This window comes from Chanodichthys erythropterus, chromosome 11 (genome assembly GCF_024489055.1).
Source record: "Chanodichthys erythropterus isolate Z2021 chromosome 11, ASM2448905v1, whole genome shotgun sequence".
NCBI lineage: Eukaryota > Metazoa > Chordata > Actinopteri > Cypriniformes > Xenocyprididae > Chanodichthys > Chanodichthys erythropterus.
In genome coordinates, this window is record NC_090231.1 from 19,645,019 (window position 1) to 19,933,376 (window position 288,358).

Here is a 288,358-nt window from a genome sequence, read left to right on the forward strand (position 1 = left end):
AAATTGTCTGTATGATGTATTGATCCAGGTCAGGTCCATAGTTCATTTTATTTCAGCTGAATTCCTTGAGCTTCAACAGCGTGTTTGATTCTCAGGGAGTGCATGAATTGATCAACTGTGCTCTTTAATTCGCTATAGATAAATGCGTGTGTGTGTGTGTGTGAATGTTTTTGCTCACTTCCCATTCAAAACTGAAATGTTAGCAATACATTTCAACAGCACACTGAGTTTCTATTTTTTTCAGTCTATTCTGTTTTATTCTATTTTTATTGTTCTCTTTTTATTTTTTGCCAATCGCTCTTGCTGAACAATTTCAATGATCCAGTGAACCTGTAAATACCATCTGATCTGGGATTTTGTAGGTCAGTGGATAAATGCATGGAACAGCAATACAATGTAGAATATGACTGGTCTCATGGTATCATATCACTTGAACCAAATTTGAAGCTGTACATCAGTGGATGTATGTCAAGGGTGTTTCTTTTTTTTTTGTCTCCTTTTTTTTTTTATTATTTGGTTGAGGTTTACTAGAACGGATTGCTATAAAATAGATTGGAGTGTGTGTCTTAAGTGCCCATTGTAAATAACGAATAGCATTCTCAAACAGTAAAATTTTTCTGAAACTTGTTAAGATTTTAATGGTGACTGCTCATTTTTTAAATCAAGGCCATGTGTTCATAACCAACAATTAGCTTACAGATTGTTGTCAACATTTAGGTTGAATATCACAAGCCATTTACATACTGTAAAACCAGTATCAGCAACATGCATAACAAATAAGCCTACGTAACCTTTTCCATTTAGCCTCAAACAGACTCCATTTGTTTTAGTCACTGTATAATTATGGAGTTTTCATACCGGAGCCCTGATGCTGCTACATTAATCAAAAATAGATCTGAGTGGGACTACAGGGCCTTGGCAAGAGCTGTGGTTATCTATTGTGTGCTCAACTTTACTGCCAAATCTCATGCTACATGCTCTTTAATAAGAAAAAGGAATGAGTCCCGGCAAAATAAACGGATCTCAAGGCCTAACATGGGATATATTTTTTTGCGATAGAGACAGAGTAGTTAATACGAAACTTTACTGTGTATTTCTTAGGGGGAATGTGGGGATTACAGCGAAAAGGAGAAGCCAGAGACTATGTGGGAAAAGTAAGTATTGTGTCTGTGGGTTTGCGTGTACATACAGCAGAGAAGATCTAACACAGAGTGGTGGTTGATGGGAGAAGCCCTGGTGATTACTGATGCATGTTATTGCTGAAGGTCACCAGCAGGCAATTCACTCTAACTGATGAACTCCCATTTATTGATCTTTTGAGTCCCTGCAGCGGGAGGATGAGGGAAGCCTCTGGGGATACGTGCTGAGCCTCCGGGGATGCAGTTCCACTGTGCAGCCATGAGAACATGATGCCATGCTGCTGTGTATATGTTAGCTTATCAAAGCTGCACTCTTTCAGCTTAATTTCAGTTTACTACTATGTAAAGATTAAATACTAAAAAAGGGTGGACTCTGAGGATGGAGGGAAATATGGCAAGAAAGGCTTGTTTATTTTTTTTTTTCCTATTCTCTTAAAGTCAGCATTAAATCAAATTGGACAACTCTTACTTTTTATGGAATATTGCATATTTTTTATCCATGCAGATCTTTTTTTTTTTTTTCATCTCTTCTCTGATGGCGTTGTTTACTGGCATCACATGGCATCACAGCAATAGCAATCGACAACTAACCAATCAATTTCCAATGGGCAAAATCCAGTATTTCTTTTTCTTTTTCGAGAAGCTGTTCAACTCAGATATACATCACAATAAGGAGGGAAAGACTTCATTTAAGTAGTGGCATTTAAGGCAAATATAAATACACTATGTAAAGGTTCTTTATTGGCACCTATGTTTCCATGAAGAACTTTTTAATGAACAAAATGTTCTTTATAGTGCAAAAATTTCTACATATTATTACCATGTTAGTAACACTTTTATAATAATATGCCTACAAATCATCTGTTTATAGTTAATTCATAGTTTATATATTATAGTCTCTACATAATAGCCTATATACAAATAGTATGTTCTTCATTGTCACTGTAATTAGCAAATTTATTATAGTTTAATTAGCTAATAAAAATAGTTAAATGTTTTATTAAACATATAAGTAATGTACAATCAGTAGTAAAGATGTTAATATGATTATTAGGAGTAAATAGTTCTCACTTTAGATTACATCACAGAACATCTGAAAATGTCATTAAGTACTTAAACAAACCTTTATTGGACATTAATTGCATTCATTTTAAGTGTTTCTTAAAATGCTTACAAATACAGTAAGCACACACACACACACACAAATGTTGGCTGTGTGTTGGCTATTAACATATTAATATTGTAGAGACTAAAATATATAAACTATGAATTAACTAAACTAATAGTTTGCACATGATTTGTAAGTACTTTATTACTGTGTAACTTAACTTAAGGTTATTTTAACTGTAAGTTTTGTTTTGCTGTAAAACCCCCTTTTGGAACCTTTATTTAAGACTGTATTACCGGTACTCATATTTGAACAAACCTTTTCGCCTTTGGCACATAATTCGTCAAGTACCACTTCAACTCATTCAACTCTCTATATTATGGTTTGTTCTTACTTTTCAGAACATTTTGGTTTCTATTATTGCCATTGCTTGCAGGCATTTTGTTCACACGCCTCCTTTGCAACTCGGTGACCTTATTTTTTTGTGTGTGTGTGTGTGTGTGTCAAGTGTTAGTTGAGAAATCTCTTATGGGCGAGTGTTGTTTTTCTCTGCAAATGACAAGAACCCTGCTTGTTTACTTGCTTCAGTGGCTCGAACGTTGTTGACTCATTCATGTAATTTCTTTTTTTTTTTTTTTTTTGCACAGAACACTGACGGAAGTGTGCTAGCCTATTTCTGATTAGTTGTGTTCATGTAGGTTTCCATGGTTTCCTTTGCATCAATTTATGAGAGAGATTTGCTGTATGTTTTAATGATGAGAACGATTGATTTTTGAGTGCTTCAGTATTTTCAGACTAAATCATTTTGACCTCCCTATATAATTACATACCAGGAAGACTTCAACTCTAGTCTCTCAGTCACTGATCATGCTGGTCCAAACTCTACAAAATGTCTACAAAGAATTTACAAGAATGCGACATATGCTTTAAATTAGATATATCTTTCCTTTTAGAAGATTTGTCTTATATGTCATTGACCCTCAGAGTGGTTAATGTTGACCTAGTTTATGGACTAGCATGTTTACTAGTTGGTGTTGAAGCTCATTGGTCAAGGAATTCTTGTAGATTTAGGTAGTTGAGAAGCCTTCTTGTGTACGCAAAAACCAGATCTTTTTGTATTCAGCTATACAGGCTTTTTTCTTCCTAGAAAGTTCTGTCAGTGACTCGCAATTGCATTAGCCATATGACATTTTACACATGTCTGTGTGTGTTCATCTCAGCGCAAGGCAATTACGGCAAGATGAAATATTCATCGGGTCCCCCGCACGCTCTCCGTTGCACCCTTGAGCCCGGAGTGAGGGTGTAGATTGCGTCTGCGGAGCGTCCTCTCCTGTGATACAACATCAATGACATGTTGTGAAAGTGGCGCAAGATGCCATTTGTGCTTTAACGACATACATATAAAAGAGATCCAGGGACCTGTCAGGTCTTTATATCCCCTCTGCCCTCTGTGTAAACCTTCAGGGAAATCAACAGTTTGATATGCAGAGACGTGCTGAAAAACGTATGGGGGTAATAAAGGCATGCACAGATGTGGCATTTAGCCAAATATGCTTGCTGATATATATACATGCCCGTGTCAGCCTTTGAGCATAGTGACAGTCTTTTATCGTCGATATGACAAAAAAAAAAAAAAAAAAACATTGAGGGGGATTTGACTCTGATCTTGCCTTGTTTGTGTTTATGTATGTTCTCTGACATTTACTTTGCTACATGAAAAGTGCCCCTGGTTGTCATATTATGGATACCAGTGGGCTTTAGAGGGAGAATTCTCATTTTGCCAAAATGAAACTCACGCTGGGACCAGCCTTTTATCATCTAAGTGCTTTTAGGTTGATGTACTTTTTATGCTTGTTTGACAGAATTCTTTTTTCTCTTCTCTCTTTTTACTCCCGCTCCAGGCCTTGTGAAGCTGGGAATCCACTGTGTCACATGTCAGAAAGTTGCCATAAAAATTGTAAACCGGGAGAAACTCAGCGAGTCTGTGTTGATGAAGGTAAGATTGTGCTGTTTTTTTAATGTACTTCATGAGATGACTTAAGTAAACCAGTCTGTCTCTCTGCATTGAATTATAATGGAACAGAAAGTTGTCAATTAAAGATGGCTGCTTGTACCAAATCTGTCGCTTACATTAAATATACACTGTGGTGGGTGAGTTTGAGGATTTAAATTTATTTTGATTACTCACAAAGCTTATTCTGTCACAATACCATACAGTTTACTGAAAGGGAATGTTAGCACAATTTCTGTCCTAATTATGCCAAGGTTCTTGCTACAGCAACAAAACATGAAAGAGTCTTTTGAGTACAAACAGGCAGCTGTCACTGTGCTGCTGAACTGCTGTCAGGGGATTGTTTGATAATATGAAAGGATTACCTTCAATTCTTTTACCCATCTTCAGTAGTTTGCAAGGAGTGGCAATGAGACACACTATAAGACTGGACATTGATTAGCAGGAGTTCACTTAAGGTTACATCCAATCGTTCATTATCAGATTCGAATCGTGCACAGTGAACTCTCCAACTGTGATGCTCTATTTGGTATATCTTCTTATGAAAGTGGCTCTTGATATGAACAGTATCTCACAGAAGTGAGTACACCCCTCACATTTTTGTAAATATTTTATTATATCTTTTCATGTGACAACTGTGAAGAAATGACACTTTGCTACAATGTAAAGTAGTGAGTGTACAGCTTGTATAACAGCGTAAATTTGCTGTCCCCTCGAAATAACTCAACACACAGCCATTAATGTCTAAACTGCAGGCCACAAAAGTGGGTACACCCCTAAGTCAAAATGTCCAAATTGGGCCCAAAGTGTCAATATTTTGTGTGGCCACCATTATTTTCAAGCACTGCCTTAACCCTATTGTGCATGGAGTTCACCAGAGCTTCACAGGTTGAACCTGGAGTCCTCTTCCAGTCCTCCATGACGACATCACGGAGCTGGTGGATGTTAGAGACCTTGCGCTCCTCAACCTTCCATTTGCGGATACCCCACAGATGCTCAATAAGATTTAGGACTGGAGATATGCTTGGCAAGTCCATCACCTTTACCCTCAGCTTCTTTAGCAAGGCAGTGGTCATCTTGGAGGTGTGTTTGGGGTCATTATCATGTTGGAATATTGCCCTGCGGCCCAGTCTCCGAAGGGAGGGGATCATGCTCTGCTTCAGTATGTCTGCTTCCCTCAATGAACTGTAGCTCCCCAGTGCTGGCAGCACTCATGCAGCCCCAGATCATGACACACACACACCAGCATGATTGACTGTAGACAAGACACACTTGTCTTTGTACTCCTCACCTGGTTGCCGCCACACACGCTTGACACCATCTGAACCAAATAAGTTTATCTTGGTCTCCTCAGACCACAGGACACGGTTCCAGTAATCCATGTCCTTAGTCTGCTTGTCTTCAGCAATCTGTTTGCGGGCTTTCTTGTGCATCATCTTTATAAGAGGCTTCCTTTTGGGACGACAGCCATGCAGACCAATTTGATGCAGTGTGCGGCGTATGGTCTGAGCACTGACAGGCTGACCCCACGCCCCTTCAATCTCTGCAATGCTGGCAACACTCATACATCTATTTCCCAAACACAACCTCTGGATACGACGCTGAGAACGTGCACTCAACTTCTTTGGTCGACCATGGTGAGGCCTGTTCTGAGTGGAACCTGTCCTGTTAAACCGCTGTATGGTCTTGGCCACCGAGCTGCAGCTCAGTTTCAGAGCAATAACACCAAATTTTAAACACGTGCTCCCCATTCACACCTGATACCTTGTAACACTAACGAGTCACATGACACCGGGGAGAGAAAATGGCTAATTGGGCCCAATTTGGACATTTTCACTTAGGGGTGTAACCACTTTTGCACTTTTGAATGCTCCCTAGATATAATTTGATGTCCCTATGCAGTGCATATATTGGGCCTTTGTTTGTAAGGATGTTTAGATACTTTTCTAGAATTTTGCTGTACAAATATGGTGGTCACATACCTATGAGTTTATTATAACATTATCTGAAAGTCAGCAGATTTTCTTTTCTTTACAGTATGAATAAATGTCTCTGTCAAAATCTTACCGTGGTATTACATTTTTTTAAAGAAAAAAAAGTGACAAGATGTGCCTAAGATGCTGCTGATGTTGCCATTTTGCTTTGTAAATTCAGTGGGCTTTAACATAAAAATCACTTCAACTTTTGACCCAATCAACGTGATTTTCTCTCAATGTCCATCCGGCATCATATGGATTTCATTAAATGGTTAATGGCTCATTAACTCCTGGTGGATAGTGAGGCAGTTGTAATTTAGATGAGCTGATTGGTTCCTCATTGTAATTGGATGTGAGAGAGGGCTATACAGTCATCCGGTCCACATGCAGTCCCTAGATCCACCCCCCCCCCCCCCCACCCCCGCTCACACATACTGTAGGTGTTTGGACTGCAGGGGAAATTGCTTCTCTGCAGGAAATAGACCTAGGTCTTATGGGAGTCTGATTGTGGAGGCATGCTTTTGTGTTTCTCATTGTCGTACTTTAGTTTCCTCACCAAGCAGTATAATTTAGAAAACAAACAGATGCTCTCTGATAATAACGTAGAGTTAGAGTAAAGCCGCCTCCATGACTGATAGTTAGTTCCTCTGAAGGTCACCCCGTAACCCATTCTATTGTATCTCCTGCTTATTTTAGCTTCTCTCAGGGGCTGTTGTCATGGCAACCTGACATGATTGGCTTGAGGAGGGAGGTGGGGGAGAAAATTATATGCTTATAGTAAAAACTGCTTCTTCAGATGTTGTACTCCTCCATCAATGTATATGAGATATATGAATGACGGGGATCGACAGTGGAGGCAAAAGAGCGAGACAACAACCTGCGGTTCTTGTGCACTTATGAGTCCCAAAATCATGACTAATTTTCTCTGTGGTGTACACCTTGATTCATTGGCTTAAACTTTCAGTTCAGCTCATTGGATAGTCTCCCAGTCATTGGCTGCTACGTTCCTCCTGGAGTTCATCCTCGCCACAGTCATGAAGGAATAAATAAACAATAATGACTTCATTAGCATAAGTTTAGACAGTCGGCAGGAGGTCACCTGTCATTCTGTTGTTGTTTTTCTTCTTCTTCTCTTTCCTCAGCCTCCAGCGAACGCCATGTTGGTTGGCATTTGCATAGCGTGGAGCCGGTGTGCAGCTGTCAGTGTGTGGAAGAGCGTGCATGTCTGTATGTTGAAAGCAGGGGTTCGGTTCTTCCTGTCAGTGTGTGCTCGCTGGGATATAGTAAATGTAAGAGCTTGCATGTGTGTACTCAGAGCCCAGGGTGAGCGCGTCAGGTTTTATTTGTGTGTACAGTATCCAGAGCGTCTGTTAGTGAATGTGTGTGTTCGTGTTGTGTGTTAGGTCGTGGCACGCACAGAACAGAAGCCTGGCATTTGAGAACATGCTCCTTGCAGAGAACTCCACGGCCCCTGCCTGGCCCCTCCTGAACTAATGAAGTCGTCTCTGACATTTTCAGACATGAAAAGAAAAGCTCTTTGACTTACTTTGTGGTCACACTAATGAGGGTTATGTCAGGAGGTGACCTCGGCCTACTTTACCTCAGAGAATGTGCTGCAGATCCCTCACAGCAACACTTTCTTCAAGGAGAAGATGTTGGTATGCGTGTGCATTCATTATATCGCATAGGTGATGTTTTTACATAAATTAATTTGATTAAAAATAGAGCTCTTTAAACACTGGAAAAGCTTATTCCATTGTGTTTCCGCTCCAGTCCAGTGCCATTTTGTGGAAAAGCTGTTTTAAAATGCTAAATAGTGTCCTTATCTTTCAGTTTCCCTCAGAGGCAGGCTACTCAAAACTATTTATGACAAACCATGCATTAAATGTCATTCCTTCCTAATAAATGACAGCCTCTTGACACTGCAGGGTGGATCCCAGTAAACATTTCAGAAAGGTATCACTCTTTGGTTTAATCAAGTCTTGGGTGGTTAATGGTAAATGGCCTTAGGGGTGGTGGGAGTGAAAGTTTCTCTCAGCGTGCGGTGTCGAATCCAGACGGGTCCCGAGGGGAAAGCTAACATTTCTGAAACCAAGCCCAGTGTTGCCCAGGAGACTGACTGCTGAGGAGAAGGAGGGACATGTTGCACCCCTGCAGAGAAGAGATTACTCAAGCTATGGAAGAGTGCCAGTGTACACACACTATATGTGTGTGACAGTGGAAAATAACTTAAACTATATATCTTAACTTAACTATATTTTCAAGGAGAAGTGTGCGATTTCTGCACTTCTAGCAGCACTAAACATTTTTAAAAGAACATTTTAAAAACAAAAAGTACTTTAGATCAGGGGTTCTCCTGGAGGGCCAATGTCCTGCAGAGTTTAGCTCCAACCCCAATTAAACACACCTGAACCAGCTAATCAAGGTCTTTTCAGGCATACTAGAAACTTTAAGGCAGTTATGTTGAGGCAAGTTGGAGCTAAACTCTGCAGGACATTGGCCCTCTAGGAGCAGGATTTGACATCCCAGTTTTAGATCATCAACAATCTTTGTCAAATTTGGAACAATCTTGTACAAAAACTGTGAAATGCCATCCATTCGGATATTCAAAACTCAACTAAAATCTCACTTATTTGCTCTCCTTTTCTCTGATGTTTCTGGTTCATTTGTTGTTTGCTTTTTCCTTTGTAAAGCAATCTTGAGCTCCTGAAATGCTATATAATGATAAATTATTGTTATTAATATTATAATTACTATGGTAACACTTTAGTTTAGGGTCCAATTCTCACTATTAACTAGTTGCTTATTAGCATTTCTATAGTGCTATTACTACATTAATATGTGCTTTGTAAGTACTAATAAATAGCCAATAGGCTACAGTATTAATGCCTTATTCTGCATGACCATATTCTACATCCCTTAATCCTACCCCATACCTAAACTTAACTACCTTACTAAATATTAAGAAGCAGTAATTAGTTTAGTTTATTGAGGCAAAAGTCATAGTAAATAGTTTGTTAATAGTGAGAACTGGACCCTAAACTAAAGTGTGACCATTACTATTATTACATATTACATTTTTTTTCTATTACACATATTACACATGTATTTTCTGCACAAAACCGATTGCGTACAAGGCAACACTTTACTGATTTGGCTTGTATTTTTCAATACATTCTTACTGATGCCTCATGACTACACTGTTAGCCCGGATAAGTTGAATTTACTTAAAAAATTTGAGGAAACTGGTTGCCCTAAAAAAATTAAGTAATGATTAAGTAATGTGAACTTAATAATTCGAGTTCATTTAACTTAAAATGTTTTGTAATATTAATTACTTTGTAGTTATTACAACTAGTATATTTAAGTTCAATGTACTAAGCAAGTTAACTTGCCACCAATCAAAATTCATCCATGCCTCCCATCATGCATTGCTGCATGAATAAATTATGAGCTGAATTGTCTTAGTAATTTTCTTTATTCTCACTATTTAAATTTTGCTGTTTTTCTGTGACTTTTTAGTAGCTTGTTTTCTAATGTTCAGAGTTGATCTGTTTATCAGAACATGTTGCTTGTCACCGTTGTTGAGATTCACAGGCTGATTCTTGATGTCTGTGTGTGCCTAAAATATGCATTTTTTTTTTTTTTTTTGTGATAAGGACAACTTTTTAAAAAAAAAATTGTATTGTAGAAGTTGATCCTCCGCTGTAGAATCACAGTGTACAGTGCTGCTGTAAACAATAATGTAAATCTAACTCAGAGATTGGACTCTAAATGAGTTCAGTGATCCAGATCAAATAATGATTATGTGAAAACATAACCAACATCACCTGATCATCTTTTAACTTTGCTTGTCTGGTTGGTTTTAATGCAGTTAAAACTGCCCAAACAAAATCTAATATTAAAATGTTAAGGGTCAAGAGCTCAACTAAAACTAACCCTGACCCTCGATGATGGTAACTTAAAAATTGTGATTTTCTCCTTTGGTGAAAAACTATAAAAAGGCAAATGTTAGGAAAAAATGTCTGTAGAACAGCCAAAACGAATGTTCCAACTGCTCATCAACAGCTCCTTGAATTCACACACACCATGACAAAATGGCGTCATTACCTGCCGCAAACCAGTGTGTAGGAGGCGTGGTCAGGAGAAAAACTTCATAATTTAAGTGCATTTAACTTACATTTATTAACACATTCAAATACACCCACAAATTAGTAGAATTTACTTATATTTTATAAGTAATGCAACCAAACTTAAATATTTTAAGTATATTGTAATTATATTTTTAAGTAAATATAAAATCCGGGCTAAGAGTGTATCATCATTTTTGCAGTTGTGACAAACCGTCATCTATGTTTGCCAGTTTGCCAGAAAACATTGATGTCAAATATGTAGAATTACAGGAAACCAAAAATTTATGTTTGTGATGTACAAGATCAACAAATGTGAAATGTTCAGTGTCAGTGCAGCACTGGCTTGAATAGACAAGAGACTGTTCTGTCAAACGTCCCTTACACTCTCACACTAGTCCCCAGGCCAGCAGATTGTCTTCATATTTAAGACTTTATTTCTAACCTCTCCTGATCTCGAGACTTGTGTTTTAGTTCTTGCTGACTTGAAGTACTTTAGTGTTTGTGTGGTGCTGCTGACGCTTTGCTGAGTGAAATATGGAGTCAGCTCTTCACACCGATGCTTCAGAAGAGCTGATGAACTGTGACACTCTATGCAGAGACACAGCTCCACATCTGGGTATGACTTATCCTGCTTTGCCCCCCGTGGTGTTCGCTCCATCCATGATCTCTCAGTCAAATGAACCACTGCCTCTCTAATGGTGCTGCACTGAAGTGATTTAAGATGGTGTTTAATCCACATTCACTGGCACTTTAGTCTAGGGAAAGAGAGATAGATGAAGGTCTTAATGATGTGATCACTGAGGCAGTAAGGCAGTGACGAGGCACAGTGCAGAGATCTCAAGGCAGAATCCAATTCATGTTTGTTTGAGCTCTGAGGTTGTTTTTTTTATATTTAGAGTTTGAATTGATTGTATAAAGTACAAAGCGCATTTGTCAGCAGCTTAGAGTTTTTGGGAATATTTGTTATTCTTATATTTGCTATAATTGAATGATTGATATTCTGTCAATCAAACATTTCAATCTAATTAATTACATATCGTCAAGATTATCATAATTATTTGCACATACACCACCTTTCAAAAGTTTAGGCTCAGTAAGTTTTATTTTTTGAAAGAAATTAAAGGTGCTAAAGAGGATGTTTTGTTTTATACATTTTTGCAATATTACTTGAAACTGTCTTTACTAACTGATAAAAGACTACTTTTACTTATTACTTATTTATTAGGTGCACTGAAAGGAATAATATTAATATACATCATCTGTGCATGAGGTAAGGCCTTAAAAACATCCGCCAATCGTTTACTCGATCATCGCGTAAACGGCTGCACGCTCCAGTAACTTTCCACACTCCACAGGCGCCGCATGCAATGTTTTTGTAAGGAGACAGGAGTAACAACTGCAGATTATGAGTTACCTGCGGTGAGTCCGACATAATAAATCCACGAACATGATGCAGCGAATGCTGGTGGTAAACACTCGTGTTCCAATACTCGTGCACGAGTTTTGGGAGGCATTCCCTCGAAAGGAGGGGGGGTTGTTCTTACGCATGCGCTCATTTCAAAAACTCAGTAACAGTCTTTGGTTTCTCAGTCGACAAAAAGATCATCTTTATCACCTTTAATAGTCTACAAGAACACATTCAATTGATCAAAAGTGACAGAAAAGATTTTGTAACATTTATAATGTTGCAAAAGCTTACATTTTAAATGAATGCTGTTCTTTTGAATTTTCTATTCATCAATCATTAAAGAATGATACTGAAAAAAATGTATCACGGTTTCTACAATAATATTAAGAGGCTCAAGTTTTCAAAATTGATGATAAGAAATGTTTCTTGAGCAGCAAATCAGCTTATTAGAATGATTTCTGAATGATGTGACACTGAAGACTGGAGTAATGATGCTGAAAATACAGCTTTGCCATCACTAATTGTTTGATATAAGAACTCAAGAACTCAAAAGACGCATTTAATTCAGAAATAACTTTTCTTTTTGTCAAAATTATCCAATGTTAGAGCTCTGCAGCATTGAAAACTATGGGGCTCAAAAATAAGTGTCAGTTGTAGAGTTATTTTGATTAAAAATATATGTTGATAATGATTAAACAGTAGTATATATAAGTATACTATATAAACTTTATATTCTACTATATATATATATATATATATATATATATATATATATATATATATATATATATATATATATATATATAATATATATATTACAGACAGCAGCCCAGCGTCTGTTCATGCAATGAGAAAATCAGAAAAAAAGGCAAAGAGGGAATATGGCAAGAAGGGAATAAAAGATTAAATTTGCAGTCCAGCACAAAGGCAGAAATAGAGGCATATTGAATGGCTGATGAATGATGGCTGACCCTAATCTTGTTATCCTGCCATTGATGACAGTAGTGTCATTTTCTCTCTATATACGTTTCTCTCTCTTCTCCTCTAAATGATTATGGATCATTCATCTTCTTCCACGCTCTGCGGGTAGATTTTTGTGTTTGTGAGAGAGATGTTTCTCTCACTGCATGCACAGAGTGGGACACAAAACAAAACAAATGGCTGTCACGCGCTTCCCTCCGGCCCGATGCATCTTCATCTAATTTGCATATATAACTCTTTGAAGATGCCAAACTAATTTTATAAGGTTTGAGTTTATTGATGACCCAAACGAGCACTTTATTGTTAGTAGCTTTTATACTATGTTCAGTTACAGTACCTCTCTGTGTCACTTTAATACACACTGAGTGTGGAAAATCTTCCATATCTGTGTGATCTTCTTTTTTTTTTAAAAACAAATGACCAAGGTACCCACATCCATGCATTTCAGTTGATGATATTAAGTACATTTTAGTATATTTGTAGCTGTATTACTGTTCATGTTTAATCCAACCATTTAATTCAACATTACAGTTTTTTAGAATTGCTAACAAGTGTTTACCAATACATAACGTACTTTTTCTAAACTCTTAACACAGCAACACACCTACATCACTGAATTATCCAAATAGTTAATTTTGTGCCCAAAACCATATTTTGTTAAATAAACAAATGCTAAAAACCTTTTTCAACATATGCTATGTTGAAAAACACAGCAAAGCTGATTCAAAATCGAGTCGTTCTGTCAAAACACTAGCACTAGTTTTCTATCCAACATGTATATAGTCAATCATAGCGCAATGACTGTTAATCTACCTGTAGAAAATATTAAATCCATAATTTTTAAAATTTAGTTTCCTTACAAGTAAGCCATTCTACATTTTTGGTAGTGTTGAATGTGTGCATTTTTGGCAACATACTATCTAAAAGTGAATGAGTCATTACTTAAAACGGAAAAGAAAGTAACAGAATTGCTCAGGGCAGCCACTGGTCAAATGAGTCCCCTGTGCAGAACTTCAGTTGCTCACTTGGTTGAAATCTCTTTCTAGGGGGTTGGTGTGGTGTTGATGGTGCTCCCGTAGAGGGTGGGACGGTGTCCTCTTGGACGTTAGTGCCCTATGCAGACCACATATTCTGCATATATGGAAAATTGGTAGTGGAATTGTTGTAGTATGAAGCTTTTACTGAAATGAAAATGTATTCTATTTATTTATTTGATTTTTTTTGTGAGTTTACATCTCACAATTCTGACTTTTTTTCTCTGAATTGTGAAATATAAACTATAGGAATTGAGATAAAAAAGTCTGACTTGTGAGATAAAAAGGCACAATTATCTTTTTTATGTTCTATGCACGGCAGAAATAAGCTTTCATAGGTTTCACATGTGTAAGGGGGGAAACCAACCATAAAGATGCACAATCCAGCACATATTCTTACCCATACTTCTTCTCCTCCCTTGTCCTGATCCAACTACTCCTCTGCTCCTTCATGTTCCTCTCACTTACCCAGACATTTTTTTCTCTCTCTGCTCCTCTGTGTTGTTCTTCATCCACACTGAACAAATCTGATTCAAAGAGTCGTATTTTACTGTGTGTCCATTAAATGAAAAGAAATTCAACACCAGACCGTGCCTCCAACTGAGACTGGAATCTACTATTTCTCAATATTTCAGTAATCTGCTAATTAAAAATGCTTATCAATTGTTTCAGTATTTTTTTGATATATTTTTTCAATACTTCTGAGCTGCTGCTGTTGTTGTAGTACAGGTTTTATACTATATTTAATGATTGGAACATTGGGTCTTCATTTCTGACTTGCCGTGTTTAAGCATTTTAAAATAAGACGAGAAAGATCCATGATTTTGGTATTGGGTATGCTTATATGAAAATAAAATTTAAGCATTTAGAAATGTGTTAATTTGTGAAAACAACATGAATTGTGTTAATGGTATGGTCACAACAGTTCTGCTAAATGTGTTTAGAGTTTTGAAAATGTGACTACAGATTGGACAAAAGTATCTTGGCAATTGAAAAAAAAGGATAGGGATTCACCAAAAAAATTAAATTGTCATCATTTATTCACCCTCATGCCATTTCAAACCTGTATGACTTTCTTTATTTTGTGGAACACAAAAGAAGATATTTTGAGAATTGTCTTAGTGTTTTTTGTCCATGCAGTGGAAGTCAATGGTCGCCAAATCTGTTTGGTTACCAGAATTCTTCAAAATGTCTTATTGATGCATTTACACTAAAGTATACATTTCGATCTTATCTCTATTTCATGTGCACTTCTTTCTTAAATGATTAAGCTGCAACTTTGACCCCAAGTCTCAGCACTTCATTGGAGGTCTTCTTGCTTGTGTGACCACATATACTGTTTAGTTGTTTGTTCAGTCCACAGCATGGTAGGTGCAAGCTAGAGTAGTGTTGCTCTGGCACAGTGTGAAAGTCATCGAGCTGTTCAAAATAGTGGTGCTATTTGAGAGCTGATCATTTGCTACAGCAACAGATTTGATTTACACTTGAATCTCTGTAATTTATTTGATTCGCCTCAACATTAAATAGATTCATGTTTCAATGAAGATATGTGGGTTGAGTCAATGTGAATCGTTTCTTGAAATTAAGTTTTTCATCAAACTCTAGATGAATTATTGGAATTTGTGAAAAGACAGGTTAATTAATAAACCGTTTATCTTTTTCAGTAGGATATACTCTCAAAAGATTTATTGCAATACATATATTTATGCCATTTTTGTGATTTATATGCTGTCTATCTCTGGCTCTGGGTGCTTTCTTCTATATCGAGTCTTACAATCATGCTGGAGTGATGAATGGGTACAGGTTGTTGATTACTTTTTATTCGTCATTATTTATTTTTCAAGCACACTAATTGCAGGAATGATCCACCTGTCCTGAAGAAACTTTTTCAAGGTTATAATTTTGATAGAGTAGTAGTGTGTTATTGATAAATATGTTTTATGAGTCACTCCTTCCTTGATAGGATTGAACAGGCAGAATTTGTTTTGCCAGTCCTTAACTGTCAGTCAGCACATGATATGTCAAGGATAATGTCCAATCGTTTAGTCAGTTTTTTTTTTAACAATTTTAACCTGACATGGTTTAATTTTATTGTGTACTTAATTTTATGATGGGATTTATTATGTTATTTACCAAATAAATAAATAAATTGACACCGCCATGTAGGAAGTCTGTTGTCTGGGACCACTGCCAGTGGAAAAAATATAAAGTTTTCATTATAGAAAAAATAATACTGTGATTGCAAGTGTTCCACAGAGCCATGTAATAGTTGTAATACAGCAGTAATAATGTTATTTGTGAACAGTTTCTATTAGTTGTGTGGGTGGTGATTAATTAGGGATGATTCTGGTCTTTGAGGTTTAGAACTGAATGTTCAGCTTTATAAGTCATTGTCACTTCTTTTGTACTCTTATTTAAGGAAGATCTCAAAAATCTTAATTGCTGTAAAAATGTCAGAGCATAATAGAGCCTCTCTTATATTATCAGCCAAATTCACATTATTATACATATATTATCAGTCAGTTCACTAGTTTGGGGTAGGATAGTTTTTTGTTTGTTTGTTTGTTTGTTTTTTTGATGTTTTTGAAAGAAGTCAAAATACAGTAAAAACAGTAATATTGTGAAATATTATTACAATTTAAAATAACTGTATTTTAATATATTTTAAAATGTCATTTGTCATGGCAAAACTTTATTTTCAGCAGTCATTATTAGTCATTATCTATCTATCTATCTATCTATCTATCTATCTATCTATCTATCTATCTATCTATCTATCTATCTATCTATCTATCTATCTATCTATCTATCTATCTATCTATCTATCTATCTATCTATCTATCTATCTATCTATCTATCTATCTATCTATCTATCTATCTATCTATCTATCTATCTATCTATCTATCTATCTATCTATCTATCTATCTATCTATCTATCTATCTATCTATCTATCTATCTATCTATCTATTAGGGCTGGGAATTTAACGCCTTAAGTAGATTAATTAATTACGGAAAATAATAATGCGTTACTTATTTTTTTATATATTTTTTTTAAACGCACTTGCACCACCCCCAGACCTACACAGGTCATTTGCTATTAATACAGTTAACTGATGAATATGACGCAGGCCAACAACTCACTGCATGATATAGCCTATAGAATGCAGATATAATGTCCATAAAATTCAAAATATGAAAGGTGAAAGGCGATCGATTTGAAACCTTTTAAGTGTATAACAACAACCGGTAAAATCAGAAAGTTCACTGCTAAAGTCAAACTTGCTTTCACGTTTTGGCTGGCATTGACGCTGGCGCATCGTGCGTTTTAGATCAATTGACATGATAAACGACAAAACACATTAAAATATTTGACAATAGGAGCCTACTTATGTTTCTGCCGGTTAGTGCCCACATAACCGAGCGTGCACACATAATGTCTGAGCCAGAGTAGACATGAGGACACTATATTTGAGAGTGTGCGAGTTTTGTGAAGAGATCCGTGCTGCACATTACATTGATGCTTTCTCGCGTTAATGTATTTCATTGATGCGCACTCGACATGCGTTGTTATAAGATGCCATAGTAACTGCCTCAATTGAACTATAAAAATGAAAAGAACTTTCAGTTTCATATTTCCATATTGATAAAAAAATAAAAAAAAATAAAAATTAATATCCCAAAATTAATATTTAGTCATCATTTACTCAACCTCATGGTCCAAAAGATTGTGTAATAAACTCTATGTTGAATCAAATCAAATATTTCTTTCTGAGTCTTATTTTTGTAATGTCTATTTGATGTTTTACTCAATGACTTCCAATTATCTTTTGGGAGTCATTTCTCAGTCAAGTTTGATGTGTGATTAATTAATCTAATTAATTGCAAATTTATCACCCCATCATCGCTTAACCTAATGTATATATTTATATATATATTTATATTGCTTATAAGAGTTAACTGCATATAAGGGACAGTTTAAAAATGCAAAGATAACAGTGCCACAAGCCGCCACAATCATGTTTTTCCACAATCCTATTCCAGACTGTCTGATACCGGGTGCATCAGCTTTGACTGATCATTTGTTCAAACGGAGAAGGCCGTGAGGAATCAGGAAGTAGAAGATTAAGGAACGCCGTTACCTTTTCATTTGGTTCATGGAGTGACCTTTAACCCTCCTACCTTCCTTTCCAAAGTCATTATGGCTGAACTGAGACAGGAGCAGTAGAGAAAATGTCCATTATGTGAGATTTATAACTGTGGTCCATGTCCATTGCTGCCTACAATGACGGATAAATCAATTGACGTGGACACCTGTGTTCCATGATTATGATTGCACAGATGCCCTGAGAGGATGTGAAGGTGAAAGATGTCTGTGACGTTAACTAGCAGATCTGTCTACTTAAAAAATGGTTTCACACCTGTCTACATAATAAACTGGTTTTAGTTTTATAGCCTAATAACAGATTGCTGACCTTTCTTGAAAGGTTACCATTAGCAGCCTGTTTTAAGGAAAGTTTAAGAGTTCTGTGCTTAGGAATGGTCTGAAAAGTGATTATAAACCATGTCAGCCTGGCTTATAAATACCTAATACATACCATAATATAATCATAATTAATTTGCGGAAAAGCACAGTTGATCTTTCTGATTGTGTGTTTGTCAGATTGTTCCAGTGTTGTTAACTGAAACGTAAAAACGTTTTTGTTAATTAAAATAAATCCGAAATAAGATATAAATATTACATGACATTTTTTTTTTTTAATTAGAAATGAAACAAAAAATAAAAACTATAAAATATGTTTAAGTACTAAAATGACAAACTAAGAATGAAATAAAAATAAATTAAAGCTAAATAAAAACATTTTTAAAAATAACAAAAATGACAAATTATATATAACAGTTAATTAAAAAAATTATTCATAATTATAATTTTATTGTAACCTAGGTGGAACTCAAAAAAGAAAGGGGAGCTGGATCCGAACGCAGAGAATTTTATTAACAGAATAAACAAAAGAACCGGGAACAGAATTAGCTCACCAAACATTACATCCAAGAAGGACAAGACTGGACAAAGAACACAAGAAACAGAGGTTTAAATACACAAAGGGTAATAGGCAAACAAGACACACCTGGGAATAATGACCGAACTAATCAACAAGAAAAACTACAAAGGAATACAAAACAAGGCACAGAACAGGAAATAACAAAAGTCCAGACGAGACCAGGGGAACACAGGCCGGGATCATGACAAGTATATGAATAAGACTGAAATTACACTGGCTTGTTTGACTTTGTCGATGCAGCTGGGTGGCAGAATCTTGAGCTTGGCCTTAATACTGTCATTTTATGCAGCCACCTGCACTTTTTTCTTCACACTGCAGCCAAGCAAAACAAAGCTCTTAAAACGTAATGATTATTTCCCAAAAAGTGGGGTGTGATGCAATCCCCCCCCAGGTATAATGGTAGCTGTTCCCTTGGTGTATAGTATAGAGTAAGTTTCCAACACATTGTATCATGGGTAAGCGATGATTTATGGGATATCTAAGCACTTCTTCAGCACTACAGATTCTCTGAGCCAAAATGGAGTCAGTGGGCAGTTTTTCCTTCATACAATAAATCTGTACTTGACCACACAGCACAAAACTGTGATAGTACTGCACCATTGAACTATTGATTTAAATACAGCATGTGTGGTAGTGATTGGTGTGCGACATCAAGCTGCCTCTCCAGGATGAGTGAGTGATGCAAAAGATAGATCATAATTACTTTTCTCTATGCGCACAGGAGTCTTTTAGCGTCTGTGTCCTCGCTCACGGCAGGATGAATATAATGGCTTCTGTCATAAATCTATATCCAGAAATCTGGGCTCAGGTTTAACATTGCCATATCTGCAAGAATACACACTTTTTCTTGTTTCACTCATCAGTGCACAATTGAAGGTTTTCCACCCCCTATATATAATCTCATACATCAATATCCAAAGGAACAAAAAGTGAAGACTAAACATATTTACCATACTACCCCTTGTCTTGGGAAATGGCTGCATTCTTCCTAAGATGTTCTTCTGTTCAAAGAAATGAAAGCTAGAGGGTTAAAAGCAGCACAATGAGATGACGACAGTGTATTTTTGAGTTTGCGAAGAAGAGCCTCTCTGGACAGAAGTTTTTGATCAATTAAAATACATTCCTTTCGTATTTAAATCAATGTTTTTCACATTTATTCCTCACTGAGCCCAGGGCAACTAATTTCTAGAAGGTCAAAAGGCATCAAAGCAGTTGTTTATTGAGGCTAGGCGCTCTTAAAGCACCCAATATTCCTATGCAAATGTGCGTGCATAAATTTGAATTCATGACAAGCAGTGTTTCTTGTTTTGACATTGGCCTGTAAGATATAATTTGCAAAGTTTACTTAGGGAAACAACAACATTACAACGAGCAGAATGTGCATGCAGGTGATGTTTAGCTCAACTAAAACCACTGTTTATAAAATTCCCCATGGTGACGTATGCACAGGAACTCTATCAGAAAGTCATCTTCGGTGGACCCAGCGAACGGTTTCTCCCCGTAGATCCTCCAGCCCATCATCCCAAAGTCTGCCTCACTGCACTCTATTTCCAAATCCAATTTCTCGATAGCAGACATGCTAATAACACGCCTCTAAAATGTGTTTCCTGAAGCAATTTAGGGGTGAAATTCAACCTTTCAGTCATAAATATTCAAACTATGTTGTTTATGTGGCCTTAGAGCAAGTTGTGTTTTATTTCTAACACTTGTGCTTCATGTGTGGCTTTAAGTGAGCAGAACATTGTGAGACCAAACATTGCGTATGTGTCATGGGTCAAGAAGCAGATTGGCTGCGAACAGAATAAGACTTTGTGCTGAGCGGAGAGCTGCGGTTATCTACTTGGTCCAGACGAGAGGACAGAGCAAGACCAACAGGATTGCGCGCAGAAACATTTTGCTTGTTCAAACTTGAGGCCGAAATCGGTGGCTGAGATCTCTTGGATGTCAGCAGTGCTGGTTTAGTAGGTCACTTTAAGTGAAGCGTTTGGAAAGATGGGAAGGTGTGTGGCACAACCATACTTACAGTTACTGTTATTTCTTCTGTGGAACATAAAGATATTTTGAAAAATGTGTCAGTGTTTGTCCATAAAGTGGAAGTCAATGGTAACCAAAACTGTTTGGTTACCAACATTTTACCAAAATATCTTCTTTTGTGTTCCACAGAAGAAAGAGAGGTCAAACAGGTTTGAAACGACATGAGGTGAGCTAATGATGACAGAATTTTCATTTTTGGCTTTTCAATATAACTTTAATGTAACTGTTAGAAAATTAAAAACACTAGGTAGGTTTCCATATATGCTGTAATTTTAAATATTGGAAAAAAAAAAAAAAAAAAATATAATAATAAATGATCAAATATTTGTGGTTTAGGGACAAAACAATTCCGGGAGGTGATAGTAGCCAACTGTCTGAGCGAATTGTTCAGTCATGTGACTTAAGGCAATGTCACATGTTTTTTTGATGTGCATCTACACTAGGAATTTATTTAGTAAATGTGTTTCCATTGTACATTATGCATATATCTTCTTACTGAATAAAATATTGATCCACTTCAAGCAAAGTGTATAGGTTATTTTATGACCGAACTGTTGCAAACAGGGGGCGGAAGAGGTGGTAGCAGGGCTGTTACCATCATAGACATCCCCCTAAATATTAAGAATAGCGGTCAACCAGTATAGGTTTTTCTGTGGTTGTTTCTTCAAGGGTTAGTTCACCCAAAAATGAAAATTCTGTCATCATTTACTCACCCTCATCTCAGAATGAACCTCATTGGTTCTCGCATGTCAAGCGAACATGCTTGAGCTTCCATTTACCTTACCGGATGTGTGCATTGGTGAATGTTTACATGAATAAAAGGTAGTTGCATGGACTGTCAAAGGAGTTACAGAGATCTCTCAGATTTCATTAAAAATATCTTCTTTTTTGTGAGTGAATTTTTCATTTTTGGGTGAACAAACCCCTTTAAATTATTACATTTTGTCCCCTCATATCCTGAATGTATGTGGTTTCTTCCTTGAATGGATGAATGTTTTAGGAAATAATTGGAATAAGAATTTTGGAAGTAATCAACTGAGGCTCAATGAAAACATGTGCCTCTAGCTACATTTTCTACCTATAAAAGTACATGCAATTAACTGCAGTTTCCAGCTGAAATGACCACTAGTGAAAGTAAAACACCAACAAGTATTCTTTTTTCGCACAAATCATGATTACAGATGCAGATTATCGATTAAAAAATATGTATTTTTGCTTGGTTTCTTGCGCAATGCTATATTAAGACCTCAAAACACCTTTAACACAGTGTAGAGTTTGTAAACAAATACTGTTCATTTCGACATTTGCATCACATAACCAGCTACATATGTATGTATGGCTTTTTTGACATCCTAAACTTGCTCAGTAGTTCACTTGGTAAAGCATTGCACTGAGTTTGAGTCCTGTGAAACACGAGTCACGATAAAAGAGCCCAAGCTGGAATGTTAAAGGGTTAGTTCACCCAAAAATGTTGTTAATTAATCACCCTCATGTCGTTCTACACCCCGTTCATCTTCGGAACACAAATTAAGATATTTTTGATGAAATCCGATGGCTCAGCTAGGCCTGCATAAACAGCAATGGTTCTTTCTCTATCAAGATCCATAAAGGTACTAAAAACATCTTTAAAATGGTTCATGTGACTACATTGGTTCTACCTTAATATTATAAAGCGATAAGAATGTTTTTTGTGCACCAAAAAAAACCAAAAAAAAAACGACTTTTTAACAATATTTAGTGATGGCTGATTTCATAACACTGCTTCTTGAATCAAATAAGTGGATCAGAGCGCCAAAATCACGTGATTTCAGCAGTTTGGTGGTTTGATACGTGATCCGAATCACTGATTCGACACAAAAGATTCATAACGCTCTGAAGCAGTCTTTTGAAATCGGCCATCACAACCTTGTTTTTTGTTTTTTTGGCGCACAAAAAATATTCTCGTCGCTTTATAATATTAAGATAGAACCACTGAAATCACATGAACTGATTTAAAAATGTTTTTAGTACCTTTATGGATCTTGAGAGAAGAAGTACCATTGCTGTCTATGCAGGCCTCACTGAGACATCAGATTTAATCAGAAATATCTTAATTTTATTAATATATCTTTTTGTGTTCCGAAGATGACTGAAGGTCTTAAGGGTGTAGAACGACATGAGGGTGAGTAATAAATTACATTATTTAATTAATTTTTGGTTGAGCTAACCCTTTAACAGATGCGTTTTTATCTCACATTTGCGTTGGTTGCCTTGGTTAGGTATAGGGCAGGCTTTAGTGCAGGTAGTAGTGTACATTATTTTCAAAAGAGATTAACATGAGCATTAACCTTAATGTCACTGGACACAAACAACCGACGTCACCAATGAAACATTGCCAGATTCATGTTCATCTCTTTTGGATAAAACTAAAACCCACTTTAACACTAATCCTAACCCTAAGCACCACTCACACTTCACTTGGAAAGTGTCACAAGAAATTTGCAGAAATGTTGCACAGGCACTTTTTTTTTTTTTTTTTTTTTTTCTCTCAGTGAGCCTGGGTTGGAAGTAATCATTATATTTGAAATTTGGTTCTGTTCGTAGCACATAAATTCTACCTTTAATTGTGTATTTCTTTCCCTGCTGTTCTCCTTTCCTACTTTCCACTGAGCTTTCACTCATTTGCCATCCAGCCATTTTCAGACCTACTCACACCTGATGGATCTGATTTGAGCCACAGCTGCTGGTTGGTCATGTAGATGGATTGGCTATCACCAAGGGATGGCAATTGTGTTTAATATCCACTGATATTCTGTACGGTGTGTCTCTGGAGGTGTTAGCTAAGCCATGATATGCCTCCCAGCGCTCCTCGTCTAAGCCTTCAGTGAGACGTTAAGGTCTGCTGCTTTAACCCCCTCCTCCCCCCTCGTGCTCAAGTGTCTGTTTCCACATGTGTTTGAGTTAATTAGTTACAAAGCCACAGCAGCTCCCAGGAGGACAGCCACTACAGAACAGCCTCCATCTTTATTAAAGAAATGCAACTTGAGTGCTTTCCTTCCACTTTTTTTTTTTTTTTTTTTTTTTTTTATGGTTTTCTTCATCTGCTGCTTTTCCATTCCTTTAATTGGGAAGTTGGTGTGTTGTGAGGGAGCTTGAGGGATTAAGATGGATTGGAGGAAAAAGACATCAATGATAAATAGATCAGGGAACTGCCAGAAGGAGAGGTGATGGCGTGTCTCGTGTAAAGTCACGCTCACGCTGACAGCGATTAAACCCTGGAGGTCAGCGAGTCTCTGTGCTCTTGGCTGATTATAGGTGTTCTTACATGACTGCTGTATCCAAACATTTCACTATTTGTTTTTCCGTTGGCAGTATCATCTTGTCGCTGCTCATTTGTAGGGATGAGGGTTTTTGAGGGCTGTGTTTAGGGTTAGGGGATAGAATATACAGTTTGGAAAGTCCCCATAAAACATAAAAACCCAACACAATCTTTTAAACAATACAAACAGACAACTGTGTGGTTAAATATGCTGTTATTGGGTAAAATTTGATTGCTCTCCAATGCATGGGAGTTGTGTCCCAGTCCCAGCTGTGAGAACATGAGCTCGGCCTGCCTTCATTCATTTGCTGTATGTTGTGTGACCATTCCCACAAGTCTAGTTTTATTAGCATGCATCAACACACCATCTGCAACCTGAAATCACACAATAATTGAGCATAATAAATTATGTTAAATCCATTACAAAGGCAGAGGTTGAAAGTTGTTTGTTTAGGGTGTGTTGAATTATATAATGTTAAACATGCTGGATTAAATTGCAGAGTTCTTAATTATATCTGAATTGCAAAGGGAAAAAAAGCACTTTGCAAGCCTTTCTAACACACACACTTTTTCACACATTTCTTTTTCTATTCCATTTGCTCTCAATATCCGGGATTAGTCATTCATTTTTCCCTCTCTGCTCAAAACCAGTCAAGAAATGAAATCTTTTTCCTGTCTAAAGCCTTGCTTGTCATCAATTGAGACCAAATGCATCAGTGTCATTAATGTCACTGACTTGTGGCCATTTAACCTTGTAATTTCATGTCATACCCAAACTGAAATCTTTCTCTCTAGGGAAATTAATCACTTGATAATCACTTTTGTTGGCAAGAAAGATGCTATTACAGTGGTGCTAATTGTTAAACATGGAAACTCAATGAAAAAGGGCACTGAGGTGAACCGGTCTCCCCTTTTATAATGAGGAATGATGCAGATCACTGCTCGGCTCCTATCTGTCCGCATAATCAGATGAGTGTATGTGTATTTTTATTGGATCATTAAAATCATAACAAATACCTTGTGTTGCCGCTGTCTCTGTTTATTTGACTTGCTGTATGTTAACTCTGTATTAGAGTTGGATTTAACTCATCTGGATTCAGACAGGATTACTGGGGCTTGTTGATAAGATGAAGTCTCCATTATCCTGTGATCACAAGTGCTGTTTGGCAGAGATCTGACGTGCAGGTAAATGTTGTATATTTGGATTTCCCTCCTCCTGTCTGTGCCAGCACAGCTTTATACCTGCCACAGACGGATGAGTGTGTGTGTGTGTGTGTGTGTGCATGGGTCACGTTTTGCCTGCATTGTGATTGCCAAATGTCTCCACGGTTGTAGTAAAACCTGAAATAACCTATACCGATTAGAAAAGCAGCTTAATGAACATATAAATAGTGTCTTAAACAGTTCTTTACAATCATTTACTCACACTCATATCATTCTAAAAGTGTATGGATTCCTTTCTTGTACAAAATTCAAGAGAGGATATTTAAAATAAATAAATAAATAAATAAAAATTTTGCATTTTTGTCATTGCAATGAAAGACAGTGGGGTCCAATGTTGTTATTGTTAACTAAAACTAAAACAATTGTATTTGTTAATTAAAATAAAGCTGAAATAAAATGAAATGTATACATTTTAGGTGAAAAACGTTTTATAAAAATTGAATTATTTCCTTGGCAACTAACTGAAATACTGAAGTTGAGGTACTAAAATGACTAAAACTAAAGGTGAAAATATATTAAAGCTAATAAAATAAATGGTGGGACCATTGACTTTTTGTTGTATGGGCAAAAACAGTTCTTCTGCAGAATGATAATGTAATAATGCAGAAAGGATTGTCAGGTTTAGGGATTGAATTTGAAAATATCATCAATAAAAAAGTAGAAAAATGAATGTGTGTGTGTGTGTGTGTGTGTGTGTGTGTGTGTGTGTTTGCAACTTACCCAGCCTGTTCAAACACTGACATATACTCATACACTTCTGTCATTGTTCCTTATTTTTTTTAGGTTACCACTTAGAAAAGGTCATGTTATTCTAAGGGCTAATATTGGAGGAGTATATCGCACCATTAACATGTGACAAAGCAGCTCTGACATGGGCCTAGAATGGCCTGCGGGATAAACCTGATTGTACAGAGTCTGTTCCATTTAATTATAAGTGATCATTAAGCACTTTTTCGCCTTTGCTCTCAGTTCAAGCACAGTATCAGCAGAGAAGATGCTTCATAAGCAGTTTGTTCATTCCAAATTGGCAAGGACACATAATGCAGGTGAGACTAGCTGTGATAGCACAGGGAATAATCAAAGACTCTGCCAGGAGCAGAAACAAGCATCCTGGCCCTGAATGATTACAGTGATTGTGTATACCCAATGAGAAAGACCATGTGCTGTGATAGATCAGGAAGGTCTCTCTCTCTCTCTCTGTCTGTCTCTCTCTGTAGTTCATGAAAGCAGAGCTCAAAGCCATCTGCTAAATAAAGAAAAAACATGGAGAGGAACGTGGGAATGAGAGGGAAATGTTGAGAAATGGTTGCCATGACTGGGATCGATATATAAGGCAGTCAGCGAGACCATGATGTAGATTAAAGAAGGAAATATCTCATTATTTATTTAGTTTTTCTTGCTCTTTTGCAGAGGTCCAGGTGAAAGACCTTTGAAGAACTGGGGCTTTGATTGTGATAAATTGACATTTCTCTCTCTTTCTTTACTTGGGTCGGCCGTGTTCTAGTTTTGGAGTGACATAAGAGACGTGGGGAAGAAAGGCTGCAGCCTCATGGTTAGAGAGATAGTGTGTGTAACAGGATGATGGAGCCCAAAGAAAGATCTGTGTGTGCTTTCACATGCCAGTCTTAGATCTGAATATAACTCCATCTGTAATCATATCAGATTGGTTTTTGATAATGTTTATGTAGCCTACCAGTCAAAAGTCTGGAGTCACTTCACAAGTTTCACATGAAATTTTGCCCTTTAGGCTTGTATTAAGTTCCCTTTCGATACGGTTCACTTGCATTTCATCAGTTCACTGATGCTTATCGGGAAAACCATTTTCTTATGGGGAAATTCAGTTTTCTGAGAATCCTGAAGTCTTATTGGTTCACATCTGTTCACCTGCATAGACAAATGGCATTTCAGCCTGCCAAAAAGGGCCTATATAAGTCATGCAGAAAAAAAAAGAAAAAAAAAAGAGAAGTAAACCATGCCTGTGGATTTCTTTATGGCAAAACTGATGATTTTATTTTATATTACATCCATCCATTCTCCAAATCGCTTGTCCTGTGTAGCGTTGCGAGAATACTGGAACCTATCCCAGCCAGGACTCAGTATACACTACTGAGGGTTATTATAAAGTGCAACTGAAACTAAAACCATTAAAAAAGAAAAAAAAAAGTTACTTAATTTTTTTTTAACTGAAATAAAATATGAAAAGCTCATTTTCATTGAGTTTAATTTAATTTGATATTAATTAATTTGAACTAATATATAAATTAAAAACTAAATTTCTCCACCTATACTGATAACCGATTATTCAGAGTGATATCTGCCGATACAGATACTGAGAGTTTGGGGCCTTTTACCTTGTTACAGAGTAACTGGTATCAGTTATAAAGAAACACATTACTCAAATTATTATTAACACACATTAACTAAATTCTGAAGATTAAATTAATGTTTCTTTATTTTTCTTTAATATTTATTAAATTTTACCTTTCTGAATGTTATTAATTCATATAAATACTATTAATATTGAACATCATACTGGTTTCTTAGCATATATATATATATATATATATATATATATATATATATATATATATATATATATATATATATATATATATATATATATATATATATATAAAATATATATATCTATATATATATATATATATATATATATATATATATATATAATATATATATATATATCTATATATATATAATAAAAATGACAAAAATGTACAAGAACATTACTAGAACATTAAACAATAATCCAATCCACTTTATTTTTATAGCACATTTTACCAACCACAACCGTCTCCAAAGTGCTGCACAAAATTAAAACAATAGAATAAAAAGGCACAAAAAGCATTCATAAAATCAATAAAATAAATAAAACAAACTAATAAAAGACACATAAATGCATTAATAAAATCAATCAAATAAATAAAACAAACCAATAAAAAACACAAATACATTAATAAAATCAATAAAATTAATAAAACAAACCTAAAAAGACACAGGACCACACAACTCACGCGGAATTAAAAGCCAAAGAATAAAAGTAGGTCTTAAGACGAGACTTAAAACATTCAACTGTGGGAGCCATTCTGACCTGGGGAGGCAGAGAGTTCCATAGTCTGGTGCCAACCACTGAGAAGGCCCGGTCTCCCCTGGTTTTAAGTCTGGTCTTAAAGTCTGGTCTTATCTAATATCTATAATACTATAATAGTATCTCAATGATACTAAAGCAACACTAACTCGAAGCAGGGATTTTAGTTTAGTTTAGTTTTAAATATTTTATGTGTAATGGATTAATGAAAAAAAATCATAAATATGGAAAAAAGTAATAATAAAGTATGAGTATGTGTGTGTGAAAAACTGTTAACCTGGCAGAAGGCAGAACAGGGACTGTGTGGCTTGAAAAAGTATGATTCTTTACTACAAAAAGATGAATTCTGATGTTTGCATCCATCTATCCTATCCAAAACGTTGGTTTTATAACACCTCTGCTTCTATAATTGTTTTTGTAGTAGTTGATTAGCTGAGTACAAATGAAAGGTGATTGGGTCTAATAGGATTGTGGTTTGCTTACACTGTACAAGGATAGTCTCTGAGCAGGTGTATGATGGGAGACTTCATGCAGCGTTGACTTCTGCAATGTAACTTTCATTAGTGTGGGATTATCCATATTAGCTGTTCCCATATTCCCACCGATAATGAAGTCTAATTATTTCTGGTGCTCCCCCAAAGCAACAAGAGATGGATTTTCCCGGAGCGGCAAGAGTGTACTCTCCCTAAAACAACACTTCGACACATTGGTGAAGGACTGTATGCTCGCTAATTACCACCTCTCAATATAATGTGGGTCTGTTCATGACGACTATGATGATGCTTCACCTTATCATGATATGTATCCCTTTCTAAAGACTAATGCAGTTAGAGTCCAGTTCATCTGAACTCTTCATCATAGGCTTCTTGTTAATGAGGCACTTGGACTGGTGTATTTCTGCCAGCCATTGTCTTCTTGTTTATTGTCTTGCCAAAATGTGATTAATGGGTTAACCACTTAATGAAAGTGGTGGGATGCTAATTAGGTATGGCTAGGCAAGATAATACCATGCAACATCATTATGCTAGCGCAGACTAACCAAAGGTTGTTATTGTAAATGTCTGCTTGTGTTTTACTCTGACCTCATGCTACTGTATATAAAACTAATAGTTTTTTTCTCTCTGTCTCTACAGGTGGAGAGAGAAATAGCTATTCTGAAGCTCATAGAACACCCTCATGTTTTGAAGTTGCACGATGTCTATGAAAATAAGAAATATTTGTGAGTATACACCACTTTTGTTTATCCATGCACCATGCAATGTATGAACTGAGTGTGGATCAGTGCCTGGTAAACTCTGTATCTGTATGGAAGAGCAGACACGCTGATATCTCTGGAAATGTGCTTGCGCTCCAGTGGCTGGGCTTAATGTAGGATTCAATAATTGATAAAGGAGCTACCATGGATGCGACCGAGGAATTTGTTTTCTTAATATTCAGATGACACAGACGTATGGCCTGCGAGCTCGTAAAGTATTTGCCTGTGAACATTTTTACACACACAAATCAAGAATGAATCCATCCTTAATTTAAATAACGCTGACAGGTAATCGCATGAGAAAATCCTTTAATCGACTAATAAATCAGACATCTGCCGTGTCAGTGAGTGTGTTTGTGTGTGTGTTCAAATGTGACTGGGTGTGAATGGAAGTCTGCATGTATCTCATGAATACATGAATGCATGAGTATGACATAAATGTTTTAGCCCATCAGACAGGCCGATTGCAGGAAGTTGAATACGCACACATTTACACATTCACTCCAAAGCAATACAGTCTGAGACTACTGTACATTGAAAATGTTGGGCTCTTTTCCATTTAAATCTTATGGTGAACAGAAAGTTTTGGGAATTTTAAACATTATGGTGTAAAATTGCTAATCAATTTAATGTTATTTTAATTTTGGCTTTGACTCAAATTTGCACATTGATGATATAATTTGTAATGAACAATTTTATTTTATATTAAATATTTCTTGAGCACCAAATCAGCATATTAGTATGATTTCTGAAGGATCATGTGACACTGAAGACTGGAGTAATGATGCTGAAAATTAATCTTTACCATCACAGGAATTAATTATATTTTAAAATACTTTATATTCAAACAGAACATTTTAATTGTAAAATGATAATTCACAATACATTTCACAACCTACCCCCCGACCCCCCTGTATTTTTATGAAATAAAAGCAGCCTTTATGAGCATAAAAGACTTTTCTCAAAAACATTTTAAAAAAAAAAATCTTACCAAACCCAAACTTTTTAACAGTACTATACTGTATACTGGCATGGCAATAGATCTGTCCTGGGAGTTTCATAGCTGCAGTGTATCAAAATCTCTTATCCCCTGCTTGTTTTCCACAGATATTTGGTTCTAGAGCATGTGTCAGGTGGAGAGCTCTTTGATTACCTGGTAAAGAAGGGCAGGTTAACACCCAAAGAGGCCAGGAAGTTCTTCAGACAGATCATGTCTGCACTGGACTTCTGCCACAGTCACTCTATATGGTAAGAATTCTGGACTTCTTTGCTGTGTTAAAATCTCTGTTTATCAAAATCCATTATTTTGAGCATTCAAAGCTTGGCACACTCTCATTATTTTGGTTCAAGAAAGTCAAATGTGTTGGTTTTGTTGTCGCTAACATTTTTTGTTTGTTTTCATACATCATGTATAGCCACCAGCTGTTGTCGTCCAACGTGTTGTACTGTTGTTGTCTCATTTATTATGTATGGTCAAAGCTCAAGTGAAGCATTTTTCAATCATTACAAAGCATTATGAATACTAAATATCATCATATTGAGATATTACTATTTTGCACATTTGCAAAAGTTTCTAGCCACACACTCACACACACACTTTCTGGGTCAAAGATTAATGGCTTGCCTCCAGTGCAACTACAGAAAAGTAGAGTTTTTTTATCACTGAGTGTATCCTTAAGCATTTTCTCTCCACATCTTTGAGATATAAATGAAAAAAATATGCTCAAATTTTCTCTGTATGCTTTCTCTCAATCTTTTCTGTCTATAGAGCCAAGAGGGTTTCAATTAGCCGTACACTACTGGAAATAATAAAAGTTTTTGCCTTCTTACACAGTTCCTTGGATTTTCAAACAATTTTAAGCGGAAACACTAGGGAACAAATTCTTCATTTTCACTCCAGCATAGTTTGTATTGAAACAATTATACAATTAATGTGGTAATTATGAAGTTTGTTGTGGTAATGAGGTGACCTACTCAATAAATATGTTTAAAAACTAATTTAGTTCAGTTGTGGTAATGGTAAATTATGCTTGTTTGAACTTCTCTTGCTGATGGATCATGGTAGAAATTGTGTAAAAAGTGTGTTTTGGAAAGGCAGCAAAAAGTGTTGCAATACAGAGAAATAGCTTTATGGGCAGCAGTTTATTTTTATTATTCTTTATTAATAAGTGATGTCTGAATAATCAAATATTTTTATTTATTTTATTTTCTATTGGATCATTGGATCAAACATTTTTTATATGCATATATATATATATATATATTGTCACGGAACGGAGGAATTACAGACGGCAGGCAGAGGTGAAGATCCAAATGCAGGGAGAATTTAATGGCAATAAACAATTCAAGCATAAATCAGGAACAAAATAACACTGAGAAAAAAAACAAAGAAAACACGGGAACCACAGACACCTGCATGACATCAAACAACGACCGACAGAGAACCAGAGAATAAAAGGGCTATTTATACGGAGGGGTTAATGAGCTAAACAAGGTAAACTGACACAGCTGGAGCAGACTAATGAAAAAGGAAAAAACTACAATCTGGCCACAGGATACAGGACAGAACACAGCAACTAGACAGAAAACTTCAACATAAAAGTCCCACAGAGCACCAAACACAGAACCAGATCTGACATTACCCCCCCCTCAAAGGAGCGGCTTCCAGACGCTCCACAAACGGTCCTGGAGGGAGGTGAAGCGGTGGCGGAACGGGGGAGGGATGGAGGGTTAGGAACGCAGATTGGAAGCAGGTTGGTGACTGGGGCGGTTCAGGTGGCAGATGGCCAGTGTGGAGCAAACTGGTCAGGTGGCCTGGGTGGCACAGGCTCAGCAGGAGGCCAGCCTAAAACAGACCGGTCAGGTGACCAGGGTGGCGCAGGCCAATCGGGAACCCCAGCAGGACCAGAGGGTGGGACCGGAGGGACAGACCAGGGAGGCTCCATCAGGCCTAAAGTCCTGGTAGAACACCAGGGTGGGACTGGAGGGACAGACCAAGGGGGCTTCAGCTGGTCTGGAGTCCTGGCTGAGAGCCAGGGTGGAGCTGGAGGCATAGTCCAGGCAGGCTCCAGCAGGTCTGTTGTCCTGGCTAAGGGCCAGGGTGGCGCTGGAGGCATGGACCAGGCAGGTTCTGGCAGGTCTGGCGTCTTGGCTGATGGCCAGGGCGGTACTGGAGGAATGGGTGGAGCCCGCTCGACCAGCATCAAGGACAGCACTGGCAGGGCAATAAACCTGGGTGACGCCGGCAGGGCATGGAGCTTGGGTGGCGACGGCAGGGCAAGGCGCTTGGGTTGCGCCGGCAAGGCATGGCGCTTGGGTGGCGCCGGCAGGGCAAGGCGCTTGGGTGGCGCCGGCAGGGCAAGGCGCTTGGGTGGCGCCGGCAGGGCAAGGCGCTTGGGTGGCGCCGGCAGGGCAAGGCGCTTGGGTGGCGCCGGCAGGGCAAGGCGCTTGGGTGGCGCCGGCAGGGCATGGCGCTTGGGTGGCGCCGGCAGGGCATGGCGCTTGGGTGGCGCCGGCAGGGCAAGGCGCTTGGGTGGCGCCGGCAGGGCAATGCGCTTGGGTGGCGCCGGCAGGGCAAGGCGCTTGGGTGGCGCCGGCAGGGCATTGCGCTTTGGAGGCACAAGAATGGCCTCTGGGGTGGCCTCCAGGCCTACAGCAGGCTCTGGGAAGGCCTCCGGGCCTACAGCGGGCTCTGGGAAGGCCTCTGGGCCTACAGCGGGCTCTGGGAAGGCCTCCGGGCCTACCGTGAGCTGCTCTGGAAAGGCCTCCGGGCCTACCGTGAGCTGCTCTGGGAAGGCCTCCGGACTTACAGCGAGCTCTGGGAAGGCCTCCGGGCCTTGAGGGATGGAGGAAGCCTTCTTCCTCCTCTTCCTCCGTTTATGTGGGTGAGGTGGTGGCTCTGTGCCTACCTCATCGGTGGGCGCTGCAGCGGGCTCACGGGCTGGAGCGGGCTCTGGAACAGACTCATGGACTGGAGCGGGCTCTGGAGCGGACTCACGGGCTGGAGCGGGCTCAGGAGCGGACTCACGGGCTGGAGCGGGCTCAGGAGCGGACTCACGGGCTGGAGCGGGCTCAGGAGCGGACTCACGGGCTGGAGCGGGCTCAGGAGCGGACTCACGGGCTGGAGCGGGCTCAGGAGCGGACTCACGGGCTGGAGCGGGCTCAGGAGCGGACTCACGGGCTGGAGCGGGCTCAGGAGCGGACTCACGGGCTGGAGCGGGCTCAGGAGCGGACTCACGGGCTGGAGCGGGCTCAGGAGCGGACTCACGGGCTGGAGCGGGCTCAGGAGCGGACTCACGGGCTGGAGCGGGCTCAGGAGCGGACTCACGGGCTGGAGCGGGCTCAGGAGCGGACTCAGGCATTGTGGCCATCTTGGATGGAGTTCCCAGTCTTGACCCCATCGCAGAGACGCCAGCCGCTCGCACCAAACAAAGCGGTGTGTCCTCCAGATTCGATGCCAGTCTTAAATATCTATGGACCACCCTATTGTCTTCATCGGCAACGATCCCAGCTACTAGGAACTGTGACTTGGTGTCCAGGACGGTTGAAGACTCTGGCATGAGTGCTAATGTATCGACTCCCTCAGTCAATACTGAGCCGCTCAGTTCCAGAGCAAGACCCATGTAGCATTCCAACGTCCAGTTAGGGTCCCATAGTGGCATGCGTGAACGGAGCGGCTCTGATAATCCCCCCCGAAAGAAGATCATCAAACAAACTTCATCCATCTTAGTCAAACGTGCCAACCTGATAAATTCCAGCACATAGTCCTCAGTGCTGTTCTCTCCTTGACGGAGATGTGTTAATCTCCCTGCTGGATCCATTTGGTCGGGTCGGTCGTTCTGTCACGGAACGGAGGAATTACAGACGGCAGGCAGAGGTGAAGATCCAAATGCAGGGAGAATTTAATGGCAATAAACAATTCAAGCATAAATCAGGAACAAAATAACACTGAGAAAAAAAACAAAGAAAACACGGGAACCACAGACACCTGCATGACATCAAACAACGACCGACAGAGAACCAGAGAATAAAAGGGCTATTTATACGGAGGGGTTAATGAGCTAAACAAGGTAAACTGACACAGCTGGAGCAGACTAATGAAAAAGGAAAAAACTACAATCTGGCCACAGGATACAGGACAGAACACAGCAACTAGACAGAAAACTTCAACATAAAAGTCCCACAGAGCACCAAACACAGAACCAGATCTGACATATATATATATATATATATATATATATATATATATATATATATATATATGACTATACTACAATTAGCTGTCTAATTTTTAAGCTGGATGTGTTCTGGCAATGAGAAATAAACACTTCATAATTGACACAGTGTCTGAAATAATGTATACTTACTGTGGTCAATTTTCACATTGATTATTATATAGAAATCCTTCATCCTCCATCATTATTTTATTTAGTGACTTTAGGATACAATCTGCATTATGTTGGGAAAATAAAGTGTGGTTTCTCAAATTTTACTTATAAATTGTGTACATGAAAATGGTCCCTTTTCAAAGTTTGAACCTGTCCAACTAACCCAGTATCACTTTACAGAACTTCATAAATTATACCTTAGGAACAGTGACAAACTAGACAGTTGGACACCAGCCTGTTTTCTACTGTAGTCCTAAATGTGCTTTCATCTACGAGAAGTTCACTTCAACTTTTTAAAACTTTAAGAGCTATCGCTAATGCTAATAATGATTCTGTTTGAATTCTCACGACCATATCCTCTTCATATGCTAATATACTAATGCACTGAAGGGGCAGCCATTAGCACAATATTTGCATCTGTTTACCATGCGCTTCAGCAGGCGCTCAGCCTAATGAAGACTGCTGCATGCTTCCAGCACAGCTCAACTAGCTGATGGATGGTTTGAAGGCCTTTCTCGATAGGTGATGGAAAGCATTGAATAAACAGCAGAGCAGGGAGGCATCACTTGTTCTTTCCGCTGCTCATTCGCAGCCATTTTCCTCTCTGGGGTTTGAAACCACCACACAGATTATGTTCTGTGGTGAAAGCCTTTTGCTATCACTGCATTCACAGGGATAAAATTATGGCTTTCTGGCCCTACCGTGAGGGCAGTCAGAAAGAATAAAGTCATCAGCCTTTTACAGTATATGATGCAAGTGTTGTCAAGTACACAAGGTTGTTAGAGAGGAAGAAGAAAAGAGTTGAGCCAAGTTAACTCTTGTCTAAATTAACTGGACCTGACACATGTGGTTTTCTCTGTTGTGTGATGTAAAGCAGTTGACAGTGTTGGATGGAAAGATTGATATATTTCTGATGCATTTTATGAGTAATGATACTAGCTGCATTAGCAGTGTAAGCGCTATTTTAGTGTTAAATGTGTCAGAATTGATTTGATGGTATATTTATACTATATAGCTTTGATGCTCCATTCTAGAATAGAAGGTCAGCAGTGCAGATTAGAGGGCATAGCCTATGTAGTCATGAACTCCAGACTGTAAAAGAAACTGAATAACATAACATTGAAAGTTATAATGGTTCCAAGATTTAACAGCTTGTTTTTATGACTATAGTTATTGGTCTGCATATTTCAGTGCTTTTTAAGTGTGGACTGTGTTTACAAAGATGAATGCTGTTCTGAGGACATAGAAATTAGGAGGACACATAGAGATAGGAAAAGGCACAGAGAGATGGGAGGAAAGTGATATTGCTGACATACTGGTGGTTATTAAAACCTCAATAAATGGACCTTAGTCAGGGTAGACACCATATTTTATTTAATGTGAATGAAAATGAGGCTGTGAGCTTTATTTCTGTTTCAAGTTTCTACGTCACATCATGTTTTATTTGAGCATTCTTGACAATTTTTTCTGATGCTTGATATACTGTCATTTAAAAGCAGAAGTGTGTACAGGATCTATAATATCTCCACTTCTGAAGGAACCGTTTGTAGCAATATCATGGTATAACAGCAACCTCACAGCAGGGTCACTAGTGTTCGCCTCAAGGAGGGATTGTGTTTATCGGTTCCATTAGCTTCTACTTTGTCAAGGAAGATAATGGCCACCCATTTCACACCTATGTTAACCCTGTAAAATCCAAATATAGAAAAAAAAGAGCAAAATTTTTTTTGACCTCTCAGATATTGTTTTAGGAGGCCTCTGATGTAGAAAATAAAGATTTTTTTTTATATTTTTTACTTTTTAGTAAGTTTTTAGGGAAATGTTGTAATATTGCAACGTTGGGCCTAGCTGGGAGCAGAATTTCTGTATTTGTGCTCACTTTGTCTGAACAGATATACAGAGCATTTAAGCATTCATTTGCAGGGTTGATTGCTTACTTAGCCCCATAACAGTATATATCATGAGTAATAATCACACAACAATCATATTTTTTTTTTATGAATAAGCATTTATTAATAAAAAATATTGAAAAAAAATATTTATAAAACTTTTTCTTCTATAACCTTCAATGTGGTTTGAATGAAGTCTGTGTTTTACATTGATAGTCCCTAAGGCTGTCCCTAAGTTATTTTCATCTGAGAAGCATAGATGAACATTGCACTTGTTACAGTGTATTTGTGTATCCATTATTGCAGTGTCTACAGCGTCCTCGCTTCGTCTTTACTGGGAAATATGCAATCATGTATTTGTGTACATCCAGTGGGGGGTATTCCGATGACATCTTGGCATTCTGAAATGGAAAAAGTAAAAAAAAATAATAAGTGAATAATACAAATGGGTCTTATATTGTAGATAAACTGAAAGAATACAGGGTGGAAGACCATGTGTCGAGGGTAGAGATCTAAGTATATTATCCATCAAAGTGTTATAATTTCAATGCAAATGCTAATCAAAATTCCGATACTACATTCAAACAATACTGTCTGGCTGGCCTATTATGCTCTCTACTTATCATACTAAAGGAACACATGCATCCCCCCAGAGCACTTACAGGTTCATGTTCAAGACCATTCACACCTGTCCCTGAACAATGCAAAAGGCATCCCCCCAAAATCATTCAGAGCTCCTAATGCTATAAACTGCTACTTGGCCAACACTCAAAAAATCATTTAGAAGTTAAAAAACAAATAAACTACAAAGATACAGTGAGTTTCACTGCTCTGGATGATGGAGTTTTAAATCCCACATACAGTTTATTCCTGTGTTTAATTATGGTCTAAACTAAACTAAGTACAAATTTAACAGAGAAGCACATTTAGAATTTAGTTACAATGAATCTAACAGTTTAAATTTCAATTTGTGACCATGTGAGAAGTGCAGTTTCCTTATGTAACATGTAGGAGCAAAGGGTATTTTGACTACCACTCTGACCCAACGTTGTAGAATTACAACATGGACTTAACAAGCTCTAAATCAAATTTGGTTAATGTTTTCCAAAATAACTAAATATATCTGTGTTATAGACATTGTAATAAACACCAAAAAAATATGTAAGGAAATTTACTTGAATCTTGACAAATCCAGTCATGTAAAAAAAAAAAAGGAGATAGACGCAAAATCTGCAGGTAGAGTAACTTCATGGCCAGATGACCGGACCTATAAACACTTATTCTATCCAATAGCATTGTGAGGACAAACAATAGAACCCATTTACTATGTAAATGTGGTCTTGAGAGAAAAAAAAAAAACATTTGCAAGCCTTTTTTAAAAATTGTTGAAAGTGATGTTGTAATTCTGCAACAGTGGGCTTTACGGGGTTTAGTGTGTATGGATGGAGGACCAGAAAGAAAATGAGCTAAGCTGAATGTAAGCTGAATGGAAAGTCGTTGCCCCTTCCTCGTCTTTTGAACTATATTGAGCTCTTATATCATAAGGTTGGGACAGAGTTGGTGGTATAGTAGTGGGTATGCTTTGGTAACGAGTTTGCCATATAGAACAAAGAGTCTTCCTTCTGAAGCTATTCAATTTCATTTTGATGCCTTTTCATTCTGAGCATTCATAAATAGACAACGCATAATGAGACTTCCTCTCTCTAAGGCATTTTAATGAGAGACAGAACTTTGTGGCTTAACAGTTAAGGACTAGGTGCTGTTATAGGTTGGCATACAGCATGTTTTGCAAGCTTGAATAGTAATGTATCTGGTTATTGTGTTTAAAACAAGTGGAGTTCATTTGAAAGGGATGTTTATGATTGTGTCTTGCAGTTCCTGATACCCAGAGATCATCCAGTCAGTCCTGCTTCACCCAATCATTCTCTTGCTGGCAGCTAATCAGAAGAGCCTCTCAGTAAACACACACCAGTATTGACTGGAAGCCTCATGCTATCTTTCCATTACAGAGAGCTCCTTCTTCTCCTTAGTTGCCTTGGCATGGGAAAGATGAATCAATCTCTGTAAAGAACTTTATTGCTGGTCTGTGTTTAACCTTCACAATAACTTATTTCTGGGTGAAGAGATAGCTGCTTCCAGCAGTCACATTTGTCGTGATAACTCCAACATACAGAGAATTTTATAGATGAACATGTGTGCAGTTTAAAAGCTGCACTTACTACAAATAATGTAGTGATTGTGTTGACTAGTAGAGCAAGAGATTTGACTGAAATACATTGATAATATTGACAAGATCCCTCACTGACTGTCTTTCTATCTCATGATCAAGTAATTACTGATGGTGACTGGCCAGATGTTTTCATGTCTGCCAGTTCACTATGGTTGCAGATGGTTGATGAGTTCTCAGAATGCTTCCGTGTAATTTTAGTTATTGCGGCAAAAGGGGGGACAGTATTTCTGGTTCAAGTCACGTTTCTACTCCACCAACAATTATTGGCCAGTTGTTGTTGCCAAACCATCCCAAATGAAGAGCTTCAGTAAATGCTCATTGGCTCACAGGTCACAATCAGCTCTCTATTGAAAGATACTTGAAATGTACGAGCTGCTTTTTGATCTCTTGGGCCTAAAATGGCCTTGAGTTCCTCGACCACTTTCTTGCACAGGATGAAAGAGGCTTCACTTCTTGACACTGGCACAGAAAACTCTGAATTTATATCTTCAGATCAGAGGATTTTACAATGGTACAAGGAATCAACATGTTTCCCATGATGTCTGATCAAGAGATTTGGGGCCGAGTCTGATACTGGCAGCTTAAAAATGTAATAAAAAATGTGGTTTAGTTGGAACATTCAATAAAAACACAAACATCTTTATAGACCCATGTGCTCAGTGGAGGTTTACCTGCCAATGAGCGTAATTTTTCAAATATCAGTTACTTTAAATATTAATAAGCAGTATAGCACTTTTATTAAAGTATTTATTTTCTGAGAAATAACAAATAAACTTAGTGCAAAACAACTTATTTTTAAGGATTGTATCTTTTAATGAGGCTTTTTCTTCATTATGATATTGGGAACATTTGTTTCGACTTGACAATACATTTTGAAATAATATAATAAAGAAATGAAAAACATGCTCATCATAGAAGTTATCCACCAACGTGTACATGTTTATACTTTAAGCATGTTTTTAATTATTTTTTTCCTCATGTTTTGCAGTCACAGAGATCTGAAGCCAGAGAACCTGCTGCTGGATGAGAAGAATAACATCAGGATAGCAGACTTTGGCATGGCTTCTCTACAGGTTGGAGACAGTCTCTTAGAAACCAGCTGTGGGTGAGTCATACTCCATCTACAATTACCAGTATATATGAAGATTGTTTTTCATAAAACCAGGGGAAACCATATTTGGAGCTTAAATACGCTGTTTACCTTTCATAATCAGGTATTGACTGGATTGACAAGTCCCCTTCACATTAAATGGTTATTGAGAAGAAGAGTGTTTTCTTGAAAAGATGCTTTTGAGAGATTTGGAAAATGTATGAGTCGAAAACTAGCAAAATAACTCCCATTGATAGTCTAACTCACAAATGCACCACTTGGTTTATTTGCATGCATCAGCATGATAACAGACAGAAAAATGGCAAAGTATTAACAACTGATAGCTATAAGTGAAGGACTAAGTCTTGCATTGAGATACTCGGCTGAGCCTGCTTCCACTGTGGCAATTCCTGAAATGCTACTATTAGTGAAAAATATGAATATGATGGCCTGACCCCACTCTGGCTTTCATAGTCCCTGTGAATGTGTAATGCATGCCATTAGAGGCACCATTATCAATGAAAACGAGAGGGCTAGGTGCCAAAGAGCAGAGCATATTATCATGGCTAGAGATTAATCAAGACTTTAAAATCCACCCCAAGTGACCAGACCATAGCTTTGACTTCAGTCTGTGTACTTCTGCTCCTATTAGCCAGCACTAAAATGGTGCCACGGCTTTGTTGCTTTCCTTCGACTGAGGCGTGCTGTAATTATTGATTGTGACTTTCTCATCTCTAGGCACAGATATGGCAGTTTTTAATTAAACACATTCATCTTTAGTCTCCTCGTATGATGTCTGCTTGACACAAATGTATTCTGTTTACCACGGATAATGGACTCCAATTGAATTTGAAAGGGGCAGACCCATCGTGTATGAACACAGAAAGGCAGGAAGACCAACACAGCCTCCCAGTCATACCTCTGCTCTGTGCCAGGCATTCATTCATTGGTATCTGAGGCTTATTGCTTGGCTAGCGGATGGACTGACCTAATTTTGAAATAGTTTTAGTTCTGAAAGTCTCTGCCATATTTGCAACCCAATGGTAATTTTAAGTGAAGGGGTGGTTACATAAAAATGGTTGCTTGGAATTTAAGTCAATTTAATTAGATCCCCCTCCAGAACCTTCATTCAAGTGAAACTAGATTACCCAAAATACAGTGCTAAATTCCCTAGTACCACTGGTCATATTTGGACCATTACTCCGGGACCCCTAAGCTTGCAAGTTTTGATAATAACATCAAAGAAACTTTTCTTTGCCGCTTCTTGTTCTCTGAGGCATAACCAGCACTAACTAACTAGCACAAAGTCAGATAAGCTCAGAGTAAAAGCCATGGTAATTTAATAAGAAAAATAGAGTCAGTTTCAGTGTATTTGAATCCTTAACCAGCTTCGCTCAAGTCAGACAAACAGCGCTTTAGGAATAACAAAATATCTTCGAAAATTATGATCCACATCTTGGTCTAAATGAGTAAGTTCTCTCCATCAGGGTCTTTTCACAACAGCTTAATCACCCCCGTGGCTTCTCTGATTTGCCATATCAATCCTCCCTCATGTTCCTATCATAGGGGATATCCATGACACACATCAGGCTTCTGCAGGGGGAAAAAAAATCATGCTGGAACTGTTATTGTGGATTTGTTTGCAAGATAATGAGGCAGAGAGTATCTGTTTATAGTGCATCACATGAGTTTCTTAATGTGGTCTTCTGAACTTTTTGACTGTTAGGAAGTAGCATTGTAAGGTCATAGTAATTAACTAAATGCCCTGTCACAGGGGATCTGTTTTTAAAGGGTAAAGCAAAAATACTATTGCTAAATATGGAGTTGATTTTTTGGCAACACTTTACAAGTTTCAGTTCATATTAGTTAATGCATTAGGTATCATGAACTACCACTAAACAACATCATTTATTAATGTAGGTTAATGTTAATTTAAACATGTACAAAGGCATTTTTAACATTGAAATTGTATAAATAATGCCAAATTTACACTGAAAGGTGGCCAAGAAGCGCTTCAGAAGTGGCATTAGTTTTACGCAGAATGTTTAATGCTGCTCAGAGATAGCATTAATGCATTTACACAGCAATTATAACTGTATACTCTGATACTAAGAGCTACGGTGGGTCGGAGCAGGCATAATTTAGTTTACCTTTTATATGGCTTTATGTCTTTATACTGAGTTTTGATAAGGCACAGATGGCCTTAACTTGGCAGTTTAGTTTGTGTACTATGGATAAACATGAATTAACAATGAACAATAGTGTATTTATAAATGAACATTGACCTAGATTAATAAATGCTGTAAACATGTTGTTTATTTTTATAAAATTTAACTTTATTGTATAGTGTTATTTTATAATGGCGCAGTCAGTGTGTGAAAAATAACTGTGCAAAACAAATGCATCTATGACATATTCACAGAAACTATAATACTATGTTTCATCACATTATTTTGATAGTAATAGCTTATATTTCTTTTCACCCAGAATAAATGAGGCACCAGCTATGTGTAAAATGGGCACAGAAGCAAATTGAAATTGCTGAGTGAGAGCATTAACACTAAATTTAGTATAAAAACCTTGCAATTTGGTGTGGGAAATGGCAATAATAGCTTTATCTTACAGTTAGCAGTAAGCAGAGAAACAAAAACATTACATTAATGTAACACAGGCTGCATAATGGTATATGACACCTGCAATGAAGAATCAGGCATTTATAGAGATGTGTTGAAAAATTGTGAACTGCTTCTGATGATGTGCGATGCCGTTTAAATGCATTACACAATTCAAATGATTACATGCCTGTTTTACACTCCCAGCAGAAAGTTATTACAATATAATGTTATATTATTGGATCATTTGACAACAGCATGTATAGGGTGGTTAGACATAGGGCTGTTTGTCAGAAAGGATGGTGTGAAGTTCCTCATGCAAATCACAAGGAGTTATTACTGCATTACTGTACTGCTTGTTTCCTCAATGTATAAGTCCTCTAATGGGTGTTTTTGCCAAGGTTGGGTGAGGATGACATATTGTTCTGTTTTCTTTCAGATCCCCTCACTATGCCTGTCCAGAGGTTATAAGGGTAAGTGCGTGCTCTCAGTGGCATCTCTCATAATTGGGCTTCCTCTGAATCTCTTTCTTTCCACTTTAACTTCTCTCTTTCTCTCTCTCTGACAGGGGGAGAAATATGATGGCAGGAAAGCTGATGTATGGAGCTGTGGAGTCATTCTCTTTGCACTTTTGGTGGTGAGTGAAAGCTTTTTGTGTCAGAGACTTCATTTTATGTCTCATAATTTTGCTGTAATGTAGCCCCCTGCCCTTATGACAAATTTGAGCCTCTCAGCAGCATGCAATGGAAAAAAGAATTCCCCTGTGCAAGTGGAGAATCCAGACAAAGATATTTCAATGCTGGCTAATCAGCTAAGCAAGAGTTGGATTTTAAGAGTATCAAGGTGTTATACCAGCTTTGTAGTAAGAGCTCAAAAGATTGACAACACCAAAGCTCCACTATGGTTTCCCAGTCCAGCTGGTGAATCATCTTTATATCAGACATAAGTGAGATCAGCTCTTTTTTATTCATCATGCTGAGTGTTTCATGAATCTACTTTTATCTTCTTACTCTTCCTTACTTAGACTGTAAAAGATTTCAAGATCTTGGAGGAGGGGATTAAACTATAATTTGAGTGGTGTGCTTTTGTCAAAGCTTTAAAAATCTCTTTTTGGGGTTGGCAAGGTTTTTTAATGTTTTTGAAAGAAGTCTTTTATGCTCACCAAGGCTGCATTTTATTTATCAAAGTACAGTAAAAACAGTAATATTGTGAAAAATTATTCTAATTTAAAATTTAAGATTTATTTCTTACTAAATTATAAAATATAATTTATTCCTGTGATGGCAAAGCTGAATTTTCAGCATGAATACTCCAGTCTTCAGTGTCACATAATCCTTTAGAAAGCATTTTATGCTGGTGCTCAAGAAACATTTCTTATTGTTGATTTTTTTTTTTTTTTTTTTTTCTCCATGATTATATGTTAATCAGGAGCATTCCAATTTTGCATTTAGGTGTTACTAATCTTCAAGTGGCGTTAACCTGTGGCAAATTCAATTGAATGGGTATGATTTGGAAAGGCACACGCCTCTCAATAAATCAGCTGAAAATGCATATCAGAGCAAAAACCAAGCCATGAGGTCAAAAGAACTGCCTGTAGAGCTCAGAGACAGGATTGTGTCAAGAATGGTTCATAGAAGCATGTAGCCTCCATAATCCTAAATGCATGAAGTTTGGAACAACCTAGAGCTGGCCTCTTGGCCCAACTGAACTATCAATGGAGAAGAAAATATAGAGATTACCTTAAAGAAAACCTAGTCCAGACTCCGGAGCATTCAGAACCTCGGATTGGGCAGAAGTTTCACCTTTCAACTGGATAATGACCCCAAGCACACAACTAAGATAACGCAAGAGTGGCTTATGGACAGCTGGATGTTGAATGAACTGAATGGGCAGCCTGTGCTTGAACCCAATTGAACATCTCTGGAGAAACCAGAAAATGTCTGTCCACCGACTGTCCTCATCCAACCTGACAGAGCTTGAGAGGATCTGAGGTGAAGAATGGCAGAAAATCGCCAAATGCAGATGTGTAAAGCATGTTGCTTAATACTCAAACAGGTGCTTCAACTAAGTAGTGAGTTAAGGGTTTGAATACTTATGCAATGTGCTTATTTCAGTTTTTCCTTTTTTAATACATTTTTAATAAAGTCACAAATCAGTTTTTTGCTTTGCCATTATGATTTATGGAGTGTAGATTGATGTGAAAAAAGTAATTTAAAGTAGTTTAACATAAGGTAGGTTAAACTACACAACTGAGGTGGGGGGAGTGAATAAATCCACTCTCATTACCCACAACTGAGGTGCCCTTGAGTAAGGCAGGACTCTTTCTAGAGCTCCCTGGGCTTCAGCAAAAACAGCTGCCCACTGCTCCGGGTGTGTGTTCACTGTGTGTGTGTGTGTGTGTGTGTGTGTGTGTGTGTGTGTGTGTGTGTGTGTGTGTGTGTGTGTGTGCGCGTTCACTACTCTGCTGTGTGTGTGCACTTGAATGGGTGAAATGCAGAGCACAAATTCCAAATATGGGACATCATACTTGGTCACATGTCACGTCACTCACTCACTGTAGCAACAACAAAATCTGAAAAAAATGAAGGTGTATGAATACATTACTGAATATACTCAGTAACGTGCAAGTATGTGAACTGAATCCACCGAAAACACTATCAGTTGATTTTTAACTGCTATGTGTCATTTCACCTCAAAGTGATTGGATGCCATTCTACATTTTTTTGCCTCATATTTGCAAGTTAATCATTCCTTAACATTTTGACATTCTCACTGCTTATGCTAGGTTCACACATACTTCGTTCGCAGTGCGTATGTGGTGCATATTTTTTCCGTGCTCATGTTAACAGGTCAGTACATTCACGCTGCACACGAATGCGGTCTGGCAATGCGTTCCAGGAGTCGTGCGTATGCGTCAGTGCAGCAATCATTTCCATTTCCCAGTCTATTTTTGCTGTGCCGTTTGCACTGAATTAAAGTGACACACTGTAAAGTAGCACATTGTTCACATAAAAATAACATGAAAATGTAATAATTTCACCATAAATGTATATAATTAAATTCTACTGTGTTTCACAGTCAACATAAGGCTTTTTGCCCTGGGTAAAGCAGGGAAAATTACACCTTACATCATATTTAGATAAGCAAGGGAACAATGAATGGATCTCGTCTCTTTGTGGAGGTGGGAAAAAAGGTTCTTTATGACCCGCAGGATTTCTTGTATAAAGATTTAAATGCAAATGAAAAGTCATGAGAGTCGGCTGTTTAAAATGTACATATTTAAATGTTTTGCCACTTGCTTGAGCAACTAAATATATATCTATATAGAAATAATACATATTGAAAACTATGTTTAAATTTAGTGCGTTTAAACATGAATACGTCTATGAAAGATTATATAACAGTCTGTGAAAAAAATGAGAATCACAATGCTGAAACAACATTTTTAGTAACAATAACATGGTGGTATACAGCTGCCGATCAGTTGCGCACTGCAAACGTGTCATATTTGAAAGCACAATGAGCCTGTGCTGCTTCTGCACTGCATACGTACTACAATACGTACCGCATACCCACTGCAAATGAGTATGTGTGAATCTGCTGTTACTCGGCACCGCTGTCAATCCCACAATCCGCCATGCAAGCCTGCTGCTCAGCTCTAGTATCTGAAAATGCCTGCTCATCTCTGCTTAGCTCTGTGCCAGTGGACACGTATGGTAACACAAAGCTGTGTATCAACTTTACAACTTTCTGATCCATGCTTGTTTCACTTTTCCAATATCAAATTTCTGAGACAAATGGCACTAGCTTATAATTAAATCGTTCTCAAACCAGACAACTCTTCTGATTCTCTGAACGCAGACGGCCTGTTTTGATACTGGATAATCAAGCTGGTCCGAGTATAATTACTGTTCAAGACCAAGAGCCCAACACAATCCCATCCCAACAGAACAGTTTCCCCCAGCGAAATTGGAAAGCCAATTGATTCCCTGTTCTCTATTGTGTTTGTGTGCTCTTCCTCTTCAATCAAATTATTCCTGCATATCCCACGAACCTGTTCTTTGATCTTTCAGTGCTCAAAGACCTTTCATTAGAGATATCATCTGCATTCTTTTTTATTTATCTTCTCTCTACTTTGCTCATTTTTGCTTGATTATATCATCTTTTTACGTGGCCCTGTCGTCAGTCATGCTTGTGAATTTTCTGTGTCATTTATCAAGCGCTGATATCTCAGTAATGTCAGGGGCCCTGATGGGTCTCTCTGATGTGAAAATGATGAAGTGTATCTGGCACAAAACAAAGCTAATTATCAAAGCACAGTCATCTCACTATGCCAGCCTTTTCTTTATTTATTTTGTGTCCTACTTCCTGTGTAGATATGCTTTATGAAGTTCTCTAAATTATAGAGTCAAAGCATTCATCACTTATATTTCTTCAATTTTACCACTATTTTTTTAAGATATATGGCTGTGCCCCTCTGTAATTCCAAAATCTGAAGAGGAAACATGAAAAAAAAACAACAAAAAAAAAACAATTCAAATGTTTATTTTTGTAGTTTTCTAGTGTTTTTTAATGTTCAAAAGTCTGGGGTCAGTAATATTTTTGTAAGGAATTAATACCTATTTAGCAAGGATGCATTAAATTGATCAAAATTGACTGTACAAATGTTTATATTGCTACAAAAAATATATTATTATATATTTCAAATAAATGCTGTTTTTTTTCAACTTTATTCATCAAAGAATCTTAAAAAAAATCATCACGATTTAAACAGAAATATTAGCCAGCACAACTGTTTTCAGTATTGATTGATGATAATAATAAGAAATGTTTGTTATTTCTGAAGGATCATGTGACACTGAAGACTAAAGTAAATACAGGAATAAATTGCATTTTAAAATATATTCAAATAGAAAAGTTATTTTTAATTGTAATAGTATTTCACAGTATTACTGTTTTTCTTATATATTTGATCAAATAAATGCAGCCGTGGTGAGAGGCATCAAAGATATGCCAAAACAGAAAAACTAAAATAAAACTAAAAAAAAAAAACATACTGACCCAAAACACGATTCAAATTTTTATGTTTGGGGGTACCAAAAGTAATTTAAAGGTGTCATAGAACGTCTTTATAAAAGATATAAGTAATATAAGTCTAAGGTTTCCCCTGAATGTGTCTGTGAAGTTTCAGCTCAAAATACCCCATAGATTTTTTTTTTATTAATTTTTTTTAACTGCCTATTTTGGGGCATCATTAAATATGAGCCGATTTAGGCTGCGTCCCCTTTAAATGGTCACGCTCCCCGCCCATGGAGCTCACACTTGCCTTCAACAGCATAAACAAAGTTCACACAGCTAATATAACCCCTCAAAATTGTTCTTTACAAAGTGTTCATCATGCAGCATGTCTAATCGCGTAAGTATGGTATTTATTTGGATGTTTACATTTGATTCTGAATGAGTTTGATGGTGTTCCGTGGCTAAAGCTAACATTACACACTATTGGAGAGATTTATAAAGAATGAAGTTGTGTTTATAAATTATACAGACTGCAAGTGTTTAAAAAATGAAAATAACGACAGTCTTGTCTCCCTGAATACAGTAAGAAATTATGGTAACTTTAACCACATTTAACAGTACATTAGCAACATGCTAACAAAACATTTAGAAAGACAATTTACAAATATCACTAAAAATATCATGATATCATGGATCATGTCAGTTATTATCGCTCCATCTGCCATTTTTCGCTGTTGTCCTTGCTTGCTTACCTAGTCTGATAATTCAGCTGTGCACATCCAGACATTAATACTGGCTGCCCTTGTCTAATGCTTGAACATGAGCTGGCATATGCAAATATTGGGGGCGTACATATTAATGATCCTGACTGTTACGTAACAGTCGGTGTTATGTTGAGATTCGCCTTCAGAGGTCTTTTAAACAAATGAGATTTATATAAGAAGGAGGAAACAATGGAGTTTGAGACTCACTGTATGTCATTTCCATGTACTGAACTCTTGTTATTTAACTATGCCAATTCTAGGGCACCTTTAAGTATCAACCATTGAAAAATACATATTGGTTGACATTAATATTGGGGGGATTTTGTCCCCTCTCACTAATTATGAGTGCTATAGTTCTGACATCTACTATATTTCTGTCTGTCAGGGTGCTTTGCCATTCGACGATGACAACCTGAGGAACTTGCTGGAGAAAGTGAAGCTCGGGGTCTTTCACATGCCCCATTTCATTCCTCCAGACTGCCAGAACCTCCTGAGGGGGATGATCGAGGTGGACGCCACCAAACGTCTCACGGTCAGATTTTTGACAATTTCATCAATGTTCAAACCTTCTAAAACCTGATAAAAGTTTCTAAAACAGATTTCTCTTAAATAGCTCATGTGACCTGTGGAATCATAGGTGGTGACAGCTTACATGTGCACTACACTGTCTAAACATGCTGGTTGGCTGTTCAGTTCTACAGACATTTACAGTATATTAAGCTGATTTGTCTTAAATAAGTGTTATGAGTCTGAGAACTCTTCTGCTTTTGAGCTGTCACTTCAGGTCAACACACTGCAGAACTAATTCAGCCATCCTGTCTGTCCAGATCTCACACATTAGCTTCAAAACGCTTGCGTGTCTGCGCTTCTGTCTATCTCTTTCTTTCTTTCTCTCTTTCATGGTCTCCTAGTCTCTCTGCTTTTCTCCCTTAGCTACTGTTTTCATTGTTCTGCTTCGGAGCAGCCCCCCTTTTCCCTTTAACATGCTAGAGTGACAAGAGGTTTATAAGCTTGTCCTAACCAGCCCTTTGAAATGTTCCAGTTTCCTTCTTTGCTTTCCAGAGAAAACAGATAGCTGTCTTCACTGCCCACATCTCTCAGTGATTGAAAACAATAGTGCTCTCCTAGGAAGGATCCAAACATAGCCCATTTCCTGTGTGGTTTGTCAGTTATATAAAGAGATCTTTTGTATGATTCCAGAGTGGGAAGGAAGTTGATACTGTCTTATTGCCAGTTTGAAATATTATCTTATAGATCCAGTTAAAACAATCCAATAGAGTATTGCTGAGTACTAAAAGTAGTACAGTTTTACAGAAATGTGGACAATGTATCATTATTGTTTCTTGAACGCTGTCATGTCAGCACACATTCAATGGGGAGTTCATAATAATGAATAAAGAGTAATGGCACCCTTTATCTGCACATACTGTCTGCGTTGTTGTAGCACCTGATTCTATAAAGGAATTTAAAGCACAAAATCTGTGCTAAATGCAATTTGCAATTCAGATTGCAAGTTTCATCATCGTTTGATGAATTACTGCTGCCATCGTTGACAGAAAATACAAAAAATAATCTTTTAAATCAGTGCTGTGGCACAAATATAGCTAAGTGTATAGGTTTTTTGTAAGTACATATGCTCTAATGACAAATATTTATCTTAGTTTTTTTTTTTTTTTTTGGGGGGGGGGGGGGGTTGGGGGGGTTATACATAAACTAGGAGTCTCCATAGATAAGATAATAAAATAATTATAATTAAAATAAAAACATTTTCTTAATAATTTAAGTGTCAGAAGTTTTAAGAGCTGACTTTTTTCAGGATTCCCACACTTTTTAACCTTTTTCATTTACATGACGTTTCTAGTCATTATTATTTACTGGATAAAGATATTTAAAAATATGTTTACTCAGTTTCTGTCTAATATACAGTACCAGTCAAAAGTCTGGAAATGGTAAGAGTTTTAATGTTTTTAAAAGAAGTTTCGTCTGCTCATTAAGGCTGCATTTATTTAATTTAAAACAGTAATGTTGTGAAATATTATTACAATTTAAAATAACTGTTTTCTGTTTGAATATATTTTACGAAGTAATTTATTCCTGTGATGGCAATTCTGCATTTTCAGCATCATTACTCCAGTCTTCAGTGTCACATGATCCTTCAGAAATCATTCTAATATGCTGATTTGCTGCTCAAGAAACATTTATGATTATTATCAATGTTTTTCAGGATTCCTTGATGAATAGAAAGTTCAAAAGAACAGCATTTATCTGAAATACAAAGCTTTTGTAACATTATACACTACCATTCAAAAGTTTGGGGTCAGTAAGAATTTTAATTTATTTTTTTATTTTTTTAAAGAAATTAAATAATTAATTAATACTTTTATTCAGCAAGGATGCATTCAGTCGATCAAAAGTGACAATAAAGACATTCATAATTTTACAAAATAAATGATGTTCTTTTGAACTTTCTATTCATCAAAGAATCCTGAAAAAAATATATTGTGCACAAATATTTTGTACAATTGTACACAATAAATATTTCTTTCAAGCTAATATATACTATATAATATATTAGCTTGACATAACTAGAAAAAAAAAATGCCAATAGTTTTAAGATTATTTTATGAACTGACATGACCTTTTCCATGTCTAGAAATCACACTTTAAAGATGAATCTTCCAAGATTGTGGGAACCCTGGTTCTTCAAAGACAAAAAGCAGTTGAGGGGGTCAATTAAAATAAGACATATATATAAGTCGATCATTTTCAAATACAAACCCAATTCCAAAAAAGTTGGGACACTGTCTGATTGTGAATAAAAACAGAATGCAATGATGTGGAAGTTTCAAATTTCAATATTTTATTCAGAATACAACATAGATGACATATCAAATGTTTAAACTGAGAAAAATGTATCATTTTAAGGGAAAAAAAAGTTGATTTTAAATTTCATGGCATCAACACATCTCAAAAAAGTTGGGACAAGTTGCTCAAGTTTAGGAATAGGAATGTTGTCCCATTCTTGTCTAATACAGGCTTTTAGTTGCTCAACTGTCTTAGGTCTTCTTTGTCGCACCTTCCTCTTTATGATGCGCCAAATGTTTTCTATGGGTGAAAGATCTGAACTGCAGGCTGGCCATTTCAGTACCCGGATCCTTCTTCTACGCAGCCATGATGTTGTAATTGATGCAGTATGTGGTCTGGCATTGTCATATTGAAAAATGCAAGGTCTTCTCTGAAAGAGATGACGTCTGGATGGGAGCATATGTTGTTCTAGAACTTGGATATACCTTTCAGCATTGATGGTGCCTTTCCAGATGTGTAAGCTGCCCATGCAACACGCACTCATGCAACCTCATACCATCAGAGATGCAGGCTTCTGAACTGAGCACTGATAAAAACTTGGGTTGTCCTTGTCCTCTTTAGTCTGGATGACATGGCGTCCCAGTTTTCCAAAAAGAACTTCAAATTCTGATTCGTCTGACCACAGAACAGTTTTCCACTTTGCCACAGTCCATTTTAAATGAGCCTTGGCCCAGAGATCCTTGATCCTTACACACAGAGATTGTTCCAGATTCTCTGAATCTTTGGATGATATTATGCACTGTAGATGATGATAACTTCAAACTCTTTTTTTCTCTGAGAAACCCCTTTCTGATATTGCGCCACTATTTTTCGCCACAGCATTGGGGGAATTGGTGATCCTCTGCCCATCTTGACTTCTGAGAGACACTGCCACTCTGAGAGGCTCTTTTTATACCCAATCATGTTGCCAAATGACCTAATAAGTTGCAAATTGGTCCTCCAGCTGTTCCTTATATGTACATTTAACTTTTCCGGCCTCTTATTGCTACCTGTCCCAACTTTTTTGGAATGTGTAGATCTCATGAAATCAAAAATGAGCCAATATTTGGCATGACATTTCAAAATGTCTCACTTTCAACATTTGATATGTTATCTATATTCTATTGTGAATAAAATATAAGTTTATGAGATTTATAAATTATTGCATTCCTTTTTTATTCACATATTTATTCATTTGTACAGTGTCCCAACTTTTTTGGAATCGGGTTTGTAAATCACTTATTTGCATGCTAATTTTTTTCTTATTTTAAATCAATTTCTGTCATCTTGAGACCCTATTGGAAGTTTGCTGAGGCCCCCTAGTGGACCCAGGTCCCCTGGTTTGGAGCCAAAATGGTTTAAATGAAATTGCATTTGCGCCTGCTTTCTGCAATTCATTAATTACGGTATGCAAATCGCACAAACCTTTGTGAAAAATATGCCTAAATTACAATTAAAGGAGCACTGAAAACTGGATTACAGGTGACTAGGTGATACAGGTGATAGTCCCACAACTCTCCAGTGAATTTGCCCCTCAGCCATATAAAAGTAAACCAGAAAATATTTAGTTTGAATGTTCCAGTTCAGTGTGTCGTTCTTTGCAGTCTCTGAATCAGGTCAAGTGCTGAATGTTTATAGCTCGTAAATGAATACACAGCAGTCACATATTCTGTTGCTTTCAGTTAATCTTAAAGTCATTCCTGTTGGTATTACATGCACAGCCAGAACAACCATTCACTCTCATGGGCTGCTGCTGTTATGGCTGTTGTTTTTGTTCTGCGGTCCACAGCTTTAATTAGCTGGCTGCTGAAATGTACATGTCTTTGTAGCTTCCACACTTAAACCTGGAGAGATCAGAGGATGCGACACAAGAGAGAGATTAGAGCCAGCCAGCAGGAAACTGCCTGACGTTCAGAGATGGATTCACTTCTTTTATTGTCATGCTCTGCTGTCTTTGTTTGGCTCTGTTAATGGTTAGATAATGGTTTAGCTCATGTGTTTTTCTCTGTTTACAGTTAGAACAGATACAGAAGCACACATGGTACATGTGAGTATAAACTTCACTTTTTATTTATCGGCACATGCCTGTTTTTGCTCAGTGTCTGTCTGCTTTTTTTGTGTGTGTGTGTGTGTGTGTGTCTATGCATGTACATACTGTTTATGTGTCCTGTAAGTCTGTGTGTGTCCTTGTTGCAATAACTGAGAACATAACAAAGATGATGGCTCTGTGCTTCTTTAAGTAATGGCATGACAGCTGTGTGTGTGTGTGTGTGTGTGTGTGTGTGTGTGTGTGTGTGTGTGTGTGTGTGTGTGTGTGTGTGTGTGTGTGTGTGTGTGTGTGTGTGTGTGTGTGTGTGTGTGTGTGTGTGTGTGTGTGTGTGTGTGTGTGCTTTTGTTTATATTACATTGTGGGGACCAAATGTCCCCATGATGTAATATAAACCTGAGTTCACCTACATCGTGGGGACCAGCCAGCGGTCCCCACAATGTAAATGGGTTTATAAATCATATAGAATGAGTTTTTGTGAAAAAGTAAAAGTTTGCACAGTTTCCTGTGAGGGTTAGGTTTAGGGGTAGGGGCAGGGTAGGGGGATAGAATGTACAGTTTGTTCAGTGTAAAATGCATTGAAGTCTATGGAAAGTCCCCACAATTCACAAAAACAAACATGTGTGTGTGTGTGTGTGTGTGTGTGTGTGTGTGTGTGTGTGTGTGTGTGTGTGTGTGTGTGTGTGTGTGTGTGTGTTAGAGAAGAGCCTTAAGCCAAACAGACTGGCTTTACTCAATGTTTGTGCCACCCTAAGCAATACCTTGTTTTATCTTCAACTGCTTCATTTTTCAACATAATTCCTCCAGTATCCAACTTTTTGTATTAGTCATGATTTCTTACTGGGCCCAGGGTTATCATTATTTAGATTTTTAAAAAATATATATTATTTGTATAATGGTGTAAATTTAATTTTAGTGTAATTTAATTTTAGTATTTTCTAGTACTAAAATTACTTTTTCTAGTTTCAGTCTAACAACAATAATTATATTTCTCAGCACAGTCTTGTCATTGCTGTCTAGGGGCATTTTCATGTTTAATGCAGCTGGGTTGTGAAGGTTTCAAGTTTTATAATATGCCATGTATCAAAAACTAAAATTCATGATCATTTTTATGTTATTTTAGTTTGTTTTCGAGTCGTAAAAATAATGAAATTATCTGTAAACTTTTTTTATAATGCCTCCACAGATTTTTTGGAGAAAATCATCAGTCTTTTTAATGATGATGTTTTAATATAAGCTGAGAATCTACTACTCTGGTATATGAAAGCATTAATCAAATTTGCCAAAATATTTGATAAACAACTGTGCAGGGAGGTGGTTCATTTGTAGAATGAAGGGCGCTTCAACCCCCAGAGCTTTCTGTGGGCGCAGAGTCCATGTGGGCCTGTTTGTGACTTATACCACCAGCAAGGATCCCAGAACACGCCTGAGGCGATTACCATGTGTGCTCAAATAATGAAAAAGAAACAAGAACACTAGATTATTTCAATTCTCTTGTGCTGATCTTCTGTACATCTATGTATTTGTTCACAGAGGAGGGAAGAATGAGCCCGAACCCGAACAGCCGGTGCCACGGAAAGTTGCGATCCGCACGCTACCCTCCACTGAGGACATCGACCCAGATGTGCTAGAAAGCATGCACTCGCTAGGCTGTTTCCGAGACAAGAACAAACTGATGAAAGACCTGCTGTCAGACGAGTGAGTAACTAAGAAAGCGACGCAACACCTCACATTCACCCAAGACAGGTTGTTTCCCATGATACCAAATGTTTTTTCCCATGATTAGACAAGACTGAGTGCGTTTGCTTTGGGAGACCATATGTGAGGCTATTATTATTTTAAATCCTTGTTCTTTAGGGTTAGTAAACACGCAGTACAGCATCTTGGCTGTGGGCTATTAGAGAAGTCCTTTCACTCCTGCTCATCTGTCATCTTCCGTACTCGCACAATTACCACCCACACGCTCCGCTGTGCGTGATCACTTCGTTAGACGCCCTGATAGATTGGCCTGGGTGTTCCTTTCCAAAACATCACAGCCTCTGTCTCTTCTCTTGCCCAGCGTTTAAACAATTCAGATGGCGCCTGCAGCAAAGACGGTCATATTTACCGTCTGTGTGGTCTGGGGCAGAAGAATTCAACACAAGGGCTCTCGCTGGGAGAATTTCAAGACTTTTTGAACTCGCCCAGACTCTTTTTGCAGATATTTTATGTCTTCGTGCATCATTAATGAAATAAGTGATATCCTGTGATCTCTGCAGGATGCCTTTTAGCTCTCTGGGCCTGAGATGCTTGCTACTCTTTGCTCTTTAACTAATGATGTTAATTAGCTTGAGCTGAGGATTACTCTGGAGCACTGCAGATTTTACTGTATATCAGAAACCTGTCTTGAGCACACACATTTTGTTCCTCCATGCCCTTTCCACCTCCAGTGATAACCAGGAAAAGATGATCTACTTCCTCTTGCTGGACCGTAAGGAGAGATATCCCAGCCAAGAGGATCAGAATCTACCACCCAGAAATGAGATTGGTAAGAAAACCTCAGTCAATTTTTTGTTGTTGTTTTGAACTAATATTTTTTTCAAGATTCCTTGATGAATAGAAAGTTCAAAAGAACAGCATTTATTTGAAATAGAAATCTTTTTAACATTATTAATGTCTTTACTATCACTTTTTTTTTCATGCATCCTTGTGAATAAAAGTATTCATTTCTTTTGGGGGGAAAAAAAAATCTTTCTGGTGTTGAAATACTTGAAGACATTATGAAAAATACTGTACGATTGTATGATTTTTCCATTATGAACGCCATAGGCTTAATGGGCTGTTTTCATGTGTTAGGGATCATTTAATTTATCATATGCTGGTCTACTCAGATCCTCCCAGGAAGCGAGTGGACTCTCCACTCTTGACGAGACACAACAAGAGGAGGCCAGAGCGCAAGTCTATGGAGGTGCTGAGCGTGACAGAGGGCGGTTCTCCTGTTCCTGTGAGACGCGCCATCGACATGGCACAACACGGACAGAGGTACAGCTACACATCTCTTGCTCCTCTATTATTTACAAAACTCTACCATCGTAGCAGCAAGCGCCACAGTAAGAAAGGCTGAAAGTACAGTATGTCACATTTTGTGAAGCCTTGAAAGGAACATTTGAAGACAACGACGTGTGTCATAAAAGCAAAAATAAACTTTGGAAAAATGTTCACAGTTAACAGAAGCTGCATACTAGCTTTGAAATGCTTTTTAAATTGCACATGAAGAGTACAAGAAATGAGATCAATGAGCTCAGCTAAATCTGTGGAAAAAGGAAACAATGATTTCAGAGTGTTTTGCTATTCTCTGAAAATCACTTTCTCATCTAGTCAAGCAGCATTCTAAATGTGCCATATGGGAAATTTTGACTTCTCAAATTGGTTTTAAGGGGAACAATGGGATTGCTAATGTGCTTTTCATTTTTCTGTATCTTTGACACATTATGTTGCAAATTTGTTTTACTTTTTTCCATGTTCATTGTGATCCATTTCATCAGCCCTATGTCCTTTCCCTGTGTAGATGCTTTGGCTCAACTCCATGATTACTTATTACTTATTGTAAATTTACTCTAACTTTACTCTCTCTTACTGTAGTAAATCTGTTTTCAGTAAAAGCTTGGATATCTCAGATGCCAACCCCATACTGCAAAGCAAAGAGGAGAGGTACAAACCACCGCCATGCTTTCTTTTCTGCTCTAAAGATGCAGTGGGGTTTTTAACACTCAAAACATGCGACAGAGAGCACTGGCCTTTTATTTCTATCACTGACATTTGATATCTTAAGAGCTTAGCTTGCTTCAGAGGGAAAAAAAAAAAGTGGAGGTCGACTGCATATTGGGAAGTCTTGTAAAAAAAAAAAGTTTTTTCCTGCCGGCTTGGCCTCTCAGTTTTGGTAAAGCAGCGGCCCTCTGGCTCCCTCCACACACATCAAAAGCATCTTATCTCCCTTATTTTGCCTTTCATGTTTCGTTTGATGTCTGGCATTTTTTGTCCCTTGGTAGATCCCAAATTGTTAATTTCTTCCCCTCGCTCTCGTTTTGCCTTCACGCTTCTCTTGCCTTCACCCTGGATGTTTGTTTTTCTTCGAGTGATGTGTGCACTTACAGTAGGTGTGAGACAGAGGTTATCCAATTGTTTGTGTTCATCTGTTCAGGCATTTTTCTTCAACCTTGAGTTTCACTGTCCTGTCCTACATCTGCATTCACTGTTTAGTCTGCCAGATAACAAAATGGGCCTTGAATATTTCTTTATAGACACTCTTTTCTTTTTTTTTAATCAATGCATTGAGTATCAGGGCACTGAATGAGGCACTACTAAATGAATTCTTCACTGACAGAGATAAATCAAATACATCTATGCATGTTAACAATTCAAAGTGTAATGACTTAATTGAACGGAAAAGCTCCCCTGCATCTTTTATACAATTTAATACAGCATTTTTACAAGCGGTAGTTTTCTTAATAAAGTTGTAGCTTCTCTCTTATAAAATATTAATGATTCACTACATATACTGTACATTGCTTAAACAGTAGAACTATTTCCTCGCGTAATTACTGTCCTCTAGCGCCTGGACTTTCTTTCCATGAATTACTTTATTCCATAGCCATTTATTACACATATAAAGAGCTCTTTTCCTGACGCTGTGTTTGGCTAAGCTAATTAGCTGAATGCAAGAGGCATATAATGAACATCAGCATTGCACTGAATCAGGCTGCGGTGTATTTGGTGTTGTGATTTTTACACTTGAATGATCAAAGACAATTTGAGACCATGCATAATTCTCATCTAAGTAACATTTGCAAATGCAATTGATCAGTTTATGGATCAGATCCTTCCTGGAGTGTTGTTGATGCCTTTAAGGATGATTTACTGTTTCAATTTGCCTTGATGACAAAACCCATTGTGACCACGGTCAATTAAATCCCAATCATTTATTGGAGAACCACTGAAGCTCACCATCTAACACACAATGAAATTCGGAAGTCTCATACAGAACCTCATAAAAGGTTGTGATGACCTTTTACGTTCTTAGGATGAGCAATGATAAATTGCTCAAATTTAATTGCAACTTAAAAATATAAAAATAGCATGATCAACAAAAAGATCTATAGGCCTGCATAGAAAGTTGACACATAATTAACAGAAATGCAGTTTATAGTGAAACATAAAGGTCTTGTGTGATACTGCTGTCTCTGTCCAAATGTAAACTCAAATATTTAATCATGTTTCACTCACACAACATGCTTAACCTCCTATACAGTTACGACAGTGTGCTATACATGTGGTAGAAATGTCTTTACTATCTATGTTGTGTAACTTTAGGTCTCGGTCCATCAGCGGAGCCTCTTCTGGTCTGTCCACTAGTCCCCTCAGCAGTCCACGGGTAAGCCCTTTATTATGTTAAATCATTTGTTTTACTCAAAGAGTCTGGTTGTGTTGCTGTCCATTGCCAGCTGGTATGACATCTATCTACAGCAGGGGTGTCCAAGCGTGTACCGCCCTGCAGATTTTAGCTCCAACCCAAATCGAACTCACCTGAACCAGCTAATCATGGTGTTCAGGGCTGCTTGATAATTACAGACAGGTGTGTTGGAGCAGGGTTGGAACTGAAATCTGCAGGACGGTAGTCCTCCAGGAGCAGGGTTGGACACCCCTGATCTACAGAATATCTATTGATGAGAAACTCATGTCACAAGACACATCTGATCTACAATCATTCAGCATGAATATAGGCATCAACAGGTGGTTCAGTGGTGTGGAAAAAATAAAAAATAAATATATATATATATATATATATATATATATATATATATATATATATATATATATATATATATATATATATATATATATATATATATATATATACACACTACTGTTCAGAATTTTGGGGTTAGTAAGATTTAAAAAAAAAAAAAAATTAATTCAGCAAAGAAAATGCATTAAATTGATCAAAAATGACAGTAAAGACTTATACTTTTTCAATTTCTATTTCAAATAAATGCTCTTCCTTTGAACTTTCTATTCATCAATTTTAAAAAAAAATATCTAGTAATTATGCTAAGCATAGTAGACTGCTTGTATCATGGTTTCCACAAAAATATTAAGCAGCACAACTGTTTTCAACATTGATAATAATAGGAAATGTTTCTTTAGCACCAAATCAGTATATTAGAATGATTTCTGAAGGATCATGTGACACTGAAGACTGGATTAATGATGCTGAAAATTCAGCTTTACCTTCACAGCAGTAAATTACATTTTAAAATATATTAAAATAGAAAGCAGTTGTAATAATGTCACGGTATTACTGTTTTTCTGTATTTTTGATCAAATAAATGCAGCCTTGGTGAGCATACGAGATTTTAAAAAAAACATTAAGACATCTTACCAACTCCGAACTTTTGTACATTAATACATTAATATACATTACAGAGTACATTAATATGGTACCATATGCCTATGTTATTATAGGCCAGGTTTAAAGTAAAACGCTTCATTTTATAAAACATGTAACAAGAGGACCCTTCTTGAAGACCTCTGGCATAATGCAACGTGAACTATTTATTTCTTATAATTGTTAGTGATGATGGAGCGTTAATTATGTATACTGTTAGCTTTGTTAAAAAAGACTGTCACTGTCTGTCCCTACCAATCCACCTTTACTACTTCTAGCCCAGTCATTCTACCATGCTTAGCATAATCATGCTAATCTATGCCCAATTCACAGCCTTGTTGCCTTGAAATATTTGAAGCCCGAGTCACTAATGGCTTGTTAAAATCCTTTGAAAATCCCTGGTTCCTTACTAATGGTGAAGCCTCTGGATGTAGCCAGCTTTTACAGTTGATTTGTTTAAAGAGGCTAACCGATTACAAATCCACTACTAAGACTTCCAAATATGCAGTCCTTGAGTTACATCAAGGAATTCTCTACATGATTCATCCCAAAGTCAATTCTGATCCTAATCAAATATTCTGCAGTTTGAAATGCTCTACAATTGGTGAATGGCTGCAGTGTCGCCCTATCACTGATGAAAATGGCTCAAACAGAGAACATGCTTGGTGGAAGTAATTTGAATTAGTCTGTGAAGAACTCATTGATACAGCTCATCTGAGATTAGTTTTACTGCTCAGACACAGACTTAAAGGTTTGTCATGGAAGAATCTTCCCAGCAGTATGAAACAGCTTTAAAAATCCATTTTATTGCATTCGTGCTTCTTTATGCCCATGCTAGGGTTGCAGTTGGTACAGTTAACACACCATTGTATTTCTTTTAAATGTTTTACAGTATGCTTGATGAGTATTTCCCTGCACTTATTGTAATCACACACTTCACTTTTAGTGGCCCGTATTATGTCAATCCCCCCATTTCGGACCCAATTATTATTATTATTATTATTATTATACAGTGCCATCTGTCAAAGAGCATCCTCATATCATACCGCCAGCAGCAGCATTATACTCTATGCTCTGTTTAATGGTCAATTGCACTTATTTTCACTAGCCATTTCGATAGCGTGACGCTATTGTCTTGAAAAACTCGAATTGTTGAATTGAGTCAGTATATACTGTGGCTTGTCACATTTTATGTCATTTCTATTTAATTTATGAGTTATTCTGACAATAGCGTCCTTTTAAAGCAAAGCTCATCGCACAAATTTCCTGCTTGCTTAGTCAATGCTGACAACACCTTCTTTAATTTCATCCTGACAACAACCCAGAGCTTTGTGTTGCTAATTTCTGTTGCTGGTTTTGATTAGTTTTGGGAACACTGGTTTGGGAACATTTTATTTCCACTGTCTTGTTGCCTCTTGGCTGGTTGTGCTAATGGCATGTTTTTTCTTTCTTTCTTTCTGCATTTCCTCCCTCACCTCTCATCACCGGTGCCTTGTTCACAATCCTTTCATGTTTGGTGTTGGTGTGTGTGTGTGCGCGTCTGCACCGTAATGCCTGTTAACTATGGGGCCGTGTGTTGTGTGTATGGGCTGTGTTGGCTCTTTTATGCTGCTGGCTCTGTGCATGCGCTCTTCCAGCCCATGCGGCGGTTCGCCGTTCCTCCACAATCCGCAGAACTCACGCAGTCGCCTAACCACAGCCCCACCCACGCGCCTGTGTCCCGGCTGAACGGCACAGGCCCCCACTCCCCCAAAACCTTTCAACCAAAGACAGATGCCCATCAGCTTAACAACAAAACTCAGACACTTCCAGCCAAGCCCAAAGTTGCAGACAAGCCCCTGCAGGCCACCAGGTCCAACCCGCTCCCTAACACGACGGCAGTGCTATCTGCGGCCAAGTCGGAACCTTCTACACCCTGCCAACCCATGCCCCTGCCAATGCCTGGCAGCCCGAAAGTGCGCCGGCCACCACTTACGGTGCCACCCAAGCTCTCTGTTCCCCTTTCTCCCCTTTCGCCCATCCGGCTTCACCACCTTCACCCGCTGGCCGGGACTGACCACAACGGCAAATCTATCCCCACCATACAGGTTACGCCCCACCCCTCCCCAAGGGGCAGCCCATTGCCAACTCCAAAAGGAACGCCGGTGCACACGCCTAAGGAGAGCCCAGCGGGGACCCCTAGCCCAACGCCACCCCCCAGCCCCTCCATTGGAGGCATGCCGTGGAGAACACGCCTCAACTCCATTAAGAACAGCTTCCTTGGCTCACCACGCTTCCACCGCAGGAAACTACAAGGTACCAGCAGTGCCGGAAACATCCTGAAGCAGTTTTTTCACCCTTTAACATTAACCTGCCCAGGGACTGCCGATGAAAATTTGTCATTTCGACTCAATTTGGCACATTTACATCAACATGATGTTAATTCATGAATCTAAATGTAAAAATTGCAGAAATGTGCATGCATAAAATGAATTATAGGATTAGTACCAAGATATTGGATATTATATAATAATAAAACCCTAGTTATGTAGGGCACTAATGCAGTGATATGCAGGATCAGGTGCAAAGTAAAGCACCATAGCCTGTGTGCATATAGAAAGCATTTTAGAAAAAGAATTATGCTTGCTAATCCTTTTTTATTGTGGTTTTTAGTTGATGTTCCCCTCTTAGTGAGGTATATTCTCTAAGGACTGATTTTACAGATCGCTGGGTAATAAACTCAATGATGGTCCATTATCAGCTATATCTGATGATAAATCTAGTAATGATAATGAAAATTCCACAAGTATCTCACTTCACCTCCAGCTGTTCCTCTTTCCCTCTTCTACTGGGGAGAGGATCAGATGAGCTGATAGAAGGGGGGTTGAATTACTCTTAATCTCTGCAGGTTTGGAGTAATTAGCTGTGGTTAATCAGCATTCCCCTCCTCAGGTTGTGAATGTCTAATCTCTCTGGATATAGAGTATGATGCAAATTCCACTGAGGCTTGTTCGCTTTGTCTCTTTCCAGTTCCCACACAAGAGGAAATGTCCAACCTAACACCAGAGTCTTCCCCCGAGTAAGTATTAGCTATTTTCAAAGACAATCAAGTAAAATATGCAGTTTTATTAAATCACAAAGTGTGAAAGAAACATTAAAATAATACTCAATTATAATTGAATGATTCATTACAATATTCATTATTCTACTTGGTGTGGGGCTAAATGCATCACTTTTTGTGTTAACCTGAGCGGTTTAGAGTTAAATCGCCAACACTCAATTAAAGTTTGCTTAATTAAGACACTTAACTTTTGCTCTTTATACTTTTATTTTCTCCAGATTTTATTTTGAGTCGAAAGGAGCTCTGAAAACTCTGCAGCAAAAGTTAATGTGGTGGTCCAAACACTGTTCCTTGCCCCATTAGCCTAGTTTGTTGCTAAAGACATTATCAGGGAATAGTTCGTCATGAATAATTCAGTGTTTTAGTTCCACTTAGCTTCACAGCCATACAGAGCGATACCACAGTGGAAACTTTCTTCTGGAGTATTTTCCTCTATTTTTTTTATGTTGTTTTTTTTCCAAGTTCTTGGTGAGTTAATGTCACGTTATGTTGGCTGGCTCAAAGATGGCCTTGATAGTCACTGACTGTGGTAAAATCCCAGTGATTTCAAGCAGGGCTGAGAAATGAGCCATATGCCAGCATTCAAACCTCCATATAAGGCTTTTTATTGAAAAGTTTTAGTAACTTTTCCTTGACCTCCCCACCCCAGAGGACTTTTCAGTCGTCAGCTAATCCTGAATTGTGACAAACCCCTGTCATCTTATTCTAGATTACCAATACTCTTGTTAACTCTCGAATTTTAAATGCAAAATTTTTTGAGGTTTGCACGGTGCTGCACAGCATATATATCATGTAAGTTTTTAATTGTTTGACAGCCCATATAATGTCAATTTTTAAGTCATACATGTTTTTATTTCTTGTTATGCCCTAGAGACACATCAACTGACTGACAACTTACTAACTCCCATCTTGACAGCATTCAGTCTGTATTTCACTTTAAGAGAAATTCAGCCAAACTGTCTGGGAAAGCCTCTGCCGATATGTTTACACTGTAAACTAACATTTTTGAAATATAACTTACCATTTGAGGTCTGAAATTCTTCTGCCAACTGTTCTTCACTGTTGGTGAAGCTGATATATTTTATATATATATATATTTCCCTGGTGTACATATGTGTATTTTAAGACGTTTTAAGGCCAACAAATTGGATAACAATAGCTTTAAAACCATGTCAACAAATACATACATGCATGCACAGTTTTGAGGAAGCTTTAATTGCATGTTTGGTAATTTCATGACTTCATTTACCTCAGAATAATGATGGTGCATGCCCGTAGTTTATTTTGCGCTTTATTTAAGCTATAATAAAGTAATTTGCAGTGCGCGCCGGCGCATTTTCGCGCGCAATTCTTGAGTGCACGCCGTAAGCACAGTAGGTTTTAATGGCTGATTGAAGTTTTACTGACATATCCTGACAACATCTCATCTGACCGCAATTCACTGTTGTTCAACTGAAGCTCACTCGTCGTCACCTGTACCTTTTCCGCACTCGTTTGACTTGCGCCTGGCGCTGAGGCGAAGTTGGAATGCGTGTCTGAAAAGTGTCCCGTTTGTTGTGGTCGTAAAGAGACAGTTCTGTATAAACGCAGAGTTTTACTTGGCGATGTTTTAAAAAATATTTTTATTTTTGGTATTTTATATGCTCTGTAGGTGGTTTGTGGAGTAGCATCACCGGGGGGGATAAAAAAACATACATGCAAAATAATGTTAAAATACCAGTCTCAGCAAGTATCCTTGTAAACACAGTCACATATAGCGTACTTGATGTAAACAACTGAGAAAGAAAATGTCCGAGTGTCATTATATTGGATCCGTTCATTAGCTCTTAAAGTGACAGCAGCCTGATATACCCGCTGATGTCTCTCAATAATGTTAATCAAACAAAGTACAAAGAGAAAATAACTTTTGTAGCTTTAACAAAGATTAATTATATTTAATTTATACAGACAAGTCTATGCAGTGTTATTTTACATTTGATTATTCAGTTTCTGTACCTGAATACTGTTAGACTTAAAGGATTAGTTCACTTCAGAATTAAAATTTCCTGATAATTTACTCACCCCCAAGAGGGAAACATTCCAGGGTTTTTCTCCATATAGTGGACTTCACCGGGGTACAATGGGTTGAAGGTCCAAATTGTAGTTTAAATGCAGCTTCAAAGGGCTCTACGCGATCCCAGCCAAGGAATAAGGGTCTTGTCTAGCGAAAAGATTGGTCATTTTCTAAAAAAAAAAAAAAGTCTATACTTTTTACCCACACTAGCTCTGCGATGCGCCACACATCACATAATCACATTGGAAAGGTCACGCATAACGTAGGCAGAAGTACCGAGAAAGTGTTTACAAAGTGAACGTGCAAAAACAATCTTTACAAAAAAAAGTTAAAACAACGATTTTGGATGATTTTGAAGTTGGAGGAGAAAATGAGATGGAGTTTTTCGCCACACTGCGGTACTTCCACCTACGTCACACATGACCTTTCCAACGTGATTGCGCAACACGTGGCTCATCGCAGAGCTAGTGCAAGACACTCATTTGTGGTTAAAAGTATATGAATGTTTATTTTTTTGTAGAAAATGACTGATTGTTTCTCTAGATAAGACCTTTATTTCACTTCTGGTATCATTTAAAGCCCTTTGAAGCTGTGTTGAAACTGCAGTTTTGGACCTTCAACACGTTGGTAACCATTGAAGTCCACTATATGGAGAAAAATCCTGGAATGTTTTCCTCAGAAACCATAATTTCTTTTCGACTGAAGAAAGAAAGACATAAACATCTTGGATGACATGGGGGTGAGTAAATGATCAGGAAATTTTAATTCTGAAGTGAACTAATCCTTTAACTGAAAAACATAAAGCACTGTTTATTTTATTTGTATCTTTATCTTTGTTCTATTGTATTTATCTAATGCTTGTAATTTGTTTATTATTTTCTATGCAGATTCACTCCCCTACAGAATCCTACAGAATGATTAATTCTTCCCAGAGTTATTTAAGTCATCTGGTGAAACTGTTTTCATATCACAATATAGATCACAGAAAAACAAATATCGCAATGTCAATTTTTTCCAGTATCGTGCAGTCCTAATATATACCATTCAAAAGTTCAAGTTAGTAAGTATCATTGTTATTAAATCATTACATCAAAAGTGACAGTAAAGACATTTATAAGGTTACAAAAGATTTCTATTTAAAAATAACTGCTGCTGTTCAACTGTTCAAGCAGCACAACTGTTTTCTAAACTAATAATAAGAAATGTTTCGTGAGAACCAATTGAGCATATTAGAAAGATTTCTGAAGGATCATGTGACTGTGAAGACTGGAGTAATGGCTGATAAATATATATATATATATATATATATATATATATATATATATATATATATATATATATATATATATATATATATATATATATATATATATATATGTGTGTGTGTGTGTGTGTGTTTATATGTATGTTTTTTTTTCTGTTTTGTTTTGCTTTGTTTTGTTTTTGGCATCACATGAAGCAGTTATTTTTGTAATAATATTTTACAATATTACAGTTTTACTGCTTTGAGCATAAAAGACTTCTTTCAAAAACATAAAAACGTACCCCAAAACGACCCCAAACCTTGCAACATTATTCAAACATGTATACTTGATTGACGGATGGTACGTGAATTGAGTGATGTTTGTATGTATTGTGTTGTCTTGTTCACTCCTGTTGTTCTTCTTCACAGACTTGCCAAAAAATCTTGGTTTGGAAATTTTATTAACCTAGAAAAGGAGGAGCAGATCTTTGTGGTGATTCGGGACAAGCCTCTGAGCTCCATCAAAGCAGATATTGTCCACGCCTTTCTCTCTGTAAGTCTCCAATGAGTGTGTGAAATCTGTCATCATTTACTCATTTTCAAGTCATTCCGATCCTGTTTGACTTTCTTACTTTCATGGTTATTTTAAAAGGATAGTTCACCCAAAAAATAAAATTTGATGTTTATCTGTTTACCCCCAGGGCATCCAAGATGTAGGTGACTTTGTTTCTTCAGTAGAACACAAATGATGATTTTTAACTCCAAACTTTGCGGTCTGTCAGTCATATAATGCATGTCAATGGGAACTTCGTCTATAAGAGTAAAAAAAAACATGCACAGACAAATCCAAATTAAACGCTGCGGCTCGTGACGACACATTGATGTCCTAAGACACAAAACGATCGGTTTGTGCGTGAAACCGAACAGTATCATTCAAACACCACTATGTCCAACTGCCCTACACATACGGTTAGTGAGGTCTGAACGCGCTCTAACAATGGCAGTGATGTCTCACACTCATTGAAGCAAAGCGTGAGTGATCACTTCCATCATTAGAACGTGTTTTCTGACCTTACCAACCGGATGTGGAGGGCAGTTGGACATGGTGGTGTTTTCGAGTTAAAAAATGATTTAAATCGCACAAATCGATCGTTTCATGTCTTAGAACATCAGTGTGTCATCACGAGCCACAGGGTTTAATTTGGATTTGTCTGTGCATGTTTTTTTTTACTCTTATAGACAAAGTTCCCACTGACATGCATTATATGACTGATAGACCGCAACAGTTGGAGTTAAAAATCATCATTTGTGTTCTAATGAAGAAACAAAGTCACCTACATCTTGGATGCCCTGGGGGTAAACAGATAAACATCAAATTTTCATTTTTGGGTGAACTATCCCTTTAAGTTTCAAAAGCATCATAAACTTATCAGAAATATCAGACTTGTGTGATGTATTTCAAGTCTTGAACAGTTTTGTGGATAGTATAAAATGAGTGATCAAGAAGACCTGACTCAAAATAAAGATTTATTCCAAATTGGATATAACTTTGGATATGCACAAAAGAGAGCAAAGATGGGTGTCTGTTCCTCACACAAAGCATATGACTTCAGAAGACTTGAAATGTAGCACATTCATATGCACCACTTTTATGAAACTTTTGAAGAGCTTTTTTTGTCATTTTGGAACTTAACAGCCCCAGACCTCCTTCATCGTCATTGTATTGAAAAGAATATCCTGGATATTCTAGAAAAATTCACCTTTAGAAAAAAGAAAGACATTGGTTTCTAAAGACAATAATATTAATTTTAGAGGGAATGATTCTTTTAAGACATTTACTGTAAGACCTCTGTCCTATTATTTTAGATTCCCAGCCTCAGCCACAGTGTGGTGTCCCAGACGAGTTTCCGGGCAGAATACAAGTCCACCGCCGGCCCCACCGTGTTCCAAAAACCAGTGAAGTTCCAGGTGGACATCACCTACACCGAAAGCACGGCCGCCACCAAGGAGAACGGCATCTACTCTGTCACGTTTACACTGCTCTCAGGTAACCATGCCGACAGTGAGAAGCCCATTTTGATGTCATAAACTCGCTGGCAGCCAATAGAAATGCACAGGGATATGTGTGTGTGTGTGTGTGTGTGTGGGTGATGGAGAGGCTGGTTGATGATGTTGAACTTTGTCTGTCGCAGTGGAGAGAGAATTTTTCTCTCTCTCGTTCCGCTAGCGGTTCCCTTCCCCCATTACACTCCCCCTCTCTCACGCTGGAAATAGACCAACTGCTCGAGGGGGTAATGGAAAAAATTAAACTAAAAGAGGCCTTTTTGCCTCCTGGTAATCACTATGCATTTTCAACCTGCTGTGTTTCAAAGGACAATCCAAAAAGATCCCACGCTGCTGGTGCCATTACCGCACACCCTGTTCCTCGCTTTTCATTTCCCCCTTTCCTCGTTTTTGCTCTCTGGGCTACACAAAAGGGATTGAATCTTGTTCTTAAAGTCACGCATTTTAAAGCGTATGTGTACACGTGTCATAAACTCAGCCGCGGGCCAAATGCACCATAAAAATCAGCCCCATCCCATTAGTCTTTATGAGGCAGCCGCTAGGGGGAATAAACCCAGGATGTATCAGCATAAATGTACATTCATTTCAAAAGACACACATGCACCAGTCTGTACAGGATCAATGCGAAACATTCAAAGAGGTGTTGTCTGTGTTTGCGTGTCCCCCGCAGGTCCGAGTCGACGCTTCAAACGGGTGGTGGAGACGATTCAGGCTCAGTTGTTAAGTACACATGACCAGCCTGGTGTCCAGCAGCTGTCTGGTGAGTGGCCAATCACTCCACTGACACACCTCTTCCTCTGGCGCTCTCTCTCTTTCTCTTTCTGCTCTCTTACACAGCATCCTGAACATGCATGGCGCCTAGCCCACCCTTGCAGAGCACTGAACGCTGCACACACCCATCAAGGTCAAATGAGTTTTTCCAGTATCTAACTATTGTTAGAGGTGGTTTCAAAGACATTTTCAGGCTGTTAATATGAAAATAAACTTCTCAAAAGGGTTAGATACAATGTATCCTCTGTTCCATTAATGGAACAGGATGTGATGTCTTATTTAAAGGTGCTGGAAATACACGTTTGACCTTATCAAAGTACATTGCACAGAACTGCATTGCAAGGCACTGGCACACACGCACACACTCTCCTTAGCTGTCACACGCACTCACAGAGCATGCTAGAGCCCCCTCGCGTGTATTAACAAGGGTTTATATCCATATCCAGGAAATTTCTCGCAGATATTCAAATCAAACCTGTGTCCCAATTAAATGAATGTGGCTTCAAACTGTTCGTTTTATGAGCAGAAATGTGATGGGCTTGACTGTGGTTCCTGCTGGAGATGATGAAATAAGAGAACAGAGAAATCCTTTGCCTGTCTTCTCATATGGCTGTTTGTGCACATGGTGAAGACCCTGTTACAGCTCCCTCTGCTGGACAAATCCTTACTTTCCAAAAGCAATATCTCTCATTTCTGCATTATTGTATGTCTACTGTGCACAATAAGCACATTTTCTTGTACATAAAATACCTGAATGACTTTCATATGCCAAAGTATGCACACTGCACTTGGTACAATATCCCACAATGCAATGTGTTCAACTTCCATTTCGAGTGTATTGGAATTTAACTAGATTGAAAATTGAATTTAACCATAAGCAATATTAACTACAATTTGTAACATTTCTGTCTTTATTTTATTAAAAGAATTACAGTAGTTTTCATCAGAATTGGTTCACAAATACAAAATAACTGTTTACTGTAATATTTTAGAATGTTTAGAGCTGCATAAAGGGTGGAATGCACTGCATGACTTCTGATCAAATTTTAAAATATCAAGTGTGTACTTTGTAAGTGATTACAGATAAAAATGCATCATACACTAAATGACTAAGGATCGCAAAACATCGGACTTTCAAGTAGTTTGGAACACAACAAACACTGAGAAACATGCGCCTCATTGCATGTGTTTTAAAATCAACTCAAAATATACATGCCTGATATCATCCGACTGGATGAAATCATAATGTGAAGCTAAAAATGTGGAGTTTTTGCCTATAATGCACTACATTATTTTCTGTGAAATCTCCATTCAGCAACTAGCATTGACTTGTCCAAACTGAAATTTGGTGCAAAGTCTGGGCAAAAGTTGTGTGCTGTATTCCAGCCTTTCACATACTATCTTTTAAAAATAGTAGGCAGTATACAGTGTGCTAGTATTGGTATACTGGTTCCAGAGCTTCCCACACATAGACTTTACTTGGGCGGGCCGCCCACGTATAATAACGGCCGCCCAAGTATATTTGGAGACACCTTTTTGCTTTTATTATTTTTATCCTCTTATGCTTTTATATCCGCCCAAGATAATAAAACCACCCGCGATCGAATAACTAGTCGTTTCGTTCTTGCGCGTTACGTGTGCGTCACGTGTGCGTCAGAACTGTTAACTCCCGCTAACATTCCCACAGGCGCTGCATTTTTCAAATTCACAAATTCACTTCAGACTGCTTAAAGTGATTCTCAATCAATGAAAAGCACAGATTTATGCCAAGCGATTGCTAATGAAAGTTGATGAATTATTACAATGTCTACTTCATGGCCTTTATATAACATGTTTTAGGCGATTGTAAGAATCTGAAGAATCAGCCTGCAATAGTACAGACATTTCAAAATAAGAGTCCAGGTGTATTTCGGGCTTGTTTATAATTAAAAGTCACACGCTAAGTTTTTTTTCTTTTGGGCATTATTGGTATTTTGGTAAATTGTATTTAATTTGATTTCCATGTAATTCGCAGTAAATTATTGTAGTCTCCCCCACAGGAAAAAAAGACTAAGAACATTATTTGACACATATATTATTCAGTATATAAATTTTACTAGTAAAATCTGTGTCCCATTCACTGAGAGAGACACTATATAATAGCAAGGAGAACATAGGAAAAGGAGAACATTTTAAATGCTGTAATTTTGCATAATTTACAAAGCATAATAATGCATAATATTAGTATGTAATTGAATGTAATATGCTATGTAATTAAAATTAATTTCAATAAATAAAAATACTGTTCAAAATCACACATTATTTGTTTGTCACATGTACAGTAGTAGACCATTTTTGTGCCATGAATAACAGGAGGATTTTTCGCCTGGCTACCACCGCAAGTATATTTCAAACCTGTGGGAAGCACTGGGTTCATTCATTACTCTTGAAATGGAAGGTCAATTTGGACATTTTGTATAGTGAGGTACAATGCCTGTCACTGTGTGCTTTGGTTGAATACTGCAGATTTTGTAACTGGTCATCTATGCATCCCATGTTTCATACAGAAAATGAATGTGGACAGTATAACCTACATTCTGCATAAATTTGGACTGTCTTAAAGAAGAGCTGTTATCAGGATCGCGACCCATAACCAGTGTAGCTTTAAAGACGTGCCATCCTCTCACCCTGTCAGTCACGTCCATCCCTTCCCCCTGGCTTTGCCCTTCACCCTCTGCTCTCCCACGGCTCTTGGTCACGCCGGCTGTTGAGTGAATGGGCACGTGAGCTTGAGTGTCCTTTCCTTTCTGACCGTGAGGAGACCCGCACAGCACTGAGCACCAGCATGCTTCACTCTCAAACAGATGTGGCCACGTAATAAACATCTGTGCAAGAAAATTGAATCACTGAGTTCATGTCACTACTGTAAAGTCAATATAGGGTGCATTGAGAATGTCATTATAGGCTGAATATTTTATTTGATCAGACATGTTACAGTAATATGTCATGTTCCTTTGACAGGAAAGCGTTCAAAGGGTGGTAAGAGGTCTATTTTAACTCTCCTGCCACGATGTATGTCACTTTGTCATACACACGGTGTCCAATGCGTGGCACTTATACACAGAAAACCTTTTAAAAGGGTTAGTTCACCCAAAAATGAAAATTCTGATATCATTTAGTCACCCTCATGTTGTTCCAAAAACATAATACTTCTTTTCCTCTTTAAAAAAATGCTAATCTTTAGTGCATCAAAAAGTAGAAGAGACATAATTGTACTAAAGGGTTAGTTCATTAATTACTCACCCCCTCGTTCCACACCTGTAAGAACAAATTAAGATATTTTTGAAGAAATACAAGAGTTTTTTTATCCTCCATAGAAAGCAATGAAAAATAGAATAGTCAATGTGACTGCAGTGGTTCAACCTTAATGTTATGAAGTGACGAGAATACTTTTTGTGCACAAAAACAAAACAAAAATAATGACTTTATTCAACAAATTTGTCTCTCCCCTGTCATTCTCCTACGCTGTTTATGTTTGTCAATACTGAGCCAGCGTTCTGGCGTGGAACCTGGAAGCGCTGCAACATAAATAGCATATGGGAGAATTTGTTGAATAATGTCATTATTTTTTTGTTTTTGCACACAAAAATTGTTCTCATCACTTAATAACATTAAGGTTGAACCACTGCAATCACGTCGACTATTTTAACAATGCCTTTGCTACCTTTCTGGACCTTGAATGTGGTTGTTTTCTATGGAAGATAAAAAAAATAAAATAAAAAAAAACTCTCGGATTTCATCAGAAATATCTTCATTTGTGTTCCAAAGATGAACAAAGGTCATCAAGGTCAACAACAGGAGGCTGGGTTTTGGATGACCTAGCCCTTTAAATGATGAACAGATTTAATTTAGCATTTTATGTCTACTCAAAAGACTTTGATTAAACTGCTTGATTCGTATGGATTATTTTTTAAAGTTTTGGTTGCATGAACTTTCAGGGACAGAAATTTCTCATGTTTCTTTGAAAATATTTTCATTCGTGTTCCAAAGATGAACATAAGTCTTGTAGGTTTGGAATTGCATAACGGCGGGTAAATGATGACAGAATTTTCATTTTTGGGTGAACTAACCCTTTAAATATATAATATGCACAGATGTGTGTATGTGGGAGTGTGTGTGCATGATCTCACTTGATAGGACAGTCCATGAAAGTTTAAATTCTCTAGAGTGATGAAAGCTTCATACATACTTCATGTTGTTTTTCTCTCCGTATTCAATTCTTGCATCATTCTACTTTGTTTTTTGGGTCGATTGTTGCATCTGAATCACTTTGGTGAAAGGCCTCATTAATTTAGACATTTAATCAGCAGCTTTTATGAATCTGTTAAAGCAGGTTTTCTATTTGAAGATAATGTTTGCATGCATCTCAGCACATCTTCTCTCTAAACACTTCTTTCATGTCGATCATTTGGGACTTTTACAGTAGAAATAATCATCTGTGGAGTCACTATATAATGAGGAGCAGAATACTAAAGGGACTAGTTTGCTCAGCGTGACCTACTTGTGTAGGACCGTCTAAATACAGTATGAGTATTAAAACAAGTATCTGCTCAATGTTTTGGGTTTCTTATTGGATTAAAAGTCATTTTGAAGAAATAGAGTAGTCATTAGACATTTTTTGTCAAAAATGTGATCCCACCAACACAAACAAGATCTTAGAAACTAAAAAATAAAGCCTTAATTGCATAGTTCTCAGAGATCATTCGCGGTTTTTAGCTGCTTTCTTTTTTTATATATAAAGTTAAGGTCATAAGATACCATAAGCGTGGATTTTAATATGCTGTCAATTCATATTACCTTAACCTGGTTGCATTTAAATCAGGAATATGATAACTGCAAATATAATTTTATTGTGTAATTTTTAGGGTGAGACATAAATCCACTATTTAGCCCAGAGCTCTGTGACTTTACGTAGTCTTCCTCTTCGTGGCTGAGTTGCTGCTCTTCCGCTTTCCAATAATACCACTTACAGATGCCCATGGAATATCTAGCAGGGATGAAATTATACAAACTAACTTGCTGCAAAGGTGGCATCCTATCACAGTACCATGCTTGAATTCACTGAGCTCTTCAAAAGCCTTTCTCCCTCCCCCCTTTTTTTAATGCAGACTGCAGGGCTAGGTGCTTGATTTTTATACACCTGTGGCAATGGGTCTGATTGAAACAACTGAATTCAGTAATTTAAAGGTGTGTCCCAATACTTTTGTCCATATAGTGTATTTCGCTGCAGCTCAAAACATTCCCCATAAGAGAAAAATAGCCATGCTGTACTGGAGTTGAACATTTGTAATGGCTCACTGTAGAAATGCTGAAGCAGTTTTCTGTGTCTCAAAGCTGCTACAGCTGTCAGATCTCTTTGAGAGTCTCTTAGGCTGTGGCAAAGCAGCCTGTCTTCTAGAGAAGTGGCAGTTGCGAGCTTTCTGTCATGATGTTGTGAGGAGTCCAGATTGTGTTGAGAGACTCAGAGACAAGCTCTGTAACTAAGGCAATATACTCTAGTGCTCACATAGGCCACAGCCTGCAGTGCTACAGCCTGTGCTATCGGGCCTCGGCTGCTCAGCCACTTATGAAATTGGAAAAAGAGGTGACGGTTTGCAAGCCTGTGTTGGTGTCAAATAGGGTGTGTAGTTAATCCTTCTGAGCCGGCCGTCAGGTGTATTCAGAATCTGCAACAATTTGTACCACTATACTCTAAAAAATGCTGGGTTAAAAACAACCCAAGTTGGGTTGAAAATGGACAAACCCAGCAATTGGGTTGTTTTAACCCAACTGTTGGGTTAAATGTTTACCCAACCTGCTGGGTAGTTTTATTTAACCCAACTATTGTTTGAAAATGACTATATGGCTGACTTAAAATGAATCTAAAATTAAATTAAAATGTTCATTTATTAAACATATTAATAAATGTTAATTTTCAAGATATTTTGGGTTCATTTTAAGTAAGCAATACTGTAATTTTTAAACAATAGTTAAGTAAAACTACCCAGCAGGTTGGGCAAACATTTAACCCAACTGCTGGGTTAAAACAACCCAATTGCTGGGTTTGTCCATTTTCAACCCTGACTTGGGTTGTTTTAACCCAGCATTTTTTAGAGTGACATTTCAAGCCATTTATGAGATTTTATTTTTGGTTTGTTTACCTTTGATTTGAAGCAGAAATTATGAATTTAGCATGAATATATTTAGCTCTATATGTACCAGGGTGTACATTTATTCTCTGACAAGGATTGGATTCAATTATGATTCTTTGTCAATTCATGTAATACGTGATGAAATTTGAAATTTGTTCATGATTCCAGTTAGTTCAGTAGTTTTAGCACCATTTATAATTGTTATATAATGAAGACAAATTTATTTAGAGTAGGCTTGGGAACCAGTCCAGTTCCTTAAAAAAAAAAAAAAAAAAAAAAAACAGCACTACAGAGTGAAATATACAGAAACCAGGGTAGACCCAACACCAACAGTTAGGTTATCTAACAAACACTGCGAACAGTGTAGTCCAATTTCTGAACAAAAGACTATCATGAACCAGCATTGTAACCCGATTCACAAACAATTGATTTTCATGAACAGGCTCTTTTAAGTGATTCAAAAATATACAGCATTGTAGTTTGATTCGCAAAAAAAAAAAAAAAAAAAAAGATTCTTATAAACTGGTTATTTTAAGTGAATAAAGAACATACAACGTGACCAGAGTAATCCAATTTGTGAATGAACATTTATGAACTGGTTCTTTTAAGTGAATCAAAAACAAACATCATGACCAGACTAGTCCGATTTGTGAACAAATAAATCAATCAGACAGTTTTCATTGTCAGGTGTACAAATGCATATTTACACCCCTAATGAATAAATAAATAAATAAATAAATAAATATATATATATATATAATATATGTGACCCTGGACCACAAAACCAGTCATAAGGGTGATTTTTTTTTTTTTTTTTTTTTTTTTTTATTGAGATTTATACATCATCTGAAAGCTGAATAAATAATTGTTGTGTGGCTTTCCATTGATGATGGTTTGTTAGGATAGGACAATATTTGGCTGAGATACAACTATTTAAAAAATCTGGAATCTGAGGGTACAAAAAAATCAAAATATTGAGAAAATCGCCTTTAAAGTTGTCCAAATTAAGTCCTTAGCAATGCATATCCAGTCACAAAAAAATAAAAATAAATAAATAATACATTATATTTACGATAGGAAATTTACAAAATATCTTAATAGAACATGATCTTTAATTAATATTCAAATGATTTTTGGCATAAAAGAAAAATGTATCATTTTGACCCATACAATGTATTGTTGTCTTATGCTACAAATATACCCGTGCGACTTCTGACTGGTTTTGTGGTCCAGGGTCACACTCACACACACACACACACACACACATGTATAAAATCTCAAATTCAGGATAAGTCACTGCCTGAACCTCATCACTCATCAGTACGGATGAATTTGTTTGTAATGCATCAATAGTCACATCTGTTTTCATTCCATCCAGTGAAGATCACAGATCAGATGGAGACTGCCCAACCACAGATACTCACTACCACAATAAGACCTTTGAACATCAATACAGCTGTACTGTCAACCCGTTGAACATGCCTGCAGATGTGTGCTGTATCCATGTCAGATACATGGCTTATTGTCTCCAGTTTATGCAGTCTCGTCCTGCCTCTCATCATCTCACCTTGCCTCGTCTGTGATCCTCATTGTTCATGTATTTGTTCTCTGTCTTTCTCTCTTGTTTTCTTGTTCTTCTCCTCTTCTCCCGTCTGTGCACCCAGGCAGCCCATTGAGTAACTTCTTTGACGTAATTAAACAGCTCTTTTCAGACGAGAAGAACGGGCAGGTGTCCCATCCGCCCGGCACGCCCAAGCATGCCAACAGCAAGAGACACGAGCCTGAGCCTAATGACTCCAAATGTCCATCTGGCCAAGACAAAGCCAAGATGGCACCATCAGTTGGGACACAGGAACAACCTTAAAACCAGGAGAAATACTAGATTACTAGTTTTAAAATAAAATAATAAAATAAAAATAAAAGAATCCAGTGAATACTGAAAGGATGTTGTTTAACCAAGCCTCTACAAAGTTTTATATAATGGAATGAATATTGAAGTACTGTATGTACTGACCCGACACTTTACAAAAGGCGCCTACAGACACGCACATATTTTTTTTTTCTCTCCATTGTGTTGTTTGTTCTTCACAGTGTTTTGTTAAATTCTGTTTTATGATGCCTTTATTTATTTCTGCTACCAGGAATTATCCAGAAAACGTGTTAAAGCCCAAGTCCTGCTCTTGCACAAGATTCATGTATGGCACATTGATGGAAGGCACATTACACAGGAAGTTCAGTACAAGCAGCTGAGGGAAACTCCTCATTCTGATGCATCTAAACACCCCAAACACCAACAAGAGCTGTTCCAACCTATTCTTCAGCTCCTTCCTCCTGCAGCTACTGTACATACAGCCACACATTTCCAAGGATTTGGAGTGAAGCCTTAAAATAAAGATGTTTATGAATTCTCAATAAGCTAACCAACAATTCATCTTTTTATTTAAACTGTCAGGTTTTCTTTCTTTTTTTTTTTTTAAATCCTTGCTCGTCTTCTCTCCTATCCCCTCTCTCTGCTAATGCACACACAAACGTACAGTACATACAGGACTTTACAAAAGGACAAATGACGAATGGACATCGTAACGCACGTGTTTGAGGAGTTGCCCTCGAGGACCGTTGTTGGATTGTATTCTTTTCATTGTAGTCTTTTTTGTGAAATGAAGAATTTAAAACATTTTATGGACTCAAGTGTCATTGCTGTACAAGCTTTGGAGAACCTATTTGAAAAATATTGGGAAGAACTTCGGTGTGAACCGTGGACTGGGATACGGGGGCGGGAGGGGGGGCGTCACAGTAAATGATATATTCTGTTGTACAGACTAAAATATTCCTTATGTAACAAATGTCTATGAGTGACATTGCTTAGATGAATTGTGTTGCCACATCCTGTTTTTTTTCTCATGTAGCGTTCATGAAATGTTAGATTTGAATGACAATTATGCTTAATGTATTCAAGGGTTACTCTTGATGTCAATTTTCGATTTGTATTTATTTTGTGTTTAATTTTTATTGAGAAACATCTGCAGGATTCAGAGACCTTTTTAGAGTTTTTTTTTAACTTATTTATGTGTTTTTGTCTTTTAATTTATTCAGCTGGGGAATATTTATACCACACAAAAGCGGGTGGTGAAGATTTTATTGTTTGCATCAGGGCGACTCGTCAGATTGTTTGAAGGATCTTGTGTTTTGTGTACGATAACACTTATCCGATTTTGTGAATGAAGCACTCTTTCTTTCCCGGCTTTGACCAGAATAAAGAGCTTGTAGTATATGTTAAATTATTTACTGGTAATTTAAGAATGTAGACTAGCCTCTTTAGGGTGGGGGTGGGGGGGTGGGGTGAGGGATAATGAAGTATTGATATTTGTCACTCATCTCATTGTGCGTGTAAAACAGGTGGACATGCTCAAATCACATGTTGTAAATAGACAACTTTGGGCAAACGACTTTCTTAAAACCATCAAGGGGATCCTGCGGCTCCTGACTCTGATCTCTCGTATTGCATGTCCGACATTTGGCTTTAATTTGCATGATGTTGTGGATGTTAAATTTCTCCTCCCCTTCGCCTTTTTCATCATCGACTTGTTTCCACCATTATCATGCCTTCATTTTCAGTTTGTCATTTTTCCCTCATCTCCCTTATTGTGAACGCTTTCTCGCCACATGCTGTACTGCATCATGATCTCGGGATGGGGTTCTGGGATGTCATAACACATGATCACTTATGGGAACATACAGCGTGGAGAATAAGTGGAGATGTAATCTAAGCAATACACATTGTTGTCCTTCCTATTTTGTACTTTGGGAGAGCTGGATTGTAATGTATCACGGATTTGATTAATACAGAGCGGGAAAAATAGAATCGCCGCTAACGTATCCCCTTGTAACTACTGTGAACAACTTCAGTGCAACGGAAATAAATCCATTGACTTTGGAATGTTGTATGTGTGTTTGTTGTTTTCTGCTCATATCTCTCTCTGCAATGATTAGGCAAGATGAAAACCTTATTTGTATTCTGTTGACCATAGATGGCACAAAATCTCAACACATTTGATGAATGGTGATATGTTCTTCTTTATTTTGTCATTTCATCTGAATATCAGCATTTGTAAGATTGTTACTCCAAACAGTTTTGAAGTTAATTATGTGAAAATAGTAATCTGTGACATTCATATCAGTTTTTTGTGTGTATTTGTTGGAGAACATATTTTTATTTTGAAGTAAAACGATAAAATTAGTCCCTTGGGGTAAGATAGTGACCCCAGAATTGGCACAAAAGGCCCAGAGGGACATGTATATATTTTTAATTGAAATAGTATGCAGTTATTTTTCAGTAATTCCATGATATAGATGTACTGTAGCCTACATTTCAGACATCTCCAGCATTCATTAAAGCCCTATAGGCTAATGAAGTGAAATCATTCGATTTGAATTCACAGTGTTGACTATATTATGACATATCTTCAAATAAACTATGGGCAATATTTAAATATTCATATGCCTGTATAGCTAAGCTCCAAGTAATAAAATAAACGTACAGTAGCTTTTAGATAAATCTCTTTTACTGGGATTCATGCTTTAACTGTCATCGGTTATTCAATTATCAAAACATAATTTTAAAAACAAAAGTTAATTTATTATTTTACATTAACATTCTTACAAGAATGATATTGAGTTTCTTGGAGGGGGCACATTGATCTTAAGGGGGGCATCTTCTCCCAAAAATTCATGTGCCGGCGCATGCGACATGATGTGATGACGCACGATTTTCCCGTCTACAAATGTCAGAGATAATTTCTCATCCTGTGGGGAGAAATCATCTTTGATGGTTTTGTGCAGCATAATCACAACATGAATTAAAATGGGGTTTATGCACAATAAACTTCTGTATTCTGTAAAACAGGTTGCATCTTTCCGGTTGGCCTTTTGTATGTGCGTCATTAATAGAGCTGTTTTACTCAAGATGCTTTCAAAGGAGCAGGCAAGATGGGCATAACCGATGTCCCTCACATATGCAAAATTGATATATAAAAGCTGGTTTTATATTTCCTATTCTTGCCAACATTTGGATATTAAAGGTAGGGTAGGCAATATTTTTATAAACAGTTTTTGTTATACTGGATGAAACTCTCTTTACATCCTGATAGCAATCAATGCTGGTCTAAATATTGGACCATATATATATATAATTCTGTGGAAGTCTCAGGACCAAAACATTTTCGATGTCCTACATGCCTGTCAATGGCTGCATCCAAAAACTTGGAATGAATCCTCTGAAGGCAGCATTTTTTAAGGTAGGAAGGCATCAAGGCACTTCCGAATCCAATGTTAGCTTCACTTTCCGTTTCCTGAAATACCTTCATCTGATTGATTTTTTTAAGTCAGCATAGATGTATCCTTCACTACCTTTGATATCCCACAATCCTATGTATTTCGTTCGGCGACAGTCGAGCTAGAAAAAGAAAGATGGCGTCTGAAAGGGGTTTCTTGTCAGTTTGCGTGTTTCCACTTCTGATGTGATTTATAGAAATTAGTTTTTTTCTGATGTGATTTATAGAAATTACTACTGTAGTAAATAAATATTTGTTTTAATTCTCACCAAAGATCGCTTTTGTGAGGTACCTTTGGGCTCAAATGTTGCCTGCAGAGTCATTGGCAGCGAGGCAACAAGTCAGCTGCCTAAGTTTTCAGATGTAGCCAACATATATGTTTCCATATATGGCTGCATCCGAAAACTTAAAAATACTGACTTCAGAGGACGCATATGACATGTACTCATCTTAAAAGCGTGAATTACCCCTTGTGAACCATATAACTTTTCATTTTTCTGAGTGAAGATGAACTGGCCTTGTGTTTATCCATCATGCAGTTCATTCAAGCATGTAACCAAATTGAACGCAAGTTTACTAAAACAAGCATAAGAGCTACTTGGCTGTTGGTTAACACTATCCAAGTAGAGGACACTTGAACAGAGCCGCTTGGTCACAGTTCTTGGACTTATGGGCTACACTTCAAGATCTCAGTGGAGACAGTCACCCATACATACTGTTTCAAGAAAATGCATATTTAGGTATCCCAAACTTCTGACACTCCTATTTTCAAGCTATAAGAATTTTCAGATGTGGCCAACCTTAAAACTGCAAATCCTGCCTGCTCCCTATATGCTAGCATAGAAAAAAAAAAAAAAAAAAAAAAATCAATACAAATGTATTTTTCATGTTTATTAGTAATTTGAAAAATACATGTACCATTTGATTGCTGCATGAAAAATGTTATATCAAATAATTTATTTTTTATTGATCCCAAGATATCTCCGTACCATTGCCATACTGCATATTAGAAATATATTTACACTTGTGATATGAGAATACAAAAGTATCTACAATACTGCTATGTACATTTTTCATAAATCTTCGTAGGCAGGTGTAGGACACTTTGACCACTGGGGGGCGCTAATACTGCAGTTTACATAACTACTCAGAAGCACATGGGTACTTTAAGTAGCTTGTTAAAAAAAGTGTATCTATACTGAAGTATGATCAAACACCTCCTCAATCCACATTTAAGTTTATTATCCATGACCAAAGCACAGTTTTATGAAAAAAAAATTATACATTATATCATCATTTCAGTCTTAAAAACTGTAATAAATAGCTCACACAACACATTAAAACATTGGCACTGAATAGGTGCCAATATGCTTTCCTGTAGCTCAGTGGTTAGAGCATGGCACTAGCAATGCCAAGGTCATGGGTTCGATCCCAGGGATTGCACATACTCAGATACAAATGTATAGCATAATGCAATGTAAGTCGCTTTGGATAAAAGCGTCTGCCAAAATGCATAAATGTAAATGTAAATGTAAATGAATAGGAATTACTGGCACAAATCAGGAATTACAAAGATGCCACCTGGAGGACAAACATCTAACAATGTGTTGGTAGGGGACTTCACACGCCTGCCTGCAAATGTGAGCTTTGTTAACCACATCTGTTATTTCGAACATTTTCCCTCATGTGCTCAAGCTCGACATGTGCCACAGATTGAGTGCAGCCGTGAAGCCAGTGTAGCCTGAAGCCCATCCAGTGCATCTGGATCCAGTGCAGTGCTGCAGTCAGAACCCAGCAGCAGCTCCTCAAACTGCGCACAGTCCAGAAGACTGACCATGTTCTGCAGGAAAAAGCCTTCACAGAACACTGCCAGCTCCACTGCCTCACTCACCTGCTCAACAACACACAACAAAACACAGATGACATCAACAGACTGATTGCTGAAACAATGAATATGCTCAGGTAAGCTGTGTGTACATACTTTGGAAATCTGGTAGATGCTCACAGCGTTGTTGAGGTTTATTCTCTCTGAGCAGAGGATTTCACAGTGTCTCTTCAAAACTGGAAGCTGGAATGAGTGTGCCACAGGTAGAAGCTGTACAGAATATGACATAATGCATCACAGCTTACACTAACATGTTTTATTCTCATTTTTAATGCCAAGTAAATTTAATTGCAGAAATATATTTATACAGTACACTTAAGGTGTACGGTACTGTGTAGTGTATATGCTGTATGTCCATGACATGTTTTTTCTTACCTCCAGCAAATCAGGCACAGACACGTCTAAACATTCTATTCCTCCACAATACAGATGTGCCATCATCATCTGAAATGAACATTTAGAATTTTACTTGTCATATATATAATATAATGTTTGTTGTCAACAAATAATGTTTGTTGTGTATGTTTAGGCCAAGGTTTCTTGGTTACCTGGAATGTGCTGTATTTTATGTCAGTGATTTCAATGGCCATGTGGTCCGATGCGCCATTGCTCCTGTAGAGGCCCAGCAAGTCTTTGAACCTTAAATGAAACACATATACAGCTTAACCAATCACGTAACTGATTGTAAGGCATTTTACATTAAAATCAATTCAATTAAGAGACCCACCTCTTTGAAGCAGACATGAGCAGAACTCGGTGGGCATAAAATGGCCTTCCCTCCACCACAAACATCACATCAGACATCTCAGTGTTATTCAGAAAATGAGCATCTGTGAGGGTGACACCGTACTTATTAAAATCCTATATGACATATTTTTGATGCTGAATTGCATGCAGTGAGATGTTACTGGTACGTTAAAAGTCCAAAAAGTTTTGGTCAGATTATTTTGTTAGTTTTTTTTTAATTCATTAATCTTATTCATCAAGGATACATTAATCACAAATGACAGTAAAGAATTTTCCATTGTTACAAAAAAAAGAAGAAATTTCTATTAATCAAAGAATCCTGAAAATATATCATGGTTTCCTCCATGGTTTCCATGGTTTTTAAGCAGCATAACTGATTTCAACATTGATAATAATAAGAAATGTTCCTTGAGGACCAAATCAGCATATTAGAATGATTTCTGAAGGATCATGTGACACTGAAGTGATTTGACATTACATTAATAAATTACATTTTGATGTATATTCAAATAGAAAACAGTTATTGTGATAAAATACAGTTAAAAGGGTTATTTCACCCAAAAATTGTCATTTATTACTCGCCCTCATGTCGTTCTATGCAAATCCGATGAAATCTGAAGGCTCAGTGAGGCCTCTATTGCCAGCAAGTTAATTCACACTTTCAGTGCCCAGAAAGGTATTAAAACATATTTAGTACAGTGGTTCTACCATAATATTATAAAGTGACAAGAATACTTTTTGTTTGCCAAAAAAAACAAAATAATGACTTTTCAACGATATCTAGTGATGGATGATTTCAAAACACTGCTTCAAATCTTTTGTTTTGAAATCGCCCATCACTAGATATAGCTAAATAAAGTTTTTAATTTTTTTTTTTTTTTTTTTTTGCACAAAAAGTACCACTGTAGTCACATGAATTGTTTTAAATATGACTTTAGTAGCTTCCTGAATAAACCAAAAAAGAATTGCACACTGCCATTGCTGCTCTCAGAATTTAATAAAAAGACAACGTTTCGACCAAAGAGGTCTTCGTCAGGTCAGGCAAACAGTAAAAATATAGCTTCCTCGCCATTGAAAGTGTTAATTATCTTGCTGGCAATGGAGGCCATCTTCATTCTGAAGATGAACGAAGGTCTTACGGGTGTAGAACGACATGAAGGTGAGTAATTAGTGACATCATTTTCATTTTTGGGTGAACTAACCCTTTAAATTGTAAGAATATTTAACAATAATTACTGTTTTTACTGTAATACTGTATGATAAAAAATAAACACAGCCTTTCAAAAAATTAAAAACATCTTACCAACCCAAAACTTTTGAACGATAGTGTAGGTGTAAGAAGTACAGTATGTTGCGTGGTGATCTACAGTACATTACCCAGCTGGGCTGTAGGTGTGTCCTTCACTGCCAGAATAGATGGGGTGGCTGTAGAGCAAACACAGTGGCTAAAGATGCCTGCCAGCTGCTTACGGATGTCCTTACTCTGAATTTAATAAAAAAGAACATATGGACAAACATGAAACAATTCTTGACAATTCTTGAAATTAAGCATCACACTTCTACATTCACATGATGTTTTTGGTGATGGTTACCTTGCTAGTTTTGATAATGGAGAAGAGAAGTGGAAGACCCTGTGAGAGCAGCTCCTCACAGTATTTTTCTTCCCCAATAGTGGTGAAGTCTTTAAGGAGAGAAAGCGTGAGTTCAGTCCTGGACTGGAGTTGGGCAGTGCGCACGGATTCCAGCCATACATGCAGCTTCCACGGCACTCCTGGGAGAGAACAAGCTTGTTCAAACTCATTGATCTGTTTACCTCATTCTAAATGTGTTTATACACTACCGTTCAAAAGGTTGAAAGACTTTATGTTTTTGAAAGACATTTCTTATGCTCACCAAGACTGCATTTATTTGAACAATAAAAACAGTAAAATTGTGAAATATTATTTATTTATTAACATTTGTGAGAACCTAAATTACCTATTATTTTATTTTGTTTAGTATTCTGTCTTGCTGAGGTCCCCTGGTGGACCCGATGAGTGTCTAACAAATTGCAGGTTAATCTAACCAATGGTTCACTAATAATCTCTCTCAATGGGTTGACTGAGTCTGAAATCAATGACTGTAACACACTTTGCTATGCGCTACATGCCAAAAATCTCTCACTGTTTATGCATCTATAATTCAATTATTGTACGAGTAGATGAATACCCAGTGCCCTGAGCTCCATGGTGACGTCCAGGTATCCGTGCTCGGCGCTGTGCAAGCTGGCTTCCTGCAGGGCTCTGATGCGGGCTTTACACAGTCGTGGAGAAGAGACAGACTTTGCATTTGCTCCCTCCCCTATTTCCTGCTTCTCCTGATCTTCTACTCCCTCTGCCAGGATCTCCTCCAGAGAAAGAACATCCTCTTGCAGCCGCTGAGGTTGACTCAACAGCTTCCTCAACACGTTTCTGAGGGGATATTCAATTCATATGTTCATAATGAAATCGAATCCCTGATCTTGATCAGTGTGTGTTTGTGAGGGGTCAGTACCTGTGTCCGTGTGCTGCAGCATGACTGAAGCAGTTCATGCCCTCATAGAATGATGATGTCAGATGCACCCGCAGCATGGGGTCAGCGCCGCGGGACAACAACAAACTCACCATTTCATAGTTCCCTGAAAACACACATACACACACACTCACACAATCAAAACTATGTTTCTAATAAAGCCTGACTAGGGAAGTTCTTTGCAAATACTTTATACCCTGCTAAAAATGTTACGTTCCCAGAACATTCTCAGAATGTCCCCACTAGTGTTAAGGACATTGTCTAGTAATGTTCCCATTATATTTCATGTTGTGGTTCTATGATAATACATAAAATATCGTCCTGCTTTGACATTTTGAAAGTTTTTATCATTATGCAGAAATTATTCAGATAGTATCATGTAGACTCACACAGACATCAAGATTCTGCGTATGATCCTCAACAATGGTGACAAAATTTTCAGATAAACAGATTAACTCTGAGCATCACAAAACAAGTTACTGAAGTCACAAAAAAGATTTTTGTTTGTCACCATTGTTGAGGTTCATATGCTGATTCATGATGTCTGTGTGACTCTATTAGACAAGAAACTCTTGTCTGTATAATGAACTTAAAAAACCTAACCATTAATTAATGCAATACTAACATAAAATACAATCATAGTTTGTTAACTTCCCAAATGTTCTCGTTGTAACGTTCTTGTGCGGGAACATTATTAAATGACCAATGGAGGACCATGTGACAACGTTCAGTTAATGTCCCAGATGTCCTCATTGTAACGTTCTTATGTGACCATAAAATTAACCAAATTGGAATGTCCCCCTAAAGTCATATAAGGAACCTTGAACTGCAGCATTTTCATTACCAAAAGAGGACGTTTTATGTCCCAGATGTTCTGCAAAATTTCAGAATTTTCGTCACTAGAGAACTTTTAGGCAAAGTTGTGCAAGGTCACAAGAACAACGCCTTCTATGTGTGTGTTTTATAGAAAATAATAAAGTTTGAAGTCACCGTTATAGAGGTGAGCATTTGCTTTAGATGGGATCTTGATTCTTGATGTTTTAACATTAGATTTTCTCTGATTGCTTTAACTGTGTTTTCAAGACATGTTTGTTATGGCAAAAAATGCAAGAGAAATTCTGGTCAGATAAATTGGGTTGTTTAGTGCTACTGATTCATTGATCTTCTCCTGAGTCTAAACTATGATTGCATTATATGTTAGTTCTGCATTAATTAATGGTTGTTTTTTTTTTTGTTTGTTTTTTTATGAGTTTTTTTTAAGTTCATTTTACAGACAAGAGTTTTGAGCGCTGTCTAATAGAGTCAGACAGACATCATGAATCAGCATATGAACCTCATCAATAGTGACAATGAACAAAAATCTTTTTTGATGACTTTAGTAGCTTGTTTTGTGATGCTCAGAGTTGATCTGTTTATCTGAAAATTTTGTCACCATTGTTGAGGGTCATATGCAGAATCTTGATGTCTGTGTGAGTCTACATGATGCTGTTTGAATAATTTCTGCATAATGATAAAAACTTTCAAAATGTTAAAGCAGGATAAGATTTTATGTATTATCATAGGACTACAACATGAAAGAAAATACAATATTCAGAGATCAGCAAATGAGTAACCAAAACCATCTGATCAGATTTTTTTTTTTTTTTCTCACAACTACTTGTTTGTAACAAATGTGCTTTAAAAACACACAGTTACAACAACTGAAGAAAAAATATAGTCAACATGTCAAGGGTCAGGAGCCCAACTAAAGTAAGCGCTTACCTCCATAATGATGACATTTATAAATTTTGATAAAACATCAACACCTCATTAAGATTTGTATGAAAGAAACAAAGTCACAAAGAATGGAACATCCCCCTAAAGTCATATAAGGAAACTTGAACTGCGGCACTTTCATTACCAAAAGAGGACGTTTTAGGAATGTCCCGAATGTTCTGTAAAGGTTCGGAATTTTCGTCACCTTTTGAGAACGTTTAGGGAACGTTGCGCAAGGTTCTGAGAATGTCGCCCTCTATGTGGGTATGCTTTTCAAATAAACACTACTACTCAAAAGTTTGGGATCAGTAAGATTTTAAAATGTTTTTGAATTAAGTCTCTTATGCTCACTAATGCTGCATTTATTTGATCAAAAACACAGTAAAAACAGTAATATTGTGAAACAGTACTACAATTTAAAAGAACTGTTTTCTATTTTAAAATATTTTAAAATGCATTCCTATGATGGCAAAGCTTAATTTTCATTTTAATCAATGTTGAAAATAGTTGTGCTGCTTAATATTTTTTGTTAAAACCGTTTTTTTTTTTTTATGTTTGTTTGTTTTTCAGGATTCTTTGATATATAGAGTTCATAAGAACTGCATTTATTTGAAATAGAAATCTTTTGTAATATTATAACTGTCTTCACTGTCACTTTTGATTAACTGAAAGGGTCATTGCTGAGTAAAAGTATTAATTTCCTTCAAAAATGGATCATAAACTTTTGAATAGTAGTAATATTATTTATAACATCTGCTACTATTTGCAAATAGCCTCTGCTATAGTTTTCTTTATTTGGAGTACTTTCAAAAATAGCTCTTTAAAAGAAAGCACATGATAAGGATGGCGTTGCACTGTTTTTTCCCACCTGCGGCAGATGCCAGCTGGAGGGGTGTTTCTGCTGAGCTGTGGTGGCCATTTCTCAGGGCTGTGCCTTCCACATCTGCTCCCACATCTAACAAGAGCTGGAAGGGCAAACAAAGTTCATTTAACACTATAGTCCTCCAGTGGCAGTTTGTAATGTTAACATACTATAGAATACTATACAAACTTAAAACATGCCTCCTTTGTAAGTCATTTTTAAAATGAACATTAATAACATACACTATTATTAAATCACTACATACAATAACAGGACTAGTATGCATGTTCACCTGTACTACAGATATGTGTCCATGCAGCACTGCAAAGGTGAGGGCCACCCAGCTGCGGCTCTCAGGATGGACAGAGGGATGTTTTGATGAACAGTTGGGCACCTGAAAAGAAGAACAAAGTGAGAAAAATAAGTATTTCTTGGTAAATAACCAAAATTCTACTGCATATGTGTGAGTTCCCAGAGTATTACATTACTGCAAACCAATCATCCATTCAAGAATGTTAACATGAAATGAGCCCACCTGTAAGATATTGATCAAGGGTGTCCAATCAAGCTCCTGAAGGGCCAATGTCTTGCAGAGTTTAGCTCCAATCCTAATTAAACTAGCGAATAAATGTCTTCAGGATTAATAGGCACTCTTCCAGGCAAGTGTGTTGCGGAAGGACATTGGCCCTCTAGGAGCAGGACTGGATGGCCTGTTATAGATACATGAGACATAATGGGACTGAATGAGCACAGTGTCATTACCGCTATGTCCAAGTTTGCTCCAGCATCAATGAGCATGTGCACCAGCGCCTCGTCCCCTGCTGAACAGGCGTACATCAGTGGAGTCATGCCCTACACACCCACCCAGAAAGAGAGAAGGTTAAACATCAAAAAACATGAAGTCAAGCATGCAGCTGTTCCAATCAGAAGTTCAGGGTTCACCTGGTCATCCATTGTATTCACCCCGTCTGGGCCCAGAAGCTGGATAGCCTGGCCAATCAGATCTGTGCGGCCAGAGTTGAGCATGCGAAAGCCAAGATCCAGATTAAACTTGTCTGCGGCAGCCTTTGAATCTAGACGTTTAAAGGAGGTGAAGCAGCACTCTGGCCTGAGAAAAAGAAAGAGGGAGAGAGAGTGAATATGGAGTTAATTCCATTAAAAGCATGTGAGTAAAAAAAATACTGCAATAACTTGGCAAAATTCTTTTACAGATGGAAAGCCAAAGTACAAAGTTAACTGGGTAAAGATGGAAAGAATTTGAAATTTTGGACATGGTGCTGCGGTATGTGGGAATTAAACCCTTGACCTTAATGTTGCCAGCACTATGCTCTACCATTTCAACAACAGGAACATCTTACTTGAGCTGTCGAGGTTCACAGTCCAGTCCAGGGAGAAGCTGTCGGGCAGTCTGTCTCACATCATCACTGTCCACTAACAGGCTCCGTCGATGCTCCGCATGGACCATAGCGACTCGCATCCACTCCATCAGTGGAGGAAGGAGAGGAAATGGCCTGAGAGAGACATGCCGTTACTCAGTTATTTACCAACATCTCTCACTTCACCCCCCTATCTTTCTCCTTGCCAAAATCAAAATGCGCACACACAAACATGCTTAAACCCAGAAAAGTTCAGGGAAGATCAACAGTGGCACAAAACTGAATCATAGAGAACTGAGCACAGTGTAATTACAAAGGCTGCTGATTTGGCTCACAACAGCCTCTTTCAATCCTGTCATTTATTACCACAAACAAGCCTTAATCACAATTTGTATAACAACATCTGCCATCTTCAACATTCGCAGTCTCACTGGAATTCAAATCAGTGTGATATTACAGAACGAATCCTCTATGGTTTTCTTCTTCTCTAGTATCTGTGCCAGGAGTGCTGTGATTGTGAAGCATGCTCACAACCATAACTGTCCACCTGCTAAAAACATTAGTATTCATTATCTGACGTGAATGCAGAGCAAGGTTTCCACACAGAGTGAAGCCCTCTTATCTTACTAGAACAGACCTGAAGGTGAACTTTAAAGTATGTCTATAATATATAGGGGAAAATAAAGCTAATTTCAAAGAAAATAAAAGTCATGACATCTGAATTTATTAAAGCAAAAAAGGCGACATAGAAGGCGACGTTCTCGTGACCTTGCACAATATTCCCTAAAATGACTTACTGCAAGAGATTTGTGTTTTAAAGAAAAGGTTTCATAATAATAATCCAGGAAATAACTGTACAGAGCTTTTTTGTTGTTGTTGTAAGACATTTAAGAAAAAGTAGTTTTTGTTTGAACAGCTGCTTTTGTTAATCAATTTAGCTCTAATTTTCAATTCATTTTTTGACAAGGGCAGCAGGGACGTTCTGAGAACATTTCCAAATAAAGCATGGTTCCTTAAACGTTCAGAGAACTTCTTGAATGTTCTGTGAAGGTCCACCAAATAAGGTCCCCCAAACCTTAAAAGAACTCCACATCGTGACCATCTCTGAACGTAATGGGAACAATAATAGGCAACGTCCTTAACACCAGTGGGGATGTTCTGAGAATGTTCTGGGAACATAAAATTTCTAGCGGGGTAAAGGGTTAGTTCACCCAAAAATGAAATTTGTATCATCAATTACTCACCCTCATGTTGTTCCAAACCTGTAAGACCTTTGTTCATCTTCGGAACAAAAAAACAAATTAAGATATTTTTTGATGAAATCCAAGAGGTTTTTTTATCCTCAATAAAAAGCAACAAAATTCCCACATTCCCACAAGTCCAGAAAGGTAGTAAAAACATCTATAAAATAGTCAACGTGACTGTAGTGGTTCAACTTTAATGTTATGAAGTGACGAGAATACTTTTTGTGCACAAAAACAAAACAAAAATAACGACTTTATTCAACAAATTCTTCTCTACGCTATTTTCATTACGGCGCTTCCAGATTCTACGTCAGAACGCCGACTCAGTATTAGCCAACACCTGTTCATGTGAGCAGCATGGCACATCTCGTCACTTCATAACATTAAGGTTGAACCACTGCAGTCACATTGACTATTTTAACAATGTCTTTACTACCTTTCTGGACCTTGAATAACAGTAATTACATTAATTTCTATGGAGAATAAAAAGCTCTTGGATTTCATCAAAAATTTCTTAATTTGTGTTCCTAAAGTGTCTTACAGGTGTGGAACGACATGAGGGTGAGTAATTAATGACAGAAATTTAATTTTTGGGGTGAACTAACCTTTTAAACAGGTAAAAGGTTTTGGCCCATTGATCTCACCTCTCTTTACTGAGGGCTATCCTGGGTGGCTCAAGGTTTGGGTTCTCCAGTGACTCCATCTGTGGACTACGTAGGTAGTAATAGAGTGTATGAAGGGCGTCTGGAGACCAGGAGATGGGCTGCAGGCAAAAAGGACGTCCAGGACTAAGACTGGGACTTGCTGAAACCAAACGCTGCATATGATGCATTGCACGGGACACCAAGTCACCTGTAGGACACACACACACAAACTTCAAGCACAAACCATGTAAAATGTTTCATATTGTCAAATAATATCTTTAGCATGCAGAAAAAAATAAATGCCTTTCAAATGGGCCCTGCAATAAATTCCTTAAGTTCTAAAAGCAGACAAGCACCAAAATCACAATGTGCTGCTAATAGAAAGGCCATCTGTGTTTCCAGTTCAATCCCATAAACTATAGACAGTAGCTGTACGGCCAAGTGCAATTGTGTCACTTTTTACGTGCTGACAACACACAACACAAAGCATATTTCAATATAGCAAAATATATCTTCCGCCCCATCTGTTTTATGTCCAAATGTGGAAATAGAAGAGGATTCGGATAAACTCAAACGTCTAGGAGCTTTATTCTAAATTACTCTGAGGGGCTTTAAATCTGCTGTTTTTGCCTCTCAGTGCAGAAATCCAGGATCAAGCTGTACCCCAAAGGAGGAGAAGATACGTTGAGGACAGGCCAAAGACACACTCCTTAAAATCTGTGATGACCATTAAAGCAGCTTACAGTAAAGTCAGTGGACACAGTCCTCCATATGTGAAAAGCATCATAGAGGAAAGAGATGAGAAAACACATAGACAGCGGAGATGCATCATTTTATCCTTGACTGGAAATACTGCTTTTGTACTTAGTTATAGCTGGCTAATCTTTAAACAACAGATAATATGTGAAAGAAATATACATAGTTATCAAGAGGGGTGTGGGAAACAATCTAAGCAATCAATAACATATGGTCTACATGGACCTTAATGAACACTCGTGCACATTAGTTGTTAACAAAGGGCTGCTTTACGATTGCTTGAGTGTCTAGAACATAAAGCATAAAGAGGGTGCTTTTTACTCCTTTGACCCAAACAGAAGGTGCTCTTGTACCAGCAAAACAACTGCAGGAGTGTTGCTGGTCCCCTGAGGGAGAGCGTGTTTCCCTCTTTGGTGAATGCGAGCAGCGGCCCCCCCTCCCTCATCCTGAACTGCGGTCTGCAACGTAAACAAACTGCCCACAGTTTAGGCACTCAACCCCCCCCCCAGGCAGGCCTGCAATGTTGAGTTGTCAGAAGAATGGCACTTAAAATGTACAGATGTCTCTCTCTGTCTTATAGACATGTAAAAACAATCATGCAAAAATAGCATTTCACTGGACAGTAATAGACTGAGATGAAAAATGGAAAACAACAGTGTTTCTACATTAAAGTTTCAATGACAAGTGCCTTTTGGGTGACCTAATTCTTAAAGAACACTGCAGTCTTTTACTAGGCTGAGAAAAGCTATTTCTTTTTGGTTAGTTCACCTAAAAATGAAAATTCTGTCATCATTTTCCTACTCTCATGTCATTCCAAAGACTTTCATTCAAAAATGAAGATATTTTTAATATTCTTTAATCGTAAAAGTTATCCAAATTAATCAAGGGGTTTAATCCAAGTCTTCTGAAGAGACACAATCACTTTATATAATCAAAAGATTTAATTTAAGCTTGAACCGACATTTACAGTGTCTTTATGAACTTCTTTAAGCTTCAAAGTTTTGGTTGCTTAGGCTTTCAGAAATCTTGTTTCATTAAAAATATCAATATTTCGGTTTCCAAGATGAACGAAATTCTTCTATATAAATGATGACAGAACTTTCATTTTTGAGGGGATGAATTATCCTTTTAATCAGTTTTACATTATTGCATATAGTTTCATCATGATAAAAGCGTATTTAAACATATAGTGCAAAAAGTGTAGTGCAATACACAAACAAATTACTTTATGAACCAGTTCATTTTTAGTGAATCAACAAACACACAGTGCAACTAGTGTAGTTTGATTCTCAAACCAGTAACTGTTATAAGCCTGTTCTTCTTAGTGAACCTAAAACATATTGTAGAGGCAAATGGTTTAGTTAAATACATGAATGAATGACTACTAACCGGTTATATTTAGTGAATCAAAATCACTTAAAATCAGTCTTCAAAAGTTCTAAAAGAACCATTACTCGAACCGTTGAGTTACCAGATTAAGGTTAGGATCAGATTCAGAACCACAACTGTTAAATTTCTCTTGTCATATGACAACAATGTAGCATTTATTTGTTTTTTAAACTATTAATAAGTCGTACACTGTCACAATCCTTCAGAAGAACTGAATATGAATTGAAGGGGTTATAACTTACTGAGTTCAGAGAGGCTGCCCACGCAGGTGGCCAGCAGGGCCTGCTCCAGCGTCCTGAGCTCCAGCTGTGCGTAGGCATTCTCTCTGCTCTCCACCGCTGAGTCTGGACCCTCAGCATACGGGCTGAAATGGGCTGGTAGAGACAGCTCACCTACACATAAACAAGTTTCAATGAGATGAAATCATCAGAACTCACAACAGCATCAATCAATTCAATAATATTTGATTCATTTATCGTATGTGTCTCTAAACATAAACTCTTGCATCAGTCTTGTACATCTCTGACAATTATGGGGGGATGGGGGGAGACAGACTGCCAATGGAAGGCCAGTCGTTTCCAGTATGTGTCTCTGACAGAGATAAGAGGAGGAAGTGCGGCAAGTCATCATTTCCTCTACTCGGAATGTAGCTCTTTCTCCTTTCTTTAGTGGCTTCTTTCCATGCTCAGTTATTCGTGCTGTGTCTGATTGCTTTTCTAAATGTCTCTAAGTACCAATTCCATTTCTGGAGATGATTTTTTTTTTTTTTCTGATCAATTAATTATAATTTACAATGTAAAATAATCAATGGCATAATATGTTTCAGCCAATTCTAAAGCCTGGTGCACACTGGATGATTTGGGCCACGATTTAGCTGTCTGAGACAAATTTTGGGAATTCTAAAAAATTCCTCTGATCCTGTGGTCTTTGATTGCTAGTTTGACATGTTCGCCAACAGCAGATTAGTGAAAATTTGACCTCTTAGATCAAAATTTGATCAAATTTGACCTCTGATGAAATTCTGCCAGTGTCAGAAGTTTTAAAGTCCTGTTCTGCAGTATGGCTTCTCTTACAATGACCGTCAAATCAAAGGAGCGCCGTACCTGATGACGGTATTAGTGCAACAACAACAAACCACCACTTTCCCCACACACATCGTCCTCATTTTTTCCTAAGATCCTACAGTGTGACATGGCGTACAGCTGGGATCATGTTTGCCCAGTCTGACAAGAAACAATCTTAAAGTACTACTATAAATCGTGCAGTGTGCAGCTGGTTTAACACTGGCACACCGGTCATCATGCTGAATGTGGCTCCCAATGGCCTCCCAACAGAAGGGTGATCTATTTCTTCTCACCTCAGTATAAATATAACATAAAGAATTATCAATCCCTACAGAGTTATAAAATATCTGAGGGTCTGTTTTTTGCTCGAATGCAGAGATGATACATTTCCAAGCTTTCAGAAACAAAGTTCAAGTTGATAGTCAGTAAAAATAATGAGCAGATCATATGTTTGGCAGCTGATTTATCAAACTCAAACACAGGATATGTGTTTGCTTTGCTTTTTATTTGATTTGAAATCCATGCCTTCCCCTGGATCTCGCTTTCACTGGGTATCAGAAGGGGATCAAATGAGGGATTTGCGTGTGGATTTGTTTTCTTCAAGCTAAACGATAAACCATTCATGAAGTACAGTATAAACATTCATCTGTGCCATGATGACTCAAAATATCTCTCCAGATGTTGATCATCATCTGATATTTTGGGGCAATTTTTATAACATTGTTCTTAAATTGTATTTGCTATTTGGTTGAACAAACTCATTGTAAAGCCACTTTTTTGCAGCTGAGTGAACCATGGCCTCACTCATCCACTGCCAGTGTTTTGTTTTTGCTACAGCAGCAGATTCTCAGCTTAGCGTGCTACGATTGCCTACTAAACACAAAAGAGTGATCTTCAGAGCAGAGCATAGCAGTTTTTTGCCTGAACGATATTCAAAGATATACTGTACTGTACTTTAAATGAACAGAAGCTGTGTATATATGCATTTAATACTTTTCCATATAAATCATTAAATACCATCAAGTGTAAAAATTAAAAACAGAATTGTGTGGATGGGTCACAGTGGTATATATGCCACTGTTTCCAAACAATTATGCTGCACAACTTTTTCAACATTGATGATAATAATGAATGTTTATTGATAGCAGTTTGGGTAACTCACCAACTAGCAGATGTTGAAAAATGAAAGATGTTTTTGCACATATTGTATGTAGTAATGAGTCTGGTCAGAATATAACTCTAACTCTAACCACATATGCATATGCCTTGAACTGAGGCAATCTGGTCTAGTTGAGGTCATTTTACATGTGCTACAGATCATAGTTATTAGTTAATACAGTGCAGCTGAAAATACAGAAATATGTCTTTATAGAGACCCCAAATCTAAAGCAAATTCGCATGTGTAGGAGCTGTGTAGCTGTTTGGTCTGGCCTCTATGGCCAGATGGGTTTGTATATGGGTACGGGTGAGCCACAGGGTGTGTGATGCAGCTGGTCAGGCTGTGGACCCACAGACCCAAACCTGTGGGTCCACAGGACACACCCGTTCCCTTTCCCACAGCTAGCCGTGTCTATACTGGCAGCCGTGAGGCTTTGACATGCGTCATAGGCAGCCACACGCTCCCACAGACACACATACTGTACGCTCTCATCTGCTACCATCATTGTGGACTGAGGGGAATGTGTGTGCACTGCCATTATGTGGAGAGAAATTGAGCTCACATACACCACTGATGGGGGACTGGGAAATCCATACAAGTGTGATAGGCCTGACCAAGAGTTACACTGCCAAAGAAAGAGAGAAGGAGAGAGAGAAGCCGGGAAGAGACAGGGTGAAGGGATGGTTGAAGCGATGTGGCAGAAAATACACTAGAAATGAGATGAGCAGCAACATTTACTGAAGTGAATCCAATCTTGACCTCTACTAATGTGCTTGTGTGTGTATACTGTATAAACCATCGTAAAACCAGAAAGATGTCTCACAAATAATATGGGATCTTCATTTAAAACTCTATCGGAAACATCTAATATTGGAGTTTTAAGACTTCAAAATGTGTGAAACAAAATGCTTGTTGTCAGGCTGCCAGACTGTTAAGGGCTTCTGCTGGAAACAGATGACAAAAACCCTCAGGTCTGAGTAACTCAAGAACTGTTTTAATCTTTTAAAATCTGATGATATAAAAACAATAATTACAGTATTTTTATATTATGTCCAATTACCAATAAATGACCCAACATTAAAATGTATGCTATTTGTAGTATATGTTCTAAAAAACACAATAAAATAAAATCAGTGGTAACATTTTACAATAAGATTCAATTTGTTAATATTAGTTACATTGGTTACTACTAGTTAACAATGAAAAAAAACTTCTAAAGCATTTAATAATCTAATTTCATTTAATACATAATTAATACTTTATTGAAATTCTGTTAATATTAGTTAATGAACCTGAGCTAAACAAACTAACAATGAACAGTTATTATTATTAACTAACGTTCACAAAAGTTAATAAATACTGCAACTCATTGTTTATTAATTCATTAACTAACAGGAACTTATTGTGCTACCAAATCAATAGTTCATCATAACATTACAATTTATGGGTATTCATTTGCTTCTCGTTAGATGATGACATTTTTAAATAAAAAAGTTGGAAATGAGCATGCAAATTAAATACAACCCAAAAATAAATCCAATATTGACTGATACAGATAAATCAAATAATTCTCTAACATTGTCCATGCTAGTTACTTGAAAATACCATTTGCTTTACTCCATTGCTCTAAAAATGTGTTAAAATGACAATAAACATTCAGACTGTTCTACATTAAGAATTAATGTCCATTTGTTTGTGTAAGAACTGTTTAGTTCTTCAGTTCAAAAGTGTTCTTCGCCAGAGAACAAATCCCTTAAGAAAGTGCTGAAAGAAACCTTTCAATTGCAAACCCAAATGCAACCACACTAATTTGCTTAAATACGAGTGATCAACTTATTTTGCTTGCCTGATTTGGCTCAGGTAATATGGTGTGAACACAGTGGCCCAGTCACTCTGTCACACGCTCCCACAACACCACCATTCTACACAGGGCACAATGGCACAAGTGTGCTGAAGAGCCAGAGTCAATCGGCCCTTGTGTTACTAGGTGCTGTGCTGGAAGTGCCTGTTGATTGAGGACATGGAGCGTTGACTGCTATCTCTAAGTGGTAAAAGGGGAGGCGCCCTGTTAGTTGTGTGTGACTGTGCACACGGACCATTTCTGCCAAGATTTCTCCTCTCCAGAGGGCAGACCACAGATGATAATAACAACTTCCTGCATCCCGTTCAGCTCCTTATTTAAGACACAGCCCCCACTCAGTGGAAGAGCTTTGGGTTTACAAATCTAGCCAACAGGGAAATACTATACAAGGTCAAATGATTTACTTCATAAACTTGGCCTTAAACTTTGATATGCTGTTTTACTTTTAAAATCACCTAATAAAAGAGTTTAAAAGTAATAAATCCAATATATTTTCCCTTATGTAACCTTTATTGTAATATTTCATTGACAATTTCAATTTTAAATGTATGACATACCTAATAAAAAGAGAATGAACTTAACAATATAATTGAAACAGTGGGCTGCTCATAAAGCAGATGGCTTTCCTACTGTGTCAATTGTAACCTGAGTGCAACAGAACCTTCTATGAGAACCTCTGTGAATGAGAAGTTTAACAGTCTTCATAATGATAATCATTATGCAGATCTTGGCAAGGGGCCACTGCTTCAGGTGTTCACATACTCAAATGCAAAAGGAATAACGTGTATCTCAGACAACAACATAGTGACGGCCCAGATCCGGCCCACATCTGGTACATGTGGATTACACGCGGAACAGATATGGGCCAGATCTGGTCCGTCACTATGTTGCTGTCAGGGATCTTACTGGCATACTGATACTACTGCCAAAACATCACTTATTCAAGTCAGCTTCGAATATAAGGGTTATTCTACAATTAAGTGCAGTTTTGACTACTTAAAATCTTTTACAGTGGCAATTATTAAAAAACATTTAAAAAATTGTAAGCATAAATGCCAAATGAATTGAAAATATAACATAAGTGAAATATAGACATTTGATTCAACACATTTTGTAAATGCATAACATGAGTCTAGATAATGGGTTCAAATCCCGGACAAACCCTCCAATTTCTGTTAAGTTCTCTTAGTCTAGGGGTTTTGTCATTTGATGCAATGCATTTATTGTGTACATACACTTGTGTGACCCAATTTTTTAAAATTAAAATGAGCATTTTTTTCTTTAAAATCATCCAAGGGGACAGAAAAGCTCCACTAACTGAAATATGACCCATATTTATGAATGATCTCTGTGACGGACAGACAGGTCATCACATCACAACCTTTAGCCCTTTGACACCCTTGCCACCTCAAGCCGTAACTAAAACAGAACAACAGCCTGGTCAGTTTCAAAGCAGCCAGTTTGAGAGCTGCAATCTAAAGCCAAGAATTCACTCTGAAGCCTCATTCTTGAGAAAGATGGAAAAAGCAGAACAACAGTAACTCAGTACTATACAGGATCTCCATCTGCGTGCTTCTCTCACCCATAAACCCCTAAGCCAGTTTCCATGGAGGCAGTAATTTCAATTGCAAAGTATTTTTGTAGCAGTTTTTCAAAACATGTCATGGCTCTAGAGTGGATTTCCTGATCTGGGGTTGAACGGAGGACAAAATCTCTTTCTGATGATAGCTTAATTACTTACAGACTATTCACTGGGCCTTCGCAGATTAACAGGGTTATCACTGAGTAGGACTTTAATGTAATTTAGCTTGTCAGACTGCAATATTAATCAAAGTTGGAGGGTTTGGTAAGTATGGGATATGTTGAGGAGAGACAGCATTATATCATTAATCATCCAGAGCTAATCCATAAAACATGATGGGTGTCAAGACTGAAGGCTAACAGATACTGCTAAATAAATCACTCTGTGTAATTGCTGTGATGACACACAGTTGATTAAGTTGCACTCTGTGGTAAAGAAACTGCATACATTACTCAAGGAACACAATGTGGATGCTTAATTATCCTCTATTAACCCTTTGAAATTACTTTTCAACAAGGTGTTGATTACATCACATTTAATTCAGTGTTATTAAAGATCCTCAGCTAACATCATTAGTTTCACACAAGCTAACAGAAATTGTTATATTCAAATAGTAATCCCCTGTAACAGAGGCTCAAATGTACCTACTTAAGCAGTTAAAGGTGGAACAAAGAGGTGTAGATTAACTCAAGATAGACTGTATTCATAAAATGACTGATTGGTAGTGATTTTTATGGGCTGTCAGGAGGAATGGAGAACATATGGTGTTCCCCAGTGTATACTCACTCGTGTAAGTGCATTTTCTGCGCTCTATGAAAAGCTCCAAGGTACCTTCTTCTTTGAACATTAACAATGTGTTAAACCCCTTGTTTTCACATTTATTCAGATTAATGAGGTGCTAAAGGGAACATTTTCTTTCAATTGCAATCTCTTTATGTGAGTCGAAGTGATTAGATCTATGTTGTAACAAAACACTGAAAGCAGCCCCATAAAATGTTTTATGTTGTATCATAAAATGCTACATTCCTACATGCATTAAGCTCTCATTTGATATATATCAAACCACAGTTCTTCCCTTTCTTAATTCAAATCAATATACAGTAAAGATGCATTATTTGATGGGTATACCTGATTATTTTCAACAGAATTAGATTTCCCATTAAATAGACGGTTCACCTAAAATGAAAATTTTATATCATTATTTACTCACCCTCACATAGTGTTTGACTTTCTTTCTTTTGTGGAACATAAAAAGCAACCTGATCAACCTGATCACATGAGAGAAAAAATGTGGCGATTTGTATGAATTTGTACAATGTGATTCGGAAAACATATACATTTTCAAAGGTCCACCCCTACCCCAGAAGCTAACCATCAAAAGCAGTGTAAGCAGATCATATGAAAACACAAATGAGTTTGTACTACCATACATTTGGCAAAACATAAAATAGATTTATAAAATAGATGTTCATACAATGGAAGTCAGTGGTAATCAAAATTGCTTGGTTAACAACATTATTCAAATTACCTTCTTTTTATTTTCCACAGAAGAAAGTCATATAGGTTTGGAGCAACATGACAACATTTCAATTTTTGGGTAAACTTTTACATCTGTACAGAAATCAGCAATGGGAATATTTTTTTTAATATTGATGAATCTAAAGTAAACTTCAGTGCAACTTCCATTACTGGCCACCCTGAATTTAGACTAAGTAACACCTCTTTGGAACAGATGCTAATGGATCCAGGCAGGCATGCTGGGGAGGTCAACTCACACACAGAGCAGCTGTCACTGCATGCTAGAAAGGCACCTTCTCCTCTCCTTATAGAAAGCATTTGTCCACTCTAGGTGCTTGAGGGCCCAAGTGAGACCCTCAAAACGATGTTTATAATAGCACTTAAAGACTATATGTGCAAACAGAGAGCACAGACCTCATGCGTAATACTAGCTTCTCTGTAGCAGCTTCACCACATCTAGCGCACACAAAAAGGTTAGACCTGTCTTTTTTAAATGTTTACTTCTTAATAATCCCAGAGAACAATTTGGACTTTTGAGAAATTTTACCAAAGAAAAAGGTTCAGCCTCCTAAACACTCAGGCTTTAAATGACCGTGGCTGGGAAATGCTCTAATTTCTGTGGTTTGTAGTCAAGCTCAAAGAAATTGGGCTGTGTGGGTGGAACGTTTTATGAGGATAATTAACCAATGATGATTACAAGGCTCCACACACGGACCAAAACTCAACACCCCATTCAGCGGGACTGCTCTCACGCTGCAGAGAGCCAATCTGATGTGAACTGTGTCTCACCTACATCCCCTCATTTGACCAGCTCTTTTATGCCCTGTCTGTCATTAAAGTCAAGTGGGGACCTCAATTAAATCAAACTATTTATTCAAGGGCTCAATCGCTTTCCTTTTAGAAGAATAACACCATGTTTCCGGTAGACATCTTGCATGGCTGAGTCATAATGGCCATTATTAGCTTGTTTATTGTGAAGGCTCGTCTGTGACTGCAGTTGACCTCCGCCTAAAATTATGATGATAAAATTATCAAATAAAATAGCTAAAAGTTTTTTTTTTTTTTTTTTAAGTAAACTAGTTTTAATACTACAGAAGTTGTTCATGGAAGCAAGTATTATTTATATACACGTGTGGGCCATTTATGCAATCATCTCTTAAGTTCTCTCTGCTATGCTCTCTCATTCTGAAGAGATGCTTGTTTTTTAAAAATCACCTCCTGCCAGCCACTGCTGGGTTGTATATATTTTCAGCTTTGGATTTTCCCTATGGCCCTCCATGACAACACTGTTGTAATTTCATAAAAACAAATCCAACAAACCAATCTGCTACACTGACCTAATAACATATTGGAAAAACAAACAAATTCTGAGAACTTCAATTCTTTATTAAATGGAAACCTGGTAACCTACAACATTAATGCATCATGACTTCTGATGCCATCTGCTCAAGGCACTTTGTGTGGACAAATGCGTAGAGGCCGTAGAACAAGACCACAGTAGCTTTCACAACAAAAAATAGGCCTTTTTATGTCATTTAAGCTGTGCAGCACTAAACAGTTCCAGATGTGGCTCTGCTCAGCATGTGAGACAAGAGTGTTGTGACATGAAAGCCTATATGGCATCCTTCTCTCATTTGAAAAATTCTCAAGAAAAAAAAAAAAAATCTGGTTCTCAAACATTTGATTTCCAGGAGGAACAAAATTCAAAATTGACTAACAGTGAGTGTATGTGTCACTGTTTGTAGCAAACATGAACATGAAGGATCGAAAGTACTTTAATATAACTCTCAGGTAACACAAACACAGGATAACTTCCATAAAGCATAAACAAGGCAGGGTAAACGGAACAGAAACAAAGAGAACTAAAGTACTGGCAATAATGAGGCACATACAGCTGAAATAGTTGACAAATCAATTAACAACCATGACAACAAACTAAGGGAAACGGTGCAAACTGAAAACAAAGTCCAAAGCTGTGCGAGTGTAATAGTGGGCAAATAATATTTTATAATCATATTTTTTTACTCTAAGAGCTGGATGTGTTGAATGTGCTTTAGAATATTACGTGACTGCTGAGTTTCTAAGCCTCAGTGTCACACAGGTCAGCTGTATCTTAGCATAAGTGAGCAAAACAATTTTACCAGCCGTGGGTGATTGAGCACGAGTGCACTGTCACATCAATCATGCCAAGTGTGTACATGTGTATCAGATTAATACATTTCTAAGCCTATGCCTCCATAGGTGGTGTTTGAACTACACCTAGTAAAAACCACTCATGGAAAGCTGTTAATAGCTACCACATTCAGATGTACAAAGTGAGGTTGGTGTTGACATATCCTACTCTGTGGTATGTAGTTTGTGTGCTGTTGTTGTTTTAATGGCAGCTTGATGGTTTATATTTCATTCCCACAGGATATCAAAAAACTCTTACTTTTAAAGGCATGAAAATGAAACCATTTCCTCTCTTGTCTCAAAAAGGCTGCCCTGTCACAGAGACAATCAACAGACTGATTTAAACCAGAGGGAGAGTGTGTGATGGCTTTCCATGCCTCTCTCACTTGTTTCTGCTTACTTTCCACAGCTATACACGGCTTATGGATGGCTTAGAGCAGAACAATGGGCTTTTTGTGCATTTCTGAATATGTGTGTGCCCAGTGGGATGTACAGCCACAGCCAAACCTTGTTTATAATGGGGAAGCTACCATTTTATCAGCAAGTTCTGATAAACTGTGGAAGAGAGTGAAATCTACACAGGTAAGCAAATCAAGTCTGAATCATTAACCCCAGGTTTCACAGACAAGGCTTAAGCCTAGTCCCAGACTAAAATGCATGTTTGAGCTGTTTTAACTGAAAGCATCTTGCACAGACTTACCTTAAAATATGCTACTGCCATTGTTTTGTGTAATGTTTCTTTCTAAGTCACATTTATAAGAGGTACTTAAATATCTAAAGGTCCTGGCCTAATCTAAACCCTGTCTGTGAAACCAGGCCTATACGTTTATCCATGAAAATGTACAGTATTATAGTATTACAAGGAAATTATGTATTCACGGCTTTAATAAGCCATCACTTGTGCCAAAAGATGGTAAATATAATTTTCTTGTATTCACACCAAAGGCACCGCATCACTGGGCCTTGAGGTGTCATGCATAATGATCAGACTTGTGGTGAGACTTGCTTTTCTGACATTTGTTTACACATAATTATGCAGAGCTGTGAACATCCCCCTTTGAGACCAGATGAAAGTAGAAAAGATAATTAGTATTTTCAATGAGACCAAGATCAAGGTGCCTCTCAAAGACTCAGAATCTAATAAAACAATACATTTTTCAAAGATCAGAATCAAATAACACATGCAAACAAAATAACGAATACTTTGCTACACTTTACATTACAGAGCTCATGTTACGTTACAAAATGTAATTATTTGCAGAGCCACTCTTACAAATTAGTGCTCATTATTATGGATATATTGTTAACACTTAGGTAATAGCATGCACTTTGGACATAATTTTAACAGAATAATAAATTAAAAGTGCTCTATAAGCGGTTAACTAACAAATTACTCACATTCAAACTTCTATGAATTTTGAAGGAACTCTTTGTTTTGAATTGCAATGGTTGCCAAGTGCATAAATTCATATTATGGTGGTAGTAAGTCCTTATTTAGCCACTTTTTATTAAAACTCAAAATTCATTTCACGACATTATAATTGATGCTGTGTAGGATAAAACGTGAAAGTCTCCATAAATATAACAACCTTTGAAAATTCCCAGGGTAACCAGTGCTCAAAAATACTACTTTACAACTGTAAAGGGTTAACTACTTTTATAGGTTATTGGATTCATTTGTGTCTTACCATTGGCGTTCTTCCCGCAGATGAGATGTTCGTAGTTTTGCACTAGACCAAATATATCCGCGTCATTGCTGACGGCAGCCTCCAGCGCATCAGCCGTCACTGGGGAGGTGTTGGTTCCCCTCCGCGCCGCCAGCAGCACACGAAGCCCAATTTCCTCCACTAGATTTTCGATGCACGCCGTTAAACAGATGACCGCGTACTCATGAATGCGCACTGAGATGCGAGTGTCCACCATCCATCGGAAAAAACGTCCGACAGACAAACTCAGTGTGCAGCGGGAGGACTTGCTTTTGCGCAGAACCTCTCCAGCGCTCATGCTGTACAACGAGATGGCTTTGACCGCGGCCGAGACGCAGCTTTCCGCCAGCGCCCAGCTCATGATCAGTCTCATCGCGCTCTGCACCTCGAACCGCGTGCACCTGCAGTGCACAACACTCAGCCGCTGCGCCTCTCTGGAGATCCGCAATAAAGCTCTACGCATAAGCACTGACAGACTCCTGACGCTCTCTGGAGTAAAAGACAGTCCCTCTCCAGAAACTTTACGCAGCACGACATCGATCTCTTCATCTGTCCAAGGGAACTCCTCTAACTCTGGTAACCTCGGACATTTGGAGAAGATGTCTTCTGGGTCTTCAGGAAGCACCGTGTTCACTGTGTCCCAGCTGTTGTTCCTGCTGTTCATGGAGCCCGTGTAGCTCCACCAGTTTCCCCGCTGTGGAGAACTGATGAGCGCCTGTGAGTTGGACTTGGAGGAGGACAGGCTGAGGGATCTGTAAGAGTCACCGGCTCCATATCCAGAGTCCAGAGTCAAATCCTCCAATGTCTTCATAGTAGAACTGCTCAATGCTGCCATATCTTTCTATTTTTTTTTTTTAAGTGGAGTGATTGATTTATTCCACTTTTTTCAATTTATAGAACTTAACAGGAGGTGGAGTCCTTCCCTGGTTAGTAAAAATGCAGCGCAAAGGCAAAATCTTTGTATTAAGTTAACGCACATCCATAGCTGAGCACAGTTATTGGTTTAAGAAGTCTGCACTCATGGGTAACCGAGTGCCATATGAACCCTGCTGCTCAGACAGAAACTTTTAACAGCGAAAAGTTCCGTCCAATCAGCGGACAGCTTTCTCTCAGCCAATCAGACACATGCAGTGAGGATGGTTATAATGGTTCTAACTGGGACAAGAATGTTCGGTCATTTCTAAAATTCAGTTTTGGCCTTTGCACCGTTTTTTTTTATTATTATTATTTTTTTTTATCCAATATAAACATTCTACAGCAATTCTATATATTTTCAATTTGATTAGGTTAATGATTTTCTTAAAAACATAAAAAAAAAAATATATATATATATAAAAAGAAATTATAAATGCCATAACCTGTATTGGGGAACAAACTGACCCTGATTAGTATCGACTTAATAGACACAGCAGCAATCAAATCAAGTATAAGCCAGAAAATTGTATACTAATAATAAAAAGATGCCTTAAATATTCCTGCATCTGTTAGATGCACGTGTATGCCCTCATGTGGTGGTTAGTTGGACTATGCTGAAATAATATCTGAACAAAACTCATTTTAATTAACTTTATTTATTCTTCAAAATAAGAAATTTTAACAAGGAAAATGTACATACCTAAATCCTCTACAAACAATTTCACAGAAATTATCCCTTCATCAAAACTTGTCTGGATTACTGTATAGATCTAGTACTCTATATTTTACACTTCTATTATAAGCACTTTGAGTAAACCCCCACTATTTTAAACTACTCAGTAAGTTTGAAATAAAGAGACAAACTGCAGAATACTGGACAACGCCCTCTCTTCATATTTCTCTAAATTTTAAGATTGGCAAATAAGCATTTAAAAATGTCCCATGTGCAATTGCCTTCAATTATCCACTGTTAGCTCCTGGTGACCTCAGAGATTCAGATTTTACCCATCAATTAAAAGTTAAATGAACTTTGGCAAAGCCCTTAAGTAAAATGTCCAAGTCCAAATATCAAAGTCCAGCGCTCACGTCAAACACAGTGCGGTAGGCCCATGTTCCAGTGTAAGAGCATCATCTGGGGCAGAAATTACCACCACACACACACACACACACACACACACAGCCAGCCAGAAACAACAGCAGGGTCCTCAGTGCTCTTCTCTTATCCTTGAGATTGTCTTTTAATAGGAACATTCCACATGCCCCGCTTGGAGTGGAAATAGTGGTAAAAGTTCCTTAGTCGCAGTCTTTCTACTTCTAGTCCATTTTGCAGAACCCTGAGAGAAGGGCACAGATGTGATGGAGGAAGAGATGCAAAAAACAGTAATTACACCAACACTAGAACTGAGAATGTTGGTAACACTTTATTTTACAATGTCCTTATTACGTTACATATTGCTATAAATTATGCATAATTACATGCAACTAACCCTAAAATAAGCCCTAATCCTAACCCTAAAATACATGTAGTTCATTGATATTACTTAGTACTTAAATGTATAACACCGTAACAAGGACAACTTGAAATAAAGTGTAACAAGACTGATTTGATATTAAATTTCATATTCTCTGAATCTTAATTAAGCCAAACCTTTTAACAAAGAAGAGAGGTTACTAGGTTTTGCTCCCAATACTTTTATATCTATTCATTTATTCTGAAGTTTATTCAAAAAGAAGAGTACAGAGATGCAGTCTCTATGTTCAAAAAGGTTAAAAAATATCACAAAGTTTAACTGTATGGACTTAAGATGTTAAGATGGAGTTAAGATGAACTAATAATGAACAGCTGTATTTTTTTAATTTTTATAAACTAACGTTGACAAAGATTTAAAAATACTGAAACAAATGTATTGCTCATTGTTTATGTTAGTTAATGCATTAGCTAATGTTAAGAAATGGGACACTATTGTACAGTGTTACCAAATTGGTATTCCCAATAGAATGAATGCAGTTACCTGTCCAGCAGCTCCCAGTCTTCTCCTCCCCAGCGGTCTTTAAACTCCTCTGTGTTCATCCCACCAATTTTATCGAAATCAGATTTATAAATACCAAACAAGCCAAAGCCATTCACTTCCCAAAAGCCTGTGTGCAAAAATTGAAGACATAAGATAAATGTACACTGACATTGGCATTCCCTCAGTCTCTTAAAATGTATTCTAAACAAATTTATCAAAAATATGTATTTTATACCAATGTACATAACCTAGATGCATATATTGTATAAAGTGATTTCATTTGAAAATGCATTCATGTGCGGTGCCCTATGTGAGAGAAATCATTAAAAAAATGCCAGAGGAGGCGGACAGCCTGATGTATGACAAATCAGAATGAATATTCAAATTGAGTAACATCATTTGTTTTTGGCAAAAATATGTCTGACAAAAGCAAATGAGAGAATAAATTAAATTAGCCTCTCTCTGTATAATAACCAATTATAAGACTGAATATGAATTATTGGATGTAACATTTCAAACAATCAGCTTTTAATATCACATATCAATCCTGCTTGTGGTAAAACACAATTCATTAATGAATTAATTGTGGAGATTTTCATAGTTATCAAATATTTGGGGTGAAAATTCTTCAAGAACATCAAAACAAGTGAATAACAGGGTCATATATAAATTTGCTATAAATGTTTCACACACACACACACACACACACACACACACACACACACACACACACACACACACACACACACACACACACACACACACACACACACACACACACACACTCTAATGTTTTTATGTTTTTGTAAAAAAAAATAAAAATAAAAATAAGGTATACATTTATTCCCCAAAGTGCATTAAATTGCTAAAAAAAATAAACTGGTATTATGTCTAAAGCAGAGGAATATGACTCCATTTAAATACAAACAGGATTTGCAAGAAATAGAATCAGACACATTATGCACAACTGGTGTTTAAGCAAATGTGTTTTGTATGTGTTTAGCAGCTGTCTCTAAATGTGTCTGTGTATATGTCTTACCATCCGGCTCCAGAGGTGAGCTCCCACAGTCCAGTCTCATGACGATGGGTGCAAAAGCCAGTCTGCCTTCCACACAGTGTTTCCTAATGGTCTCCAGGATATTGTTTGGGAAGTGGATGTGCAGGTCACACAGGAACACTATGCTGTGACTGTCCTGGAAATTACATTTTATACCATCACCAGTGTTGGGGGTAGTGAGCAACAAGTAAAATGCTTGGAGAAAATGTGTAAATATGTTACATATGTATAATTACATTTATGTTTTGAATTACTTTTCAATTTCTGAACAATTTAAAAAATATATATAAAGAAAATTATATTTTCTAATATATTTATGGACAAATACAAACCAAAAACCTCACATTTCTCCATAATGTAAAGTGTAAATAATTATGGCAACACTTTATTTTAAGGTGACGTAGTTACATGTTACTACACGTACTTACTATAGTAATTATGCATAATTAAGTAACTATATAGTAAGTACATGTAGTTAATTAATAATAGTCAGTACTTATTTGAGTAAGTACAATGTAACTAATGTAAATAATTTGTAACCAAAATTATTCTTCAAAGATTAAATTAAATAAATAAATAAATATATCAAAGATTACTGTAGTTTGTTTTACAAGAAAATTACCTTTCAACCTATTTCAACACTTAATTCAGTGTGTTACTTGCCATTTCTTTATATTTTTTTTGTAAAATTTACTAGCCAATTCTGAGAGAAAGTTGTTTCAAGTAAATCCTACACAATCTTTTTTCAGTGTAGACTACACTACTATTGCAAATTATGTTACAAAGTTTAGCAAACACTTAAAAACACCACTTTGGGACACTAATAAATACTTTCTAGAATTAAAGAATTAAAGATTTAAATCCGAAAGAGTTATAAAAAATGCATCACTTTCCATTAAAAGGCAATGAAATTACATTTTTTAGGAGCACCATAATAATCATAAAAATCATATTGAAACATTGACCATCCTTTTTATAATAGCTATTGACTCACAAATATGTAAATGCTAAATCTTTTTCTTCTCACCTCTATGTTGTCCACACCCATCTGTAAGCCAGACGATCTCTCAAAGTTCCCTTCACGTCTCAGATACTCATACCTACACACACAGAGCCTTGTTTTCTCAAGTACAAACAGTTTGTGTGCCCAACAACAGGACTCGCATGACATATGCAGGGTCTCTGCTCTTCAGGTGCTTTGCTAAATGTGGAACGAAGAACTCAGTATTCACCTGGGCACAGTGCTCTTCCTCAATGCCTGCTCCACATCCATGTCATCGCTCTGGAAGTCTACGATGATCACACTGAAATTCTCATCCTTGGTCTCACGGTGCAGGAGCTCCATATCTGAGATAAACTGCTGCACCCAGCGAGCTTGATTCTTTACTGTCACAGAAGACAACTCAGATGAGTGGCTAAGAAACCGTAAGATTTATTAATATTTGTGAAAGTCTTTTATACAAGGCTGCATTTATGCATTCAGAAATAGGGTAAAAACATGAATATTGTGAAATATTATCACAATTTAAAATGAATTTTTAGTATCATTAATCCAGTCTTCAGTGTCACATGATCATTCAGAATTCATTCTAATATGCTGATTTGGTGCTCTAGAAACAGTTCTTATTATTTTCAATGTTGAATACAGTTTTGCTCATTAATATTTTTGTTGAAACCATGATACATGTTTTTCAGGACACTTTGATGAACAGAAAATTCACAAAAAAAAACTTAAAGGTGCCCTAGAATCAAAAATTGAATTTACCTTGGCGTAGTTGAATAACAAGAGTTCAGTACATGGAAATGACATACAGTGAGTCTCAAACTCCATTGCTTCCTCCTTCTTATGTAAATCTCATTTGTTTAAAAGACCTCCAAAAAACAGGCGAATCTCAACATAACACCGACTGTTACGTAACAGTCAGGATCATTAATATGTATGACCCCGATATTTGCATATGCCAGCCCATGATCGAGGCATTAGACAAGGGCAGCCAGTATTAATGTCTGGATCTGTGCACAGCTGAATCATCAGACTAGAACAATAGCGAAAAATGGCAGATGGAGCGATAATAACTGACATGATCCATGATAACATGATATTTTTAGTGATATTTGTGAATTGTCTTTCTAAATGTTTCATTAGCATTTTGCTAATGTCCTGTTAAATGTGGTTAAAGTTACCATAGTTCCTTACTGTATTCACGGAGACAAGAGAACCGTCGCTATTTTCATTTTTAAAAAACTTGCAGTCTGTATAATGCACAAACACAACTTCATTCTTTATAAATCTCTCCAACAGTGTAGCATTAGCCCCGTTAGCCACGGAGCACTATCAAACTCATTCAGAATCAAATGTAAACATCCAAATAAATACTATACTCACATGATCTGACGCATACATGCAGTATGCATAACGAACATCTTGTAAAGATCCATTTTTATATTAGCTGTGTGAACTTTGTAAATGCACTGTATTATAGTCCAGAGCTCGGGGGGAAGGGAGCGCACGATTTAAAGGGGCTGCAGCCTGAATCGGTGAATAGTTAATGATGCCCCAAAATAGGCAGTTAAAAAAATTGATTAAAAAAAATCTATGGGGTATTTTGAGCTGAAACTTCACAGACATATTCAGGGGACACCTAGGACTTATATTACATCTTGTTAAAAACTGGTTCTAGGGCACCTTTAATTGTCATTATTGTTCAATTTAATATGTCCTTGCTCAATAAAAGTATTAATTACTTTAAAAAAAAAATCTCACCAAGCATAAACTTTTGAAAAGTAGTGTGTCAGATTATGGCTATAATTTAAATAATCATTAACGTTTACAAAGTCTGTACTGTACTGTACGCGTATAAATAGCAATTTGTATTCGTTATAAATACCTGGTACAACAAAGTGTATCATCACATCATGTCTCCATTCTAACATGGCTGGCTGGCAGAGCAGGGGTTTGGCCCAGCTGGTGCTCCAGAGTGTGGTGTTGTGTGTTTGGGTACTGGAGCCACTGGGCAGGGGGGGTTTGGAGGGTGTATGATGGGACGAGGGCATAGTTCCTTCTCTGCTTTCAATTCCCTCCTCAAGTCGACTGCGGTGCAATAGAAGATAGATGTAGTCAGACAGGCGCACCACTCTTTTTCCTCCCTCCATCAACAATAGTTCCACCAAATAACGGTTGCCCCTGGCTGAATCTCTCCGCTTCTCTACATTTACAATTCGGACCAGAGTGTAGATCCTGATAGAGAGGCAAAAAGAAGAAAGAGAGAGAGGTACTGTAAATAGAATGAACTTGAATGAGACCATGAGGAATATGTACCTGCAAAATAGAAGCATTTACTGTAACACCACACATCATGTTTAATCTAGTTGTGTCAGGAGTAATAAAGCTTTCTCATTTGTTATTTAATAAAGTTGCATAAAGTGACCCGTTGAGAGAGTGCTTAACAGCAAGAGAGTACACTTGAGCTGCAGGCTCAGCAGGAAGAGTCCACACATCTATTTAAAATGGTCATATTTTTTCTTTCTTTCTTTATTTTTCTTTCACTGTGGTCCATATTTGGTAGTAAAGTTTTCTACACCTAAAATAGTCATAATTTATTTTGTAAATACATTTTATTCATCAAAAAAGATATTGTATGTGCTCAAGAAGAAAAAAAATAACCAGTCCGTTCTCAGGTGCACAAAACAAAAATGTATCAGCCAAATAGTAAAAATTGTCTGCACAATGAAAAACATACAATTAGAATAAAGCAAGGGTCTATCAAAAATATTTCTTTAATTTAACATATTGCAAAGTGAAAAAAGCACCAAAAAAAGTGAAAAGTGTCTTAAAAACAGACCAAAAAGCAGACATTTCAGCTCATGCTTTCTTCAGTACTCAAGGAACAAACAGCAACAACACTCTTTTATAGGCAAAATTACAAATTGTTACCAGCTGAGCTTAATCAATAGGTGGTAGGTGATTACCAAAACCAATTAAAAAAAAAAAAAAAAGGAAGAAAGAAAAATAAAATAAATAGTAAGGGTAAAAATATGTTTTATGCACTTTTATTTTGAAAGGTCCAGGCGATTATTTGTAAAATGGACAAAGAATCAACCTGTACATTCTTCAAAATTTTGTAGAAGAAAGAAAATCATACGGGTTTAGATCAACATGAGGGCAGGTAAATAACGACAGTTGTGTCACAGTGTGTGTCAACTATCCTTTAAGTATCTTCATTTGCATTTTAACATCATGGTTTAGCACCCATACACGCTCACCCTCCATTCCGCTCGTTCAGCCTCTCCATGTACTGTGAGATCACATCAATGACCTCGCTCTCTGCGAGCTGCAGATTTCCCGAGACGTTACACCTCAGGTCATTCCAGTCTGACCTCAGCAGCTCAAAGTCCACAGGGTTCACGCTGAAGGTGCGCTGCCAGTTGATGGCCTCCTCTGTCAAAAGTGGCCTCACTTCGGCCTCCTCATAACTGTACTCGGACATCTCTCCTTCTTCAAGACCCCTGCTCTGAGGAGCCATGTCCGATCCCCCCGGCATTTCCGAGATCTTTGTTGGCTGCACCACCGGAGGCCGGCTGTTCTCAGACGAGTTTAGCCCAGGGTGGCCTCTCTTTTCCAAGCTTGATGGGGGCAAGCTGTCTGAATCTGATATGAAGGCGGTAGGGTCGACCTCATTATGGGGCCCAGGCTCTGTAGGCAAGGAAGAATGGCTGTGCTTTAACAGGGCAGATTGGGTGGAAGTCTTATGCCCCATTAAGGAGAAGTTCAGCCATGGGAGAGAAGCAGCTGCTTGTGTTTTTAAGGACCTCCATTTTGAACTTAAATCCACAAGCCTCCTGGTCTTTCTAGATTGATAAAGGAAGACACCAGGAAACATTTCCACAGGAGGCTTTGGTCTGCTTACTGGAGGACGGGGTCTAGTGATGTAAATTTTGTTGATATTAGTCTCTTTCTCCACAGTGGTCCCAACCACAGGCTTGCCTGCACTACCTAAAATCCTGTTAGCCAAAACATAGAGAGATGACTTTTGAGGAAGCTTATAGGGGGAACTTCCCTTCACAGGTGGACTAGCAGTTTCTGTAAGTTTACTCTTGTTTGGCAGATCAGTGACAGGAAGTTGCCATGTTAAAGAACGCCCTCTCTGAACCAGTGCAGATGTTTGGGTGTCTCTGTGCTCCTCGCTCGCTCCCGTCTGTTCATTTAGAGACTCACTTTGAGACTCTAATGCACCTGCACTACCCTTTGCCTGTCTTTGCCTTATTTCTGTCATTTTATCATCCACCACCAGAGAGTGTTTATAAAACCTTTCCCCTTTAGTTCTTTTACTCCTTTCTTGCTCTTTTAACTGATTGTATTGGCTCACTTGCTGTAAGACATAGCTCTTTGAATCCCTGTCTAATCTATCAGGCTTTGAGGAGGCTGTAATCCTTGACATCTGATAGGGTGGACTGGTCCTCCTGACTAGCTGGTTGCTGGAATTGATAGTCTCCTCTGGGTCGACACCCTCTTCCTCCTCCAGGAAATCTGTCAGAAGAGACGAACCCCATCAAACTAAAGCCCTTTAAATAATTCATATAATGACAAATGAGAATTGCTTAATGATATGATTAAAGAGTCAGTGGCATGTGTTGCGGTGTTGATAGAAATCTATGACTAATCATTTTCATTTTCAGGCCTTCCAATAATACATGTTGCAGCTGTCCAAATTTTGTGGTAAATTTTGACACACAATGCACTTGAGGAATTATAGCCTATGAGATGAACCAGTCATTACGGAAACTGCACCAGCATAAAAAGGCACATTGTGATTTTTTTTTTTAGTGGCTTAATGCAGGAACTTTGAACTAAGGGTATTGCAAAATGCCGGTATTGACGGTAAGCATAATATTTAAAAAGAATGAAATGTTGTTATTATGTTAATACTATGCAAACGATACTATCTTAAATAACCCAGTACCAGTGTCTGTTTGACAGTGTAGTAGGTGGCGGTACTACACCTTAACGCTGGTTGCCACCTGTCATAACATGGGGGGAAAAAAGAAACAACGCTGCATTGTGTAGCTACTGCCGCATAAAATCATGTCAGAAAAGCACCCCCCAAAAAATCTGATCGCCAGTGAGGGAGTTTTTAGATTCCATAAAAAAGATGGGGTGTTCAACACTCAAGTGCTTTATGAACTCTTTTGTTCTTTTACAGTTATGGTTACGAACTCCTACACTCATATTTTGAGTGCGATTCATTGGCCAAAACATTGAATCATGAAATAAAGGTAACGATTAATGTGACTGATAGCTTTTTTTTTTTTTTTTCAAGATTCTATAGCTATTATAATATTGTTACCACAATTTTTTGGGGCATGATATTTGTGTAGTAAAAATCTGATATTGTGCCATAATATTGTCAATATTTTAATGCCTTTGTATCAGTGACAATCAAATGGTATCTTTCTAATAGTGCAACATAAACCTTGTAATGATCCTAATAAAGCTGGTGACCAGCTGTTTTATTTACTCTTCATAGCCCATTTCTACTCACATTTGGCGTCTGGCCTGTGTTAATTTTGAACCTTGGGAACACATATGTCTCTTGGCTCATTACAGATGTCATGGTGAGATTTTAAAGAGAGTAAACAGCTGCTGAATTCTTATCTGTTATTAAGATCCCAGCTGAACACAGACCATCAGGTTTGGGGAAGAAAACAGGCTGGTCATCCTCCTCCTCATCCATCTTCATGTACTTATAGAAGCCAAATCTATATGACAATTTAAAAGAATGGCAGGGCCATGTTTACCTTTTTATTTACATATTTAGTTATTGACTGATTGGCTAATTTCTTGTCATGATCAATTGGGATTCATACTTTTCTAAGTAGACAGGGGACTCTCGATAGAAGCATTTGTTCTTTTTCTCCATATGAGTAAGTCTGGTGAAGTCATTGGGATATACATAGGAAAGGTAGACCTGGTTGAGCACACACAGGAATAAGAGAAAATTGGTAGAGATACTTGGTAAATGCATTTCCAAAATATATTATGCCAAAGTGTATCAAATAAGACAATCATAAGAATTAAAAATGGTGACTGTACTTGGATAGCATGAGGTTTAACAGATGCACCACCTCTGTGTTGAACAGTCATGGCCAAAAGAGGGCACTGTTTGCTCTAAGCTCAGAAATCTCTTAAAAGAGATTAGGTCAAGTACCACTACATCAGTGGTTCTCAACCATGTCAGGAGGACAGCTGTCCTAGTCAATATATTTGTGGCGGTAATGACAAAGCTGCTTATTTACACAAACTAGGAGTGGCACACTCTTCAAAATAAAGGTTCTTTGTTGGAATTATGGTACCACAAAGATCCTTTAACATTCATGGAACCTTTCCATTCCATTCTTTATAGTGGAAAAAATACGGTGGCCGAGAGAGCTCAACGCGCTGCAAATAAAGAAAACATCTTCATCAGTTTGACAACACACGCGCTGCAAACTCCACAACACTTACAAATAGTGAAACGTGCTGCAAATAAAGAAAACATCTTCATCAGTTTGACAACACATATGCTGCAAACTCCACAACACTTACAAAAAGAAAAACGCGCTGCAAATAAAGAAAACATCTTCATCAGTTTGACAACACACGCGCTGCAAACTCCACAACACTTACAAAAAGAAAAACGCGCTGCAAATAAAGAAAACATCTTCATCAGTTTGACAACACATGCGCTGCAAACTCCACAACACTTACAAAAAGAAAAACGCGCTGCAAATAAAGAAAACATCTTCATCAGTTTGACAACACACGCGCTGCAAACTCCACAACACTTACAAAAAGAAAAACGCGCTGCAAATAAAGAAAACATCTTCATCAGTTTGACAACACATGCGCTGCAAACTCCACAACACTTACAAATAGTGAAACGCGCTGCAAATAAAGAAAACATGTGGAGTTTGCAGCGCGTGTGTTGTCAAACTGATGAAGATGTTTTCTTTATTTGCAGCGCGTTTCACTATTTGTAAGTGTTGTGGAGTTTGCAGCGCGTGTGTTGTCAAACTGATGAAGATGTTTTCTTTATTTGCAGCGCGTTTTTCTTTTTGTAAGTGTTGTGGAGTTTGCAGCGCATGTGTTGTCAAACTGATGAAGATGTTTTATTTATTTGCAGCGCGTTTCACTATTTGTAAGTGTTGTGGAGTTTGCAGCGCATGTGTTGTCAAACTGATGAAGATGTTTTCTCATTTGCAGCGCGTTGAGCTCTCTCGGCCACCGTAAAAAAAGGTTAAAATTTACACCATTTTTAAAATTTACACAGTGAATGTTTGAACTTTTTTTAATAGTTGTTTTTGAGTCCGTCAATTGTCCTCAGTATGAAAACACAGATCTCAAAATCATACAGTCACTGCTGGAAAGGATTCAAATATGCAAAAATGCTTGAAAACTGATGAATCTGCAGGACCTGGAGGAATTTTCTGAAGAACAGAGCTCAGTTTAACTGCTCAGAACAAACAAGAGAGTCATGAACAACCATCACAAAACAAAAAAAACAGTCTTGGATCATCAGGTAACCACACACAGTATTGAGAATCAATGGTTCACATACTTATGAATGGGGTTATTTTAATAAATTCATTATTATTATTATAAATAGTTTCTCTTAAACTAGCAGCTAAAAACCAGTCATAAACATTCTGTCAGTTGTACTGCCAATAAAACAACATAGACTATAGACAACATAGAGACTATGTTACTTACAAACTGCAGGCCTTGATAGCGTGCGATAGGGAAGTCCTTCACCACATATGTAGGAGAGTAGACACAAGATGGCAGAACATTCTCCAGCCTGGACTGATCTATCATGGGAACTAGGACAACAAATATGTTATCAAACGGGACAATTCCCACATTTTGATGAGTTTAAATTGCTGTTACAAATAGCTGCTCAGCACAAACATTTTTCCATTTACCTAATTTAAAAATGAATTACAAAGAATCAGCTAGTTTCTATACATATACCCAATGGCTTCCGTTCATCACTATTAGCTTGTGCATTTAAACCCACCCAAATGTACCTCTGTCCTGATTGTCACATATTCAATGGTGTTGCTCCTAACAAGCTGACATTCTACAGTGTATCTACACTACCATATGGACCTACCAATGCACTGCAAAGCTTCCACATAAGCAATTAAACATTAGTGCGTCTGCAAGCCACAGTACACATTGTCTATACAGATAGATGGCTGTTTGTTTTGTTCAACCAATTCAATTGCTAAAATGCAGCGCAAAAAAACAAACAAACAAAAAAAAACACACATTTAACAGTCTGCTTTTTTTATTCAGTGCGGATTGAACTGTAATTGTCAAAATTAGCTGTCAGTTCTCACAAAATTATCATAAAAAATTATTGGGTGAAAAATTAAAATTTTTGTCTAATTTTGTTACATTTAAAATATTTCCACTGTTATATAAATACATTACCGCTACCATTCAAAAATTTGGGGTCAGTACATTTTTTTAAAAGAAATTATTATTATTTTATTTTTCCTGTAATGATACATTAAAGGATTAGTTCACTTCAGAATTAAAATGTCCTGATAATTTACTCATGCCCATGTCATCCAAGATGTTTATGTCTTTCTTTCTTCAGTCGAAAAGAAATGAAGGTTTTTGAGGAAAAAATTCGGACAATTTTGAAGTTAGAGGAGAAAATGTGTTTTTTTCCCTTCCATGGTACTTCCGTCATGTCATGCATGATCTTTCCAACATGATTACGTAATATGTGGTGCATCGCAGAGCTAGTGCAAGATGACCATTTGTGGTTAAAAAGTATAAATATATATATATACATTTTTTTTTTTTTTTTAGAAAATTAGATAAGGCTGAGATCATGTAGAGCCCTTTGAAGCTGCACTGAAACTGCAGTTTGGACCTACAACACGTTAAACCCTGTTGAAGTCCACCATATGGAGAAAAATCCTGGAATCTGGAATAATTTCTTTTGGAAAAAGAAAGATAAACATCTTGGATGGCATGAGGTGAGTAAATTATCAGAAAATTTTAATTCTAATGTAAACTATCTCACTCATTTAAAGGTACTAAAGAGGATCTTTTCGTCGACTGAGAAACCAAAGACTGTTACTGAGTTTTTGAAATGAGCGCATGCGTAAGAACAACCCCCCTCCTTCACAGCTCATTTCGAGGGAATGTGCACGAGTATTGGAACACGAGTTTTTACCACCGGCATTCGCTGTGTCGTGTTAGTGGATTCATTATGTCGGACTCACTGCAGGTAACTCATAATCTGCAGTTGTTACTCCTGTCTCCTGACAAAAACATTGCATGCGGCGCCTGTAGAGTGTGGAAAGTTACTGGGGCGTGCAGCCGTGCTCGTCTCTCACAAGGAACGTAATGGCAGTGATTGACAAGCTACAGGGACAATCGTTTACGCGATGATCGCGTAAACGATTGGCTGATGTTTTTAAAGCCCTACCTTGTGCCCAGATGATGTATATTAATATTATTCCTTTCAGTGCACCTAATAAATAGTCTTTTATCAGTTAGTAAAGACAGTTTCAAGTAATATTGCAAAAATGTACAAAACAAAACATCCTCTTTAGCACCTTTAAATTGCCTGTAAAGACAAGATAAAATTAAATATGGATAGTGGATAGATATATAATCTCAGAAAAAAATCTATTTCAAATACATGCTGTTCTTTTGAACTGTTTATTAATCAACGAATCCCCCTCCCACTCCCAACTCTTCTCTTCTTTGACGATGTTCACTGGCACAAGGGTGGGACGAAAACCTCTCTGATCTAGCAACCGGTCACTCACATGAGACTGAAGCAATAGCAAATGACAACAATCCATCCAATCCAATCAATTTCCGACAGACAAAATCCAGTCCCTTACGTTTTTTCATTAAAGAAGCTCAGATGTCATAGGGAAGAAAAGACGATTACAATTTCCATTTCATACCAACTTTAAGCAGCACAAAAAAAAACAAAAAAAAAAACATTGATAATACTAACAAGAAATGTTTCTTGAGCACCAAATCATCATATTAAAAATGATTTCTGAAGGATCATGTGACAATGAAGACTGGAGTAATGACTGCTAAAAATTCAGCTTTGCCATCACAGGAATAAATGTTAAAATATAATAAATCAACAAAAACAATTTGTTTTCTATTTTTAATATATTTTAAAATATATAAAAAAAATAGAAAACAAATAAATCTGATCAAATAAATCCTTGATGACCATAAGAGATTTTCAAAAACATTAAAAAGTCTAAACTTTTAAACATTACACAGCAAAATCCCCAGAGTTAAATAAACTCTACTCAGAGTACATATGGTCCCTCTCTACATAGTGTTAAAGTAATACTAAAGCAGTTGAAGTTACTGAAATAATTAAGTGATGATTGAGCATTAGTGATGAACACCTGCTGTTAACAAGCAGAATCACTGAAGAGAAACACAAGAACACAACTGACTTCCAGCCACAGCCTGATGAACTCAAATGAAAATAAAATACATTAAATCTCTCAAGATCTGATTAAACAACTCCAAAAACAGCATATTATCTCATTAACTTTAACTCTGTTACAGGGTGTAGGTTGCGGTAGAGACAAAGCATATACGGACTTCAGCAATCGGGGTATTTATTAAACAAGGAGACAGAACAACCAAAACACGCTTTCAAACAATACTAACAACAAGAACGGACAGGGAATGCAAGGAGTGAGTCCAACTTAAAGGGAGTGCTGACGATGACAACAGGTGCAGGGAATCCAGGGAGAAGCGGGAAGCTGATGAGGGAAGTGCAAAGAGGTGATGAACAAGGAGGAACATGGGAAATGGAGTCCGGGACAGGCATGGTTGTAACAAACTCTGCTTCAGTGTCATTTTAACTATGTAGAGAGGGACCATATGTTCTCTGAGCAGAGTTTATTTAACTCTGGGGATTTTGCTGTGTAGTGTATAATGATATTTTATACAGTATATCGATTATTTTATTAAGCGATTTAGAGCCTCGGTTTGATCAGGTGAATGAGAGATTCACAGCTCAATAGTGAATCTGTGAATATTTTTACTCACTCTTGTAGAAGGAATCTCGTGGGTCTGGTTTGAGCATGTCTGCAGAATGTGTCTCTGTTCGCTGCTTAACCTGTAGAGCGAGAGAGTGACTGGCCAGTGTCTGTGGGATGTGACGAACACTGGTCATCTTCAGACTGGATTCATCTGTCAGATACACAAAGAAGAGAGAGAATAAGGACAGTGGGAGATAGCATTTGAATTTAAATCCACTAACAGACTAACATTCAACATTCTGTGCTGTTTGTTTCCCATTATAGAAATGGTAGCATCATTGCTGGACTATGGCTGGAAAATAAGTGAAGAAGCATACTTTATACTCAGACTCCTGGTGTAGATGCTATTGCATTTTTTTATTTTTTATTATATGTTTAAAGCATGACTATCAGCATAACTATTTGGGTGAAAAGTTGAAATTATAAATTAACATGTATTTTAGAATTTCATGACAAAGAACTGTGATACCAATACTAAAAATACATGATTTGAAAATACAATCCAAAGAGCACCTTGCGTTTCAATGTAAGCAAGAACATGACTATCTGTCACATTATCAATGTCACAAATGTCATAATTTGATTAAAGACCTAGAAATTATAGTGACATAGAATGCAGAATCTGAGATATTCAGTATTCATTTTGCATAATGCTTCTTTGTTTTAATTCCTTAAACAACTTAAAACGTCTCGGTTACAAAGGTAACCCTCGTTCCCTGAAGGAGGGAACGGAGACGTACGTCGGACAGACCGACGAATAGGAATCTCGCTAGAGAGGCCAATCTACTTCGAGTGTAACTAAACGAGCCAATGCACATTGGCATGCAATCATATGCATCAGCTGCTCGCCTCGCAGCGCGGGTATATAATGAGCAGCAGGTGCGTTGCATCTTCAGGTTTTCGCTGAGGAGCCGAACCGGATAGGCGGCAGCTTCAGCGGGGTACAGCGACTGTGGCGATGGGACGTACATCTCCGTTCCCTCCTTCAGGGAACGAGGGTTACCTTTGTAACCGAGACGTTCCCATTCAGTCGGTCACGTTCGACGTACGTCGGACAGACCGACGAATAGGAATCCCTACCAAAGCGCCACAGGAGCTGCCCCCTTCCAGCGCTCTGTTGTAAGCCACCTGAACCCCCTTGCCTGAGGATGGTGGGACAGGGCTAACACAGAGAGAGTCGATCACTGCTGTTCCCCAAAACCCATTCAGTGAGACTATTGGATAACGCTGGGAAAGCGTACCCTTCGCTGGGAAAGGAACGCTGCGGAAGCCACATCCTTCCCCGAAGGAGTTATGTGGAGAAGTACATATGGACTAACCCTGTAGGGCTGTGCTACATATGGAAGAGCTGGGGTGACTCCAACCCGATGAAGGGTAGGTTCTCCCAGAGGGAAAGACACGGGCTTCGTTTAGGAGCAACCGTGGAACCAACCATATGGGATCCCCGTAGGGTCACACATATGGAACCCAGCCTAAACCCGGTTCTCAAGGATACAACGGAGTATAGGCCTGGCGCCAGACGCTCCGCCACGTCGGCTGCCGAAGGGATATTGGAGGACTCGACAGGGTCTGCCTTGTAGGGACTCTCTGGAGAAAAGAAGCGCATGTAGCGCAGCAAGCCGACACTAAGCCGGGGCCTCTCCGTGCCTCTGACCTGTGGCGAGAACATGGGAGGAGACCGGCTCGACACGAAGGCTATAGTATCTAGCGAACGTGTTAGGTGTCGCCCAGCCCGCAGCTCTACAAATGTCTGTCAGCGAGGCGCCACGAGCCAGCGCCAAGGAGGATGCGACACCTCTCGTGGAGTGAGCATGCAACCTGAGCGGGCAGGGCACACCCTGAGCTTGGTAAGCCAGGGCGATGGCATCCACTATCCAGTGGGCCATCCCCTGCTTGGAGACAGCCTTTCCCTTCTGCTGGCCTCCATAACAGACAAGAGCTGGTCTGAGGTCCTGAGGCTTTAGGTTCTGTCTATGTACAGTCGCAAAGCGCGGACTGGACAGAGTAAAGCCAGGGCTGGGTCTGCCTCCTCCGAGGGCAGCGCTTGCAGGCTCACCACCTGGTCCCTGAAGGGAGTGGTAGGAACCTTGGGCACATAGCCAGGCCGGGGTCTTAGTACCACGTGGCTATCACCCGGCCCGAACTCCAGGCACGATTTGTCGACCGAAAATGACTGCAGGTCCCCTACCCTCTTGATGGAGGCCAATGCCACCAGCAGCAAAGTCTTCATAGACAGAATCTTTAAGTCTGCTGACAGCAAAGGCTCAAAGGGAGCAATCTGAAGTGCTCTCAGCACCAGAGTGAGGTCCCAAGAGGGTATGGAGAGGGGACGAGAAGGATTTAACCGTCTCGCCCCCTAAGGAACCTGATGACCAGGTCGTGCTGACCAACAGATTTGCCATCTAAGTGGTCGTGGTAAGCGGATATAGCAGCAGTATGGACTTTGAGGGTGGAGGGGGGACAGCCTACGCTCCAACCCTACTGCAAGAAGGAAAGCACGACTCTGATCGAGCATCTTCGGGGGTCTTCCCGGCGAGAAGAGCACCACTCGACGAACAGGTTCCACTTTGGAGGCGTAAGCACGTCTCGTAGACAGTGCACGTGCCGAAGTGATGGTGTTAAGTACCTCAGGGGGTAAGTCACCTAGAACCTCCGCATCCCGTCCAAGGGACCAGACATGGAGTTTCCAGAGGTCTGGACGCGGGTGCCAAAGAGTGCCCCGTCTCTGAGAAAGAAGGTCTTTCCTCAGAGGGATGGGCCAGGGAGGGGCTGTCGCGAGGAGTGAGAGTTCTGGGAACCAGGTCCGGTTGGGCCAGTAAGGCGCAACTAACAAGACCTGCTCCTCGTCCTCCCTGACTTTGCACAGGGTCTGTGCAAGTAGGCTCACTGGGGGAAACGCATATTTGCGCAGGCCCCGGGGCCAGCTGTGAGCCAGTGCATCGGTCCCGAGTGTCCCCTCGGTCAGAGAGTAAAACAACTGGTAGTGGGAGGTTTCTGGTGAGGCAAACAGGTCTACCTGAGCCTCTCAGAATTCTCTCCAGATCAGCTGAACCACCTGGGGGTGGAGTCGCCACTCTCCTGGCAGCGCAGCTCGTGATAGCTCGTCGGCCACACGGTTGAGCACACCGGAGACATGAATGGCGCGAAGCGACCTCAGATGCTTCCGACTCCACAGGAGGAGATGGCGGGCGAGTTGTGACATGCGACGGGAGCGTAGACCACCTTGACGGTTGATGTACGCAACGGTCGCAGTGTTGTCCATACGGACCAGTACATGCTTGCCCTGAAGCAGGCCTTTGAGGCGGCTCAGAGCAAGGCGTACTGCCAGCAACTCGAGGCAATTGATGTGCCAATGCAGATGGGGTCCCGTCCAAACCCCTGAGACTGCATGCCCGTATTACGTGGCACCCCAGCCGGTGGCAGAAGCATCTGTGAACACCACAGCATGCCGGGACACCTGTTCTAGGGGCACTCCTGCCCGAAGAAACAAGGGGTCCGCCCACGGACTGAAGGTTCGGCGGCACTCCTGAGTGATTGGCACCCAGAATGTGCCGCGCTGCCACGCCCATCTCGGGACTCGGCCGTGAAGCCAGTGCTGAAGCGGTCTCATATGAAGCAGACCGAGCGGTGTTACAGCCGCAGCAGCCGCCATATGCCCCAGGAGCCTCTGAAAGAACTTCAGTGGGACCGCTGTCCTGCCATTGAATGTATTCAGGCAGTTCAACACTGACCGAGCACGTTCCTCTGTGAGGCGTGCTATCTGCTCGACCGAATCCAACTCCATACCGAGAAAAGAGATCCTCTGCACCGGGGCGAGTTTGCTCTTTTCCCAGTTGACCTGAAGCCCCAACTGGCTGAGGTGTCTGAGCACCAAATCCCTGTGTTTGCACAACTGATCCCGGGACTGTGCTAGAATGAGCCAGTCGTCGAGATAGTTGAGAATGCGAACACCCTGTTCACTCATGGGAACAAGGGCTCCCTCCACGACTTTCGTGAAGACGCGGGGAGACAGGGCCAGCCCGAAGGGTAGGACTCTGTACTGATATGCTCGACCTTCGAACGCGAATCTCAGGAATGGCCTGTGTCGCGGAAGAATTGAAACATGGAAGTACGTGTCCTTCAGGTCAATCGCTGCAAACCAATCTCGGGGACGGATGCACTCGAAAATGCGTTTCTGCGTGAGCATTTTGAATGGTAGCTTGTGGAGGCTCCAACTCAAAACTCGCAGGTCCAAGATCGGTCGTAACCCGCCGCTTTTCTTGGGTACAATGAAGTAGGGGCTGTAGAACCCCGACCTCAAATCGGCTGGAGGGACCGGCTCTATCGCGTCCTTCGCCAGTAGGACTGCGATCTCCGCACGCAGGACAGGGGCATCGGCATCTTTCACTGTAGTGAAGAGGACGTCCCTGAACTTGGGGGGGGGGAGCCGGGCGAACTGAATCGCAAAGCCGACCCTGATGGTCCGAAGGAGCCAGCGAGACGGACTGGGGAGCGCTAACCCGGCTCGCAGAGACCGTACAAGCAGGACCAAAGGGACCACCGGTGTACCCGCAGCAGGGCAGCGAGGTGGAACACAGGGACGCGGCTCGGGGGGCTCTCTTTGTGAGGCGGCCCGAAGCGGCGTCACAGTGTGCTAGGCAACACTTACCTGGCTCCACGGATGGACAGAGGGAGCAGTCGAGGCTTTGGCTGCCCGCTGCTCGCTGCTGTCCGCTGGCGACAGAAGAGGGGGATGAGAGTGGTGAGGTTTTTCTCCTCCCACTGCTCTCCAAACCCTCTTCAGACCTGGAAATGGAGGAACTGCTCTTTAAAATTTGGGTACCGCTGCCTCTTGGGTCAGTGGCGGAACAGAAACAAACCCAATAAAGGATTTACCACCTGGCCCTCCTCCAGGGGTGGAAGAGCAGCCCCACCCATCTCTGGGTCGCCCGTCTCAGGGGTGATTCTCACCAACCAGTTAAACAGCTGCAGAGACGGGAGGTGTCATCTCCCCGCAATGGATACAGCAGAGCCTGCTGGGCCGGAGTTTCTTGCAGGGGACGACACCCTTGGCGACGAGCAGACTGAGGGGCGGCCCAAGAGGAACTCAATGGTTTGTCATGGGAAGCTCCCCTATCCGCTACTAACTGAGGAGAACCGCTGGGCTCAGTCCTCGACAGTGTCACCGAAAGGCCACCTCGTAAGATGGGAGCATTGAGAAAGCATTTAGCTTGACAACCTCTCACACCTCACAAGGAAAGCCAGGGGGCACTTCTGGACCACGGAGGTGGACATCGTCTGGCTGAGGGCCTGCGCCGTGACTTTGATCACAGTTACTCAACAAGCGCAGCTCAACCCCAGCACAGAACTACCCTCATGCAAAAAGAGTGCCTTGGCCTCACATGCAGGGTGGGTGTGGTCTGTGTACAGCCACCCCATCCAAGAGGGTAGTGAGAGAGGAAAAACTTATGCAGATTGGCACCTTTGGCATTCCATATTTATGGCACCAATATACCCCCATACTGCCAAGCTTTCCATGCACATCTGGAAGACCCAGGAAAGCATGGCTGTAAACTCTGAATCTAAGTCAGCATAAGCACACACCATTACAGTGGGCAGCGTCACCCTCATTTCCAGAGCATAACAGCACTCTCTCCGATGTTGCAATCGACGTCTGTCCCTCAGCTGGAGCTCTGAATGAAATGCTAGGTTCCCCTATGAAAAGGACCAGCAATCCAATCCAGAAACTGCACAGCTTGCAATGCGCTAGAGAGGGAGGGGCCCTAGGGGGTTGGTTCCCCGAAGGAACCCCTCAACCTCATGTCACCCAAGCCATATCAGCAAAGTAGACCTCTTCTGGTGCACCAGAGAGGGCGCTACAATGGAGATTACGCAAGGGAACCGCGCATCTAGAGCGCCGAGCGAGCGCTGGGTTGCCGTGACAACCCGCGCTGCAGCCCGGCAGCTCGACGGCACACGACATGCAGAGGAGCGAGAGGTTTGCTCTCGCTGATCTCCGCGGTCTCCCAGAGTGTCGGGCAGAGCCGCGGCTGTGCTTTTACACACAAGCGGCAGCTGGCCAACAACAGAGGGGACTCAAGCTTCCCGGAGAAAGAAGAGTCACGACCGGCGTGTCGACGTGATCATGTTCTCATATGAAAACATGAACACCCACGAACATCATTTCAGCACGCGCCCAGACATGCGAAACGGTGATCGTGGCCGTCAGTGAGGACAGGAACGATCGCATCCAGAAACACAAGTAGGATGTCGTCTTTAAAAAGACGCGAATCTACTTGTGTAAGCTCTTTCAGGGACTTTACTCTTTTAGAAGTGCTGAAGCACGCAGGGGAACGGCCACCGCAACACAGACAGGGATTGTGTGCAGCCTGTCATGTGCTTTCTCTCTCTTTGAAGGCGCTCACTCTTACCAGCCGTAAATACGGCTTTTCAGCGCTCAAAAGCGCACCGTACCGGCCGTGAGAACAGCCTTCTGACGCTGTCAAACAGCTATTTGCTCAAAAACGGCAAACGAAACAGAAAAAGAGAGGACGTCGACCCCGCTGCTGTGCTGTTCGCCCGCACTCGGAAAAAAAGAGAAGTTCAACCAAAAAGCTTGACTCGTCTTCTAGCAGACACTCGCTTGCAGAGAACAGGAACAAACACCGTTCGGCTCCGAAGCGAAAAGCTGAAGATGCAACGCACCTGCTGCTCATTATATACCCGCGCTGCGAGGCGAGCAGCTGATGCATATGATTGCATGCCAATGTGCATTGGCTCGTTTAGTTACACTCGAAGTAGATTGGCCTCTAGCGAGATTCCTATTCGTCGGTCTGTCCGACGTACGTGGAACGTGACCGACTGAATGGGAACTAAGGGTTTCATTAGAGGTTTAACTTAGATTTTGAATCTTAGATTTTCAATGTAGTCCCACACTTTCAAAAGGTGTGTTGCCATGATTTTTCTGTGACAAATGGGCATTAACTTCCATTCAAAATTGTGGGGTCAGATATTTTTGTTTAATCAGAATCTGATCATTTGATTCAGCAAGGACACATTAAATTGATCAAAAGTGACAAAAAACATTGTTCCCAGTTTCACAAAAATATAAAGTAGCACAACTTTTAATATAATAAGAAATGTTTCTTGATCCCCAAATCAGCATATTTGCATGATTTCTGAAAGATCATGTGACACTGAAGACTGGAGTAATGATGTTGAAAATTCAGCTTTGCCATCACAGGAATAAATGACATTTTGAAATGATTTTAGAACCTAATTTCTGGCTGAATTGGTTGTTTTGTGTGGATACTTCCCTAAGGCTTAAAGAGATGCAACCAGGCTCACACACACTGCCCACGCTTTAAGACAATTCCTTAGAGATTAGACTATGGGCACTGAAGCATGCAGGTGTGCGTATATGGGACCTCCATTCATTAAGGCTTATCTACTGACGTTATGAGAGCTCACAACAGTGTCTGCTCAGCTAGCTGCTGATGAAAACACACTTTAATTAGTCCTATCAATCTACTGCAAATGTGTTACTGGGCAAGTATGAGTCAGTCAGTTATAGTCTGTCTGTCACTGTAGAAATGCTGAAGGACACAACACTAACAGAGGGATGAAAAGAGAGAGAATAAAGGGTTACAGTAACACAAGATGAAGACGAAGAACAAAGAGATGGAGCAGAGTTGTGCCATTATAGGCTGAAAGACTGCAGGCTTTGACTGATGTGTCCGTTGATGCTGTTAAAGCTTTAGTTACGGGCCTTATGGCTTTATTGATTATCGAACAGACACATCACAAGCAAATTTAATTGGACATAAAACAGAAATAAGCTCAAACAAGCTTTCTTCTTCTATTTCGTCTCTGCATTTCTCCCCTTTTCTAGATTGTGTCCTATTCTAATAAACCTGGCACTGCATATTACAGATATTGTTGGCTCTTATAAGTCGCTTTGGATAAAAGCATCTGCTAAATGCATAAATGTAAATGCATTTGTCCTATTGTTTGTAATTTGCACATCTTTGATCTTGTTTTTAAATAATAAACATAAAATAACAAAAACTGGGAAAAGGAATGTTCACTTTGATGTGTGCTGTTTAAACAGCTCATTTCACTAATTTCTGTAGCGATTTCAGAAGGTTACCAGCGTCATGAACAAGTGGATCCTTTATTTTTAATGGCATAATGGATTGCGTCAGAGGATAATATGTTTGTTCAGAGAATTTGACTGCAGATTGCTTTGTAAATAAGGCAAAGTGTAATGGAAAGTTTGCAAAGAAACTTACATAGATATATTAGATATTAATATATAGATATTCAAAAGAAAAGTTATCTGTATTGGATCTGGAAAAAACTCTAAAAAAAAGGTAAATAGATAAATAAAAATATACTAATAAAACAAAATGGTACAAATCAAGTGCAGCAATGTAGTGACTGTGGCATCTTTAAGTATGGGAATTTTCAGTCTATAGAAGAGCAAATAGAAAGTGTGTATAAAAAGATGTGATAACAGAAGAAAAAGGATTTCATTTGTAACTAATTATATTACATAACTATTATATATTGCAATCTAATGACTTGCTTGCACTAAAATAAGGATTTTTTACTCAAATTACAGATATAAGGTATCCAAAATACAACTTCCAACTTATTTAATAATATAAATTAAATACAAAGCTGGCTATTATTGTTCAATATATAATATTTTATATTATAATGTCGGCGTACTTGGTATTCAGAAATGGTCTGTATGTTAATGATGGGGATTTATCAACGACTTCAGTGCAGGTTAGGAAAGAGAAAGGGACTAACTTTAAGAGTGAGTTTGTAGATTCATTAAAAACGCTAATTTATTCTAGAACAAAGCAAGGTTGTAAACAAGGAAATTATTTTAACTTTGAACAACACCTTATAATGCACTATTGACAAGCAAAGTGGCTCCGGGATTGATCTCTTCACATTAAATAGATCAATCCATTGACCAGCACTGTCCGAGTTATGGGAAATCCTCTTAACTATTGAAAGGATACTATGACAAAAAAATCGCTTTCCTTATTTTTTTTTTTTCTATGGACATGATTGACCTGAAGAATGAAAGCTGTATCATAATCTTGTAAATATATGAGCAATGCTCCATCATAGATAGGATGTAGTGTTAATTTTGTATGAAAAGATTGTATTTGTGTTTTATTATAAAAAAAAATAAACACTAATTTCATAAATATTTTCTTTCAATAATTCAAGCACTTTTCAAGTACCTTTTCAAGGGTTTTCCAGGACTTAAAGTCAAATTTAAGTACTTTAAGCACTTTAAGCACCTTGTACGAACTACGAATCCTGTGAAAGTGTAGAATATGGATCCTTTAAAGTGTTAGTTCACCCAAAAATGAAATTTCTGTCATTAAGTAATCACCTGTAATCAGTCATTCCAATCCCATAAGACCTTCATTCATCTTCAGAACACAGTTGTGCTGCTCATGTGAACAGCATCAGCCAATACTGAGCCGGCGTTCAGACGTAAACACGGAAGTGCTGCACTGCGTTAACTGTGCAGGAGACTTACAGGGTAAAGAAAAAATTGTTGAATAAAGTGGGTTTTTTTTGCACACACAAAAAATATTCTTGTCGCTTTATAATATTAAGGTTTAACCACTGTAGTCACGTTGACTATTTTAATGATGTCTTTACTACTTCTCTGGACTTTGAATGTGGTAATTTCGTTGCTTTCTATGGTAGATAAAAAACCTTGTATTTAATCAAAAATATCTTAATTTGTGTTCCAAACATGAACAAAGGTCTTATCGGTTTGGAACAACATGACGGTGGTTAATTAATGACAAAAATTTCATTTTTGGGTGAACTAACCCTTTAACATACTATTTTTGCAGTGGCTACGAACGTATTGATTATCAATATAACTATGATGTAAATGTAATAAGAATAAAATTAAAAACTGAAATAAAAGAAAAAAAGTACAATTATAATTACAAAAAACAAATCAAATGGAAGGGAGGCCGGTGCTGACAGCTTGCCATATACTGTATCTGTTGTTAACAGAGCAGAAAGACAGTCAAAGCTAAATCACCCAGGATATCTTGCTCCATCTGCATCTCCCATATGACATGACTAGAGAGAGAGAGAGAGAGTGTTTGCCTTACATGCGGTGCGGTCTTCCTTGAGGGAGTGGTCTGCGTGATTAATGATTAGAACACTCTGGAGTAGGCTCCGTACTCTCCGGTGAGATGTGTGGGATGGATGTGTGGAAGCTAATGCACATCCCCCTCTCCCTCAGCTTGTTAAGTACAGTAAGGATTTAATCGAAAAATTGCTTTCGTCTCAAATAATTATGTAAACGAAGCAAAGGAGGACCACGGGGGCTGTCTTTGTCTCATTTTTTCCCTTCCCTCTCTCACTTTGTGTCTCTACTTCCTCTTAAAAGCATGTGTAAATTAAAGTCAGTTCCCTTGATGAATGGCAGTAATTTGAAGGGGAACGAGTGAACATGTGTAATGCTTGATAAGACGATATGCAAAGGAGTACAACGTACATGCTGACTGTCACAGCAAACACAAGAGGCTCAGGGGCAAGTGTTTTCTAGTGATTACCTAGTTGCCACTGCCTACATTTAAATGTAAGTACAATGTTACTTTTCACACAAACAGCAGAAGCTGTGATGTTCAGAGGCTGTGAATGTTAACTGCAATATTCAGATATGATTGCAACAGGCAGAGTTTGCAAATGTTACTCTTGAGAATTCATTCCATTTTCTGTTTTATCTTCCCCGAAATGTGTGCATGTATTTTTAGCATGAAAAAATTTCTAAAAGGAAGGAGGATTTACCTGCGTACAACGAGATATAAGCTGAGTCAATGACATCATACTTCAGCCCAGGAAGGAAAGGTCTCCACTGCAAGAGAAGAGACAGACAAAGAGGTGTAAAGAAGAAAAATCCCTTTTCAGATTTCAGAACAAAACAAGTGCCTTATTCCAGGGTGCTTTATTCCACCTAACAACCTGCGATTCAGTTTACCAGATGCTAATAATAAAATAAATAATTTTTCTAATGAAAAATGTTCATACAATTAATTATTAACTAACCACCTGCAACCTAGATAACCAGCTGCTAATAATAAAACAAATAGAACGAATAATTTTTTAATATTTAAAAATTACAATTTTAATTAATCAATAACCACCTGCAATCCATATTTCCATAGGCTAATAATAAATCAAATAATTTTATTGTTTTTAATAAAATTATTCACTAACAACCTGCAATCCAGTTTAACCAAATGATATTATTAAAATAAAAACATTTTAAAAATGCAAATAATTAACTGCATTTAATTATTCACTAACCACCTGCAATCAAGTTTAATAAAAAATAAATTCAATTAATAAAATCTATAAATGTTTTGAATAAGAAGAATATCATAAATATTTTACAATTTTGGGTCCCACTTTATATTAGGTGGCCTTAACTACTATGTACTTATATTTAAATGAATAATTTGATACAATGCACTTATTGTGCACATACATGTTTTAAAATTGTACTTATATTTAAAACAAAAAATACCTGCATGTAATTTCCTCTGTATTTTTTTCTGTAATTACATTTATAATAACTCTGTCCCTTACACCTTAACCCACCCTTAAACCTACTCATACCACCAAACCTGTCCCTAACCTTACCCATATCCCACCTCAATAGCAGCAAAAGTGTTTTGCAATACAACATAAACACAAAAAGTACATTGTACTTATTTTCTGAGGTAAGTACATAGTAATTAAGGCCACCTAATATAATGTGGGACCCAATTTTGAATTTTTTTTTTTTTTTTTGGCAGCAGTTCTTCGCCAAATAATGATTAACTGGGCATATGCTGATTCATGGTGCCTGGATAGCAGGATATTGGCTGGTGATATTGTGATGTTAATGCAGTTCCAATAAAGTATGCCAGATTGTGGTAGAATACTGCCATAAAACAACAAGGTCTAAAATAGTCCCATACAAAGGCAGCATTTACATTACATGGCTCAAGTGACCCAATTCCGTTTTTTTCCTCCCATGTGGCACAGATCGGATATGACCCAAGAACATGTAAGCAGGAAAAAAGCACATGGATTCCAATATTATCAAGTCAGTTTCAGGCCTCATTAATGTGTGGAAATAAATCTGGCATGAATCGAATACGTGCATTTGGGTCTACAATGTAAGCGGACAGACAGGATATTCACGTCAATGTGAGTTGTACATCATTGAAAAAGATGTGAGGTATGTTGTTAAGGGAAGAAGAAATTGGGAACCGGTGAACGTTTCACAAACTTTATAAAATATAAAATAAATAAACACAAAACAAAAGTAAAAGCAGCAGCCCCTCACAGACGACTGACGCACACACATAAACAAAACATAACGTAAAATAGTCCAGGCCTGGTCCTCTCTCGTTCTTCACTGTCATCGCTACTCCATTTATGCTCCCGGAGTTCCTCCGTGAGAAACTCGAGACTGATGCGGTGCGCAGGTGGCGCTCATCATCAATCACGCCACCGGCCTCGGCCCTTTATCACGGCTCTCGGCCTCGTCCTGCTTGCCACAAAGGGGTGGTGGCGAATGACGTCAACTCAGGTGGACACCAACCACGACTCTTTTTAATGCTCAGGCTGCAACAAGGGCTCTTCTTTTTTTCTCCGTCTTAAGAGACCAATGTTTTGCTGACCTTTAAAGATGGTGCGGAAAGCAAAGCTTGTATTATCATTTCTTCTGCGTCCAATGCAAATCTCGCAGTTTTTACTTTCTTTTCTGCCTAAGCTTTTTCGGGTCAGTACGTCTACCTTGGCTTGGAATTGGGCATCAAGACCAGCAGTGTAAATGTGGCCAAATTTGTTTTCAGCACAGACTTTTTGCTGTATTTGTGGCATTACCTATTTGCATAATTCTTTTAGTGAATCGAGAGCTTAAACAATGCAGACAACGAATACAAAGCAGACGCAATTCATTTTTAGAGAATACCCCTCCACCCTCACTGTCTTTCTGCTTTCACCCTCACAATGCTCTGGGACGACACTGGCTCTCAAAATAGATGGGATACAGACACATAGCAATTCTTCTAAAGAGGCTCTACAATTATAACATCACTTCTCGGCCACTCTTACACAAGAGGTCATTTAGCAATCGCAAAACAAAAAACTCTTATCACACTGAAGTTCAGAATCACACACTTACACTCTTTTTTTCACACACCAATGCCACACAACAGCTTTCAGCATTTCAGACTGTACAGTTGAACAAAGTAAGGGGAAGAGATACAGGGAGAAAAATAGAACAAAGAGAGAAGAAAATATGACAGAAATTAATTTGAATTTGGAGCAGTTTGATGTCGACATTGCTTATAGTTAGTATAGTTTCAGGCCCAAAAAATGTATAACAGAGCAGCGGTGTCTATCAAACTCACAGTCTTTGCATACTAATTAGTCACAATCACACACTCAAAAGATGAGCATTTAGAAAGATTATTTGACTTATGAACTCGCTGATTTATTTGACAGTCAAAGAATCTTGAGAAAGACTCAATCCTGTTAAGTGCCAAAATCAAACATGTAATAGACATACCATTACTTTTAACACCCTGATGAGGGTTAGTTTTGGACAACACAACATAAACATCCACACACCTGAATCAGTTTTCTTCAGTGTTTAGTATTCACCCTGTTGTTCTGCACAGCTTGTGTTTCTCAAGGTCAGATTTGCCTTTTGGGAATCGATGGAGTGCAGTTACAGCACAATGTCAGATCTGAGAAGCCACAGATGCCTGTTTGCCCCCAGTGACATAATACACAAATACGCACATACACACACAAATACTGTATATCCATGAAAATAATCATGCACCTTCACACACTGATAAATACACACCTAAGCAGTATTACACACCGATCAAGGACTAGCTAAGCAGCCAACACATACTGTCCTTTATCATTGTCTATATATATATATATATATATAAATCTTTCATTGGTAACACTTTAAAAATAAGGTTCCATTTGTTAACATTAGTTAACTACTTTAGTTAATAAGTACTTTCACTTCAAAAGCATTTATTTTTCTTAGTTCATGTTAATTTCAACATGTACTAATACATTACTAAAATTTAAAGCTCTTAATATTATTTAACGGACTTGAGCTAACATGAACTAAAAATGAATTTGTATTATTATTAACAAAAGTTAGTTCACCCAAAAATGAAATTTCTGTCATTAAGTACTCACCCTCATGTCGCCCAAAATCCTTAAGACCTTTGTTCATCTTCAGAACACAAATTAAGTTTTTTTTTATTTTTTTTTTATGAAATCTGAGGGTTTCTGAACCACACCTTTTGAGGTCCAGAAAGGTAGTAAAGACATCATTAAAATAGTCAACATGACTACAGTGGTTCAACTTTAAAATAAAAAGGTTGAACCACTGTAGTCACTTGGACTATTTTTTTAACGATAAGGGGAAATTTAATTTTTGGCTGAAATAACTCTTTTAACAAAAGTTAATAAATACTGAACACAATTAACTGCAGGCAGTAAAAGAGAGTCTCAAAGCATTGCAATCCCTAGAAAACAACATGCAGCTTGCATGATGTTGCATATATTGCATCAGCTACAGATTTATTTCTCCTTTGTCTTGATGATAAATATAATTGAGCCCATTCACTGTTGACTGGCAGCACCAACCATAAAAGCTCCTATACTGCAAATGTCATATAGGATAGTTTCTGGTCAGACTACATCAGACTGGCTTTATTAGATCTCTTTGTCCCTACAAAGCCTGGGGATTTTGTTAAAATGTAAATCAGCCTCAGAATAACTCAGGGTGTTAACGCTAAGAGCAACCATGAAAAGTTTAAGCACATATGCACATCACAGAGATTAGCCCACCTTTTCTGATTTAATTGCTGAAATTGGGGGGAATCCTAAAGATGCAGTGCATGAGCCTGAAAACACTGAACATCTAAAGCATCTCCAGTGAACTCGACAGGCTAGCCCACTGCACTTTGTTTAATAAATGAATTTTTGTGTTTGCAACAGATAATTAGCTGTTTTTGCTTTTTTGTGTCTGGTCCCTGTTGACTCTCTAGCTGAGAATACCTCCAAGTTCAATGCATTTATTCATTGGGCTCCTCTCATGTCTTTGAACCTCCTATTCTCCAGCTCTCTGCAGTGAGCATTAAATAGGGAGTGAAACACAGATGCGTCATCTTGGGCCTTCTTAGCCTCCAGGCACTGAAAGTTGTGCAGTGCGGATTTGGAAAAGAAAAGAAAAAAAACTGTTCTTTATAAGTGATACAAAGTTGTGCAGGAGTGAGCTTTTTATGGTAACATTAGTGTTGTGTGTATATAATAGCTTTAATAGTCAGTTAAAGATAAAATAAAAAAATCTAAAAGGACTAGAAGGAAAGGCATGTAACAATTCAGCTGACAGACTTTGAGCAGAATTGAAAAATCTATAGACAATGACACATCCTTGCTTTCCAATTAACAGCTCCACTATCAGTACTCTGTGCTGACTGTCCAGTCAAATGTGTGGAATAAAAGGGTCAAACTAATTCAATTTAATTAACTGTCCTGTATTATTACTTAGTTATATAGTTTGTCCTTTTGTTCAGCTGACTTTAGATAAAGTTTTACATTCTGATTAATAATTTATCAAAAGATTTCATCATAAAGCAACAAAGTGATCTAGAGGTCATGATTTAAGTTTACAAATAAGGCTGCTAAGAAGCATTGAAAGATGCAGAGATGAGAAGGATTTATTAAACATTTATGAATTCACTTTTGTTCTTTAGCCATAATTAAGCTAGTACAGAAATATAGGTGACCCTGTGAAACAACAGAAAGAGAATGGCAGTTAAGTAAGCACATTAAGAATTGTGTCAGTAGAGACAGGCCTTTTTTGATGGTAAAAAAGGATTCAGCTGTTCCGGTGGAGTTGGCAAGATTGATATATGCCCTGACAGGTTCACTTAAGACCAAACATAACACACGCCTTCTGAATTATTTACAGTTGTTTAATTGCGCATAGAGGATGGCCGCCTAAAAGAACACTGCAGTAGTCTAGAGATGACTAAAGCCTCAAAAAAGTGGTGCAGTGTGCTTAGATAAGAAATGTCTCATTTGACTGAAAAATCTATGTACGTGTACCTGGATTATACAGTAGGTGTTTGTATCTAGAAGAGGAGGGAGCCAAGCACCAAGCAACCAAGCAGCTGAATTTAGTTTAGGATATGCATTCTGTCTTCCCAATACGTTACAACAGTAATGCACAACCACGTGTACAAAACAGCCACTCTTTGTAAAATTTGTTCAGGAGGAGTACCTTATGTTCTAATACGACCAGCCACTTACGCCGTACTCACCCAGGTGTTGATAGTGCACAAGCTATAAACTAGATGTTAATCAAACAACAAAAGACAAGGAAATCACTCTCTGCTCTTGACTGAATAGCTTTTGTAACTTTAATAATGATTAATCTTTATTAATTTATACAGTGAAGATTATATTCAATGTTATTTTACATTTGATTCCTTTATTCAGTTTCTGTAACTGATACCTAAATAACCTGAAAAGCACTGTTTATTTTATTTGTATCTTTGCGCTATTGTATTTATTTGAGATATTGCTTGTAGTTTAATTATTTGTTCTTATTTTCTTTATTTTTATTTGACAGTAGTCCTTTTTTCCCCTGAACACAGCACATACCAAACCATACCAAAACCGTGACCCTAAAACTGGTATAAAACCAAACCGTGAGCAATTTGAATTGTTTTACCCTGTAGTGTGGAATATTAAATGGGAAAAAATACACAAATTAAATAATGTTAAATAATGTTAACTAACATAAATAATAACATTTATATGGGATAATTGTTTTACATTTATATGGATAGCACCAGTTATCAAAGGGGCTTGGATGGAAATGTATTAAATTATGTATTAAAAATGTATTCATTTTATACAAAGTACTGTATGTTTCCATTTAGGGGGTTTTAATCATACTCAAGTTTGCCCATCTCAAGCAGGAAGAACACAAAATGATTGAATCTATTTTGAATCTATTTGTTTTCTATTTCATTATCAGTCGTCAGCCCACATTATTTCAGCATATTTTTTTTTTAAAATACTTGTGTTTATCAGTGGACTTTCTTGTGAAAAACTACATTACCCATGATGCTGTACAGAAAAATGTGTAGTTTTGTATTTCTCCATTTTTTATCATTTTGCTGTCCACGATTCTTCATGGGATTGTAGTTGAAGCCTCTGAGTGCCATCTGAAATTGTCTTCTAAAATTAGCATTTTTATCGAGCTCTTATGTGTATGTTCAGTTATTTCACTTTAATGACAATGAAAATGACCTATTGCAATTAAAGTGAAATTACTGAACCTAAACAAACAAGCTTGATAAAAATGCTCATTTTAGAAGAAAAATTTCAGATGGCACTTAGAGGCTTTTGCATCTGAAGTCTTCAGTTTCCATCACTAAAGCCGTTAAGTACACAGTCTTGTACCTTTTTTTTTTTCTCTTTTTTTCCCACTTTTCTAAACTTTTTTTGCTTCAAATCAAAGTTTGTAGTGTTGTGAAACACCTTGTAGCCTGGTTAATGGCTTATAACGCATCCCTATGGGAAAAACTAATTAAAAAATAATGCTTCTGGAACCAGTACCACTGAAAAAGGGGCCAGGCACTGTTGCACTATAACTAAGAGAGGTAAAGAGAATAGGATTAGAAGCATAAGGGGGCAGAATTTAATCATTGAATTAAACATAAAAACTTTGGTGGACAGTCTAATTAAAAGAAAGGATACAAAACGGTAGTACAATGTCCTGGCTAAAACAACATCAATAAAATAGGTTTACTGCACATACAATTTCTACACACTATCATATAGTAAGTTTTATTGGGGACACTTCAACGTCTACAGTAAATTACCAGCATTTTCCAAACTCTGGCTCTGTACTCACCCCAACCTCCACATGGTCTGAACCTCTGTCATCTTGCTTGTGCAAAACCTCAAAGTAGTATCGACGCGAGGACATAAGACTGCAGAGAGAAAGAGAGAGGAGGGAAAAGGAGGAGAATTAAAGTGAAAGAAAGAGAGGGCAGGGGACATTCTCAGAGAGGTATGGAGAGAAAGACCAGATGAGGAAAGGAAAAAAAAATGGCAGATGCAAAGATGAAAAAAATTCACAAAGCACCTAAAGGGCAGGAGGATGTGTACATTTAATCATTAAGGTGCCTTAATGATTAAATGTTTTTGAAACAAGATATCACTGATGAAAAGCAGGTTTGCTTAATTGCATTGAATGTGCTCTATGTACTTCAAATCTTAAAAGTACTATATTAAAATAGTGCAGATACTATATTAATGAAGTAAAATGCCACTTAAGTGTAAAGAGTACACTTTATTGACTATGTTTCTTAACACATTTAAACACTTAGAAATAATGTCAAATTAAAAGTTTTACTTTAAAAGTGCCTTTTAAATCATCAATAATTTTAAATGGGTCCTTCATTTATTGTGTAATGTCACTGTTGCTGTGCATGAAAAAGCACAAAGTTCACTCCAAATGGGGAGTTATTCTCTATAACAATCTTCAGTTGTCTTCTGGAAAAGTACACGTCACAATATTGTGTGTTGTAGCCATGTCCAAGAGACGCTATTACCAAATGTTTTGACAATCACAATATAAGCCTCTGTTACTAATTCAAATAACATGAGTCTAGAACTAGCAACGACAGCCCGGGCTGCATCAGTGAAGTTTTAAGAGTATTATAAGAGAGAAAAAGAAAGAGTGTGTGATTACCTCTGTCTGGTATAGCTTTCATTCACATGTATAAATTTTTCTTTTTTGAAATAACAAAACTATCACCATAAAACAAGTTAATCTAAGTAATATAAAACAACGATGACAGTATCAAATTTAGCAAAAAGGACAGAGAGGCTGTTAAGAAATATTTTAGAGAAATTCACCCAACGTCAAAGTAAATTCAAAGAAGCTCCTTTCTAAACTCATGCAGCTGGAGGCTCTTTCCCAGGTAGTCTTTTCCATCAAACTTCAAACAGAATAAAATGGCATGACACTTTGTGCAGAGAGAGAGAGAGAGAGAGAGAGATTTCTAATGTCAGCTGCAAGGAGGTTTTTTTTTATGTAGTTCCAAATGTTGGTTCGGGAGGAGCCTAAACATTCATTCCTGTCAATCATCATTACGAGCATATACAAGTAGCAGTCACTGCATCATCCCAGTGCAATACTTCCAGCATCCCTCCTCCTCCCCATCTCTTCCTCTATTTCCCTTATTCTTCCTCTATGTAGTGCTGTTATAGAGGGGTTTAACTTGGAGCTCAAGCCGAGCCTCGGGTTCGAGCCTCCTTCAAGGACAGCAAATCAAGTGTGTTAACCATTCAGACTGAATAGGAAGGCGAACTTGTGAATTAAATTAAATGTTGCTAAGTGGATAAAAACACTTGTGTACACTATCTCTATGAATAAAAAGAAAACAGGATTTGGATTTCTGTTGCAAGATATATTAATCTTAGAGAAGACAGAAGTCACAAACAGACAGACATGTGAGTAGCAGGAAATTCAGATGGAGAGGTTGTGTTGTGACACAATTATTCTTCAGATGTTCTGCTGGAATTGCTTTGATTAAATCAGCCAAGTGCAATTCACATTGTAATGCAGCTCACTGTGACAGCATGAGACTGTGGTGAAGAACAGAGTTGGGTATAAAGCGTTACAAAGTAACTTTTCCTGATAACGCAGTAACGTAACGCATTTTAAATGTATGTAATTTGATTACAGTTACTGATGTGAATAAAATAACGTTACTTGCGTAATAAAAAATATAAAAAATTAAAAATATTAGGTAAAGTGCTTTTCTAAAAGAAATCACTTTTGGTGCAGATGTATCATTATGAATCACCGGAGAACGCATGGAGGGCGATACCCGCCGCAGCCAAGACGAGAGCGGTTCAACCTTAGCTAAACAAGCTAGATTGGATTTTTGTTGAGAGGAAAGGAAACTTCTGAACAATACTGTTTTCAAATGTTTCTATAAATGTTTTCAGCAATTTTTTTCCTGTCTTTAATGCAGTTACATACAAACATAAACACAGTTCAGCTACCACACACATACATGGTACACACAGCAAGGAATGTTTAAGCTGTGTCCGAAACCACTCACTCGTTCTCCGATTCACTAATACCTATATAGTGTAGGCCTATGTCATTTGAGTGCACTATATCTGCAAAAAGTGAAAGACATGAAGTGAGTGAATTCAGACACTGACGTAGCCCATAACTGTTCGTCGGAGAGCTGGAGCTGTCACAGAAATGGCTCAACACGTGATAAAACTACTTTTATTCTGTTACTTTATAAAATAATATTAATAACAATCTTAATGACTTTATTTTGTAATCATACATACCATACCTGCCAGCTTTGTAGTTTCATCGATTGTATGGTTTGTAAATGTGGGTTCATAATCATTAAATACTATAAAAAAAACTGCAACAATAATTTTTACAAATAAACATTAACAAGTGTACAAATTACAATTTTAATATAGTAATTTGTAGTGGATTACTTTTTTGGAGTAACTTACCCAACACTGTTGAAGAAGGAGAGGAGTGTGCTACAATGTTAACTTAGTTTGTGAATGTGCACTTTTAGTGTATTTCAATACTTACAATCACAATGAAATCAAAATAGACGATTCATATTTTTTTGTGGAATATTACAGTGTTTATTACAAATAATTTATCCATACACATCTTTATTTATTTATTTATTTAAAAAAGAAAAGAAGAATATGGAGGAGGAAATGGTTGGGGAGACGCAAGGAACAAGGATTGTGTGTTCTGCAACGAGAGTTGGAGGTAAATACATAACTTTTCAATGTGCTGTTGTTGCGGATGGTCAAGTAAATGTTTGTACTTTGTTTCTGTTTGATAGAATTGTAATGTTTATGTGTATGCTAATTCATTCTATATTGTGGTCTATAACTCCTCCCCGAACTCCCCACTGCTCTGTATCTTGCTCTCTCATTGGCTGTCAGTCATCGCCGATGTAGTTTTCAGTCAGAACACTTTTCACACAGCAGGATTTTGAATCGCCGACAGGTCCAGTTATTTAGCTTTTCAAATATCTCACAGGTGTCGGCGACTCGTCTGCAATTCTCTCATATCGCGTCTTTGCTCATTCACACTGCGTGATTGTCACTCGCGTGAACGAGCACCAATTTGCCTGTGATTTCGGGCATTTGTCGGCGATTTCTCAAAACCTGTCCACGAGCCAAAATCGGGGCTAAAATCGTACAGTCTGAACTCGGCTTAAGGCGGGGCAAGAGTTGCAAGCTTCTGTTTACAGTAGCAAGCTGGCATGACAACTGTTTAATTTGATGGCAATATGGCGGAGGAAGAGCTCACTATTATTTTATTTTCATCTTATTTTCTTTTATTCCATGTCAAAACTCATATATATCAATTCTGCTGTTTGCCTATTTCTATTATTTCCATTATTGTTGTTATTGCATCATGTCTCAAAAGCGTATCTCGAGACCCTCGCGTTCTACGCTGCACTTTTTAAAAAAACATTCCTGAATGCAAAGTTCACTGTGTGAACGGCCCCTTTGGAGCCGTGGCGCATGCGGAGTGTTTTCCAGGTGCGTCGACATAAAAAATTCTCAACTTTTCAGAATGCCGCAAGCACACCGCAGGTCATGTGACAACAACCAACCGATCAGCTTCGGTCTTTCCGTAACAAAACATCGAAATCTCAGCTGAACAGCTGATGATAGCTGCACAAGGTGGTTTTTATATCTCCAAAAATATATCTAGTAGTAAAGCTAATACAGGGGCTAGAAATAAGTCTATCCTTTGCTGAAACTTCCTACTCCTCGTGAAGGCGCAGTTCATGGTAGCATAGACGCCACGGGTGTGCAAGCGCTTTGGAAAGAAGGAGAAAGCGGTGCGGCTGCGCTTTCCACTCGTTTTTAGACATGTTCACGATATGTGAACAGCCTCTTAAGCACACTTTTAAAATTGGTTATATCAAATAAAAAGTTTACTTTAAAGTACATTTTAAATGATTATTCATTTAGATAATCTTTTGTCATACTTTAAAGAATTTGATGTGTTGACTATCCTAAAGCATTTTTTTGATTAACATTTTAATTTGTGCATGTGCCACTTTTTTATACAAATGTGTAATTACAAATATATTTAACATTTATATCACGATATAACAAATATATATATATATATATATATATATATAAATATATATATATATATATATATATATATATATATATATATATATACACATGCAAGTTTCAATAGAAAATGTATTTTAAGTACATTTGAATTACATTAAAGTATATAAAAGAATATAGAAATGACAACCCTTTAAACCCTATAAATTCAATTAATTGCATTTAATATAAATTTAACATTCATTTTGCATTTAAGTATGCTCTTTTAAGGCATATTATTTCCTTAATTAAGTATTTCTTGAACACCCTCCCCCCTCCCCCCACAAAACCAACAACTGAACATTAGCAATACGCATTACAAGCATTTATGTGTGTTTGTTTGTTGTCCTTTAAGGGGTGGCAGTATGTTTTCATGTCTACTGAGAGTTAAATCTATAAAAGATTGAAGACTCCAAAAGAAAGGACTGGCCAGTAGATCAGCAGTAGATAGGATAAATTGAGAGAGGCTTGAGGGGATACAGAATGGAGTTTTAATTGGCTGACTAATTGCCTGGCTCCATCTGAAAGTGTTCTGTTCAATAATTGAATAGGACTGAGTGATGAGAAAGATAAAGAAAGAGTGTATTCAGGCAATGCCCACATGAACACACTCTCAACAGACTGCTGTAGCAAGACAGTAGGCTTGTTTGAGATGTCAAACAACTCACAAGGGCAGACTTCTCATAGCAGACGTATCGCATCTTGTCTGGTTAGGACATGGTGTTACAGTATGATCACTACAGACTGTAGTGCCGTTCTCTTTTGAAGTGGAACTCAACGCTGCGTTATGATTTTGACACTATGGGAACACTTAGTTTGAGCAGGTGTCTGAAGCAGAGCTAGCCTGTCTCACACATGCTTCAGACACCTGCTCACACGAAGCTCACGCAGCTCTGCTGCTCTCATGCCAGACCCGGAAGCTTAGGCTTCTTCCAATCTGGCAGAGAGCATGTTGTTGCTCCGATAGTTGACGGGAGTCAAGATGGATATGCTGAGTGAGTCCGTTTCCTTCTCTCACCCCCACAAATGAGGAGCTGGTTGACATTATGACCAGTGCCATGGGCAAGCTTAAGTTAGATCCCCCAGTCATAAACGTCACAACCTTTCGGTATTGCATTTTTCGTCATTCAGTTGCACAGAGGTAGTGCTGTCATGCCCCTTTTGATGGTTGGTGATAGAGAGCATGAGAGTGTAGAGCTGAAGTGGGTGCTTCACTCTCTGTGCTCTCTCGCCAGATCTTCTGAAGAAACTTGTTTCCTTAAGTAGAGCAGGCAGTTGAGAAAACAAGGTTCTCTCCTGAGGGCTCTCCCAGTCCTTAGGACAGGATGCTTGATACTTTGCTCCCTTGGAGTAGGTTGCCACTTGGAGCTGTTGTCTGAGGGCTTGGACATGGGTTAGCAGTGCTCTAGTCTACCCTTTCCTATTGATAGATGTTGGCAGACGCAGTGAGGCTGTGGTCAATCTAGTCAGCTCTGCCCCTGGGTCAGTTGTACAGAAAAGTAAGGGGAGGGTATTGAGCTGCGGGCACCGCACCTCAGGTAAATAAGTTCTTGGCCACTATTGGTTCTGTATGGCAACTTTTGGCTACAGCCTTGCCCGCTGGTTAATTTCAACGACACAGTGAGTAGGCATTTGTTCAGCATGGTGTAGTGGGTATTAACATTTCCACAGCGCCAAAGTCATGATGCAACATTGAATTCCAGTTTGAAAGGGAACGTCTAGGTTACGCATGTAACCCGGTTCCCTGAGAAGTGGAACGAGACTGTGTTGCATTGCCATACTTCAGGCATGCCTATATGTCTTCCTTCAGACAATTTGAAGCTTTCTCTAGGTTCTCTTTTATAGCCTGTCAGCACACCTGAGACGTCACCTGAATGTGGTAGACAATCAAGATTGCCGTGTATCACACATGCTTCAGACACTGGCTCTTGCAAAGCATTCCCATAGCATCAATGTCATGGCACAGTGTCTCGTTCCCCTTTTCAGGGAACTGGGTTAAATATAGCCGCGTTTCCACCGAAATTACCCGGAACAATTGTACCAGGAACTTTTCTCCCAGGAACTTTTTGTCCCCCCCAGACCTGTTGCCTTCTGCGTTTCCAAGCGGTCTAAAGTACCGTGAAGATTAGGCTAATTTGTCCGGTGACGTAGTACTGCGCGCAACTGTTTCTTCCTGTCAGTGACGGACCGTAATCATTCTTGTGCAACAGAAAAAGCAGTATGGAGGAGGATCGAGGAATGCTGCTTCTGCTCATGGTGTATTGGTTTACTAAAGAAATAATGAACCAAGCGGCAGAAAACAGACGAGCACTGATAGTAAAGCGTATACAGAAAGCTCGTAATTCTCGATATAAAATGAGACAACGTGTCTTATCAGCAATTGCCGACATCGACCGTGAGATGGCTGGGACGAACGCGCGCCATCGGGCAGAAAGAACAAGATTGGTAAGAAAACAATCAATCAAAATGATCCAGAGTTGTGAGGAATGTTATTATGGAATTTACTTCTGCGTGGAGTTGACCAATCAAATGCGGCGTGAATCCGATCAATCAAATGTGGCGTGAATCCAACCAATCAGCATGCTCAGCGCCTAGTCCCACCCCAGAAAGTTCCTGAACTTTGAAAAAGTACCACCTCGCCATCAGGGACTTTTCTGAGGGGGAAATTTTACCCAGAACTTTTTTTAGTTCCTGGTTCCTGCGGTGGAAACACACCGAGTACCAGCCCAAAGTCCCTAGTTCCTGGGTAAAGTTCCTGCGGTGGAAACGGGGCTTATGTAACCTAGACCTTTCACCAAATATTCACCAACAACAAAAAAAAAAATGACATTACTGTTAACAGAAAATTTCAAACAAGAACAAAAAAAGTTATGGTTGTTCTAGAATCTAAGCCAATGGAGTGTTGAGCTGTAATGTCAGCACTGCTTTTTGTTTGCAAGAGAAAAGTTGCTTTGCTTTGAGATGTTCATTTCTGATTATATTGTTTGTTAGATAAGGAATAATGAGGATTATCATTCCCAAATGATAAGTTTAACCTCAACAAAAAGATCCTTTGGCCGAACGACAAATTAAACGGGTACAAATTTACACATCAATGGCAGCCTATTTAATAAATAAAAGACCACTCACTCATGCTCCACAATGCATTTTCCCCTCTAACATTTTAAAGAACAAAAAAAGGAACGGTTGTTCTAAGCCAATGTATAGTTGAGCTGTAATGTCAGCACTGCTTTTAGTTTGCAAGAGGAAAGTTCTTTTGCTGTCTTGAGATGTTCATTTCTGATTATACCGTGTGTAAGATAAGGAATACTGACGTTCATCATTCCCAAATGATAAGTTTAACCTCAACAAATGGATCCTGTGGCTAAATGAAAGATTAAACTGGTACAAATTTACACATCAATGGCAGCTTATTTAATAAATAAAATATTAAATTCAGACCACTCATCATACTCCACAATGCATGTTCCCCTCTGTAGCCTTGGTTTTATTTATCTAGCTCAGTTTGATGACTGCACCCACTATCCTGACTTCATTTATGGACGCTTCAGACATTTGCATAAACCCAATGCAACACGAAAGTGAAATAAAATTGAATTAAAAACAAACATTAGAAGGGAGAATGCTTATCTCTTGAGTAAAGTTTGTTTCTTGTTTGTTCATTTGGGGAAGTGAGTAATTTATGCAGAGATTAGCAGATAACAAACAGAAAGAACAATCAATGACTTCATCAGAACACTCTTGCAAAACAACAGTTGCCTGAACTGAATACAGAAAAACAGAGAATGACAGCATATGATCCACTGAATTAGACAGTAAAAAACACACACACACACACACACAAAAAAAATATTAGAAAATTTAGAATGAAGACTTTGGATGATGCTTGGCACAGTTAGTGGAACAAGAAAAAGAGCTGCCACCATCAACACCATCAAAAGTGACACAGGCCTAGAACAGAAAAACAAAGCAGAAGACTGGAAAGCATGACAAGAGACAGCCCATAGGATTGCCAAGAGATGAATATGACTGAATGGCTAATCATCTTTTTTTTTTTTTTTTCTAATGTAATTGGACTAGCATTAGAGTAATAAATTGCTACAGTAGATGTCCATTTTCAATTTAGTGAACTGAAACTGCTTTTAACATTCCCTAGCACACTTGTGACAGATACTTCTGAAATGTCAAGAGAGGTTGACCTCTGCTGGCCCTGTAGAACTGACATATTGCCATAAATGTCAGCTGCAATATCTGAGACTCCTAGAGTTACTCTGCCCTTTCTTTCCTTTAGTCATGGAGGGCAAACCACTATGTAAGTGATACAAGAAAAAGACTCTCTCTCTCTCTCTCTCTCTCTCTCTCACACACACACACACACACACACACACACACACACACACACACACACACACACACACACACACACACACACACACACACAGACATACAAGAGTAAGACACAGAGTCTCATATATATTATATTTTTATATTAAAATGATTTTTTCCAAATATTTCTTATATAGAGATGATATTATGGTAATTTACATAGTGTATCACATATTATGCTAATTAATACCCTTTCTCATAATAATCCAAATTCATCAAAAAAAAAAAAAAGTACAAAAATTAAAAATTAAAACAATGTTTAATCTGATATAAATTCTGCATGATTTTTTTTTTTTTTCTGTCAACATAAATACAGAACTTATATGTAACCATTCCCCCAGTTTCACCGACAAGGCTTAAGCCTAGTCCCAGAGAAAAATGCATGTTTGAGCTGTTTTAACTGAAAGAAACTTGTACTGACATATCTTAAAATATGTCATTACCATTGTTTTGTATCAAGATGCACAGCAGCACTTTTTTTTTCTAGGGTACGTTTATAAAAGCTACTTAAATGCCCTAATGGAACTAAGGCTTAATCCTGGCTTAAAGGGTTAGTTCACCCAAAAATGAAAATTCTGTCATTAATGTTTCACCCTCATGTCGTTCCAAACACATAAGAACTTTGTTCATCTTCAGAACACAAATGAAGATACTTTTTATTAAATCCAAGCGGTATCTGACTCTTCCATAGACAGCAATTTAACCACAACTTTCAAGGTCCAGGAAGGTACTAAAGACAACATTAAAATATGTGTGTTCCAAAGATTAACGAAGGTCTTATGAGTTTAGAACAACATGAGGGTGAGCAATTAATGACAGAATTTTCATTTTTGGGTGAACTAACCTTTTAATGTGAAACCGGGCCATTATGTGTTAAAGGCACCCCCATCCACAGAACTGAGAAAACTTCAAAGAGACAAACATGGGAAAGAGTTTTTAATCTATAAACACACTGAATATGTAAAAAGATTCATGCATTCAGGTTCAGGGGTTGCTGGTTGTGATACGTTCTGATGTTCTTGGAATCTTTGGATCTCAGTCCCAACAAATTAAAAGCAATGGAGTGAAACTGCAGGCACAGAGTGGATGACATTTTAACATCTCTCCATCTAACCTTTCCACCGATTTTCTGTCTCTACTGTGTGTAACATGCATTGTAAAGCATCTTCCTAGTTTCTGTCATCCATGACTGACAGGCATGTCTTGCCTCTTGAGTGCTCTGTAAACTTTTTACTGTTGTTCATTAGTGCATCATTTTGCCCAGCAACTATGGGAATTCCAGACAGTCCTGTCAGACATCTTCCCTGTTTGCTCTCTAAAATCCACCCCATTAGTCTATATAACGTAATGGCCTCTGCTCTATGTCACCAAACTAACAAGCCCCAATTGAAGGCAAAATGAAAGGAAACAGAGAACTGAGGTACGTAGACAGAAAGTTGTCAAACTCAAGTTGAATAGAAGTCAAAAAAAAGTTTATATCCTGACGTCCTCAACTAAAAAAGCAGAGGATATCAAAGACACTCTTGTGGCAGTTTGAACCGTTGCCAGACCATTGTCAAAGCTCGCTGAAAAGAGGAGGCACTTCTCTGCATTTCCCTCTGAAGTGCCAATAAGCATTTTTATTGGCACTAAAATATTCTGGAACATGTACACGCTTGCTTTCAGACTGACACTGCTGATGAATAATTTAACAGCACACACCATTCACACCAAAGCTCGACTTTTGCACCAATCAGCAGTGGCTGGAGAAGACAGACAAGGGCGATTAAAACAGACGACATGACACTTCATTCTGACAAACTACTATTTAATGTGTCCCTTGTGATCCACAATCACACTGTCTGTGCAGACACCTATTGGGCAGCACGCTTGTTAAAACTGCCCCTGACGCCTGTTCATTTAACAGTGAAGTTGAGCATGTGCTGTCCTATAATTATATACAGTATGTATACAGAATGAGGTTTATACAAATGGATTTAATGAATGGACAATAGATGGAAGAATATATCTTGAATGTTTTCACTCATTCACAAAGTTTGGTGGCTTTTGATGGTTTTTCAGGTTATTTCAGGTAACTCAATTTACAAATACAAATATATGTGTGATGGATTGACATATTCATGTATTCTGCTAAATATTAAAAGCAGTGACAAATGAAAAAAAAAAAGAAAAAAAAATGTTCATCTGGAGGAGAAATAACAAGTAAATGTGTCACTTACCACAACCGTGATTTGCACATCCTGTCTCACTCATTACTGCTCATCCTGAGCACAGCATACTTATCATATCTACTGTATAACTATAAAGCAATGAGCTGGCAAGTACCTTTCCATGTTGCAGACAATCCTTTAGACATATTCTCCTAATATGCATTTAATTATGAGGGTAAATCCAGGAAACATATGCTGTATGACACTCACCGCACAGGTTTGGAAGTTTGGGATCTGAACTTGCTGAACTCTCCTGGAGCTGTCCACTCTGAGCCGTGCTATATGACAACAGACAACAGAGACTGTAACTCCTCTCTAGCACAGATGCACAGGACACAATATCCAGGCTTGAACTATTCAGAATTGAATTGAAAAGGAGCCATGTATCATAGTACACACCTGTCCCACATACACCAGGAGTCGGGCATTGAGTGGACTCTCATCTGAGCTTAGCCACAGTTCAGAGTTATCATCCGATGCTATTGCGAACTGGAAATCCCCTAAAATAAATAATTTATCATTTACAGAGTTGTACAGTATAACCTTATGACTGACCTGCAGGTTCTCCCTTTTAAGCTTCCTTTGATAACATGTTGTTTGGCAGTCACAGGTATCTCGCAGCAGTCTATCACCCAGTGGTGCTAGCGTCTTTATTCTGGCTGTCTGTAGTACTCTGGTATATACCTCAAATTGACAGAAGCTCTTCCTTCTCTTATTGTTTTGTGAGCTTGTGTGCCACAGTCAAAAGCCTGACTCAGCGACCCTAGTTATTTGCTAATGAAAACAATCTCATAACTTTTCTCCAGCAAACATGATCACGCCAGCCAGCACCAGGGCTCATATAGTCATTCCTCACAGCAGCTTTTTCTTATCAGGTTAGGCAGAGTGTGCAGAATGTGCTGACTGCAGGGGATCTATTGAAATAATGGTTTCTGTGTGCCTTTAGACGTCCTGTCAGCTTTGGCAATATTCTGATTTCTTACACATCAGTCAAGCCTGCTTTGAGGAACATTTTAAACACAAAGCAACACTTAATGTGTATGTATTGTATGTGTGAGACGCTACAGCACAAAGGTTTGAAAAGATTTTAGAATTGGGCATGAATCACTATTAATATTCACCATTTTTATTTAAACAGAACACATTTTCTTACATTAAAAAAGAACTCATAGTTATTACCGATGATAAGAATTCTATATTGCCTGTGTTCGTGACTTCAAACAATATGGTATAAAGTAACATACCAGATGTTTCACTTTTGAAAGCGCTTCTGAAACAATGTCCTATGGACAGATGACAAAACACTTTCTATATATGCACAGTATACAGGTGCATCTCAATAAATTAGAATATCATGAAAAAGTTTTTTTTTTTCTGTAATTTAATTCAAAAAGCAAAACTTAAATATATTCTAGATTTATTAGACATAAAGTAAAATATTTCTAGACTTTTTTGTTTTCATTTAGATGATTACAGCTTGCTGCTCATCAAAATAAAAAAATCAGTATCTCAAATTATTAGACTATTTAATTTCAAGTTCTATTAAATTACCATTCTCAGGGTATAAATACTGGGTTTAGGTCAGTAATCCCAACAGCAGTCATAGGGAAATCTGCTGACTTGACAGTTGTCCAGAAGACGATCATCGAGACCCTCTACAATGAGGGTAAGCCACAGAGGGTCATTGCTGAAAGAGCTGGCTGTTTGCAGAGTGCTGTGCCAAAGCATATTCATGGAAAGTTGACTGGAAGGAAAAAGTGTGGTAGGAAAAGGTGTACAAGTGAAATGAATGACCGCAGGCTTGAGAAGATTGTCAGGAGAAGCCGATTTAAGAACTTAGGAGAGCTTCAAAAGGAGTGGACTTAAGCTGGAGTCAGTGCATCAAGAGCCACCGCACATATACATCTTCAGGAAAAGGGTTACAACTGTCACATTCCACGTACCAAGCCACTTCTGAACCAAAGACAACATCAGAAGCGTCTTACCTGGGCTAAGGAGAAAAAGAACTGGACTGTTGCTCAGTGGTCCAAAGTCCTCTTTTAAGATGAAAGTAAATTTTGCATTTCATTTGGAAATAAAGGTCCCAGAGTCTGGAAGAAGAGTGGATAGGCACAGAAACCATGTTGCTTGAAGTCCAGTGTGAAGTTTCCACAGTCAGTGATGATTTGGGCTGCCATGTCATCTGCTGGTGTTGGTCCACTGTGTTTTCTGAAGTCCACAGTCAACGCAGCCATCTAGCAGGAAATTTAAGAGCACTTCATGTTTTCTTCTGCTGACAAGCTTTATGGAGATGCTGATTTCACTTTCCAGCAGGACTTGGCACCTGCCCACACTGCCAAAGGGTACCAAAAGCTGGTTCAGTGACCATGGTGTTAATGTGCTTGATTGGCCAACAAACTCGCCTGAACCCCAACAATGCAGATGACCTGAAGGCCGCTATCAAAGCAACCTGGGCTTCCATTACACCTGAGCAGTGCCACAGACTGATCGCCTCCATGCCACACTGCATTTATGCAGTAATTCATGCAAAAGAAGGCCCAACCAAATATTGAGTGCATAGAAATGAACATACTTTTCAGAAGCCTGACATTTGTGTTTAAAATATCCTTTTTTTATTGATCTTATGAAGTATTCTAATTTATTGAGAGAGTGAATTGGTGGATTTTTGTTAAATGTGAGTCAAAATCATCACAATTAAAAGAACCAAAGACTTGAAGTACTTCACTCTGTGCACAATTAATTTATTTAAAACACAAGTTCCACAATTTTAGTTTAATTACTGAAATAAATGAACTTTTCCACGACATTCTAATTGATTGAGATTCACCTGTATTTGGAGAAGACAAAAAAAAAACAAAAAAACAAAAATAGGCTGGAGGCAATATTATTATATGGATCTGCTATTCTGTCCAAGTTACAGTGCCCTCCACAATTATTGGCACCCTTAGTAATTATGAGCAAAAGCAGCTGTGAAAATAAATCAGCATTGTTTATCCTTTTGATCTTTCAAAATTATAACCTTTCATTTAAGGAAAATAGTTGAAAGTTGGGGGAAACTTACATTATGAAATAAATGTTTTTCTCCAAAACACGTTGGCCACAATTATTGGCACCCTTTTATTCAAAACTTTTTGCAACCTCCTTTTGCCAAGATAACAGCTCTGAGTCTTCTTCTATAATGCCTGATGAGTTTAGAGAACACTTGACAAGAGATCAGAGACCATTCCTTCATGCAGAATCTCTCCAGATCCTTCAGATTCCAGCTTCATGATGGTGCTTACGCGCCTTCCAGAAACTTGCGTTCTGCAAGTGAACGGCGCCTTGTGGTGCCATCACATAGGGGCACAAAATCACTCTCCCGGACCTTCTCCGGGACTGTTCCTGGCTGGTGGAATGACCTACCACGCTCTATCCGTGCAGCTGAGTCTCTAGCCATTTTCAAAAAAAGGCTAAAGACGTATCTTTTTCGGCAGCACTTGACCCAGTAGTAGTAGCACTTACCTTGACTAATATTTTTCTATCTTTTATCTGTGTATTTATTTAAAAAAAAAAAAAAAAAAAAAAAAAAATTTTCGCTATGAGCACTTTACTGACATAACTGTGACTTCACTCAGCACTTACATACTGTTGTTCTCATGTTGATTTGACTGATTCTACTACTCTCATTTGTAAGTCGCTTTGGATAAAAGCGTCTGCTAAATGACTAAATCTAAATCTAAATCTTCTTCTCTTCAGTTTACTCCACTCATTTTCTTTAGGGTTCAGGTCAGGGGACTGAGATGGCTATGGCAGAAGCTTCATTTTGTGCTCAGTGACCCATTTTTGTGTTGGTTTTGATGTTTGTTTTGAATCATTGTCCTGATGGAAGATCCAATCATGGCCCATTATTGGATTTCTAGCAGAAGCGGTCAGGTTTTGATTTTTTATCTGTTGGTATTTGATAGAACGTCTCGGTTACGTATGTAACCCTCGTTCCCTGAAGGAGGGAACGGAGACGTACGTCGGTAGTGACCGACGAATTGGGATATCGCTTAGAGAGCCCTATCATCTTCGTGTAAACTAAAACAAGCCAATGGAATTGGCGTGCGATATTTGCATAATGCGCACCGCCCCCGACAGGTGTATATAAATAGGAAGCAGATGCAATCGCACTCTGTTTTTCGCTGAGGAGACAACTGGTGTCCGCACTACAGCGAGGGTACAGAAACTGTGGCGACGGGACGTACGTCTCCGTTCCCTCCTTCAGGGAACGAGGGTTACATACGTAACCGAGACGTTCCCTTTCAGTCGGTCACGTTCGACGTACGTCGGTAGTGACCGACGAATTGGGATCCCAACTAAAGCGCCACAGTTACGAAACCCCTTCCAGTGCCCAGCACAAGCTCAGCCGCCCATAGCACCGGCTGGCGATGAAGGGGGCGAGCTTACACCGAGAGAGTCTACTGCTGTCTAACCACTACCCACTAAGTAAACTAGACACACTGGGGAAGCGAACCCGTAAGGGACGCTGCGGAGACCACTACCTACCCAATGGGGGAGGAGTTTACGTGGGAATACACACATGGACTGGCCCGGGGGGGGCAGTACACATATGGAGTCCCTGGGATGGCTTCACCTGGTTAGGGGGAGACTCATCTGACAGGTGACAGCAGAGCTGGCTCTGCTAAGGGAAAGACACGGACTCGGCCCGTAGGGAGTTTTAAACCGTGGAAAATACACATATGGGACCGCTCACGTAGAGGGGTCACGACATATGGGCCCCAGCCAACAGACAGCGTCAGCGACGGATGTAGGCCTGGCATCAGACACTCCGCAATGTCCGAGCCGAAGGGGGAGGCGGAGGAACTCGACAGGGTTCGCCAAGCGGGGAACGCGACTGGAGTGAAAGTATGCACGTATCCGGCCAGTGGCGGGAATGGCATTGCAAGCCGACACTTAGAGTGGGTACAACACGTCTACCGACTAGTGGATGCGAGTACACGCGAGGATACCGGCTCTACACGTAGGCTATAAAACCTAGCGAACGTGTTAGGTGTCGCCCAGCCCGCAGCTCTACAGATATCTGTCAGCGAGGCGCCATGAGCCAGCGCCCAGGAAGAGGCCACCCCTCTGGTGGAGTGGGCTCTCAACCCGAGCGGGCAAGGCACGCCCTGGGATTCGTACGCCAAGGCGATGGCATCCACTATCCAGTGGGCCATCCTCTGCTTGGAGACAGCCTTTCCCTTCTGCTGGCCTCCGTAACAGATGAAGAGCTGATCTGAGGTCCTGAAGCTTCGTGTTCTATCCACGTAAACGCGCAGAGCGCGGACGGGACAGAGCAAAGCTAGGGCTGGGTCTGCCTCCTCCGAGGGCAGCGCTTGCAGGTTCACTACCTGATCTCTGAAGGGAGTGGTAGGAACCTTGGGCACGTATCCAGGCCGGGGTCTCAGGATGACGTGAGAAGCACCGGGCCCGAATTCTAGGCACGTTTCGTCGACCGAAAATGCATGCAGATCCCCTACCCTCTTCAGGGAAGCCAATGCAACCAGAAGAACCGTCTTAAGAGACATTAGTTTCAGGTCGACTGATTGCAAAGGTTCGAAGGGATGACCCCGGAGAGCTGTGAGAACCAGGGTCAAATCCCAAGAGGGTACGGAGGAAGGGCGAGGAGGATTCAGTCTCCTGGCCCCCTCAGGAATCTGACGATCAGATCGTGTTTCCCCAGGGACTTACCCTCAACTGCATGGTGATGTGCGGCAATAGCGGCAACATACACCTTGAGGGTGGAGGGAGACAGCCTTCGCTCCAACCCATCTTGCAGAAAGGAAAGCACGGATCCGACCGAACATGATCGGGGGTCCTCTCGGCGAGAGGCGCACCATTCGACGAACAGGTTCCACTTCAACGCGTAGAGATTCCTAGTGGAAGGAGCTCTAGCGGAAGTGATGGTGTCTACGACCGCTTGCGGGAGATCACTCAGAACCTCCGCATCCCGTCCAGGGACCACACGTGGAGGTTCCACAGATCGGGACGCGGGTGCCACAGGGTGCCCCGTCTCTGAGTCAGGGGGTCCTTCCTCAGAGGAATCGGCCAGGGAGATGCTGTCGCGAGGAGAATGAGGTCTGAGAATCAGGTCCGAGTGGGCCAGTACGGAGCCACTAACAGAACCTGCTCCCCGTCCTCCCTGACCTTGCACATGAGTTGTGCGAGAAGGCTCACTGGGGGAAACGCATGTTTGCGCAGACCCGGGGGCCAGCTGTGTGCCAGGGCATCCGTGCCGAGCATGCCGCCGGTCAGGGAATAAAACCACTGGCGGAGGGCAGTTTCCGGGGAGGCAAACAGGACTACCTGGGCCTCGCCGAAACACTGCCAAATCAGCTGGACCGCCTGGGGGTGGAGCCGCCACTCGCCCGCAAGTAGATGCTGCCGTGACAGCTCGTTGGCTGCACAGTTGAGCACACCTGAGACACGAGTGGCCCAAAGGGACCTCAGATCCTTCTGACTCCACAACAAGAGATGGCGGGCGAGTTGCAACATGCGACGGAAGCGTAGACCACCTTGACGGTAGGTGTACGCAACGGCCGCAGTGCTTAGTGAGCGGACTAGAACGTGCTTGCCTGACAACAGCTCCTTGAAGCGGGCCAGCGCAAGACGAACCGCTAGCAACTCGAGACAATTGGAATGCCAATGCAGCTGAGGCCCCGTCCAAAGACCTGTCACTGCATGCCCGTTGTACGTGGCCCCCCCATCCCGTGGCAGAGACATCTGTGGAGACCACAGCGTGCCTGGACACTCGTTCGAGGGGTACTCCGGCCCACAGGAACGAAGGGTCCAACCACCGGACAAGGGTGCGACGGCAGCTCGGTGTCACGGGGACACGGAGCGTGCCGCACTGCCACGCCCATCTCGGGACCCGGCCGCGGAGCCAGTGTTGAAGCGGTCTCATATGAAGCAATCCGAGCGGCGTTACCGCGGCTGCAGATGCCATATGCCCCAGGAGCCTCTGAAAATCTTTCAGTGGAGCCGCTGTCCTGCACTTGAGCGAGCTCAGGCAGTTCAACACCGACTGGACGCGCACCTCGGTGAGACGCGCAGTCCGTGCAACCGAGTCTAGCTCGAGACCGAAACAAGAGATCCTCTACCTGGGGGCGAGTTTGCTCTTGTCCCAGTTGACCTGAAGACCCAACCGGCTGGGAGCTACAACCATGTCGGGTAGGACTTTGTACTGACATGCCCGACCCTCGAACACAGACCGACCTAGGAAGGGTCTGTGTAAAGGCAGAATCGAGACATGAAAGTACGCGTCCTTCAGGTCTATTGCTGCAAACCAATCCTGGGGACGGTCCAGGATTGGCCGTAGCCCACCGCCCTTTTTCGGTACAATGAAGTAGGGGCTGTAGAACCCTGACTTCATATCGGCTGGAGGGACCGGCTTGATTGTATCCTTCGCCAGGAGGACAGCAACCTCCACCCGGAGAACAGGTGCACTGTCCAACGACACCTGAGTGAAGTGGACAGCCCTGAAGACCGGTGGACGCCGGGCGAACTGAATCGCATAACCGAGTCTGATAGTACGAGTGAGCCCACTGGACAGGCTGGGGAGCGCTATCCACGCTTCCAGACACTGAGCCAGCGGGACCAAATGCACCACAGACGCACCGGGGGTGGGGCAGCAAGGCAGAGAGGGACCCGACTCGGACGGCTTGAGGGCGGCCCGGAGTGGGGTCGGACTCTGCGAGGCAGCAGTGTGCATGGGAGACGGCGCACGGGACGCGGTCTGCACCATCACACTGCCACCTGCTGGCGAATGGGGAGGGAGCTGTCAGCGGCGAGGCGAAGTCTGGCACACTGGCAGACACCCCCTGTTGTGACCTGGAGTTTGAGGAAACTGCTCTTTTTGTGGCAAAGTGGGTACCGCTGGACTCCGGAGAGCCAGCAGCGGTAGATGGACAGCCGCCACAAAATCCCCCCCGGCCCTCCTCCGGGGGTGGGAGAGCAGATGGAATACTCTCCCAAAGGGCAGGAACCTTCCGCTCCAGGTCGCCCGTCTGGGCTGGGCACCACGTCCGCGCCCGGCACCCTGCTGTTTGGCTGGTGTAGGCTGCTGCTTTGCCAACTTAGCAGGGGCGGAGGAAGACGCAGGCGGGCGCCCTCGGCGACAAGCGGGCTGAGGCTGAGCCACGGGCTGCTGGGTGGAGGCAGCAGCGGACCGCCGTGGCATGACATGTCGGATAGCCTCAGCCGGCTTCTGTGCAGCGGAGGACTGTTGGGCACAGCTCTCCACCGCGTCGCCGAAAAGGCCGACCGGAGACACGGGGGAATCCAGGAACCGATGTTTGTCGGTCTCCCTCATGTCTGCCAAGGTCAGCCAGAGGTGGCGTTGCTGGGCTACCAGAGTAGACATCGCCTGGCCAACAGAACGCGCTGTCACCTTCGTTGCCCGGAGGGCAAGGTCAGTGGCAGCGCGCAGCTCCCCAAGCAGCTGTTGGTCAGGACCTTCCTGGGGCATCTGCGACAGTGCTTTTGCCTGATATACCTGCAAAAGGGCCATCGCGTGCAGGGCAGAGGCAGCCTGCCCACAGGCACTGTAAGCTTTCTCAGTCAGACCGGCTGAGAATTCACAGGCCTGGGACGGGAGACGCGGCTCACCGCGCCAGCCAGCGGCCGTTGGACACAACTGCGTCGCAACAGACCGCTCGACTGGCGGGATCTTCGCGTACCCCCTGGCTAGCCCGCCGTCCAGGGAGGTGAAGGCGGACGAGGGACCAGGCCCTGTACGAGCCCCATGCGGAGCTTGCCAAGACCTGGTCACCTCATCGTGTACTTCCGGGAAGAAAGGCATTGGGGCGGGACGCTGGATTTGACCAGCGCGACCCCCCCCAAGTACCAATCGTCCAACCGAGATGGGCCGGGACAGGGTGGAGGGTTCCACTCAAGCCCGACGCACAAGGCGGCCCGGGAGAGCACAGCCGTGAGCTCGGGATCCGACTCGGGCAACGCTACCGTCCCGGGCGGCAGCGCGTCCGAATCCTCCCCCGAGGACTCAGGCTCACCTTCCGATGCAGCGATCGACATCCGATCCGCCGCCAGCACACCAAAGGTAACGGCTGGACAGTCCGTAGAGGGCCCAGCGGAAACCAACGGTGGCACGATGGGTTGCGGTGCTGATGAGGCGGCAGGGGCCCGAGGAGCGTTTCCGCTCGGCGGGGAAGCCCTGACCGTAATCCTCCGGTCACCCTTCCTATACAGCGCCGTACCGTCATTCCGGTTCCCGGGGCCGGAAAAAACGGTCGTACGCGGCATAGGAGAGGGGACCCCCGCTTCCTGAGACTTCAGGAAGGAGAGTCTCGACCTCAGCATCGCGATAGTCATGTTCCCGCAATGGGAACATGAACCATCCACAAAAGCTGCTTCAGCGTGCAGAATGCCCAAACACGAGATGCAACGATTGTGCCCATCAGCAGGGACCAGGGAACGACCGCACCCATTAACGCACAGACGAAATGACATACTGTCAGGGTTCGTCTGTAAAGCTCTTTTAGAAGGGGAAGTCAACTCACTCGTGCTGAAGCACCCAGGGAGCGACGCGATGTGTCAGGTACACCACTCCCTGACACACTGAGGAACCGGCCCAAATCGCTACACACGCACACACTCTTTGTGTTGCTGTGAAAACAGCAGTTTTCGAGCTTATAGCTCAGCTCCTCGGAGACTCGCGACCTCGCTGAACGTGCCCTTTCACCAGCACTGAAAGCTCGCTGTAAATCCTCTTCTGAGGCAATGTTTTAGAATAAAACAAACGAAGAAAGGAGTCTTCTAAAACAGGACACCAGTGAATGGCTCCGAAGCGAAAGACAGAGTGCGATTGCATCTGCTTCCTATTTATATACACCTGTCGGGGGTGGTGCGCATTATGCAAATATCGCACGCCAATTCCATTGGCTTGTTTTAGTTTACACGAAGATGATGGGGCTCTCTAAGCGATATCCCAATTCGTCGGTCACTACCGACGTACGTCGAACGTGACCGACTGAAAGGGAATCCATGATACCATGTATCTGAACAAGATGTCCTGGACCTCCAGCAGAAAAATAGGCCCACAACATTAAAGATCCAGCAGTATATTTAACCGTGGGCATGGTGTACTTTTTATCCATGTGTGCACCAAACCCAACTGGTGGGTTTGCTGCCAAAAAGGTCTTTTTTTGTTTCATCTGACCATAGAAGCTGGTCCCGTTTGAAGTTCCAGTCTTGCCTGACAACTGAATATGCTGGAGTTTGTTTCTGGATGAGAGCAGAGGATTTTTCTTGAAACCCTCCTGAACAACTTGTGGGGATGTAGGTGCTGTTTGATCATTTTTTTAGGCTTTCTGAGACTCAAGACTCAACTAATCTCTGCAATTCTCATGCTGTGATCATAGGAGAGTCTTTGGCCACTCAAACATTCCTCCTCATCGCGCATAAGGATGATTTAGACACACGTCCTCTTCCAGGCAGATTTGTAACATCTTTAGTTGATTGGAACTTCTCAATTATTGCCCTGATAGTGGAAATGGGAATTTTCAATGCTTCAGCTATTTTCTTATACCCATTTTCTATTTTGTGAAGCTCAACAATCTTTTGCTGCACATCAGAACTATATTCTTTGGTTTTTCTCATTGTGATGAATGATTAAGGAAATTTGGCCTCTGTGTTTCCTCATGTTTATTCTCCTGTGGAACAGGAAGTCATGGCTGGACAATTTCATGTTCATGATCACCCTGGTGTGCTAAAAAAAAAATGTAAATTTGAATGGGAATATACTTCAGAGATATTTTACTCATAAGAATTTCTAGGGGTGCCAATAAGTGTGGCCAACATGTTTTGGAGAAAAACATTTATTTCATAATGTGAGTTAGAATTTTTTGATTTTTTTGAAGGAAAGATCAAAAGGATAAACAATGCAGATTTATTTTCACAGCCGCCTTTGCTCATAATTACTAAGGGTGCCAATAATTGAGGAGGGCACTGTAAATCATAAAATGCTACAGCTGTAGATCACGCCTGTTTATGATAGCAAATTAAATACAAGCTGAATTAAAAAATAAATAAATAAATAAATATATATATTTTTTGAATGACAGTATTAAATTCAGTCCATCTATTTTAAAGTAAGATATTCTGATCTCAAGCCAAGAGTCAATAGGATGTAGAGACTATTTTTACACAATAGGAAAGACTGGTTTAGTTACTGAACCATGCATACATTATTGTGCATTTTAGGAAGGAATTAGAAATTAAATGAGCATGTGTTTGATTTTAATTTTAATAAAAACAAGTCCATAATATATCAAAAGGTTCATAACCCCAGTGAAAAAAACTAAACCAAAATGTTATGTAATGCAAGATATTTAAAGTGTACACTTGCAATAGTTCCATTTTAGCACAATCAAATAAGTATATTTTTATTTGGATCTCAGCAATATATATATATATATAATAAAATAATTTCTGTTAAAATTAAGGAAACCATTAAGGAACTACTGTATTTTTATTATAACCCTTGATGAAATCCTTGTAATATGACAAAAACCTTTATGAAATACACTAACCATCTTTGTAAGGATGAATGAATCCAAAGACTCTAAGGCCATAATTCTTCCACTTTGGAGCCACTGCAATTTTCTTCACTGTGGTCCTAGTCTGTGGGGAAGAATTAAATCTAAAAGCATATGTAGGCTTATTCACTCTTAAACCCAAGGCACTAACACTAATTCACAGAATCACACCTCAAAATGACTTCTAAGAAGAATAAACAGACAGCTACAAAACACTGTGAAAATAAATCATATCATATAAATCATAGCTCTGTCTGCAAAACATCCTGCCTCAAGCAAATATTAGGCCAACATTTAGGTTTTGTTAAAGAAATATTGAAAATGATATACTGACTAGTAATATATATATATATATATATATATATGTGTGTGTGTGTGTGTGTGTGTGTGTGTGTGTGTGTGTGTGTGTGTGTATAAAACTCCTTTTTTCAATGTCTGAGCAACATATGCTGGTCTTACATGTGGGTAGAGAGGAAAATGAAGATTCTTCCTGAGCTGGGAGATAGATGAGCCACACCAGTCTTCAAACACATGCAGATTGGCCTGACCTTTATACTGATAGAGAACAAAGAAAAGAGAGAGAGAATCCGAATTTACTTTATGTGTAACCAGTATTAATATGAAGGAAAAAGCAAATGTCATGTGATTAAAAAAACAAAACTGTAAAATAAAATAAAATTGGCTAAATCAACACCTGATTTAGAGGTGAGAACAAGGCCCCAGGCCTTCACACAGATCCAGATTGTGCACAGAACAGCCGACAAAAAACATGTCTGAAATTGGATCTGTGAATATGCCGCTATCCTAAAGGCATGAGAGTGATGAGTTGGGTTAGAGCTAACCGTAAATGAAATACAAAGTTCTGTCATAAAACCCTAGATGGCACATGCTAAAAGGTCCTTTAACTTAATTGCTCCTAATCAAATCATTAATTATAGAACACAGCTGATTGGATCCTGCTGTATCAGTAGCCAATGAGTTTGCATACTCAACCTTCAAATACATGGGTAGCATTTGCCTTAGCAGTGCAGCGCGCTTTCAGAAACTCTCCACCCTCCCCAGCTCCACTTGTATATATCTGCTATGGGTAATTCATGTACACTATATTGTACAGCAGCAGCATGTCTTACTTCCTCACAGCAGCGTGTCATGTATGTATTGGCAGTAGCAAGTCCTGTACTTGCTCTGCAGCAGCAGCAGCTAACAGCAGTGGCAATAAAAGCAGCAGGGTCATTCCATGTCAATTCAATCAGAGGTCGCCAGCTCAAATGTTTGATTTTGTTAATATTTTTTCTGTAGTAAGACAAATATAAATAATGATGAAAGCCAAAATATTATGTCACAGATGAATATTTACTGAGCAAATTAGAGGGGTGTAAAAATGATTTTATGGAAGATGGCTGGTTGGTCTATTTGTAAAATCTGTTGTCTTTAGCAATCTTTGTTTCATTATATGCCAACAGTGACAGTTCAAAAATGTTCAAAAATGTTTTTTTTGCCTCAAGTTTTTCCCTTCAGAGACTGGGCCACAGGGCAGTGTTCCAACATGATAACGACCCCAAACACACCTCCAAGACAACCACTGCCTTGCTAAAGAATGTCTCCAGACCTAAACCCTATTGAGTATCTGTGGGGCATCCTCAAATGGAAGGTGGAGGAGCGCAAGGTCTCTAACATCCAACAGCTCTGTGATGTCGTCGTGGAGGAGTGGAAGAGGACTCCAGTGGTGAACCCCATGCCCAAGAGGGTTAAGGCAGTGCTGGAAAATAATGGTAGCCACACAAAATATTGACACTTTGGGCCCAATTTGGACATTTTGACTTAGGGGTGTACTCACTTTTGTGGCCAGCGGTTTAGACATTAATGGCTGTGTGCTGAGTTATTTTGAGGGGACAGCAAATTTATACAAATTTATACAAGCTGCACACTCACTACTTTACATTGTAGCAAAGTGTCATTTCTTCACTGTTGTCACATGAAAAGATATAATAAAATATTTACAAAAATGTGAGGGGTGTACTCACTTCTGTGAGATACTGTATGTTATGCATTTGAGTTGATAGAAAAACACAAGATACATTTCTAGTTTCAACATTAGTTGTTCTTCAGATATTCCTCTTTAACTTATTAATTTACTCATGGAGCTGCATTAAAATTTCCATATCTCTGGTGAATGGGAATGCTAATAGATACTTTTCTCCAGTTACTAGAGACCACTTTGATTTTAACATCAATTGTAATGTAAACTATGTAATAGCCTTATATCAATAATATGTTTTTCTCCTTAGAAGGAAAAGTATAATTATATTTTGGCATGATTAGCTGGTTGCGACAAAACGCTCACATTTATCAGAGTGATTAATCATCTATTGGATACGCAGCAATGCTTTCAGAAAACACAAATTGTCATAAACAAGAAAATTGGGAAATGTATTTCCAGCAACTTCATGCTCACGATTTAATGAAGAATTTATGAGTTGGTGCAGCAGTGGTGGGGTTTAGCAGGAAATGTGTGCACCTATGCAAATTTTCATGCACTGAATTCTGCACTACCCTTTATCTTTCTCTAATGCTCCTGGTGGCGGTGAAAGAGACAGGCATTACTCATCATGCAGGTGAGCTCACATTAGATTGCTCTTGCCCCTTCTGTCAGTCGTTTAGGTCTTTCTCCGCACAGCCACATTTAAATATAGCCTCTATAATTACATCTGGTGTGGATGGTGGGATTGGCATCCCACCCATTTACAGGCAGACAGGACGCCACAGAAAACTGAGCCATCTTGGGGATGCTTATAGCTGTCACAGGCACACTGGACTTCACTGCCATGGCACATTCGCACATGGCAAGGGTTCAGTTCAGGGAAAAGAAAGAGTAAAATGTGGTCACAGGTGGTACGGTGAATTTAGCTGAAAGCATTATCAAGTGTACTATTTAAATTTTCATATGCTCAGAATAGATGAATAACTGTCACCCTGTTTTGTTTTGTGCAAGGGGAAACAGGGAGAATGTGACAGCATATATATAAAAATGAGCAGCATAATACAAATGCACCATAAATCATGAAAAAATGGGATTTGCAACCATAATCCCCCAGAGGTATGATAAAAATATCTAAATGGTCTCATTGTGTATCAGTAATAGACTTGTCTGTACTTGTTAGAATAAGGTATGATTTAAATACCAGTGAATCTTGTGTTTTCACACAAAATTAATAGCATTCATCTTCCCTTTATCACTGAATTATAAGTAACTCTAAAATACATTCTGAGGTGCTTGATAAGAGCATCTTAAGTTGCAACATATGGAGTGTGGAGCCCGAGATCTTTTGTCAGAGTCATCTCACTGTGCTTCGAGCCAAAGCCCTGATGATATATTTCCCAGCCTGGATATTCCTACTGGCCATATAATAACATTCAATAATACAGAGACGAAAGCACATAAATCAATTGATAAAAACAGAGGTTATCTCTGCACTGGGGCATTTTTTTCTCTCTGCTGTGTATCATCTTGGATAAATATCTGACGAACAATTGATACATATCCAATGAGACAGATGAACAGGGCAGCACAAGGACTCCTGTGTGACGTTGCGCCGTTGCTATTTCTGGTATTTGATGCTCCCTAAATCACATGCCTCATAAGAGTTTCTGTGCTCTCTTAACTTCCTGGAGGGTTCGCCCACACCTGACACTTCAACGTCGAACAAGGAGCTCATCTGTCACGGGCCCAAAGGAAGGGGGCCTCAGGGGCAGGGTGCGGTCAGGGACCCTCTTTGATCATTGTCTCTTCATTATCACAAAGTGTCCGGTCTCCTAGCCTGCTATGGCAATGAGAAGGGCAGAGGAGATAAGGACTGTTGGCTTATTGATCGGCAATACTAGAGTCTGGTTCAGTGTTTTCATGGTATTTAGAAAAAAGCTACACAGAAGCAGCTGGCTACAATATTGAAGTTCCTTTATGATTGGTATATAGTAGGGATGCACCAATACCACTTTTTCCAGAATGAGTCCGATACCAATACTTTAATTTTTAATACTTGCCGATACAGAGTACCGATACCTGTATTTTCATTTCATTTTTTAATTTTTAAAAATATTGGGCAGAGAAACCAAAAGAATATGAATCAATTTAGCTGGCTTAGCAAATAGACATTTCCTTCAGTTATTTGCATGCCTACTTATGCCTGTTAAAATGTATTATAGGAGCTTCTGTTACTTTCACTTTTCATATTATTGCTCTATCATATTTTATCTTTAATTTAATAGCACAGTGAATATTTAGAGCTGCTCCAGCTGGGCTCAAACAGTCAAGAGCAGTGAGTGATTTTCTCTTTGTCTTTTGTTGTTAGATTAACATTGAAAATAAAGAAAACATTAGGTTTATTAGGCTACTAAGCTATTGGCCGACACTTTGTGACGATGTCACAAGGGGCGCTCAAGCATATAAAGAGGGTGCTCGACTCAGTTTAAACTGGCACAAAATGCAAGATCGCAGGTGGCTGCGTGGATGAGCAATACCTACAAGGTCATAAGTGTCCAGCTGTGGTGAGCCTTCCTTTTCTCCCAGATCTGCACACTGAGGGGGCAGTCTCGTGGAGACACTTATATTCTGTTTGGGTGGCGAATACAGCCTTGAGTAATTTGAATGTAGAGGGGCTGTGTGAGCATGGGTATGGGACTAAAGGGAATTTAGTGAGCTATCTCTCCCCAGGGACATCCTGATCATTAAAGGCTCCCGTTTTGCCATTGAAGCCACGTCAAAGGATATCAAGTCTAGTTGGCAGAGCACATGCTGCAGCAGGTCATGCCGGTGGTACTTTACATACGATGGCTGTATTGCAAGCCTTCCAAGCAGACCTATTGAAAGACCTGGATCAGGGAGAGCGATTATCCCCAAAAGTGGTGGCAGAGCTGCGTATGGGCACAGATCTAGCCCTCCGTGCCACCAAGGTCAGGCATATCAGTACAAGGTCCTTCCCTTCTGGCTGTCCCTGTCTCTTTTAGGGATGGTTACTGAAACCCGGTATATTAAACAGGGCCCCGGGGCTAAATTATGAAAGACAGCTGTATCATTAAAGGGTTAGTTCACCCAAAAATGAAAATGATGTCATTTATTACTCACCCTCATGTCGTTCCACACCTGTAAGACACTTCGTTCATCTTCAGAACACAAATTAAGATATTTTTGATAAAATCCGATGGCTCAGTGAGGCCTCTATTGCCAGCAAGATAATTAACACTTTCAGATGCACAGAAAGGCATTAAAAACATATTTAAAACAATTCATGTGAGTACTGTGGTTCAACATTAATATTATAAAGCGACAAGAATACTTTTTGTGCAAAAACAAAATAATGATTTTTCAACAATATCAACTGATAGCCGATTTCAAAACACTGCTTCGAAGCTTTACAAACCTTTTTTTTTTTCTTTTCAAATCAGTAGCTCAGATCACATATCAAACTGCCAAAGTCACATGAACTATTGAATCAGTGTTGAAGCGCACACATAAAGCTTGCCGCAGCACACCAGCAGAAGTAATGATTATGAATGTGTCTGGGAAAAACAGCAAGGAGATTGCTTTAACATTTTAATAATTAATTGATAAACTTTTGTTTTTTTGTAATTTTTGGCTGCAGTGAATGATATTGACTTGTCATCTCCGCAGTAGTACACACTCATATGCATGATTCATATGGATTACATAACCTGAGAATATTTGTTTTTCATTTGAATTGCAAGTGTTCGCACCGGCGCCTCCATGTTAGATGTCATGCTGTAAGCACGCTACTATTCAGCTTTCACATTCGGCACAAATACTTCAATAGCCCACATTTTTACCAAGTTCAGATGATAAGCCATATTTGAAGTCAATGAATGATAGGCAAGCGTTTGGATGTCCTGCCCGATGTACTGTAATTACCACATAGACCAGCTGTTAACAATCCGTCTGTCACAGACTGCATGACTTTGCCACTTTTTTTCCTGCAACTAAGCGACTAATAAAATTTTGGATGACTAAGCCTCTTCTCGTCGACTATTAAAGGGATAGTTCACCCAAAAATGAAAATTTGATGTTTATCTGCTTACCCCCAGTGCATCCAAGATGTAGGTGACATTTTTTCTTCAGTCGATCACAAATGATGATTTTTAACTGCAACCGCTTCCCTCTGTCATTCAAATAATTGCAGTAGATGGGAACTTCAACTATAAGAGTGAATAAACCTTGCTTAGACAAATCAAAATTAAACCCTGCGGCTCGTGACGACACATTAATGTCCTAAGACACGAAACGATCGGTTTGTGAGAGAAACCGAACATTATTTATATCATTTTTTACCTCTAATACACCACTATGTCCAACTCCGTTCAGCTTCCTGCTAGTGAGGTCAAAAAACGCGTTCTGAAGACGGAAGTGATGTCTCGCCCATATACTTCAATGAGCGCGAGACATCACTTCCGTTGTCAGAGCGCGATCTGACCTCACTCACCGGAAGCTGAACGGAGTTGGACATAGTGGTGTATTAGAGGTAAAAAATGATATAAATAATGTTCGGTTTCTCTCACAAACCGATCGTTTCGTGTCTTAGGACATTAATGTGTCGTCACGAGCCGCAGGGTTTCATTTGGATTTGTCTAAGCAAGGTTTATTCACTCTTATAGATGAAGTTCCCATCTACTGCAATTATTTGAATGACAGAGGGCAGCGGTTGCAGTTAAAAATCATCATTTGTGATCGACTGAAGAAAAAATGTCACCTACATCTTGGATGCACTGGGGGTAAGCTGATAAACATCAAATTTTCATTTTTGGGTGAACTATCCCTTTAAGGGGCAGCCCTAATATATATATATATATATATATACACACACACACACACAAAAAAACTTTAAGAATACTGTTAAAGTACCGAATTGATAAACAGTATCAGTCTATCCATATAGTACAATACAGTATACCCATCCCTAAACTCTTTGCATCTTCACAGTAGTCACAGAGGCTGCCCTTGTGGGCATTCGTATTCTCAATTATTTCAATGACTGGCTATTGTGCACACGCAGGGACCTGGTGCTCAAACACATCAGCTCATTGGGACTTCAGGTCAACTAGGAAAAGAACAAGCTCTCGCCAGTGCAGAGCCTCTCTTTTCTTGCGATGAAGTTGGACTCAGTCTCTTCTTTGACTGTTTGTCTCACAAATGAGTGTGCCCAGTTGGTGCTGAATCCGGGGGAAGACAGCAATTCCACTGAAACAATTTTAGAGGCTCCTGAGGCATATGGAGGCATACATGTGGTATGCATTGCATGGATATCACGTCGGTCTGCCAATGGCACCTCTCTAATAGACATCTGCAGAGCATCTGGGCAACACCTAATACCTCCATGAGATTTTACTATCTCCAGTTTGAGCCAGTTTCGTCCGATGTGTTGTCAGTTACAAGCAGGTCAACTGCAGGCAACTGGCCGGGTGCTCCAATTGCACACAGTGCCTTTCTCATTCCCTGAGGCGATAATGTACGCTTTTTGAACCTGGATGTATCTTACCATTTTCAGAACCCTGCGGCAGTCGAATTCGGCGGAGGAATTTAACTCCAGGCCCAGTACTCGTGATGCATGCCCTTTTAGTCCATATACTGGAGCTAGGTGCCCATATGTAATGGTGATCCCATATGATGTACTGATACGGTTTCCCTGACATGTATTCCCTTGGAAAGATCTGTTCCTACAACAATCTTTCCAGAGAGTCTGTAATACTACTAATAGTTGGCTGATGCCAGAGTGTGAAAGCTTGATATTCAGGTGTCTGTGGGTGTCTAATTCAGTTATATATAAATGCAGGATAGCAGGGCTAAGCAGAACTGGCTGGTTCATCATCAATACAGCTCCTGTTGCTCTCTTGTCTTTTTGGCCACCTGTTCATGTAATTTTAGCACGATTCCTGGTGGGATGCAGAGCTATGGGAGGATGAGCCTCCCTAGGGAAATCACACACAATGAGAGAGAGCAAGCATGAGAGAGATTCACAGCTATATTGCACACTGTCAGTGTGATTTTAATAACAAAGTGTATCCTACACATTTCTTCAGTGTAGGAAACTAAAGTGTATATTTCTACCACTATAAAAGCATGTTTTACCTCTGGTTTCCATGGCAACCTGAGGAACTTCTGGCCGAGGAGTCTGTGCATCTCAGCGTTGGCACGGCTCTCCTGAGCAGATTCATTGAGCTCTTCCCTCTGAAACAGCAGGAACAAGGAGTGCTCAGTGACCCTACATAAAGAGATGGCTCATAGACATTTCCGCACAACACTCAGCGGCTGCGCTATACTACTAATCATATAATGCCAAAATACAGTGTTTAGTGCAGCTTCAATCAAGAAATTAAAGATTGATTAATACTTTTTTCCTCAAAAAAACAACCAGATGACACTGAATTAAAACAATGTCCAATTGTGTTTAGCTTTATTTAAAGGTACACCATGTAACTTTTTTGTTCAAAATGTATAACATTTATATGAGTGAGTACATAATGAATTCATCTTCCAAACAATGTTTTGTCTTATCCTGAATCACTAAGGTACTCCTATAATAAGCAATTGTATTTTAGACCCTGCAGGATAATAACCGCTGCGGAGTAACCCAGTACCTGCATGACTCGTCATATACTGTACATAAACAGAGAAAAGTTCTTCCACAAGATACATGCAGTTTTGTTTATTAAGATAACAGTTTACCATTAACTATTTATCACAATTTGTGTAAATAATATGACATTTGAAAATTTGGAGGACTAATTATTCAGTGTAAAACATTTATTGAATGTTTAATTAAAATGTGGACTTGCATTCTGACTGCAACTCTAAAACTGTTTTAGTGCATGAAACCCTCATTAATATTATTTACAATTATTCATTTATCAGATGCTTTTATCCAAAGCAAGTTGCAAATGAGAAACATCATAAGCATTGAAAGTAGGTTGCAGAAGATATGATTATAAAAAATTGTATGATGTGGCTTTGAATATTCAACATTGTTTTACTGCAAAGGCCTGTTTGAATTACAAAACACATTCCTAAATGCAAAATTATATAGCACTTTTCTAAAACTAAACACTATTCATCACACAGTCAAAGGAAATATTAGATATCCATAGAAAAATGTTCTATAAATAAGACTGTTTTTACTCTACATTTCTTGCTGGTCTTGAGATTTAGCAGGGCATGTGCAAGTTTTCTCTATAATCCCACTCAGCCTTTTTAATCCTCCACATAGTCATTGTTTTGATAGGGGCTAATTCACAGTTCTGAGTGAAGCAGATGAAGAACTACTCTAGACATTACGCAAAATGTTTCCATCTAGGTGAGAGCCACTACAAATCACATTTAAAATGACTGGAAGAGTTCCAGCACCCAATAACAAGCAAAAGCTTCCTTCAAAAGCCCTGTCTGTGAATGAAACTTTGATATTAAGTGCTAAAAGCAGGAAAGGCACTTAAGCTACTGTCTGTGTCATGTTGAGTGGGTAGGGGTTAATGAATTGCACAACCAAATTTGTAAGTTCATTGATGTCTACAAAAAGGTTTGATAAATTAAATTGTTGGAATGGGAATCTAATATCTGTACTCAGTTCGCTGAGTTAGCACACTTTGACAGAGGTGTATGTAGGTGTGTGTGTGTATGTGTGTGTGTGTGTGTGTGTGTGTGTGTGTGTGTGTGTGTGTGTGTGTGTGTGTGTGTGTGTGTGTGTGTGTGTGTGTGTGCATATTACTGTTTACACTTTACAAACATAAAATGCATCAAAAATAAAGTATAGAGAGAGGAGTAATGTAAACGGTCACATTTATTTGACAGTTCTCTATTAAAAACCTTCAGAGATTTGAAGAGTAACAACAAGGCAATGTTTGATCCCACTATAGAAACCCAGGAAAAAGAGACCACATTCATCTGTATGCTGTGAACAAGATGGTAAAGCTCACAAACACCTGTCTCTCACACTCCTCCATATTCTGCAGCCTCCATGTTTATACTGACATGAAACATTATAAATCAGCTGCCTGACTATGCACACCTATGAACAATCAAAGAGGGGGAGAAAGACAGAGAGGAAAAAGAAAATCGTTCAGAAATAATTTGTGTTTTTTTTTTTTTTTTTTTTTTTTTTTTTTGGAAACTGTTATCATTTTTTCAGGATTTGATCATTAAAAAGTTAAATAATAGAATTTTAACATTCGTTACCATCACTTTTGGTCAATTTAATGCATCATTAATTTGGGTATTGGACTACACTGGAGGTGCTGTAAGTTTTTCATTCAAAAAAAACAACTCATGAGAGTCATTTATTCTGCAATTGGTCATCAGAGGTCACTCTGTCGGTTTTGTGCTGTACACAACAGTACAGGAAACAGAGTATTTTAGTTCAGTATTCTGTCTGCATTGCCTTCAAGACAAATTAAAGTCACTTTCAGCTAAACAAAATAATGAAGACAAGCCTAAAAGCACATCTATCCCAATTAAGCTATGTGCCCCCGTCATGCAGTCCAGAAGGAAGGCTTCATCCTGGCTAATTGTGTCCAAGCAATCAGCCTCCCTGATGTTCTGCAAGCCTAGTGCTACCCACTGCTGTCTATGTGTTTGGTTGATCTGACCTGAATGTGAGACCGAGGGCAGGACTCATAAATTAGCGAGATCTGGATCTCCTCTCCGCTCTCTGACAAGACAGAAATGTTAACCAGATGGCTCCCACAAACACCCTGGAAGCAGAACCTAGGACTATCAGCAAGGTTAATGAATTCTCCTTATTTACATTAGGGGAGGGGAGGGGCAGAAGAGAAAATGCGGTAACACTTTACAATACGGGTGCACTAATATGCATTAATTCATGCTTAACTAATGCACAGATAATCATGTGTTAATGAATGACTTTTAAAGAACTAAACCATTAATTAATGATTACTGCATCAGCAACTAATAAAGAGTCTATATGATTAAAAGATTAAGTAATATATGAATTGTTATTAATTAAATGTGTCATAATGTAATAATTCTTTAATTACATATTTTATTAAAGCTGCCTCTTTGTCGCCATCTCTGTTTGAAACCTGCAATTGCAGTCATATGCAGAACAGTTATCTGTACGTGCGTTGTGCCTCGGCACAGCTCGTCAGCGCGGATGAATCTAATGCTTGCTGTCAGTCACCGCACCGGTGTGGATACTGTTTTTCAGAATCACAGATTCTACGTCATGAAGGTATGATCAATATAAGAATTTTCACTGGAAAATATCATCTGAACAAGTAACATTTCTCCCACTTTTGTTCTGACCAACTGAGGAAAAAAGCATTAGGCCTACAATAAATTGCACTGCCAATGATGATTAAATCTAACGATCGCTTAGCTCGGATCACGTCAAACCGTGCAAATTATTATTACTGTTATATTGTTCTCAAATTGTTAAATTTAACAACATCAGCATTGTGTGACTGTGTATTTAGTGTGTATTAGTGTTACCTGTAGATTTCAATTTCTGTAGACACTCCACAGTCCAAAGTCTTTTGATTTTTGGCTACGGGTGAATCTCCAGTTGTCACTGATGATTGTCATTTGTATCTTTCTGGATTACAATCCACCATCAAAATGATAAGTTTAATTATTTCAGCTGCTATGAGAAAAGGCTATAAATGTTCCGCTACCAACAGCATCCTCACGTGATAAAACTGACTAGCCTGGACTCCTTCCTTTCTGTTTACGGACGTGACTTAATGATGCACAGACGAACTGCTGCATGCTTGAATTTCCCGCTCTTATTATAAAACATTATTACAAGCTTACCGTTGTGAATCAAGACAAGATAATTAGATAGTTTTGAACACCGGCTGGTTATGTACTTGCTAAAAAATTGATTTTGGATCATTTTTAACCAAAAAAAGGGTCGGACTGCAGCTTTAACTAAAATTGTAAGTTAATGTGTTAACTACCACAATGGGTTGAAGCCATGTACTTCAACTTCCAGTTTTCTGCTTAAATTAATCATTAAGCAATGATTTGAAAATATATCATTATGTTATGACTTTACTTGTTGAGGCACATGACTATTAACTAATTGTTAAAGGGTTAGTTCACCCAAAAATGAAAATTCTGTCATTTATTACTCACCCTCATGCCGTTCAACACCCGTAAGACCTTCGTTCATCTTCAGAACACAAATTAAGATATTTTAGTTGAAATCCGATGGCTCAGTGAGGCCTGCATAGACAGCGATGACACTTCCTCTCTCAAGATCCATAAAGGTACTAAAAACATATTTAAATCAGTTCATGTGAGTATAGTGGTTCAATATTAATATTATAAAGCGACGAGAATATTTTTGGTGAGTAAGCATCGAAGCATATTGAATCAGTGTGTCGAATCAGCTATTTGGCGCGCCATAGTCACGTGATTTCAGCAGTTTGGCAGCCATCACTACACACGTTTTTTTTGGCACACAAAAAATATTCTCGTCGCTTTATAATATTAATATTGAACCAATGTACTTACATGAACTGATTTAAATATGTTTTTAGTACCTTTATGGATCTTGAGAGAGGAAATGTCATTGCTCCCTATGCAGGCCTCACTGAGCCATCGGATTTCTACTAAAATATCTTAATTTGTGTTCCGAAGATCAACAAAGGTCTTATGGGTGTGAAACAGCATGAGAGTAATACATGACAGAATTTTAATTTTTGGGTGAACTAACCCTTTAAGTAATATGTCATTAATGGGTTTTGACAGTTGCACATGCAGTGAGTGTACTGGACATGACAGACCATTGCAAGTTCATTTGTCCTTCATAACAGAAGTGACATTTTGTTGTGATGTGTTGCCTCGTGAAGCATCTAGTGTAGAATCATTACCACTGATTATAATGGGTTCTATTCTCTTTGTCCGGTCTTGACATAGTGTTACGAAATAGCAGTGCCCGGCCACATGTTCTCAGTGTTCCACCTTTGAATCCTAGACCTCAAGCTTAACCTGACACATTCCTGTGCCATGAACCACAAGAATCTGGATGCAGCAGTTCATCTGGTACAGTGGAATAACGGTTGTAGATAGTTGGAAATTGAAATCCATGGCTTAGTGTAGATGTCAAAACCATAATGACATATTACTTAACAATTAGTTAATAGTCATGTGCCTCAACAAGTAAAGTCATAACATAATGATACATTTTCAAATCATTAGTTAATGATTAATTAAAGCAGACAACTGGAAGTTGAAGTACATGGCTTCAAACCACTTTACTCCAAATCTTTTTTTTTTTTTTTTGGTGTTTTGTATGACAATACAGAATGGTACATTGCTGACAAGGTAAATGGTAAGACACTGTACATTATTAATCCCTTCCATGATCCCCCCATTCCAACTAATTAAAATGGACAAGATGGAACTGGATTAAATATTTTGACTGTTGCAATAACAATTGGACTTATGACCTGTAACACTGCCTGAATCATAATCAAGCACTGTTTGCTGTTGGGCAGAGGAGAACTGGCCCCCAGACTGAGCCTGGTTTCTCCCAAGGTTTTTTTCTCCATTTTTGTCTCCCGTTGGTCACCTGATGTCACCTGTTGGAGTTTGGGTTCCTTGGCGCTGTCGCCTTTGGCTTGCTTGGTTGGAGATCTGCCTGCACTGACACCATTGTATGTGAACAGAACTGAGCTGAGCAATGACATCACTGTTTTCTTCAGTGCTGATATATAGATAAATTACCTAAATTAATAACTATTGATTTTTACAATGGAATGAATCAATACTGAATTTATTTAAGCTGGACAATGACACCATTTTCTTTAAGAGCTGCTGTGCAGCCAAATTTATTTGCCAATTATCTCTGTTAAGCTGCTTTGACACAATCTGCATTGTAAAAAGCGCTATAGAAATAAAGGTGGATTTGCCTTGCCTTAACTTGACAAGAAAGAAGTAAATAAAGAGAAAAGGTAAAAGGGGTGGGTGTAATTGTTGGAGATAGGCATGTGAATAAAGCCTCTATATAAACCATAATGTTTCCTAAATTGAACCCAGATTTTGATGGAACTAGGGACTACAGGATTATTTGAGTCCCTGGTTAGATCTAAAGAAAGTTGAGATCAAACAAGAGAACACACAATAAAGAGTACACTTCGACAAAGTTTCTGTATGCATTCATAGTGGACAATTGTCAGAGTAGCTCCCCATGTTCCAAAAGAGAAGTTTATTAATATAAAGAAATGTAAAGTAAAAAAATTTAGGCAGAAAAGCCATTTTGACCAAGTTAATACAACCTACATTAGATAAAAGCAGAGAGGCCCACCTACACATATCCAGGTTGGATTTATCCATAGGCACTTGAAAACTGTTCACAAATAAAGTATTGTAAGCATTTATAAAGACCCCCAGGTGTTTGAAACTGTCAGACGCAATCTTGAAGGGTAGAAGTGATTGTTTTTTAGTTTCAGAGTTAACACACCACACACACACACACACACACACACACACACACACACACACACACACACACACACACACACACACACACACACACACACAATTGCATTTAAAATTGTATTTAAAATAGCTTTTTTTTGTAGATTTATCTTGTAGCCTAATAATTATAACCCTAACTACCACATGGGTGGGATCTTTATCCTTTTTAAAGAGCAATGAAATAGAGGCTTCAGATAAAGTATTTGGAAGTCAGCCCGCTTTAAAAGAGTCATTAGTAAGCTTTGCTAAGGTAGGAACTAGAGGGGAAGCAAACGCTTTATAAAACTCAGCGGTCAGGGCCTGGAGAGTTTCCCGATTGCATGGATATAATCAACACCTGTATAGCAATATTAACAATTCTGAAGGGTTAAAGGGTACATAACACACACAGTTTCGGCCAATGTCATTTTAATCTTGAGTACCTATAGAGTAGTATATCATCCTTTATATCTCTGAAAAAATCTTTAGTTTTATCAGATTTATAAAAGAAAGATATGCTGTACCAATTTTTTCCGAAAACAGCCAAGCTCCTGGAAGTGTGCCGTGGGCGAAGCTAAAGAGTGACAAGCACGTGCAGCTTTTGTGTAGCGAAGCTATCAATGGTCAGCTAAACAAATGTATTTAAACACACACAATACACCATCGCATTATCCCGTGATAACTTTTGATTCATTATACATTTGTGTTGTTTACATTATATGCACTTACGCGCCGACTGCCAACAAAACAGACATTTGATGCAGTTTTACTTACCACCTGCGGTTCCAACTCATGACCGGGATCTTTTATCGCTGTGACTGCTCCATCTTTCAGTTTCAAATGATCTGTAAATCTAGCGTTGAACTGGGCCTTGTTAATAAAACCATAAGCGCCGATCTTGAGGTCTCGAGCAGCCACGGAAAACGTCTCGGGTTACAGATGTAACCCTGGTTCCCTGAGTAGGGAACGAGACGCTGCGTGACAACGCATTGGGAACCTTCTGCGTGATGTCGTCACTGAAGCACTCATGTATCTAACCAATCGCGTAGCGAGACGTCAGAGACGGGTGACGTCACGGACCAGGAAACTATAAAGCACACCCGGATGCAGAGCACGGTAGCTTCTGGATAAGTCTGAAGCAAGCACTCACAAGTGTGCAGGGGTACGGCAAGAGACGCAGCGTCTCGTTCCCTACTCAGGGAACCAGGGTTACATCTGTAACCCGAGACGTTCCCTTTCGTGGGAACTATCGACGCTGCGTGACAACGCATTGGGAACGCAATCCCAACTGAGCCGTAGCTCAAACACTTGTCAAAGTTATCTTGACAACCCGGAGGACCCTAGGGTGGAGCCGATATCAAAGTTATAATACTTAATAAATGTGTGCTGGTATGACCATCCAGCTGCATCACATATATCACCCATGGAAACTCCTGACATCAAAGCTTTTGATGCCGCCATACCCCTAGTTGAATGGGCGCGAACATTCAAAGGAGAAGGCTGTCCGGCCGCTTCATAGGCAAGTGAGATGGCCTCGACCACCCACTTGCTCATTCTCTGCTTCGATGCTGGGCCGCCTTTTTTTAGGGGACCAATAACAGACAAACAATTGTTTTAAGAGTGAGGAACCTCTCAGGAACCTCCTCTAGTGGTTCAACGGGAGCCTCAGCTAACCCCTGTAAGACCACGGCCAAGTCCCAGGCCGGAACCCTTGTGCGCACTGGAGGCCTCAACCTCAATGTGCCACGGAGGAAGCATGTGACGAGGGGGTCTCGACCTACCGAGATATTCCCCTCAAGAGGAGCATGTTATGCTGAAATTGCTGCAATGTAAACCTTCAAGGTTGAGTGAGATAGGCCCTCCGAGAATTTTTCCTGGAGGAATTTTAGCACACAGCTAATAGAAGAAAGGACAGGGTCCGTATTATTGTTTCTACACCAGGTAGAAAACAAATTCCATTTGTAGGCATGCAACTTCCTCGTGGCGGCAGCATGGGTCCCTGGGACAGGAATCAAGGCTTTTTCCACATGACCCGAGCACGAAGGCATCGCTGCGTGACTTCGATCATGCGAAAAGGGTTTCCCCTCAGGGAAAACCCCTTGGTCCTGTGCCACCACTGTAAGGGTCTCATGTGCAGAAGGCCAATAGTAATCACGTTGGACGCAGCTGCCATCAGACCCAACAGTCTCTGAAACTGTTTTAAAGTGAGAGTGGTTCGAAGGGAGCCTCAGCTAACCCTTGTAATACCACAGCCAGGTCCCAGGCTGGCCTCAACCTCAGTGTGCCACAGAGGAAGCGAGTAACGAGGGGGTCTCGACCCACCGAGAAGCCACCCTCAAGAGAAGCATGAAAGGCTGAGATAGCCGCAACGTAAACCTTCAAGGTTGAAGGCGATAGGCCCTCCGATAATTTTTCTTGGAGAAATCTTAGCACAAAGCTGATAGGAGGGTGGACAGAGTCCATATTATTCTGTCTGCACCAAGCAGAAAATAAATTCCGTTTATAGGAATAAAGCTTCCTCGTGGCGGGAGCTCTGGAGTTAAGGATGGTCTCCACAACCTCAGTTGGAAGACCAGCATCTATGAGCCTGGCCCCCTCAGAGGCTAGGCCCATAGCTTCCACAGTTCTGGGCGGGGATGTATTATCGAGCTGCCCGCTTGCGACAGGAGGTCCTGTCTAAGGGAAAGCTCCATTGGGGAGCCGTCTAGTAAGGACACTAGGTCCGAGAACCATACTCTGGTTGGCCAGAAGGGGGCTACCAGTATTAGGCTGACCCCTTCCCGGTGTACTTTCTCCAGAACTCCCGGGAGCAAGGTGATCGGGGGAAATGCATACAGACGTAGCTTCGGCCACGTCTGTACCATGGTATCCAGACCCAGAGGTGCTGGATGTGTTCGGGAGTACCAGAGTGGTCACTGGGTTGACTCTCCCAAAGCAAATAGGTCGACTTCCGCTCGACCGAAATTTTTCCATAGGAGATCCACCACTTCTGGGTGGAGTCTCCACTCCCCGGGCCTCGGCCCCTGCCTCGACAGGGCGTCTGCTCCCTTTATACCCCAGGATGAAAGCTGGCTTCAGAGAGAGCAGCTTCCCTAGGGACCATCGGAGGATCCGACGGGCCAAGTAGTAAAGTTGGCACGACCGCAGACCCCCTGATGGTTTATATATAAGACCACTGCCGTGTTGTCCGTGCGGACCAACACGTGATGGCCTCTCTGGTCTGGGAGAAAGTGTTTTAATGCTAGAAACACCACCATCATCTCCAACCGATTTATGTGCCGGCCTGGTATGCAGAAAGGCTTTCACCATACCAGGTGCAAACTGCTGACAGCGCTTGTAAATCACCAATTCTCTTCAAAGAAGAGACGGCCAGGAGAAAGATAGTTTTAAGTGTCAAGAACTTGTCTGACACCTTCCAGGACCTCCCATAGACCCTGAGCTGAGCGACCACTCATGATCGCCCCCCAGCCCGTGAGGGAGGCATCTGTCGTAAGCATTACATGACGACCAGAAATCCCCAGCACGGGTACCTGGGACAGGAACCAGGGATCTTTCCACATGGCCAGAGCACGAAGGCATTGCCGCGCGACTTTTGATCATGCGAAAAGGATTTCCCCTCGGAGAAAATCCCCTGGTCCTGAGTCACCACTGTAAGAGTCATATGTGCAGAAGGCCAAAAAGGTATGACGTTGGACGCAGCTGCCATAAGACCCAACAGTTTCTGGAACTGTTTTACAGTGAGTGACTGGCCTAACTTCACCCCTTTCACGGCTGCGAGAATGGAACTCACACGAGCAGGAAACAAATGTGCCTGCATCATGGTGGAGTCCCAAACTACACCTAGATAAGTGGTAGTCTGAGCCGGAACTAGCACACTCTTTTTTTTTTTTTTTTTTTTGGCATTGAGCCTCAGCCCGAGCCTTTTCATGTGGTACAGAACTGAACTGCTAGTTGCTCTAATTGAGCTAGAATCACTTTCTATGTAATTCAGTACGCCCTGGAGTCTCAGTGGAGCCAGCACTGCATCCACGCACTTCGTGAATGTGCGGGGTGATAATAACAGGCCGAAAGGAAGAACCCTGTATTGGTAAGCTTTGCCCCCGAAAGCAAACCTGAGGAACTTCCTATGGGAAGGATGGATGGACACCTGAAAGTATGCCTCTCTCAGGTCTATCGCCACAAACCAGTCCTTGGACCTGATCTGTGGGATAATCTGTTTAAGTGTAAGCATCTTGAATTTGAGCTTTCGTATTGAGTGATTTAACACATGTAAATCTATGATAGGACACATCCTTCTTTGGAACAATGAAGTAGCGGCTGTAGAAGCCTGACAGCTTGCTGGGAGGAGGAACCCTTTCTATAGCTCCATTTCGCAAGAGTGTCATAACCTCTTGTTCCATAACCAGAGACTGCTTGGGGGTCATCACTATGGGAAAGACCCCATTGAGTCTGGGCGGGCGAGACCCTGTAACCCTCTGATGAGCAGCATCCATTTTGATATATTCGGTAGAAGTTTCCATTCTACCATAAAATCTACTAAGGGAACCAGTCTCTCGAGACTGACCTCTGGTGTTTTTGAGCACTCGATTCAACGTTCTGGAGCGGCGCACCGGCAGAAAACAGACGAATCAAGTCATAACCGGCTCTCCTCGGAGAGTCGGTGGAGACCGTTGTGCCCTGACGCACACTGGGTGGCAGGGTTAGCATAACGGCCCCCTGAGGGCGCCAAAGGGGGACGGGTGTCAGATATTCTAACACAGGACCCCCTCCGGAGGGGGCTGCCCTCATGGATCCTGGCCCACAGATGTCAGGACCTCTTTGAAGCCTTCTTGGTGGTAATAACAGTCCGCAGATCTGTCCTACTTCACAAGGACTTCAGCTGTGTCACCTGTCCCGGTCCCCAAGCTTTCTGCGGGGGAGCAAGGGTGGTGACACCCTTTTCCTTTAAATTCCTCAGAATTTAATGTATTCAATATTTAATTTAATCCTTAAATTAAATGCAGCCCAAAACAGTCAAAAATGACAGGCTGAATATATTAGAATACAAAGAGAATTATAGCTCGTAATAGTTTGCAAGGTATTATAGGGAAAGAGAGAAAGGGAAACTCCCGTCTGCTCAGTTCCCTCCAGATATATATATTATGTATAAACATTATATACAATATATACTACGTGCACGCAATCTATGCGCAGCCTTGGCAAACGCAAGATCCGAGCGAGCCGTATATTTTTTGTTGCACACTTAATCTACGCGCTGCCTCGGCAAACGCGAGATTCGAGCTATATATTCCTTATTGCAGGCTTAATCCACGCGCTGCCTCGGCAAACGCGAGATCTAAGCCTCGTGTTAGACTTTTATTCCCTCGAGAATAAAGCCAACAGGAGTGGAGATAAAAACTCCCGCTAGTTCATTTCCACTCCGGGACATTTTTATGAATGAACCGTCAGCTGCTTTATTTTTGAACTGACGTGCATGCTCCACTCCCTAACACGATGTGTGTGAGGTGGCGAGTCCTCAGATCGATATCACAATATCCACCTCCTCAGAGCTGGCATGTGAAATACCGGTGCCTCAACCCGGGGAAGAAACCGCAGAGCGTGCTTCCACCTGGGAGACGGCACTGAACCTGGCAGGTAAGGGCAGAGAAAGGGCAACGCCCGTCTCTAACCCCTCTGTCAGATCCATTTGTGAACCCCACGAATGGCTTCTTTTCCGCGATCCGCGGGGAACACTGGAACACAGTATTCTGAGAGCGAGTTTCTTTTTTTTTATAGTGCACACAGACGGCTCCCTCGAGAGCTGCCCAGGCTTACTCAACTCCCATTCAACTGCTGTTTCTCGCCATAATACGTGTCTTTTTTATATATATATATATATATATATATATGGATTGGTGTGAGATACTCTTGTCCTCAGACAAAGATATCGTGACTTGTTTATATGAAATAAGACAAACAACACCAAATAAGACACACGATAACATAGAGCGCTTGCTGAAGACACAGAAGCTACCGTGCTCTGCATCCGGGTGTGCTTTATAGTTTCCTGGTCCGTGACGTCACCCGTCTCTGACGTCTCGCTACGTGATTGGTTAGATACATGAGTGCTTCAGTGACGACATCACGCAGAAGGTTCCCAATGCGTTGTCACGCAGCGTCGATAGTTCCCACGAAAGGGAACACAAGATATTCTCCATTCATTTTAACCAATAAAAAAGTGATTCCAAATTTCAGACACGACTTTATTCTTTTTTTGATAGTTAACTTAAGGCAGTTTTTATGGTTATTTTAATGACAAATGTCTCTCAGCTCCACTTAATGCTAGGTTCTTTGATAAGCAAGGTTATCTTTCCCTCACAACCAAAAACACACATCTTTGGTGACATTGTTGATTTCGTGGTCTAAAAACAAAGTGATAAATCTTTCTCAAGCAAGTCATGTGCAGCAATGCCAATGACTTCCGTAACCCGAACGAGAGCACATTGATGGGCGTGCTCTTGCTCTGGTTGATGTGTGTGTATGTGCACTCTTCCGGAAGAAGTGCCCATACAAGGAATTCCACCCTTTATTACGCAATACAGGTCCATACTTTGGAAAAAATTTAGGAAATGTATGTATGTACTCCGTCATACATCCAACTAATTTTTTGAAACTTTGGCCATGTTTAGCAAGAGAATCCAACTCTTTAACAGTGTAAATAAGTCAGAATGCATGAAATAGCTTTAGACCCCCCCTTTAAAGAGGCACGATGGTGCTGGACTGGTAGGAAGCATTCTGGATCCTAGTAGAAGAGAGGAACTGATAAAACATATGGAATGAAATATAAAAGAAAAAAAAAGACAAAAAGAAAAAGGAATAGAGACAGACCCCCATCCTCCCGCCCACCCTCACAACTGACTTACCTAAGCACTTAGGCTTGACTTCTATTAGCAATTCCATCTTTCTAGATCTTATTTCCCTGTTTAGTTAGCCCTAAAAAACTGAACATGGACACAGCCTGGCAATCGCTGCCATGTTAAGCTCGCTAGAAGCTTTTTGGTTCATTTTTGTTCTGCTTAGCCAACTTTGCTACTCATGACAATCTGTCTGTCTTGAAGGGTTGTCCAAAGTACCAACTTCTGTACCAAGTCAGTACTGAAATTTTAAAAATGTGAGCATTTTGAGCCTTGTTGAGCGGAATCTTAAACACCTCTGATTGGCCATTGTGTTCACATGCTCAACAGACATGTCTGTGATTGGATACAATCTTCACCCAGCACTTACACAGATTCACACTAGAGCGTTTGAAAGCAGGCATCTACAGTATCAACAGATCCCTAATATATCCACTGATAGATGGATTCACTGATAGACACCTGCTTTTGAACGTTCCCATGTGTATCTGTCCAAGCGCTCGGTGAACAGCATCAAAGATGTCTATTTACAACATGTTTTTGAAGCATTGATCATTGCAGCCAATCACAGACATATCTGTTGAGGTTGTGAACACAATGGACAATTAGAGGTGTTTAAGAATCCGCTCAAAAGAGCTCAAAATGCTAGTGGGAAATGCTGGTATTGTCACATTTTTTAAATGTTAAAATCGACTTGGTACCGAAGTCAGTACTTTGGACAACACTACCGTCTTTAAATAGTTGAGTAAATGGGCTTGAAATTTTAGGTTAAACTTAAAGGCATAGGAGCAAGGGACAAACACGTCTACTTCACTAGCTCTCTTTACCAGGAGCCTCCATCATAATGTTTTTGGCTGGGGACTGTACACACAAAGATGTTCATCCACAAGAGACGATTTTCCTGCCATAATCAAGGGACATAGAAGCAGACAAATTGACAGTGGGAGCACAACTAGCCCTGCTACAAAAGAGTCCACATATGAGGATAATAGGAGGAGGACAGAGACTCACAGGACAGAAACTAAAAAGAAAAGATGGACATATAATTGGGAAACTCTTTAAAAGCCCCTTCCTAACGTTCTGTGGTTAAACTTTGTCCTACTTGTTGTGACAATTTGACAAATATTTTTATTTTTTTTAACAAAGCTGAGCAGACAGAAAAACTAAAGACTATGACAATGAGTATGTGTGTAAAGAGCAAACAAGACAAACATTAGATTAGCCTTTGTTAAAGGTAGATACATCACCATTTAACAGTTTAGGGTCAGTAATTTTTTAAGAAAAATAAATGCTGTTCTTTTTTACTTTCTCAAATAATCCTAAAAAATGTATAGTTTATAAAAAAAACAATATTAAGCAGCACTGTTTTCAACTGTTTTCAAATGTGATAATAATAAGAAATGTTTCTTGATCACCAACTCAGCATATTATATAACGCATATAATGATTTCTGAAGGATCATGTGACACTGAAGACTGGAGTAATGGCTTCTGAAAATCGAGATTTGCCATCACAGGAATAAATTACATTTAAAATATATTAAAATAAAAAAAATAAAAACTTTCATTTTAAATTGTAATTGTATTTCTATTTCACAATATGAGCATAGGATAAGGTGATATAAGATGTTTTTCAAAAACATGTTCAAAAAACTAGATAGGCCTAAACTTTTGAATGGTGGTGTATACACTGTGCAGTTACCCTGTGTATGCATAATTAAATAATAATAAATAATAATTTAAAACAATTAGAAATATATGACCTGATTTTGATTTTGGTTAAAGATGCAACAGTCATTCTAAACATGAAAAAAAAAAAAAACTCTGCTTTTAAAGTCATCTTTTTCATGATAACTAAAAACAATTCAGCCGTAACATCTGCATAACATTTAAAATGAATTCATAACTTTGTGAAAAACCTTTCATATCTCCAAAATAATAATAATAATAATAATAATAATAATAATTGCTAAAACACATTTGTTCAGCCCTGTGAAAACTGGCCTAAAACTGTGACAGATCCTGAGTGCAAAGCAACATAGGGGTTTAGAAATGAGAGTCTATAAATAAACAGGTACGGCTGGCTTTGCCTATAGTCATGGTGGTGTACAGGGAGTCTATTCTGATCTCACCTTTTAATGTTATTCCACCTTTCATTTGAACTCTCCTGCAGCCTGAAGGCTTTCACCCCACTCGGCATGCCAATACACTGATCTATCCCCAGAGCACAGATCACAAAAGAGGGACTGTAGGATGAGGATGAAAATCTCTCACACTACAATGATTTGCATCTAGGGTGACCACCTGTCCCGCTTTGCGTTGTACCGCACAGCATTTTGACTCAATGGGGGTCTATCCGCACGTCGCATATTGAGAAAATGTCCCGCATTTTCATCAGTCTGTTGGTTTTCACTTATAATAACAAGAAAACGTGCATGCGTTCTTTTGCCTTTTTAAGAAAGCATTTTATTTATTCTTTTTGCTGTGTAGTTTTTCACCTACCAGCGCTTCGACAGAAGTAACATCCCAACAGCCCTTTTTTAAATCCTATCCAGTGGTTGAAAAGAAAGGAGTAAACACGTTGGTTGTTGCGGCTGTCAATCCAAATGTGGAGCGGAGTTGGACTTGGTCAGAACCGTTTCAAAAATAGGGTGACCAGACCGGATTTTGGTGTTCTGTCCCCGGAAATGTCCCCGTCTTACATATTGCTTAAAACAACCCGCATATACATTGCAAAAAGCCCGACGAGCATACAGCAGCCTACTGGAGAAATTGTGTAGTGATCATGTTCTCCAACAGAGGGGGCTGTGCAGCTACACTTGGTCGCGCGCGCGCCTCTAGTTCATGAGGAACGTGATCTGGATCTGGACCAGAGCAAAGCGCCATTATCGTCAAATATCAAAATAAACATCGTTATCAGTTTCAAGGTTAGTATTAACTATTCATACTGTTTGTATGTTTTATAACCGGGCCTCACAGGGTGCGAGATTTTTTTGCACAATTTTAAACGTCCACATAAGCTCCGTAACAACGCAGCAGCTACATCACGTGGTGAAGGTACGCTCTGATATGAATATAAAATAAAATAATACACGTACTTTATGCTTAAAATGAGTCTAAAATGCAAAATAATAGTAAAAAAATTTTACTTCTGTATACAGTAGCTAAAACAGCTTGTGAAAATTAAAATATTAAATTCTGTAATATTAAAAAATATTTGTTAAATGCTGTTAAATATTTATCTTCATAGAGGCCTATTTATATTGTTTTTTGAATGTAATGTGCTTTTGTAAAGCCATACTAATGTTATAACAGGCATATTGTTATGAACTGCTTTTATAGTGGTTACTATTAATTGTGTAAAAGTATTTTTTGGTGAATTGAATTAAAACCAGAGCAAAAATCCTAATAATAATTATTAACGTAATAATAGCCTATAAAGGAACCCACAACAATTAAAAACAAAAACATTCAAAAATGTATTGTCCTTGTTTTTTAAATAGATAATACAAATTTGTCCACTCAAATAGGAAATGTCCCCAGTTTCCCTTTCAGAAATCTGGTCACCTAATTCAAAAATAGTTATCTGCATGATGCCTGATGCCTTTAAGGTCGGTGATATTTAATTTAAATGACATGTAAAATAAAGACATACATTGTGATGTAATGGTGTTTTCTGGAAGGGACTAAAGAACAAAGTATTTTTTTTATAAGCGGAAATGTATAATACAAATGTTTTTATGTTAGATAGGCATTATATAACAGCTTCAGGTTGTGTTTTAGTGTTGGTAACATGTCCCACATTGTCCCACACAAACTTAGCAATCGTCCCACATTTGGTTTGTTTGATGGTGGTCACCCTATTTGCATTTTGATAACTGATATCAATCTACTGTTCAAACATTATTTCAATTCTGTTAATTCTAAGCCTAGGTATGACTATTATAAGTTATGTTTTAGACCTGTAACTGCACGATGGAGGAGTATAAATGAACACTTTAACCGTAACACACAGGAGATCGACAGGAAAACTGAATAGCACAACCACTTAAACTAAAATGACACAGAACAATGAACAGAGTAAATTTTGTCATATTCATAAATGGAAATGGAAAAAATCCAGACTAGTTATATCTCTTAAGCCTAGTAGTCAATGTTTTATGAGCAGTAGGATAATCTCTCTCTTTTTTAAGTTATGAGAAATAACCACAAAACAGTCATGAAGAGCTGAAGCACAACCAAAACAATGTTCTTCCACAAACTGCATGCAGTTTGGTGTTTAACTGACAAAAGTTACATAATGTACCAGTTTGTCACAATTTATCACTTTTGCTAGACCTCCATTTAATTATGTAAATGGCAGAGAAGCAATATGTTAGACATAAACAACATACATTATCTTTGTTCTCATAGTTTTAAGTGTAGTTTTAGCCATATAAATTTCAAAAACTTTTTCACTCTCCTCAAAATATTCTGTTTTCTGGCCTGGATCACACACACAACCTGTCAGTCGTTAAGCACTAGATTAACAGCAGACTCACCGTAGCACTAGAACTACTTGAATGTTCCGAGTACAGCCCTGTGAAATCTCTCTTACCCGAGAAACTTACAACATAGAAGCACTTGTAGGATTCTGATCTAAACATACTAATATATGTTTATAGAATAAAATAATGATGCCTGAATTTTCACAGGAAATGTGAAAAATGTTTGTAATTATAATGGGAAATGAATTTAAAAATATATAGTAAAAAAAAAATATAGTAAAAACCTGTTATTTGGACAACTGTAAGTAACCTCAGAATTTGTTTTTGTTTTTATTTTATACAGTGCCTTTATAACTAGCATGCATTAAAATAGAATGCTGAGAATATAAATGTTCTAAGCAAACATACCATCCCTCTACGGACACACCGAAGCTCGAGTCACCATTGGCTAGTACATTTTTTACTTTACTTGCCAGACTTTTTACATGAAATGCAAGAACAATGCAAATTCAAAAATCTACATACATATAATATAAAAATACGGTGGCTGAGAGAGCTCAACATGCTGCAACTGAAGAAAACATGCAAACAGAAAAAACAGCAAATGAAGAAAACATCTTCATCAGTTTGACAACACATGTGCTGCAAATAATCACAACACAACCAGATTATTAATGCAATGCAAATAGCACAGACGACAACGGAAATGTTTCAAAGGGGACCCCAACAAGTGACAAACCTGGCAGGGACATGCTTATTGTTCAGTGAACTCGTTAGTGGTGTTGTCAATGACCTGAAAGGTGAGTTTTTTATTTATTTTCAACATCTTCATTATATGTGCGTCGTGAGTATTTGCAGCATGTTTCTGTATTTGGTTGCATTGTGAACTTTTGCAGCACATGTTGTCAAACTGATGAAGATGTTTTCTTAATTTGCTGGTGTTTTTTCTATTTGCATGTGTTTTCTTTAGTTGCAGCACATTGAGCTTTGTGCTATTTGCAGTTTATATATTTATTTTTTTGTGAAATTTTGCAGCGTATTTATGTATTTGGTTGCGTTGTGAATATTTGCCGCACATGTTGTCAAACTGATGAATATGTTTTCTTAATTTCTATTTCTATTTGCATGTGTTTTCTTCAGTTGCAGTGCTTTGAGCTCACTAGGCCACCGTACTCTCAGCCAAGCAATGGTATGTAAAGCTCAGCAGGCAGTGAAATCTGCGGTAAACTTATTTTTTTGTCTCTAACTCACAGGCAACTATAAATGACTAGCCATTGGCTAATTAAAGACATTTTTCAGTCGCCTCTCGTGAAATTTGGTTGCACATGCGAGTGATTTACTAGCATCGCAGAGGGTTGCATACAGTAAGCAAACATCCTTTTGGGTCACCACTTTCATCCAAATGCTCACAATAATAAAGATGCTTCATATCATCCTCAGCAAGGATCCAAAGAACAATGATATGATTTTCCACAGCAGAAATGATCTTTCACTGAGCAATGGTGACAAGGGCCTTTCTGTTGTTGTTCTGAAATCCCAAATCCCATGGCAAATAAATAAATAAATAAATTATATCAAGGATATATCTGTTGAGACATCTCTCACACCCTAAAATTCCTCTTCAGGGCTTTGGCAAACTCCAAGACATAACTCTCTTTTTGTGTTATTCCAGTGGGCTCAGCAAGGTGTATTGCGGGAGCTTTTCAAAGTGGGATTTCTTTAAGCTTGTCAACAAAAGTTCTACTAAGCCTGTCTAGATCAAACTCTAACCCCTTATACCACCAGAATGTGAGGAAAGAGGACCGCAAAGACCCATCAGGCACTGAGATTACCACCTGCAGGTCTGCAGAAACTAATTCAGGCTCCTCCTGCGGTATGCTCAGGCTGACTTTAACAAGTGAGCTAAAAGTTTTTTTATGCACCAAGAAGGAAGTAACATTTTCAAAAGTCTGAAAATGGCACAACATATATGATAAGCTACTACGGTCAAAATTCACATTTGTTAGAAATTCACATTTCTAAAAAACAAATATGATTAAAAATGACTTGAAGGTTTAAAAGAGCAAAGTTAAAGCCAAGACTTATTTGTGGCCCCAGGTAGAGCAGTACACAGCAAGGAGTGGGATTAATCATGGTTAGAAAATCAATCATGGGTGCAGAAGACTAGTAAAAATCAATGTGACAAATGTCCCTGATAACATTCTTCAAGAGAGGACAGAACGTTATAAACTACAGAAAGACAAAATGACCATAAAGGACTAGAGTCCAAACATACAAATCCTCCCACACACTAAAGCCCTATTCGGATGGGACTAGTTTCACAGGGGGAAGTTAGAGAAATTTCTGTTTCACAGACGTACTTTGAGATTTTAATCCCGTCCGTATCTGCCATGTCTGTCTTTTTCTCACACGACCTCTGTAAAAATTCCAGAGCAAATTACCTACTGTTTTTCGTCAAACTCGGCAGTCCGAATGCGAACGTCTGTGATTTCTTGTGTGTTTTGGTCAACGTGAACTACCGTACAGTGTGTATGAATACTCATCCACTTTTTCATGAGAAATGCTGTCCAAATGTCCCGTTTTCAATGATGACGTCTAAAGTCCCCGCCAAAGGAAGTAGTCCCTTTTAGCAATTTGTTAGCAACCGCCAATTTTAAGACACAGTAAAAGTTTAAAAAATCACAAGTGGGTTATAACTGGTATGTTTTATGTCATAGATCAAAACGTGAAAGTATTTAGAGGCTTTGTTAACCACAGACCTTATCCTTAGATCCTTAGACCTTATTTCAGGCGATTTAGCAAAAACCCATTCAAAAAACCCATAGACTTGACGGCGTTGGAACCAGAAGTCCTAAAATGCTAACTCGCTTCCGGATTTTGCCTACAAAACGCGTCATCCCTGGGGCACTCTATTAAATCATGATGATAAATGTATGTTTAGTTCATATGACCATACGAAATCCACGCATTCTGAACACGTGATCTTCTGAAATGCCCACATGTAAAACACAGACACTCCTACCTCGGTAATAAACACGGAGATGTTAGTCCCGTCCGAATCCGTACATAAAATCACAGATGTAGGTTGATAAGAATTGTTACTCAAACATCGCTTGGAAAACTAGTCCTGTCCAAATAGGGCTTAACACAATTATTTCTACCTCATTCCTATTAAATGTGTCTCCTTTGAATGTTTCTCTTTTGAGGTAAAAAAACAAATCACAAAAACCCAGCTCAATACTCAGGTTCAGCTGTCCCAGATATTTCCCACTGGCTTCTCCTTTGCTCCTCCCAAAATTAGTTTTGCAACTCTCTGTTGTGACTGCTTCTATCCCAGCCATGTGTTCTTCTGGAGCAAGCAGATCAGCTAATGGTGGCATCCAGATAGGCAGATTTAAATTCACCTACTGCTGCTGTGTACAAGGCACTTCACCCACATTTTCCTCCTTGTAATCAGCCTAAATATCACTAAATAATATTTCAGGATATGGAACTATGCTTCAGTATTGCATTTTGAAATTACCATAAGGTTAAAGCTGTTAAATGTAAATTTTGTTCACTTGCTGAAGCTTTGTTGCCATCCTCTGTCTAGCCTAACAAAGAAGTGCATCTGTGAACATGGCAAGCACATGTAGTTAGCATGTCAAAGCTACAGGGACAGACAGTAAGCTGACAGCTAAGAGACTAAGCTAACATCAACCTGCAGGAAGGCAAAAATGTTGCTGGAGGATGATTTGTACACACTGGGTATATATGCCACGCAGAAAAGAAAAAAATATATAATTCATCGTTTCCCATGCTAAAGTGGGTATAAAGAACAGGCTAAGTAGTACTTTTTCCTCCAGGGCTCATAAAAGCCTCACTATGATTAAAATTATCTCAGTGCTGACAAAGATACACAGAGCTCTTAAATCAGGTTAGACCTCCAAATCCCATTCAAACAACCACTTTCTTAATTCCTTCCAAGCCTCTCCAACCATTATTAATATAAATACAACATTTAGATGGGCACGCTGGGTACAACCAGAGCACACTGACACAAAACAAGACTACAATTGCTTCAATGAAAAGCATATTTACACTGTCTGAAAAGTTCAGTATCTATGTACAATAGTGCACTATGTGCAATTGTCCATATAGAAAATATTAAATGTGTAAGCAAGTGACCGTCTTTTATGGTCTAGGGCAGTGGTTCTCAAACCTGTCCTGGAGTACCACCAGCCATGCACATTTTGTATGTCTCCCTATATCTGACACACCCATTACAGGTCTTGTAGTCTCTACTAATACATTCATGAGTTGAATCAGGTGTGATAGATGAGGGACACATACTGTACAAAATGTGCAGGGCTGGTGGTCCTCCAGGACAGGTTTGAGAACCACTGGTCTAGTTTCAGATTCTACAGTCTTGATTGGACTGAAAATCTGATGACCCAGCTAACAAAAATATATTTTAAGAATGCTTTGCTAATGTTGACATTAAGTTATGTTAAACTTTATATCTGAGTGTTCTCTGAACCTTCAAAAAGTTTTTTAAATGTTTTAAAAACATGTTTTTCTTGGTTATGTGAACGTTAAGGGAACATTCAATTTTGCAAACATTATGGGAATGTTACTTTTGAATGTTCTCTGAAAATTCTAAAACAAGTAGTAACATTTAAAACGTCCAACACACTATTTGAGGAAAAAGTTCCATAATTAATGTATAAATAATGTTTTTGTGCTACCGTTTTGAAAACATTATTAAAGACCAGGTAACTTTAAACAAATGTTCTATTAATGTTACTGGAAGAACGTTTGTGGATAACTTTGAGAAAACTGTTAGCCAAAGTTTTGAGAATGTTACTTGTTTCCTGGGGAGAAGCTGGTGTTTATTTCATCAAAAATGTTGATCCGTATTGGCGATAGAAATAGACTGTAAATTTTGAATACATATATCTTCTAAACATGAATTTTGACATTGTTTTGGAGCTCACTAGCTTCTGATTTCATGGGGACTTTCAAAGAAATACAAGGACCAAAACAAAACAAAAAAATCTAAAAGTATCATGCTGGTATGAAAGTACTGTTATTTTTAATGAGACTCATCCCTTGAGCCAGTTACATGCCTGGCTCCCAACAGGGCCACTGAGAAAGAGAGATTATATTATGCATGGATGTCAACAATTCACTGGCATAGAATTAGTGAAAATCCTCATTTAGAGAGGTTTTTATTTAAAAGGATACTGTGACCAGGGCAAAATCCTGATATACATAACACTCACTTAACAGTACAAAAAAACCTTTTAAAATCACGTTTAGCATGGCATACCAAACATTGCATACTGTATAACTAACACATCAAAGCCAAGAGTAACTACTTTTACCTTAATACTTGAAAGTGAACAGAGTGAAGTGTTGATCATGATATAAAACATGGCTCACTCACCCCCCAGCTGTCCTCTTGACTGTCAGCAGCATCGTCATGCTCAAAGGGGATGAGAGATGAGGGTAAGTGTTTCTTATGACTGGACCCTATCCCGTCTGCCTGCTTCTCCATATCTGTGGAGAGAAACACAATTTAGTGAAATCTTCATTTAAAAAACAAAAAAACCCACTTAATTAACCAAAAGTTTTAAAGAATTTAAATTGAGAAAATGAGAGTGAAAGAAACAGACAAGTATGAAAAACAGTGTGAAATGACTCAGAGCATGAATAACGAAAAAGGCTAAAATAAAAGCACTGTTCATCTAAAACGCTCAATCTAGAGGCACTAAAGAAAAAGAAAGCAGAGGAAAATTGGGAGACTGAATGCCATTTTATCATCCAAGGAGCAGGGTGTCTGTCCCACTGCATCTGGCACTAACAAGATTACAGGTTGGCAGATGGAAGACAGATAAAATAGCCCCTTTTTCCTAATTTCTTCCATTTAAAATCTTTTCATGTGACTAATGGGTGGTTTCTTAACTTGAAGTCTGAAAAGCGTGAAAGGTTGTCACTGTGTTGATGGGGAAGCTGCAAAGCCACTGCAGCAGGAATATGGAACATTGAATATGTCAAGAAGTCATTTGGTTTCTTCTCATTAATGTCAGAGACATGGCATATCTTTCCGTCCCACTTATTATGCACTGGTGATGGAATGAAGGTCACAAAACTGGGATGATGATCAGAAGGTTTGTAGTTTGATCCTGTGGGCTGTTTGAGAGACAATATTGCAAGATAGTTATATAATGAGTGTCTCCCTATTTGACTTAATGATAATAAATAAATAAATAAATAAATAAATAAAAGGATACACCTGAGCAGACAGCATAGTTAATAACACAAATAACTCCAATTGCTGTTCCAATAAAAACCTTGCTGGTGAAAGACACAAGTTGTACAATCACCCCTCAAAGGTTAAAGGGTTAGCAACATAAGGGTGAGTAATTCATGACAGAATTTTCACTTTTGGGTGAACTAACCCTTTAATGAGGACTTTTTGCCCTGTCAATATGGCCATCAATTTAGAGAGCAGCATGTGTCATGAAAAGAAGAGAACAGACAACACGAGTAGATTCAAATCAGAGTTTTAATGATGAACTCCAGGAAAACACAATGCAGGAATGGCAATGCTTGAGATTCCAAACAGGTAACTTTCTTTGAATCTGGCACTGAGGATAGGGATGGATTTGTGACAGCATGTCTACCAGCCAGTATCACAATAATATTCTATATTTTCTCATTTTACTTTCATCAAAAAAAGCTTAAAAATCATTTTATATGCATCTGGGTCTTACTATTCAAAAATTCAGTCCGTCTCAGAAGTGAACAAGGTTTTTTAAATCTATAGGCGACGAGAGTATCCATCTCCAACCAGAGTTCAGCTCCAAACATACTTCAAAAAAATCATTAAATCTTGCATGAGTGCATCAGTCTCTGAATATTTACAATGTAAATGAAATACATCAAATACATAAGAAAGTGGACTGAAAACTTTTTTTAGACATAACAGTCTTAAAATATGGGTGAATGAACAAGTTTCTAGCTACTCTCTGCTGTCTTTGAATGCTCAAGAACACTCTTAGCATTCAGAGAGGCTTTGTCTTCTCCTGGACAGCAGTGTTTAATCAAGGAAAACTACACCTGGAGAAAATCAGAACTGAAACTTGAGTCTCGTTAAAAGGGCTCACCAGAATAAAACCTGTCCCACTCTTCATACTGAGATGAACTACACAGACATAAAAGAGAGAGTGAGTCAAAGACAGATGCAAAAAAATTCAGACCTGGAGGCATTTGTTGGGCCAAATACAGCAATGATTAAAGTATAAATGACAAAAACCACTAAATGAGTCAGAGAAAATACTGACAGCAGATTATAAAAGGCTAATGATACTAATGCATCAATGTTTTATGAGTATGAGTATCTACAAAAACTGTGATTCTGTCAGGACCACTGTCATCAAAGATGATTGACAATTAGCATACAGTTGGCAAGAACTCCCTGCCCATCCATGCAGCCAAGCATTGACAAGAGTAGGGAGAGCAGCGATAGCCCCCTTTTACCAACATAAATGTACTGCGGATATTATTAATGTTCTCAATGTTAATTTAATGTGAAAACATAAATCCAGATAAATGGACAGTCTGATTCAAAGATGAATATCATATGGCCAAGTCCTGACTGGACGAGAGGAGGAGCTGGGGATAGAGAAGTGTTTGTGAGCTTGCAGTTTGAATCAAGACTATTTATTATAAAGCAATGGCAAGAAAACATATCTTTCTGTTGATTTATCATTGTGGGCTGCAAACAAAACACTATACAGCAGAACAAGTGTATGACTCATAAACTAATGAGTCGTATGAGCTGATTCTTTTAAAGTGCCCCTATTATGCTATTTTAAAGGTTCCTAATTTTGTTTAGGAGGTCCCCTAAAACAAGTTTACATGCATCAAAGGTAAAAAAACCAAAAAAAAAAAACACTTTAATTTTCTCATAATTTACATTGCACATTACAGCATTATTCACTGATAACTATACGATAATGGACACAACAATGCATCATGTATTATAAGATCATTATGTTTGTAGTCAATTCAGATAGTGGATTAATACAATTATTATTCTACTAGGTCTGATCTATATTGTTCACTGCAAACATGATGATCTTAAATGTATTAATTATTCATTTACAATTAATAAATGTGTAAAGTTATGTGCATAATGTGCATAAAAATGAAATACTCAATAAAGTATAGGCTACCTCAGATGGTTGAATGGTTGGATTCCACAACTGGTAAAATAAAAACATATATAAGACAATACAACATTTACTGTAGGTGCCATCAAATTTACTGATGACTTAATTTGAAAAATGTTATATTGTGCTTCTGATTTGGTGGTGAAATTCTCAGATTTTGTGTGCGTAAGATGTGAATGATTCTATGGTCCAGTTAGTATTTTCACCCCAAAACCGATAAGAATTTCGCCTCTTGGGTTCTATACTCGTTGGTACCGGTCCAGAGGCTTCCAGAGCTCAGCGATTGTACACACTGTAGTAACAGTGTAACAACAGATAGTAACAATGGCATCAATTTTACCATATCAATCTGAGCACGAGTCCGATGATGTAACATTGGAAGAAATAGTTATTCAACCTGAACCTCCATTGCAAGAACGACTCAGGACATTACTCAGTGATTACTCAGATATAAGATGTTGCAACTGTAATACATCAGCCTCTACAAGTGTATGTCCATCAACAAACCGATGTATATAATTGATTCCAGTGCACATGTGAGAACTGTATACAGTAGCCTACCATTAAAGGTCCTGTTCTTCGTGATCCCATGTTTCAAACTTTAGTTAGTGTGTAATGTTATTGTTAGAGTATAAATAAAATCTGTAAAATTTTAAAGCTCAAAGTTCAATGCCAAGCGAGATATTTTATTTAACAGAAGTCGCCTACATCGAACGGCCAGTTTGGACTACATCCCTCTACTTCCTTCTTTAATGACGTCACTAAAACAGTTTTTTGACTAACCTCCGCCCACAGGAAAACACAAAAAAGGGGGCGTGGTCTTGTTGCGCTCCCACGGAGAAGAGCAAGAGTTGCGTTTGTAGAGTGTGTTTGTTGCCATGTCGTCGAAACGCTGTTATTTTCATCCCGCAGTCCAATCACCTTTGTTTGGCCTTCCCAGGGACGCTGTACTTATAGAGATCAATGGTTACAATTTATTTTTAACTCGGTTCCCGAAAATTATAATTGTGGTATCCTTACTGCAATTAGTTAATGTTGGACTGCAGTGCACATAATGGCCACAAGAGGGGACTATGTTTATGTACATGGCTGTTTACTGTATGAGGTACTCTTCTGAGTGAGTGCTAATGTTATATATTTTCCGTCGCTGCTTGTGGAGATTAAAGAGTTCAGTCTCTCGGGAATTATTGTCTTTTGTGTTCATTCGGCACAACACCACAATAATCCACATGTAAAACTATGTGCAGCACACGTTATGGTAAGAGGCATGATCTTTCCGGGCAAGGAGCGCTAAGCTGCTGTCGAATCACAACACAGGAACCGCTGGCACAATCAGAACTCGTTACGTATTTCTGAAGGAGGGACTTCATAGAACAAGGAAGTCATCAGCCCGTTTTTAATACAGTGGAAACAGCGGTATACAGATAAGTAAATTATGTGAAAAATACTGTGTTTTTTTACACGCGAAACATGAACACATGTTATATTGCACACTATAAACACAATCAAAGCTTCAAAAAAACACGAAAAATGGGACCTTTAAGGGTGCGTTCACACTTGTCATGTTTGGTTCGATTGAAACGAACCCTGGTGCGATTGCTCGGTTAGTGCGGTTCATTTGAACATATGTGAACGCTGCCATCCGAACCCTGGTGCGCACCAAACAAGCGGACAGAGACCGATGAAAAGATGGGTCTTGGTCCGCTTCCAAACGAACTCTGGTGCGGTTCGAATGATATATGAACGCAACACGGACCAAAGACATGTAACCGAACCAAAAACAGGAAGAGGAGACCCTAAAAAGGACAGAATCCTCAGGCATGTCAGTTTTTTCTTGTCATAGACGCGAGTTTGCCCATCACAGGTATCAGACGCGCGTCTCCATGCAGCAGATCATTTGTGTGTGTGACGGATGGATTCCCACCGGTGTTTTGACTACTTTACACGTTTTATAAACTCTTCACGAGTTCCCAGCTGGCCAAAATACCATCACATGCAGGCTACGCACCGCTATGCACACACAACAAGTGCATGTACCTCAGCAAACAGCACTGTTTTGGATGTTCGGTAATTTCTGTCTCAAAATAGGCAATACGTCATAAAATCCGACCAATCACGTTGTGAATCCCTATGCCTTAAGGTTCGGTATCCTTTAGTTCGGTGATAAAATTGCTAATCTGAATGCTAACCGGACCAGGACTACATTTTTTTTTTCTTCTTCTTTGGTCCGGACCAAATGAACCAAACGAACCGAACTACAAGTGTGAACGCACCCTTAACAGTGCATATAGGTTAGCCGAGCACTAACATGAATGACTGATGTAACATTAAAGTTTGTAAAACAAATCTTGCTCCAACTTTTACCATTACTCAGAGTAGTAAGAATGACAGACAATCTGCATGAATGGACACAGTTTTAGGTAATAGTGGCCCACAGCTGATTTGCAGAAGTATTTCAGTAAGTCAATAATAACATGAGTTAGCCCGTAAGCTGGAGACATAGGCTTCACAATATAAAACGCATTTTGAACACTCGGTAGAAAATGTACACATAAATTATTAATCGTAGCCTACTTACAGGTTTTAATTCTCTGGCCATCGGAGGGAGCCCTCACCTGAATACTGACACCCACACACACTTACACACACTACATTTCCCAGAAGCACATACCCTAGACTAATTACCGCACCAGCTGTTACCCATTACACGGACTATAAGAGACTCCCTATCACTCTCTTTGATTGTGAAGTCTTGTTTTGCCATGGTGAACATTTATGAGCATTATATCCTGTTTGATTACCTGTTACCATGCTGTATCCCGTTACTGATCCTGAGCTGCCTGACTTTTGACCCCCGACTGTTTCGACGTTCTATGAGTGATATCTGCCTGTCCCAACCTATCTGCCTGTTATTTGACCACGATTCTGCCTGCCTGTATTACACCTGTCTGCTCCTGTTCGACCCTTGCCTGTACGACTATTCTTTACCATTAAAGCATGCAAATGGATCCCAATTCGAGTGATGAATCATTACAAATTCTGAGGAGCAAGTTGGTCCAAATCCAGTGTGTTCTGTCCCATCTTTAATGGATAAGCGTTTTGTAAATCCCATTTAGACCAGAGATTTGAGAAGCCATCAACAAGGTTATACTGCTGTTGTATTGGTGTGGTAAGTTTAACCACTGACTCTGCACATCCTCATCCTTTGGAAGTGTTCACAAAAAGAATTTGCTTTTGAAGAGCAGAAAACAGCATCTTCTCGACATGTACACAATACAAACCAGGCAGCTTCAGTGTTTGAGGGCAGGTCAAAGTTATTCATGGGCGGACAACATAGAAAACATAGACGGGCATTAGGCAAATGTGTTGCTTTGTGACGTGTGGCCATCACAGAAGTGGGATTCGAATTCCTGACAACTCATTTAAGCGGTTCTTCAACTCTTTTGAGATACAATAACTTTTTATTTCACACTTTCGGCTTCACAACTTTGCAGAGTGTTTACATTCACAGACAGCTACAATACACATTGCATGAAAGGAAATATTTGAAAAAGTGTAATAGGGGCACTTTAATCAATAATTCAAAAAGATTCAACTCCGGAATCTTTCTGGATCAGTCTGGCGAATCCTTAACTGAATGAATTATTGAATCTGTCAGAGCGGTTGAATTAATATCTGACTCAGTTACTGAACTTAAGTCAATCAGTCAAGGTTGAGAAACTTAAATTAGTTTCATTACAGACTGGCTGTGAAGGATGGAAAGATGGTTCCTCCATTGAAAGTAAAAAACTTTTACTGTTTTGACACACTTTGTTGGAAAATGTGTTTACCTGCATGCTCATCTTGCCTATAAGGTGTGTGGAATGGTGTTGCCTCTAGGCATCAGAGCCCACTCCTCTAGGAGCATGGCCTCTTTTAAAATGCTTATGTAGTTTGTGTCGTGGCATGCTGGTCCTTTCTGCACACATTCATAAGGCTTTTTAGAGTTTGGACATTGATTCGACCACAGGCTGTTAAAGGTGCTACAGAGACTGTTAGTGAGTTTTTGAAATGAGTGCAGGCGTAAGAACAACCCCCCTCCTTCACAGCTCATTTCGAGGGGAACGCCTCCCAAAACTTGTTCAAGAGTATTGGAACATGAGTGTTTACCACCGGCATTCGCTGTGTCGTGTTAGTGGATTTATTATGTCAGACTCACCGCAGGTTACTCATAATCTGCAGTTGTTACTCCTGTCTCCTGACAAAAACATTGCGTGCGGCGCCTGTGTAGTGTGGAAAGTTACTGGAGCGCGCAGCCGCGCACGTCTCTCACAAGCAACGTCATGGCAGTGATTGACAAGCCAGAGGGCCAATCGTTTACGTGATGATCGCGTAAACTATTGGCTGATGTTTTTAAGGCCCTACCTCATGCACAGATGATGTATATTAATATTAGTCCTTTCAGTGCCCCTAATAAATAGTCTTTTATCAGAAATGTATAAAACAGAAGGTAATTATATGCTACATTGCATTGCCATATTTCATGTATACCTACAGAGCTTCTTCAGACAATTGGAATCTGGGGATTCTGTGACATGTGTGCCCTTTTATGGTCTTGTTGACGCGTCACCTGACCTCCGCTGGCCAATAGGATTGTTTCACACATGCTTTAGACACTGGTGCACACTGAAGGCATTCCCATAGCATTAACACCATGACACTGCATCTCATTATCTTCTCAGGGAACCGGGTTACATATGTAACCCTGAGACGTTTTATTTCAAAATAAATCTAAAATATCAGTCTAAAATGTATGTATGTTACGGTTAGGGTCAAAATGTATGTTATAATTTGTGCTAGTGGCTCATTAAATATAAATAATATTTGTATTTAAAATGTACATTTTTCAGTTCCCCAATGACTTACCCCAAGTTATATTTCTGTTTTATACATTCTTTTCTGTTCTCAGTAGATAGCAGACATCCAAAAATAATTAGATGTATTAGTCTAATTTGTCCTTCACTAGAGGTTTAAGATTAACCACTCTTCCCTACATGCCATTGATTTGTCCTAGAGAAAATAACAGTTACACAAGCTCAGTGAAGCCTCATCTCATCTTGCATTTAAAAAAGTTCCTGACCAGTGCGATGTCTCTGCAATCCACCGTATTGTCAATGACAGAAAAACCAAAAATGTGAAGAGTAGGTAAATGACAGACTGTGTGAATAAAGCCAGAGAAAATGTCTCAGTAAAATATGACTGTTATTAGAGAAAAAGTGGTCCAATTATTAGGCAAATGGAAAATAACATTTTCCACTGGGAGTGCTCATACATGCTTTAATGGAGAAACCCGTCAAAGCGTCTTTGAGATGAAAACCAAACCATCTGAAATCCCTCTAGTCCAAATCATCTGACAGAATATCTAATATCAGCACAGCTGATACAGATAAGACATATAATAAGACATATTTCACCTTGATCTATTTCATGTAACAACCTTTTCCCCTGATATGACTGTAACCAGGGACCACATGGTCATTTCTTCCTTGACTCTTATGCGTACTGATTCACAGAGGAACATAAAAATGCAGCATGTTACCACTAATAATGCTCCATTTATCAGGCAGATGGCTGATGAGAAGGCTTGATTTGTCAAGCAGGGGTAAAATTCACCAGCTTTTTACACAAAAAGACAAAGGTGGGGAGCAGAGAAATATAGTTTATAGGGACGCTTGTATTGATCTTAGTTTTGACCTTGGACACAAAACATTGATTTATTTATGTGACTGTGGAGTTGTTGATCTTTTTGTCTGTTTATGGAAGTGAGCTCTCCTCAGAGTCTGTGAGTATGAGTTTGCTGTCACGGATTAAGCTGAATTAAAAAGATTTGAAATGGAGAATTGCCATCAGCTGAACAGTTTGGTCTGAGGCAAGGCTTAAGATGCATCTGGTAAAGTTATATTTGTTCAGATGGAAGGGCTTGAGAGCGGTGCTGTTGTCGAAAGGATAAAAGAGTGTCTATAGCTCCAGGACAGGAAACTAGACAATTGAGTTTTGGCAGGCATTTTATCTTCTGCATCATGAAACCTACACACACAAGCAGTCGTCCTTCCCTGCACAGTGGGTTTTCACAGCGGAGGCAGAAGAGCAATCAGGAGTGGTGTGAGCATTCATGTCTGACAAAACAGAATTTCTATGCAACTAAGACAGAAAAACCTTACAGTATAATCATGAAAATGTTGTATGAATTTGGGGTTGTTATATGTTTATATAACCATATCTATATAACTGTAAATACGTATTGTTGAGGATTTTTGGAAAAACATTAATACTTTTAATCAGCGATGATGTGGTAAATTGATCAAAAGTAGCAGTAAAGACATTTATAATGTTACAAAAAATTTCTATTTCAAATAAATGCTGTTATATTTAATGGAAAAGTTTCCACAAAAATATTCAACAGCACAACTGTTTTCAACATTGATAATATGAAGAAATGCTTCTTTAGCAGCATATCAGAATTATTTCTGCAGGATCATGTGACGCTGAAGACTGAAATTCAGCTTTGCCATCACAGGAATAAACAGCATTTTAAAATATATTAAAATAGATATTAATTATTTTAAATTGTAATATTATTTTAAAATATTACAGTTTTTACTGTATCAAAAAATGCAGCCTTGGTGAGCATAAGAGACTTTCAAAAAGTGAGGAAAAATAAAATGTCTTCACAAGTCGGTTGTCACAATGTTTCACAAATACAGCCAAACCTGCACTCACACACATGCATACACACATCTCATGCATACAAAAAGACAATCATTTTAATTTTAAATCTCGTACAACTGTAAGATTGAAAATTGCCATTTTGTTAATTGCAACAATAAACAAATTAAATCAAGAATGCAAATGTTTATAATTAGTATCAACCTCTGCAGAAGCATTTATATCCCTATGATATCTTCCATGACTTCTGGAATCTGAAGTACATTAGTGTTGCACTCTGAAACTGCAAAATACTCCACTGAAACTCTTGTTCCAAAAACCCTAGATCTGTCACAGCAGTTCTACAGACACCTCAGAGGTTCAGAATCAGCAAAATCTCATATGTGGAGCTTTAAATAGTCCTAACAGCTATGACGAAGAGGCTAGTCCAGCTTTTAGGCTTCACTACACACAGGTAATTGAAAACTAATCTATCTCTGCAGTGTATGCAGCAAAGCGTCCTACTGAAGAATTACAGATTTGCCACAGCAAGAATTATATTCTGCAATTGTACAAAAGAGTATCAGCAAGTGCAGAGGTCACCCTCAGATCCTCAAAGTCCCATTTTTATTAGGCCTACCCTGCACTTGTAAATAATTTAGATGTTTCAGCATAAACTGCCTTGTGAATTAATGAGAAAGGTTTGTGAATTTACATATTAATGAACTATAATTCAACTAACTGTAATTAGCACATATATAAAGAAGTCAAATATCTTAATCTCTATACAAATTAATCTCATTTGACAATGCAATCTGGTCAAGTTTCAAAGCTTCTACAATGAATAAACAGTTGCTTTTGGCTCCAAACAATAACCTTTATTATTGTGTGCAAGTAACTGGAATTTGGGCGGATAATTGCATTTTTTTTTTTCCTTTCACTGAGAATTTTCTGCACATGCTACTAATTACCTTTTCTGATTTTTCCCCAAATGAAAGTCAATATAGCTTCACTGATGGCAGAGCATGAGCTACCGAAGCAGAACAGATTCCCCACTAAAGCAGAATTTGTGGCTAAAAGCATTTTTAATGTGCTTAGAGAGAGGCCGTTTTACGTAAAAATGTCTTTGAAGATGCAATATGAAAAATAATCCACAAGAGAAACACATTGACTTTATATGAGGAGATACATTAGGGGTTTCAAATAAGGAGAATCGATTCTAGGGAATGAAGAAAATCTAGCTAGGGATGCAGAACATATTCTTCCAGATGGATTTTGACACTTGCTGTCTGTGCTGAGATCGGTCTGTATGATCTGTGTCTATCTGATGAAGTGACAGCACACAGAGCACATCATGCCACGTACTCAAATACAAGACAGGTCTTTAACAATACAGACTCTATAAAAAGATCAATCTATCTTAGTGCTGCAGGGTGCTAGGTATGATTTAATGATCTCCTGTGTGTTTTGAGGTGCGAGACAACTGATAAGAATTGAGATTAAAGTCTGATATGGTTTATTCAAATTAAGTGTCAAATGTGATTAAAATAATAAGTGGCATTTCACTGACATATTTGTTTTCATACAAAAACAGTGTTATAGGAGTTATATCAGGATTTATTACGGGTCAGGGGAATATTCTGTCATTAGCCTCTAAATACGGCAAAGCACATTTGCACCTTATGAGCAAAAAAGTCAATGTGTGACAAGCTTCCCTTGACTGACTCATGTTAAAGTCACCATGAAAAAAAAAGACAATTCTTATTTTTAGAGAATATTGTAGTATTTATTATAAATTATATCTATAATTATAATTATCTGTGCACATCGTTAAATTTTTTTTTAATTGCCCTTGCAGTCTTTAATAAAAAAAAAAAAACTTGCCCTTACTCTTGCAACAACATCTTTTATCTTCTCTGATGATGTGTTTTCGGCGCGAGGGTGGGACAACTTGTCACTCATATGAGATCACAGCATTAGCAAACCACAACAATCCAATGATCCAATCAATTCCCAATGGACAAAATTAAGCCCAACCTTACATTTTTTGCTGTTCAAGAAGCCTTTTCACTCAGATATACATTTCATGCCTACTTTAAGAAAACAAAAGCATTTATGTAGTGCATTCATTAATATTGCAATGCACCTGCATTTTCAAAATGGTATACACACACACACACACACACACACACACACACACATATATGACAGGTGTGCCTATAGCCTTTCTCTGCCCTTTCCCCGCAAAACCTGACAGTGACTCTAACATCTGTGCGCCAGCTGCCGCTACAACATCTGAGGGAATTGCACTCCACTAGGCTGTAGCATTAAGACTAATGACCAACAGAGAGATTGGCCACTAATACACAAATTAACATGTAGCATGACATTTTTTGTTTGTTTTTGTTATATATATATATATATATATATATATATATATATATATATATATATTAGGGCTGCACGATTAATTGAATGCGATTGTCATGCGTGTCTCATCAGTAAAGCCGCTTCTGTGATTAGCGGTCAATGTCCATCACCTGCTTTCAAATGGAGCGGCACTTAATATACAGAGCCGTAGTTCGCGGACAAGCTACGCAATATCATGTTCAGAATCGAAGGCGATTCATCTGGTGTGAAGGCACAACAGCGAGGTCGCGAGCTTCCCGAGGAGCTTGAGCTTAAAGCTCTCAACTGCTGTTTTCACAGCAAGTGAATTTCCCATCTAAAACGCAGTTTGTTGTTGCAATTTGGGCCGGTTCCTCCTGGTGTGTTCGGGGAGTGGTGTACCCGAACACATCACGTCACTCCCTGTGTGCTTCAGCATGAGAGAGCTGACACTTCCCTTTCTAAAAGAGCTTCACAGACGAACCCTTACAGTATGTCATTTCGTCTGTGCGTTACTGGGTGTGGTCGTTCCCTGGTCCCAGCTGATGGGCACAATCGCTTCATCACGTGTTTGGGCATTCAGCATGCTGAAAGAGCTTTTGTGGATGGTTCATGTTCCCACTGCGGGAATATGACTATCGCAGTGCTGAGATTGAGACTCTCCTTCCTGAAATTTCAGGGAGTGGGGGTCCCCTCCCCTATGCCCCGTTCAGCCGTTTTTTTCCGGCTCCGGTCGGAATGACAGTTCGGCGGTGCATAGGCAGGGTGATCTGAGGATCACGGTTATGGCTTCCCCGCCGAGCACCGCTCCTCAGGCCCCTGCCGCCTCATCAGCACTGCAACCCGTTGTGCTGCCATCGGTTTCTGCTGGGCCCTCTATGGACTGTCCAGCCGTTTCCTTTGGTGCACCTGCTGTGGATCAGATGTCGATCTCAGCATCGGAAGGTGAGCAGGAGTCCTCGGGATATGAGGATTCGGCTCCGCTGCCTCCCTCTGGGACTGTGGCGCCGCCCGAGTCTGATCCCGAGTTGACGGCTGTGCTTTCCCGGGCAGTCGAGAGTGTCGGGCTCGTGTGGAACCCCCCACCCTGTCCCGGCCCTTCTCGGCTGGATGATTGGTACCTCGGAGCGGGTCGCGTTGGTTAAACCGCGCTGGTGCACGATGATGTGACCGAATGCCGTATAGCGCTCGTGCCAGAAGCTTACAGAGCCTGTGGACAAGCTGCCTCTGCCCTGCATGCCATGGCCCTTTTGCAGGTTTACCAGGCAAAAGCGTTATCGGAAATGCCCCAGGGTGGGCTTGACCAACAGTTGCTTGGGGAGCTGTGCGCTGCCAGTTCGCCCGGCGTCCCCTGGTTTTCAGGGGTGTCCACTTCACTCAGGTGTCGTTGGACAATGTCCCTGTTCTCTGGGCAGAGATTGCTGTCCTCCTAGCGAAGGATGCAATCGAGCCAGTCCCTCCAGGCCAATATAAAGTCGGGGTTTTACAGCCCCTACTTCATTGTACCGAAAGAGGGCGGTGGGCTACGGCCGATCCTGGACCTGCGCGTCTTGAACCGGTACCTTCACAAGTTGCCGTTCAAGATGCTCACGCAGAAACCCATTTTCGAATGCGTCCGTCCCAAGGATTGGTTTGCACCGATCGACCTGAAGGACGCGTACTTTCATGTCTCGATTTTGCCTCGCCACAGACCCTTCCTACGGTTTGCGTTCGAGCATATCAGTACAAAGTAGCCCTTCGGGCTGGCCCTGTCACCCCACGTCTTCACGAAGGTTGCGGAGGCGGCCATTGTTCCCCTCAAGAAACAAGGCGTTCGTATTCTCAACTATCTCGACGACTGGTTGATGTTGGCCAGTTTGCGAGATCAGTTGTGCGAACACAGGGACATGGTTCTAGCTCACCTAAGCCGGTTGGGTCTTCGGGTCAAATGGGACAAGAGCAAACTCACCCCCGGGCAGAGGATCTCTTATCTCGGTCTCGAGCTAGACTCGGTCGCCCGGACGGCGCGCCTCACCGAGGCGCGCGTCCAGTCGGTGTTGACCTGCCTGAGTACGCTCAAGCGCAGGACAGCGGCCCCACTGAAACTTTTTCAGAGGCTCCTGGGGCATATGGCATCTGCAGCCGCGGTCACGCCACTCGGATTGCTCCATATGAGGCCGCTTCAACACTGGCTCCGCGGCCAGGTCCCGAGATGGGCATGGCAGCACGGTACGCTCCATGTTCCCGTGACACCGAGCTGCCGTCGCACCCTCATCCGGTGGTCGGACCCCTCATTTCTGCGGGCAGGAGTGCCCCTGGAACAGGTGTCCAGGCACGCTGTGGTCTGTGGTCACGCTGTGGTCTCCACAACGGGCATGCAGTGTCGGGTCTGTGGACGGGGCCTCAACTGCATTGGCATATCAATTGCCTGGAGTTGCTAACAGTACGTCTTGCACTGGGACGCTTCAAGGAGCTGCTGTCAGACAAGCACGTACTGGTCCACTCGGACAGCACTGCGGCCGTTGTGTACATCAACCATCAAGGTGGTCTACGCTCCCGTCGCATGTCGCAACTCGCCCGCCATCTCTTGTTATGGAGTCATTCATGTCCCAGGTGTCCTCAACCGTGCAGCCGACGAGCTCTCACGGCAGCCTCCACTTGCGGGCGCGCTATTATATTATACAGTGCTGTTTGAGCATAAACAACACCTGCAAAGTTACGACGCTCAAAGTTCAATGCAAAGGGAGATATTTTCTATTACACAAATCGCTGTAAGGACTACAACAAATGGCTGGTAAGGACTACCGAGAACACGCAACAAAGGGTGTGAGGCCATGTTGGGCTGCTTTAGAGGAGAGGATGAGTTGTTGTAGTGCAGTGCTGTTGACATGTCGTCATTTTACACAGGACTGCTTCACAAACGAGGGTCAATTCAATACTGGATTTGCACAGAAGATTAACAAGACGGCACATGCTAGTCGGTGAGCTGAATCAACTCCACAGTAACTACATAAATTTATCCACTAACCATTCAGAAATGTCCATTTGCATTCTAAAAGTTGTAACTTCCCGAGTCTCTCCATCAGTGTCCGACTCTGCGTCCGGTTTGAACAATGTAATGCTGAACACCGTTACTGACAATCGACATTTTGGCTGTGTGAAATTCTCCAGCTTCTGTTGGAGCTACTGTTAAGCAACCGAAGCATGAGCTGTTAAAGATCTGCCCTCTTCTGGAAAGCCGGCCAGGAGCAGCAGCACATTTGCATTTAAAGGGACACAAAAAAAGGCTTGTTTTTGCTCACACCTAAATAGGGGCAAATTTGACTAGCTATAATAAATTATCTATGGGGTATTTTGAGCTAAAACTTCACAGACACATTCTGGGGACACCAGAGACTTATATAACATCTAGTAAAAGGGGCATTATAAAATGGATAGTTCCGGCCTTTGATTCCGATTGCTGACTGCATCACATAAGTATCGATGCGCCACTGAGTGTGTATGTTGCTGTGTCTGTCTTAGCAACCACTCTTAGCAGCATAAATATATGTTTGTTCTCAATTGATTTTGTTCATTGAAGCTTACTGCATTATGTAAATGAAGTTATGTAAACTTCCTTCACGTCAGTCCTATGTTCATAATAAAAAATCAGTTTGAATATCCGCTGTGATCTTGTTCTTTTAATGGATTGGTTCACTTTCAAATAAAATTTTCCTGATAATTTACTCACCCCCATGTCATCCAAGATGTTCATGTCTTTCTTTCTTCAGTCGAGAAGAAATTAAGGTTTGAAAACATTCCAGCATTATTCTCCTTATAGTGGACTTCAACGGCCTCCAAGCGGTTGAAGGTCAAAGTTACAGTTTCAGTGCAGCTTCAAAGGACTTTAAATGATACCAGACGAGGAATAAGGGTCTTATCTAGTGAAACAATCTGTAATTTTCTAAAAAAATGTATATGTATGCTTTATATGAACAAATGATCGCCTTCCAAGTTGTTCCGCCAAAACGGCACTTTCGTATTCTTCAAAAAGCTTACGCTGTATGTCCTACGCCTTCCCTATTCTACTTACGGAACGAACGCAGCATTGGTGGTTTGCTCTGTATTTTGATCACTACCATAGAAGACAGTGATAATTAGCGAAATATAAACTTTTATCCCAGTACTTCTTTGATCATTTGAATTATTGTAACAGAAATAATGATAGTGTTTGAAAAAGACTATGTTTCATATCTAAACATGACAACTGCTCTCTGTGACTCAGCGACAGTGCCAACCAGTGTTCCCTAGTCTGCGGTTTTCCCGCGGAATTGGGCTACTTTTACACTGTTGCCGTGAGTTGTTTTTCATGTCCGTGGGTTGAATTGACCCAAAATAATGTGATATTTAGTCCCTGGAATGTGAATTTTACCAGGGAAGCCCTGCAAAAAAAGGACAGCAGCAGTATGCATTGCAATCTGAACAGCAGGTGCTGTTAGTTATTTAATAAGGTAGTTTAAATTGTACAGAGCTTGTAACCGCATTATCATTTTACTCAAGCCCAATGAAGACTGATACGCCGTCGCTGCTCAGCCCGTATTTGCCTCTCATGTCGCGAGCTCGCACATCTTTTACATCATCAAAATGTTTGATTATCAGCTGGTTCCGATCAGTGGCCGATTGTTGCCATAGCAACCACTTGCATGTCCACGTTGAATGTGCTTTTTATTTGTAAAAAGTACAAAAAAGCTTGATGTGTACCAGACTGCCTGTTATGAGGCCTATACATTATTTAAAGTTTTTTCTATTCATTAAAATATTGCTATGGAACTGTTGTTAAGTAAGCTTCATTTGTCCCCCGTTGCAATTATTACTAAATAACACTGATACTAAAATGTAAAAACGCAGAAAGTTTTCTCTAAGGGTTATGTTTAGAGGGTTAGATGATTGAAAATATCATTAGCTCAGTATAAAAACCAAGACATTTTGTGACATATGAATTCATGACAGAGTCATATTTAGAGTGGGGCTGACAGCCGCACAGTTCATCCTGTGTGGAGGTTTAAAAGTGTGTCTTTCTGGAGTAAGGTCCTTTAGCTGAGCCTCCGAGCTCTGGAAGAATGGAGAGCACGCCAGGAACATTAATATTTATAAATGAATACATGCATATGTTAGATTCCTCTGTTTGGGCAAATGAGGGAGATACTATACATCTTACATTGAGAGAAAGGAAGATTAAATGTAAGGGATGAAGAGACAGATCTCCTACAGAGAAAACAGACTGCCCAGTCCCTCTTCTGTTGCCTGAAATACTGTGAGCTACAGTACAGCCAAAAAGCCACAAGAATCAATTCAGTGCTGTAGGCTTTCATAAAAAAAAATAAATAAAAAAAACAACAACCAGATTTATCATCTAAATCAGTCCCACATGCAGCCAATGATTTCTTTCATTGTCAAAGGCAAATAATTGAGTAAAAGGTAACCAGAATAAATAGACCTTCATTCTCCCAGACCCAAATACTCCCAATCCAGATGGGAAGGGCAGCAGGTCTTACAGTAAAAAAGAGAGAGCATTAAAGAAAGACCAGCTCTGTGAACATTAGCTAGACTGATCCAGAATTGATACTGTGGGACCAATTAAATCTGCTAGATGCAACATACTCTGCACTTCAGTGAATTGAAACAGATGCGATAATGTAACAACTCATTTTAAGAAGTTATGGAGGACAGAGGTGTTAACAGCTAAAGCAAATTAATTTAAGAATCAAACATGTAAGATTTGCAAAACAGTAACAGAATCTGAACTTTATATTACTTTAGGAATTTGCATTTGCCATGACACTCTCAAGACATTTCACAGAATTATATTTAAATGAAACAAGAAAGCATTGTGTTTTTGGAAGCATGCAAATTATGCAGTGACCTTCAGGGGAGTCAACTTTTTTTGTTGTTGTTTTTTTGTAGGAAATCTTTTAAGGTGCAACCTGTCAAGGTTAATCTCATGCTAACTTTGTTTCAGTACAGATTTCATCTTTTTAATGAAACAAAATTTTGTTTAAAATGCTAGCATAAATGTAGTGATGATGCTTGATGATCTGAGAATTTTATTAAAATGAATTAAATAATATCCTTCAAAGACATAATTATGAAAGTCCAACAGAATCAACAGCATTGAGTAAAGAGCACGTCTTAAATAGCAACTTTGTGCCGGCCCAGATCCAGCCCACATCTGCTATGCGTGGAATGATGATCTGGGTCACATGTGGCATGGAATGATGGCACTTGGGTCGACCGCTCCTGTTTGCCAGGTCTGAGCCACAAGCAGGCCATAGCAATGCCACATGTCAGTCAAGAGCAAAGAAATAAACCAGAACTGGATGTTTCATATGAAGTCACCATAATTGTGATTGGTGTTTCCATTAGGTGAACTCTTAACTCTGATAATATGTTTGTCAAACACATTTGCAGTAGCAAAGAAAGCTGAAATGAGATGATGTTAGTTAGCTATTGATGGTTGTATAATCATTGTGAAGCAGCCTGAATCACTGGTGTCATTTGAATGAAATAATTATGTTGTACCATTAACACACATATATTACAAAACATGCTTTACTTTATTGCAATATGAAATCACACTGTATTGCAGAAATCAGTTTAAAAAACATAAGCAGAAAACAATGACAAACACAGATATCAGTAATTAGCGTATGAATCTCAACAATGGTGACAAGAAAATATTCAGACAATCAGATCAGAGATCATAAAAAGCTACTAAAAGACAGAACAAAAACCACAGCAAAAAATAAAACCAAATCGTTAGAATTAAAGAAAACAAAATACTGAGAGTGTTGTACTATTGTTCCCGGCATTCATTGCGGCATGACACTTTTGATTGACACCATTGTTGAGATTCATGTACTGATTCTTGATGTCCTTGTGTCAGTTTAGTGTAGTAATTTTTTTTTTTTTTTTAATCTGATGATTTCTGCAATACAACATGATCTCATGTTGCAGTAACACATGGTTTGTAATATAAGTGTATTAATTGCACAACACAATTATTAGATAGAAATAACATCAATAATTCAGGTTATTTCACAATGATTAGGGTAAGTGTACCCATTAAGCCCAGGTACCCTTTAAGCCATCTTTCAACTTTGAAGTCAAATTTAAAAAAGAGCAAATAATATTTTATAATGCTCATTATTTTAGCAAATCCAGTGATTTGTTACTTCCCTGACATTTTTTATTGCATATCAATCACATTCGTCAATGTTGAATTAGCCCCACTCATGTGCATGCCGTCTGATGGGACATCACACAAAGACACCAAAAACGTTGGTGTTTCGGGACCCTTCAGAAATCATCACATTTCTACAATTTTCAGCCATTTCTTTGGCAGGTACACTGATATTATGTCAAATAAGAGGTAAATGTATTGTTTTTTGTGTATGAACAAATAGTACTTTATCATTTTATGTAATTTTCCTTTAAATGGAAAGATGAGTTTTATTAGCTTGTGCACAAAGCCAATCTCTAGGTTAAACCACTAGCCTTACTGAAAGATAGACTGCCAAAGAATTAAGCATGTGAACTACAAACACTAAATGTTTTGTGATTCATTTTACATTTATTTACAAATAAATACATCATAAATTGTTTTGTAGATCAGATTATTTTCATAAATTAACTTTTTTTAAAGATGGGCTTAAATGGTACAGCGCCACAAAACACATGCAAACTATGGCCAACACAAGCTAACCCTGAATGAAATAATCTTAATATTTCTCAGTGTGGGCACAATGAAAATTACTATGATGCATAGTCCACATTAAATTTAAGCTCCATGCATATCTATGTAAACATATCGTACATTTTTAAAGGAAAACTTAATTTTTCACCATTACTTACTGTGGAACCATTTAAGCCATTTAAGAGGAATCCCTCTAATTACAAACTTTGATAAATTTTCTGAGTGAAAGTGTTTAATGCTAACATTTCTTTGTGTACTTTTACCTAACTAACCTTTTACCTGAAGTTACCTTACTTACTACTTTAATTTACAACTATATTTAGATAGGCCTACAAATTACACACATTAATTCAATTGAGATGGAGCCTGTCGTATCCTAAAGTTCCTTATGTATAACCGGGCATAACCGGAGAACCAAGCCGAGTTAAGGCTCCATACTCCGTGCATGGGGGGCCCACTAGGATCTCCCGTAAGCCCAGAGGATGGAGCCCCAACTCGGCTTGGCTCTCGAGATACACCCAGTCAAAATTCCAGCTACAACTGTAGAGTCAAGCTGACTTAAAGCTCCAGACCACCATCCTGGACCCCCAGACACTAACACCTACCCATCCAACCCAGGGCTCTAATCAAACATTAGTAAAAATAAATTTTTAAATACTTCCCTGTCACTGAATAAATATATTGATGTTTTACTTCTTTAAAACCAATAGATTTTTATATTTTGTGAATTGGTCATGATGTGGGCTCATTTGGAACACATGTGGGCTTAAATGTTGCCAAAAGTACCAATTTAGCCCATGACAGACTTCTGACTTTATTCATAAAATATCTTAATTTTATATTCTAAAATGTACATCAACTAATAAATGCATTTTCAAATGAGAGAGAAATCTTGCATTTTAACAAATTATTTTTCATATAAACCATTTTAATATCTATGAAAAACACCTAAACTTAGATTTTAGTGGGCTTAATAGGTACGCTTAACCGATATATACATTAAGCTTTCTTTATATAAATGTAAATCAAAACATGATGGAAGACCCCAGCCCTGCATTTTTTTTTTTTTTTTTTGTATGTCTCCCATACATAATGCAGTTAATTTCAACTCAATAGCCTGTTATAGAATGCAATGCGACATGAACCATGTCACCATTGTTGAGATTTATAAGATGAGTTTTGGTGTCTGAGAGAGTCTAACAGGTGTTACAGTTCAAAATGCTCAATGTGAATTATATAGAATTACAGTCTTGCTATAATTAATAATGAAAACATATCATTTAGCATGAATCCTAGATGACATCAGCCAGCTATACAATGATATTATGTTTATCAAATAAACAACATCATCAGCTTCTCTTTCTGAAACAAACACAGTCACAGCAGCCAAAGTACAACTAATGTTAAAAAGAGTCAAACTGCACAACTAAAGCAAATACGGACCACCATAATGGTGACTGAAATGAAGTCTATCTGTTTAGTCAAAAGTGAAGCTGGTAAGGCTGTTTGTTAAGTTGTTTAATCCTCCTCTGCTGAGATCTTGAGAGATTTAATTCATGTGATAAGATTTGGTACTGCATATTTATTGAGCATATAAGCAGTACATACACACAGCAACATATAAGGCATTATACCTTTTATATTTTGTTAATTTTAACATTATATATGTTTTATATATTTAGTTAATGAGGCATAGCAAACACACACTTGCAGAGCTGCAATTTGAACGAAAAATGCAGTCTAGTTAAAGGAAATTCTGTAATTCTGCTTTACAAACAGCCAAAAAGTTAAAACAGCCAGAGAAAAACTAATAAAACAAGTCCTTGTGTCATTGTTCTCGAACAAGATAGTCAAAATGCTTAGCCATGTTGTCAGTATAACAGTGTACACTGTCAGCATTTTCAAATGTAAACTATGGCTACGGTTTTGATGGCAGCGATTGAAACCACACAAGACTGCACTTTTTCTGTATGGCAAATATCAACATTAACAGTACAAATGGACACATTACTGTATATGGGATATTAGTCGCAAAAAACAGGATTCACAGTTGTGCTTTTACTGTTGGTCTGTCGACAAATTACTGTAAATGTCCTAGTGATAAATGAAAAAGACAAGACTATATACGTACACTGTATTTATGTATTCATGGGTATGTGTGTGATATAGTATATATCTGTATGAAGTTAATTTAGCCTACTATATACTGCAAGTGTAAAGCAAGTATAATATTCTACTGTAAGTGTAAAAATGCAACTGTAATATTAAGATTACAGTATCAGAATCAAAATGAGCTTTATTCACCAGGTGTGCACAAACACACAAGGAATTTGTTGTGGTTTTCTTCAGGAGCTCTTGGTACTCTTGGTACATACATATACAAATACATATGAGAACAGAAAGAACATTTAAATAATTAAAACTAAGAACATAATAATAAATAAATAAGTAAACTAAAATAAATAATAATGATAATGTGGTATACATCTGGAACAGAAGACATACAGATTCATATCACTATTTACATTTGCACAACAGTTAATGCAGTTCTCAAAACAATTAGTACAAACTGCAAAACCTAGTTGATAACCTGCAAAAGTGTGTCACTTGCTCAAAATGGATAGGTCATTCCTCAAAAGCAGTATTCATGTCAATGAGAGTGTCAGTGTCATCAAAATGAAAAGTCCTGACACCATTGTTTATGAACAAGATAGTCAAATGGCTTTGTCATGTTTTCATTATGACAGTTTACTCTGTCAATGTTTTCCAATGCAAAAAAGTCAGATCTGGGTGACACTACCTGAAAATGCTCAAGACAGCACTATATACTATTTGCACAGCCATTTGAAAAATACAGTAAAGTTACACATGACGGTATTTAGTGAGGTAAGTGAGTACAAGACACTGAATATTTATGTTTCACATTTTTACTACATATGCTCTTTGCAATTCTAATTTGCATTGTGCAAAAGAAAATAATACACCCTTATTTACAACAAACATAAACTCCCTGTTAATATTGTGCACAGCTCTACAATATTGCAGTACATATTGGCACTGAACATACAACATACATACACTCTAAAAAATGCTGGGTTGTTTCAACCCAAGTTTCGGTCAAAAATGGACAAACCCAACCATTGGGTTAAATTTTTAAATGCATTTTTTAACCCAACAGTTGGGTTTGTCCATATTTGACCCACATTTGGGTTGAAACAACCCAGCATTTTTTAGAGTGTAGTACTGTAATCATTCATGCACATCCAGACGTTCCTCTCTGTCTAGCCACATAATTTCATCTACATCACAGCGAATATCATCTCTTGCAATGCAGCGAGGAAAGTATCTCCTCGAGTGGCAAATCCACCCTCTGCAGGACTCTGCTGTGATGTCATCACATGCTGCATCCATGGCCACTAGCAGGGCCATTTGTGTACGTGGATTCCGGTCATATACCTTTCACCTCCAGTAAGAGAAAAAAAAAATCCTCTATTGGATTTAGGAATGGTGAGTAGGGATGGAGATATATGTAGCAAATTAGCTCAAAATAAATATGAATAATTAATCATAACTAGTTATAATTAATTATTAATATTTTAATCAGTCAATAAAATTAACTTAATGTAATAAAATTAATATTACAATCAATTAACCTGTTGTTCAATGAACACACAGTGTTAATTGTTTATTAACTAAGAAATGTTCATTTCCAGGTTATGGGAAATAACAGTCTTATTCTACTAAAAGCCTGTAGTCAGGACCGACATGAATAGGGACTCCCGTACATGAGCGCAAAACACGGACAACCTTACGTGTGACATGAACAAGACTTTATTAACTAGACTAAACGCTTAAACTACTCTAACATTCACACACATACATGCATACAGTTTACCAAGAGAGAGAGAAAGCAGAGTACAGGAAGCAAGAAGTTACAGCATTGTTGGACATTCAGCAGATCAACAGCCTTGAGCAAACCATCAGTTTAGTTTTAACAGGCCCTTCTTTAAAAGGGGTAAGGATACTCAATGTATCCGATGATGAGACTAAGTTTGATACTTGCATGTCTCTCCAAGTTGAATTAAAACTGTCCTGATGCAATTTGTGGAGGCTCCCGTTGAATCTTTGCTGATATTGTCTTGATGAAAGAGAACCAGTTGGATTCAGAGGATCTTTGGTGAATGGAAGGTCTAGGCCGAGGCCTGGCACAAGCTTGGGGTTCCTTAGAAGCTTCTAGCTTCTTAAAGCGTCATCTTGACGTCAGCATTTGTCAGTAAAAAAAGGAAGAAGAGGAGGAAGAGCAGGAAGAGAGAGGTTTTATCTTGTGATCCATGAATATAAGGGGTGGAGACATCACACCCTCTTAAGGTGTCTGAGCCAATAAGGAGTTGCCCCCACGGAGAAGTTTTACGAGTCTTTGTTCTGTGGCAAGATATTAGCATAAGACACTGGATTGGATGTTTGAGAGAAGAACCCTCTAGATTCTTATAATACTAATGTGTCACAGAGTTAGTAACATGTAACATAAATTACCAAATAGGAAATGAAAGTTGGAGTCCGTAGATACCAAGCATGCTGCCAATGTGATCTCAGTTAACTATACATTTGCAACTATGGAACATTAATACCAAAATAGTTCAAAAAGAGAGAATTAATACATAGAATAAAGCCTATAAAAGGAAAGTCATGAGATGGGAAACTTGGATACATGTTTATACATTTCCCAAGTGGTTATATAGAGAATACGTAGGATTAAGAGAGTTTATTTGTCCTTCTCAGGAAGGATGAGTCACTAGTCTCTACAGCATTCTTATGGATCATAAAAGTACCATATAACTGTAACAGGACACCTAGTTGTGCCTGTGTGCTAGCTACACTTGGGATGTTGGTTGCAGTTTTAGGGGGATGAGTTCAGAGAACTTTGATAGTGAGAGTGAGTTTATGGGTAATTCATTGAATACCATGAATAATTGTGTGGCTGATTGGTCCAGACGCTACATCCCCCCTTTCGATCGTTGTTGTTCTTTCTATGGACAACAGCGAACGACGTTGAAGGTGTAGAGAGATCAGACACACCACTGGCACACAAGGCTGGAAGGCTGTGATGGGCTCTGGTTGTATGTGTCTCTTGGAGTGGTGGTCGTTCCATTGCGGTTGATGTAGACAGTAGACAAGCTCAGGTCTCTGAGCTGGTGTTGTGTGAGTGGTCAGAAGCTTCTACTTCTGAGTACTCCTCAGGTAAGAACTGTTCAAGGAGCTATCTTACTAGCGTTAGAAGCTCCTGCAGGTCCGATGCAGGCGTGTCCAGTCGTCCTTGTGCTGCCTGCTGTTGGAGATCCTGCTGTGTCTGCAGGAAGAGGATGCTCCCATCCCTGGCTTCTCCCTGTGGTAGGTCTGGTACCTGGGTCTGTCTGAATTAATCCTTCTCCTTCTGCAGCTGCAGAGGATTTCAGGAAATTGGCTGATAAGGTGTCAAGCAGAAGGCTTTGGCTTCCCCCTCTGTACCTCTGTGCTTGGCTGGGGGAGGTTCTTCTGCTGACTCCATGCAGTGAAGTGAGATGTTTCTCCTGCAGTGGTTCTGTTTGCTGCAGGTAAGAGAGTCTCAGTTCTCTTTTCTTCTGTGTCTCTATTCTGTCAGGGTCCTTGTGTCTGTCCCGAGCCTCCATCTCTAGCTGGTCTATGTGGCTTTTAGCATGCATCAGCTCCTTGTGAGTCTCTGTGATCTGGAGTTTGAGGTTGTTCACCTCCTGTTTCAAAACAGCGAGGATGTGGGCCAAGAAGAAGTTGACTTCAGTCAGATAATTGTGATCACACCTCTGGTTTGAGTCATCTGCCTTTACTTCTCTTCCATCTTTGTCCAGTTGCTTTTGGCTCTGGTGCTGTAATTGATCAGCAGCACTGGTTAGGAGGGTGTTCCTCACGACACATAGCCAGTCCTTTTGGTCTGCCATCTGGGCAGTTAGGCTGAGCATCTGCAACATTTAGGCACGCTTGTGGTGAGAGTAAGGGCAAGAGACTACAGCAAGATCAAACAGAATTTAGGGCTAAAGGCACAGTGAGCAGCCAGGTGTATAAAATACAGCTAGGTTTAATAAATGACTTAAGATGGTTCTTGTGGTCAAATTATTTCTTAGTATTTCTTACTGATGGCTCACAACAGGCTTGACCTCCGAACAAATGGAAAAGAGAAAGAGAGAGGAAGAGGAGAGCTTTCCTATTAGATTGTGCTTATTAGTGGTGCTCAAAATTATGCCATAGCAATCATTCGGATTCCTTTGTAACTGGCTCATAAAATTGAAGCAACTGTTGTAAATAAACAAAATCAAGAAGGAGAGTATGTCTAGTTGCTTGTGGTTATATTGGGAAATTAAACCACACAAGACTAAACAGGAAAATGTAAATAAATCACATAGATGAAAGAAATAAACAAATAGCTGACTGCTATTATAATTAAAATCAATAAAATATTTAAAGAAGTGATTAAAACAGCAGAATGACCTGGTATTGGGAATAGTCAATAGCACTAGTGATTAACAATTAGATTAGCTTTGGAAATCACTCTATAGTTGGTCACAGCTGCAGCGTGTTCAGGACCACACCATGTGTGTGTCCCTCCCAGAAGTTTAGTCAACGTGTTATTGAAATATCTCAATAAATCCTAGAATTCTTCTTTAGTTAAACAGTTTACATGTAATTAAATTTAGATTTAATCACCCTAGTAACTGCAGATTTAGCTGAACAGTGTTCAGGGAGAAATGCACCTAAGTGCAGGTGAAATTAGCTGAGAAGAATTAAAGGTAAGGAAAGAAAGAAATCAGAAAACCAGGAATGTGGTTAAGGGAAATTGGTTTAGATCAGTTCACACTGCATACACACAAGCTATAGTTAAAGGCTTCACGTAAATGATGCTAACCACTAACTGTAGAAGCTATTAGTTAGCTTAGCCTGAGGTGCAGGGCTGCTAGGTGAGGTTAGCTTAGCCACCTAGCCTGGTTTGTTTACAATATGGCATCACAGGGTGATGAGTTAGCACTTCCTGTGACAAGTCGTTGTCATGGGAACCAATGCACATTTGGGCAATTCAAACAGTTTATTGAGACTGTCTGCTCATTTCAAACAAGTTACGTATAGAGTTAAAATGTGACGCTTATACTTTCAGATTTTCAAAAACTTGATATTACATTCAGTAAAATGCAAATATGTTTTGGCATTTGCAAATTTTACTCATGTAAACTCTTCTCTCTACTTTAAACAACGTCTTGTACTTGTTTAAAGGGTAATTACACAGTTTGCTGTAAGTCAAAGCTTGTTTAAGCATATATAGTTAAGTCCGTCTTGTGCATGAATACTGATATTCCTTTCAGCGAGTGAAACACAGTTTTGGTCAAAAGGTAGCTATGCTTGTAGGTGCAGGCAAAGTTTAGATGAATGACATCAATCTTAACTATAACAGGGGAGCATTACCCAAATCTACATTTATATAACACTGTACTGAGATTCATTCATCAGAAACAGGTTAAGCAATACTGCAATTGGTATTTCTCCAACCAAAGCAGAATAATCAATTCTGGTACAGTTTACATGCCGCTGAGCTGAGATTCCTTCGTCAACACAGGCTTACGCTCTAATACTGAGATTAGGATTTCTTCGCTAAAATCAGATTAACTTTACACTGATACCATTTGAACATATGCTAAAATGTGTCAAGAGTAGACTCTTTCAGTTACAGTAGAGATGTCAATTCAAGCCATCACTTTATCAGCATCTAACAAGCCAGCAATTAGTGACCAAAATGCGCATCGTCTGACATATTCTGACTGGAATTATCAAATGCACACTTTTAAATTGACAGTGGTTTAAGCTCATAATCTTTGTTTATTCATGCCCGCATTCTCCACCATTTGTAGCAAATTAGCTCAAAATAAATATGAATAATTAATCATAACTAGTTATAATTAATTATTAATATTTTAATCAGTCAATAAAATTAACTTAATGTAATAAAATTAATATTACAATCAATTAACCTGTTGTTCAATGAACACACAGTGTTAATTGTTTATTAACTAAGAAATGTTCATTTCCAGGTTATGGGAAATAACAATCTTATTCTACTAAAAGCCTGTAGTCAGGACCGACATGAATAGGGACTCCCGTACATGAGCGCAAAACACGGACAACCTTACGTGTGACATGAACAAGACTTTATTAACTAGACTAAACGCTTAAACTACTCTAACATTCACACACATACATGCATACAGTTTACCAAGAGAGAGAGAGAAAGCAGAGTACAGGAAGCAAGAAGTTACAGCATTGTTGGACATTCAGCAGATCAACAGCCTTGAGCAAACCATCAGTTTAGTTTTAACAGGCCCTTCTTTAAAAGGGGTAAGGATACTCAATGTATCCGATGATGAGACTAAGTTTGATACTTGCATGTCTCTCCAAGTTGAATTAAAACTGTCCTGATGCAATTTGTGGAGGCTCCCGTTGAATCTTTGCTGATATTGTCTTGATGAAAGAGAACCAGTTGGATTCAGAGGATCTTTGGTGAATGGAAGGTCTAGGCCGAGGCCTGGCACAAGCTTGGGGTTCCTTAGAAGCTTCTAGCTTCTTAAAGCGTCATCTTGACGTCAGCATTTGTCAGTAAAAAAAGGAAGAAGAGGAGGAAGAGCAGGAAGAGAGAGGTTTTATCTTGTGATCCATGAATATAAGAGGTGGAGACATCACACCCTCTTAAGGTGTCTGAGCCAATAAGGAGTTGCCCCCTCGGAGGGAAGTTTTACGAGTCTTTGTTCTGTAGCAAGATATTAGCATAAGACACTGGATTGGATGTTTGAGAGAAGAACCCTCTAGATTCTTATAATACTAATGTGTCACAGAGTTAGTAACATGTAACATAAATTACCAAATAGGAAATGAAAGTTGGAGTCCGTAGATACCAAGCATGCTGCCAATGTGATCTCAGTTAACTATACATTTGCAACTATGGAACATTAATACCAAAATAGTTCAAAAGAGAGAATTAATACATAGAATAAAGCCTATAAAAGGAAAGTCATGAGATGGGAAACTTGGATACATGTTTATACATTTCCCAAGTGGTTATATAGAGAATACGTAGGATTAAGAGAGTTTATTTGTCCTTCTCAGGAAGGATGAGTCACTAGTCTCTACAGCATTCTTATGGATCATAAAAGTACCATATAACTGTAACAGGACACCTAGTTGTGCCTGTGTGCTAGCTACACTTGGGATGTTGGTTGCAGTTTTAGGGGGATGAGTTCAGAGAACTTTGATAGTGAGAGTGAGTTTATGGGTAATTCATTGAATACCATGAATAATTGTGTGGCTGATTGGTCCAGACGCTACATATACCACCAGCATCCTATCATGTGCTTGGTTCATATATGCTTGTAAAGTGGTGGTTTATGGGATTCAGCTCTGACAGTGATTGTAGAGAAGTGGCTTATCATTGGTTGCAACTAGTGCTTCACACACCCCTTCTCATCAGTGAAAGTTGAGATTCACCTGAGAGAAATTGTTCAATTTAGGAGACATTTTCAGAAAAAAAAAAAAAGATTTAAAAAAATGTGTAAAATTAGCTTGACAGATTTGACAACTAGTTCAACATTTTTGTATGCAATGACTCAAGCAATGAAATGAGGACTATTAGTTTTATATGGAATGTCTATTCAGCATTCACAAGTATAGTTCATTGTGACTGACATGACATAAGCAAATGATAATGTTATAAAACAGCAGAGAGTTGTATGAAAGCAATTGATGCATGTCCAAAAGCATTTGCAATTTGTTCAAAGGAATGAGAAACTGCTACTATGATGTGCACAAATGACTAAATGTTGTGGAGGTTGAACTAACTATTGTGCAAATGTAAATAGTGATGTCAGAAATGCACCAAAGCGACTGAGAAAAATGATGTATATATACAGCAGGACAAAAAAAAAATTATATATATATAATATATAAACCTTCATAACTTAAATACAGTTAAGTAGCACCATAAAACAAAATAATAACATGATAACATAATAATAAACATGTTTTGACAAAAATGTTAAAAACGGAGTTATCTCGTTTTGCAACGAAACTCTTCATATATATATATATATATATATATTATATATATATATATATATATATATATATATATATATATATATATATATATATATATATATATATATTATATATATATATATTTACACAACTAAATTTTATTCTTTCTCATTAGAGGTACAGTGTACAGAGTGTTAAAGTACAGTATTGCTGACATACATACCTGTTATGTCTACGAAATGCTTGAATGATTGAGGAAAAGGTTGTTCTCCCAACATTTGGCTGCACCTTTAGACCCACATAACCCATTGTAAGGTCATAACTGAGAATGTAGTTCACAATCGTGGCCCTTATTTAATCAGAAACGTGCCTAATTCCTTTGCCTCTTCCTCTGTTTTGCCTCCCTATAACCTTCTACCACACATTCTTACTCTTCTTCTTTCCAGTTGTTGACCCTGTTTGTTTCCATGTTGTTCTTCCATTATTAGAAATTGTAACTCTTGTGTTATGCTCTGTATATGCTTTCCAGTTGAAGATTCATGACATGCATCTTTGAGCTGTTTTAGAGAACTGGTTGGGTCATTGGTTGATCTAATGCTTTACATTCCCTTGAATAGATTTGTGAAATTCAGGATTCACCTGCAAAATTCATCAATTCAGGACACATTTACAAGTCTAATACAAATGTATAGACAATACTTGACACATCATGATAACTAGGTCATCCATTTTGCATTTAATGATGCAAATTAGCAATTGATAATGTAGGAAATAGCAGACAATTGTACATAATCAATTGTATGAATGTAGCAAAGCATTTGCAATTTGTTCAAAAGAATGAGAAACTGCTTTTATGATGTGCACAAGTGATAGATGATGTGAAGTTTGAACAAGTAGATTTGAGAATTTCAGTTCTGATCTGAGAAATGTGCCAGAGCGACTGAGAAAAACTGTATCACTGCTTCAGTGTTACTTTTAACACCCTGTAGTGTGGACACGTATTCTGGGGGTGTTAATTTAACACTGGGGATTTTGCTGTGTACCATACAGTTAGTTAGTTAGTTAGTTAGTTAGTTAGTTAGTTAGTTAGTTAGTTAGTTAGTTAGTTAGTTAGTTAGTTAGTTTCATATCACAAATTATAAAGTTCTTTATTACAACTTTCATGGAAGCAATTTTTTTCATTACTATTGTTTCTAAAAAACCTCATATGCTCATCAAGCCTGTATTTATTTGATTAAAAAAATACAGAAAAACTGAAATATTGTGATATATTATTACAATTTAAAATAATGTTTTTTCTATTTTAACATACTTTAAAATACTTTAAAAAGCTGAATTTTAATCAGCCATTACTCCAGTCTTCAGTGTCATATGATCCTTCAGAAACCATTCTAATATGTTGATTTATTATCAGTGTTGGAAACAGTTGTGCTGTTTAATATTTTTGGAACCTGTGATCCTTTTTCAGGATGTATTGGTAAATAAAAAGTTAAAAAGAACAGAATTTATTATTTTCTAACAATACAAGCCTTTACTATCACTTGTTATCAGTTTAATTACTTTTGAACAGTGGTGTATATTGTTACAAAATGTTTCTATTTTGGAAAGATTATTTATTTACTATTGATATCTTGTAACGAAACAAAACTGACTTTGAAATCTTGTAAAAGAACAAAGAAACAAAACTTACTGTCTTTGAAATCTCATAACAGAAGAAAACCGACCATTATTCAAATCTTACAGTCATTGAAATTTTGTAAGCAAACAAAACTGACCGTCACTGAAATCTCGTAAAGGAACAAAACCAACCGTCACTAAAATCTCGTGAAGGTACAAAACCGACTGTCATTGAAATCTTGCAAAGGAACAAAACCGACCATCATTTAGATCTCATAAAGGAATGAAACTGACTGCTACTGAGAACTCCTAAAGGAACGAAATTGACTGCTATTGAGAGGAACAAAAAACGACCATCATTGAAATCTCGTAATAGAACAAAACCAAATGTTTGTTTTTTTTTTTATTCTTATTTTATATTTAAGAGTATGCTTGTTATGTTCAGTTGTTCTTCAAGTGTTACAGTGTGACAGGTCACGCTGACACGTTTGTGGTTAGACACTGGACGCCTGCCCAGTACGGTAGAAGTGATGTTTTTCAGAATTAACCATTTGAATTTGAATCTGATCAAAATATTATTCCTGATGACATTTAAAAGGGTAAGATTTGCAAAATTCCCCAAAGGGGGTCAAAACAACTCTTATATCTATTTTTGACACTGGACCAGTCTATGACAAATGGGACAAAAAAACCATTGACAAAAAAACCATTTAACCTTTCCTTTTAATATAAAAACATCAGTTTGTGTGGGATGTAAATTTCCCTATATGCTCATGGTATAAAGCTAACCGGGTCATTGATAATTCAGCTTTCTTCCCTCCTTTGATCTCCTTGGCTTCTACTTCCTGTCTCTTATCTGCAAATGTCTTAATTATTGCTCTTTTTGATTTTCATCTATTAGATACAATACTCTAAATTTTATTATTAACTATTGACTGCTTCTTTATGGTTGTTATTTTACCTTTTGGTTTTATTAAGTATTTTCATTATCGATTAAAGTTTGCGTGTGAGGCTAAATTTAATTGTAATGAATAAATATAGCTGCAAGCAGCAATTCGGGGCCAAGCCCCAGAAGGGGCAGTAGCGCAATACGGAGCAGGAAGAGCAAAAACAGCAGAAATTGAATGTACATGCTAAACAGCTCGTTCAGAAGGACAGGTGGAAACGAAATGAAAATTAATAGAAGTTCAGAGAATGAACACGGAATGAACTAAAAACACTTGTATCTCATTCAAGAGGAATTAAGATTAGTACAATGCTTATTTGGATAAAAAAGGTATCAAAATGACTCATTACACACAATTGTATAAAGGCACCCCACACGGGATTCGAACCCACAACCTCCGGGTCCAATGTCCATTTCTCAACTCATTGCGCCACTGTGCAGGTGAATGTTGGCACACCTGCCGAAGTTCATTAGTTCATGTGAAAATAAACTCAAAATGAAGAATTTTTATAAAACTGCACTGAATGTTATATTTAATAACTACTTTAGATCATTCTGCAGCTCATCATGCTGTAGCGCAATACAGAGCAGGAAGAGGAAAAACAGCAGAAAATGAACAAACATGAAACAGCTGGTTCAGAATTACGGGCGAAAATGAACTCAGAACTTATGTACATAAGCTTAGATGAAAATGAACACAGCATGAAACAAAAAGCATTTATTTCTAATCCAAGAGGCAGTAAAGGAATCAAAACACACTATTTCATAAAACCGCTCCACCTGGGATTCGAACCCACTATCTTGGGGTGCAGAGCTCATCAGGTAACTGGCTTTACACATTGAGCTACTTGAGGATGCACATTCAACAATTTGTGGAAGAGAACTTTTAGTGTAAGAAAGAATTTACAAAAAAGCATTACTTAGCATGCTAACCATATTAGCATGCTAAGCTAACTTAATGCTAATGAAGCTCATGGTTAACTTGATAGCTGAAGAGCCACATTAAAGAGAATGACAACTGGTTAGCATGCTAAGCAATTAGCAAAGCTAACTAGCATAAGACAACAAACACAAGCAAGGTCACATTCAGAGATGAATATCTTGGGAATGGTAGCGAATATCAAAAATCCATTCAGTCATTTCTGTGCGGCTCGGTCCAAAGATCACCTGAGCTGATTTTGGACAAAATTCGACAAAAATTGTAGGACGAGTAGTGAAAAAATGGAATACTGTACTTTTCAAAATGGCCACTACTGTACTGGGTGGAGTCTTAATGTAAGATATTGAATGTGATCAGTATGAAGAGAGGAATCAGTTGTATTGACATTCATTTTTCTGGAACAAAGGGTTCAAAAGTTATAACCTTTACAAAAGTGAATATTTGAACTGGTGGTGGCGCTATAGACTTAGTCCTAGATACTCCAAAGTTGGTCAAATTACTTTTAATTACTATCACTACAAGCATGCCAAATTTGATAATTTTCCTTCTTATGGTTCATTGATTACCATACAGGGGAAGAAGAATAACTACGAATTTGGACATAAAGGAATTGCATGTGATAGCTTCAGATTAGACCAGTTTTAGGCAGAATGCCTAGAACAGACACAAGTTCTGCATCTTTTCCTGCCACAGTACCTCATGCGGTCTGGGCATGTGTCACACTGAGTTTCGAACCCACGATGCAGAGCATTCGGGATCCGTGGCGTAACACATTGAGCTAATCAGCCATGCAAGTTCATCAGTATGCTAAGCAGAGGTTTCAGTGTGAGAAAGAGTTCACAAAAAAAAAGCTTCATAGCATGTTAACCATATTAGTATGCAAAGTTATTTAATGCCAACTAAGTTTTGGTTAACCTGTTGACTGAAGACCACATTAGAAAGAATAGCAATAGTTTAGCATGCTAAGCAATTACTGTGCTAAGCTAACTAGTATAAGACAACAAACACAAGCAAGGTCACATTCAGAGATGAATATCTTGGGAATGGTAGCGAATATCAAAAATCCGTTCAGTCATTTCTGTGCGGCTCGGTCCAAAGATCATCTGAGCTGATTTTGGACAAAATTGACCAAAATTTGTGGGAGGAGTAGCGAAAAAACTGTTTTTGATTTAATTCAATATGGCAGACAGGTACATTTAAGGAAAATGACAAATCGGCATAAGCCAGGGAATAAAATGACATAAAGCAGACAAATTTTGGATAATGTTTTCAAAAGTTATAAGCAATTTTGCAAAAATCATTATATCTGTGGAACACTAGGTGGCGCTGTGCTGAAACTTCTCATGTACCTTCAGGACACTCTGATGGTCATATGTACCAAACTTTGTGATGATATGTCAAATTGTTTAAAAGTTATTGCAATTTATGACAAAATTCAAAATGGCGGACACGTGGTTCATCCGATGTTGACGAATTCGATATCCTCGGATTCGGCATGGCACAGGGAATCCATAGACACCAAGATCTTGATTTTCTAATAAAGTGTTCAAAAGTTATTGGCCAAAATAGCCATTTTTCAGATCTCATGACCTGTAGGTGGCGCTGTTCCCAAATTTGGCATGGAACCTCAGATCATGGTCTTGATTAAGTGTACCAATTTTAGTTTTGATTGCTCAAAGTTTGGCCGAGATACAGCCTCTATAGCAATTTTGGGTCAACCTTGTTAACTTCGTGACATCATAACTTTTGAACAAAGATGAATAAAAAAAATCTGTTCAGTCATTTCTGTGCGGCTCAGACCAAAGATCACTTGATCAAAGTTTGGACAAAATTGGACAAATTTTGAAGGAGGAGAAGCGAAAAAAACAAATACTGTACTTTTCAAAATGGCCGCTACTGTAATGGGTGGAGACTTAATGTAAGAAGTTGAATAGCATCAGCATGAAGAGACGAATCAGATGAACTAAATTTAATTTTTCTATGACAAACAGTTCAAATGTTAAAACCGTTAGAATGTTGAAATTTTGAACTGGTGGTGGCGCTATAGAGTTGGTTCTAGAGACTCCAAATTTGGTCCAATCACTATTCATGAGCATCTCTACAACTGTGCCAAATTTCATCATTTTCTCATGTTCCGTTGATAGGGCTGCCATAGACTCCCATTCGGGAGGAAGAATAATAATAATAAAAGGGAAAACGTACAATTACAATAGGGGCTACAGCCCCTTCGGGGCTTGGCCCCTAAATAGTTAATAAATTTTTGCATCAGAAACAATGCCGAATGTCATTGAAATCTCGTAAAGGATCAAAACCGACTGTCAATGAAATCTCATAACCAAACAAAACCGGCCGTCACTGAAATCTTGTAACAGAATAATACAGACGTTATTGAAATCTCGTAACCAAACAAAACCGACCGTCAAATGCGCGGGAAGTGGGGGTTCTGGGGGTGCTGCAGCACAGGACAGTAAATGCAATGCACAGTTTTGTTACATTTATTCATTTCAAATCATCGTTTAATAATTTGTTTATAATAAACACATTAAATGGGCTATAAAAATGTTATTGTTTTTTTTAAAGAACAACTAAGATTAAATAAAAGCATAGGCAGAGCAAATAAATAGGCAAATAAAAGCATAAATTTCAAATTTAATTAAATTAAACTTGGCTGAATAGAGATATTCAGGCTTACACAAAAGTAAGGAAATGAAATAAAATAAAAATAGAGGAGGAATAAAAAAACTCCTTTGCCCTTGAGCGCGCGGGCCTTTCAAAGATACTCCCTTGCCTGTGAGCGCGGAAAGATGCGTTCAGCATCATAAAAATTCAGCTGTACGCGGCCGCTGTTCAGAGAGTCAAAGCTAGTCCACAGTCTAGTAAATGTTTCTTGCTTGCGCTGACTGAAAACATATGAGAAACACCATGTGACAGGACAGACTCGGACATTGCAGTACTGAACACTGAATGGTCCATGCATGTGGATTTGGATAAAACAGGTCATCGATTTGATGCTGTGCCTGAACGGCGTTTATCTTTTAACAGTGGCGTATAGCGGACGGGCATGCAGGGCTATTAACTTATTCTTATTATTATCATGTTACTTTTATTATTAAATTAATATTGCAATTCATTTGCCTTGCGATATCATAGCACATCACCACATAACTGACACACTACGAGGATAAAATATTAGTTAGATAGCTTACTCAATTAAAAACAACGAAATACTTCTCGATTCACAAAAAAAAAAGAAAATACTATTTTTTTCTCACTATGGGCCACAAGAGAAATATTAAGAAAATAAATTGTCTCCAAGAGAATATGCGCTTTTAATGCAGCGACAGATGCCAAAAACTCAGTCAGTTTTTACTTTCAGTTTCTATAGTGAATATCTGACTAGCGTGTGAGACTTCTTCACCCCCATAACTCTCACAAAAAGTTTGCACATTGTTTGTATGATATCCACTAGCTCGCCTTCATGGTTTAAAATGGAAATATTTTAAATATTGCAACGTGGCAGGACCCCCCCATCTGAGTGCTGTATTGTAAGTATTGTAAATACATGATATATACTTAAAATAATTATGTAAGTAGTAAAGCAATACAAACGCAAACGGGCGTTTTAAGTTTAGAAACATTTTGAGTCACCCCTCCCTTGCCTCAGTGGTTTGGTCCACTGCGCACGTCACACTTGTGTGTGTACAAGACCGACTGCGCTGGTGGGAGAGAACAGTTCTACAGACAGTAGTTGAGAGGAACTCTAGTAAGTAGGCTGTCAAGGCTATTTTATTCAAAAACATCAGATGAAGTGGTTAATTTTTTCTTTAAAGGGTTAGTTCAACCAAAAATGAAAATTTTGTCATTAATTACTCACCCTCATGACGTTCCACACCCGTAAGACCTTCGTTAATCTTCGCAACACAAATTAAGATATGCTTCGTGAGGCCTCCACAAGGAGCAATGACACTTCCTCTCTCAAGATCCATAAAGGTACTAAAAACATATTTAAATCGGTTCATGTGAGTACAGTGGTTCAATATTAATATTATAAAGCAACGAGAATATTTTTGGAGCGCCAAACAAAACTAAATAACGACTTATTTAGTGATGGCCGATTTTTAAAACAATGCTTCAGGAAGCATCGGATCACAAATGAATCAGTGTATTGAATCTGCTGTTCGAAGCGCCAAAGTCACGTGATTTCAGCCGCTGGCAGTTTGACACGTTATCTGAATCATGATTCGACACACTAACTCATTTGTGCTCCGAATCTTCCTGAAGCAGTGTTTTGAAATCGGCCATCACTAAATAAGTTGTTATTTTGGGTTTAAAAATATTCTCGTCACTTTATAATATTAATATTGAACAACTGTACTCACATGAACTGATTTAAATATGTTTTTAGTACCTTTGTGGATCTTGAAAGAGGAAGTGTCAATGCTCCCTATGAAGGCCTCACGGAACCATTGGATTTCAACTAAAATATCTTAATTTGAGTTCCGAAGATTAACAAAGGTCTTACGGGTGTGGAACGTCATGAGGGTGAGTAATTAATTTTCAAGTGAAATGCAAAGCGTCGGATGCTGTGGTGTAAAGCACGCCGCCACTGGACTCTAGAGCAGTGGAGACGTGTTCTCTGGAGTGACGAATCTCTCTTCTCTGTCTGGCAATCCGATGGACAAGTCTGGGTTTGGCAGTTGCCAGGAGAACGGTACCTGCCTGACTGCATTGTGCCAAGTGTAAAGTTTGGTGGAGGGGGGATTATGGTATGGGGTTGTTTTTCAGGGGTTGTGCTTGGCCCCTTAGTTCCAGTGAAAGGAACTCTTAATGCTTCAGCATACCAAGACATTTTGGACAATTTCATGCTCTCAACTTTGTGTCAACAGTTTGGGGATGGTCACTTCCTGTTCCAACATGACTGCGCAGCAGTGCACAAAGCAAGATCCATAAAGACACCTTTGGGATGAATTAGAGCGGAGAAGAATGGTCAAAAATTCGCTTCTAGAAGAATGGCCAAAAATTCCCATAAACACTCTTAAACCTCGTGGAAAGCCTTCTCAGAAGAGTTGAAGCTGTTATAGCTGCAAAGGGTGGGCTAACTCCCTATTAAACCCTACGGATTAAGAATGGGATGTAATTAAAGTTCATGTGCACGTAAAGGCAGGCGTCCCAAAACTTTTGGCAATATATATATATATATATATATATATATATATATTGTACACTCTTTAAGTGACGATATTGTGGTTTTACCCTAATAAGCCCAAACTAATACAGCTCAGCTGAGAAGAGAGACAGACAGAAAGAAAAAAAAGATATAATGATGGCATGACTAAATGTCACACCATTTTCTGAGGATTAACTGAAGAACCTGCACCTGTAGTGTCAGCCTAGCAGATGGATTTAGAAGTGTTTTCCTTTCCTTCTCACTGCAAAACTGCCTGTACATATGATTATGGTAACACTTTACAATAAGGTTCATTACTTAAAATTAGTTAACTACATTAGTTAACATGAACTGCACTTCTATAGCATTTATTACTCTTTGTTAATGGTAATTTCAACATTTACTAATACTTGGTAAAATTAGTTAATGCACTATGAAGTAATATGAAGAAACAATGAACTGCTGTTTTTATTAACCAAAGTTAACAAAGATTAACAAATACAGTAACAAATATATTGCTTATGGTTAGTTCTTGTTAGTTAATACATTAACTATTGTTAACAATTGGACATTATTGTAGAGTGTTACCAAGATGATTTATGCTCAATACATTGGCAACTGCCAATCTCTGACTTTTGCTCATGACATGAGTTTGGAAAGGTAAACAAATTATCACTATTGGCAAAGATTACTAATAAGATAAAGGATGCAATTAAACAACATTTTTAAATAATGTATAGGATCCAAACTCTGTATAGTGATATGTAAACTTCTTACAGTAAAAGAATATTTGTTAAAAATGTACATGCAACCTGCAACCGCACATATAGTTGGCTGTTCCTAAATAAAAGAGCCATGAATAAAGAATGATAATGGCTCCTCTACAATTGGACTCAGGCCACGCAGAGCACATCTTCAGCCCCAGAGCCAGAGCCACTGCTGCCTCCAGGAATACCAATGAGAGTTTGAGGTTCCAGCAACTGAAATCAAAGACAATGAGATGCAGCCAATTCTTTTTTTTTTTTCTTTTTTTTTTTTTAATGTTATGCAGTGCGTTTGGGTCTATGAAACATGCTGTGTTGCTTGAAGGCACCTAGACCCAGCAAGTCCAATAAGAGCTTCATCTGTGACCACAGTTATCATATTACTGTATGCTTTGAAAAGGTTTCAAATGAGCATTCAGTTTCATTTCATACATTAATATCTGTGATATCCTACTGAACAAGGAAAATGAGCCTAGCACAGATGGGCTTATCCATTCTGAGTGCCTCCCAGTGGCTTCAAACCTAAATGTATATGACCCACACAGGTCGGGCTCAGTCTTCATAGCAGGTGTAGGTGACGCATGAATGGCTCCTTAGATGTCAGCCGACTGCCTCCCAATTAACTAAATGTGTGGTAAACAAACTGCTCCATCATGCAGTATAGAAGCAGCAGACAGATCTATGAAGTGATCTATGTTGTGATTCTAGAAGCTGCCAAGATGTGAAACACTGAAAATCCCAAAGCAGTGCTGCTTGCATGGACATTCAAGCACCAAGCAGAGACACACAATGTCAATGATGATGGATGGTCATGGATGTACTCTGCGCAATCAGCCAGTCATATGCATGGTTGTATTATATCATATTTCATAAATTTTCCTTTGTGGACCAGGGTTGAAGAACTTCACTTCATTTTACAAAATGCTTTACTTTTGTTTAATTTTGTTTAAATTGCAATTCATAAATAAAATAAAAGATATCCGTGATAGGTACAGTAGCCTGTGCCAAGTGCCACAGAAAAGTACTTTACTTGATCAGTGATCGTAAACTATACTGGGTAAATCTTTAGCATGTGCTTTAAGCTGACTGGACAAACACATTTTTTTATGTGTGTTTAATGTCATTTTATATTAAATAAAAATACTTAAACTATAGGAGTTCCATTAATTAAAAACACTTTTTTTTTTTCAATCGAGCTGTTCAAGAGCTGACCTGTTCATAACATTTTTTAGAAATATTTTGCACATAAAAGTTCACAATTAGATGTACAAAAGTAATACATGTTTTTATTTTTTAAATATTTTTAACCATATTTTTTATTGTTACTGTAAACCATACATATGTAAACATATGATTGGCTGTCTTAGCTACGAATAACTTGTTTCTGCTGTCTCTTCTAACTAGTCATCTTGAATAAGATTTCATATATCAAAATGTGTTTCTGCCTGAATTCTCTGACTGGCAGTATGCTCATCAAAATCTGCATGTTTTTTGCTCTTCCTGTCTTGGTGCTGAGTGGACCACCACCTGCTACATGTGTCCTTGCCCCGAGCCAAGTCAACAGACAACGGACTGTTCAGTCACCTAAATACAAATGCAGCATCCCTCCCACTGATGAAAAGAGTAGCATTCAAGATGCACAGTATAAAAGCAATTCAGAAAACTATTCTGCTTGTTGAGATTAATAATTTTAGTGATGTGCCTTGTGTCCCAGTTACATCAGGCTTGGCCATTTTTATTTAAAATCTATTTCAGTGTGACAATAAGTGTGTCTCCAAAAGATATTTGTCCACAGAGATCAACATGCCCTCCAAGACGTTTACCTCCCCTCTGACTAATGACTAACCAGGTGAAGTGACTTTAGAGATTTGCCCTCTTACTTCCCACACTTGAGATAATAGTGGCATCTGTCCAAAACACTCATTTGCATAAGCATTACCTTGTGTGTTGAGAGAAGCTTAACACAAATTTCATTAACCTATGGGTTAAAAGAGTCTGTACTTCTAATTTCTCTGCCTGTCAACTTCAGCCACAGAATTCACAGCAACTAGATAACATTTTTAAATCTCAATCACTGCAAAACCAATGGGGGAAAAGCCTAGAACCTTTATGCTATAATTAGAAATATACAAATTTATTCCTCTCAAATACAGTCATGGTTTATCAGCTAATCCACAACAATTACTTCATCTCTAATAACAAAGGACATATGGCTTCAAGGTAAAAGTTAATGAGAGACTGTGATTAAAAAATCCAATTTAGTTGTTTTAGAATGCTAAATTAGAAATTATTTACAAATTTCTTCACAACAAATAATATTTTTGCATGAGAGAGGATATTGGTGTGGTATGGAAAAAACAAACATATATGTAAACCTTGTTCCCTGAAGGAGGGAACGGAGATGATATTTCAGAACGATTCAACGACCCGATCACCTTCGAGTATAAACTAAATGAGCCAATGGACATTGGCATGCAAGATTTGCATCGCACACTCCACCCCGCGAAGGAAGAGTTTTCACTGTGGAGCGGTACAGCAATGGTGGCGACTGGACGTAACGTCTCCATTCCCTCCTTCATCGAAAGAGGGTGACATACGTAACCGAGACGTTCCCTTACAGCCAGTCATGTTCAATGTTACGTCAGAACAACTGACGAATTGGGATACCTACCAAAATGCCACTATTGCTGCCCCTTCCATTGCCCTGTATAAGTCGCCAAAACCCCCCGCGCCTGCTGGGACAGAAGGAAGGACAGCGCTTACACAGAGAAGTGTCTATCACTGCTGTTCTGTGGAGACAGTTGGATAACACTGGTAATGGACCTGCAGGCATTTTCGGTCAATGAATCAAGCCTGAAGTTTGAACCGGCCTACTCTCACATAATCCTGAGACCCTGGCCCAGATACGTGCCCAAGGTTCCTACGACACCATTCAGGGATCAGGTGTTGAAACTGCAAGCACTGCCCTTGCTCTGCTCTGTCCCTTACGCATGCTTTAGGACCTCAGACCAGCTCTTCGTCTGCTACGGAGACCAGCAGAAGGGAAAGGCTATATATGTAGCACTGCCCTGATTGGGGCAGTCCATATGTGTAATTTCCACATATTACCTCCTACGTGCAGGATGTGGTCTCAGTAGCATTCCCTTATGGGAGTACACTTCACCTCTTAAAGGAACACGCCACTGTTTTTGAAAATGGGCTCATTTTCCAACTCCCCTAGAGTTAAACAGTTGAGTTTTACCGTTTTCAAATCCATTCAGCCGATCACTGGGTGTGGCGGTAGCAGTTTTAGCTTCAGCTTAGCATAGTTCATTGAATCTGATTAGATTATTTTTGAAATTTTGCTATTTAAAACTTGACTCTTCTGTAGTTATATCATGTACTAAGGCCGACGGAAAAGGAAAAGTTGCGATTTTCTAGGCCGATATGGCTAGGAACCATACTCTCGTTCCTGCGTAATAATCAAAGAACTTTGCTGCTGTACCATGGGTGCAGCAGGCACAATGATATTATGCAGCGCCTGAAAATAAGCTAACTTCCGTCAACATAACCAACGTGACCACCTGCTTGCACAGAGAGCGTGCCTTGCAACCATGGAGACATTTGTGGGAGATGATTCAGAAGGTATTTACTTTGGTGCAGATCCTGAACCATATCTATTTGAACTGAAGATGAGCTTTTGGAACATGAAAGGGCAAGAAAGTGTGGCTGAACAGACGGGAGAAGGAGAGCAGCTTTGAACTGGTGGTGCAAGTGTGGGGCTTGCCAACCCATGCTGACCAAAAGTGAGTGCCTGTGTTGTAGCGAGTGGGACCAGGTCTTGCCATCGATGGCAAGGGAGTGGCATGTGTTGCAACATCCGAGGACTTCTTAATAATGCTGCATCCTGCAGTGGTTGATTTTTTTTTTCTTTTTTTTTTTCGGTTTGACAAAATAAACTTGAAAAAACATCCCATGCCGTGTGGGCCTCACGTCCAGCTATCGCTAGAGTAAGTGATTCCTGCGATCATTACAATGCATGACTCAAAGATTTAGAATGCATACTGTCAGCATGCATTTTCAAGCTTATTTTCATGATGCTATCTTCTCAGTCAATACAACTACACATAGAATCATAAAATCTACGGTGTTGCTCACAGTCACATGCCACTTCTCCTGCAAACTCAAAAAGGTAATGAAAATGTATGATATTGATGACATCACCACAGCTCTGTTCTGACTGGTCAGACTGACAGTGTTACAGCTGACCTCACATTAACTTACAACACTCCCTGGTCTCCCCCTATGTTAATTAGTGAATGTACTGATTATTGGATAAGTTCCAAACAACATTCAAACTCTGTATTATGCATGGACATCAGCACATCCATCAGAATAATGTTGTTAAAACATTTTTGTCTATTTTAAATGTAAAAATGTTTAAATGTTTTAATGCAATGTTATTTAGTGCTAAGCAGATAAAATATATATACATCACATCATATGAGCTGAATAAAAATGTCTGAGCACTGAAATTCATAATTTCTAACTATTTGGTATAAATTGTATTCTTTTTATCTACTGTATGACTAACACTCTGGATACGCAATTTACGCCAACCTCTTTAATGCACACACACACACAACACCAAGTATAACAGAAAATTGTGTAAAGGTCACTACTAGTGCTCTTAGAATTGTGTGGTAAGTGATTAATCCAGACAGTAATTAAAGAAAGGGAACTCTTTTCACTGAATTGGTACCTTTCAGGACATTCATCAAATTGTGCCTGTGGGTTAGACTTAATTTCTCTTTAAAAGCATAAAGGAAAATAATCTTTGCACACAGCCGCTTCAAGTCTTATCTGTAGTACTAATGGTTGTACAACTCAAAGTACAAATTAGTTTAGGAATAATCAGCAGTTAGCTGGGCAGAAATAGACGATAATTAAACTTTAACCTGAAGGAAAAATTCTCATTTAGATCATACAATGGCTTTAGCAACGGACAGCTCTATTTTACTGTACTGTCTTCCTCATTAACCTGCTCTTGAAACCCAAAAGAAACACTGAATTGATAATTATGAACAGTCTAATTTTCAAAGTCAGCTTAACATATATTTTTGTCCAATCTATTGAGGATATGCTTATTAAGGCTTCAGTGGGCCTTACTGTCCTCTGATAAGAAATATGAATATTCAAGCCTAAAATGTCATCCAGTCACTGTGATTTTGCCAAATATGACATGCTCCTGCCTCAACATATTTAGTTAATCCTGGAACATCATTCCTGTCAGAAAAGTTAGTTTTATCCCCTAAAATAACCCATAACTTATCCCTAAAATCAGAGGGAAATGATAGCTGAATAACACTGATGTAGAAGCACTTAACCTTGGTTGTAAGCTTAAAGTTGACAAAGTGTAAGCTTGTCCCTCAAGCCTGATTAATTAATTGGAACGTTGTTCCAGGACCAACAAATATGTACTTGCAGAAATCATGTTCAGCGTCATCCATACTGACCTTTCCCATAGTTGAAGTGGAGTTTGATGGCTTTGCCTTGGTTGATGTGAAGATACGTGAACCCAATGGCAAACATAAGCAAAACGAGCAGCAGAAGGAGTTTGAACTGCTTGCGGATCTTCTTCAGAGGAAAGCGCATCCTCATCACAGTAACATCACCCACTCAGTGGAAAATTCAGACCAGTATCCTTCAGTGTTGATCTTGTAAAGCTAGAATTTCAAAAGATGTTGAAATGATCTGCTTCACACTCAAAATACTGATAATAGAACATCTAAAGACTGTTTCCTTTATAATTGATGAACATATACAACAATGGCATTCAAAACTTCCCCACCACATTCGAGTCTGATGTACTAAAGGGTATTCATTATAAGTGACATTTACATGGTTATGCCTACATTTGAAATAAATGTCACAGTCAGTTATTATTTCTTTGATAATCGTGAATACTTACCATAGACGTGTTTTTCTCAGTAAAACTACCATGTCTAACCGGTGTCACCACGGGAGCTGTATGTGTGTTGGTTGATGTTGCGCTGTTCCATGTCTGTCTTGACTGCTCATTTGAGTCCAACCAGAACAATATTCCGTACAAAAAGAGAGACTGCTCGTCATTTCTGTAATTATAAGTGTCGATACAGGTAAAACATACACGGGTTTGGTGATGCAGCCGTCAGACTTACTGTACACACTTATTTCCTTTTCGATATGTCTTCAAACACGGAGGTTTTCAAGTCTGTTAATGCCATTATAGTACCGCACAAATCATTACTCCAGGCGCGTGTTGAGCAGACAGTGGAAGTGTTAAATTAAATTTAAACATTTTGTGTTTATTGTAAGAAGAGCGACGAAAACAAATTAAGCTCTGCTTGTGTTGATGAAACATCGCTGTTTTCTGGTTTTGTCTCAGTGTCTCTTCTCGTGCTCATATTCACGAGCACGCTTTTGTTTCCCCTCTCTGTTTTACAGACTAAAATCGACTGCAAACATCTTCGTGTGGAGCCATCTAAATCCTCGTGTTGAGTCCTTTTTGTTTTGGTGTTCTCTGCCATTAAAGAAAACTGAAATATTTCCCCAGCATCAGCGCACTTGTCCGACCGCATCCCATAGTTGCATCCTGGTTTTCATCAGTGGTCTGGTCTGATTTGATGGATAGAGGGAGCTGTTACCTCACCTTCATGAGCGTATATGTCTGAGACTCCTGCTCACTATAGTAATAAGCTATTCCTACCATTTAGTGTTTTGGGTTATGGAAAAATCAAAAGTTCGTAAAAGGGAAGTTGTCAAAAATCATACAACTCAATGACATTAATTATTAATACTAATAGACTTCTAATATAAACTTGAATACTTTTTGCATTCAGCAAGTGACAATATGTCCCCTGATATTATGTGATACAATATAAGTGTAATTTCATAATAACATGTCAAAAGCTTTGCATAGGGTCTATTATAAAACTAATAGTGCAATTTTAATTTAGATTACGACTTATAATACTTATAATACTTTTAATATTACTAAACCATCATTAAAAATCTTACAACGAGGTGGAAAATTATTATTGGTTTTAATTATAGATGTGGTATTCAACATTTTTTGAGGGAAAAAATATATTTCACATTATTTCAGATAACTTCTATCATATTGTATGAGAAACATAATTAGACTACAATTATAATAAATGTTTTAAATCTAATTATTTTAGTACACATTTTGTGAAAAATATTTACTCTGAGGACACGAGGAAATGACCACAGCCCAATAAATCAAAAATATAATATAGGCCCTGATCAGTACATTCATATAGCAAAGCATTAGAGCTAATGTGATGATGTACAGTGCATAGAAAGTCATCATACCTACACTGTAAATAATAATAATAATAATAATAAATAAATCCTAATTTTACAGAAAATAATTTTTTTTCAGGTCGTTTTCTTTTATTTTAAATTGTAGTCAAAACTCTGTAAAATTATCTAAATTAACAACTTAGCTGTTATTTTAAGTATGACATTAATGACAAATTACAGTAATTCACATTTTTTATACAGAAAAATTACATACAAATGAATGTAAAATTACAAGAATAATCTGTAATTAATACAATAACAAAACAGTTAGATGATAAAACGGTCAAATGACTGGCAGCAACGGCTGCCAAACAAAAACCACAAAATCAAAGTAAAATCTCCTTATTTAAAAATAAGTTGAAAACACTGTCACATGACGGGCAGCAACAGAAAAACAAAACACTAACAGATCTCTCTAGTTCTCAGCATCTTCACTTACAGTGCAGTTTGACTTTCATTCATACAAAACGTCTTAATGAGAATGAACAGAGGTTTATATGTTGATGTTTTATTGAAAATAAGAAAGTTTGAAGTCACCATTATGTAGGTAAACGTTTGGTTGGGCTCTTGACTTTTTATTTCATTTTTTCTCTGGCTTCTTTCTGAAGCACATTTGTTATAACAAAAATTGCAAGAGAAATTCTGGTCAGATGAAGTTGGTTAATTACTGATGAGAATTCAGTCATCATATAGTGGCCTGATTCACTGATCTCATCCAGGGTCTGAATTCTGAGTATATCAGCTGTTAGTTTTGTATTATTTCCATCAGCTTTGTGATTTTATTAAATCATCAGATCAAAAAAATAAGGTATTCTGATGTTTTACTCATTATATAGAAAGTGTTTTCAGCTGTTTCTTTTAGGCTCACACATCAGCATATGAACCTCATTAAGTGACAATCACAGCTTTTTTGTGATGTTCAGAGTTGATCTGTTTATCTGAAAATGTTGTCACCATTGTTGAGGTCCATATGCTGATTCTTTATGTCTGTGTGTGGTGTGTGCGTCTACATTATATTGTACAAATTATTTATGCACAATGCCTCAAAAACTTTTAAAATATTAAAGAAAGACAGGATTTACGTGGTAGTACTCAAGAGCTTCAATTATGAGACGTTATTAAATCTAAACAATGTCCTCAGAGATCTGACTCTGAGAGAGATCAGTGAATCTGGCTACTGTATGATGACTGAATCATCAATAAGTAACCAATAGCATCTGATCAGTTTTTCTTCTCACCATTTTTCCTATAACAAATGTGATTCTGGACCACAAAACCAGTCATAAGGGTCAGTTTTTTAAATTGAGATTTAAATCTGAAAGATGAATAAATAGGCTTTCCATTAATGTATGGTTTGTTAGATATAATATGATATATTATGATGGCCGAGAAACAACTGTTTGAAAATCTGGAATCTGTCGGTGAAAAAAAAAAGTTGTCTTTAAAGTTGTCCAAATAAAGTCCTTAGCAATGCATATCCACTCACAAAAAATACATTTTTGATATATATACAGTAGGAAATTTACAAAATTTTATAAAACATAATATCCAAATGACTTTTGGCAAAAGAAAAATCAATAATTTTGACCCATACGATGTATTGTTGGCAAATGCTACAAATATACTCGTGCGACTTCTGACTGGTTTTGTGGTCCAGGGGTCACACCTAGAAACACAGTTATAGACTTTTGACTTTTTCAAACTAAAATGAAAAAGTCAAGGGTCAAAAGCCCAACTAAAGAAAATGTTTACCTCAATAACAGTGACTTCAAACTTTATTATTTTCAATAAAACATCAACATCTAAACATTGGTTAATTAAAGGTGCTGAAGAACATGTTTTCAAAAGATGTAATATAAGTCTTAAGTGTCCCCTGAATGTGTCTGCGAAGTTTCAGCTCAAAATACCCCTTTTTTTTTTTTTCTTAATTTTTTTAACTGCCTGTCATTATAAATGCGCCGATTCAGGGTACGCGTCCCCTTTAAATCTCATGCTCCACGCCCCAAGAGCTCGAGCTTGCCTTCAACAGCATAAACAAAGTTCAAACAGCTAATATAACCCTCAAAATTGTTCTTTACAAAGTGTTCATCATGCAACATGTCTAATCGCGTAAGTATGGTATTTATTTGGATGTTTACATTTTATTCTGAATGTGTTTGAGGCTATGCTCCATGGCTAAAGCTAACATTACACACTGTTGGAGAGATTTATAAAGAATAAAGTTGTGTTTATGCATTATACAGACTGCAAGTGTTTACAGACCGTCTTGTCTCCGTGAATACAGTAAGAAACGATGGTAACTTTAACTACATTTAACAGTACATTAGCAACATGCTAACGAAACATTTTGAAAGATAATTTACAAACATCACTAAAAATATCATGATATCAATTATCTTGTTAGTTATTATTGCTCCATCTGCCATTTTTCGCTATTGTCCTTGCTTGCTTACCTAGTCTGTTGATTCTGCTGTGCACATCCAGACGTTAACAAGGGCTGCCCTTGTGTAATGCATTGAACATGAGCTGCCCCCAAATATTGGGGGCGTACACCCCGACTGTTACGTAACAGTCGGTGTTATGTTGAGATTCGCCTGTTCCTCGGAGGTCTTTTAAACAAATGAGATTTATATAAGAAGGAGGAAACAATGGAGTTTGAGATTCACTGTATGTCATTTCTATGTACTGAACTCTTGTTTTTTAACTATGCTGAGGGAAATTCAATTTTTGAATCTAGGGCACCTTTAATAAGAAGCTTTGAATGAAAGAAATAAAGTCAGAGTGGTTTGTAATAAATGAAAATGCTCAGATCTAGAGAAATCTGTTAGTGTTTAATGTTCTGATTCTGAACAGTTTTTTTGAGGTTACCATTGTGCTGAAGAGTAGAGCCTGTGCTTCAGTCAATAATGAGCCTAGAAACACTGATGTTATGCTGCATGTTGCTTTATTTAAAGGCAGTAACTGTGTAGTTGCTGATGCAGTGATAGTTATATCAGCTCATGTATGTGTACTGTTGCTAACTAATTATTAACTGCAAAAGATTTGCATTTTACAGAGAGTGTTTCACAATAATAATCCTGGAAATACCTGTCTTTTTGGATACATCTGTACTAGCTTTGCACACCTAGCAATATTTGCCCATGCATTCTTGCAGAATTGTTCTAGTTGTGGCCTAATGGTTAACGACTCGGACTTGTAACCCAAAGGTTGTGAGTTTGAGTTTCATACTGGCTGGGGAAGTGAATGAACAGCACTCTCTTCCACTCTCATTACCCACAGCTGAGGTGCCCTTGAGCAATACACCTAACCCCCAATCACTCCCGAGGTGCCGCAGTAAAAACAGCTGCCCACTGCTCCGGGTGTGTGTTCTCTTGGAAGGGTGAAATGCAGAGCACAAATTCCGAATATGGGACATCTTGGCCACACGTCACATCACTTTCACTTAAGTTCAGTCAAATTCCAAGGTGAGCAGCAATGGACTGCTCTCTTCAAGTCCATTCACAGATTTTTGGATTTAAGTCAGGGCTTCACAGTAGGTAGCCTATGGTGTGTTGGTTTTTGTTTTTCACCAAATATAGCGCTTGGACTTTAGTCAGTTTGGTCTCATCAGACCATAGCACCTTTTGCCAGATGGCATGAGAGTCTTCTATGTGTGTTTTTGCATAGCGCAAACAAGACTGAGTGTGGCACTTCTTCAGGAAAGGCTTCTTTTTTTCAGTGTTGTTTGGCGAAAAAAAAGCAAACACAGTACACCACCCAAAATCTTTAATATGTGGTGCAAAAAGGCTGCATTTGAACACACCGTTCTGCTCTTGAGTAAAGGATACAACTTCCATATAAATTCGTCTATATTCTTCATTCAAAAGGGGAAACCGGCTCAGATACACACACAATGCAGCGCGTGATTACCGTTTTGAATATCAATCATGCTGATCACTTTCATTATTCCACTCCGCTCATGTTCATCAGATAAATTTAAGGTCTTCAGTGCCTTAAACAGTATAACAAGAGTATAAACAATCATTTTAAGGAGTCTTATATTTTGTGGATGGAAAAACAAATCGTGATACTCTAATGTAATTATTATTAATTTCATTAAAGCTGCAGTCCGTAACTTTTTTGGTTAAAAATTATCCCAAATCAATTTGAGCAAGTACATACCCAGCCAGTTTTCAAAACTATCTCCTTATCTTAGCTTGATTCACAACGGTAAGCTTGTAATAATGTTTTATAATAAGAGCAACATGGTGGATTTCCGCAGGAAATTCAAGCATGCAGCAGTTCCTCTGTGCATCATTACGTCACGTCCGTAAACAGAAAGGAAGGAGTCCAGGCCGGTTTTATCACGTGAGGATGCTGCTGGTAGCAGCACATTTATAGTCTTTTCTCGCAGCAGCTGAAATAATTAAACTTATCATTTTGATGGTGGATTGTAATCCAGAAAGGTCCAAATGACAATAATCAGTGACAACTGGAGATTCACTCGTAGTCAAAAAGCAAAAGACTTTGGACTGTGGAGTGGCTACAGAAATTGAAATCTACAGGTAAGACTAATACACACTAAATACACAGTCACACAATGCTGATGTTGTTAAATTTAACAATTTGAGAACAATATAACAGTAATAATAATTTGCACTGTTTGGCGTGATCTGAGCTAAGCGATCGTTAGATTTAATCATCATTGGCAGCGTGATTTATTGTATGCCTAATGCTTTTTTCCTCAGTTGGTCAGAACAAAAGTGGCAGAAATATAATATACTCAAACAGTTTACTTTGAGTATATTATATATTCAAAGTAAACTGTTGTAGCTTCAGGAAGGCAGGACTAAGAACATTATTTGACACATATTATTCAATATAAAGATTTTACTAGTGTCAGGGATATTATAGTTAAATAAAACCATTAAAACCATTTTTTATTGCTTGAATTAAATGTTAATACTTAAAAATCTATACAAACTAAACAGACATGTTTAAAAAATAAATAAAAATAAAATAAAAACAAAAATTTAAAAATTTAAAAAAATATGAAAATATGAAAATCTAAAAATATGAAAATCTAATCGAATTCAAAATACAAAAACTATAATAGTATTAAGTGAAAAGTGACATTAATTTCCCAGAAAAGACATGAGATGAAAAAGCTGAAACTGTAAAGGGGAGGTATATAAACAACAGGATGACTAAAAGTAAGTGATTTAAAATTTTAAGTTCATTGTTGTGTGGCTCGTAAAAAATTATTTGGCGCCTGTTTTTTCCCCATATAGGAGCCTATGGCTCCTTAATGAATTTTTTTGTCTGGAGCCCTGCTCTGCAAGACAACTGAATATGGGCAGGCCATTCACCTTCCAACATGACAATGATCCTAAACATACTGCCAAATGAACAACACAATGGCTTTAGGATAGGAAGGTGAATGTCCTTGACTGGCCTAGTCAGAGCCCTGATTTAAATGTCCATTGCTGCTTACCACAGAATTGGTCTGAACTTGAGCAAGGAAGAATGGGCAAATATTCCCAAATCCAGGTATGCAAAGCTAGTAAAGACATAAAGATTGATGGCTGATGACTTTTCCAAGCCTGTTAATGGCTGCAATGAAAGCAAAAGGTGGCTCTATGAAGTATTACATCAGGGGATTTGTTATTCTAGTTTAGTTTTTTATTAATTTATTAATTTTTCTTTCATTAATTTGATGTTGTAAGGCAAAATTTGTAAATAAAGCTGGAAAAGTTTTTATTTTTATTTATTTATTTATTTATTTTTAAGCCTGTTTTGATTTCAGGCTGTAAGACAAAGTATTTCAAAGGGGTATGATGCTTTTCTATGACACTGTATATCCAATCACAAGTGAACTGTTCATTGTATTGTTCATCTTAGTGTTTATATAAATTATCTCTTTATATGTTTAAGACAGTTTTATGTAGTATATGGGTAAGATGATACTTGCAGCATTTCTGTTTTGAACCATTGCTAAAAACTCTACTGGAATAGTTTATTATTAAAGGCTCATAGAGGAGGGCTGGATAACAGCCCTATTCATTCAGGCACCTATAACCTTTCAAAGGCGATGTCTGTCTTCCTTGTTTGGGATGCTGAAACACCAAGGCACAGTCATGATAACCCCGTCTTTAAATGGATAACCTCAGGCATAAATCAGGAGGAGAAAGAGAGGTGTAATCTCAGCCTTTCCATGCAACTGCTAACGTTCAGCTTGTAAAGGTTATAAACTGAGTTGATTTAGTCTCAGTTCAAAGGAGCTGAAAAAATTAAGATCAAAGCTGAATATGAATTGAGATTGCCGGGCCAGCTGCTTTATATCTTTAACTCCTATCTTTAAACTTGATATTTAAAAAAAAAAAAAAAAAAAAAAAAAAAAAAAGATTTTTTTCTTCTTCTTCAGATAGTTAAAAGCCAGGGAAAGTCACACTGAGTAGATCACAATGCGTTCCAATAACCTTTGTAGTATTAAGTGTTGCATTGCAAAACTCAGCACAGATGAGCGCATCAATACCTGCTCAATTATGAAGATGAGTAATGTGTCATCTTTCTCACGTCTGCTCTATTTCTGTCAGCCCATCATCATCATCATCTCTCTCTCTCATTGAGGCTCAATTATGATATATGGCACTCACAATCTGCCAAGGCGTGGCATCCATCACACAAACCTGTGTCACCACATGCTGTCAGTGTCCTCCGAGAGCAGGAAACTGACATGAAAGATACTCATATTACAGGTAGTCTGATGATGCTAGCAAATATCTCACTGCGGTATGAATCTCTGGCGTATTCTCACTGGGATGGAAATCTAAAACATTGCTGCTCCTACAATGTAGTTCACCAGAACATGTTTTCTATGCGTAAAAGTAAGGAATAATGCTATTAAATTTTTGCTGAAAATATGATGCGTAAATAAAACGTGGAATCAAGTGCGATTGAGGAATCAGTGAGGATACATTGTAAACAAACGGTTAGTTTACAGAGCCCTCTTGTGGTCACACGGAGCACTGGCGTATTGTGCGTTTCAAAATAAATCTGCACAGCCCAATTCAGATTAGAAAAGTTCTATTTCTGCAAATCTAATTCAAACATAGAATAACAAAGTAAATAGGTATATACTATATACAGACTGAATAAAACCAAAACCTTTTGGTTGGAGTTCTCAAAACTCCTTAAAAAAGGAATGTACACCATCCATAACTCAAATAATGCATTGAAATATTTTGAATTAAAAAAAAAAGAAAAAAAAAAGATAACCATGACATTTACCAAGCGGCATCTGACAGAGTCCACAATAAATTTTAAAACCATCAATGTCTTAATACAATGGCAAAATAAATAACAATACATTGCTTATTTCAGATTTACAATAGGTTTACACTGTTATTCTGAGAGGCAACACAGCTGCTTAAAAATGCTTAGAGAACATGTTTAAAGATGCGATAATAAATGACTGTATAATTACTTTAGAATACTTAATTTCCTCTGTTTCCATTCTATTTTCTCTGTTTTAGATTAAAATTGTAGTTTTTGTACTGGTCTATAATGATGAGAAACATGATCTGGGAAAACAATTTTCATATGTAACTTCAAAGCATGAGTTTGTGAAACCAGTTGAAATAAACCTGAAGCACTTCCTGGGTACAGCCTTCTAGTACCAGTTAGTTGTATTTAAAAAGTAGGCCTATGCTAGATGAGGCCATCAGAAAGCAAATCTGACATTAAAGTCATTTATGTTACACATACAAAATCCTATAAGCGTTAAAATACAATACTCTAAAAAGCTAAATGTACAAAATGAAGAACGTACAAATACCAAATGTACAGAAATTTGTGGTTAGAAACAACCAGAAAAATATTGTTCAATCTTGTTAAAGGCCTTGTTTAATTTTGCCACCAGCTGTTCTATATAGAAATTAAAGAAACACTCCACTTTTTTTTGAAAATAGGCTCATTTTCCAACTCTCCTAGAGTTTTACCGTTTTCGAATCCATTCAGCCAATCTCAGGGTCTGGCTGTACCACTTTTAGCATAGCTTAGCATAGTTCATTGAATCTAATTAGACCGTTAGCATCTCGCTCAAAAATGACCAAAGAGTTTCGATATTTTTCCTATTTAAAACTTGACTCTTCTGTAGTTATATCGTGTACTAAGACCGATAGAAAATGAAAAGTTGCGATTTTCTAGGCCGATATGGCTAGGAACTATACTCTCATTCCGGCGTAATAATAAAGGAACTTTGCTGTTGTACCATGGGTGCAACAAGCGCAATTTTACGCACTGCCTGTGACCCCGTTTGCACAGGGAGCGTGCCTTACAACCATGGAGATATTTGTGAGAGACGCTGCGTAATATCATTGCGCATCGCAACTTTTCATTTTCCATCGATCTTAGTACATGACGTAACTACAGAAGAGTCAAGTTTTAAATAGGAAAAATATTTAAACTCTTTGGACCTTTTTGAGCGAGATGCTAACGGTCTAATCAGATTCAATGAACTATGCTAAGCTATGCTAAAAGTGGTACCACCAGACACGGAGATCGGCTGAATGGATTCGAAAATGGTAAAACTCAACTGTTAAATTCTAGGGGAGTTGTAAAATGAGGCTATTTTCAAAAAAAGTGTTCCTTTAAATTGCTAAGAAAGTCTCAATGAAACTGTGACAGATCATTTTGAGCCATACTGCTGCACATTCAGTTAAACTATTTTGTGGTGTTTTCTATCAGAATAATAAATATTGGCTTGTGGACACTGCAAAATTACCATAAAGCTGCTATCAACAAACGATTCACATCACAAACGGAGCGTATTTGATCATGACCATTAAAATTACCACACACTACAAGTATATTACTCTGTACCTTCTTATCAGAAAGGGTAAGCTACTGTGTTATTTAACCTGGAGTGTAATGTGATATTAACAAATAATTACAATATTTTGTCAAGCCACAGCATATTAGCCACTTGTTGATTTCGAATGGTGAAGATCGCTGCAGTGAAAATCAGTCATTTTGCAGTGTGGTTCAGAACATTACAGCTATCACCATTTCATTATATTAGGACACAGAAATCGCAAAGACATCAGCGGTGTTGTGGTGTTATTAAGTCAAGGTTCTGTGCAAACCGTATCCAACTCAGACCCCCGGTTTCACAGACAAGGCTTAAGCTAGTCCTAGACTAAAATGCATGTTTGAGCTGAAAGCAACTTGCACTGACATATCTTAAAATATGCCAGTGTTATTGTTTTGTCTCAAGATGCACACCAGTAAAGTTTTTTTCTAGGGTACATTTATAAAAGCTACTTAAATGTGCTAATTGAACTAAGGCCTAATCCTGACTTAGTCAAACCTGTCTGTGAGACCGGGCCAGAGAGTGCGGAAGAAAAGTCAGAAGGCAAAACAACTGGCTATATACTGAGGTGTGTATTAAACAGTGAGCCAGCTCACTTTTTTATGAAGACTTTATCTTGGTCAAATGTGCCAGCTGTGATGTTTGTGCAAATGCGGCCAGATTCAACCAGAACAAACTTGAGCTGCTGAACAGTCAAATATTAAAATACTTGCTATATCAATAATGCTTTCCACAGGAACACTAGCAAAGCACTTGAATAAAAGTTAGTCAGCAGCTTAAAATGTCTCTGACTTGGGCAAGTGTTGGCTGGAATCGGATGGGTGTTGAATCAGAGGGTCTGAATGGACTGTGGCGATTCGTTTGGCAGGTAACTGTGACTCATCACAGGCTGTTGAGGTTTTGGGCGATATAGAGAGTCTCTCTGAAGATTTGTCCATATTCTGACTTTCATCATCTTGCACCTCTCCAATTTCAGAACTGGATATACTGGAAGGCTGCATGGAAACAGATTGGAAGTTGTCTGAGGGTAAGTCATCCTCCACACTGCCCCCTGCTGTCTCTGAAATGTCCCTCTCCAAGTTTTGAGATGTTTGTGAAGTAATTTCACCAGTTGATGATGTTTCAGCCACTATTGGCAGTGGAGTAGAACCACACAGCTCCGGTTGGTTTTGGGTCTTATTAAGCTCTGGGACAGGAGGTTCGTATGGAGGAGGCCATTCCCCGCCATCCTCAGGGGCTCCTATCATTCCGTCAGGTGTGAGGGGAATCTGGCTGTGCACTAGAACGGGGTCGGGTGAAGGGAGGGGTGACATGCTGCCGGTGCCTCCATCTTTGTAAGGCTTCTTGTCCTGTGGAGGGCTGTCATCCAGCATGATGGACTCCTGCTGTAGAGAGATGTGCAGAGAGACTGGTGGCCGTTTCATGAGCTGGGCTTTGTTGGGCGTATCTTCTGAGGGGCTCGTTTTGAGCCTTTTGACCGGAGTCAGAACTACAGGCAGCTCCAGGCCCAGAGGTTTCCGTGGAAACTCATCAGGCTTAGCTGCGAATACAGAAATAATGAACTACAGTGGACTGAAAATGTAGGTGACCTACATGAACTGTGGCCAAAAATATATTTATTTATTTATTTAATTTATGCTGTGAGGTGGATGGAGCACTGCATGTGTTTTCATTAATGTTAATATACAGTATGATTAACAAAATAATGAATACAGATTTTACTATGAAATTTAATTTATTCCTGTGGTGGCAAAGCTGAGCCATTACTCTAGTCTTCAGTGTCACATGGTCCTTCATAAATCATTCTAATATGCTGATTTTGTGCTCAAGAGACATTTCTTAATATTGTCAATCTTGAAAATAGTTGTGCTGCTTCATATTTTTGTGGAAACCATGATACGTTTTTCAGGATTCCTTTATGAATAGAAAGTTTAATCAGCATTTATTTGGAGTAAAACATTGTTTGTAACATTATAAATGTACTTACAGTACTTTCACTTTTGATCAATTGTATGTGTCCTTGCTGAATAAAAGAATGAAGTATTCCCTGGGGCTTGTAACCCGAAGGTCGCTGGTTCAATTCTCACACCAGCAGGAATTGAAGGTGGGGAGAATGAATGAACAGCACTTTCATCCACCTTCAATACCACGACTGAGGTGCTCGAGCCAGGCACCAAACCCCCAGGAGCAAATTGGCTGCCCGCTGCTCCGGGTGTGTTCACTACTCACTGCTGTGTGTGTGTGTGCACTTGGATGGGTTAACTTACTGACCCCAACTTTTGAAAGGTAGAGTATATATTATTTTATATTATGTTATAAAATTGTATATTATGTCAACTAAACAAAAAATATTTAAGTAATTTTTACACATACTCTACTACTGTATATGAGGGATACAAATGGTGTCTGTTTCATAGAATGACTCACAATGAGCTCTCCTAACTAAGTCAACAGTGATAAAGACATTCAAATGAAAACACACAAGTGTGCAGTTTCATGCATTTAGATATCATATAAAGAAAATAGCTCAACCTGGTGGTGGGAAGTCAAGCTTCATTTTGCGAAGTTCAGACATGGATACTTTAAGCTGCTCTATGACAAGGTCATCATTGAGGTAGATGGACTCTCCTATCTTCTCCTGCAGGAACTCTCTCAGGTCCTCCAGAGACATCTTAAGCAAACGTTCTGGACATAAATAGGTACAGTAAGTTTTTAATTTCACAGTGAAGATGTCATTAGATTTCCATATTGTGCTGAGAGGTTTCATTTATGTCAAAACAATCAAGTCTATTATGGTTTAAAGTAAATAGCAGTTTAGTTAGCAGTTGTTTGTGGATATGGTATAGATTTTGAGAACTTTGGATAAAATTGTTGTTAATTTTGTATTGTAAAAAGAGGAACTCACTTCTGTGGAGCTGAAGGATGGTGTAAGCCATGGCTGTCAGAACTTTCTCGCCCTCCAGGATAAAGATATCCCACAAACGTAAAGTCAGTGTGAATGGAGTCTGGAAAAGGTGACATGTTTGTGGATAAACTAAAATCCGGCAGCTCAATACAAATGTCCTCACAGCATAATGTATAATATAAATCTGAAGAATGTCTTCATCCTCGATTATAGTTTTAAACTGGGGCCTCTGTTGGTCTAAAGCTGATCTCTCTCAGCGAGGATCCTGCCAGTCCACAAGCACAGCTCTGAAACAGAGCTGGACCAGATTCTGCAGTGCTGACAGTGGCTGCTCTCTGTCCTCCTGAGCCAAACCCACAGGATTGTGTGTATGTGCAGAGTAAACATTGAAACACCCTTGTCTGCCTGCTAATTGTACAGTGCTCCCTCTATCAAGAGGCCCTGACAAAAAGAGAGGAAGAAGCACTTTCTTTCAACCTCTTTCCTTCAGTTTCTTAAAACCTAATTCCTCTTCGCCAAGTCCACCGACCTCAAACTACATTCCCATGCTTTACAATGCTGTATTGTAGCTACTTATTAGCTATTTTCAAATGAGACAGTCACATAAATCACCAGACTGTACTGAACCTAATGAGGTGTTTTTGATCAAATTTAAGGTCACTCAAATAAGTTGGATGTCAGAAACTAGTGGTCAGAAGCTTAGAAAAGTAGTGCACTGTGCAAAACATCAACTAAAAACAATTTGTTTGAATCTTATTAATCAGGCTTTAGACATGGTCACTCACTTTGCCTAAACTGTTTTTCTCATTTAACCAAAATGTGTCCATATTAGAGTGCTTCTTCAACTTCACTTTTATGTCCGCCAAAGCTTACGAACCCCAAAAGTTGTAATTATTTACTATTTATTTATCATTTATTTTTACTACTCTTTAAAGATTTTAAAGTTGTTGTACTCTTAACCTAGACCCAGATTTACAATATTGCAATAAGAATATCTATTATAAAAATATGAATTGGATGTGTGTTATGACTGCTCTGTTAATGTGGTTCATTTGAGTAAGCGTGAAAGCTGCCATTTGAACCCTGGTGCGCACCAAACAAGCAGACCAAGACCCCTGAAAAGTCCACTTCCAAATAAACTCTGGTGCGGTTTAAGTGAAATATGAACATAACACGGATCAAAGACATCTAAACTAACCAAAAACAGTATGTGATGTCAAAGATGAGACTCAGAATGTTCAAGCATACCTGTCATAGGAACTACTTTGCCCATCACAGTTCAGCACAGGCATCAGAACCGCATTTCCTTGCAACAGATTTTTGTGTGTGACGGAGGAATTCATGCCGCTGTTTTGAATCCTTTACACATTTTATATGATTTTCACGAGTTCTCAGCTGCTAAAAATACCATCATATGCACGCTCATGCAATGAGTGCATTTAGCCCAGCACATAGCACAGCAGTGTTTTGGATGTTTGGTAAGTTCAGTCACAAAACATACGGCATAAATGTTTTGTTTTTTGTTTTGTGTGATATCTGTAGGTTCGGACCAAAAGAACCAAGAGAACCAAACTACAAGTGTGAACACACCATATGAATGCTTTGCTTATGACACTCATTCCCAATTCCCCCTTCTGTGTCCATATCTACAATATCTGTTAAAATCTGTCTGAACAAACCTGAATGTTCACTTATCACCTCAAGATAAAGTTTTTTTTATATGAGCAGGTCTTGCTGCCAGCATCTCTTCATATAAACACCTCTCACTTGAGCAGGTGGAATATAATCACAGTTACTATCAGAACACTGACCCACCAGTTACATTCAAATAAAGCCAAAACTCCACCTCCATTTTAGCTCATGACTCAACACTTTTAGCATTGTCTGCAGTGACCTGATTATGCACTTTAATATACACACAGCTGATGTATCACTTCCTTGGCTTTGATGCCTAAGCTTTGCATATGATTGAGCATGTACACCTATCTACTAGTCACTGCTTACACACACACTTGTCAGTTAGGTTACAATGCATCTGCTGAGATCAAACACTTACCCTGTCAATAAAACACTGGAGGAACCATTTAGTGCTGTAAATCCCACTGGACATCTGCTCCTTATCCTGATGCAAGTGCATTTAAACAAAAAAAGGAATGAGAAAGGAAGAGAACTCAGCATTAGAGAAACTGAAACACAATAAGTTATATTTAACTTAACTAATCTCACATGTTCTGATTACATTTTGCAGTCTTGTGACTGCCAAAACAATCTTACCAAATGCTTCTTAAGTTTGGGTAAAAGTTTGGAGAGAATCTGGTCATGGTGGTTTTGGAAACGCTGAAGTTTGGGAAATCCAGGAACAAAGAATCCTGTAATGGGCAAATGTGAAAGTATGATAAAAATGTCCCAACACAAGACCAGCAACAATTCTAAAGTGTTATGTATCTCATATATGTTTATTAAACTGATCAAAAGTATCGAAAAAGACGTCAAAAATCAAATTATTTATATATTTTTTTCTTTTTAAAAATGCTGTTCTTTTGAACTTTCTATTCATCAAGCAATCCTGAAAAATATGTTTCATTTCTACAAAAATATTCAGCAGCACAACTGTTTTCAACATTGATAACGATAATAAGAAATGTTACCTGAGCAGCAAATCAGCATATTAGAAAGATTTCTCATGTGACACTGAAGACTGTACTAATAGCTGCTGAAAATTCAGCTTTGCCATCCCGGGAATAAATTATAGTTTAAAATATATTTAAAAAATGTTATTTTCAAATTGTAACAACATTTCACAATAATACTGTTATAACTATATTTTTAACACAATTAAATACAGCCTTGGTATTTAATTAAATAAAAAAAATAATTTAATTAAAATAAATTGCTAAAAAATTTAATTTAATTTATTTATTTAATTGACAATAAAAAAAAAAGAAGAAAAAAAAAGAACAGAAGTGCTTATATAATATGCTAGCAATTAAATCAACATTAAAATTTGTAGCCACAACCAGAATAATAGAGGAGGTCTTACCATGCATGGCATGTTTCTGATTGGTTAAGAGCTGTGACAAAGCCCAGAATGCATCTTCTTCATTCATGAACATTAACAGAATGGCAGCAATCTGACTCATGCCCTGGCAGTAACTCACTTCCTGCAGACAAGAACAGACAAAGTCAGCTATTATGTAACATCTCTTTATTAACCTCCATGGTGATTGTACACTTACCGTATTGTAAACAGAGTACGCAGAGAGCACATGGAACAAAGACTGCTGTCTGTGAAGAGAAATATCAGTGTTGTCAGGCTCAAACTCTCGTGTTGCAATCTTTAATGAATGTCACACACCAGTGAAACAAACGCACATCTGCAACACACAAACCGACATCCATATTTTTCCACAAAGATGCATTTGTTCCTTCAAATTACAGTGGAGCCCCTCCCATCATGTGTGAGCATTAATGACACCCTTCAAATGAGCAAGACTTTCCACTTGGCTCTCTAAGGCCTGCAATCTATTAAATCCTTAGTGACATCACTCCCATTTCTGGCCTGCTGGGGGAACAAGCTCTCAAAATTGAGAAACCAGCTCCAGAAGTTGTCTGAGAGCAAGAAACTGATTCATTTTTTTCATGAAGATAATTTTTTTTTTTTTTTTTTGTAACAATGTAAAGTCTTTACTGTCACTTTCAATCAATTAAATGCATCCTTGATGAATAATTTGAATTGAAGTATTAATTTCTTTCAAAAAAATCTGACATTTACTGTTGCATCATCATTGATGCTGCATCATCATTGATATAGTAAATACTTGGAAATGACGCATTACTAAAACACTTACAAAACTGAGCAAATTTGTGATTTAATTTAATAATAAACAAATATACCTGTCTGTTTTGTAAATGTGTATTTGTATTTTATGGTCAAATCTTAGGCCCTGTTTCAAATGGCACACTTGATTTGGACTTGTGGTCTCATAGCCTTCACTTCTGCTTAGTCCGTATAATCTGAGAGTGCCATTTAGGACAGGGTGTTAGTTATTACTAAAGTAAGTCCTCCAAGTACAAAGTTTCCTATATGAGAACTGTATGAAAATTCCATAGAAAGACAATAAATTCCATATACTCATATAAATAGTGGAAGTGGGCAGTTTGTTACAAGGTTCCATGTGATCTTTTTAGGCACATTCAGATAAATCATTTATAAGCCATTACTGTCATGTGAAATTTCAAGAGCTGAGTCATGGTAAACTAAAGTAGTCTGAAAGCCTTTAGGAATAATCTGTTCTCAGTTAAGTGTTTTAAATGCTCCAAAGCAGCAAGTTATGTGCATACATTACAGATATTGGCAGCATGTAAGTATGCTAATGTTACATCACTGAGCAGCATTATAAGATAAGCGCTGAACATGTAGAAGATGAACAGAGCAGTGCAGAAGCAGCAAAGTGATTTTAATTTCAGCGATTTTTATTGCAGAGCTGCAATGCATCAATGCATCTACAGTAATTAAAGTTCTCTTATCATAGCACATTTTAATGCTTGCATTTTTTACTTACTTTACACCAAATCGATCCATAAACATGATGTGGTTTCGAAAGGTCCTATTAATATCAAGGTCAATCTGTTTGATTTCGGGAGAGTACAGCTGGGCTTGCTCCTTCATTCTCTGTCAATCAAACAAACGGCTTTATCAAAAACAGCTTTATCTTTGACATACCACGGTGCATTACAAGATGACATTAGAAGACAAACATCTCTAGGTATAATTATGATGTGATATATCTTGTATCTTGTGATATTATACCTAACCCCCAATCGCTCCCCAGGCGCCGCAGCAAAAATGGCTGCCCACTGCTCTGGGTGTGTTCATGGTGTGTGTGTTCAATACTCACTGCTGTTTGTGTGCACTTGGATGGGTAAAATGCCCAAATTCCGAGTATGGGAAACCATACTTGGCTGCACATCACTTTCACTTTCACCTTTTTTCAAGTATTCAGGACAGCTGTGTAATGCATTTAAAACCTACTTGTGTAAAACATGCAATACAGGATTTCAGCACCAGGGTACCTTGTTCAGTGATACAGTGGAGGCGAAAAATACTTCCTGCTAGTCGTAAATCTCAGCATCTCTGATGGTTTGTTTAGATTGTGTTTCGTTCTCTCCCATCTCTTTCCATGCCATGTATCAGCCATCTGTCTGTTTTCAGATCACACTCTAATCCCTTTGAAATAGCTCTACCACAACACCACTCCAGTAATCCCACTCTCACCAAACACCCGGCTTTAGGCCAGCAGAGACTCACAGCCACATCGTGTCCATAGATCGCAGCTAAAACTGCTGAGCTATTGTGTGTGAATGTCTATGCATGGATGTTTTTATCCTGTACCTCATATTTTCCTGGATTGTCACTCTTGACTTTCTCAACGTCCAGTAGCAGAGCCCAGGCCTGTCCTCTCAGCTGTAGTGGGATGCCTTTATACACCCTCTTAATCATCTGCACAAAGACATCAGGAGTAAGTGCAAGTGTGTGTGTGTGTGTGTTTTAAGGATCACTCTGGTTCTCATTGGAGCTACGTCACGGTGTTATCTCTGATTTTCAATGATTGCCATCTCTCAATGTGAATCTCACCCGGTCGCTGTTCCTGTACTTGCTCCAGTTCTTCAGCATCTTCAGCCATTTCTGAACCCTCTCAATCTCCACCTGTTTTTGCTGCACAGGAGAAAACAATGAGATCTTATGAAGAAAGATTTGCAAAAACAAAAATTAGATATAATAAATGTTTAATTTCTGTTTAATTATCATTATTTTTTTAACAAAAAATAAAATAAACATACACCAATCACCAAAAACATCAATAATAATAATTGATAATAATGATAAACATTTTTTAATATATCGTGTTTAATATATATTTTTTGTGTTATACTCCCTTCCCAAAAGTTGAAATAACTTTTTTTTTTTTTTATTTGTCAATTTATATATATTGGACAAATTAATTGGATAAACGCAGTAAATTAAGTTTAGTTCAGTAAAAAAAAAAAAATTATATCTATATTTATATTTATATTAATATTATATATATATATATATATATATATATATATATATATATATATATATATATATATATATATATATATATATATATATATATATATATATATGTTTAGAGAGAGAGAGAGAGAGAGAGAGAGAGATGGCTGCTGAAAATTCAGCTTTGCCATCACGGGAATTACATTTTAAAACGTATTAAAATAGAAAACAGTTACTTTAAAGTGTAATAATATTTCATGGATTTACTGTGCTTTTGTTCAAATAAATACAGTCTTGGTGAGCATAAGAGACTTCTTTCAAAAACATTACAATTGAACACACCCAAACTTTGGAATGGTAAGTTTCACATCTTCATTTAATTTTATCTCAAAATAATTAAATAAATAAAAAATAAAAATGCTAAAAGAATATGTCATCAGTTGCATGCGGTGCATATCACAAGCTTATAATACTCAGGGTCCATTAACAGACAGGTATGAGTTTAAATATCTGCTACATGACAACCCTCCTGTGTTTTGTCTAAGGAAGTAATATTTCTTTCATTTGTACAAGTACTTTGGGATTAGATGCAGGGCAGGCATTCACATCATCCTGCTGCTGTTAACATCTGTTCTGAAGACATCTTTCACTCTTTCCCCCCTTAGTGTTTAACCTTTATGTGCCACAACATGACAAAATGTCAGCTGGGAAATGCATCAGCCACCTCCATGCTGTAAACTGCACATGGGAACACACCTCCAGACAGCCCAGCTGTGTCTGCCACACATTCTTGTATACTAAACGCTCATGTCTGAAGGTCACCATAAGCCTGTTTACAAAAGAGACTCCACACTGCTACAGATTCTTTGTTTTCTTTTGTGTTTCTGTCTGTGATTCTCATTTTCCCACCATTCTACAAAACACTATTTGAATAGTATATTCACATGCTTTTTGAATGCACATTTGAATATTTACATGCTTAATTCATGTATGTCTACATTACCTTCTCTTCAAGGGCACTGGGTGTGGGTAATTCTTCTTCACTGAGGGAAAAACAAATAGGTCAAAACACTCATACTAATACCACAATACATTCCTTATCAGGGAAAACTAATCTGGTTCTAACAGTTCTATAGCACAGTTTCAAATCGTTAGTTCACCCAAAAATTAAAATAATGTCATTAATTACTCACCCTCATGTCGTTCCACAACTGTAAGACCTTTGTTCATCTTTGGAACACAATTAAGATATTTTTGATAAAAATCCGATGGCTCAGTGAGGCCTCCCTTGCCAGCAAGATAATTAACACTTTCAAATGCCCAGAAAGGCACTAAAGACATATTTAAAATAGTTCATGTGACTACAGTGGTTCAATCTTAATGTTAAAAAGCGACCAGAATACTTTTTGTGCACCAAAAAAATGTAAAAAAATAAATAACCACTTTATTCATGAAGCTTCAAAGCTTTACGAATCCTTTGTTTCGAATCAGTGGTTTGGAGCATGTATCAAACTGCCAAAGTCACATGATTTCGGTAAATGAGGCTTCCTTATATTGTGTTTCTAAATTTCAATGGTTCATCACTGGGGGGCATGACTCTGGCAGCAGTTTTATACACGCTCCGAACCACTGATTCGAAACAAAGGATTCGTAAAGCTTCAAAGCTTAATGAATAAAGTCGTTATTTATTTGTATACCTTGGTCTGTTTAAATACTCAATTCTGATTGGATGAAAGTGTTTATTTAGGTAGGCTAAATGGATGATTTTTGCATATCGTTTCATTTGTATGGTGAATATGGCAATTTTGAGAAATGGGCCCAGGCACAAGATGAAATAGAAGACTTGGAGAAGACGTTGAATGACAAAAAGCGGCACAAAGAATTAACACCGGCAGACCTAGATAGAAGACGACAAAGATGAGGTCAATACGAAAAAGACAACTAAATGGGCAGTTAACACTTTCAGTGACTTTTTGCGCCAAAGACAGAACAATTGTGATATCGACGAGATCTACTCGTTTTATGCCTCTGTTCAGTCTACCGCTGGACGCAAATACAGTGTTGCAAATTTGATGTGTCTCAGAGCAGGTATAAACCGTGATTTATACCACCGCCACCCATTGGCCTTAGGAAAACAGTGAACAGTGGGCGACATGCATGTAAGCGAGTGAATACAGGAGATTTATGCCAAAGTCATTTCGAAATGTCATACTTCCTGTGGCCAACAGGTGGCGCTTTGACCGTCACTGAATATTGCCATGTTGATGTCTTCAGGCAAGGACTGTCATCGAACATGTGAAGTTTGAAACAGATCGGACATTGTATGTTACAACAACTTCCTGTTTCTTTCGTGGCGTTATTTGCAAACATTAGCACTCAGCCAAGTGTTGCATAATTTAACGTGTCTCTAGCATGTTTGGTACTTCGTGGCATAATGAAACGTGAATCTGGTAGTGAATTACAGTGTAAAGCATGCCATTTCCTGTTGCCAGCAGGTGGAGCTATGGCTAACTGAATATTGGAATATAGATGTCTTTAGGCCAGGACTCTTATTACACATGTGAAGTTTGGAGCAGATCAGACATAGTATGCTTGAGTTACAACAGCTTCATCATTCATGGCGAAACATCAGACTTTGTCAGGCCGCCACAGACACACCCTTCAGCGAAAACTCAAGATCTTTGATATTTAACATCTCCAAGGCCTTAAGATTAGACTGGCCATATATGATGTGCTTCTGCTTTAATCTCTATGAGAAGTTCATCACAGTGTAAAACATGACATTTCCTGTTGCCCCTACGTGGCGCTATGACTGTAACTGAATATTACCATATAGATGTCTTCAGGTCAGGACTCTAATAAAACATTTGAAGTTTGGGGCAGATCAGACATTGTTACAACAACTTCCTGTTTCATGGCAAAACATCAAATTTTGCCAGGCCGCCACGAACACGCCTTTCAGCGAAAACTCTAGATCTTCACAATTTAATGTCTCAAAGGCCTTTAGATTAGACTGACCAAATATGATGTTGATCTGATTAAAGCTCTAGGAGGAGTTTGTTAAAGTACAACATCTGGAAATGGCAAAAACTGCAAAAATTTTGCAAAGAAAATTCAAAATATCTGACTTCCTGTTGGTTTTCAGATTTCACTCCAAGAGACTTTTTTGTAGGTATTGGGCTGTTAGATGTGTGTACCAAATTTCATATTTAAAATTTCACATTTTGCCACACTTAATTCTGAAACCCACATCAGATGTAAATTTTCACCACTTCTGACACATCTGCAAAGTTTCATGAGTTTTTGAGTATGTTTCGGCCCTCAAAAAAGTGATTCACCTTACATGGCGAAACATCCGACTTTGTTGGTCACCACGGACACGCCCTTCAACGCAAACTCAAGATCTTTGCAATTTAACATCTCAAAGGCCTTAAGATTAGACTGGCCATATATGATGTTGATCTGGTTTAATCTCTATGAGGAGTTCATCACAGTGTAAAACATGACATTTCCTGTTGCCCCCAGGTGGCGCTATGACTGTAACTGAATATTGTCATACAGATGTCTTCAGGTCAGGACTCTAATAAAACATGTGAAGTTTGGGGCAGATCAGACATTGTATGCCCGAGTTACAACAACTTCCTGTTTCATGGCGAAACATCGAACTTTGCCAGGCCGCCACAGACACGCCCTTCAGTGAAAACTCTCGATCTTCGCAATTTAACGTCTCAAAGGACTTTAGATTAGACTGACCAAATATGATGCTGATCTGATTAAAGCTCTAGGAGGAGTTCGTTAAAGTACAACATGTGGAAATGGCAAAAACTGCCAAAATTTTGTAGAGAAAAGTCAAAATATCTCACTTCCTGTTGGGTTTACAAACTTTGCACCCAGGGGCTTTTTTGTAGGTATTGGGCTGTTACATCTGTCTACCGAATTTCATAACTGTACGTAAAACGTAGCACGAAGGGCGCTTAATTGAAGTTTTGTAGGTGGCGCTATCGAGCCATTTTGCCACACCTGATTCTGAAACCCATATCAGTTGTAAATTTTCAACACTTCTGACGCGTGTGCAAAGTTTCATGAGTTTTTGAGAACGTTTAGGCCCTCAAAAATGCGATTCATTTTGGAGAAGAAGAATAATTGGCTGAGCAATTCCAATAGGGTCCTCACACCATCGGTGCTCGGGCCCTAATAACGAAAAATTAAAGTACCCGACGATATCATCGTCCATCATGATGTTTTACTATAAACATCGTCAACTGCCAATTTAGGGGACATCGCCCAACCCTAGTAGGCAACTTCTGTTAAATAAAATATCTCGCTTGGCATTGAACTTTGAGCTTTAAAAGGTGCCCTTGAGTGATTTGAAAAAACATTTTAAATTGTTCCCTGATATCTACATAGAGGGTATGTGGCTTTTTTATGGTCGAAAATTGTCCAGATATGGTTTTACAGCTCCATTTATAACCCCACAAATAGCCCCTAGAATGAAAAGGTCTGTTTTTGCCTTATTTGGAAGGCTCATGAATAGTAATATGGTGCTCCGCTCTGATTGGCTGTTTCACTGTTCGGCTCCTTCCAGTAGCTCACACTGATAGCGAACAAATCTGTACTGTACGGCGTGAACGATGGAGAGTTTTGGTATTCAATCTTATATGTTTGAGCCTGTTTCTGACGAAGATGCAGATGTAGAGGAACAACCAATTTTGCTGCGATTGGCCATGGAGGTTTCTGAGTGGTAAGTTAGTCTTTATTTTCAGTATGAACCTGCAAAACGTAACTGTTACGTCAATGGAACTAGCATATAGCGTTAACTTTACACTATAACTCATAACGTCAGTATTTGCAACTTTGTTTTTAGCATTGTAAAAAAAAAATAATTGTAATAATGTGTCGCTGTATGGTTTTACAATGATAGCTTCTTCACTTTGCAATAACAACTCTAAACAACGAACTGTGTAGCGCGAAAAATTTGTTTCTAATATATTGACATTACCGATATGATTTTAAATTTGATTTATTTAGCCAACCAAAGTAAAGCATAGAAGACATTCCAAAAAAGCAGTGTCATGTTTACTAGCTGCTGTAGTGTGATTACGATTTAGCTATTAGTAACAAAAACTTACATCGTCTATAAATATCTTTTTCCACAGGTGTACGTGTGGAAATTGTGCACGTATGGCCCTCGAGAGAGAGAGAATATGTTGCAGGGAAATACCACAGGTATTTTAAAACCACACTGGATCGTAATTTTTTAAACCTATGTGTGGGATTTCTGCTACTTCAGTAGTATGGAAGGTTTCTGTAAATAACAGTGCCATTATGTATTATGTATTATAGCCTACATCCTTTGTACGCGGTGATGTACTCTTGAGTCTGAAATACAAGCGTGCAAAATTGTCTCAAAAAAGTTATCAAAAATAAAAATATTTGAAAAAAGTGACTAAATGTCTTGTCAAATGACTATCGTTTCAGCTTGAACGGTGTAGAAAGTTAGCTAGAAGGATCGAGTAGCTATCTGTAAGCAAATAAACTAACATAGTTAGCTTCGGTGTAATTTGTTGTTGGTTAAATACAGGTCAAATTATAATTATATCCGACAAAAGAGAATTGGCATATGTATCTACGGTTATGTTATATATTTATATAACAAAGACAGTAATACATTTTAACCTCACTGTTAATAGTTATTTACTGTACTAGCATCTTGCATTGGATCTAAACAACACTGGGTACATGGTCGTTTATGTTGTTAGCTCACTAAGAAACTTTACATTTAATCAGAAATAGTTTCTACAGCCAAGATGTGGATAAAAGCACTACTTACTGCTTGCGGGAATATAGTTGGAATTGCCCCTTTCTTCAGTGTCAAACGCTGAGCGAAGCCTGCTTGATATTGTCCCAGGTTAGAAAAGCTGTCCGCGATGAAATGGGCAGAGCAAACTAACAACTTTGAGGTAAATTGTTCCGGTATCCGGTTATAGATAAACATCAGCCATGCCTTTTGACTGTTTTTTTCTGGAGGAAGACTATGAAAAGTTTTCACATCCCCTGCACAGCCTGGAACATAACATTTATTTCCATGATCTGCCATTTTCGCTGTCATCCTCGCTTGGCTTGTTTCTTCACTCTGCCTGCATAACTTCCGATGATTCCGCTGGGCGTATCCGCCTGGCCTGGATCATGAGCATATGCAAATATGGGGGGCGGAGTCCCCGACTGTTACGTAACTGTCGGTGTTATGTTGAGATTCGCCTGTTCTCCGGATGTATTTTAAACAAATGCGATTTATATAAGAAGGAGGAAACAATGGAGTTTGAAACTCAGTGCATGTCTTTTCCATGTACTGAACTCTTGTTATTTAACTATGCTAAGGAAAATTCAATTTTTGATTCGAGGGCACCTTTAAAATTTTACAGATTTTATTTATACTCTAACAACATTACACACTAACTAAAGTTTGAAACATGGGATCACGAAGAACGGGACCTTTAACTTGGCAAATAACCAAGGTATAAGCGGGATAATCCACGGCTAGCCATGCATTAAAGGATTTTAATGCACTACGTAGAGGCAACCACCCTCCGCTTCACGTCGGGTGGTTCTTCGCCTCTACGTCGTGCTTTAAAATCCTTTAATGCATGGCTAGCCATGGATTATCCCTTACATTTTTTTTTTTTTTTGGTGCACAAAAAGTATTCTGGTCGCTTCATAACATTAAGGTTGAACCGCTGTAGTCACATTGTCTGTAGTCACATAGTCACATGTCTTTAGTAGCTTTCTGGGCATTTGAAAGTGTTGATTATCTTGCTGGCAATGGAGGCCTCACTAAGCCATCAGATTTTATCAAAAATATCTTAATTTGCATTCCGAAGATGAACAAAGGTCTTACGGGTGTGGAACAACATGAGGGTGAGTAATAAATGACAGAATTTTCATTTTGGGGTGAACTAACCCTTTAAATCAGACTGCTTTACATGTTTACATGTGTTGAAAGACAATGTATTTTGATTAAAAAAAAATCCAATGAATGAAAGACAGCCATTATGAGTGACTATTATTTTCAGACAAAATAAAAACAGCTTTCTAGGGTTTTAAGAGCAAATTATCAAATACTTTTGCCAATATGGAAACTGAATGCTGGGTTTTACCCAGGACTTACTGAAGAAATCCAAAGCGATCCGTAACTCTATATATGCTGTAGTCTGCATCCTCCCAAGGATCAATCTGAACTCCTGCGTCTCTACCCTAAAAAACACATGAGCGAATGCTTTATTTTGTCTCATTTGAACACAAACTTTGAACTCTGACTTTTAAGCATCTTTTAAGCATCTTTAAAGGCAGCAGTTCTGAATCATATTAGACTTTCATCATTATATTACTTTCATAATTATATTACTAATGATAACATACTGTAATAATATATTGAATGCTATTCTATAATTATAAAATATTAAAATTATAATATAATAAATATCAAATTATTTTCCCACAAAACAGCAAATTAAAACAGCTGAATTGTTTGCTGAATTTTTTTTTAGTGATCATGGCAGCAGCAAATCTGTGAATAAAGTAGGCAGTTGTGTGTGTGACAATGTGAGCCAAATACAATTCTGCATTTATTTGAACTGACTAGGTGATTAAGAGATTTTAAATAAATAAATATGTTAATTTAATAAACTTGGGAAAGTTGCAGTTTTTATAAAAACAACTTGAATTAAACAAGCAAAAATATAATGCAACACATTTCTGCTCAATGGGTTCAAAGGACATGTATCTACATTATCACACTTTGATTATCATTACTTTGGTGATCTAAACCCATGCCAACCATCACTTTTTGCCATGACTGATTTAGTCTCCATCCTACCCCAGTGATGTATCTAATGTAAAACAGGGGAAACATTTCCAATAGTCGAGCTGAAGCTTTTATTTTGTTTGTGTGCGTGTTATAAGTGGTAGTTCTGTGCTGGAACTTGTCTTTTTTTTATGTTTGCTGAGTGGTCGATGCAATTATGAAAAGCGACAGTAGAAATATTCTTTCTAGCACACTGCTCTCCACACAATGTTCTGTGGCTCGCTAACCATTCTAGTGAAATGCAAACAAATATGTCCCAACTCTTGTCACACAACCAATGCCATATAGCTGCAATTTTAATTTATGAGCTGAGAAAAAATTAATGCTCTGCACTTATTCAACAGAATTTTTACCCTTTCTCTTGAGTTCAGTGCATCTGATGTTTAAAAGCTTTACCAGTTGGTGTGGATTGATTCCCTGAGGGGGGCGGCTACTGCTCTCCTGCCCTCTTCTCAACCCCATGGTGGAGAGAAGAGTGGAAAGCAAGCAGTGATCCGTGACAGACAGCCAAAGATTACTCCCCAATTTCAAATGAGTCTGTTATAGAATGTCATGATGTGCCATGGTCAAATTGATCACCATGGTGGCCATATAGTCCACAAACACTTTGTTGGTACAAAAATATTCTGTCTGCTGCACTAGCACATAAAACTTTAACACCTGAGTGTCTTTAACACCTGAGTGTGGTTCCTCCCAATGTTATTTCCCTCTTGACAAATCTGAGATAGTTTTCCCTTGCCACAATATGTATTGCAAAAAAGCGCTATACAAATAAAGCTGACTTGGCTGAACAGCCACAAAGACCATAGCACATGTGAACAACATCATAGGTTAGAGGTCAACGACCCAGTGCAAAATAAACTCCATCCACAAAAAAGTCAAAAGTACAATACAATAATAAATTTCCCCTGCTAATAAAGGCTAATGCTCAGCATAACACTTTCAATCATACAAAATCTAATCATTACATTGGTGTTCATTTTATGTTAGCCAAAGCAGCATATATTTAATCAAAGATACAGTAAAAACAGTAATATTTATATTAGTACTATGTTAAAATGTAATTTATTCCTGTGATAGTAAAGCATTATTTCAGCATTATTACAGTCTTCAGTGTCACATGATCCTTCAGAAATGATTATGCTTATTTGCTGCACATTTGCTATAACATTTCTTATTATTATAAATGTTGAAAACAGTTGTGCTGCTTAATAATTTTGTGAAAACATTGATATATTCAAGATTCTGTTGATAATTGAAAGTTCTAGGAAGTTATATAAAACTAGAAAGTTCTAGAAAGTTCTGCTCATGGTTATTTATTTTGTTCACTTGAGTACTTACAATATCCCAAATGTTTGCAACTATTTGTAAATCGTGAGAAAATTGCAATTTTAACCAAGGCTCCGGGACGTGTGAGGAGTCGCCTGTCAATTGCGTCATACCCGCGTTAACCCTCGGTTTCCGGTTTTATTTTGTAGAAACCATGGAAACACCAAAGACGCTTTAATATATTACATGTTTTAATAGAGAAGGGAACAACTGTTTTGATATATTTATAGACAGGAAACTAATTGTTGTTTTATAGCTTAACATGTTTAGTCTTATTTTTTGCTTTACCATGCCTCAGAGAAAAACACTATTTTGTCAAGTAGCTAACATAGGATAATCAGATGCAGCTTTATTTATAGTAAAAGTAATACAGAATTTTCTCCATCATACAATACGTTTTAAAATTTAATTGCATGCCATTTATCAACACAAGCCATCCAGCATTTAATATGATATTGTAATATCAATCTATCTTACTGCAGTGTGTAACAGTGTCTCACAGCAGCCACCGAGCGAACGCACAGAGTAATGTTATAACATTTTCAACACACTAAAATGTATCTAATATGATAAACAAAGCTGCATTACCTCATACTCATGACCGGAAAAGCGGAAAGCAGCGCCTGTGACTGTGGCATAATAAAAGTTCCGCTGCTTGTGAGGAGTGTGTTTCGCAATCGCTCCAGCGGCCTCGTTCAGCTCCCACAACACTCTGTCCTGCTCTGCTTCATACTACAGTAACATCAATAATCGCATGATTTCCCCATGATTTCTTCCTGAGTCCTATCCCGATTCTTTTGCACCATCCGTTGAGATGGAGACCACATGTCCCAAGATTCCGCGCTCAAACTTGGCGTCATCAAGCTACGCCTTTGTTTTGAATAGGCCTCTATCGACCTCTAGTGGACAGAATTATTACATACTGCAGCTTTAACAAATGAACCTTGTTGTAAAGTGTTAGCCTGTCGCTTTTGATCAATTTAATGCATGCTTGCTGAAAAAAAGTATTAATTTCTTTACTGCATTTGATACATTACCTGAATGGTAGTGTATATACAGTAATCATAATTCTAGAAAATGTACATTTTCATAACTCAAACATTAAAGTAAATAGGCAAACTTAAACAAGTTACAGTATCACAGTATTCGTACTGTTTCAGTGAATATCTGAACAAACAGTGAGAGTAATCGGCACAATTTACCTTATTGTATTTTGAGATGATCTCAGCACGTTCCTCTGCTATCAGCACCTCTATGTCCTTCTTCATGTCAATATCTAGAAATACAGCACATAAAGAACAATTAATGACAAGGAGAAAAAAAGAATACCACCAAAAAGCTGAACAGTCTGGAAGACAGGTATGTTAAGTTTTGTTTGGGAGCTTTTTGTTTGTAAAGATGAATATTAAATAGGGTCACTTTTAGGGTTGGGAATCGAAAATAGGTTTCAATTCTGGAATCTGATACTTAAGGTCAGGAATCAGATACTGAAAATTAAAAATTCTATTCTGTTTATCGATTCCTGTGTGCGCATTTTAATGTGATTTCAAACCATTTTCAAGCATAAGAAAATTAAAAAAAGCATTGCTAATTAGTTGGTTAGGCTGCTAATATTTTGTAGGCTACTGATATTTGTTCATGGAAATCAGCTGCAACAAAACATTTTGTCAAAACACACGCAATAAATATGTTTGATATAAATGTTTGAATGTTTCTGCCTTACTGGAATCAAAACTAGGAATCGAAAAAGAATTCGAAACGATAAGCAGAATCAGAATTGCTAAAATTGGCCAATCCTAGTCAATTTGCCATCTCGTTGGCACTAGGTACCCTGAGCTCTCATAATGTTTTGAAGATCCTGTTGGTCATATGAAGGCCTTGACTGTCTCAGAAACTTTATCCCCATGGGAACCACAGAGCCAAAGGAAGGGAACAAAGATTCCCGCCAGGCTTCAGCTGTCTGAGAGCGCTGTGTGTCTGCGGAGTCTGTCGCACACACAAAAATAGAAACTGACTACAAACACAGTCACTCGCTCTGGGACACAGAGTTGCATGACACGCCATCAGTCATATCCAATATTTCTATCCCATCACCAAAACATACCAGCTTACATTTAAATCTTCAATAAGCAGAAGAGACTAAAACACAGCTAAGTATTTCTTTCAATAACAAGTCACTTGACCCTCACCCCCAAGTGAACAAAACAAGAGCATCTGTTGTGTTTGTACAGTATTGTGATGACATTCCCTGATGTATTTAGACAGAACAGGACACTCCTGACAGGAGTCAATATACCAATACTGACTTTTTCCTCACTATAGCCTTTTCATCTGCCCCTTTCCCATTTTTTCCTTGAAGCTTACTCATATCATAGAGGGCTGAAAAGTGCTGACACAAGTACAAGTGAAAAGAGAAGGTGATTTACGTTTCCTAAAAACTGAGTGTAAGTGGTTAAAGGCACAATAACAGTTTGAGAGAGAGAGTATGCTTACATCGCTTTAAAACCAGCAGAACCACAGGAAATAATTCTGTGCTTGTGAATTTTGCACTACACAATGAGAAAATCATTTACTCAAAACCCCAAACCACGGTTTGTAAAACTAAAGGAAAGCAAAAGACTTTACTAAGCATTTTCTACATACTGGCATTATATTAAATTGTATATATCCTCTCACTAAAATCACTCTCTATGTCAGTTTAACAAATCTAGACTGCTGAGGTAGATCATCATAAGAAACATTAATAACATGTCATATTATATACAACACTTTTGTGTAAAGGTAGTGCTCCGCAAAACTCCCAAAGCTTTAAAAATAATCCAAACAATATTTACAGAGAAACAAATAGCTTGTAAACAATATGCCACATAATGTTACATTTACCCTTGGAAAGCCATTCAAAGTTCATAGATCATTAGTTGGGGGTGGATCCAGAGAGGAGCATTTTGATCAAAAATTGCACAGTACATATGAATTATATGCCTTTATTTAATGTAGCCATGTTTGGAAAAAAAAAAAAAAAAAAAAAAACTAGTATCATGAACGTTTTTATTACAGCCACAGTTTAAATATTAATGCTGAATTGGACTAAAAACATAATTAGGCCTATATAATTAAATAGAAATGTTTTCATTTAACTGCAAATCTAATATAAAGTTTGTTTTGGTGTTTCAATAAATACACAAAAGAGTCACCTTCAATGAGATTGATCTGAAATCTGGATAAGCTGGCCTGATCCCAAACTTACATAAACCAAGATGATAGTCTGTCAAACACCCTAATCCACATCCCTAAGGATAAGCAACGAAATCCTTCCTTCTCCTGAGGAAAACTGTCATGATCTGCCACCTTTGCAGCAAGCAGCAAGAGGATTAGGTTATGCAATATTTGATGAAACCCCAGATTACAACCCTCAAGATTGTCATCCTGAAAGTACAAGCGCTCAGATCAATCCATATTTGAAAATATTTACATGTAATGGTCTCGTCCAACATACCATATTATAATATTATGTCATGTACTTAAATAACAAATGCTATAATTTAGATTAATTAAGAGCTGTTTAGAGAGGTATTTCCTCTCTAAACCTCAGTTTGTGTGTGTGCTTGTCTATTTTGATTCTTCCTCAATGTAATATAACATTTCCTATTAAGAAAATATTATAATTAAAATACTGTATTTTCATTGAATGGTGGCACATCTTCAAATCCCTGCAAAAGTCATCTGCATGCCCTATGGTTAGCATGTAACCCCAATTATCACTAACACTTCCAACAGAAAATATGTGAATAAATTTCCATTGCCTCTCATTGTGAGGTACTATCAACAATGCAACAGCAGATGTTTTCTTAGGGGCTTGAGGGACTGTTTGATTGATAGATGACAGTCCACAAAAGGAGGTACAAGAGTCCATCAGAGGAACCTGGATGCAATATTATTCAAATGGTGATGTGGAAACTATCTGCTTTTTAAGCTTGAGAATGAGTGATGAAAAAATGTGGTGCAGTAGCTCTGTTGGTTGGTGTTCGTACCATCCCCCTTTCAAGGGGAAAGAGAAAGGGACGCCTTAGTGGGTACAAAGATGAGCAAGCATTTCATACAAACCGATCAGCAGACAGTACAGAAAAGACTTACATTCTGCTGGATTCCTTTTTTATCTGTATGTAATTCTTTCTGAAATCAATAGGGATACTACAATCACTGAGTATTGGTTTATACCGGGTGTGTCTCATACATTCTGAAAAGTGAAGCCACGGGCTCTTTGATTGCCCCCTGGAGGCTGGATGCAGTACAGGTCATAAACCCCGCCCTCTCAATGCAGTCGAATGAGACTTCAGTGAAAACTTAAAAATAAATTCTGCTTCAAATAAAACTTTCTGAAAGATGGTTTTGGTCATTTAAGGTAGTTGTTATCACATTGATATATATTCAATTGTTCGTTTTTGTGATGATTTAGATTTTAGCTAGCAATTTGATGCTATAAAAACGGGGCGTGTCGTCATGATTCGAAGTTGATTGACAGCTTGTCTGAGGACTGTCGGAGCTTCGAGGGGAGATTGAAGATGTATTAACTAACTGTTAATTTTCGATTTCTTTGTTATTTAACACCAACAAAATGAGTTGTTCAGCAGTAAACTGTACTAACCGACCTACAGGATCTGAAGGATCACTGAACTTTTTTTCTGTAACATCAAATGTGGGCGTTATAAGCTAATTAATAAATGTTATTAGTTAAGATAACACACCTAATGTTAACCATGTCGGGAAAAAGCAGGTGATCGTTATCTGGCAGTTACTTATTTTTATGGGTATAAAATAATAATTAGCAGGACAAAACTAATGATAGCTTACTCTAATTACAGCAATCGATCTCCTGTAACGTTAGTTGAACTTGATTTAAAATGGCAGGACCGTTTCTGACAATTTAGAGTTGTTTCTAGTGGCATATTATATTGATTTTATCTACTGAATTTGCTGTTTCAAAAATATTATTGCTCTAGAAACAGAATAGCCTATTATTTTATAGGTAGACTTTTGTGTATAATTTTTATAGTCTATTTAAAATACATGAATGATGCATAGGAATGATGACGCAGTCGTCTGGGCGGAAGTTTGATATCGCGACTCCGCCTCCGGCTCAACTGACGATTCCTTCTGCGCATGCCCAGGCTCCGAACTTTTTTTTTTTTGACGTATTGCGTAACGTGTCAGCGCCCATTCATCAGCCCATTTTGGCTTCAGTTCAATACAATGGAAGGAAACGACGTCGCGTCGTCCATCTTTTTTTACAGTCTATGGTTTATACACTAATTCTAAATTACACAAGATGACAAATTTGCCCAACGTGGGCTTGCATCACCTTCAGTACTCGTGTGTGCCAAACTCAGTTCATTTTTTTGTGAAGCTTCAATAAGATTCAGCCTAAGCTCATTTGAAAAAAAAAAAAATTACCTATACAATTCACTGCAGTTTCAACACCAATATTGTATTCCTTTTCACACAAAGATTACAGGGGCAGATTATTGATTAATAAAGACTTATTAAAAATGCAGTATGTACAATATATTAAGAACTCAAAACACTTTTACAACAGTGCATGATTTGTAAATTAATACATTCACAATACAATCAAAGACTTGTAGAAGAAAACTAAAATGGCATGGTTGCTTTAAAAAAATGTGTTTTATCTCATATCAGTTTTGGGTAGGTTTAAGTGTAGGCAGAATGTTATTTTCAAAAACGATAGGACATTTAGTGCCACTTTTAGTGCCACTCATACATTTCATAACTGAACAGCAACGATACGTACAACAACCAATGTAATAATTGCCAGATTCATGTTCATCTGTTTTGGATAAAATTCAACACGATTACTGCCACTCAATGGACATTTCACTTTGAAAGTATTGTGAAACATGCTAGACGCAATGTCAGAAATGTCACCACAGGCATCATGAGTCTGAATTAAGATCCCATGGCCAAAACTGCACAAAAGCCTGAAAATATAATTTTGGATTTTGCTTAAACTGCCTGCCTGCCTGCCAAAGGGGAGAAAAAAAACGTTTGCGAGACAATTTATGTTAAACATTTCTTCTTGTGATCAAAAACAGAAAGAAAAATAAATTTAGCAGAGGCAAGTTCCTGAATTCACTGAATCAAACTAGTTTCAGTTATTCCTGAAGAACAAGTGTGGCAGAAATTAGGCCAAGACATTATGTTCTTGTTTGAATGGAGACTGGGTGGGGTTTGTATTTGATTGCTTGTGTCAATGTAAAAGAGCCTGTTTAATTCATCTGGACTTTCCATTTTAGGTCTGACTGCCGATCTCTTCTCTTCCAACTCTGTTTATGAGTCAAACACAAGGGAAAATGCTGACCTGTGGGCAGAGATCTTACACAAGGTGCCATAAATAGCCATTTCTCTAGAGAGCTGGAGTTTAACGGTTGGCTCTCTAATTGTCTCAGCTCTAGTATATGGAATTACAGGCCTTTCTGCTGAACATCTTCCCAGATAGATGGAGAACTCCATGCCTGACCTAGGAATCACTGCCAACAGACCTGAACACTAAGGAACGAATAGATTCTCACAAAATCTGAAGCATCTTTTACAGCAGTGCAGATTTTATGTTTATGTTAAAAAGTTCAAGCAGCAAATTAAATATTTTAATAATATTATATAATAACTGAGATTGATATGTTATTGACCAACATTAAGGTTCATATTCTGCTACTACATTACATAATACATAATGATAGTTATTATAAAATGTCTCTTTGGAATCAGTTTCAGCTCTTAACAGTGATGTCACAGTAATGGTGCTTTTGTTGTTCACTCAACTGAAGAATATTTTGGCGAATGAACACAGATGCACACCATAACTTACAGTAAACATGAGTGAATAAATGTGGGCTAAAGCTATGAATTATTCATGTGTGCTGTGGGCTATAGAGACAGAGCGACACGCGTCATCAACTGAAAACCACGCCCACCGGGGCAGAAAACAATCCAACAGTCCCCATTGATTTTATATAGCATGAGGCTGCCTCTTTGTCATTTCTGACTTATAACAAAAAAACAGAACAATGTCTAAAAGCTGCTATGTGACATGGTGTACAGCAAACAAGCTAAAAAAAAACAGAACTAAGTTTTTATAAGCTGTCAACCCCAAAAAACTCATGTTTAAGGACACAAAAGTGGATACAGGCAGTGATATTTAATCGGCGACAGGTGAAATAATTCTTTGACTTGATTAAAAATAATGAACAGGGTTTTTTTGTTTGTTTGTTTAGCATATGCTGTCGCCGATTACGTTCCCCTCCAGCGTAGTTCTTATTGTTTGACTTCTCCCAGTTTCAAATTTCAATATGTACTAATTTTTCTTGATATATATGTCAAATAGGCTAATAGACAAATAATTTAACTAACAAATAATTTGCCTCTTAAAAAAAAAAAACATTATTACCATACTGCCATATATAGTGTCTAAAAAGTCAAAAGCATTTCAGAATGTCCCTACATTGTCAATTTCCTGGCCGAAAGCTGTTGGCAGGAACTTCTATAAGGTAGTTTTTAAAAGCCTGTCAAATATTCATTAGCTATTTTCCATCCAAAGTTGCGAATTTAACTGCAAATTTGGAATTGCATAAAACATTTGCGAATAACGCTCTGTTTCCATCCAGTGAGTCGAAGAGAAAAAAATCGTCACTTCCTGATAAACTGGCCCTAAATATCACACCGAAAAAATGGAAGTTGCTGCAGTAGAAGCGACTGTATATAATAATTTTCGTATATAATAAATTATTGCATCTCAGAGCGCGCAGATGAAACCCAACAAATGCTTTCATGTTATCTTGCTCTCAGATGCCTGGTATTTGTGAACACAATCATGTGAGGCGCTTCTGCGAGGGAATTAAACCGAACCATTCAAATGACAGACTTTGCTCAGGCATTACAGAATGACAAAAACAGCTTTTCAGATGCTGTGCAAAGAGATCGGTCTGTTGGTCCAGTTATGCCATCCCATCGCAAAGTCACATGTCTTTTTTGATCCGCATCAAGGAATTTATTCGGTAAAAGTGTTTCCATCGTAGTTTATGCTCATGTTTTCGTATTGCATAAACATTTTAGCCGACTCATTTGAGCGCATACGTTTTTTATGTGCATTTTTTGAATTTATGCAGATTTTGGCGTTTCCATCCAGCATTTTTTATGATATCCCAAAATGCGCATAAAAATAGGCGGGTGGAAACATAGCTATTGTGTTCATTTGGAAGAGGAGCTCAGCACACACAAAAATGGCTTCAAGTGGAATAGTTATCATTCTCAAGTCATTGCACTATACCTTCGAGACACATTTCAGTGTGACATCAGGCCTTGCTGGCCAGGCTGCTGGGTGTGCATGGAAATCGGAGTACAGTGTGGTTCTGAAAAAAGACATTTTCCTTTATGCTAAAAAACAAAGAGGTCCAGGTTTATAGAAGCCAAGACAGGATGGTATGATGCTTTTTGTTTGAGGAAAGAGTTCTAATTTGGATGGGATTATATAAGCATATAGGTCTGCTTTGTTGACATTAACTATTCCGACATGAAAGAGAGAAGCAGTTGTCAATGTTCATGCAGGGACAACTGGCATCACTTGCACTGCCATCTGGGTGGGCCATCGCTGCCTCGTACTAGCTCACAGATGTAGAGCACTTCAACACACTGAGAGAGCCTTGTCCTGGCTGAGAGTCTTCACAAACACAGTGGGGGCAACAGAGACCAACCATTAATGTGGCAAGTTGTTTAGTTAATGTACATCAGTTTTGTGCTGTTGTTTTATTTGAGCACAAGCATATGGCAGTGACAAGTGTTAACATCTGAGTAACTGAAAAGTGAGTAACAGTAGGCTGAAATGCAACCAGATCCCAGATTTACACAAAGTACTAAATAAACATAAAAAAAAAATACTATATAATATGAACAACTCCCCATAAAGGTCTGAGGAAAGAATATGGAAAACCAAATCCTAGTAAGAATCTCCAAAACCTAAAAATAAGATAAAACTGTAGATGGTTGAAGGAAGGAAAATGTGCAATACCTACATTCTTATGAACTGAAATGTGATGGAAAAATATGTCCCATACTGGAGCCATGGCCTAATGGTTAATGTACAACTTGCATCTGCACAAAATACTGTGAATACACAAGTGAACTTGAACTTAAATAAGTTGAATCTCAGAAATGTAAGTGAAAAATTGCACACTGTAGCACTTGCATGGGTTAAATTTATGTGCGTTAACAGCTCAAGCTAAAGAGCAGTAGTAATGAAATGGTGGACTATGGTCCGGTTCCGGACCCCGGCTTGGTTCCATCCGGACCGCAGGACATAATTGTGCCATTTCACCATTTCTACAGTTTAAAGTTAGCAGTGAGTCAAAACAACTGAGCGGTACACACCACAAACGCTCAGGATCCATAAACTTATGGATCATTACCATTGCTTATGGTAATAAACTCTCGGCGCTACATCCATGCGAGTTGCTTCTCTCTCCCATTAAAGAGTCACGTTTAGGAGCTGCAAATGGTGCAGTACCAGTAGCATAGCTGCTATCAGTAGAAGAAATACAGTGAGCGGTGAGAATGGATCAAATATAATTATTTTTTATCTGTCATACAGATGATTTACACACGTAGGTGTCTAAATGTAATAATATAATGATAAAAATAATAATAATAAAAATTATAAATTATAAAAATAATAAAAATTAAAAGCCTGATAAAACATCTGATGTAAACTTTTTATATATTAGCTTTATATATTATATATTTCATATGCAGTTGGGAGAAATATTTACTTTTTTGATAAATATTGGTAAAAATTCTCAGACATCACTGCTTTGGCTCTCGGGGCCCAAAATTCTCATCTTTGATGACTATTTTGAGTGTTTAGGATTTTTTCTTTTACAAAGTACTAAGGCTGCCCTAATGGAAATGTATAACTGTAGGAAGGAAATATAGAGACTGGACCTCTTGGAACTTTAATTTATTATTGAAAATTATTAGTCTCTGGGGGTGGAATAATTTATTATTCATTTTTTTATTTATATTTCAGTTATAATATAAAGATCAGTGAAAAAAATGAACCGTACTACAGCATAAAAAAAAAAATAATAATAATAAAAAATCCTGTATACACCTTTTTCATTCCAGGCCAGGGTCTGTTTGGACCTAGTGACGTAAGCTTATAAAACAGTCAAAACAGGCTAAATTCATGAAACCTACATATTATTTTTCTAACAAAACAACACCAAAACATCAATATTACTATGAATTTTTTTTTTTTTTCAAACAAAATTTTACTTCCATAAACTATTACTTTCATATGAAAAAAATGATCATACATTTTTATTTTTAAAATTTTATTCATTTTATTTTAATTTCAGAATTCTTGTTTGTGCAAGCACAAGCATGTTTATAAACAAAATGCGGGAAGGGAAAAATGCTTATGTGAGTGTAGGAAAGAGACTCAATTTATTTTACAGAAGTAATTTAAGAGAAATCTAACTAATACATTTAAAATAATAAAAATAAAAAATATATAAAAAACACAATTTCATCTGTAAAGCCACAGTTCATTTTTGGGTCAAAACAGAGCCGGAAGCAAATGATGTAACAATTTAATTTAAATGGTTATTATATTTAATTTTTTGTTATAAATAAATAAATAAATAAATAAGTAAGTAATGATGTATATTTTGATAGTCTTAACACACTTAAAAAATGTCACTTAAAACTATGGATTTTATTTATTTATGTACTTTTTGTTTCTTTACCTTGTACAGCATTACCTTGTGTGAGATCAATAGAGCATGCAGAGCGATCACCTTAGTAAATTAAAAATAAGACCAAAGAGAGCTGTAGCCTAGTAGCCAATGCACTGAACTATGTTGCTCAGTCAGGTGATGCAAGTTTGTGTCTGGTGCAAGGTAAAGTTCTTTAGAAGAAGATTCATTTCAGCTTCTTCTCCCTCATCATTTCATGTCCCACTTCTTTACTGTAGCTCACAATACAAGAGGGAAAAGACCAAAAATAAAACTTAAAAGAAAGACGAGACTGAACTAGCCCATTTAGATAAACCTCGGTAATGAGAGATCTTTTTAATGTCACTGTAATAGGCAACCACTGAATGATAAAAGTGTGGCCATATGGGGGTGGATAAAAAGCTTTTATGCAATAAAAAAGCAAAAACATTAAATTATTGTTCTTGAGCATATTTATAAGAATAACTAATCCCTATGACATCAACAAAGAGCATCAGAAGATAATAGTGTAGTCTCAGCCTCAGACGGCACACCCACAGACCTCCCACAATCTATTCACCGACTGTCTAATGCATATTTCACACAAAAATGCCTGACAATAGCAGTTCAAACTTGGAAACAAAGTAGTGTTCTGTCCAAACAGCATTTTTTTTTTTTATGTTTTCCATCATACAGTTTTGACCAGGTTCAGTCTTCAGACATTATGCCATAGTCAAAAGTCTCCCTATGCACAAGCACACCACTAAACAGTTTATTTGTCTGCCAGATGAGCAGTGTTTATGTTCAGTGTGCATGTCCATTTGAATATCTTACAAATCCTGAGATGAACACTCTACACTTCAGTAACACTGGACACAGTTTAGTGTGTGTGTCTGTGTGTGTCCCCACGATGTAATATAAACCTGAGTTCACCTACATCGTGAGGACCAGCCACCGGTCACCACAATGTTAATTAATTAATAAAAATACTAAATGATGTTTTTGTGAGAAAATAAAGGTGTGTGAAGTTTCCTGTGATGGTTAGGTTTACGGTTAAGGGTAGGGTAGGGGGATAGAAAGTACGGTTTGTACAGTATAAAATGCATTGCGGCCTATGGAAAGTCCCCACAATTCACAAAAACAAACATGTGTGTATGTGTGTGTGTGTGTGTGTGTGTGTAAAACTAACATTTTTCTACTTTAAAGAACCTTTTGTGGAATGGACAGGTTCCATGGATGTTTAAGGTTCTTTATGGAACCATAGATGCCAATAAAGAAAGTGTGAAGGTTTATTTCTCTCTATAATTAAAAGGCTATACCGTATTAAAGGAACACTCCACTTTTTTGTAAATATGCTCATTCTCCAACTCCCCCAGAGTTAAACAGTTGAGATTTACCGTTTTCGAATCCATTCAGCCAATCTCTGGGTCTGGCGGTACCACTTTTAGCATAGCTTAGCATAGTTCATTGAATCTGATGAGACCAATAGCATCTCACTCAAAAAAAATTACCAAAGAGTTTCGATATTTTTCCTAACAGTATTTTTAAATAGTATTTAAAACTTATTTATTAAAAAAAATATCGAAACTCTTTGGTCATTTTCATCAGATTCAATGAACTATGCTAAGCTATGCTAAAAGTGGTACCGCCAGACCCAGAGATTGGCTGAATGGATTCGAAAGCTGTAAAACTCAACTGTTTAACTCTAGGAGCCCATTTTCAAAAAAAGTGGAGTGTTCCTTTAAGGCTAAATAACTGTGAAATACAGCCATATAGAAGCCCACCCAAAAGCTTACACACAGATCTGTCATTGGCCTACTTCCATCTACTGAACATCTGTGAGTGGAAATGCAAATGATTTATCCCTAAATATGTGTGTTTGTGTATGGGAAAGAGAGAGAAACACTGACCATGTTTACAGAAGAAGAAAAATAAGTTTACATGTTTCACAGCTACTGGGATATTCTGGTATGCATGTAGTCAGCATGATCCAACTAAAAGACATGCATGTTATTTTTCTGCTTTTCTCTTTTTCTCTCTTGCTATTTACTATGGCGTATGATTTTTGTAAATATTTATTGAAAATATACATATAAATATGTAAATGAACTATCAGCACATTCCCTTTTTCATCAAAACAATTAACAAGAACAGAAAAAAAATAATTTTGGTTATTTTTCAACTCATTAATTCTCAATACAAGCATAGTAAATTGCAAAATGTAGGCCATGAGACTTATAATAAAAAGAATATCATAAGGACAAATGTTCATAAGTATTTGAGTTTTTTTTGTTTTTGTAGGGGGGAATTAATACAATTAGAAAATGAAGTTTGTTTAAAGTAAATGAAGCTAAACTCAACAGTAATTATTCTAAGCAATAATATGGTAATAATACTGTAAGTGAAAAGACAGTAATAAACTGTAAATTAAAATGAAAACATTTTACAGTAAATTACTGGCATCCAGCTACAGTAATCTCTTTACAGTGCAGTTATAGATCTACAATTAGCTATAGACAATCTTTTAATTCTTGTAAAATGTTAGTAAAGTAGCTAAATCTTCTATTCGCCCCAAACAATGTGATTCCTTAATAGCATAGCATCTCATTGTCTGTATTCTAATATTCCCCAGAAATACTTTTGTTCGAACTTGCTATAAACTATAAACATTTCGTTGTGGTGGATATTCTAAGACCTGACCTTTTAACACAACATGTTCAATTTTTGATTATGTGTTATGTGTGTAAATGTGCTCAATTCATAGTGTTCCTGTGCGTTATTGTTAAGGACATGAACCAAAAAAAAAAAATTACTATTTAAAAATCACAAAAAAATGTAGTAGAAACAGCAAGAGCACGATCGCGATCTTTAGTGCCTCAAGAACGTAACATTATAACATTCTGATTATAGAGGAATATAGCAGTAAAGCAGAACAAAGGAACCAGTGTACGCACTAAATAAAAAAAAATAATACAATAAAACGGCATAATGGCTATTGAACAAGAAAGGGATTATTAGAAATGCAGACACAAAGGAATGCATCAAAGATGTGCCTTGAATATGGAGATTCCATAACCGAATCACCTGAACTGCACCAGACGCATTTCAGAGGTGTGATCAAGAGAGTGTTTGTAAACAGCTTCAGATTATATCCGCTGAAAGTGAATGGGTTGGTTCTCAATGCTTTCTCTTCTGCATTTTCATCAACTGGTTCTTAGAATAGCTAACGTTACCAATTAAACGTGTGTTTTAAAAACAGGCGACAAGACACAAATAACCGAGATGCTGATGCTACATGTGGTGGATTTGAAATCGCTCTCACTCCAGCTGCAAAATACATTCTAATGAGAATCGCTTAAAATGACATTATGTGTCGTTGCAGTCGTTTCTGTGTAATTGATCTTTACTAATATTACTGTTATGCTATGCAACATTCAGTAGCAGTAAGAATAAATAGTGAACCAGATGCCATGATATCGAATGCACAAATAAAATTCCTATAAAGGAAAAAAAAATATTACCGTTTATTGTGAAGACTCTTCATTCCTTCGTCGCTGAAAACATAGGAAGTAAAGCGAAGCGAATAGCTAAAAATCTCGCGGTGAATACAATAGCTTCATGTAACAACATTGAGAGCGGCACGTCAGAGCGCACAGACTGTAGAAGCTTGTGCAGATAGATTCTGGCTGGTAGCTGGTCACGTGACCTGCCAGTAAACCCAGGGAAAGATTGTACCGCTACTGGCAGGGCAGGTCACGTGACCTGCTGCAAACTATGGAAATATTGACCGTTCATAGGCATTCACTGAGCCAACGCATCTCTACCTCTGTGTTGGAGAATGTTATTCAAACTTTATACTAAATATTTAAACATTTTGGTGTGGTTTGTCTTGAGCCTTAATGTAGCCTAACAGTAGCCTATGTAAACGGAGAATTTAAACTAAGGCCTTAGACTGAAAGATTTAAGAGATGTATGAGATGTATAATGCCATGCAGTTTGAACGAATACGGTTTAGGTCAACAAGTAAAATTAAGCACTTGTAAATATTTGTTTAAAACTGAAATGCCATGTGAGTTTTTAAAGAGACACTTTCTCTTCCACGTTCAATAAATAAATAAATAAATAAATAAATAAATAAATAGGCTAACCTTCCAAATAATTCAGGGTATAGGATGGATTAACGATTTTTTAAGTATTTCACACACAGTCCAGCTATTCAAAATCGTAGTCAAGAGAGAAACAGTGCAATTGTGCCCTCTGTTGGTAATTGCGTTATAATGTATCTACGGTGGGTTTGACCGCAGGCAAGTCGGCCTACCCTGCCCTGAGTACATAATGCGTGATGGGGTGGGGTGTCATAGGCTATTTGGGCAACTTTTATTGGTTTATGATACATCAAAGTGTTACTATTGGTATTGAGACATTTTAAAATGAAAGCTCGAGCTCTGCACATCCTTCTTTGACATTCTAGATGAGACAAGTGTTTTTTTTTAAACAGTTTTGACAGGTGGGTTTATTTAAACATTGTGTTGTATTAGGCCTACTGTTTTAAAAGCTTGACTAGTGATGTTTTACATTTCATCACAATGTTTTTCTCTTTTTATGACTGTAATGCAGTTGTTTATGTTAATTTTCACTGAAAAAAATAAAAACATTAATCAAAGTAAAGTACGTTGGCCGAGAGAGCTCAACGCACTGCAACTGAAGAAAACACACGCAAGTAGAAAAAAACGCCAGCAAATAAAGAAAACGTCTTCATCAATTTGACAACACATGCTGCAAAACTTCACAACGCCATTGGCGGTTCTAGACCATTTCAACTGGGGGGGCCAAGCTGGGGCCAGTACTGTTAGAGGGGCCAGTTACAATTAGACCTTATTGTTGTCATATCATTTTCTGCACTGGGTATCATTAAGGTTTTAATGGTGTTACTACTCTTACCGATACTGCTTATCGATCCGGTACTTTAACTGTATTCTTATTGGTACTTTTTGTTTATATAATATAATATAATATAATATAATATAATATAATATAATATAATATAATATAATATAATATAATATAATATAATATAATATATAATAAGAGCTGAATTAACTTTGCTTTATATTATATAGTGTCCGGCATTTTCGGTATTTTATTTAAGATACAGTAAGAACATGAACAAAGTAAAACAAACTGACAAATACAATAAAACAAAGATACAAATGAAATAAAGTGCTTTCATTTGTTCATGTGTTAGGCTTAGCCTATAAAAGAAATCTAAGTAACTAAATGTAAAATAACACTGCATGGTTTTCACAGAATAAATTAATAGATTAATGCCTATTAAAGCTAACTATATTCAGATGAAGAGCTGTAAGTGATTTTCTCTTTGCATTTTGTTGTTTGATTAACATTGATGGCACAATCGTCAGAAGGTGACTGCTGTCACTTTAAGACAATAGATATTAACACACATCGGATTTTTTCCCAGCTGTTCATGTACACTTACGATATAAACTGCATTTAAGTAGTTAAACACGCTCCAATCCGGTCATTTTAACACATTTTTGTGTGTATTTGATCGTTTGGACATGCACCTGAAGCCCAACGTGTAATTTGTTTGTCGATTTGCTATCACGTTTGGAGCGCGCGCGCACACAATTCAGCCTGAGGAACAGCGTTTCTTGCGCGGATTATTGTGCTTTCAACGTTTTAAACCGCTGATAATAATTATCAAACATTTACTGCAATTTAGCAACAGTAAAGACCTTAACTGACGTTAAGTTTGGGTTTAGGGAGGAAGGAACACGCACAGCGGTACCCATCCCTAGTTACATTTCTGTTCCCTGTTGCCACTGTCTAATAATAACCGATGTAAAAAACAACGATCGCAAAAAAACAGTTTTGTAAAAATTATTTCACACTCCACATTTAGGAGGGCCACAAGGGGGTCCAAACTTGTTGTCACAGGGGCACTGGTCCCCCCTAGAACCGTTAGTGCACAAGGCACCCAAATACAGAAACGCGCTGCAAAAGTTCACAACACAACCAAATACAGAAACGTGTGATATATTGAAACTGAATACAAGTTATGATCTACTGAATACAAGTTATGTTTATGTGGTACATTTTCTTTGAATCCATTATAAAATTGTTAAATGTTATTATGAATTATTATGAAAATAATTAATTTAATAAATGCACATAACGTCTTCAACAACGTTCAACAAAAGTGTTATGTGCATTTATTAAATTAATTATTTTCATTTGGCATACCTGCGTCATGACATCATTGCACGCTTCAGTAGGTGGCGCGTCCATGATGCACTTCATTCAAAGTAAATACACCATCAAGGAAACCATCACTGCAGCGCTCTTCTTTAATTTTTCTTTATTGATCTTTATTATACTTCTTTTCAGGAGTACTACAATTTTGGAGGCACCGCTGGGATAGATGTCAGATGGGTCTTCCCTCTTTATCGTCAGGAACACCCATTGACATTCATCTCTTAACTACCCGGATGTGGAGTGGAGTAAAGTGGCAAGGCAGAAGCTGATTGAACGGAGCGTGCATTTGGGGTACAGCAACCTCCAGAAGCAGCTGAGTCAAGTCAGATAAGTCAGTTCACACACAAAACTGTGCAACACCACAGTAAAGATGGATGCTTTACACAGCCTTCAGGAAGAAATCGGTGAGAGACTGTCTACATTGCCCAGATGAAAATTAATTGAACTGGGCCAGTTCCTTGACGTTCATATAGAAGCTAATGTCACACACCTTTCCCTAGTCAGTCTTATAAGTAGTTATCTGCTATGAAAGGAGCTAGAGGAACTTGAGGATGGAAGCATGGCAGAACTACTAGCCATAAATGAGAAACTGAGTGAAATGACGTAAACTGATGTAAATGTGATTGAGCAAAACCCAGCCCAGAGACAGCTAGGGGAAAGAGAAAATATAGTACAAAGACAAATAGGAGAAAATTAGCACACAACTGTTTTGCTCCCTGCTGCGCAAAAAAATTTGCCTGTTCCACAGAGCACAAGATCGGTATCAGCATCAGCAGACTGGAGACAGAGCCTGGCCAAAGAGACAGATTAACCTTTTTGATGCAGTTATTCGGGCCATTACACCAGGCCTTCAATTATGTAGCTACTTGGAAGGAAAGACAGATTTGATTCTACCAATGTTGAGATGAATCCTTTGTTCCCATTACCAAGAGAAGAATGCAATGGAGTTATATAAACAGCTGACTGCAGAGTCACAACGTGCAAAAGAAACACCCCAAAGATTCCTCATACGTGTGCTTGACTTGAGGCAGAAAATTCTCCTTGCATCACAAGAAGGCTAGTCAGGTTTGAAATACGACCCAGCACTTGTACAGAATTGTGTTAACAGGTCTACAAAATGACCATATCCAGGGTGATCTCCAACCATACCTGACAGACATCACAATCAAAGATGGTACACTGCTGGAAAAGTTGAATGTAGCATGCTCCCACGAGGCTGAGAGACAGAGTAAAAGAAAGAGTGAACGAAGTGCCAATGTGAATGTTACTCAGTTAAGTGAACCAACTTGGAATTGAGAAAGATCTTAGGCTTGTTATGTTACTACCAGTCTTACATTGAAGACTTCTCGAGGATTGCTTGCCCCCTGTATGATATGCTGAAAAATGACAAAAACAAGGTACAAACAAAAGGTAAAGGGAAAAGAGGGACGTTCATGTGGTTCCATCAAGTCAACTGATTGAGTGGACGGAGCAACATCAGGAAACGCTCAAAAAACTGATTGATTGTTTAGTAAAGCCACCTGTGCTGGGGCTCCCAGACTTTACCAAGCCCTTTGTACTGCACACCGACGCATCAAACCTGGGACTGGGAGCTGTCTTGTATCAACATCAAGATGGAAAATTAAGATTGATTGCCTATGGATCAAGAACATTGACAGCAGCAGAACAGAATTACCAAATAGGCTATCACAGAGAAATTTAGAGATTACCTTTACTATGCGCCCACATTTACAATGTACAGTGACAATAATCCCCTTACCTACGTTATGACATCCGCCAAGTTGAATGCAACAGGCTGGCGATGGTTTGTGGAGCTTGCTGATTTCCACTTCACTATTCGGTATCGACCAGGGAAGGAAAACATTGACACTGACACATTATCCAGGCTGACCACAGTCTCGGAGAGAACCATGCCAGAGTACACAGAGGAGCTTTCGTCAGATTCTATAGGAGCCATGATACAGGTAGTGGAAGTCCTTACACCAGTGGCCCCTCCAGGGTGGAATGGTACACACCTCAGCATATGATGCCCATTCCTCCTAAGTACCTTGTTCTGCTATACCCACCACCTGCCACAAGACATTACATCAATAGGACGCTCTCATCCTCCTCCGAGGATCCTAGAGCAGTCAGGTCGGTTGTTCCCTGTCAATTCACTTCAGGGCACTGAGGTCACTACTTAGATTACACCAGAGGCCAGTCTTGAGAGACTAGTTCCCTTAGTAGACCATCTGACAGCATGGGAACGTCTGCCTAATCTGTCAAAATGGCTCCTGCAAACCGTAGAAAAAGGGCTACAGAATCCAATTTGGGTCTCTGTCATCTCAATTCAAAGGGGTTCCACAGTGGTAGACCCTGAGCAGGCTCTGGTAATGGAACAGGAAGTAAAATGGGTTCCTCCACCCGTAAGAGAGTCTGGGTTCTACAGCCGGTACTTCATCATTCCAAAAAAGGATGGGAAGTTGCGTCCAATTTTAGATCTACGCAATTTGAATCATTCCGTCAAGACGCTCAAGTTCAAAATGTTGACTTTGAAGCAGATTGTGACTCAAATCAGATCCAAGGGCTGGTTTGTCACGATAGATCTCAAGCATACATACTTACACATATCCATCCTTCCACTTCACAGGAAGTTCCTGAGGTTCAATTTTGGGGGCGAAGCTTACGAATATCAGATTCTTCCCTTCGGTCTAACTTTATCACCCCACAATTTCACGAAATGTGTGGAAGTAGCCTTGGCTCCTTTGCGACTCCAGGGCATCCATATGTTAAATTATGTAGACGATTGCCTAATCCTAGCTCAGTCAGAGCAGATGGTGGTTTGGCATCGAGATGTCATTTTCACCCACATGAAAGAGTTGGGGTTAAACCTGAACGCCAAGAAGAGTGTGCTTTCTCCAGCACAGAGGAACACTTTTCTAGACGTGATATGGGATTGACGATGCAGGACAATCTATCACCTGCTCGTATTGCTTCTATCCTCATGGCCTTGAATGGGACAAAGTTAGGCCAGCCACTCACTGTCAAGTTGTTTCAGACTTGTGGAAGCTGTGTGTTGCTAGAGTTCCTGCAGGATCGTTTTTTCCGCAGGGTTATCCCCTTCCATGGTGAAGGTTTAAGTGGCAGCCATAGCTGCCTACCATGTCCCTTTGGGTGATGTATCCCTGGGGAGAAACCCGTTGGTGACACATTTCCTCCAGGCCGTCGGTGTCCCCTACATACCTTGAGTTTGCACTGATAAAATGTGTGTGATGCAGCGGACTGGTCCTCTCCGCTCACATTTGGTTTTATGAATTGGACTTGGGCTCTGCTCCAGGTTTACAGGTGCTTTTCTTTTAGTTGTGCTCGCAGTATTCACACAGACAGGCACTTGGTGGTTTGGGTATTATACTGTAGTTCCCAAAGTGTCAGTAAAATGACACAGTGTCTTGTTTCCTTGAAAGGGAATGTCTCGGGTTACGACTGCAACCCTTGCGTTGCCCTGCCATACTTTGTGCATCCCTGTGATCAACTTGCTTTGGCTCTTTAGAAGTTAACGCTGGTCATTACAGATGTGCTTTTATGCTTTCCTGGTCATGATGTCACCCACCTGTGACATTCTGTTTCGCCATTGGACTGATTTCACACATGTGCTTTAGAAGCAATCACGCAGAGGCATTCCCAACGCGTCAATACTATGACGTCTTGTTCCATTCTCAGGGAACAGTGGTTACACTCCTTAACTGAGACATTTCTTGTTCACACTAGGTTCAAACTTATTTAAGCAAATTGCATGTGTTTTGGCTAAAAGAGCAAGAGCAATTGCACATGGTTTGCTAATAAAAAATTATAAACCTTTAATTGTGACAAACAAAATCTATTTATTTATCAAAATCTGTCAGACATATAAGTATATTCCATAAATATCTAATACACGGAATGTTTTGTTTACATGTAACACAAAAAAATATGTAAATATGTCAATTTACTGACACAATAATTAGGTTTTGAAGCATCTACAGCTTGGAAATAGTGCACCAGCCAGCAGTGAACAATGGCTACACTTATGAGAGAATGTGTATTGGCTGAATATACTTGATACACAATTCAAAATTAATAAGCAATTTGAAAAGTTAAATAAATGGCTTCTAGACATGATTATTTTATCAATGGTGGAAAATTAGGATAAGCTTACCATTATTATCTTTTACCGGCAGCACTGCATGTTCAATTTTGTCAAGATGCTTTATTGCTTTATATGTTGATAACTGTTAGGACAACACAGAGCAATGAATTGACACACATGAAGACACAACATGGGCCTAATTACAGTATGTAAACAAACTTAAAGTACTTTAATCAACAAAGGCTGTTGAAAAGGAGTGGAAAAGTAAATATAATCAATTCAGTAGTTATATCATAGACAATGGCCTAAACATGCAGCTCAAAAATAATAGATAAAAAAAACTATGAAAAAAGGGCATTGTAGATATACAGTATATAAGTTTTCATAAATTATTTTTATTTATTTTTTCATTAAGGACATTAAGCAGATGCAGCCATGGTCCAACGCAGTCCAATTCAGTTATTCTGCAATGCTTATGTGAAGATCAAATCATTTACATTGTAGATGAAGTTATTTGTTATGAGTGGTCTGTCCCTAAAGTCTATACATAGAGATGAGACTTTGGTTTCATAACCTTTTCAATGTACATACAATTTCTGACACAAAAATCATTCTTCAAAATGAATGTTAATTAGTAACTATATGTTGTGTAGTCTACATCGAAAAATTTGATGCAAGGCCTGCAGCCACAAGCCGTACTACACAGAGTGTTCATTACAGTATCAGGATTGCCTTAAACTATTTCATATTCTAATGAACTGGTTCAAAATAATAATGACACTAAATCATGACTTCATATTTGTGTATACGTAAATTGCAGTAGTAAAACTTTTGTCCACTAGGTGGCAAGAAATTCCAAGCTAAAGGCATTTCCACA

General features: G+C 38.5%; 4 protein-coding genes across 15 annotated transcripts in view; 1 reads left to right on the plus strand and 3 right to left on the minus strand.

The window, feature by feature from the left end:
* brsk2b (BR serine/threonine kinase 2b) overlaps positions 1-78,695 on the plus strand; it is a 162,523-nt gene extending 83,828 nt beyond the window's left edge. For 2 of the 9 annotated variants that reach the window (XM_067402007.1, XM_067402001.1), the window contains exons 2-19: positions 4,149-4,243; positions 29,648-29,733; positions 30,877-31,017; positions 40,264-40,380; positions 43,417-43,450; positions 43,546-43,614; positions 49,146-49,292; positions 53,620-53,651; positions 55,185-55,349; positions 56,081-56,178; positions 56,522-56,672; positions 57,273-57,341; positions 59,001-59,061; positions 61,713-62,370; positions 63,085-63,133; positions 66,901-67,024; positions 68,338-68,518; positions 69,206-71,736. In XM_067402007.1, the coding sequence (XP_067258108.1) occupies positions 4,238-4,243; positions 29,648-29,733; positions 30,877-31,017; positions 40,264-40,380; positions 43,417-43,450; positions 43,546-43,614; positions 49,146-49,292; positions 53,620-53,651; positions 55,185-55,349; positions 56,081-56,178; positions 56,522-56,672; positions 57,273-57,341; positions 59,001-59,061; positions 61,713-62,370; positions 63,085-63,133; positions 66,901-67,024; positions 68,338-68,518; positions 69,206-69,465 (2,448 nt within the window). In that variant the 5' untranslated portion in view covers positions 4,149-4,237 and the 3' untranslated portion in view covers positions 69,466-71,736. Of the gene's footprint in view, positions 1-4,148; positions 4,244-29,647; positions 29,734-30,876; positions 31,018-40,263; positions 40,381-43,416; positions 43,451-43,545; positions 43,615-49,145; positions 49,293-53,619; positions 53,652-55,184; positions 55,350-56,080; positions 56,179-56,521; positions 56,673-57,272; positions 57,342-59,000; positions 59,062-61,712; positions 62,371-63,084; positions 63,134-66,900; positions 67,025-68,337; positions 68,519-69,205; positions 71,737-76,854; positions 77,044-77,140 lie in introns of those variants that run through there. The other 7 variants (XM_067402004.1, XM_067402005.1, XM_067402006.1 and 4 more) reach the window with 7 other exon arrangements.
* A 3,043-nt stretch (positions 78,696-81,738) lies between these two features.
* On the minus strand, positions 81,739-106,092 carry abtb2a (ankyrin repeat and BTB (POZ) domain containing 2a). Of its 3 annotated transcripts, none has more exons than XM_067400556.1 (17): positions 105,059-106,092; positions 94,257-94,406; positions 91,870-92,077; positions 89,964-90,116; positions 89,548-89,713; positions 89,368-89,457; positions 88,898-88,999; positions 88,612-88,708; positions 85,971-86,094; positions 85,647-85,888; positions 85,031-85,119; positions 84,816-84,921; positions 83,419-83,521; positions 83,240-83,330; positions 83,067-83,135; positions 82,788-82,901; positions 81,739-82,697 (listed from the first exon to the last, which is right to left on the minus strand). In XM_067400556.1, the coding sequence occupies exons 1-17, from the start codon at positions 105,909-105,911 to the stop codon at positions 82,497-82,499; spliced, it is 2,958 nt and encodes a 985-aa protein (XP_067256657.1). In that variant the 5' UTR covers positions 105,912-106,092; the 3' UTR covers positions 81,739-82,496. The 3 variants fall into 3 exon arrangements, with proteins under 3 accessions (XP_067256657.1, XP_067256656.1, XP_067256655.1); XM_067400555.1 differs by having other exon boundaries at positions 82,788-82,874; positions 85,031-85,209; XM_067400554.1 differs by having other exon boundaries at positions 85,031-85,209.
* A 1,118-nt stretch (positions 106,093-107,210) lies between these two features.
* Positions 107,211-237,626, minus strand: b4galnt4b (beta-1,4-N-acetyl-galactosaminyl transferase 4b). The gene is made up of 20 exons (XM_067400559.1): positions 237,482-237,626; positions 192,896-193,008; positions 169,747-169,845; positions 162,072-162,167; positions 161,607-161,697; positions 150,436-150,536; positions 150,247-150,314; positions 139,146-139,224; positions 131,975-132,041; positions 121,158-121,301; positions 117,807-117,916; positions 115,925-116,025; positions 115,743-115,816; positions 113,324-114,587; positions 111,949-112,298; positions 110,293-110,446; positions 110,088-110,160; positions 109,043-109,196; positions 108,004-108,130; positions 107,211-107,325 (listed from the first exon to the last, which is right to left on the minus strand). The coding sequence occupies exons 1-20, from the start codon at positions 237,624-237,626 to the stop codon at positions 107,211-107,213; spliced, it is 3,525 nt and encodes a 1,174-aa protein (XP_067256660.1).
* A 10,308-nt stretch (positions 237,627-247,934) lies between these two features.
* On the minus strand, positions 247,935-280,749 carry si:ch211-288d18.1 (USP6 N-terminal-like protein). Of its 2 annotated transcripts, XM_067400601.1 has the most exons (14): positions 280,622-280,749; positions 267,522-267,595; positions 264,295-264,380; positions 258,133-258,172; positions 256,725-256,805; positions 256,482-256,589; positions 255,652-255,761; positions 254,326-254,374; positions 254,130-254,250; positions 253,364-253,458; positions 253,146-253,211; positions 251,090-251,189; positions 250,717-250,869; positions 247,935-249,724 (listed from the first exon to the last, which is right to left on the minus strand). In XM_067400601.1, exons 2-14 carry the CDS (start codon positions 267,585-267,587, stop codon positions 248,961-248,963), a joined length of 1,839 nt encoding a protein of 612 aa, XP_067256702.1. In that variant the 5' UTR covers positions 267,588-267,595; positions 280,622-280,749; the 3' UTR covers positions 247,935-248,960. The 2 variants fall into 2 exon arrangements, with proteins under 2 accessions (XP_067256702.1, XP_067256703.1); XM_067400602.1 differs by lacking the exon at positions 264,295-264,380 and having other exon boundaries at positions 280,622-280,683.
* Positions 280,750-288,358: the final 7,609 nt, after the last annotated feature.

Coding starts and splice junctions, on each gene's coding strand:
- abtb2a (XM_067400554.1), bottom strand. CDS start 105,911: ATGGCAGCATTGAGCAGTTCTACTATGAAGACATTGGAGGATTTGACT. Junction 84,922..85,030: donor CCATTATCAAAACTAGCAAG/GTAACCATCACC, acceptor TATTAAATTCAG/AGTAAGGACATCCGTAAGCA. Junction 83,331..83,418: donor CTCATGTCTGCTTCAAAGAG/GTGGGTCTCTTA, acceptor GTTTCATTTAAG/GTTCAAAGACTTGCTGGGCC.
- b4galnt4b (XM_067400559.1), bottom strand. CDS start 237,626: ATGAGGATGCGCTTTCCTCTGAAGAAGATCCGCAAGCAGTTCAAACTC. Junction 162,168..169,746: donor GGTTGCCATGGAAACCAGAG/GTAAAACATGCT, acceptor GTTCTCTATCAG/TATAAAGGTCAGGCCAATCT. Junction 161,698..162,071: donor ATTTTCCTCTCTACCCACAT/GTAAGACCAGCA, acceptor TCTTCCCCACAG/ACTAGGACCACAGTGAAGAA.
- si:ch211-288d18.1 (XM_067400601.1), bottom strand. CDS start 267,587: ATGAAGAAGGACATAGAGGTGCTGATAGCAGAGGAACGTGCTGAGATC. Junction 264,381..267,521: donor TCATCTCAAAATACAATAAG/GTAAATTGTGCC, acceptor TGTGTTTTTTAG/GGTAGAGACGCAGGAGTTCA. Junction 255,762..256,481: donor ACAATCCAGGAAAATATGAG/GTACAGGATAAA, acceptor TTTGATTGACAG/AGAATGAAGGAGCAAGCCCA.